At 40.3% G+C, this 288358-nt stretch overlaps 1 protein-coding gene across 1 annotated transcript; it reads right to left on the bottom strand.

Moving 5' to 3' along the window:
* Positions 1-35845: 35845 nt before the first annotated feature.
* Positions 35846-239578, bottom strand: ccdc85a (coiled-coil domain containing 85A). Its single transcript, XM_052011243.1, has 3 exons — positions 238385-239578; positions 55707-55783; positions 35846-35899 (listed from the first exon to the last, which is right to left on the bottom strand). The coding sequence occupies exons 1-3, from the start codon at positions 239403-239405 to the stop codon at positions 35846-35848; spliced, it is 1152 nt and encodes a 383-aa protein (XP_051867203.1). The 5' UTR covers positions 239406-239578.
* Positions 239579-288358: the final 48780 nt, after the last annotated feature.

The following is a 288358-nucleotide window of genomic DNA, read 5'->3' on the forward strand; positions in this document are numbered from 1 at the left end:
AATGATACCACCATTGTAGGCCGTATCTCAAACAACAATGAGTCAGAGTACAGGAAGGAGCTAAGGGGTTAGTGGAATGGTGTGATGACAACAACCTTTCCCTCAATGTCAACAAAACAAAAGAGCTGGTCATTGACTTTAGGAAAGGGGGCGGTGTACATGCACCTGTCTACATCAATGGTTCTAAGGTCAAGAGGGTTGAGAACTTCAAGTTCCTGGGAGTGAATATCACCAATAGCCTGCCCTGGTCAAATCATGTAGATGCCACAGCCAAGAAAACTCACCAGCGCTTCTATTTCCTCAGGAGGCTAAAGAAATTCGCTATGTCCCCTTTGACACTCACCAACTTTTATAGATGCATCATAGAAAGCATCCTATCTGGATGCATCATGGCTTGGTACGGCAACTGCTCTGCCCAGGACTGCAAGAAACTGCAGAGAGTTGTGGACACAGCCCAGCACGTCACGGAAACCAGCCTCCCCTTCTTGGACTCTGTCTTTACCTCTCGCTGCCCTGGTGAAGCAGCCAGCATAATCAAAGACCCCACCCACCTGGGTTATTCTCTGTTCTCTCCTCTTCCATCAGGTAGTAGCCTGAGGGCACATTCCACCAGGCTCAAGGACAGCTTCTATCCCACTGTGATAAGACTATTCAATGGTTCCCTTATACAATGAGATGGACTCTGACCTCACAATCTACCTTGTTGTGACCTTGCACCTTATTGTCTACCTGCACTGCACTTCCTCTGTAGCTGTAACACTTCACTCTGTACTGTTATTGTTTTTACCTGTACTACCTCAATGCACTCTACTAACTCAATGTAATTGCACTGTGTAATGAATTGACCTGTACAGTCGATATGCAAGCCAAGTTTTTCACTGTACCTCGGTACAAGTGACAATAATAAACCAATACCAATATCAGTATGTGGTGAAGGAGCTGGTGCAGGAAGGAGGACTTCAGATTTATGGATCATTGGGTTCTCTTCCAGTGCAGGTGGGACCACAACAGTTGGGCAACAAATGGTAGGGTTGAGGGCAAGAAAGATGGAAAGACAAGTAAGAATGAAAGGAAGGAGAGCAAGGGACAGGCTAATAAACATGGTGGGACTGATGGGCTGAAATGTGTTTATGAGTATTATAGGTAAGGAGGATGAACTTGGAGCCTGGATCAGTACATGGAATTACGATGTTGTTGCCATTACAGAGACCTGGTTGTGTGAGGGACAGGACTGGCAGCTCAATGTTCCTGGGTTTTGTTGTTCTGGATATGATAGAGAAGGGGGTACAAGAGATGGAGGGGTTGCAATACTGATAAGCGAGAATATCACAGCAGTACTCAGAACATACTGGAGGGCTCATCCACAGAAGCAATTTGGGTGGAGCTCAGAAATAGGATAGGTGTAATTATACTGATGTGATTCTACTATAGGCCCTCCAATAGTCACCAAGAGGTGGAGGAAAAGATATGTAGTGAGATTATGGAAAGGTTCAGAAACAACAGGATTGTCATAGTGGGGGACTTCAACTTCCCCAGTATTGACTGGAACTTAGGTGGGGACTTAGGTGGACAAGCAGCTTAGGTGGGGCAGGATTTCTTCAGTGCATCCAAGAGGGGTTCTTGAAAGAGTATGTGGAGAATCCAACTAGAGGAGAGCACATACTGGACCTAGTTTTGGAGAATGAGCCAGGCCAGGTGACAGACCTGATAGTGGGTGAACATTTTGGGAATAGTGACCACAACTCAAATGTTTTAAGATGGTTATGAGCAAGGATAAAATTGGATCTTGTGGGAAGGTACTAAATAGGGGGAGGGCAAATTACGACAGGATAAGACTGGAGTTAAGGGGTGTTAATTGGGAGCAAAGACCAGCTGAGCAGAGCTCAGGATCGGCATGTTCCAGTAAGGAGTAAGGACAAGCAGTAAGGAATCTTGGATGACCCGAGAGGTCCTAAATTTAGTCATGAAGAAAAAGGATGCATCCATTAGGTTTAGGAAGCTAAAACCAGACTGGGCCCTTGTAGAATATAAAGATAGCAGGAGAGTGCTCAAGCAGGCAATTAGGAAGGCCAAAAGGGGCCATGAAATGTCCTTAGCGAGCAGGATCAAGGAGAATCCCAAGGTATTTTGCACTTATATTAAGAAAAAGAGGATAACTAAGGAAGGGTAGGTCCACTCAAGGATAAAGGTGGAAATTTGTGCTTGGAGTCAGAGCAAGTGACTTAGATACTAAATGAGTACTTTGCATTGATATTTACTAAGGAGAAGGAATTGGAGGGTAGTGAAAACAGAGTGGGGCATGCTAATGTGCTGGGACATTTTGAGATTAAGGAGATGGTGGTGCTGGGTCTTCTGAAAAGCATTAAGGTGGATAAGTCCCCAGGGCCTGATGGCATATATACCAGAATATTGAAAGAAACAAGTGAAGAGATTGCTGGGGCTTTGACAAGGATCTTTGTGTCCTCACAAGCAACAGGTGAGGTCCCAGAGGACTGGAGAGTAGCAAATGCTCTGCCTTTGTTCAAGTAGGGAAATAAGGATAATCCAGGTAGTCATAGGCCAGTGAGCCTCACGTCAGTGGTAGGGAAGTTATTGGAGAGGATACTGAGGGATAGGATTTCTGTGTATTTGGAAAGGCATGGCCTGCTTAGTGACAGTCAGCATGGCTTTGTTTGGGGCAGGTCATGACTTACAAAATAGATTGAGCTTTTTTGAGGTGGCAAAGGTGCTTGATGACAGTTAGGCAGTGGACGTTATCTACATGTACATTAGTAAGGTCCCTCATGGTAGGTTGATTCAGGGTGAATTGTAAGTTTGGATTCAGAACTGGCTTGCCCACAGAAGACAGAGTAAGGGTGGAAGCCTGTTATTCTGGCTGGAAGTCTGTGACCAGTGGTGTTCCACAAGGATCGGTGCTGGGACCTCTGTTGTTTGTGATATATATCAATGATTTGGGTGAAAACATAGATTGGTAGTTAGGAAGTTTGCAGGTGACACCAAGATTGGTGGAGTTGTGGACAGTGTAAAGGACTATCAAAGAATACAGCAGGATATAGATCAGTTGCAGATATGGACAAAGAAGTGTCAGATGGAGTTTAATTTGGGCAAGTGTGAGGTGTGGAACTTTGGGAAGTCAAATGAAAGGAAAATGTATACAGTCAATGGTAGGCCCCTTAATAACATTGACATACAGAGGCATCTTGAGGTCCAGGTCCATAGTTCATTGAAAGTGGCTACGCAAGTGGATAGGGTGGTAAAGAAGGAATTTGGTATTCTTGATTTCATTGATAGGGCTGTTGAGTATAAGAGTAAGGAAGTCATGCTGCAGCTATATAAAAGTTTAGTCAGACCGCACTTGGAATATTGTGTGCAGTTCTGGTCGCCCCATTATAGGAAGGATGTGGAGATTATGGAAAAGGTGCAGAAGACGTTTACCAGGATGCTGCCTGGATTAGAAGGTATGAAATACAGTATAAGGAAAGGTTGAACAAACTTGAATTGTTCTCCCTAGAGCGTCAGTGGCTTAGGGAAAACCTGGTAGAGGTTTTTAAAATTATGAGAGACATAGATTGGGGAGACTGTCAGAATCTTTTCCCCAGGGCAGAAATGTCAAACACCAGAGGACATGCATTTAAGGTTAGAGGGGGGAAGTTTAAAGGTGATGTGAGGGGCAAGTTTTTTTTATGCAGAGAGTGGTAGGTGCCTGGAATGGGTTACCGGGGTAGTAGTGGAAGCAGGCAACTTGGTGGAGTTTAAAATGCTTCCAGATAGACACATGAATATGAAGGGAATGAAGGGATGTGGGTGATGCGCAGGAGGAGGGCATTTAGTATAAATTGATATCAAGACCATCATGACATTGTGGGCCAAATGGCCTTCCCAGTGCTGTACTGTTCTATGTTCTAAATCAAGTTCACCAAATTATTTATGTTTCGATATGTACAGAAAGTAAAATACAACTTGCACAATGATTGCTTTGATCACATAGCATTTAGAACATAGAACAGTAAAGCACAATAAGGCACTTCAGCCCACAATGTTGTGCCAACTCTTAAACCTCACCTAGGACTATCTAACCCCTTCCTCCCACATATACCTCTATTTTAAATTCCTCCATATGCTTATCTAGTAATCTCTTGAATTTGAACAATGTACCTGCCTCCACCACCACCCCAGGCAGTGCATTCCATGCCCCAACCACCCTCTGGGTAAAAAACCTTCCTCTGATATCTCCCTTGAACTTCACCCCCATTACTTTAAAGCCATGCCCTCTTGTATTGAGCATTGGTGCCCTGGGAAAGAGGCGCTGGCTGTCCACCCTATCTATTCCTCTTAATATTTTGTATACCTCTATCATGTCTCCTCTCATCCTCCTTCTCTCCAATGAGTAAAGCCCTAGCACCCTTAGTCTCTCCTCAATATGCATACTCTCTAAACCAGGCAGCATCATGGTAAATCTCCTCTGCACCCTTTCCAATGATTTCACATCCTTCCCGTAATGAGGCGACCAGAACTGGATACAGTACTCTAAGTGTAGTCTAACCAGAGTTTTATAGAGCTGCATCATTACCTCAACTTATAGAACATAGAGCAGTACAGCATAGGAACAGGCCCTTTGGCCCACCATATCTGTGCCAAACATGACACCAAATTAAACTAAAACTCTTCCACATGATCCATATCCCTCCATTCTCTGGATAGCACATGGAACTATGATGTTGTGGCCATTACAGAGACTTGGTTGGGAGGGGGACAGGACTGGATGCTTAGTGATCCAGGGCTTCGATGCTTTAGGAGAATAGAGAGGGAGGTAGAAGGTGGATGGGGGGTGGGGGGGGGAGTTGTGTTATTAATCAGGGACAATATCACAGCTGCACTCAGAGGGGACATAATGGAGGGCTCATCCACTGAGTCTATTTGGGTGGAACTCAAAAATAAGAAAAGTGCAATCACTCTGATGGGATCATACTGCAGACCCCCCAAAAGCCACCAGAACATTCAGGATATGCAGGAAGATTAGGGAAAGGTGTAAAAACAGCAGGGTTGTTGTCGTGGGTGACTTCAACTTCCTCAGTATAGACTAAGACCTCCTTAGTGCAAAAGGTTTAGACCGGGCACAATTTGTTAGGTTCATCCAGGAGGGTTTCTTAAAGCAGTACGTAGATAGTCCAATGAGAGGGAGGGGCCGTACTGGACCTGGTGTTGGGTAATGAGTCTGGCCAGTGACTGACCTTTCAGTGGGAGAACAGTTGGGGAACAGTGATCACAACTCCTTAAGTTTTAAGATAGCTATAGATAAGGATAAGTATGGACCTTGCGGGACAGCCTTAAATTGGAGCAGGGCAAATTAAGAGTATGAGGCAGGAACTTGGGAGAGTTAAATGGGAACAGCTGGTTTTGGGCAAATCCACAACTGATACGTGGAGGGAGTTTAAAGACCAACTGCACAGAGTACAGGACAGGTATGTTCCAGTGAGAAGGAAGGACAAGGAGGGCAAGGTAAGGGAACCCTGGATGTCGGGAGAGGTGGTGAATTTAGTCAAGAAGAAAAGGAAGCATATGCCAGGTTTAGGAAGTTAAAATCAAACACAACCCTTAAGGATTATAAAGAAGCCAGAGAAGAACTCAAGGGAGCCAGGAGGGGCCATGAAAAGTCCTTGGTAAGTAGGATGAAAGAGGGGTTCTATCAAGAGCAAGAGGATAACTAGGGAGAGGGAAGGACCACTCAATGATAAAGGAGGGAACACATGCTTGGAGGCGGAGTACATGGGGAAGGCCCCAAATGGGTACTTTTTGTCAGTATTTACCAAGGAGAAGGATGTGGAGGATTGTGGGATCAGTGTAGAGGGTGCTAGTAGACTAAGGTTGTTGAGATAAAGAAAGAGATAGTGTTGGGTCTCTTGAAGAACATTAAGGTGGATCTTACAACTGATCGCAATCCTCCTGTAATTTTTGATAACCTCCTTCATTGTCCACTATACCACCTATTTTATCGTCGTCTGCAAACTTACTAACCATGCCTTGTACATTCTTATCCAAATCGTTGACATAGATGACAAACAATAATGGTCCCAGCACTGACCCCTGAGGCACACCATGAGTCACGGGCCTCCAGTCCGAGAAACAACCTTCCACCAGCCACCCCTCCATACATCAGCACTGTTAAGGATCCTGCCATTAACAGTGTACAGTCACTTTACATTTGATCTCACAAAGTGCAACACCTCACACTTGGCTAGATTAAACTCCATCTGCCATTTCTCTGCCCATATCTGCAACTGATCTATATCCCACTGTATCCTTTGGCAGTCTTATCCATAGCACCACCAATCTTTGTATCATCTGCGAACTTACTAACCCACCCATCCACGTTTTCATCCAAGTCATTTATATATATATCACAAACAGCAGAGGTACCAGTACGAATCCCTGCAGAACACCACTAGTCACAGACCTCCATCTAGAATAAATCCCTTTGACCACCACCCTCTGTCTTCTAAGGGAAGCCAGTTCTGAATCCAAATGGCCAAGTCACCGGGGATCCCATGCATCTTATTCTTCTGGATGAGCCTCCCATGAGGTACCTTGTCAAATGCCTTACAACATCCACGGTTCTACCTCCATCAATCACCTTCATCACCTCCTCGAAAAACTCAATCAAGTTAGTAAGACGTGACTTGCCCCGCACAAAGTCATGCTGACTGTACATAATTAGGCCATGGTTTTCCAAATACTCATAATTCCAATCCCAAAGAATCCTCTCTAGTAACTTCCCTACCACTGACATGAAAGCTAACATCCCATAAGCTTTCTTAACCACCCTATCCACCTGTGAGGCACCTTTCAGGGATCTGTGGATATGGACCCCTAGATCCCTCTGCTCCTCCACACTACCCAGAATTCTGCCATTAACTTTGTACTCTGCCTTGGAGTTTGTCCTTCCAAAGTGTACCACCTCACACTTCTCCAGATTGAACTCCATCTGCCACTTCTCAGCTCAGCTCTGCATCCTATCAATGTCCTTTGCAATCTTCGACAATCCTCTACACTATCCACAACACCACCAACCTTTGTGTCGTCTGCAAACTTGCCAACCCACCCTTCTACCCCCCTCATCCAAGTCATTAATGAAAATCACGAAAAGCAAAGGTCCCAGAACCGATCCTTGTGGGACACCGCTAGTCACAGCCCTCCAATCTGAATGCACTCCCTCCACCACAACCCTCTGCTTTCTATAGGCAAGCCAATTCTGAATCCACATGGCCAAGCTTCCCTGGATCCCATGCCCCCTGACCTTCTGAAGAAGTCTACCATGTGGAATTTACATTCTAGACAGTTAAAACTGTAGCTTCAGGTAATAAATCAGGAATGGTAACCTGTGTCAATATTGTTTGATTGCTTTCACTTTGCCATTTCACACAAAACATATCTCAAATGACAATTCGATCACTAAGCTGCTAATACATATCCATCGGGAGCCTTGTACTTTAGTGTGAGGAAGCAGAGAGGTTCATTTTCTTGAACTTCAATCTTCTGGATGTTATGATATTTTCGATGCCTACATGATCCATTGTGTCTGGGCAGCAGCTCAGGCAAACTTCTTTTGGGGTTAATCTTAGCCAGGAGATATGGAAGGAGTAGGAGCTGAGGATGAAAACTACATTAGCTGGGGTCTTAACTCCCAGATCTCATTAAATGCCATCTACTGCTTCATCTACTTCTAAACCTGCAGATTAAATTCATTGGAACAGAGCAGGTATGAATTAATCCTTTTTTAACTCCTCATCTCCTCCATTTCTGCCCAATTGGACAGTAAAAATTGTCCCATTGTTTTTCCATAGAATAACCCTCCTGTAATTCAATCTCAAAGAAAATAGAGCGTATATACGTCACACTTTTTCCACATCCTTATCAGAACATCCCAAAAAATTTTACACTTCTTAATGTGCAGTTCCTGTTGTAATATAGGAACATGGCAAGCCAATTTGCACACTGCTAGTTCCCACACACAGCATTCTGCTTTTAGACCTGTTAAGTAAAAAGTACATATTGGCCACAAAAATTACTGTTCTTTGGAATGGTGACAAAAGATCTTTGACATCCATCTGAAAGAGCAGACCCTGGTTTAATATCTTATTCATCCCACCTCTGATAGTAGAACGCAAAACAGTCCTGAACTGGAATGCTAGCTTACATTTCAGTGCTCAAACCTCTGAAATAGGACTTGAACCCAGAACAATATTAGAGTGTACAACTATAATAAAAGCAAATACAGTAAAATGCCAATAAAGCTTATGGATGCCCAGGACTTCTGCAGTGCCAGACAAGAAGATTTTCCAGATTACTGCACGTTACACCAGCACATCTTTATTTCAGAGAGACACAAGAGACTGCAGATGCTGGAAACTGGAGCAACAAACAATCTGCTGGAGCAACTCAGCAGATTGAGCAGCATCTGTCGGGGGGGGGGGGGGGGGGGGGGGGGGGGGAGGAATTGTTGATATTTTGGGTTGAAACCCTGCATCAAGACGATGCAACACTTTAATTTCCCTTTTAGTTTACAAATTGCACAGTCAGAATCAGGTTTATTATTACTGACTTATGTTGTGAAATTTGTTGTTTTGTGGCAGCAATACAGTGCAAGGACATAAAAATTACTATAAATTACAAAATAAATAAATAATGCAAAACAAAGGCTCATGGACCATTCAAAAATCTAATGACAGAGGGGAAGAAGCTGTTCCTAAATCGTTAAGTGTGAGTCTTTAGGCTCCAGTAACTACTCCCTGATGGTAGTAACAAGAGGGCATGTCCCAGATGGTGAGGGTCCTTAGTAATGGATGCTGCCTTCTGGAGGCACCGCCTCTTGAAGATATCCTCGATGGTGGAGAGGATTGTGCCCGTGATTGAGCTGGCTGAGCCTACAACTCTCTGCAGCCTCTTGTGATCCTGTGCATTGGAGCCTCCATACCAGGCTGTGATGCAACCAGTCAGAATGCTCTCCACTGTACATCTATAGAAATTTGCAAGAGTCTTTGGTGACATACCAAATCTCCTCAAACTGTTAACAAAGTAGAGCTGCTAGCGTGCCTTCTTCATGATTGCATCAATGTGTTGAGCCCAGTATAGATCCTCCAAGATGTTAATGCCAGGAACTTGAAGCTGCTCAGCCTTTCCATCACTGACCTCTCAATGAGGACTGGTGTGTGTTCTCCCGACTTCCCCTTTCTGAAGTCCACAATCAATTCCTTGCTCTTGCTGATGTTGAGTGCGAGGTTGTCGTTACAACACCACTGAACCAGCCAAACTATCTCACTCCTGTACGCCTCCTCGTCACCATCTGAGATTTTACCAACAACGGTAGTGCAATCTGCGTATATTTGGTGTTTGAGCTGTGCTTAGCCACACAGTCACGAGTGTAGACGGAGTTGAACAGTGGGCTAAGCATGCAGTGCGCCTGTGTTGATTGTCAGTGAGGAGGAGACGTTATTACCGACCCACACTGACTGTGGTCTCCCGATAAGGAAGTTAAGGATCCAGTTGCAGAGAGAGGCCCAGAGGCCCAGGTTTTGAAGCTTGATGACTAACACTGAGGGAACGATGGTGTTGTAATTGATAAACAGCAGCCTGATGTATATTTTACTGTTGTCTAGGTGCTCCAAAGCAGAGTGGAGAGCCAGTGAGATTGCGTCTGCTGTAGACCTGTTGTGGCAGTAGGCAAACTGAAGTGGGCCCAGGTCCTTGGTCAGGCAGGAGTTAATTCTAGCCATAACCAACCTCTCAAAGCACTTCATCACAGTAGATGTGAGTACTACTGGGCAATGTTCTTGTAGATATATTTGTAAATACACATACTTTTCCGATCCTAATGTGGGCTCTGTGGTCATCCAGGCATTTCCCTGAGCATCATGGATAACAGACAAAATGTCTGATACCTTTGAAAGTCCCAGGCTGCTTGTATTTACCAACAATAGCTCATGCCTATCAGAAGCATTGCCACAAACAAGCAGTATGATGCTAACTTGTTTAATTTAAACCCCCAATTTCACTTTTACACATCCACCAGCTAACATGCTGCTTGGTAGACTGTGTCATTATTGCTCTGTCTCATTTCCATTGCAAACTTGGTCAGGCATCAATTCATGCTTCTGAATTAAAGCCTCTACAGCTGTCTGAAACATTGATTTCTGCTCTCTTGAAATAGCCAGCTTACAGATAGCATTATAATTTTGGAAGTTACACAGTCAACCTTCAGAAAATGTGTATTGGTCAATTATCTTCATGATCTGATGAAAATCCTTTGTTTTTTTTAAAATCAGCATGGGCCTGGTTATTGGTTTCCCTTCAGGTCGGTCAGCAAGAAACCACACATACGGAACAGCATCTATTTGAGCTAACTTTGGCTTTTTTAAGGTATGTTGTGCAATAATAACTTTAATAGCATCTGATTCAGCTTGAAATAATTGCTATCTGACCTTCTGTTTAATGATGTTTTACAAATTAGAAGATCTGATGTTGGAAGTGTGGTTCATAAGAAGAAAATTCTGCAGTGCAGGAAAATATGCATGGATTAGTCAGGTCAACATAATGTAGTAATAACTTCAGGAACAATAGCTGGCTGCACCAACGTTAACAAGGCAGGCACTGTGCACTGACCAAATTTTATCCCAAGAAGATTTTGGAAATGCAGACATGTAGGAGATATTTGTTTACATGTAGCATGGTTTTAGCTTGATTCAACAACAGAAACCAGTATTGCAAAGTTTAAAAGCTTTCATTTCCTTCTTTAAAATGGGTTCCCATTATCATTTTTAAGATTGTATTAATTCAGCCGACACAGGTACTAGATAGGAAAAGAGAAGTAAAGGTAAGCCCCTACAGAAAGTTCTAGGTTGTCAGTTACAAAAAAAGTCCCACGTCAGGACTGCTGCACAGCTAGTGGTAATCACATTATATGTTCAATGTAAATGTAAAGTGTGGGAGAGACGCAAGTTCTACGGATTTGAAAAGTCATCCAGGAGCAAGACGGGGTGATAATGATACTCAGGCATGAGATCCCTTTGAACAAGCTGGTTAATACTGTAAGGCATATGGGATATTTCCATTTACTTGTCAGGGCATTGATTCCAAGAGAAGGTAGATAATGCAAGAGATGTATGAATCATCAGCTCGGCCACAGCTAGACACTGTCACCACATGACAAGTAGGATGTGATAGCTCTGGAGAGGATACAGGAGAACTTTATGAGGATGTTGTCAGGGCTGGATAATTATAGTTATGAAGAAGTATCTGCTAAGAATATGAAAGTAATCTTGTGCTTTGGTTAAGTTGAAAGTGTTGTTATTTTCAGTAATGTCTTTTCTCTCTTTATCTGAAATCAGCTCTTCAGAGATTAACGTGTGTGTGAAAATACAGCATCAAAATTGGCCAATTCAACATGACAAGAGAGAAATCTTGAGCAACCAATGTGTCAACAGTAAACTGAAAGAGTACAGAGGGCTTTACTTGTATTTTAGTGGCATGACTTGGTGACTGAGAGAGAAGAGTCCCGAAATGAAAATAACAACACTTTTCAACCTAAAAGAAGAAAAAGATTAGACCATAAAAGGTCATAACTAACATTTTATAAATTACAATTATTCAATTATTTAATGTAGACATAAAATGGACCAGTTGCAATTTCTTTGTAATGAAATGTCTAAATGCGACAATGTAATCAGTCTATTTCAAAAGATGGGAGCTGATCTCGTCAGTCACAAGTTTCACTCAGATCTAACAATTCAAAGGTGTCTCTCAATGGAATGCATTCAAGCAAATGCTATAATCTTGCAGGCAGGTGGTTAATTACTGTAGTTAAGCTTTATATCATGTGATGACATTTCTACTATTTAAAGATGTGCAGAATTTTTTCAGCTCACTGCTTCTAAAATTTAAATCACTGGAAATTAATTAGATTGATTTAATAACTTTTTGTCAAATGCTTAGGTCAAAATCGCTACTGGGACCTAGTTCATTGGATACTTATTCATTAAAAGTAGATATCAAAGGACCACAAGTGCCGTCAGTTGTGTCTTATCATGAAAAGGGAAAAGAAATGAACTTCATCGAAACACATACCTTAGCATTATGGGGCCACTTTATAATGAAAAGGTTTTATAAATCTTTCTAAATTTCTGCAGTTATTTTAATGAAAATAAACATTCTATTTTCAATAGCAGAATCATAAATATGCTCTGGATGTGAACTATTTTAATTAGTCAGGGGTTTATGGGGAGAAGCTGGTGTTTCTGCATGTAACTGCGAGTATTTTCCTGCTTATATGCCACTGCATTCGGGATACATACAGATAAGCAAACAAGCATGGAAGCCATGGCAGTTGTTCACTGCGATTTCCCATCTGTGGCCCGATATTGGACTCCTCCTGGAGTCCAGGGCTACAGTGCGGCCACGGCAAATTCCCAGTATTTACATTAAGTATCAGAGGTCAGAAGGAAGCGTGGCCATTCACTGTTGAACACAAAATCCAGACTATCACTTGCCATCTGCAATACTCTTTGATTGGTAACATGATTTCTTCAAGAAAGTGGCAAAATATATTGTACTAAAAATAGTGTACAGTACAATGGCTACAATCTTTATTTGTACTGTAATCCGATTCTTTTTCTACAAAAGTACAGCAGGGTTTCCCAATCTTTCATCAGTTTTTAATTACCCCAAGGGGAAAAAATAGCTACACAATGCAATTACTGGGGGGCTTTATCTGTGTGTTTTGTATGTTGGTCTTATACAAATGTCATCAGAGATACCAATATTCTAAGAGATCTTGTCATTGCCTCTCACCTTGTTGTCATTCACAGGCTGCATTTTGAGTCACCATTCACATACATGGAGGTCAAAACCCACACGTACACTGACATGTACCCCTCACTTGACTTGTCTGCCTCTAGTGTCCTGTCAAACGTTGGGATGACCAATGCCTGTCTTTGGACTGGACTGCAATTTTTCTACCTTGATCTCACTTCTACCCCCTCCTCATCTATCACCTCAGGTAGTCAGACTGTAGCATCCTTGGTGGGCACACTACAAAGAAAGGCTTTGCAATGGTAAAGGTACAATACACATGAAAAACTGTTTTAGTTTGCTGCTTCAGAGTAAACAATGTAAAATCTCAATCCAATACAGCTTTGGGCTGAAACTATTTTTTTCATTAAATATACATCTCACATTGTGAGAAAATGAAAGGTGCTGCAACTTGCCATTTTGTTGGGATGATCTTAAAATAGTAATTACAATACTGATAACGCTCAAGATTTGCGATGACATTTCTTCCAGCCTGACTGTTAATAAAGTTAGCAGTGAGGCCTGCTACCAACTTACTGAGCATACACAATTGGTCAGATATTAAACAGTAATAGCATTCAACTCAAAAACAGGGGATTATCATTGCATTTGATAACTTTCAATAACTGACTTTTTTTTTTACAGAATTAGAGGGCATCTGTTAATTAAATACTGTCAAGAATATAATACGGGAATTTACCAAATGAGGAGGTGAAAGGTTGTTTCAGAGGAACCAAATTATTAATGACATGAATATAGAAGATAAAACTAATCTCAATGGTGTTAATGCCATTTGATTTAGTCACAAAACAAACAATTACAGAAATTCAAAATGGATATCCAGATCTAGTTTCTCACCCATAAAAAACCCTATTCTCAACCAGATCGATTAATCAATTGTAATGTAATAACAGTACATTAAGAAGTTATGTTAATACAGCCATTAAGAATAAGATCTGTTTTATATTAATCTCATTTATGTACTATTCATTATGTCCAACAGTACATGTGCCTACAATCCCCATGCAATTTTAAATTATGTATAAAATACCTTGGGATGTTTTGCTATATTAAAATTCTTATATAAATTCAAATCATCAACTGTTCGCTTTTATCAGTCTTCTTCTTCTGGAATGAAGACAACGTGCTTTCAGTCCAGTTTTGTGGGTTCTGAGGTGACTAATGAGGACAATGTGGGAAAACTTTTCCAGAGGTGGGCCAGGCAGACACGTAGTTTTTGAGTTGGTAAGCTTCTTCTGCTTGCCTACGTAGGCCTTCTCTGTGTATTATATGTATAGACTTGAGGCTCTCAATGATCATTCTCCATTTTGCGTGTTCATGGACCAGACATCCCCAGGAGTCAATGGGGATGTTACATTTATTCAATGATTCATTTTCAATTTTTTTTTCCTCTCTCCAGCTGGCAATTTCCTCCCAAGACAGAGCTCACAATCTGGTTTCAGACATGCAAATAACATTGGCCTGCCTACTGATTGTAACTTGGACCACAGTATTGGGGATGTTGGCCTGTAAGAGGATATTGTTGTTGGTTTGCTTACCCTTCCATTAAATTTGGAGAATTTTTCAGAGAGGGATTGGTGGTGCCTTGAGGTGCCTACTACAAGTAGTTAGAAGCATAGAGGAGGGCAGCGAACACTGTGGAATATTTACATACAGAGAGGTTCAAGCACCAATAAGTAAAGTACTGATGTGAAACTGCACAATGCAGTTGAATAGTGTTCAAGAAAGTGCTTTGCATGAGACACTGCTGAATTCTGCTGCAGTCATGACAAGCTGCACAACAACCAATTAGCCTGCCTCCTAAGGGGCCACTGAACTTCTGTTGAAAAGCTATTGTTTTTTACATCACACTTTTGTAGTCAGGTATATAATTTATGTTGCAAGATACTAGTTGTTCTCCTCCAAGCCAGCAGGTGCCAACATGATTTTTTTTGGGGGGGGGGGGCACGTTATCTTTTGTCACTGTTTTGAATTTGGCAGATGTCATCTTGTTTGGTCTGTGTAAGGGCTGTGTTTGTGCGCACAGCAGGCTTGAAGAAAATAAATCAACTTCCTAAAGAACAAAACTGAGCGTCCACACTTTGTGTACGTTGAGGTATAACATATTGGTGACAAGGAACCTGTAGTCAGGTAGGATGGAAGAGAAACCCCTTTTCAAAAGAAAAACCAGGATGAGAGACAGAAGGTAATCAATAGCTTTTGCTTTAAAAAAAAGTAAATATTAAGGAGTAGAAAATGGCCACAACAATAAGTTTGATTGTAGCACTTCAATCTCAAACCCAAACAGGGAAGGAGTATTGTGAGATACCATCCCATTTCTTTGCTGCAAACAACATTGGTGATGAAAATAAACAGAGGTCTACCCTAAGTAGTGTGATGGAAGCTCCTACACATAGTTTAATAAGAAACCTACTGAACTCAGAGAAATCCAGTAACAAAAATAAGGTTAACGTTTGATTCACTGTTAAGAAAAACAAATGAAACAATGGCTGAGTTACAGCTGAAATGAGGAATTTATCACAAGCCTGTAATTACGGTAACACACTCCCTCAAGAGCTGAAGGATAAGTTAGTGTGTGCAATCAGTGATGACTGGATTCGGACACCATTATTATCAGAGGTGAATCTGACCTTTAAGAATACATTGAAAATTGCCCAAGTGATGGAATTGTTCAATAAAAACACACAGAGCTTGCAAGTGAGAATGGCTATTCTCGTTAACAAACACCAGTACTAAGGGAAAATATGCCACCTGAATGCAAGCTCAGACAAGAAAAGTATCGCAAATGTGGATTAAAAAGGCTGCATGGCTAGAGCTGCAGCAATAAGCATGAAGTAAATTTGAGAAGACAAAATGAAAGTAAAAATTAAAGCAAGGTGCTCAAAATTTCAAAATTTTCCACCATTTTCACCACATACAAGAAGTGAATACTTGTCATATAGAGGATGTGCTCACAATGTTTGATAAAAAGGGACTGACTAAACAAAAGTTGAGCAATAATTGTTGTCATGAAAGCCAATGAGAAGCTACATTAGAGCTTAACAGTGGGTGCAGTGTTACACTGATAAACCAGACTATGGCCAGGCAGTGAACACCACACATAAACTTAAAAAAAGGCAGAGCTGAATTAGAAAAAAATCATACAAGCAATGAAGTAGTTGGAGTTGCTGATGTGACAGTGACAAAGACAGGTTAAAACATAACCACTAGTGTTTGTGGCAGGCTCTGTACCAAATGTATTGGGAAGAGGCTGATTAACAACAATGCCCCTGGATTGGTGGGGAAATGTTCACTAAGCAGGATATGAGTCACGAACATAACAGATACTGTCAGAGCATCAGTCTAAGAAGTTTTTGACTGTTGACATGCTCAAGAGCTTGTTGACATTTCACCAAGTACCCTTTGGAGTTTCATCTGCACTCCTATCTTTCAGAAGGGTTGCTGTAGTGCATTTCCAGGGTCACTGTATACTTGGATGATATCCTGCAGATTCTGGAAGAAATGTTGAGCAGATTGGACAAGGCAAACTCAAGTTTAAAGAGAAGTTAACTTCCTTGGTGAATGAACAACAGTGCTTTAGATTATGTGGATACTGTAGGATTACACCCAGATCAAGAGAATGTGAAAGCTGTCAGCAATGCTCCTCCTTCAACCAATGTAACTGAGCTGAAGGAAAATCTGGAATTGTTGAAGTAATGTAATAAATTCCTGCCAAATTTAGCAACATTGGAGCTTAGTCCGATTACACAATTGCTGTGAAAAGTTGTGAAATGGAGATGCAACAAGCCTCAAGGAAAGGCTTTCCTGCATTCTAAAAATTGCTGCAGTTATTGAGGTGCTAGTTCCCTACTTAATAGACAGAGAGTAAATCTTATGATGCATCATCATATGGTGTTGGTGCTATGTTCTCCTACCAAATGAAAGATGGCTTTGAAAAACCGATGGTTTATGTCCAGAAGGCTGACAACAGGAAAGGAAAAGAGCTCCCAGCCAAATAAAGATTTACCATCATTTTGGAGCGCAGTATTGCACAACTACATTTATGAATGTCACTTCACCTTTTACACAGGTGACAAACCGTAATTTTCCTGTTCCATGAAATGAAGCCAGTGCTTCAAGTGGTTTTCCCATGAGTTTAAAGATGGACTTTGACTTTAAAGGCATACATGTGCTTTTGTTTTCAAAGATGAGAATTGCCATGGTTACTCTCAATTGCCTTCTGGTGCCAGAGATGACCACTGATAAAAGAATATGGGGCCAAGTGCTGATGATGGATCATCTGGACACTTTGCCTTTGAGTACTGTGCAAATCAGAGAGTGGAAAGCGAAAGATACTGTCTCAAGTGGAGATCATATACTCTTTTAAAAGACAGTTGGACACATACATGGATTGGAAAGGTTTAGAAGGTTATGGGCCAAATGCTGGCAAATGGAACATCTTAGTTGGCATGGACCAGTCGGGCCAAAGGGCCTGTTTCCATGCTGTATAACTCTATGACTCTACCAGTAAGAGATATCCCACATATTTGAAAGATTTTGCTCAATACTGTTGAATAGGCTTGTTGGGTTGGTTGGGAGGAGAATGTGTGTGTATGTAAGTTATGCAGTAATGTATATACTTGAAGGTATGCAGTTGGTAGTTATTCTCTGAGCTAGCAACTGATGCTTTTGGGAACATATCTTGTTTCACTGGCAGACACTTTTTTTTGGTTGATTTCCCTCAGAACTGTGTTTACAGACATGTGCACTCAGAAGACTTGAAGAAAATAAATAAGCCATCATAAAGGACAAACCTTAGTCTCCACCTTTTATGTACATTAAGATATAATACCTTAAAAAAGTAACTTCTAGCAAATTTTCCTGACAGATATTTTAAATTACTGCTAGATTTCTGCCAAGATTGCATGAAATGTATCATGGGCGGCTAGTCTGCCAGAGTGCTTTATCTATCAGTTGAAAAATCTGCCAGATTCTGTCCATTGAGATGAAAATTAGATAGGTCTTAAATGAGTAAGGGAAGGGGACAGGGTGGGGTAGGGGGTGAGGGAGAATCCACTCCACTAGATTACTAGATTGAGGTTTTGGTGCTCTAAAAGGCTTTTGGACCTGGCAGATGTATTTAAATGAATTTGAAGTTGTATCATAACGTTTAGAATGTGAATAATGCCACAGCAATCTGAAAATTTCTAACCTGCAGCACAAATATTTAACTGGGCTCAGTGGTGTTCCTCATTCTCTCAGCTTTTCTCACCTTACTTTAATGAAGTTGACTCATGTTGACCTATATGTCCTTGAATACTATTATAGCCCAGAACGTAATAAAACCATTCCCTTGTTATTTGAACTGGAAACACATCTTTCTCTCCCTCTGACACTGGTCTGAGCTGCCATAAAACAAGACCATGTTTAATACAACACTTCTTTCACTCACAGAAAGATGAATGAACATATAATGAAACAGTTGTGATTGAGCTCGCTTATTTTCAATCAAAACAACTTGCCTTAACAATAATGTGAAAATAATGAAGACACACTTCAGTAGATCATCTTTTTTGGTATAAAGTTAATTTTCCATTTCACCTCTCCTGTATTCCATCTTTCTGACAGTCCTCAGCAGCCTGGCTGTCATCCGATTTTGCTGTTCCCCAGTGTCAGTTTCCAGTTGGTGAGGGAACTACCTGCCTCCAAAAGTCACTGCTGCTGAGCTTTAAGTACTTGCAATAAATCCAAATTCACTGATAAAGGTCTATGGCTCTTTGTAGATTGAATGAATGACACAAATATGCTTTTAATGCTGCCATACTGATAACCTGATAATACAAAATGTATCAATAATTCTCTCTTTGGCAACAAGCCCTTGATTATGTACCTGAAGAAACTAATAAAATAACCACAAAAAGGTCTTTGACCTCACAAAAAGCACCAAGTAGATCGGTATGTATAACCACGACTAAACAAAGCCTGCATAGAAACATAAAACTATAGATCTGAATCAAATTACAGGCAGGTATATTTGTATCAGCAGCAGAATGCAGTCAGCCTGAATTGATCCAGGAACCTTCTACAATTGCAACATAAAGAACAGTATTTAAAGTCATTAGAAACTAGAAGAGCAATTATAACGTATTGCATTTCTTTCTTACTTTTCACATACAGGAAACAATCTCAAAATATATCAATATTAATGAGGACAAAACTGTGGATCCTTGCAAATTAATAACTGAACGTATTTAAAAGCTGCATCATCACCCCTCGTTTGTGATGGTGGTCTAAAAGCTGACACTGGTAGCCACACTCATCAGAATTTGGAATAAAGGATGAAAAAACACCCACTGAAGTTATGTGCATCAACTTCACAATCTTCTGTCACCTCTCTGAAGTTCCATACAAAAAGTACATCTTAGGGAGGTATAAATAAGAGGTGAATGAAATCAGAAACTACTATAATAGAAAAAAAATTGAACACTAGAAATGTGAAATTCATTCTTTTTAGATGAAACAGGAACTTCTTCCAATTTAGTGTATTGTATTCAATGGTCATGATGTTTTGTGCTTTATATGGGGAAAACCAACATTAATTTGGATGACTGCCTTCCAGAACACTTACTTTCAGATTGCCAGGCTGATGCTGAGTTTCTAGTTGACTGTCACATTAATTATCCATCCCACTCCTATTCTGACCTCTGACTTTGACCGCCCAGGTTGTTCTAATGAACCTCAAGGCAAGTTTCAGGAACACCCCCTTATCTTCCAACAAGGCACAACTTTCATGAATCATGTTCAATTATTTCAGATAATTATCCTTTCCACAGTCTTGTATCTCTCATTCCCAACATCCAGTTTTATTCTCCATCTTGTCCTATTTCAACCTCACTCAGACCCTCTTCCAGCCATTCACTACTTGCAAGGGAAGATGGTGTCTGGCTAACTTGATTGAACTCATTAAGGTGGTAACAAGGAGGGTTGAAAAGAGAGGCGCATTTGATGTAGTCACCATGGATTTAAGCAAGGCTTCTGAGAAGGTGATTGGAAAGCTGTTACCGGTGGGGTTGTACTGAGATAAGTAATCAGAACCTTGCTTTTTTTAAAATATAAATATCATTTAGACCTTAACATAGGGGATATGATACATAGGGGTTGTGTAGGTGACTGTGAGGAGGATTGCATTAGACTGCAGGAAGACAAATGGGCAGATAAATGACAAATAGACTTTAATCCAGAGAAAGGTGAGGCCGTGTATTTGGGGAGTTGATTCAAAGCAAGGGAAAGTATATAAATGTAAAGATACGGTGTGACATGGAAACACAGAGGGACATTTGAGTGTACATTCACAGATCCTTAAAGATCACAGGACAGATCAATAAGGTAGTTAAAAAGGCCTACACAAAGCTTTCCTTATTAGCCAAAGCATACAATACAAGAGCAGGAAACTTACGTTAGAATGCTATACAACACCAGGTCACAGCGTAAGTATCAGAAAGCTTGAGAGGACACAGAGGAGATTTATGAAGATCTTCCTGGAGTGGAAAGTTGTAGCTCGGAGAAAAGACTGAATAAACTGGATTGACTAAGGAACAAAGGAAGTTGTGGGAAAATTAAAAGGGGTATATAAAATTACGAGGGACCTAAATAGAAGAGATGGGAAGGACTGGTTTCCCTTAACAGAAGCCAAAAAGCGGTGAGCATAAACTTAAAGTAATTGGTGGAAAGATTGGAGGAGACATGAGGAAAATTGTTTATACTCAGAGGATGGTAGGGGTCTGGAGTTCTCTGATTGAAAAGATGGTTGAATCAGAAACCCTCATCAGATTTACACTGTATTTGGATATAACCTTGACGTGCTATGACCTTCAGGGTACGCTAGGATATAGGGTAAGGCTGAATTGCTGTTCTTCCATTGGCATGGACACTTTGGGACAAATGGCTTCCTCATGTGACATAAATTTTTCCAAGAAATTAAGATTCACACGTGTCACTCAGTCTCTCCTGATTTCCACTCTATTTTTCTGCCCCTCCCCACTTTCTCTTCAACTTTAAGCTTCTTGTTTAATCTCTACTTTTCCCAGTTCTAATGGAAGCTTAGCAACCTAAAATGATAATTCTCTTTCTCCAAATGCTACCTGACTTGTTGATTGTTTCCAGCATTTTCTTTTTATTTCAATATCCAATGCCTGCTGCATTTTACCTTGGTTGACAGAGAAGGAAGGATTGGTCGAGAAGACCATATCCCAACTGAAAATGTAACAAAGCCTCAGGAGTAGACATGGACCTGGTGAAATCCTAAAATTTGGCAGTGAACGGGTTCAGTCAGCAATTCACAGCCTGATTGCCACATCTGGGAACAGGAAGATATAGCGTGCTGCCAGAGATGCAGTAATTATGATCATTTTGAAGAAAGGAGATGAGTACATATATGGCAACTATAGATAGGTTTCTTTACTATCTGACACAGTCATCAGCAGGTCCTTCCTAACTTCGTCCATCCAGTAGCTGAAGAACTGTTCCCTGAATCACAGTGTGGAACTTGTTCATCCAGAGGACAGTGGACCTGGTCTATGTAGTGGGCCAAGTCCAAGAAAAAAAAGCAGGAAGCAGCATTAGCCATTATACATGGCCCCTTTTGACCACACCAAAGCCTCTAAGTCCATCAATCAGGCAAGATTGTGGAAGAGCTTTCTCATGTTCTGCTGTCCACAGAAATTCATCTCCATCTTAGCTTGCTCCACGATGGCATGCAAACCAGAATATTAACCAGTAGACCTGCAACAGAAAAGTTCTCCATGAACACCATGTCACTGGCCCCAACACTTCTCCCAATTTTCAATAAACTACCCACAGGAATGGATCTAATCTTCAGAACCAACAAGAAACTGTTCAGTCTATGCCAAGTATACTAAAGGACCAAGATCACTTGAACCTCAATATTTGAGCTGCTCAGAGGCCAAGCCATTGTCAACAGTTTCACAAATATACGAGAGGCTTGGCCTTGCATTCAGCATATGCACCACACTACCCTCTGACAATAAAGGTTCACAGTGAAACAATGGAAAACATGAACCACTTCCCTTATCTCAGGATCCAGTTCTCAGCGAAGGCAGACATCAAAGATGTACTGTAATTCACCAGCAACAACCTGCGGTCGATTGAGGAAATATTGTATTTGAAAATTAAGACCTCAGATCTGACACAAAAGTCATGATCTACCAGGCAGCAATTTTACCTGTTACCTTATGCTTCTGAGACCTGGACTAGGTAAAGCAGGCATCTCAGACATTGGAAAAATACCACCACACTCCTCCAAATTCACTGCAAAGCCAAATGAACCAATGTCGGTACCAGGTGAACTGAGGAAAATATTAAAAGATGTGCGCCAAACTCCTTTGGAAAAAATGCAACATCCTCACTCTCCTGGGACTCTGGCCAATAATCATTCAAAGTGGAGAAAATGCACTCAGGATGGCAATGAGAACTTGAAGGCCATGCATTGGAGCTCACAGAGGCCTTGTACAAGTGGAGCAGACTACCTCACAAATTACCCACTAACCTATTCCGTCAGCCACTACCTATCCAATCCAAGAAGTCTGCGATTACAATATTGATCTCACTGCCCATCACAGAACCCACAACACCACCATGTCAATTAAAATCCTGAAGGAGTGCTTAAGTAGAAGGAGCATTAGGATCATATCTTATGGCTTGACAAAGGCATGTCATGCAAATCTGGTTGAATTTTTTTTATGGTAGTTGCTAGTTGCTCAGATGACATAACTTTTTTTTAAGTCCAATAAAATATTTGAGTATCACAATTGCTTACCACGTTGGAGGGGGTTTGGAAGGCACTTCAATGGTTGGACAAAGAGTTGATTCCGTTTTTGTAGATCAATTTTGTTTTACTTGGTGGTGGAGACCAGTAACAAGTGGGATTGGTATTATGACCAGAATGAAGGAGATTGCAGCACAATCTCTGAGCTCAAGATGTTGTCATTATTTTTTTACTTTATTTCCTAGGCTATCAGTAATGCTCCACTTCTAGCCATTGGCCTGAATTACTGAACAAGTATTAATTTTCTGCATAGCTTCTGCTACAATTGCAGAATGTGGCAAGGGATTCCATATGTCAGAAGAAAAAGGTTGACATTTTGCTAAAGTTTGTTTTTTTCTGTTTTTGTTGAAATTAGACAGATTGTAGTTGAACATGGGGGGGTGGTGGGGGATTATTCTTTTTTGAATTTTCAACCTCTAATCCTACAAAATATTGCAAATTTCTGAAGTTTTTGCCCACAAATATTTACCACAATACCAAACGGAAACACACGATTCACTCAAACAGGAATCTTGGTCCAAGTACAGATCAAAAACACACATCAAACTAAGAGGATGTGCTTTCAAAGAAGGGAAAGTAGACTGCTGGTTTTTATGGTGTTTTAATTATTTTTATATCGAATATAATTAATGAAGTGTAATTTTCTATATTAAATGTCCCATAAGAAATTAAAATATTTAATTTTACATGAAAACTCTAAAATTTGACAAATTCCCTTACTTTCTTTTTGTTAAAACAAGGTCTCTATGTTTTGAGTCAAACGAAAAACATCCATTATTGCATGATGGATTTGATACTGTTAGATTGCTCGTCTTTATCATTAGCTGTGGGATGGCACATCACGGCTCACTTAAGCCAAATGGTGAATTGCTGCCAAAATACAACACTGATTGCTGCGATATTGATGAGCACATTAATCTTAAGGATTTTACCAAGAATTCCACACTGATGATGATCTTAGAACATAGAATATAGAACGGTACACCACAATACAGGCCTTCGGCCCATGATGTTGTGCCGAACTATATGAACACCTCCTCCATGATCAATCTAACCCTTCCTTTCTACACAATTCATAACCCTCCATTTTCCTTAATTCCATTAAATGTCCCTATTGTATCAGCCTCTACAACCACCCCCAGCAGTGCATGCCAGGCACCCACCACTCTCTTTGTAAAGGACCTACCTCTGACATCTCCTTCAACATTTCTCCTCTGACCTTAAACGGATGTCCTCTGGTATTGGCTATTACCACCCTGTGGAAAAGGTGCTGGCTGTCCACTCTACCTATGCCCCTCATAATCTTATATACCTCCATCAAGTTGCCTCTTATCCTGTGTCACTCCAAAGAGAAAAGCCCTAGCTTGCTCATCCTAGCCTTATTAGACATGTTCTCTAATCCAGGCAGCATCCTGGTAATTCTCCTCTGTACTGTCTCTAAAGCTTCCACATCCTTCCTATAATGAGGTGACCAGAATTGAACACAATACTCTGAGTGTGGTCTAACCATTTTATAGAGCTGCAACATTATCTTGCAGCTCTTGAACTCAGTCCCCTGACAAATGAAGACCAGCACACCATAAGCCTTCTTAACCACCCTATATCAACTTGCATGGCAACTTTGAGGGATCTATGGTCTTGGACCCCAAGGTCCCTCTGTTCCTGCACACTGCTCAGAATCCTGCTGTTAACCTTTAATCTGCTTTCATGTTCGTTCTTCCAAAGTGTATCACTTCACAATTCTCTAGACTGAACTCCATCTGCCACTTCTCCGCCCAACTCTGCATTCTATCAATGTCCTGTGTAACTTATGACAACCTTCTACACAATCCGCAACACCCCCAGCCTTCATGTCATCTGCAAACTTACTAACCCATCCCTCCACTTCCTCATCCAATTCATTTGTAAAAATCACCAAGAGTAGAGGTCCCAGAACAGATCCCTGAGGAACACCACTAGTCATCAACCTCCAGGCAGAATATTCTCCATCTACTACCACCCTCTGCCTTCTGTGGGCAAGCCAATTCCGAATCCACACAGCCAAGTCTTCATGGATCCTACGTCTCATGACTTCCTGGATAAGCCTGCCATGGGGAACCTTGTCAAATGCTTTACTAAAGTCCATATAAACCACATCCACCACTCTACCTTCATCTGTTTCATCACCTCCTCGAAAAACTCAATTAGGCTCTTATAGGCAAATAGGTTCAATCTTCCTTACGTTTTACATGACTTCCTGAGTTGACAGAGCTCATGGATTACAAATAGTAGCACAGTAATTCCAAATGCTGCATATTTTCCTCCAATATGGTTATGTTTAGACTTAAGGCATAAGACATAGGAGCAGAATTAGGCCATTCAGCCCATTGAGTCTGCTCTGCCATTCAGTCATGGCTGATTTATTTTCCCTCTCAACACCATTCTCATGCCTTCTCCCTATAACCTTTGATGCCCTTACTAATCAAGAGCCTATCAATCTCTGCTTTAAATATACCCAATGACTTGGCCTCCACAGCCATCTGTGGCAATGGATTCCACAAATTCACCACCTTCTGACTAAAGAAATTCCTCCACATCTCTGCTCTAAAGGGATGCCCTTCTATTCTGAGGCTGTATCCTCTGGTCCGAGACACTCCCTCTACTGGAAACATCCTCTCCCAAGTCCAATCTATCCAGGCCTCTCAATATTACTTCTTTTAAGGTTAATCAAGAAATAGATTTTTTAATACACCAGTTCAATGAGTGGTTTGTGAATTCCTTAAGTCAACATCTACCTTCAGACCAAATTAATATTCATAAATTGTTCTAAAAATAGGAGCGTTTGCTTACATTTCTTGACCAAAATTTCAACCAAGTTTTTCCAACCCACAAAATACAATATTACCTTTTTTATCTTGCATATTTAATTACTTTTCCTGGATCTCTTACCAACTTTTGGTAGACTTTTATTAAATTCATAATTTCAGCAATTCAAAAAATGATATATTTTAATAATGCACATGTATTTGACTATATTAAAGTCACATAACCTAAATAAGACCTTTATAATACTGTGTAATTAAAAGTCAATATAATTATTTCAGTGAACAGTTAATGTAATCATGTGTAGACAGTGAGTTCCAGAAATGTTCTTACAGCAAGACCAATGAAAAGATGAATCTTCAAGGAACATAACATCTCTGGAGACACAAGAGACTACAGATGCTGGAATCTAGAGCAACAGTCTGCTGCAGGAACTCAGTGGATCGAGCAGCATCTGTGGGAGGAAAGGAATTGTCAGCATTTCAGGTCGAAACTTTGCACCTCCAGTCCTGATGCAGGGTTTTGATCCAAAACGTCAACAATTCCTGTTTCCTTCCCCGCCCCACTCAACAGATGCTGGTTGACCCACTGAGTCCCTCCAGTAGATTGTTTGTTACATTACATCCCTGTGCCTGTTCTGACATCAGTCTCCACAATTGTGCTGTACCTAATACATGCTGCTGGAGTCTTCCAAGCTCATGTGCAGGAGTAGCAGGGAAGCATACATAAATAAAAAGTTTGGCAGGTTCAATGTAATTTAAGGCAGGACCACATCTTAGAACTAAGCTTGCCAGTTGCTGCCTCTTCCTTAATAAAAAAATCACAGAATCCAACTCTGGTGGATGTTAAAGACGGAGAAGATATGCCCTAGAATTTAGGGCATAGGCTTCAAACCCACTGGGTTGTCGTGATCTGATAATTGGCATTAGACTGGCATTATAAGAATCAGTGGTATGGTGGTGGAAGTAAGACATTAACATGTACCAGGTATTGAACCCTTAGCCCCAGAGAACCAGACAAATGGCATGCACTAAATGTCACCAGGCTGCCAAGGCATGCATCTGGTATTGGTATATTATTGTCACTTGTACCGAGGTACAGTGAAAAACTTGTCTTGCATACTGTTTGTACAGATCAATTCATTACACAGTGCATTGAGGTAGTACAGGGTAAAAACAACAACAGAATACAGAGTAAAGTGTCACAGCTACAAGGTGCAAGGTAAAACAAGGTAGATTGTGAGGTCAAGAGTCCATCTCATCATATAAGGAACTGTTCAATAGTCTTATCACTGTGGGATAAGCTGGCAGCAACTCTTTCCCAAAGCAAAATTGCTGGGAAAAGCAGCTTCTTCCACTCATCAGAACTGAAGTGGAAACAAGTCTTTCTCTACCCCAAGTGACTGCTTAAGGCTGAAACTTCGCCCCACAAGCACACAGACAGGTCTTCCTTTATGAGCCCTCAAGGTGCTTCAGTCATAGTCATAGAGTAATGCAGCATGAAGCAGGCCTTTCAGCCCAACTCGTCCAAGCCGATTAAGATGCGCATCTAAGTTGGTCCCATTTGCTTGGTTTTGGCCTATATCCCTCCAACCCTTTCCTATACATGTCCCTGTCCAAATGACTTATAAATGTTGTTATTGTACCTGCCTCAACCATTTTCTCTGGAAGCTCATTCTATATACGCACCATCCTCCACATGAAGAAATTGCCTCACTATCTATGCCCCTCATGATTTTATACACTTCTATAAGGTGCCCCCTCAGTCTCCTATGCTCTAAAGAATAAAGTCCTAGCCCACCCAAATTCTCCCCACAACTCAGTCCCTCGAATCACGGCAACATTCTTATAAATCTTCTTTGCACTCTTTCCAGCTTAATGATGTCTTTTCTATAACAGGATGACCAAACCTGTACACGATACTCCAGCTGCGACCTCACCAACACCTTGTACAACTGCAACACAATGTCCCATCTCCTATATGAGTGCTCTGACTGATGAAGACCAGCATGCTAAATGCCTTCCTCACCACCCTGTCTACTTGGAAAGCCACTTCGAGGGAACTATGTACTTGTACTCCTTGTCGCTCTGTTCAACAACACTCCGCAGGGCCCTACTGTTCACTATGATAGTCCTACCCTGGTTTTACATCCCAAAATGCAACACCTCACACTTATCTGAATTGAATGCTATTTGCCATTCCTTGGCCCACTTATCCAGCTGATCAAGATCCCCTTGTAATTTTTGATAACCTTCTTCACTGTCTATGATACCACCTATTTTAGAAGAAAATCTAGAGGAATGACTGGAGTAGGTTAAAAATAAATAACATTTAAACAGCCAAGAATTCTATGCGACTTGCACTAAAGAAGGATCTACATTTATGGTGTAATCTTTTATTCATGGAGAGTACCATCATACAGGAACGTGTGAAAAGTCTGTTAAGTGTCATCCTTGGCTCCATGATGCCATTTGTGGCTCTGAATCTTAATACGTAGTTTTGGCTCAGAATTTAGGCTGCCTGGAGGTCTGCTGAAGGGTGTAAAGCATTGCTATTGGATGAGATGCAAGTTAACACCTTTGTTTCCCCTCAGGTTTTGTACCACAGTTTGAATATCAGTAGATTTCTTTGGTGGACAGGCCTTTTTTTTATCCCTCGGTCAACAACACCGAAACATTACTTGGCCAGTTACCTTACGATTGTTTGTATGATCTTACTGCATGCAAACTGACTACTGCATTAGCCTAAATTACAACAGTGACTTCACTTCACAATAAATTTCATGGTTGTAAAACCCTTTGAGACAGCAAACATTGTGAAAGTTACTACATAATGAATTTTATGCATTCACAGTGACTCGTTTAATGAGAAGATTAAGATTTATAGGGACATAGAGATAATAAAGAATACAAGAACATAAGAACACAAGAAAATTGGAGCAGAAGTAGGCCATTAGGACCTTCAAGCCTGCCCCACCATTTAATATGATCATGGCTGATTTATGCTGGCCTCAACTCCTCTTCTGCGCTATTTCTCCATACCCCTCCATTCCTTGATCTATCTTTATTCACCTGCACTTTTGAAGAAGGGAGTCACATAGGCTGCTTTCCAATCTTCTGGTACCTCCCTAAGTTTAGTGAGTTATGAACATTTTCAACCAAATGGTCCACTATCTTTGCAGTTGCTTTCTTTAAATCCCTAGCGTGCTGTCCATCAGGTCCTGATGACTTAGAGTCATGGAGTCATACAGCATGGAAACAGGCCCTTTGGCCCAACAGGTCCATGCCGACTGAGATTCCCATCTAATCTAGTCCCATTTGCCTGCATATGGCCCATATCCCTCTAAACTTCCCTTTCAATGTACCTATCCAAGTACCTTTTCAATGCTGTTCAAACCACTTCCTCTGGCAGCTCATTCCATATACTGAACACTCTCTGGGTGAAAAAGTTGTCCCTCAGGCTCCTATTAAATCTCTCCCCTCTCAGCTTCAACCTATCCACTCTAGTTTTTGATTCCCCAACTCTGGGAAAAGGACTGTATGCATTCACCCTATCTATTCCCCTCATAATTTTATGCACCTCAATAAGATCACCTCTACGCTCCAATGATAAAAGTCCCACCCTCTCTCCATAACTCAGTCCCTCAAGTTCCAGCAACATTCCCATAAATCTTCTGTGCACTCTTTCCAGCTTAATGAGATCAGTGACTTGACCACACTTAGCCCCCTGAGTTTCTCCAATACTTTATCCCATGTAATTGGAATGTTTGTAAGTTCTACCATGTTATTTGAAATTAGCCCACCTGATATCTGAGGGATACTTTCCACGGTGTGGACTGATGCAAATAATTTATTCAACATATCTACCAATTCTTTCTTTGCTGTTATAAATTTACCAGCCTCGTTCTCAAGAGGCCCCACATTTATTATAGCCGCTCTCTTCCTATTTATGTATCCATGGAAACTTTTACTGTTTGTTTTTATACTACATGCAGGTTTCCTCTCAAAATTCATTTTCTTTCTTCTTATAAGCTTTCTTGTCTTCTGCTGTTGGGTCGTACAAGCTTCCCAGTCCACTGGTCTACCATGAGCCATTGCCACAGTGTATATCCTAGTTATCAATTTATCATTATTGCTTACCTCCTCTGTTCATCATAGATGGTGTCTTTTTCTCATGGAATCCCACTTTTTGAGTTGGATAAGCTCTTGCTGAGCATTATACTCCAGTTGTTTGAATATCTGCTACTGTTCATCTACCAACCTGTTACTTAGCTTGTTCACCCTGACCTGAGACAGCTCCTCCCTCATACCATTATAATTGTTCTTATTTAAATTGAAGACACTGGTTATGGACCTATGGTATTCACCCTCAAATTGCATTTGGAATTCTGTCATATTTTGGTCATCCATCTGAAGGTGGAAAGAAGCAACTATGGCAGTGGTGCCAAAGATACACTGTGTTATTCAGATGAGAATACTTAGTTGTGAATTTAGATCTGAAGTTCCTTTCAGTTTTCACTAAGGAATTCTTTAAATGATAGCCTTTCTTATGCTCCACTTCGGAACAGTTAGCTCCTGTTAATGATTACTCTGATAGAGCAGTGTACATTTTAATATTGATGCTCAGTTACAATTCTTACAACTCTTCGAGGGGTCATTATCCACTGCAAGAAGAGATGTGTCTTGTCACCTTGAGCCATCTGTTCACTTGGCTAGTTTCCTTGAAGAGCTCTAGGAAGTGATATCTGACATTTCTGTGAAGGATTTTTTTTTGCATCTGAACACATGCAATACGGTCATTCAGTGAGTTTCACTCTTTCTGAAAAGAAAGTTGAAGGCAAACAGTAAGACCGTATGACAGTACAAGCTGGTGCTATGTTTTCTCACCCTTCATGTTGTTGCACCAGAAACAAAATGACCCCACACCTCCTGGATTAATTCCCCATCTCTTCTGAAAGAACCTTTGGTATTCTGGAGAATACATAGCCAGTCAGCTCCTGTAGCTGCTGGAAATGATCCCAATGCATGTTCAGTGCACTCATTTTCAGTCATAAGCAGAGTGGGCCAGGAAGGTAATCATTTCAGAGCCAGCAAAGCTCCTTTGGTGAGTTCTAAAACTCACCATGAACTTCTTCTGTAATCTTATTCTGCTTTGCCTCTTCTTACCTTTGTTACTGTCATCCATTGTGTCTGTGTTTATTGATATCTTTCTATTTTAATTATTAACCCAGCAATCTCTACCATCTGCATCCTCCTTTCTCCATAATTTATAAAGCTCTCTTGAAATGAACAGGAGCTGAAATGAGATCTACTAGAACACTGATGGGAAGAGAGAATAGTCATGACTGGACCCAAAAGATTTTCCCCAGGAAGGAAGGAATAGTCATCCAGAGTTGATAGAAAAACGTGCTAATCAGCATGACTGAGTGAAAGAGCTGTGGCAGCAAAGAGCTTGGCAACTTGCCAGGAGGGAGAAGAAAAGGAGATGGAGAAGGGTGCTCAGAAAGAAGCCATGTCTGCCTAGATGGTCAAGGACCAATTCTCCTATCCAAATCTCACTGAGGAACAATGTGGAGCTGTTGGTGCTTCAGGAAGGATGTCATAACAGAAATTTGCCACCAGTTAGGATTACAATGTATTTTCCCTTTAAGAAGTAATGCAGGCTGGGGTGGTGCTAACCTCATGCATTTTAGGAACCCATGGTAGAGCCATGCAGCCACACAACCTGATCCATATTTATGGTCTTTCTAAGTTATTCCCTGTATTTCCAGACATAACTTACAAGAAAGAAAATAACTTCTACTGATTCCATAAAATGTACAAAAGGCTGCATGCTAACTTATGGTAGTTAAACCAAAAAGGTAGCTAGATATGAATAATGATCTGAAGAGAACTGGAAATTGTCAGAAGATATATGGAGTTATGAAAAGTTATGAATCTTCAATGCTTGAAAAGTTCTTTTTAAGACAAGTTTTGAAGCTGTAGCATTCCTGGAATAGTGGCTGGGGCAGAAACAATATCAGTTTTCAAAGGCAGTTGGATAAATGAAAGTGATATAGAAGTAGCAAGGATGAATGTGATCATGACTATTTGCTCACATGAAGGTAAACAATAGGCTGAATGACTTGTTCATGTGCAAAACATTCTACGTGTCTGTCTAATCCTATCCACTCTAATCCTTAAGCACTCCTCCTGTTCTGACTTTTTGATCATCACTGAATTTAATTGCTCCCCTGTTGGTCACCATGTGTTCACTTGCCACAGCGCTAAGTTCTCAAGTTCCCTACCTGAATCCTTTTTGCCTCTGGACCTCTCTTTCCTCCTTTAAGAGTCTTTTCATTGACCAAACTTCCTGCACTAGTATTTCCTTATGAGATTCAGGACCAAATTTCTTTGTTAATGAGGCCAAATCATGAACTATATTCAAGGAGTTAGATATGCTGAAGAACTCAAAGGATATGGGAAGAAAGTAGGACAGGGTATTGAATTTGGATGATCAGTCATGATCATTTAGAATGGAAGAGCAGGCTCAAAGGGAAGAATGGCCCATCCTGCTCCCATTTTGTATGTTTCTGTTATGTATGTGAAAAAAAAAACAGAGGATGTTTTGGTAAATCGGAGGCAATATGTACATTCAAGTAGTTGTTATTATTTCAATTATGTATTTTTCCCATTTTAAAAGTTGGACAGTACAGCAGAGACAACAATTTTAAAAATGAGATGTCAATTATACAAATGCTCGGAAGAATGATTGTACGTTGTTGATTCAGTCAAGAGATTGACAATGAATCTTCTAATTGCCTGAATGGTCTCTTTGCTTGTCTTGTGATGAAGGCGAAGTAATAATTCATTCATGGTTATTTCTGCTCATATAATGGTTCACAAGGACATGCAGTTAACTATTGAACTGAGGTGAGCTCATTGAAAATACATTCACAACACGTCAATCAATTACCCATTTCAGTGCATCAGCAACAGTGGAGATTTCTGCATGACTGAAACCAGACAGCAATTTTCAAAGTTTCTAAGGAATGGAAAACCCTGGTAATACCTGAAACAGTAGCAGACACTGTAATCAAGGTAACAATAATGGGTTCTGCTGGTTCTCTAACACAAAATCAAGGTCAATCAAAGCACTGAAGCAGCAGATTAACCTGTCCATGCCCAGCTCCACAATTTCCTGTCATTGCTCAAGCTACTTGAAACCTGGTCTAAGGGAGAGGAGGACTTTTTTGTTTGACACGTCTGTATTTTTATCGAGAGAAAAAACACAATCCTGAGTTTGTTTTTGTTCCAAGATGCCTGGTTATTTTGATAATAAAGACACGAGAGAAAACAGTTCCACTTTACTCTGCTCTTCCATGATAAATACCTGGTGTGTGCTGGGCTGAGATTTCAAACCAGCCCGACAGCTGCTCTGGAGCTGCCTATTCCCAAAGACCAAGCAACACACTGGGACTGCAGATTTCAAAACTTCTTGGATAAGTGACTTGGTGGCCCATTGTTGATCACCAGCCTTGACTTGCACTGAAACTTGAATCCAGTCCAGGCGTGCAAACAAATAAATACAGGGAGATCTAAAGTACAGGGATACTTTTAAGCAGTCTAATTGGGCAATCCAGTGTATTTCTTAATTTGATTCAGCTATTGAAAACATCGGTGTGAATCAACAAATCCATTCTATGATTCAACCACCTAAATACACATGAAACACACAGGAATGGTAGAATGATTTATGTGAATTTTGTGCTAGTAAGAATAAAGGATGTCACTGCTGGAGAATTCTCCATTTCAGAAACTGTTTTTCCTTCTTTCCTTCCATTGCATGAAGTGTGATCCAAAGGCCTCTAAATTGTATTGTGCAATGCAATGTTTTAATGAACTACACAACAGAAGTTTACCGAGAACCTGATCATTAATCTCAATCAGGTACTTTATATGAGTGTGGTGTTTTTCTATTAATTGCAGTGCACTCATCCAAGTACATAGTTCCTTGTGCCTGGAGGCAACTGGGCACATGCAGTGACATCAGTCAGCAGATAAGGCACAATGTTTCACCAAACATCTACAATTAACAACAGCACAGGACTTGACTGAAAACCAGAGGGTAGGCCTTGCTCCAGTGTATGTTACAAGGCACTCTCCTATCTGAGCCTTTGCCAGGAGTCCAACTGTGAGGAATATTGCAGGATAGGTTATTCAACCAAGGTGAGTTCTTGTTTTCTCAAGGGTGCTCTTGCTTTTGACTAGACTCTAATCGCTTCCGATATTTTCTGAAAGCCCTCAAATCTCTCTTCAGTGCCAACTCATCTTCAACTTGCCACAATCCCCTCTGTTCATCTCTTTGTTCAATCTCTTAATCTTCTTCCCATTACCCCAATCTTTCACCCACTGAGCTCCTCCCTGAATCTCTCAGTCCCTCTGACCTTGCCCCTAATCCTTGATTATCCCATGGTCCACTCTAACATTCACTCCAATCTAGAGTGATCTTCTTTAATGCCGCGATCTTATCACTATCCTCCATCAATCTCCACCCTCAACTATCTCCCGTGCCTCAATCCTCTCCACATCCCTTACATCTTCCTCACATTCAGAAGCACCTTGTGTTCTCCTCCTAAATCTGCAGATCTTCATCTTTCCCTTTAAATTCCCCTTACCCTACACCATCCAACATACAACTGTCACAGTGGAATAGGGTGGATGAAAGGCCTAGCCTGCAGTTTTTGCATGCAGAACTGTGAATTGCCAGTTCTTTTATGCACAGTGCTTTAGGCATTACATGCAGGTAGTGTGTTGGAGCCTCATATCAAAGCCGTGTGAGATCCATCCACAGCACCTCATCAATATATGAAAGAATGTTGATATATTTCTAGTTCAAAGTCCCCATGGGTAACTACAAAACTATGTTAGATTGATCAGGTCTTGGAGTACCGAAATATTTGTTGATATCTCTGGCAGCAATTTGCAGTGCTCACTCTGTATATTATGTTTAGCATTGGGAATCAAAAAAACTGCAAATGCTAGAAATCAGAAATAACAACAGAAAATGTAGAAACACCCAGCAGGTCAGACATCATCAGTGGAAAGAGAAGCAGTTAATGCTTCAGGTCCAGCATCAGTTTTTCTTTTATTTTGTACGGTCTGGCCTGCTGGGCATGTCCCACAACCTTACCATTAGCAACAGTGCACAGACAAAGAAGCTTAAGCTGATCTTAAACTGCTACGTCAGTTTATCTGGTCTCACTCTATCAAAGATATTCCCTTTGTTCTATACCTCCCTCCCCAATCTTCTCTGCTCCCCAAAACTAACTTGCTTTCTCTCTTTCACAGTTCTGATGAAGGGTCCTGGACCTGAAACATTAACAGTTTCTCTCTGCACCATGCTGTCTGACCTGCTGAGTGTTTATAGCATTTTCTGCTTTTTCTGTGTTAAGCATTGCTCCCCTGGGAATTACAGTAACAGCTTTTACAATTTTTGATCAAAGGGAAAATTTCAGTGGAACAGGTTGGGGAATTGTTGGAGTCTTTGAAGAATGCTCACAACCTCAGACTAGTTACTAGGATCACAGTTCACAATTCTGGGACCTTTTTCTTAAAAAATAGATCAGCTGTCTTAGCTGAATTTGCTCTTGTCACTATGCTCAAGTTAATGTATTCAAGGGTCCCTTTCAACCATACCTGGTTTCTTCACGGAAATCATCATTGCTGTCCTTAATATTCTTATTAATATACACTTCTACTATATTACCAAGAGAAGGCAACTGCTATAACCTTTATATTGTGTCTACTCATTCAATGGATCCCTATTCTCTCTCTTAAATCAATCCAGTTTCCCAATTAATTTCCCGATTTGAATGCAATATCTGTGAATATTCAAACTACATGCTCAGTACTCAATACTCATGGTGCATATTTCTGGTACTTTCTGCAATCCTTATGAGGTGTATTCTCGACAGGTGCAGAGTAGAAGATATTCAGTGTGCATCGAAACAGAAGTAGAAATAAACAGAACTTTGGTGATCTAGACAGAAAAGAGGACAGAGCATATAAAAATTTTCAAGTTTTCCAGATCCACCAATGTATTAATACAGAAAATAAACAATAGTCAAGGAACCAAATTGGGAGCATCAGAGGGTGGGAGGCATGGGGAACAACTTGAGAGACAGAGGCAATACTTGTAATGTAACAAGGCTACTTACAGAGAAGGGGGTGCAAAAATTTTATGTACTAAGTACAAAAGCTAACACATTTGCAAAAGACAAGAACCACCATATTTAACCCTCAAGAAGATGCTATAACAATAGTAATAAATATTGCCTTCCTAGAAGTCCTGTGCAAAAGGCAAGTAACAATATTGTGTCTACTTCACCTTGGGTAATGAGTGCTCTGCTTTCGTTTCTTGTTCACTCTGCACCTAAAGATAGAAAAAGCAGTGATCAGATTGGATTTTTCTGTATGTGATGGAAAATGAATGAAAACAAAATCTAATGTCTGATTGGGTATGGCCAAAGTGAGAAGCACAGACAGAATTAAATTACTGCCTATTCAGAAAGGCAAACTATCACATTATAGAAAGAGTTACTACAAAATCTACTGTACATTCAATGCAGAGTATATTTCCTTGCTTGAATAACCTCTTAAAAAAAATCTAACGGAGATCAATGAAAGTACAGAAACTATAAAATTGCAATCATTCCAGACAGCTGGGCAAAATGCTTGTAGAAATTAGCCTGACAAATGTCAAACTGATATTTCTCCCTACAAGCACATCACAAATACAGCTGATGGATCAAAATATAATTAAAAAGTTGAAAAAAAAGTAGATCAAATTTTGTGTGTGATTTATGATGAAAGTACACAGTTAAAACTAGCCAAACAGTTTATTATGGTTGATACGGTTGACATGCTGATTGCTGCTCCCAGTGCTGTGAAATCAATAACCATCAAACTGGCTCTGGACACGAGAAGAAAGTCAGCAATATAGCTGTGGGAATTGTAGAGCTGAACTCATGAATAACATTGTGAAAACAGTAATTTTGTGGGTGTCCCATGAACCAAATGTAAATTTCTGATAGTTGATTCTTTTGATACTGAACAGAATACATTGTTGCTAAAGACAGTCCAATGAAGACCTGCAAGATGTGGTAATCCTCTAACATTTTTTGCTTTGGGACAGCTGGGTCTGTCCATGATCACTGCAGGTTGGAAGACAGATTAAGATAATTGAATTTAAATTTTTAAATTTTATTTACAGCGTGGTAACAGGACCTTCCGGCCTAACGAGTCCGTGCCGCCCATTTTAAACCCAAATTAACCTACCCACACGTCTTTGCAATGTGGGAGGAAACCAGAGCACCCGGAGGAAACCCACACAGACACAGGCAAACGTACAAACTCCTTACAGACAGTGACGGGAATCAAACCCCGATCGCTGGTGCTGTAATAGCATCGCGCTAACCGCTATGCTACGATAACATTCTTCTTCCTCAGCAGTCCCTTGAGATTAAGGATTAGTTGCTTCCACTCCAATTTTGTGAGTTAGGAGGTGCTTCATGAGGCCATTGTGGGAACCACAGACCCTTCCTCAGATGGGGCAGTTGGTGCCTGACAAGTATGCACTCCTGATGCATCACCTTGAGATCCTCATTAACATCCTATAACTTGTTGATTTTGAGCAGTCATGGCCCTGAGTTTCCCAGGAGTCAATGGGCTTGTAGCAACTCCTTAAGAAGGCCTAAGGATGTCGTTGAATTATTTCCTCTCCATGCTTGGTAATCTCTACACAATAGAGGTTGGAATGGAACGTCTGTTTTGGGAGGCTGGTGCCGGACACACAGTTGATGTGGCCTGCCCAGTGTAGCCTACTGAGTGTAACTTGGCCCCATGGCTGAGGAGTGGCAAGGACGCTGACATGCTTTATTTATCCTTCCAGGGAATTTTTTTTGCAGAAACAGCATTGATGGCATCTCTGTGGTACTTTGAGATGCCTGCTGTAGATCGCCTTACCCTCAGAAGCATAAGGAGAAAATGATCACTACTACACAGCAGACCACAAGTTTTGTTCCACAGTGCAGATCCTATTATTCCTTTTATAGTACAGTAATTGATGGCATTTTTAAAAGACTATTCAGCTATGTGAAGATTATTTCAAAAATCTTTAACCATTTTACAATGTTCAAATCAAATTAAAATTTATTTTTTGGTTGCTAATAAAATAACTTTACCTCTAGTTTTTTTTGAGTTTTTCATCCTTTTCACGGTCCTATTCAGTTTATTTAATTCAGATGCTTCAGTGCCTTCTTCACCCACATCTACAAAGTCATGCCCCACTGAGGTTTTTGTCCCATCCTTTGCCTTGTCTACTTGCTGTTCCTGAAAACATGGGGTAAATTTCCACAAACTAAACCCAACTGTACATTTCAGTCTCCATGCCAGGTAAGATGATAAGGTAAGATTTCTTTATTAGTCACACGTACATTGAAACACACAGCGAAATGCATCTTTTTGCGTAGAGTGATCTGCGGGGCAGCCCACAAGTGTCGCCACGCTTCTGGCGTCAACATAGCATGCCCACAACTTCCTAATCCGTACATCTTTGGAATGTGGGAGGAAACCGGAGCACCTGGAGGAAACCCATGCAGACACAGGGAGAACGTACAAACTCCTTACAGACAGCAGCGGGAATTGAACCGAGGTCGCTGGTGCTGTAATAGCGTTATGCTAACTGCTACACTACCGTGCCATGTACATTGCTGTGCTATCTAATGACTGGACAGAGATTGGGTTTACATTCAACCAAAAGTTTCTATCACTCAACACAGTAAGCCTGAGGCTACCTGCCAGAACCTTAGCGTCATAGCTGTCAACTTTATTACTGTACCAGACTGAGTACATGGGTGTGCAACCAGGTTGCCCTGGCCAATCCATCACAAAATCTCAAAACCCTTCTGAGTCCCAGAGGCATAGACATCAGTTCTATTTCCTAATGTGCTCCACCTTATTGTTACTCAGCCACAATACCTTCAGCTCAAGGCTGTTTTCTGTAAAGCTGTTTGCAATCACTCACCTTCCACACACACTGCAACTCATACAGGACTCTGAATCCCATTTCCTCTCCTACAAACCATCATCTTTGTCCTTGTTGATCAGCAGTGGTTCTCAATGTGTTTACATCTGGCTGCTCATCTTCAGATCATCTTCTTCTCCCTTACCCTGCTATTTAAATCTGAATTTGTGTTGAAAATCAATATGTGACTCTAATTCCTTTACTTAGTGAAAAACATGGAACAATTCACGCTCCGACTTCATGATCATGATTTTAGCATTCAAACACTGCTAACTTCACTCACCGTCACTGGCCTTAGATCACATCACCAAGATCTAATATTGGAGTAGCTAGCATCACCCAAAGCCATCCTTATGGTTAAGAGCAAGCAAGATTCAGCAGCATGCAAACTCTGAAAACCCTGACCAAATTATTGGAAGGTAGGAAGGAGGTTCACTTTCTACACGGTTCCATGCAGCCCTTCAAACAGAGTTGAGCAGCAGGGGGAGCGGGGGAGGATGGTGGGTGAGATTTTTAATGAATTCATCACAAAGAGCAAGCATTCACAAATGAATGGAATGCTGTATTAAATGTAATGACCTTACACACATGATCAAAGTCAGTAAATACATCAACAAATTCTCTCTCAGACCAGTGCAACAATAGACTCATGCACTGTATGATACAATGCATCTGCATCATTTACCTAACAGCAATCTTTAGCTTTCAGGGCCCTTATCATTAATATGCTCATCTGCACCCTTCAACACTTACCTCAAACATTACGTCCACATCTCACAAGTTCCACACAACCTCTGCTGATCAATCATAGTGGGCACAATTCACACACAGACTGTGTGACACTCACAAACACACTTGTAGAAAAAGATGGTGCATAACTGGTGGGTCATGCTGCTTCCTGTGATCCCCAGCCTGGAAAGGAGAGCACTGGCCATGACAGAAGCAGCTGTCATAGTGTCCATGTCTGCTGGTGATGAAGCAACAATTCAGTTTGATGGTTTATTCTTATCCCACTTCCCTCATCATCGACAATCTCTTCTGATTAAACAGCTGCAGTTGTTTTAAGTTTTCTTCCAAACTTCCTGAAATACAAGTTCATACTAAGCCTTCTTTTCCCAGATTGCCAAGAACTTCCCACCTGACCAACCAGTCATTGAACAGCAAGATAGTGAAGATGCTTGCAGAGTTCAGTCAAATCAAGTTTATTGTCATATGCACAAGTACATGTATGCACAGGTGCAATGAAAAACTTACTTGGAGCAGCATCATAGGCACATAGCATCATATAAGCAGCATTCACAAGAAAAACATAAATTAAACATGAATTATACACAATTTTTACAAGAAAAAACACGATTTGAACAAAAATAAAACAAAGTCCATTTTAGTGCAAAGTGGTCATAGTGTTGCTAAACTGTAGTGATTAGGAACACAGAACATAATACATAGAATAGTGCAGCATAGTATGGGCCCTTCAGCCCACAATGTTGTGCTAATCTATGTAAATCTGCTCTATGGTCAATCTAATCCTTCCCTCCTACACAGCGCATAACCCTCCATTTTTCTTACATCCATGTGCCTATCCAAGAGTCTTTTAAATGTCCCTGTTGTATCAGCCTCTACCACCACCCCCGGCAGTGCATTCTAGGTACCTACCATTCTGTGTAAAAAAAACCTACTTCTGACATCTTCCCTAAACTTTCCTCCACTCACCTAAAATGGATGTCCTCCAGTATTAGCCATTGCCACCCTGGGAAAAAGGTGCTGGCTGTCCACTCTACCTATGCCTCTCATAATCTTACACATCTCTATCAAGTCACCTCTCATCCTCTGTCGCTCCAAACAGAAAAGCCCTAGCTCACTCAACCTATCCTCATAAAACATGTTCTCTAATCCAGGTAGCATCCTGGTGAATCTCCTCTGCACCCTCTCTAAATCTTCCACATCTTTCCTGTAATGAGGTGACCAGAACTGAACACCATACTCTAAGTGTGGTCTAACCAGAATTTTATAGAGCTGCAACATTACCTCTGAGCTCTTGAACTCAATCCCCTGATTAATGAAGGCCAGCACACCATACGCCTTCTTAACCACCCTATCAACTTGCGTGGCAACTTTGAGGGATCTATGGATTTGGACCCCAAGATCCCTCTGTTCCTCCACAATGCTAAGAATCCTGCCATTAACCTTGTACTCTGCCTTCAATCTTCCAAAGTGCATCACTTCACACTTCTCCAGACTGAACTCCACCTGCTACTTCTCCGCCCAACTCTGCATCCTGTCTATATCCTGTTGTAACCTACAACAACTTTGTACACTAGCCACAACCCTTTCAACATTTGTGTCATCTGCAAACTTACTAACCCACCTCTCCACTTCCTCATCCAAATCATTTATAAAAAAAATCACAAAGAGCAAGAGTGCCAGAACAGATCCCTGAAGAATACCACTGGTCACCGACCTCCAGGCAGAATATTCTCCATCTACTATCACCCTCTGCCTTCTGTGGGCAAGCCAATTCTGAATCCATGCAGCTAAGTCTCCAATGGATCCCATGCCTCAGGACTTTCTGGATAAGCCTACCATGGGGAACCTCATCAAACGCCTTACTAAAATCCATATAAACCACATCCACTGCTCTACCTTCATCAATTTGTTTTGTCACCTCCTCGAAAAACTCATTTGGGCTTGTGAGACACAACCTGCCCCTCACAGAACCATGCCGACTATCCCTAATAAGATTATGCTTCTCCAAATGCTTGTAAGTCCTGTCACTAAGAATCCTCTCCAATAGTTTGCCCACCACTGATATAATTGTCAGTGGTCTTTAATTCCTAGCGTTATCTCCATTACCTTCCTTGAACAAGGGAACAACATTTGCCATCCTCCAATCCTCTAGTCCCACTCCTGTGGCCAGTGAGGACACCAAGATCATTGTCAATGCCCCAGCAATCTCTTCCCCCACTTCCTGTAGTAACCTGAGGTATATCATATCCGGCCCCGGAGACTTATCTATCCTAATATTTTTTAGAAGCTCCAACACTACCTCTTTCCTAACCTCGACATGCTCCAGCACATTAGTCTGTTCTATGCAGACCTCACATTCTTCAGCTTGTCCCTCTCCCTGATGAACACTGAAGCAAAGTATTCATTAAGAACCTCCCCTACCTCTGCTGCCTCCAGGCACATTTCCCCTTTATCCCTGAGCAGTCCTATTCTCAACTCTAGTCATCCTCCTGTTCTTCACATACATGTAGAATGCCTTGGGGTTTTCCTTAACCTTACTTGCCAAGGCCTTTGCATATCCCCTTCGAGCTCTCCTAAGTCCCTTCTTAAGCTCCTTCCTGGCTACCTTATAATTCTCAAGAACCCTGTCTGATTTTTGTTTCCTAAAACTTAATTTGCTTCCTTCTTCCTCTATTATTTTTGCATCTTTCCATAATCTACTTATCTGCTCCTCAGTGTCCCGGTGGCTACTGAGGGGCCTATAGAATATTCCCAATAGAGTGATTGCTCCCTTCCTGTTTCTGACTTCCACCCGCACTGATTCAGTAGACGATCCCTCCATGATGTCCTCCCTTTCTGCAGCTGTGATACTTTCCCTAATTAGCAATGCCACTCCCCCCCCTTTTATCTTCCTCCCTATCCCTTTTGAAAGATCTAAACCCCAGAACATCAAGCAGCCAATCCTGCCCTTGCGACAGCCAAATCTCTGATTCAAGAACAGCTACTTCCCTTTAACCATTCAGGTGTGCCAGTTGGTTCAAGAACTGAATGGTTGAAGGGAAGTAGCTGTTCTTGAGACCTGGTGGTGTGGGACTTCAGGCTTCTGCACCTCCTGCCCGATGGTAACTCCAAAAAGATGGCATGGCCCGGACAGTGGGAATCTTTGATAATAGATGTTGCCCTCTTGAAGCAGCACCTCCTGTAGATACTACCAATGGTGGGGAGGGATGTGCCTGGGATATATTGGGCAGAGTCCACTATTCTCTGCAGCTTCTCACATTCCTGTGTTGAAATGCTGTATCAGACCATGATGCATCCAATCAGAATACTTTCAACAGTACACCTGTATAAGTTTGTTAGAGTGTTCAGTGACAAGCTGAACCTCCTTAACCTCCTTAGAAAGAAAAAGCGCTGGGTGAACTTTCCTCATGATTGCATCTACGTGCTGGGCCCAGGACGGGTCATCCGATATGTTAATGCCGAGGAATTTAAAGCTGCTGACTCTCCCCCAATGGAGATTGGTGCATATCTGCCCTCCTTCCCCTTCCTCAAGTCAACAATCAGCTCTTTAGTTTTGCTGACGTTGCATTGAGCGAGAGGTTATTGTTGTAGCTCCACGCAACCAGGTGTCCTATCTTGCTCCAGTAAGCTGACTCATCACCACCTGGGATTCAACCAACAATAATAGTGTCATCAGCAAATTTGAAGATGGCATTGGAGCTGTGCTTAGCTACACAGTCATGTGTGTGTAGAGAACAGAGCAGGGGCTAAGCACGCAACCTTGAGGTGTACCTGTGTTGATGATCAGTGAGGAGGAGGTGTTGTTACCAACCCTCATTGATTGAGTTCTGCCGATGAGGAAGTCAAGTACCCAGTTGCAGAGGGAGGAACAGAGGCCCAGGTCTTGGAGCTTGACGATGAGTTTTGATGGGATGATTGTGTTGAACGCCGAGCTGTAGTCGATGAACAGCAGCCTGACGTATGAGTTCCTGTTGTCCAGATGGTCCAGAGCAGAGTGAAGAGCCAGAGTAATTACATCTGCTGTTGACCTATTGTGGCGGTAGACAAATTGGAGCAGATCCAGGTCACCTCTGAAGCAGGAGTAGATTTGCGCCATAACCAACCTCTCGAAGCATGCCTTATGAAAGCAGGTTGAGGGAACTCGGCCTTTTCTCCTTGGAGAGACGGAGGATGGGGGGGGGGGGGCCTGATAGAGCTGTATAAGATGAAGAGAGGTATTGATAGGGTAGGTAGTCAGAGGCTTTTCCCCAGGGCTGAATTGGTGGCCACAAGAGGACATAGGTTTAAGGTGCTGGGGAGTAGATATAGAGGAGATGTCAGGGGTAAGTTTTTTACTCAGAGAGTGGTGAGTGCATGGAATGGGCTGCCGGAAACGGTGGAGGAGGCGGATACAATAGGGTCTTTCAAGAGACTGTTAGATAGGTACACGGAGCTGAGTAAAATAGAGGGCTATGGGTAAGCCTAGTAATTTCTAGGGTAGGGACATGTTCGGCACAGCTTTGTGGGCCAAAGGGCCTGAATTGTGCTATTTTTCTATGTTTCTATTACAGTTGATGTAAGTACTAGCAGATGGCAGTCATCGAGGCAGGTGAACACTCTCTTCTTGGGCACCGGTACAATAGATGCCTTTTTAAAGCAGGTGGGAACCTCAGACCACAGAAGTGAGAGGTTGAAGTACTCAGCCAGTTATGACGTCTGGGCCAGATGCCTTTCATGGATTCGCCCTCTTGAAGAATGCCGGGACGTCAGCCTGAGAAACTGAAATTACAGGGTCATCTGAGATGTGGGGGCTCGTGTGGGTATGTCATAGTTCTCCCCATCAAAGTGTGCATACAAGGCATTGAGCTCATCCACGAATGATGGGTCATTTCCACTTATGCTACCCGATCTCTTATAGGAAGTTATATTGTGCAAGCCCTGCCACAGCTGTCGAGCATCCACTTGTGATTCCAGTTTTGTCCAAAATTGTCTCTTAGCGCTCACAATGGCCTTCCGGAGGTTGTACCTGGACTTCTTATATGACTCTGGGTCACCAGCCCTAAACACCACAGATCTAGCTCTCAGCAGATTATGAATCTCCTGGTTCATCCAGGGCTTCTGGCTGGAGAAGACTCGGAACATTTTTGTGGGTATACACTCGTCCACACATGTCCTTATGAAACCAGTGATGACTGTGGCATATTCATTTAGGTCTGCTGACGAATCCTTGAACATGGTCCAGTCCACCAACTCAAAGCAATCCTGAATTCACTCCTCCACCTCTCCAGTCCTGCTCTTAATAGTCCTCTTCACTGGTGCAGCATTCTTCAGTCTCTATCTGCATGCAGGCAGAAGCAGCACAGCCAGGTAGTCGGATTTACCTCAGTGCAGGCAAGGGATGGAGCAGTAGGCATTCTTGATGGTGGTATACCAGTGGTTGAGTGTGTTGAATCCTCTAGTATTGCAGGTGGTGTGTTGATAATAGCTAGGCAGAGACTTCTTCAAGCTGGCCTGATTAAACTCTCCCATCACAATGTGACAGGTGGAGTACACTGCTTCATTCTTCTTGATTACAGCACTTAGTTCCTCAAGTGCTAGCTTGATGTCTGCCAGAGATGAGATGTAGACTGCAGTCAGGATGACGATGGAGAACTCCCACAGAAGATAGAATGGTCAGTACTTCACTGCCAGATGTTCCAGGTCGGGGTGAGCAGGAATAGGACAAGACCACCACATTCATGTACCATGACAAGTTTGTCATAAAGCAAACACCACTGCCTTTTCCCTTACCCGATATTGCCGTCCGGTCCATGCAGTGGTTCGTAAAACCCTCAGGCTGGAGCACTGTGTCAGGCAAGTTGGTGGTGAGCCATGGCTCTGTGAAACACAGCAGTCCCTCATGTCTTTCTGATAAAGCAATCTTGCTCTGAGGTCTTCACTCTTGCTTTGTAATGACTGCAAGTAGCCTTTGGGAAAGCAGTTCCAGGATTTAGACCCAGTGAGGATGAAAGATCAGCAAGAAATTTCCAAATCAGAATTATGTGCAACTTGGATAGGAACCTGCAGAAGGCAGTCTACTGATGCAACTGTTGCCCTTATCCTTGTCTTTGTTAGAGACTGTAGGTTTGGTAGTTACTGGCAGAGTGGTCTAGGGTACTCTGACAAGAGTTGTCTCCTATTTCCTGTTCCTCCTGCTCTGTAGCTGCTGGCAAGTGCTGAGCCTGCAGGATGCAGCCAGCAACAATGAATCCTTCTCTGCTGACTGCAATAAATAACCAGTGAGTTTCAGACAGCAGAACATCTGTTCAAGCATTATGGTAAGAACATAAATAGAACATCGAACAGAACAGCACCAGAAAGGCCATTCAACCCACGATGTCGTGCCGATCTTGATGCCAATTTATACTAAATGTCCTCCTCCTGTGTATCATCCATATCCCTCCATTCCTTCATCATATGTCTTTCTAAAAGCCTTTTAAATTCCACCAAACTGCCTGTTTCCATTACCAACCCTGGTAACCCATTCCATGGTTATGCAACTCTGCATAAAAAACACTTCTCCCCTCTAACCTTAAAGGCATGTCCTCTCGCACTTGACATTTCTACCCTGGGGAAAAGATTCTGACTGTCTACCCTTATCTATGCCTCTCATAATTTTACAAACCTCTATCAGGTCTCCCTTCAGCCTCCGACCTCTTGGGAGAACAACCAAAGTTTGTCCAACCTTTCCTTATAGCTCATACCCCCTAATCCAGGCAGCATCCTGGTAAACCTTTTCTGCACCCTTTCCACAGTCTCCACATTCTTCCTATAATGGAGCGACCAGAACTGCACACAATACTCCAAGTGCAGTCTGACCAAGTTCTATATAACTGAAGCACAATTCCCTTACTCTTATACTCAACACCCCTACCAACGAAGGCAAGCTTGCCATATGCCTTCTTTTCCACCTTATCCACTTACATAGCCACTTTCAGTGAATTACGGACTTGTCCCCAAGATCCCTCTATACTTCAATTCTATTTATGGGCCTATCATTGATTGTGTACTTTCTCCTTTCATTTGACCTCCCAAGGTGTAACACCTCACATATGTCTGGATTAAACTCCATCTGCCACTTCTCTGCCCATATCTGTAACTGATCTATATCTCGCTGTATTCTTTGATAGTCCTTTACATTGTCCACAACTCCACTAATCTTTGTGTCATCCACAAACTTGCTAATCCACCTCAGAACATTTTTATCCAAATTATTGATATATATCACAAACAACAGAGGTCCCAGCACCAATCCTTGCGGAACACCACTAGTCACGGACCTCCAGCCAGAGTAACAGCCTTCCACCCCTATTCTGTCTTCTATGGGCGAGGAGGTTCCGAATCCAAACTTGCAATTCATCCTGGATCCCATGCATCTTTATCTATCTATCATGAGGGACCATATCAAATGCCTTACTAAAGTCCATGTGAATAATGTCCATTGTCCACATAAAGCACTATTATATTGGCACCATGTTTCATTGTAGGAGTGTTCTGCACTGAAACCTTTAGAGTACTTATCCTCTTCTGACAATTGCAAATAACTTGCCCCCAACTAATTCTCATACTAACTAATAAATCTGTTAGGCATCGAGGATCCAGTCATAGAATCATAGATTCATAGAGTCATACAGTACAGTAGCAGGTCCTTCAGCCCACCACGTCCACACTGACTATTATACTTATTCGTCCCATTTATCTGCATTTGGTCGTACCCTTCTATGGCTTTCCCATTCAAGTGCTTGTCTAGATGCTTCTTAAATGTTGTGAGAACATCTGTCTCCACCACCTCCTCAGGCAGTGTTCCAGATTCCAACTACTCTCTATGAGAAAAAAAAACCCTCAGAGCCTCTCAGATCACGGTTAGCGCGACGCTATTACAGCACCAGTGATCGGGGTTCGATTCCCGTCGCTGTCTGTAAGGAGTTTGTATGTTCTCCCGTGTCTGCGTGGGTTTCCTCCAGGTGCTCTGGTTTCCTCCCACATTCCAAAGACATACGGGTATGTTAATATGGGTTTAAAATGGGCGGCATGGACTCGTTGGGCCGGAAGGGCCTGCTACCATGTTGTAAATTTTAAAAAAATCTTCTACCTCTCACTTTGAACGTTTGTCCTCCTGCCTTAGACATCCTCACCATGGGAAAAAGATTCTATCTATCCCCATCATAATTTTGTACACCTCGGCCTCCTCCACTCCAGTGGAAACAAGCCCAACCCATCCAATTTCTCTTTATGACTGAAATGCCCTAATCTAGGGAACATCCTGGTCAATATCTTCTGCAACCTTTCCAACGCAATCACTTCCTTCCTATAGTGTTGCAACCAGAATTGTACTCAATACTCCAGCTGTGGCCTAATGTTTCATAAATTTGTAACATGATTTCCCTGCAATGATAGTGAATGCCATGGCAGATGAAGCAGTCCATATGCCTTCTTTACCGTACTACCACTTTCAGGGATCTATGGGATTGTATCCCAAGCTCCCTCAGTTCATCAATCATCCCCTGAGGCATGATCATATACTGTGTTTGTCCTAGGTAGGTAGGTTTCTTTAAGTAGCTATCCCTCTTTAAATAGCTGGGCTCCCACTGTGTATTTAAAATGTAGCAGTAGCTGGATCATTGCAGCTGAATTTAACACACACACTCACGTTAACATTGCATGAGGATTGACATCATGATCTGCCAGCTCTGCATCCTTGCAGCTTGCATGGCCATTGCACGTTTGAGCACCACAATCAAATTCCTGGAAAGGCATGAGTCATATTGGACAAGTGCAAACACAAACATTTCAGTGCCCATAAGTCTGAAAGAATTGATTCTACATAGACTGATTCCATGGTGCCTGGGCTTTTATCCTATTCTTAATATATGAAACAATATCATCTGGGGACAAAGACAGAGAATGTTTGAATTGCTCAGCAGCTCAGGCTACTCAAAACAGAGTTAACATTTCTCAATCCACGCATGCTACCTGACCTTCTGAGTGTTTCTGGCATTTTTTGGTTTTGACCTAGATTTCCAGCATTTGCAATTTTTTTTGCTTCAATATTTTGGGGGTAGTTGTGTGCACTTTCAGAGTGATGGCAAAATTTGAGACTTAGAATTTGTTTAATATTCATTTTAAGTTTCAATGCCAGCATTTACTGACCATCCTTAATTGCCATCAAGAAGGCTGCAGCATTGCCCTAACACACAGTGACTGCAGGAAGCACCATCTACAAAATGCACAAAGTTATGTGCCTGGGCTACTCTGATAGCACCTCCCTAACCACACCACGATCACAAAAAAGGACAGTACGTGCATGGAAACACTTACAGGTTCCCCTCCAAGTCGCACACTGTCTTGACTTGAAAATATGTTACTGGTCCTTCACTGTTACTGGTCTTAATCCTAGAATTACCAACCTATCAACTCAACAGCACTGTAGGGATACCCTCACCAGAAAGACTGCAACACTTCAAGAGGGCGGCTCACCAACACCTTCTCAACGGCAATAAATGCTGGCCTTACCAGCAACATGCAGATCCCAAAAAAAAACTCTGCTTTCAACTAATAACTTTGCAAGTCACTGAGGATCCCATTTAATAGCAGTTTTTTTTTTCAGGTTGTGCAGGGCGGGTGTTAGAGTTTATGACAATTCATTTTTCATTCTATTTGCAAAAGATAGTATTAATTGACTACTAGATGAATTGGGAAAAGTATTTTCAAATATTGCTCCAAATAGACAAAGCTAGAAGTTGCTAACAACAGAAAAGTAACTGCATGTATTTTTTTATTGCTAAATTGTTGTTTATAGAAATATTACAAGCTACCATGTGTCTGTGATATTGGTGAAACATGCTGCCCTCTGGCTTTTAAATTATTTAAATTTCTATTTCATGTCCATCAGCCACACTCTATAAGTGGATTTATCAATATGTATTTGAGTGATAGATATGCAATGCGGAAAAGCCTGTAATATTTTGAATCCAAGACAAAGTTGTTCTAAGAATATGCAAGGTAGCTGTGACAGTATTTAAAAAAGTGGGTACAATTTCACCTTTTCAATGGCATTAGCCTTTATATGGGCCTGCAGGAACTGTGCCTTGCACAAAATATATTTTATGTAGAATTTATAGCCATTTATGTAACATTCAGCGTTAACACAAAATTTCTGCTGTGCCAACAGCTTCAGTTCAAACTCATCAGGCTGGAAAATTGGTTTCAGAGCAAGATGCACCATGAAGCAGCTAAAAGGTCACTCATCAGTATGGTAAGTGTCTATTTTTGTTTGGTTTTGCAGTTGAGGAGAGAACAGACATCAGGACTTGTTAGGCTATGAAGCATCTGTGTCTTTCAAAGGAGTGTGATAGGTGGACAATCACTAGCTGTCACAGATATTATAAATGGTACTTAGCTAAGCAAGCTAGCTGGAGTCAGAAGTTGTTCAATGACTGTGACTTCCTTCAAAATGTGGCAACCTTTGTTTCAATTTCAGACCTGGAAACAAGTACACTATTCCTTCCTGCTTTTGGGGAAAAAATACACAAGCTGGGATAGGATTTTTTAAAAGTTTTTTAATTGTTCAGACATTACTTCAACAAAGAAAAGAGACAAAACATTCTTTACACTGTGGCAAGTAAATCCCCCTGATGCTGAGGTAAAACATCATGCACACCAAAAAAATCCCAGATTCGGGCTTGGTGATCTCAGCCCTGCCCCAGAGTGATAAAATTCCTTCCAGTTCTGTATGTTATTGAGTGACCTGCTTGCTGGGAAATGAAAAAATATGGACTGGATATTTTAACATAGCTAGCATATACAGTCAAACAGCATGTTGACACACAGTAACTCCAGTCACATAGAAAGGCTGATCTCACGAGTTGGTGGTGGGTGGGGAGGAACTGAATGGCTACTGACATCCTTGGAGTTAGATCCAAGGACATGTATTCAAAAGAGGAGAAGGGATCAAAGTAAGCAAGTTCCTGAGGATCAGAGGCATTAATCCTGGTCACAAGGTGAGACGAAGGATGAGATTTATGAGTCATATAGTTAAGCAGCATGGAAGCAGGCCCTTCGGCCCAAGTCGTCCATGCCGACCAAGAGGTCTGTCTGAGCTTGTCCCACTTGCTTGCATTTAGCCAATGTCCCTCTACACCTTTTCTATCCATGTACTTGTCTAAATGTCTTTTAAACATTGTGATTATATGCACCTCTGCCACTTACTGTAGCAGTTCGTTCCCTCTACCCACCACCCTGTGTGTGAAAAAGTTTCCCCTTAGGTCCCCTTTAAATCTTTCCCCTCTCACCTTAAATCTATGCCCTCTAGTTTCAGACTGCCCTACCCTGAGAAAAAGACTCTGACCATTCACCTTATCTACAACCCTCATGATTTTATAAACCTCTATAAGGTCACTCGTCAGCCTCCTACACTCCCAGCTTATCTAGTTTCTCCCCGTAACTCAACCTATCAGTCCCAGTAACAACCTCATGAATCTTTTCTGCACCTTTTCCAGCTTATAACCATGCAACGACTGGATTGTTTGTGAAAACTCATTCAATTCACTAATGCCCTTTAGGATAAGGAATGGATGTTTTAACATAGCTCATATACACAATCAATAATGCCCTAATCGTGTCTGACCTTTATGTGATTCCAGACCCAGCAAAGTTGTTGACACTTAACTGTCTGCTCGGTTCAGGAGCGATTGGGGATAGATAATAAATGCCGGCGTCGCGAGTGATGTCCACATCCTAAGAACAAATAAATAAAAAAAATCTGCCAAATGCCTGAAAGCAGGCTGATCGATTATGAGCAATGGGCCTTGTTAACATGATGCCAGCAAGCTGCTTGGTGCAGATGGACACACTGCTTCAGCCAATTAGATTCTCATCCAAATCATTAATATAGATGATAAACAAAACACAGTGGAAAGTCCTGTATCCCATTCCTGACTTATACCTTGCAGGTGGCAGAAAGACTTTGGGGTGTCAGGAGGTTGTTACCCAGCCTCTGACCCATTCTTGTCACCACATCATTTCTGGTCAAAGGTGACCCTTAGGTTGTTAATGGTGGAAACTTGGTTCTGGTAGTGCCATTGACTGTCAAAAGTAGATGGATAGCTAGTCGTTGCCTTGCACTTTTGTGGTGTTAATGTTACTTGCCATTTATCAGTCCATGTTTGATTGTTATCCAGGTCCTGATGTGTGCAGACATGGACTGCTTTACTTGCTGAGGAGTTATAACTGGATTGAACATTGTGCATTCATCAGCAACCATCCCACTTCTGACCATACTTTGGAAGAAAGGTCATTGGTAAAGCAGCTGATGATTTTCTATTTGATGGCCTTTGACTTCAGTTTTACCAGGGCTCCTTGATGCTACAATTGGTCAAGTGCTGCCTTGTAATCAAGGGCAGGTACTTTTACCTGGAATTCAGTCCATTTTTAGACCAAAGCTATGATGAAGTCTGGAGTGAAGCAGTACTATAAAAACCCAAACCAGGCATCTGTAAGTAGGTTAAAGTAGAGCATTGTTGTTTGAAAGCACTGTTGCAACACCTTCCATCACCTTGATGATTGTGAGTTAACTGTTTAGGTGGTATAAAGCTGGATTCTGAACAGGACATACCGGGACAATTACCCACATTGTTGGGTAGATACCAGTGTTGTAACTGTACTGGAACACTTTGGTTCTTCCACAGATCTTCAGTTCTGTAGCTGGCTGGCCACATCATTTTTGCTATATCCAGTGCTTTTCATAGATAGAACATTACAGCACAGTACAGGCCCTTCGGCCCACAATGTTGTGCCGACCTTTTAACGTCCTCTAAGATCAATCTAACCAATCCCTCCCACATACCCCTCCATTTTTCTATCATCTATGTGTCTATCTAAGTCTCTTAAATGTGCCTAATGTATCTACCTCTACCGGCACTCCTGGCAGAGTGTTCCACGCACCCACCAGTCTGTGTAAAAAAAAACTTACCCTTGACATCCCCCCTTTACCTTCCTCCAATCACCTTAAAATTATGTCCCCTCGTGTTAGTCATTTCCACCCTGGGAAAAAGTCTCTGGCTCTTATCATCTTGTACACCCCTATCAAGTCACCTCTCATCCTCCTTCACTCCAAGAGAAAAGCCCTAGCTCACTCAACCTATCCTCATAAGACATGCTCTCCAATCCAGGTAGAATCCTGGTAAATCACCTCTGCACCCTTTCTAAAGTTTCCTACAGTGAGGCGACCAGAACTGAACACGATATTCTAAGTGTGGTCTAACCAGGGTTTTATAGAGCTGCGACATTACCTCGCGGCTCTTGAACCTATGTGGCAACTTAAGCAATTTTTTGATATCACATCAGTCCTGTCTTTCAGCCAGGTTGGCACCTCATTTTCAGTCATGCCTGCTGAGGAGTTCAGTCTTCATTGAACCAGGCTTGATCCCTGTTTGATCATAATAGGGGAGCACGGCGACAGATTTTGATAGTGTACCTCGCTGTAGCCGCTTTTAATCCACAGACCACACTTGTGGATCTAGAATCACATATCGGCTAAACAGGACAAGAATGGTACATTTCCTCCCTTGAAGGATATGTGTTAGTAGATAGGACTACAACAAAATCATAGCTCCTTAGTCATGATGACCAAAGTCAAATTATTAAACAAATTTTCCACAGTTGCTGTGGTAGGATTTGAACTCTAGCCTCTGGATTGTTACTGCAGACCTCTGGATTACTTGTTGCTGCCCCACCATTACCATCCTGTACCATACAGGGCAAATCAAATAGGACAAGTCAACATGAATTGTATAGTGCCAGTTTAGCACAAGCCTCATTATTCATCAATATATAATTCTTCCTACTGTGCAAGGCAGCTTTTACAGACTTCAAGCAGTATCATTCTAAAGCAATCCATATTTTTGAGTTATTCCATTGCATTATTTTACATTTCAGAAGCTTAAGCGTGTTATTTGCATTCAGTAGCACCAGATATCTAATGGCATACTGATGAAAGAAGTGAAGCAGTAATGTGAGCTGAATGCACTGAATTTATTGGCCGTTGCACGACATTAACATTTGAAATGCGCTCTTCTGTCATAACCCCTCAATTCACAACTCTAACAACATGCTGACCTTGGGCAGGAATTATATATATATCATTCAAAATCTGGCAGCAAACATAGAACAGAATACAAAATTATTCACTTTACTGGAAGAAACCATGGATAGCAATCATTTAGCAATGTTAAGGTTAAGGGTTACTCGGTGGAAAATGTTCAAAACTTCCCTTTCAAGGTTAAAGTTTTTGTAGAAAGTATTCTCAAGAGATTTAATGCTTTAGATTTGGTGGTATGTCAGGAAGCTTGGAAGAATTAATTTACATTTATATAGCACTGTATTACATTCTCAAGAAATCCTTGCATGCAAAATATCACATTTGTTATTTTGGACTTACAGTCAGTCATTACATGGGAAATAAGCCTCTAGTTCATTAACTAACCATTCCAATTAAACTGAACTTGAATTTTATTTTATTTCTTTTAAACATGGCTTGAACTTACTCCCAGTACAATGCTGTGCATTAAAACAGCTTCTTGTATTCATTTCAGACCTCCAACTAGGTCACTGAAACCACATTACTGTCTTTCCTCTTGATCACAGACCAAAACCAGCTCATCCCTTCAGACTTCAAAGGCCAACGGATACTGTCTGAAAATACAAGATGCTGTAGGGACAAGCTAAAATATGAAAGCCCCTGACCTGTTGCCATAGTTTCTAGCTGTACTGATGAAGCATTGCAAAAGATGGAAATACAACAGGTACATTCATTCCACCAGATTAATGGCAATGTGGTGAAGATGGAAATTTGCCTAGTAGCTTTAATTCTGCTGATCTTTCATCAGTCTCTAAATAATTATGAATTTATTCTGAGTTACAGGTTCTCTCTCACTGGAAATATTGTTTCAATAAACTTACCTTCCTTTCACCCAACACTAAACTCCCCTCTGATATACATAAAAATTACAATTGAAATATAATTCTGGTGTTCACTAATAAACCTGGAGGAGCTCAATTTTGAACGATTCAGGTTTTAAATTTGACATTGCCAGTGTTGCTGCAGTGTAAAAGCTAATAAGAATTGAGAAGAGATTGTTTTGGTTAGATCTCTACCAACTGATCATTAGGGTAGTTTTTTCATGGCCTAAGTGACTCTTATACAAAACATGTTTGATGATCAATGCTGATGAACTGAAAATCTGCACGTCCATGATCTGGAATCACAACAAGTTAATGTTTACAGCAAAGACAGATTGTTGGAAGTGGAAATGAATGTGAGCTTTAAATATGAGGTTTTGAATGCTTCACTGCTTGCTATTAACTGGAAGCCAGTTTAATTTTGATTTTTTTGTTTCAGATATTTTTGCAGCAGGTTTCATCATTGTTGCAATTAAAATTTTGTATTTGAACATTCCAATAGATTCAGGGGTGTTACCTACCTGGCAAAATAGAATTCTGGGATAATTGTGCCACAAGGTTAACTTGTGAATTCCTTTGTTAAAAGTTGTAATGAAACAATTTCAGTTTGGCAGTAACAAAGCAGTCAATACTTCTGTATGGGCATATGTGGAGCTCAGAGAGTGTTAAATAATCTAGCTAAAATCATGACAGAGTGAGACCAATCCTTTTGTGACAAGCAGAATTGCTCTCTCGATGTAATATAGTGATGATAACAGCTGGTCTGATCTTGGCAGATTTTCTGAGGCATATTAATCCTTTTGCTTACTGTCCTTATATCTTCTGATAATTTGATTTGCATTTCCAGTATTCATTAACAATTACAAAGCAAAGTAACCTGAACATTTTTCTCTCCACCATTATCATCAAAACATATTATGTGGTGTTACCTTAATGCCGTGTGAAAATTGCTCAATTTCCTACATCACAACAGTAAATTTCAATTGTACTTTGATGGCTGCAGAATGCTACAAACTGTGGAAACATATTTCCTTTAATTGCTCTGGTTCTACAGTGGCATTACGCATCACTGGCGGAGCACAGATAACCTCAGAGTGATATCTTGCACACTCCCTGCTCAGCCTGAGGGTTTCAGCAACCTGCACAAATAGATTTCTGGAATTCATTATGGCTGATTATCTAAAGTAGTTAATGAAATGATCATGAAGCAGTTTCCTCTAGATGTTTGAACAATATGGTTAAACCAAAAACCTTTTCCAAGCTGGTATTAAGCATTAAGTTTATTCTGAACCACTGAATTTTGAGTTTTGATGAATGTTCCTAAATTAAGCAGCAGTTAAAAATACTACCATTTTCACATACTATCTCCAGTTGCTAAGAAGTGCTAAAATCATGTCACTTTTCAGCTGGAATGAACAACGAAATGACTCACCTGGGGTAACATTCGGTTTTCTTCCTCAAGCTGCTTCACTCTAGTCTCCAGCTGTTTGACATAGGTAAGCGCTGGCTCTGAAACAAAGTAAACAGTCACATTTCATTAATCTAGAGCAACACTCAGTACACAACCATTTCTTTTCAGCATCTTCCAAAAAATCTAAATTCCAAGACCATACAGCATTAATAAGCATCTGATCATGGCCAAGACATCTGGCATTGCTGGAGTTCTCATCAGTCTTGAAATACATTAAAATCAATGGAAATAATGCCTGCACTAAATATCACAGTCATTGCAAAGTTCAGGACCATTGTAGGTTTTTAAACTTTTATTGCAGCTCTAAAGGCATGTTTTGTAGCCGCATCTTCATTAAATGTGGCAATCTGTACCAGCATTTTATGGGCCCAGGTGGGTGTACAGCGAAGGCAGCTCATGGCACGTATATCCAGAGATTGACCAAAATTTCATTTTCTCATATGCTCATATTTTCTCATATTCTCAATTGCTCTTTAAACATGCAAGCCATGAGAAAAGGGGGGGGGAGAGGGGGAGAGAGAGAGAGAGGGGGAGAGAGAGAGAGAGGGGGAGAGAGAGAGAGAGAGGGGGAGAGAGAGCGAGAGAGAGAGAGAGAGAGAGCGAGAGAGAGAGAGAGAGAGAGAGAGAGAGAGAGAGAGAGAGAGAGAGAGAGAGAGAGAGGTGTGCACTTTGATTATTCACAAGACTGTAAAATTCAAAAGATAGTAAAAACTAAAGCACCAAAGGATCTTGTTTTGTGCCCAGAGACTCTGGAATGTTCAGAAGTTGTTGAATTAAAAACCATCAAAAGAGTACTTCAATTGTTCAAACAAAAAAGTGCAACAACAATCAAAATCACACTGAATCTAATGATTAGTTTGTTTGCATATGACATTTCATGTTAAAAATGCAGTTAGCCCATTATAACTAAATTAACACAGATGTGGGGAGTTTTGTAATTTATACTTCCCCGCCTAAAATATAACCCTGTTATAAACATGTAATTCCACTTTAAGTGCTATACAACTTGAAATGAAGCTCCATTCTAAATGTAATCCCATTGTAAAGATCAAAAACGTGTTTTACCACCTGGAGTACATTGGTTAATTCCAGTGCATGAGCAGCGCTGCATTGATTCCACAAATTGTTTGTCTTCGTGGGATAGGTAGGTGGGAAGAGATGTGAAACATTGTGAAAGGTCAAAGGGGAAGCTGAAATTTTAATTAATAATGGCTAGCAGTGTCTTACTTTAAAATTAAGAGCCCTCAGCCACCAGGTCACTGCTGTGAATGAAGAGTGGACTGGTCAGTCACCAGATGACGTTGGCAAATGGAGCACTGATTCAGAGGTTGCAGTTGGGGCAGGGTAACCTGGTCAGCTACCAGAAATTATATCTTACTGGATTGCAGACAAGTTGACGCTGAAATGGTCATGAACATGGAGGGTTCAACTTGTAGCATTAAGAAAAAAGGAAGGTTTGTAGTGTCAACTGTCATTTTAAGGGTATCATAATATCTCAACCTCAAGTAAAGGTACATCACCATAGGATGAAGAATTCCAGACTGTTGCCTTTAAATCTCTGCATCAGACTTTCAGAACTTACAGTAATTCAATCATGGTCCATCATAATTGCAGGAAGGGGAGGGGCAACACCAGCCCCATCATGTTGAAGGAGAGTAAGCAGCAACTTCAAATTAAAAACACATACATGCAAATTATAACAGGATTTTCAAACCCCTCCTTGGCTTTGTTCCTACCTATTTCTGCAATCACTTCCTCCTTTAAAACCCCTCCCTTTGTTCATCCCTGTTCCATTCAAGGCTATGCCTTCAGCCATCATGCCTAAACTCTGGAATTCTTCCCTTAATCTTTCTACCTTTCCTTCCTTTTTCAAGATACTCCTTAAAACAACACTCTGGCTGAATGTGTCATCTGGGATTCTATCAATTTCATTGATAATGCTCATGTAAAACACCCCAGAAAGTTATAGGTGTCACAAATTCTTTGCTGGTGCCTGAGCAGAATTGTATTCATTCCATAAATCTCTGACCTTCACAGTAAGAGCACAATTTTTTTTTCTTATTCTATTAACTGTATCACTGTGCTTAAATGAAAAATATATTTTCTTCCACTGAATTTTGGACAAGTTATTTTTCAGCACTGTATACATTTTAACTAGTTACAATGCAGTAGGACAGAGTAATATAGGTCAAGTTGAATATTAGTAGTGACAGATCAAGTAGAATATTAGCTATTCATATCACTATTAGTATTCATTAGCTATTAGTAGTTATTGACCTGAAATGTCAACCATCCCTTTGCTGGCACAGATGCTGCTTGACCTGCAGAGTTGTTCCAGCTGTTTTATTTTGCTCCAGATTCCAGCATCTGCAGTCATTTGTGTCTCCCATCAGCTATTTATGTTTATAAAGTTACATTAAAACACATCAAGAATAAATTGCTGGAATACATCAGTTAATTTGGAATTGGAAAGTAAGCTGGTAAAATGGAACCATGGCCTGTACAACAGAGCAACCATCAGTTGCAAACCAATTGCAACAGTTCAGGCAAGGTTAAAACTGCCCTGCAAAAGTTTAGGGGCTGAATCATGCTTCTGCCAGCTGATAGTTCCAAAGGGAACCATCAGCTATCAGCTGCTCATGTCCCACCACTGAGCCCAGACACAGCAGCACTTTACATCCAGCCCTTCAGCTTTACGCCCGAGTCGGCTGACATATGAACAGGAACTCCATTCACTGACTCTGTGGAATGAACTGCAGATAATTACTTAGCATTTTTTTCTTTAGCACATTAAAAACAATTACTAACTTTTAAAAAATTATTTACATCAACTTGCTTAGTATTTAAATGTATCTGACTATCAGATGAATGCCAGAAATCTGCAAGACCTGTGAATGAAAACATTCCATGGAGCTGCAGATTCAGAGACATATGTGAGTAACAAGTTTGCTGAGTAAACCTCTCAGAATTCAACTCAATGCCCATCCAACCTCGCCGGACATGCATTAGTGTGTGTGGTCTCCATCCAGAAAAAGATAATGCGAGCAACAGGTCCTGGCAGCCTAAGTACAGAACACTCCAGCTCTACATATATATTCTTTATACACTCACATCCATTGCCTCTCACTGACTTGAGTACAAATGTTCCAACTTCCAGCTGGTAGATGGATGAACAGTAAATAGAATACAACCTTACTTCATCTGATGTTCAAACACTGCTTCAAAACCAAATAATATCTGTATCCTCTGGCACCATCCTCCCACTTCTCCTCTGGACTTCAAATATTCTAGTGCTTTCTTTCTGAAGTGACATTTACAGAGAATATCCTGATCAGTGAAAACTGGTCAGATGCTTTAAATTTAAACATAATGAGCATTTAATTTGTTAGAGCTAAGGTAAAAGATGAAGTCATGTATAATCATTACAAAAGTGAATCCAGGCAACAACAACAGAAGATTGCAATTGTGAGCTCCAACATTCTTCATTTGGGCTTCCCAATGGAAATCTCAGAATGACATAGAAAGAGAACATTCAGCCATGCCAGCTCTCAGAGTAATCCCGTCAATCCCATTCCCTCAATTATTCCCTCATAGCCTATACTCTCACACACACGTCCATCAATTCCTCCTCACTCCAGGTTCTCCTGCCATCTACCTACATTAAGGGCAATTTATAAAGGATAACTAGCCTACCAACAAGTCTTTGCAGTGTGGAGGAACCAGACCACCAGGAGAAAACCCATGTGATCATAGGGAGAACGTGCAAACTTCACACAGATAGCTGCCAAGGTGAGGATGGAACCCAGGTCACTGGAGCTGTGAAGTAGCAGCACTAACTGCTGCATCACCGTGCCACAAGTCTAATTGAACGATATACAAATAGTGGGAACCAAAAATACCTGATAAATACCTAGCACATTCATATATCAATCTTGTTGTAACATTTATAAATTCAAATAGGTATAAGAAATATGATATACAAGCTAGTTTCCTTTGGCTGCAGCTAAAAAGCTATCCCTTTGTTTTGTGGCAGCATGCCTATGAAGAATAACTGCAGAAAGTTACACTTTTTAATTTGAAAATTAGCTCGGAGAGGGATTGACCTGTATGTATCGAATCTTATTTCTTCAAGCATTCTAAGATGCTTAAAGCTTGGATGGGATCTAATCATTTGCTGATCATGTGAGTGCCAAAACTGGATGTTCCACAGTATCTTTGAATATGTTTGACTGACAGCTCTTTATTCAGAAGAGTGTAACATGGGATAAATATTGCAGACTTTTCTCAATATTTTTAGCCCAGATTGTTTGTGAAATTGAATTTTGTGAGGTTCACTCAGCAAGCTCATCATGCACATATGTCATTGTGTGAAACCTGCAAAATTTTTTCATCTGCAAGTCTTGCAGATTTCTTGACAATGTAACAATTAGATTTTAGAAAGAAGATTTTTGTTGCATTGTGGGATGCGTGAATCTGCCTGTCTGTAACATTTGCTAGAATAATCTCAGTTGCTGTCAGCCTTTTATGAGTCTGTATGACTGATATCCAATTTATTTCCTCCATCAGCCCTCTGTTACTTAAAAGAGTACAACATAGTCAAACATAATCTGCTTTTAACAAATCCTTGATTTATTAGCCTAAGAGTGTCCAAGCTGCAATTAATTTTGACCTGGATTATTGTCTTTGAAGCTTTTCTAATATTGGTCAGAATGTCTTCCCTATAGTTTATCCAACTCCCCAGTCTAGCACCACTCCCACATCTAAAGACAAGGTGGAAGATTGTGGTCAGAGCCACGATAATTTTCACCTTTCAGCAACCTAGGAAGAACCGACTTGAATCAAAGGGGCTTTCTAATTCAGCACTGCTGAGCTCTTAAGCAACCTTTATCTGTTTTAAGCAATACAATTTTGCTTCTACCTACTTCTTTACGACAGTTGCTTTATTGAAAATAAAATGGACCAGTAGAACTCTTCAAGCAGGAAATTTGTCAAGCCTTAAATAAATATAATGATTTAAGAAATAATTTAATTTGTAATACCCTAAAATCTCAAGATTAATTAAGGCAAAGGGATCAGGATTGGTGCAGGCTCTCGACCCAAATCGAGAATGTTCCCTCTGCCACCACAAATGCTGCTTGACCAGCTGAGTTCTTCCAGCAGTTTAGTTTTTCCTTCCAGGTTCCAACATCTGCAATCTCATGTCTCCATTGTGCTCACAAGTTATTAAATTTGACACGTGACAAAGTGAATTAGAAACAGCACTTGTTCACTAGCAATTATTAATTGAAGGGTTAAAACAAGAAGCACAACTATTTATGATTATTGCACGAGCCATTGATTGTAGCATCCTCCCTTTTACTGGAGTGATAGTGGTGAGTGTGAGAAGGAGGTCATAATTGGGGCTATTATGGGTAAGACTTTCTTGTCTCTAAGACTATATGAACAGAAGCATGCAAGAAGACCATCAAACCCATTCATGTCAGAGCAATGAATTTAAAATATAGGAGGTGATTAAAAATTGATCAATTTCATAATAACCTCTGGGATCCACCTCAGTAACATAATCTTTCTAGAAACATTGATTTTAGTTTATGAATAAATAAAATGTATTAATAAATAAGGTGTATTTTTAGGGCAGAGACTGATAGGTTCTTGATTAGTAAGGGGGTTAAAGGTTAAAGGGAGAAGGCGGGAGAATGGGGTTGAAAAAAAAATCAGCCTTGATTGAATGGTGGAGCAGACTCACTGGGCTGAATGGCCTAATTCTGCTCCTATATCTTATTGTCTTAAGAACAATAAAAAATAGATGGTGGATTCAGGTTTTTTTGCATCTCCTCTAAGACCTTGTAGACCAACGCACAAACTGGACACAATGATAAAGTCTACAGAGATGGAAGGTAATACAAATCAAGGAAGAGAGCAAGCTACTTAGCCCTCTGTAACCCAGCTCCCCCATAACTGCATACAGCTGCACAAAGATACCTCACAGTTATAGTGACCCAGGTTTAATCCTGACCTCCGATGCTGTTGATGTGGAGTTTGAATATTCTCCCTGTGACCATGTGGATTTTCTCTGGGTGCTCTGGTTTCCTCTCACATCCCAAAGACATGTTGGGTAAATTGCCTGTATGTGCAGGTGAGTGTTAATATCTGGAGGGAGTTAATGGGTATGTGGGGAGAATTAAATGGGATTAGTTTGGAATTAGTGCAATTGGGTGTCTAATGACTGACACGGGCTCACTGGGCCAAAGGGCCTGGTTTTGTGTGTGTGACTTTGACTCGATAAGAAAGCATTTTCAAATGATTATATATATTTCTCACTCTAGGTAAAAAGTAATGGGTAGAAATTGGTATGAGTTATACACCAATTACTTTCCATTTTTAGAAAAAAATTACCATGTTGTAAACACTTTTAACCAGAGACTTCAGCAATAAAAATAACTTTTGGCCTAATGTTTCACATCTGAAACAGGAGCTAGAGATCTGAACACTGACCTTGATACCTTTAGGCAATGCAATCCTAATTACTGAGGATATACTCAAGCGTTTGGTTTATAGTAGCAAGTGTTAGTGTTAGCTTTCCTGGAAAACCTCAGCTTCAGCAGATGAAGTTTCTCCCAAGGTTTTAATTAGACAATCTTGTTTTGTGCTTTTCCTTCTCCTGGAAGTCCTTGTTATTCACCCAACAGAATGTTGGCAGCAATAGTGGGAGACTTGGTTCACCAGATTGTGTAGGATTGAGAAAATTCACCAACCAATGAACAAAGAAATCTACAGACTGAATACACTGTTGCTGAAATCCCCCAGTGTTGGTAAATATTAACAGGCATTTGAAATAGGGCAGTGAAAGGAAAGATGTGCAAGGATTACTTTGATCGAATCCAGGCATCAATTAATAACCTTAATTAGAGTTTGGATAACTGTTTCAGAAAATAAAACTAGGAACAACCATAACCCGAAGACAGGTCATTTCAGCTCCATCCACAAAAAGTCTCTGCTTCTTCGTACTCCTCTGTAATTTCATGATGCAAGGCTGCTGGAAGGATTCCTAACAATTTTAAGATTCAGAAATATTTATATCATTACCTATGGAATCATAGAATTGTACATGTCGAACGAGATGTCCATCTATGCTCATACCATTTGCCTGTATTCAATCCATTTCTTCCTACTCCATTCCTATCAAATTCCAGGAACATGACAAGCTTTTTTGTTTATTTAATCATTTACAGGCTATGGATGTCACTGGCGACCAACATTTATTGTCTGTCGCCATTTGTGTCTAAATGGAAATGACAATTAGGTGGGTGTGGAATCACAATAAAGCCACATAGAGTAAAGATGGCAGTTTTACTTCCCTGATGGATACCAGTCAACCAGATGGGTTACCATGATTGATAGGTCAATAAAATATGACATATTCATTGAATTATATTAATTTAAATTCCTTAGTTCCTATGATGGGATTCAACCTCCTGTCTCTTGGATTACTATCACCTTTAAATGCCCTTTCAAGAAAAGAGGCAATTGTAAAGTTATCAGAATCTCAGATAGCGATGAGGAAGTGTATGGGAGTGAGATAGATCGGCTGGTTGAGTGCTGTCGCAACAACAACCTCGCACTCAACGTCAGCAAGACCAAGGAATTGATTGTGGACTTCAGGAAGTGGAAGTCGGGAGAACACTCACGAGTCCTCATTGAGGGGTTGGTGTTGGAAAGAGTGAGCAGCTTCAAGTTCTTGGGCGTCAACATCTCAGAGGACCTATCCTGGGCTCAACACATTGATGCAATCACGAAGAAGGCACGCCAGCAGCTCTACTTCATTAGGAGTTTGAGGAGATTTGGTATGTCACCAAAGACACTTACAAATTTCTATATATGTATGATGGAGAGCATTCTGACTGGTTGCATCACATTGGTATGGAGGATCCAATGCACAAGATCGCAAGAGGCTGCAGAGGGTCATAGATTCAGCCAGCTCCATCATAGGCACAACCCTCCCCACCATTGATAACATCTTCAAGAGGCGGTGCCTCAAGAAGGCAGCATCCATAACTAAGGGCCATCACCATCCGGGACATGACCTCTTCTTGTTACTACCATCACAGGGGTGGTACAGGAGCCTGAAGACTCACATTCAACAGTTCGGAAACAGTTTCATCACCTCTACCAGCAGATTTCAGAATGGTCCATCAACACTACCTTGTCATTCATTCATTCATTCATTCATTTATTTATTTTCTAGATTATGGTAATTTCATGCCTTTGCACCATACTTGCTGCAACAGAACAAATTTCACGTCATTTATGTCAGTGATAATAAGTCTGATTCTGATATAGGAGACATCAGATGATATAGAAAATTACATTCAGTACTAAAAGTAGAATAAAATCCTTGTTTGGAAATTCAAGTGTACAATTAAAACCCAATTTATTCCAGAGTAAAATATCTCTGTAAATAAAATAACTGGGGTAAAATAATCCAGATAAAAAACTTTGGGTTATTTTGCATCACTCCAGAAATCTGGCTAACCACTTCCAGTTGTGAGTCACCCTCATTCAAAGGTGATTTCTGTTCTCTGCTTACCAAAACTCTTCCTGAGGAACTAAGTGGAAATATACATGGAAATTGACAGAAGTGTTATCAGAGTCCTTAAATCCCATCAAAGCCAATGCAGTGTCTGTGCCTGACTGGACAATAAAAAGCTCATGTATCATTAAAATTAAAGACTGTCCCTTTTTGCAGATAATGTCCTGGAAGTTAAAATATTATAAATCTAAGTCAACACATTTTATTATATTCTGGTATTATGGAGCAGTGTTTTAAGCCATCAGCAGAAGAGTGAGGCCATTTGCTTAGCGTACCTGATATATGAAATGTAACTGATGTATCCAATGTCATCTGGAAGCATTTACTAAAACTCTGCAGGAGACTAAGAATTTCAGAATGTTTCTAAAATTTGAAATAATGAAGATGCAGGATCACCTCCTTTTCCCCTGCACCACCCCTGTTGCTCAGACAAATTCAGATTTTGATTCACTTAAACATGGCTGATTCTAATTTCAGTACAAAGATGGTTGAGTTCATTAAACCACCATGATAATGGCAAAGTGGGAAAGAAGGGACTGAAATAATTGCTTTAACTTCTGTTCTGGGTAACAATTCTCTCTGGAATTGTTGTATTACTATGAATCTGACACACAATCTACAGGGCAAATTATATATCACAACACTAGAGTCTGACAATTTCAGATGCAGATACCCGCTATATGGAGTACACATGCTTAGTTGACTCAAGGTTCAACATTATGCATGTACAAAGTACCAACCATTAAATAAACCTAACTTTACACACATTAAAATTGCTCCCATTATGGGGGATGGTCCAGCTGCAATGATAGTTAACTTGCATTTCTGTGCTTTTGATCAATGTAATTGTCGACAGAGCTAGAGCTGAAAATGGAATTGAATAACAGCCAGGTTCTAATCCAGAATAGGAAGGACATACAAATTTAAATTAACCATCTTCCACATTCTACTACACACTCACCAGAAAAAGTTACATATTTCCTGAAGCTTAAAATAGAAACTCAAAAAATATTATGAATGACATTACTGGACAAATACTAAATTCATTTAAAAGATGTTCATTTATGCTGCACTAGTAGATGTACTGACCTATTTGTAATAATTCAGTCAACATCTACATTAAAAAATAAGGACAATTATATAAATATATTAAGCATTCATCCACCAACATCACCAATATCAACTGAAAGATCAGAAACACAAAGCTAATTTCCCCAAATTTCTTGGAATTTGCCTCGGTCTATCAAACCAATTAACAACGAAGACCAAGGAAAACAGTAACAATCCAGTTGTGCCTGGTCAGTACAGCACCAGTGGTGCTTATACTAGTGCCTTTAGATGCTGGCTGTAAGTAGTCCAGGTCTCAGAAACACATCGGAGGGCAGGAATTAGTGCTGCCCAGTAGACTTTGAATTTTGTGCTATATCTTAGGTCATGATCTTCAAATATCCCCACAGCATCTGGTGACCCTGTGATCTCTGTCTCGGAGGCTGACGTCAGAACATCCTTCAAGAGGGTGAACCCTGGCAAGACATCGGGCTCCAATAGTGTACCTGGCCGGGTACTTAAAACCTGTACCAACCAACTGTCTGGAATGTTCAAGGACATCTTCAACCTCTCACTGCTGCAGTCAGAAGCTCCCATCTGCTTCAAAAGGGCATCAATCATATCGGTGCCCAAGAAGAGCAGGGTGCGCTGCCTCAATGACTATCGCCCGTTAGCATTCACATCTACCGTGATGAAGTGCTTTGAGAGGTTGGTCATGGCTAGAACTAACTCTTGCCTGAGCAAGAACCTGGACACACTGCAATTTGTCTCCTGCCACAACAGGTCTACAGCAGACGCAATCTCACTGGCTCTCCACTTGGCTTTGGAGCACCGAAACAGCAAAACATACATCAGGCTGCTGTTTATCGATTACAGCTCAGCGTTCAATACCATCATCCCCTCAGTGCCAATCAACAAGCTTCAAAACCTGGGCCCCTCTACCTGCCTCTGCAACTGGATCCTCAACATCCTTATTGGGAGACCGCAGTCAGTGCGGATTGGTAGTAACGTTTCCTCCTCGCTGACAATTAACGTAGGCACACCTCAAGGATGGTCTACTCTCTCTACACTCATGACTGTGTGAAAGGGTGAGCAGCTTCAAGTTCCTGGGTGTCAGCATCTCAGAGGATCTATCTTGGGCCCAACACATTGATGCAATCACAAAGAAGGCATGCCAGCAGCTCTACTTCATTAGGAGTTTGAGGAGATTTGGTATGTCACTAAAGCCTCTTGCAAATTTCCACAGATGTACTGTGGAGAGCATTCTGACTGGTTGCCTTACCGCTTGATATGGAGGCTCCAATGCGCAGGATCGAAAGAGGCTGCAGAGTGTCATAGACTTAGCCAGCTCTATCACGGACACAACCCTCCCTGCCATTGAGGATATCTTCAAGAGGTGATGCCTCAAGAAGGCAGCATCCATCATTAAGGACCCTTACCACCTGGGACATGCCCTCTTCATTCTACTATTGGGGAGGAGGTACAGGAGCCTGAAGACCCACACTCAGTGTTTTAGGAACAACTTCTTCCTCTCCGCCATCAGATTTCTGAATGGTCCATGAACACTACCTTGCTATTCCTCTTTTGCACTATTTATTTTTGTAACTTAGAGTAACCTTTATGTCTTTATCTTGCACTGTACTGCTTCCACAAAACAACAAATTTCATGACATATGTCAGTGATGACAAACCTGATTCTATCAGAAGACTATTAAACGGTCCCCTAGTATGATAAAATGGACTCTTGACCTCACAATCTACCTTATGATGACCTTGCACCTTATTGTCTCCCTGCACTGCACTTTCTCTATAGCTATAACACTTTATTCTTCATTCTGTTAATGTTTTTACCTTGAACTACCTTAATGCACTACTGTAATGAAATGATCTGTCTGGCCAGTATACAAGACAATATGACAACCACAAACCAATTTACCAATTAATTTACCAATTTACCTGCAGTCTTCCTAAAATAGCTAATAAATTTCTCAACATGCTCTTGCTAAGAAGTCAACTTTGCCAAGTGCAATCCTGTAACAAACACTTGGATTGTGACTCAAGCAACACCAGGGCCATTACATTTATTTAGATGTGTTGCTTAGAAACTACCCAGTTTTAAGACTGCAGAAATAACAAGAATATGTATCTCCTGCAGCCTCTCAACCCTATTGTAGTAATGAATGCAGAAGCAAAATCTAATAAGCAGTTAAGCAGGAAGTGACTTTACTGAAGTGACAAATAGGAAGAGAGATCCACTTAGGTCTCCAGTCAGCCATTATTACCAATGGTCTTATTAAAATATATCCATCAACTCAAAAAGTTAGTGTCAGAACGTAATCCCCAAAAACAACTACAGCAATATTTTATAATTAAATGCTGTCATAATAAACTTCTTACCCAAAAACGTAATTATTCAGGCAAATAATCAAGTTTTGTAATTGCCTTGAGGACTAGATGTGGAAAAGTGATTTATTGCTATCATGGCAACACAAAGTGTAATCTCCCACATTCATTGTCTGTCAATTATTTTACTATGTTCTCAGTACAGCTTAATGATTGTGTTTCCTGCTTAAATTGGTAGTGGCATTGCATGCTACCTATGAGCAATAAAACAAAATACAAATCAAAGCTCAACTTCATGTCATTTTCAATTCATGGCTACATCCATTCAATTAATCATTCAATTCATCCTGTGTGGGATAATATTACAATATTTTGGCTGCAAATTGCACTGGGCTACGTGGCAGTAATTACTATTTTGGTGCAGCTCCTAATAAAAACAGCAAATAATGAATACCACATGTTGGAGAAAGCATTAATTAAAAGTGACCATGAAGGCAGATAATAGTTGAATAAGCAAGAAAGGTATCCTACTGCATTTTCCCAGATAATACAAAACCAAGTTAGATATCTAGTGCACGTCCATTGCATTATTTCTAGATTTTTTTTGCTCAAGAATAAATAAATATAAGCCACAATTTCAGGTTCCCTAATTAATATGCAATATCTGATACATTTACCAATTTACATAAATTCAAATATTTAACTTACCCTTGCAAAATTTAAAATTCATTCACAATTAATTTTAGTTTGAAAAATTAAGATGAATTTTGAAGTAATTTTCTATTTTCAACTAGGAATCATTTTTAATAAACAGGCTGCTTTCGATATTAGAACACAACTGGCCCAGATGGTGTCCCTGGCCATGTGCTCAGATCTTGTGCTGATCAGCTGGCAGAAGTACTTGTGGACATATTCAACCTCTACCTGCTTCAATCTCAAATTCCCACCTGTTTTAAGAAGACCACTATCATCCCAGTACCGAAGAAAAGCAAGGTAACATGCTTCAATGACAACCGACCAGTGGCTCTGACATCCACCATCATGAAGTGCTTTGAGAGGTTGGTCATGGCACGCATCAACTCCAGCCTCCCAGACAACCTCGACCCACTGCAATTCGCCTATCGCCAGAACAGGTCTACAGCGGATGCCATCTCCCTGGCCCTACACTCAGCTCTGGAGCATCTGGACAGTAAAGGCACCCACGTTAGACTTTTATTTATTGACTACAGCTCTGCCTCCAATACAATAATCCCAAGCAAGCTTGTCACCAAACTCCGAGACCTAGGACTTAACAGCTCCCTCTGTAACTGGATCCTTGATTTTCTAACCAACAGAACGCAAACAGTGAGGATAGGCAGCAATACCTCCGACACGATTATTCTCAACACTGGTGCCCCACAAGGCTGCGTCCTCAGCCCTCTACTCTACTCCCTTTTCACTCATGACTGTGTGGCCAGATTCTGCTCTAACTCCATCTACAAGTTTTCAGGTGATACCACCGTTGTAGGCCGTATCTCAAACAGCAATGAGGCAGAGTACAAGAAGGAGATAGAGAGCTTAGTGGAATGGTGTCATGACAACAACCTTTCCCTCAATGTCAACAAAACAAAAGAGCTGGTCATTGACTTTAGGAAAGGGGGCGGTGTATATGCACCTATCTACATCAATGGTGCTAAGGTCAAGAGGGTTGAGAGCTTCAAGTTCCTGGGAGCAAACATCACCAACAGCCTGTCCTGGTCAAATCACGTAGATGCCACGGCCAAGAAAGTTCACCAGTGCCTCTACTTCCTCAGGAGGCTAAAGAAATTTGGTTTGTCCCCTTTGACTCTCACCAACTTTTACCGATGCACCATAGAAAGCATCCTATCAGGATGTATCATGGCTTGGTATGGCAACTGCTCTGCCCAGGACCGCAAGAAACTGCAGAGAGTTATGGACACAGCCCGGCGCATCATGGACACCAGCCTCCCCTCCTTGGACTCTATCTTTACCTCTCATTGTCTTGGTGAAGCAGCCAGCATAATCAAAGATCCCACCCACCCGGGACATTCTCTCTTCTCTCCTCTTCCACCGGATAGAAGATACAGGAGCCTGAGGGTATATACCACCAGACTTAAGGACAGCTTCTACCCCACTGTGATAAGACTATTGAACGGTTCCCTTATACAATGAGATGGACTATGACTTTACGATCTACCTTGTAGTGACCTTGCACCTTATTGCACTGCACTTTCTCTGTAGCTGTGACACTTTACTCTGTACTGTTATTGTTTTTAACTGTACTACATCAATGCACTCTGTACTGACTCAATGTAACTGCACTGTGTAATGAATTGACCTGTACAATCAGTATGCAAGACAAGTTTTTCACTGTACCTTGGTACAAGTGACAATAATAAACAAATACCAATACTAATATTATGGCCAAGAAAGCACATCAGCACCACTACTTCCTCAGAAGGCTAAGGAAACTTAGCATGTCCCCATTTACCCTCACAAATTTTTATAGATGCACCATAGAAAGCATCCTATCCAGATGCATCACAAATTGGTATGGCAACGGCTCTGCCCAAGACCACAAGAAACTGCAGAGAGTTGTGGACACAGCTCAGCGCATCACAAAAACCAGCTTCCCCTCCATTCGCTCTGTCTACACTTCTTACTGCCTTGGAAAAGCAGCCAACACAATCAAAGCCCTTCCCACCCTGGACATTCACTCTTCCCACCCCTCCCATCGGGCAGAAGGTACAAAAGCCTGAAAGCACGTACCACCAGGCTCAAGGACAGCTTCTATCCTGATGTTATAAGATTATTGAATGGACCTCTTTTATGATAAGATGGACTCTTGACTCACAATCTACCTCGTCAATGCTTTGCACCTTATTGTCTACCTGCACTGCACTTTCTCTATAACTGTAACAGCATATTCTGCATTCTGTTATTGCTTTTTCCTTGTACTACCTAGATGTACTGATGTGATAAAATGATCTGTATGGATAGCATGCAAAACAGTTTTTCACTGTACCTCAGTACATGTGACAATAATAAACCAATTACCAGTTTTTATTACCAATTACATTTTAAATCAAAGTACAGGACATTTGTCAAGGATAAGACAAGTTGTATATTTTTATCAACTATGATGAATGGTCTTCTCTCTTGATAGATGAAATGCAAAAACAAAATAACATTTTATTTATCTGCATTAATTCTTTGGGAAATACATTAGCTTTACAGAAGAAAAATAATTCCAATATTTTAAGTGACAATTAAATTGCACATAAAAGTAAGAAGTCCAAGATAGTTTAGTGAATTGAATCCGAGTACTCATTATCTTTCCATATGACCAACTGAGGCAAACCTATGGCTTAGTGGTCCCAGCATGGAGCTCGCTGCAGCTGGTTCATGTCTTGGAATTCAAGCACCAACCAAAAATCTGCAGCTACTAAAAATTTGAAGCAAAAACAAAACAAAAGAGTGGAAAAAGAAACAGGACTAATATCAAAGGCTTTTCTTCAGAACAAGAAGAAAATTAAACACGTTTGAAATTAGACGGGGGGAGGGATGGGGTGGAGGGAGTGGGGGGTAGAGGGTGGAGGAAGGGAGGGGGAGTGGGGGTGAAGGGAGGGAATGGGGAGGAGTGGGGAGGGAGGAAGTGGGGGTGGAGGGAGGGAGGGAGGGCATGGGCATGGAGGGAGGGAGGGAGTGGGGGAGGGACGAAGGGAGTGGGGAGAGAGGGAGTAGGGGTGGGTGGAGGGAGTGGGGGTGGAGGGAGGGAGGGGAGGGGATGGGGTGGAGGGAGGGAGGGGAGGGGATGGAGGGAGGGGGCTGGGGGAGGAGGAAAGGAGGGAAGCGGGTGAGGGGAGGGGAAATGAGTATGGACAGGAGGAGAAAGAAATGAAAAGATGGCTGGAACTCTGAGATACCAAACATAACAGTTGCTGGAAATCTGAATTACTTCATATTTATTTCAGATTTCTAGTAACTGTAGTGTTTTGCATCTCACAGTTCCAGCATTGTTTTAATTCAAATACTGGATGATGGGTAAGTCAAAGACTTTCTTTTGTCCCTTCAATTTTATATCACTTTAAAGCATTTCAGAAGGAACTTAAATTCAGTTTATGTTTTAATTGTTTCTAGGCTGCAAACACAATGGAGACATAAACTTGAATATGTTGCATAAATTGTTATTGATGTCCAGGTTCAAGCAGGTCACCACTGCACACAATTGTTATTGAGATTGAATAGAAGGATAAGAAACAATCAATGGACTGCAGGCCCATTAATTAAGCTACATGCATTCTGTATTGTTTTACCTTGTGCTACCTCAATGCACTGTGTAATGAATTGATCTGTATGAAAGGTATGCAAGACAAGTTTTTCACTGTCCCTCACTACAAGTGACAATAATAAACCAATTCCAATATTGCACCGGTACCCTTCAACATGGCCCCCAACCAGAGGATGAGGATTCATGTGCCAGCAAGAACCAACACTGCGGTTTGGGGGCATTTCTACCACAAATAGGTTTTCCAGCATTCTGCTGCCCTGCTAAAACTTAACCGAGCCCTCTTAACAAGGCAGGCATTGCAGAATTCAGGATATGAGCTTTTTTCCCCGAAATCACCCAACACACCAACTCACAAAATATATCTATACCAAATCAAATTTGTAAGAGAGAATGTCACAAAGGAGTCAAGTAAACAATATGCAAAACAGGAATGGTACAAGAGTATATATTAAGTATTAATTAGATCCTTTCAAAACAATTAAGTCAGTTGACTGTACATAGGTCTATTAAATGTTTAAAAATGGCAACATGTTCACCACTTTTCCAGTAGAGATGGAAACATTACTGGATAGAACGTCTTCCATATATCCCATGAATTCAGAATACTGTTAGACAGGTTCCCACTTACTGTAACCAGAGATGTAAATAGTGGAGTGCCCCAAGGATTAATTCTGGATCCTTGGTTATCTACTATTATATTAATAGTATGGAGGAAACAAACTATATGTTATCCAAATTTGTCAATGACACTAACATAGGTAGGAGGCATGCTGCCATGAGGCATTTGGACTCCACAACAGGATAGACATAGTTTGAATGTATGGACAGAAACTTGAGCTTTGCAATTCCCTTCCTAAACATCTCTTAATTCTTCATTTAAAGCACTTCTTAAATACTTCCTCTCATCTGTTCTAATGTCTTTTTTTTACTGTATTCATTTGTTGGACCCTGCACATTGCTTTCAAGGCCAGCATTTATTGTCCTCACATAATTGCTCTTGAGAAATGGTGGTGAGCTGCATCCTTGAATTGTTACAGCCTTTCTAACAAAGGTACTCCCATTGTATTTGAGTACGAAGTTCTCTGATTCAAGTGTAGTATTGATGAAGGACCATTTAGCTCAGTGTCAGTTATTGGGGATAATCTCACTGGCTGCAATTAATCAGAATTACACAATTCTGGCTTTTAACCTTCAACAAATCTGAGACTTCTGTGAATGCACTACAAGCTCACAAGGTTTATTGTGTGACAGATTGTGCCACATCTGTCATTGGGTTCCACTACTGGATTTCATATGGAATCCAGTGCAGGAGCCAAGTCTTGCTGGGAATTCCCATGAGTTAAACTGGGGAATACCACTCAGATATATGCCAGATCAAACCTACAATAGCATATAAAGCACCATTGAACTGAATGGAGATTCCAGATCTCTAAATGAAGAGTCAAAGGGAAAGCATACTATATATTGAGTATTATGACTTTAAGAACTACTTATACTGTGTGGTACAATCTTTGAAACATTGATTTATCATCTACAGCTGTTGATTAAATGTTGTTTGCCATCAATAAAGGGTGCTTGATTAGAAACTACAATATAAAATAGAACCTGTGTACGTTATGGTGCATTATTCTTTGAAGGTATTTTAGTTGAACAATGAATTATTTCCAGGGCCATTATGTATCTCACGTAGTGGCCCAGACCTGCAAGACTCGAACCGCCATCGGCGGCCGCGGGCGCATGCGTGGGAGCACAAAGTGGACTAACTGCGGGGCGGGGACCGCACATCACGTCACGTCCGCTGGAGAGGCTCTTGGTTACTTTAGCGAGCACGCGCGCTTTGTTTGAGTCAGTAAAGCGTGCTCCAGTCCAGCCTCCATGTTTCTGCATTTTCTTTCCTGCCACGTGCTGCGTTCGGCTACATTTGGGAACCCACGACATGAATCCCAACGACTCGCACAACGCAGTCTCACTCAAGGTCCTGACTTCCTGGGCTGCTCAGACCCATGTTTGGTTTGAGCAGGCTGAGGCCCAGTTCAGCATCAGAGGCATTACAGCCAACGCCACACGGTACTACTACGTGGTCAGCGCACTCGACCAGGATATGGCAGCGCGGATCATCGACTTCCTGCACCATCCACCTACGGAGGACAGGTACATTAAAATCAAGGCACTCTTCCTCCACTCTTTCGGACTCTCCCGCCGCGAATGAGCCGCGCGGCTCCTGCACATGGACAGCCTGGGCGACCGCAAGCCATCCGAGCTGATGGACGACATGCTGGCGCTCATGGATGGCCATAAACCCTGCCTCCTTTTCAAGCAGCTGTTCCTCGAGCAACTGCCAGAGGACATTCGCCTCCTCCTCGCGGGTGAAGATTTCAGCAACCCGCGCAGCCTTGCGGCTAGGGCGGACATTTTGTGGCAGAGTAAGCAGCGGGGAGCAGCTTCCATCTGCCTAACCACGACCGCGCAGCCTAAAGGCCAAGACCCACGGAGGACAAAGACGAGGGTTCAGACCAATGGTGTTTTTACCATCAGAGGTGGGGGTCAAACACGTGCCGCTGCCGTCCACCGTGTGCTCTCCCGGGAAACGCCGGGGCCGGCCATCGCTAGTGGCTTCGACGGCTGGCCATCACGACAGCCTCCTGTTCCCCTAGGACCGACACTCTGGGCGACGTTTCCTGGTGGACACCGGGGCTGAGATCAGCGTCCTTCCCCCCCAGACATGGACACCCGTACCGTGGCCCCAGGCCCCAAGCTCACCGCCGCAAACGGCACCACCATCCAGACGCATGGCTCGCGTACCATCCCACTGCGTTTCAGCCCCAGTTGTTTTACCTGGACCTTCACGGTAGCAGTGGTGTCGCGGCCATTAGTAGGGGCAGATTCCCTACGGGCCAACTGCCTTCTGGCCGACCTGAAAGGCCGGCATTTGGTCTATGCCGAGACTTTTCAAACCTTCCAGCTTAAGGAAGCCCAGTTCCCGGCCCTTCACCTGGATTCCGTCATGCTCTCGGGTGACGAGTTCGCCAGGGTACTGGCGGAGTTCCCCTCCATCGTCACCCCACAGTTCTCCACTACTGGCCCTAAGCATGGCATACAGCACCACATTCCCACACAAGGACCACCGCTGCACGCCCAGGCCTGTAGGCTGCCACCCAACAAGCATCACCTCGCCAAGGAGGAGTTCCGGAAAATGGAGGAGATGGGGATCATCCGCCGCTCGTACAGTCCTTGGGCATCGCCACTGCACATAGTGCCCAAGTCCGCAGGAAGTTGGAGGCCCTGCGGGGACTACAGGAGACTTAACGACGCCACAACCGCCGACAGATATCCAGTGCCCCACATCCAGGACTTCACGGCCAACCTCCATGGGGCGACCATCTTTTCAAAAATAGACCTGGTCCGAGGTTATCATCAGATCCCCGTGCACCCCGACAATGTGCCCAAGACAGCCCTCATCACCCCTTTTGGGCTGTTTGAATTCCTAAGGATGCCCTTCGGCCTCAAGAATGCCGCTTAGACTTTCCAGAGGCTAATGGACTCAGTTGGGCGAGGCCTGTATTTCGTTTTCATCTACCTAGATAACATCCTGGTGGCCAGCAAGTCACGCAAGGAGCACATGGCACATTTGTGCCAGCTCTGCCAGCACCTGAGCAACCACGGATTGGCAATCAACCTGGCGAAGTGCCAGTTCGGGCTGACGGAAATCGACTTCTTGGGCCACCGGGTCAACCAGCACAGAGCCGCCCCTCTGCCAGACAAAGTTCAGGCCATCCGCCAGCTTCCCAAACCCAGCATGGTCAAGGGCCTGCAAGAGTTCGTGGGGATGGTGAATTTCTACCACCGGTTTGTGCCGGCGGCGGCACGCATCATGAAACCCCTGTTCGGTCTGATGGCTGGCAAGGCCAAGGAGGTGGAATGGGATGCAGAGTCCACGGAAGCCTTCGAACAGACCAAAGAGGCGTTGGCGAAGGCAGCCCTCCTAGTACACCCGAGAGTCGATGTACACACAGCGCTCACAGTCGACGCTTCCGACATGGCGGTCGGCGGAGACCTGGAGCAGGTCGTCGAGGGCCAGTGGCGACCGCTTGCCTTTTTCAGCCGACACCTGCGACCGCCGGAGGTGAAGCACAGCGCTTTCGACAGGGAGTTGCTAGCACTCTACCTAGCCATCCGACACTTCCGGTATTACCTCGAAGGATGGGATATACGGACCACAACCCCCTCACCTTTGCCCTCGCAAAGGTATCAGACCCATGGTTGGCTTGGCAGCAGAGGCACCTCTTGTTTATCTCAGAGTTTACCACCGACATCTGCCACATCGCGGGGAAGAACAATGGGGTCGCCGACACGCTGTCTCGTCCCCACACCCACTCAGTGACCACCTCGGCCCTAGGGGTCGACTACATGGCGCTGGCGCAGGCACAACAAGCGGACACTGAGATCCCAGCCTATCGCACCGCTGTTTCGGGACTCAGCTGGAGGACGTCCCCGTCGGCCCTACAGCGGTTCGGTTCCTGTGTGACACGTCGACTGGCAGACCTCAGCCCGTGGTACCAACAGCATGGAGGCGGTGGGTATTCGACATGCTACACGGCCTGGCCCACCCGTCCATCCGGGCATCCATCAAATTGGTCTCAGACAAATTCGTCTGGCATGGTCTGCGCAAGCAGGTCGGACACTGGGCCAGGACCTGTGTACACTGCCAGACCGCCAAAGTCCAGCGGCACGTGAAGGCCCCCCCCAACAGTTCCAACCGACGCTCAGCAGGTTTCAGCACATCCACATGGACATTTGTCGGCCCCCGGCCCGTCTCCCAGAGTGCCAGGTATATCTTCACCATGGTCAACAGGTTCACCAGATGGCCGGAGGCTGTGCCGCTAGCAGACACATCCACGGAGTCCTGCGCCAGGATGCTCATCGCGAACTGGATCGCCAGGTTCAGACTTCCAGCAGACATCACCTCCGACAGAGGGGCACAGTTCACGTCAGGGTTGTGGACAGCACTGGCACAGCTCCTGGGCACCTGGTTACACCATACCGCAGCGTACCACCCACAGGCCAACGGTTTGGTCGAGCGTTTCCACAGGCACCTCAAGTCAGCCCTGATGGCGCGCCTCAGAGGGCCCAACTGGACAGATGAACTTCCCTGGGTTCTACTGGGCATCCGCACGGCCCCCAAGGAGTACCTGGGTACCTCCTCTGCGGAGCTAGTTTACGGCACTCCCCTGACGGTCCCGGGCGTGTTCGTGCCGGAGGCCCAAGGTCCAGCAGGGACACCGGAGGAAGTGCTGACGAAGCTGCGGGACAAGGTGGGGAGTCTGGCACCGGTTCTGACCACCAGACATGGCACTACACCAACTTTTGTTCCTAGGGATCTCAGGGACTGAGAGTACCTTTTCATTCGCAGGGGCATGCACAAGTCCCCTCTGCAGAGGCCGTATGAAGGACCCTTCAAGGTGATCCGGCACAATGGATCTTCGTGTGTTGTGGAGGTGGGGGGCTGCCAAGAGACCTTCACAGTGGACCGCCTCAAACCGGTGCATTTGGACATCGGACAGCCCGTGAAGGTGCCCTCACCGCGCTGGTGGGGCAGGCCACCCAAGGCGGACACACAGACTGGGGATCCCATGCCCCCGATGGGCGATTCTGTGGGGGGGGGGGGGGGGGGGGGGGGGTGTAGTGGCCCGGACCCGTAAGACTCGAACCACCATTGGCGGCCGCAGGTGCATGCGCAGGAGCATGACTAACCACAGGGCGGGCCTTCCAGTGGGAACCACACGTCACATCCGCCGGAGAGGCTCTCAGTTACTTTAGCGAGCATGCGCACTTTGTTTGAGTCAGTAAAGTGTGCTCCAGTCCAGCTTCCGTGTTTCTGCGTTTTCTTTCCTGCCACGCGCTGCGTTCTGCTACACTCAGTTAATTTTTTTTTATAATTTAGTAAATAATTTTTACTTTTGAATCCACTTCATTTTTAGTTATTTTAATGTCTCTGAATTCCCTAAAGAGTTTTGAAATGGAGCCTCCAGTATTGCTTTCTGCCAAAGTCCATCAGGGGCAGGGGATTTTGCATTATGCTGCCTGAAGTCTGATTTAGCACCGGGACCTTGTAATCTTATAAGAGTGCAAAAGGCCAATAAGATCAGACCTTAATATCCACACCAGATGAATGCAGGAATGCAAGAACCATGGTTGGCAACTCTGGATATGGACGAGGTCCCGCACAATATAACCCAGTCTTTGAAAATGTCCTTGTGAAATGCTTTAGATGCATTACAGCATTTTATTGTCTTAAAGATATTACATAATGCAGGGGTTGTTGTTGTCAATCCTTGAGTTATATATATTTCTTCCTGCATCTGAACACTTTGGAAAATAGATCCTTTTGGTCAAGCTTTTGGCTACCAATCATAACTTTTTCCATCAATGATCATCTTTTATTTACCTTCTCGAATTTCTTTGCCCCTGTAAAGCAGGTAAGAATGTTCATCATCAGTTATGTAAATATAGGCCAGTATGATCATATTTTTGGAGATGAATCAAGTATGTGAAAGCTTGCCTTTTAATGTACATTGTCACTTGTTGAACACATGTTCTTGGTGAATTCAGCTGTCAATTGAATTATTTAATTGACACATATCATGAACCAAGCATTATGAATAACAGATGGCATGCAATAGCTGCACAGCACGTCAGACAACACTCTCTGCTTGTTGCTAGCTGGGGAATCCGAAGCTGCTTCTGTGTAAGAACTAGTACACCTGTGTTCAAACAGCCTGAAGCTAAATCTCTTTTGTTCTGTGCAGTAAGAATGATTTTTCTTTCACGTGTACATATTAATAGCCTACACTCCAACTCAAGTGCTATTCTGAAAGTTCTTCACTAACCAAAACTGTCTGCAGTGTTATGAAATTAAATCATTATCTTCCCCAAATTACAAGGTAACACACACAAGATTTTGATTTTTCTATGTCTATAATTTATAATACAGAAAGAGTTCCACAAATATCAAGAAACCACTTAACAAATTCATATAGTTCTCCAAATAAGAAACATGCTCAGATTGGATTTCACCTATTTTTGGTGTGCTGAAACATTACTGCACTAAGAATTAGTGTAAAATTGAGCCCCCTCGAAAAAGAACATGAAGCTGTTTTTTTTTAAAAAGAGTTTGATAAATTATTAGGGTAATTTACATCCAGAAAAAAGCATTAAAATGAGGCTCCAAATGGGTTTGGGCTCAATTGAACATAGCTGTCAACTTTTTGCAGTGTGTCTATCAGAGAAGAGCATCAAGAATTAAAGACACCACCTTCCCTTCCCCCACAACAACCGCTTTCTCCCCTCCCCCCCAAGAAGCTGGACTCAAGCTAAGCATACTGCTCCCTTTGCTCCCTCACGTATTTATCCAGATACACACGATTCTCATACATTTTTAATCACCCAAATTACTATTCCACTCATTCCTCCACCAACTCCACCCCCAAACACACAGAAGGTCAAACTTCCAAAGACAGGATATTGAAAACGTTGCTCAACATCTTCCTTCTCTGACATCTTGAGAAAGACAGCAGAGATTAGAAGAGAGGCCACTTGCACAGGAGAAGAGACCTTAGTTCAGTGTTTCACCAGGCTGAAAATGGCATAATGACACCAGACACTCAAACCATTTTAAAGGCAGAGGCTATATATCTCCTACCAGGTAAGTTCACCTGGTAGATGATGATTTCTATATCTGCTTTGATTTGATCCATCATATTCACCCTCATTTACATCTGTGGTACTGTACCATCATAAGATGTTTTGGTTGCAGCAATTACCTTCTCTTCTAATTTGGCAGCATATCAGTAAATCCCTCCCAGTTACTCCCTCCCTAAAACACAAGGAAATCATGCAGGAACAGCAGATGGGGACACTGGAAAGAGGATAATGTTTGAAGAACAGCACAGTGCGTCATTGTGTCTGACTTCCCACAGCAGCACTTCAGAGATGAACGTTGAGGGATAAGCAGATTATTTCAGAGGATCATGAGTCACAGTGAGATACAGTGGGCATGACAGGCTGCAATCTGGCACCCATCATGCAAAATTTGGTTCACCAAAGGAGAAGGTCCATGCATCCATAGTGCTGAGTAGGCAAAGGCAAGAAATGCATTTGAGATGCATTCAGAACAAGAATGATGCAGATGTATAAAAGAGATACTCAGTGTATTATCAGACATGCCTAGCCAAGTGCAAGAGATGCATGAAACCAGCCATTCCCATACTCTTGCAAGATACTGTATTGGCCAATAAGCCACCATCTCCACTTTAGTGGTAATTTGCACCCCTTTTAAGGGCTTGCAACATTTCTGCAACACAACACCTACAGATTCAAGAGACAGCCACAGTGGAAGCCCATCAAGCCATCTTGCTTCAATGTAGTTTCAACCTGATCCAGCTAGGGATCTGATCTCTGCCACACAGAAACTGCTTGAAGCAGCAAATGAAGATTAACATACTATCTGGGAGCAGCTTTATGTCCTCACTGAGTTGCCAGACGCCACACGAGTAGATCAGGTGTTCTTATCGACAGATGCCATTTGCAAGCAGATGGCTGCCCATGAGCAGCTCACTGCTCTCCATGAACGGAGAGATGGTGCACATCAGCAGATTGCTCTCGTGTATGAGCAAGTGCTAGGTGTGTGCAGATTGTTCTCTAAACAGGAGCCGCTACATGGCTCCCTCAACTCACATAGTATATGATTGGGATGCTGTTTTCTACTAACATGTGGCAGAGACTAGAGCTTTAGCTGGATCAGAATAAAACTCCATGAAACTCTGGAGAGACAGCAAGAGACCACACAAGTAAAAACACTTTTTGCAGCTTCTTTCTGTCATTTTCAGCTATGCCGGGTTAGGACAAGATGCATTGTTGCACTCCAAAGTGGAAGCACTGGCTTCAAATCAGTGTTACATACTTACTAGCAGCATGATGGGCGGCACAGTAGCGTAGAGATTAGCGCGACGCTATTACAGCGTCAGCGATCGGAGTTCGATTCCCATCGCTGTCTGTAAGGAGTTTGTATGTTCTCCCGTGTCTGCGTGGGTTTCCTCCGGGTGCTCCAGTTTCCTCCCACATTCCAAAGACGTACGGGTAGGTTAATTTGGGTTTAAAATGGGCGGCGCGGACTCATTGGGCCGGAAGGGCCTGTTTAAAAATTTAAATATATGATCTATGCACTACTTACATGCAATGGCTGTTCAGGTGCACAAATGCCAGTACCACATCGGTATCCAAAGAGCTCTTGCAGAAACGTAACTAAATGGAGAAATGTAACTAAAACTCTCTTTGCTCACATCTGCATTAATTAATGGAGCGAGACTGAAAATAATCATTTTACATTAAAGTGGACTATCACAACACATAGACAGAGTGGACAGCCAGCATCTTTTCCCCAGGGCTGTAATGGCCAATACTAGAGGTCACCCGTTTAAGGTGTGTCGAGGAAAGTTCAGGGGATATCAGAGGTAGGTATTTTTTTTTTTTACACAGAGTGGTGGGTGCCTGGAATGCACTGCTGGGGGGGGGGGGGGTGGTATGGGCCAAAACGATAGGGTGATTTAAGAGACTATTAGACAGGTTTCCTGGATGAAAGAAAAATAGAGGGTTATGGGAGGTGAATTAGAGAGTGGGATAGATTGAATATGGATAAGATTTATATAGGTCTGCACAACATCGTGGGCCGAAGGGCCCGTGCTGTGCTGTACTGTACTGTTCTGTTCTATGAACACATAGCAAATCTTTTGGCAAAACAGTGGTACATTATCTGTAATGTCAACAAACATAGACTGCAAATTTCTCATGTGAAATATTACAATAATGGAAGTAATTAGAATATTGATTAATAGAACATCAATATGATTACTGGCACTAATTCTGATTTGAAAATACATCCAAAATGTGAGCTGCATTAAAGTGGTGTAAGGCTTGTCCAAGAGAGCTGGAAAGATAGAACAGCAGTTGGGTGCTGAGAAAACAAACCTGAAGAGAATTAGGGAGGTGCAGTGTATACAGTGTAAGGGTACCTTTAAGAACTGAGTATACCATGTGGTATGACCTTGAAACATTGGTATACCAGTGCCAAATTTAAACAATTCAAAGTTTACTACCTTCAATAAAAGCTGCTTCTGTTGATGGCTGTCATGGTACTATTTACTTTTGCAGGCAATAATATGAAAAGGCTAATATGAAAAAAGTGGGGACAGAAAACAGAAAAAAAACTTCGGTGGCTTCGTGGGCTTTGCTTCGGAGCAGATAAGTTTTTCTTTTTTATCTTTTTTATTAGAGTTTTAAGTATAAGGCTTAGTTTTTAATAGGGTTGTAATTTATTAGGGTTAGTGTTTTTATAAGGTACTTTTATAAGGGTTGTAAAAGTTTTAAGTGGCAGAGTGGGGGCTGGACTGCGCAGGCGCGGTGTGGACAGTTTGAAAAGCCAACCTCCCTATCCAGCGGGTAGAGTCGGAGAGGGCAGTGAGTGAGAGGGAGCAGAGTGTTCTGGGCTTTGGCTCAAGGGGCGAGGAAAGGTAGGTGACTTGAGTTAAGGAAGGGGTATGAGTGCAGTTTCCTGTACTCGGTGTCAGATGTGGGAGTTCCTGGAGTCTCCCTGCCTCTGGGAGGGCTCCATCTGCACCCGATGTGTCGAGCTACAGCTCCTGAGGGACCGTGTTAGGGAACTGGAGATGCAGCTCGATGACCTTCATCTGATCAGAGAGAATGAGGAGGTGATAGAGAGGAGTTATAGGCAGGTGGTCACGCCGGAACCATCGGAATCAGACAATTGGGTCACAGTCAGGAGGGGCAAGGGGAAGGAGAAAGAGTCAAGTACTAGAGAGTACCCCTGGACAATAAGTACTCCTGCATGAGTACTGTTGGGGGAGACAGCCTACCTGGGGGAAGCAACAGTGGCAATGTCTCTGGCACAGAGTCCAGCCCTGTGGCTCAGATGGGTAGGGAACGAGTGAGGAGGGCACTAGTAATAGGGGACTCTATAGTTAGGTGGGCAGACAAGCGATTCTGTGGACGCAGGAAAGAAACTCAGAAGGTAGTTTGCCTCCCAGGTGCCAGGGTCCTGGATGTTTCAGATCGCGTCCAAGGTATCCTGAAGGGGGAGGGGGAGGGAGAACAGCCAGAGGTCGTGGTACATATTGGTACCAATGACATAGGTAGGGAAAGGAATGAGGTCCTGATAAGAGACTAAAGAGAATTAGGAAGGAAGTTGAGAAGCAGGACCTCAAAGGTAGTGATTTCTGGATTACTGCCTGTGCTAAGCGACAGTGGGTATAGGAACAGAATGACGAAGAAGTTAAATGCGTGGTTGAGGGATTGGAGTAAGGAGCAGGGATTCAGTTTTCTGGATCATTGGGGCCTCTTTTGGGGCAGGTATGACCTGTTCAAAGAGGACGGGTTGTACTTGAATCTCAGGAGGACCAACATACTGGCGGGGAGGTTTGCTAAGGCTACTGGGGAGAGTTTAAACTAGAATTGTTGCGGGGTGGGATCTGTACTGGAGAGACTGGGGAAAAGGTGTTTGGCTCTCAAATAGAGGAGGCTAGGAGTAAGTACCATAGGCAGGTGATAGAGAAGGGACGTGCTCAGACAGGCTTGAGATGTGTCTATTTTAATGCAATGAGTGTTGTGAACAAGGCAGATGAGCTTAGAGCTTGGATCGATACTTGGAGCTATGAAGTGGTGGCCATTACGGAGACTTGGATGGCTCCGGGGCTGGAAAGGTTGATTCAAGTACCAGGTTTTAGATGTTTCAGGAAGGACAGGGAGGGAGGCAAGAGAGGTGGGGGAGTGGCACTGTTGATCAGAGATAGTGTCACGGCTGCGGAAAAGGTGGACGTTGTGGAGGGATTGTCTACAGAGTCTCTGTGGGTGGCGGTTAGGAACAGGAAGGGGTCGAAAACTTTGCCGGGTGTTTTTTTTTATAGGCCGCCCAATAGTGAAAGGGTTATTGAGGAGCAGATAGGGAAGCAGATCCTAGAAAGGTGTGAGAATAACACAGTTGTTGTGATGGGGGGATTTTAATTTCCCAATCATCGATTGGCATCTCCAGAGACTGAGGGGTTTAGATGGGGTGGAGTTTGTTAGGTGTGTTCAGGAAGGGTTCTTGACACAGTATGAAGATAGACCTACAAGAGGAGAAGCTGTGCTTGATTTGATATTGGGTAATGAACCTGGTCAGGTGTCAGATCTCTCAGTGGGTGAACATTTTGGTGATAGTGATCATAATTCTATCTCCTTTACGTTAGCACTGGAGAGGGATAGGAACAGACAGACTAGAAAGGTGTTTACTTGGAGTAAAGGGAATTATGAGGCTCTCAGGCAGGAAATTGGAAGATTAAATTGGGAACAGATGTTCTCTGGGAAAAGTACAGAAGATATGTGGTAAATATTCAGGGGGTATTTGTGTGGAGCTCTGCATAGACATGTTCCGATGAGACAGGGGAGTCATGACAGGATACAGGAACCGTAGTGTACAAAGGCTATAATAAATCTAGTCAAAAGGAAAAGAAAAGCATACAAAAGGTACAGAGAGCTAGGTAATGTTAGAGATCTGGAGGAACCACAAGGCTAAAAGGAAGGAATTTAAGAGATTAGGAGAGCCAGAAGGGGACATGAGAAGGCCCTGGCGGGCAGGATTAAGGAAAACCCCAAGGCGTTCTACAAGTATGTGAAGAGTAAGAAGATAAGATGCGAAAGGATAGGGCCTATCAAGTGCAGCAGTGGGAAAGTGTGTATGGATCCGGAAGAAATAGTGGAGGTACTTAATGAATACTTTACGTCAGTATTCACCACGGAAAAGATCTGGGGGATTGTAGTAGGGACTTGCAGCGGCCTGAAAAGCTTGAGCATGTAGATATTAGAAAAGAGGTGGTGCTGAAACTTTTGGAAAGCATCAAGTTAGGTAAGTCGCCAGGACCAGATGAGATGTACCCCAGGTTGCTGTGGGAGGCGAGGGAGGAGATTGTGGAGCCTCTGACGATGATCTTTGTGTCGTCGATGGAGATGGGAAAGGTTCCGGAAGACTGGAGGGTTGTGGATGTTGTTCCCTTATTCAAGAAGGGGAGTAGAGATAGCCCAGGGAATTATAGACCGGTGAGTCTTACCTCAGTGCTGATGGAGAAGATCCTGAGAGGCAGGATTTATGAACATTTGGAGAGGTATAACATGATTAGAAGTAGTCAGCATGGCTTTGTCAAGGGCAGGTCCTGTCTTACGAGCCTGATTGAATTTTTTGAGGATGTGACTAAGCACATCGATGAAGGGAGAGCAACAGATGTAGTGTATATGGATTTCAGCAAGGCATTTGATAAGGTACCCCATGCGAGGCTTATGGAGAAGGTGAGGAGACATGGGATCCAAGGGGACATTGCAGTGTGGATCCAGAACTGGCTGGCCCACAGAAGCCAAAGAGTGGTTGTTGAAGGGTCGTATTCTGAGTGGAGGTCGGTGACCAGTGGTGTACCTCAGGGATCTGTACTGGGACCCTTACTCTTTGTGATTTTTATAAACGACCTGGATGAGGAAGTGGAAGGGTGGGTTAGTAAGTTTGCGGATGACACGAAGGTTGGGGGTGTTGTGGATAGTTTGGAGGGCTGTCAGAGGTTACAGAGGGACATAGATAGGATGCAGAGTTGGGCTGAGAAGTGGTAGATGCAGTTCAACCCAGATAAGTGTGAAGTGGTTCATTTTGGTAGGTCAAATATGTTGGCGGAATATAGTATTAATGGTAGGACTCTTGGCAGTGTGGAGGATCAGAGGAATCTTGGGGTCCGAGTCCATAGGACACTCAAAGCGGCTGCGCAGGTTGACTCTGTGGTTAAGAAGGCATATGGTTTATTGTCCTTCATCAATCGGGGAATTGAATTTAGGAGCCGAGAGGTATTGTTGCAGCTATATAGGTCCCTGGTCAGACCCCACTTGGAGTATTGTGCTCAGTTCTGGTCGCCTCAATACAGGAAAGATGTGGAAGCCATAGAGAGGGTACAGAGGAGATTTACAAGGATGCTGCCTGGAATGTGGAGCATGCCTTATGAAAGCAGGTTGAGGGAACTCGGCCTTTTCTCCTTGGAGAGACGGAGGATGAGGGGGGGCCTGATAGAGGTGTATAAGATGATAAGAGGTATTGATAGGGTAGATAGTCAGAGGCTTTTCCCCAGGGCTGAATTAGTGGCCACAAGATGACATAGCTTAAAGGTGCTGGGGCGTAGATATAGAGGAGATGTCAGGGGTAAGTTTTTTTACTCAGAGAGTGGTGAGTGCATGGAATGGGCTGCCAGAAATGGTGGTGGAGGCGGATACGATAGGGTCTTTCAAGAGACTGTTAGATAGGTACACGGAGCTGAGTAAAATAGAGGGCTATGGGTAAACCTAGTAATTTCTAGGGTAGGGACATGTTCAGCACAGCTTTGTGGGCCGAAGGGCCTGAATTGTGCTGTAGTTTTTCTGTTCTACGTTTCTATGAACCAGCAACATCCCAAAAAATCAATGAGCAATGGAATTTGAGTTTGGGATATTGCTGATTGAGGGAGTTGCAGTATGGTAATCCAGTGCAAAAGAAGTCGAGGACAAGGTTTTCTAAAAGAAGCAGTAATAATACAGACTGCTGATGTGGCAGATATGTTGGTGAGCTTGAAAGATATAAGCAGTCTCAGCCATTTACTTCGTATCTGGAGCAAGTAGAGATGTTCTTAAGAGACATTGTCATCAAGGTTTGGGGAGGCAATACAATAGAGAAACAAGGATAAATCGAAGAATAGTAAGACAAATTATTGCTGGAGATAGGGCAGAAAAAATGAGACCTTGATGAGTCTACCTTCCATGAACTACTGAAGAGATTTTACTCATAAGAACATGAGAATATAAAAAGTAGAAGGAGGAGTATATCACTTAGCCCCTCACACCTACTCTGCCATTCTATAAGGTCACGGCAGATATTTCACTTCAGCAGCATTTCCCTGCACTAATCCTATATCCTTTGATTGGCTTAACATCCAAAAATCAATCAACACTTGAACAAAGTGAAGAGCTTGAAAGGACATTTTAATCCGGTGCTGTCAGAGATTTGAAGGCCCCAGACTTGGCAAGTGCAACCAGTGACCAGAGGAAAGGGTTGCCAAACACATGGTCACGCTGAAGACACCAGCAGAGAAGACGAATTTGCAAAAGATCATATACCAGGTGTTACAAGATCACTTCGTGTCAAGCCAGGCTGGTGGGAGAATTCAGATGAGATGACGAAATGTTGAGGTCTTGACATTGGAAGAAGCAAATAGAGTGGACACCGTTGTGGGAAGGAATGTGAGATCATTCGGCTTGGACTGCAAATCTGTGGTGCAAGTGCTAGTAAACAAAGAGGACAGAATCTTCTTTTTTGATCACTGTATCGCGTCAAGTGACTACCGGCAGCGACTGCAGCAGGAAATCTTTGGCTCAAAAGGGCTCAGAAGAGGGGAAGACAAGTCCTGTGGTGTAAAGCAGCCACAGAGAAGCACTCCTGCAGACTGGGGTGCCGCAAGCTCATGGGACAGTCCCAAGAATCAAAGAGATATCCACAGCCTTTGACAGGATTCCTGCAGCACCTTTGATTATGTACTGAAGATTATCATAAATGGTCATCCATCGAAGAGAGTGATTGGCACGAGTGAAAAATCACTCGTTGAGACACATTTGTGCATTTCCATCAAAAGGCTGCAGTGCCATTCTGCAAGTATACTCTGTGGAGTCCTTGCAGATGCTTGGGGAAATGCCAGACACTGCCCAGTAATACCAGTACTTGGAGTGGAGCCATGAATGGTTGTAGTCAATTGTATGAGATGGCCAGGACTGACAGAGAAGGAGAGGTCATGGGCACTGCTTTTTGAACAGATGGTGATCCAATAATAATTGGGTATGCTATCTGTGGGCCTGCGGAAGCCTGTGGTGCACTCAGAGCTTCATTAACCGATTTGCCCAGTAACATTGTTGGATTCGAGGCTGTTTGGCCAGAAGAAAGAGCCATTTATTTTGGCTGAAAACATTCTCCCAAGCAGCAGGTGAAGAAAAAGCTGCAAAAGTTACAACAGAGGAAAAAGTTGGTGAAGATCCAACACAGTAATTGGGTCACCCTTTTCATAGAACCGTAGAATCATAGAATTGTACAGTATGGAAACAGACCATTCGGCTCAACTCGTCCATGCTGACCCATAGACACCCACCTGTATTAACCCCATTGCCCAGCACTTGGTCCATAGCCCTCTATGCCTAAGCGATTCAAATGTCATTCTGGACACTTAAACGTTGTCAGTGACCCAGCTTCAACTACTTTCATTTTGAATGTGGTCCACATGGCAACAACAGTTTGCAGTTATGTGGGGATTACAATATCACCCTTAAAAATACTGATAGTGACTGATATCTAAAGTCCACCTCACAAGTTATTCAGTTCTCAACACTTCAACAAGCCGGACCTGTTCCATATCTATGTGCAATTGAATGTGGACTCAGTGAGTCAGAGTTAACTGAATATTAATATATTCAAGGGGTTATATGCCAAATTACAGGTTACCATGTGGGTTCCCAATGCAGGGTCTAGAGCTGAAATGTCGACTATGCCTCCACAGATGTTGCTTCACCCTCTGAGTTCCTCCAGCAGTTTGTTTTCTGCTCCAGCTTCCAGCATCCAGAGTCTCTTGTGTCTATCATGTGGGATTATGTTATCTCAGAAGACTCTTCTGTTTAAAATGGATAAAATGCTGCAAAGGATCTCGAGATGACTGTCATTTACACAGAAATGAACAGGAACGCTTCAGGAGGCATCAGCAGTTTATGGAAGCACAATACATGGCTGAAGTGGGACAGGTGTGCATTTATGCAGCCTTATGTTATCCATTTGGCATTCAGAATTAACAAAAATGGGCAGAGACCCATCTTACAAAAAAAAAATTGGCAGTCGTTTTGGATGTGAAGGAGCTGACTAATGTCACCAAGTTTTGCTTTTCCCTTGGGATGCTTCAGTATTATTCCATGTTTCTACTTCTGCCACCACATTCAATCTTTTTCACAAGTTATTACACAGAGGAGCCTTGACTCTAGGATGAGGAGCAACAGGGGATACACAAACTGTGTAGAATGAAACTTAGTAGTGAAACCTTCCTGGTCCAGTACCATGTGTGGAAGCTATTGTGATTGCCTCATAATGCCTTCAGCGATGCAGTGGGTACAGTAATGGACTCATGTAATGTGATCATTGGTTGCACACACATCCCACACTCTCACCTCCAGTGAGACAAAGTACACACAAATTTGAAGAAATGGCATTGGCCATCATTTTAGGTTCACGCACTTTCAGATGTTTCTGGTTGGCAAACATCTCGCTCTGACCAAAGACTATAAACTGCTAGTAGCAATTTTTATACCACAAATGGTAATCCAGGCAACATGGCTGTGCAACTGCAATGACATACCATCCTGTTGTCACATCTGTACTACACCATTGAGTACTGCTACATTGGGTACTTTGTCACAGCTGCCTTAGGAGATAGTAATTAATCTGAAACAAAGTGCACAAATGGCAAGCTGTTGGTGATGAGTTTCTAGTCACAGTCAGAGAGATTGTTGCAGCTAGCCAGAAAGATGTTCCTCTGAGGCAGATGTATGAATATACAGTGGCATGTAAAAGTTTGGGCATGCAAAAGTTTGTGATGGCTAAGCGAGTAAAAGATGACCTGATTTCCAAAAGGCATAAAGTTAAAGATGACACATTTCTTTAATATTTTAAGCAAGATTACTTTTTTATTTCCATCTTTTGCAGTTTCAAAATAACAAAAAAGGAAAAGGGCCCGAAGCAAAAGTTTGGGCACCCTGCATGGTCAGTACTTAGTAACAGTACTTAAGACAGAACGTGGTGATGGAAGCAATGAAGCAACTGTTGCTGAACAATCTAAGCAGTCCATAACCCAATGGCAGTGTTTCTGCTTATGTACAGGATCGCCCACCAGCTCACTGTGTACTCCAGCTGAGATACTGATAAGTTGTCATTTGTGGACATGTCTAATCTTAGTGCAGCTTTATTTGGAAGAGCATGTGGAGGAAAAAAAGCCAAAAGGGGTGGCACAAATCATAAGGACGATAGAAATGGTCTCAAAAAGGAGACATTGTGTGTGTTACAGCTACCCTTCCGTGAAGGATTATCAAGGTCCTTGTAAAATACCATATGGAGATTGAGCATGACCTGAGAATCAGGAAAAGCATGCTGAAAATGTGCAACAGAAGTCAAATGGTTATGTGGATCAATTTTAATTGGTCTATGACACAATCATCATTGGGCACACATGGTTCAGGAATCACAAAATGGAGTAGATGACAAACAGCCAACAAAAGGAGATTCACAAGAATTGACAGCACCTGAAGCAAACACTTCAGGGATAACAAAGGCATCTTTGCAGCTGAGGATTTAAGACCAATAGATTTGACTGCAGAATTTTGATAACTGTGTCTCCATAAGTATTCAAACAATTGTGTAAAGTTATATGTGTAAATAGTTGGTAACTTATATGAGTTTAATTCTTTTGTCATGGGGCAGCTATGCAATGCACATAAGGTGAGGTATTTCTCAGTATTGAGTATACCACAATGTGTGACTGACACATTATTGCACCACTGCTGGTTGGTTAAGAATTTATTGCCTTCAGTAAAGGATGTTCTGTTAACAGCTCTGCCTCTGTCATTTGCCTTTGCAAACAACACTTAAGAGCCCACCACATGACAGGGTGGAGTTTATGAAATGGTGTAGGACTTTTGTTGTTAATTGTGAAGCAGGGGTACTGTGATGTAAAAAAAAGTTCAAAGACAGAGTGTAGGAGGACAATGTAAAGGACACAATACTGGAAAGATCATAGTGAGATGAACAAAAGCTGAGGTAGGACTTGCGGGTCAGGACATGGGTTTTACTTTTTGTATTCCCCTGCAGGGCACCCAGATGGTGTCGCCTGTCTACTGGAAAACACATCTACCTAAAATAAGTGTGTGCTAGTTCATGAACCAGTGTGCTAACAGCACTTATTGCTCAGTAGATACAATTCACTCCTCCAGAGGAAACAAATTGGACATAGATACAATTTGGGAAACATGAAAAATTGTGCAAAGCAAGCAAATACAAGGCACATTTGAAATAAATCTTCCAAGATGCCTGCTGAATAATGAGTCATTCCAGTAAATGAGCAGAGAATGGAGCTACAAGACACAAGGATTTTGGATATAGTACAAATCAGTATTTCAGTGTAAGGGGAAATACTAATATACCAATAATCACTACAATGACTTAAACCTGTAAACATGCAACAAAAATAAAAGGGAAATCTGCAGTGAAGCAATGATTAAAGTTCTCCACAATAAAGCAGTTGCTTTAAAGAGCAACCAACCATGAAAAGGCTACCAATAAAGAACAATTAAAAAAGTCAATAATTAAATCATAAACAAGCAGATTAACCATCAAACAAAAAGCTAGTTTGCATCTTTTTGATGCAACTAAACAACAATGTAAACGTGGACAGCAATTCACAACCCATTATTATCGTGGTGTGGCGACTCACTGTCCGAGCAGGTGAACCAGCTCAATGGTCGGGGCGCGCGTCGTCGGAGCGGCGAGGCCCAAGATGGTGCTGGGCCTTCATCTTCCCCGAGTGACGGGGAGGACCTGCGCGCGCGAAAAGACTCTAATGATGTAATGCGTATGTCATTCCCCCTCTCGGAAAGTGGGAAGCGTTTCACTTAAAAGGCCCGCGCATGGCGGGAAATAAATCAGTCTTGTTCTTCAACTCACAGACTCGTGTCTTTATTTTCGCATCGCGGTAGCAGCCGCTACAGTGGAACTAAAATAGCCTAAAGACAACTGGAAAATTCTGTTCAAACAAGGAATCCTAGTAGAAAGGGACATATGGGTGTTTCACTGTTTCAAGTATTTTTTACTCTGAATGTGGTTTGCTAGACAATTAAAAGTACTAGCCCATCAACAAAAGTTTCTGACTCATCACATCTTTCAGCTGTAAATCTCCAAAAAATTCAACACATGAATTAATAGTGTTCGACTTAAACATTTTCAGACTGGACTTTTGTGGCAGATAAATATGGTAGGTCCCTCACATGTGGAAAAGACAAACTGACTCTTTAGCAAAGCTGATAAGAATAAGCTATTCAAGTCTTTTGCACATGCATTTAAAAAAGCATATAAATATCGGTAGCTCACATAAATGTAATTTACCAATGGATAATTAAAGGGTTCATTTTAAATTTCAGTGTCAATTGTAATAATGATTATTACAAGCATGTTTGTTTTCCTCCATGACAGAAAAAATATATTTAAATTTTGCACCTTAACACTAATTATGATGACAGCAAAGAATAATCCTCTGATTAACAAATAGATTGCCAGAATGTTGTACATGTCCATTACCAATAACTATCCATGAAAAGATAAATTGGAAAGTACACTGTTTTATAAAAGTAAAAACAAATAGAACATAAAGCACCAATTGGATCACATGGGATCCAGAGTGAGGGGGCAAATAGGATACAAAATTGGTTGGTGCAGGGAGTCAGAGGGTAGTAGTGGAGGATTGTTTTTCAGATTGGAGGCCTGTGAACAGCAATGTGCCACAGGGACCTGTGCTGGGTCACTGTTGTTCATTATCTATATTAATGATATGGATGAAAACGTAGCTGGCTTGGTAAGTAAGCCTGTGTATGACACCAAAATTGGTGGTGAAGAAAGGTATCTAAGATTACAACCGGATCCAGATCAACTGGGAAAATTGAGCCAAGGGATAGCAGATGGAACTTCACCCAGACAAGTGCAAAGTGATGCATTTTGGCGAGTTTGGCATGCTTACCTTCATTGGTCAGGGCACTGAGTACAAGAGTTGGGACATTATGTTACAACTGTACAAGACATTGGTGAGATACTTGTGTGCAGTTCTGGTCGCCATACTGTAGGAAGGATGTGATTAAGCTACTGAGGGTGCAGAAAAGATTCACAAGGATGTTGCCAGGACTAGAGGGCTTGAATTATGAGGAGAGACTGGGATTGTTTTCCCTGAAGAGTTGGAGCTTGAGGGAAGACATCATAGAGGGCAACATTATAAAGGGATATAAAATCATGAGGGCCAGAGAGAGGGTGAATAGTCACAGACTTTTTCCAAGGATAGGGGAGTCTAAAACTAGATGGCAGAAATTTAAGGTGAGAGGGGAAAGATTTAAAGAGGATCTGAGAAACAACTTTTCCACACAGAAGGTGGTGGCTATGAAGATCAAGCTGCCAGAGGAAGTGGTAGAGGCAGGTACAATTTCTACGTTTAAAAAATGGTTGGATAGGTACATGGATAAGAAAGGTTTAGACGCATGTGCGCCAAATGCAGGCAAATGGGACTAACTCAGGTGGGCAACTTGGTCGGCAATGACAAGTTGGGCCATAAAGCCTGTTTCCATGCTGTATAACTCTGTAACTCTAAGACTCTAATTCAGTATTCTGTTGTCATTTTGATCTACCAAGTCTAAGAATGATGCAGGATAAAATTTCATAGAAGTTAATGGCAGTGTCCTTGCATTCTCAATAAACTAGTAATAATTCTGAGGATGTATAATTCTGGCTTGTTGGTGTGGTATCAAGTGTGACGTGGATGTGATGGATTCATATTAAAATCATAACATTATTATATTGAAATGGCAGTAAATCATTTAGAATTTTTCAGAGATGGCCAATCCCACTGAGTTGAATTGTGATCTAGTCATGTTTATATGCGTGCTACAAGGAAAAGAAACATGGAGAATAAAAGAAGATTGAAATATGCCCACTGTTTAATAGCAGAATGTGCATTAATTACACTTAATCTAGTTTTAAGCAAAAATCAAATATTTGGCAATCACAAATTTTGAGTTGATCAATGAATTAACCTCATGTTATGGAGCATTTTACAATCTGATCTAAAATAAGATTTTTATGTCTCTTTTACAGTAAATATTGCAAAACAGAATTTGACTCATCTTCTTAAATGTTTTCCATTTTTCCACATAATTAAGCAAAAGGCTGAGTCTGATTTGTAAAGTACTGAACAGAAATAATAGTTGAATCTATGATCCCAATGTAAGAACTCTGTATCAAATAAATACAACCCAGACAGTTCAATGTTGAAAAACACAAAAATATGTTCTCCATTCAGTGTTTCTGCTGCCAAATACTAGTTGTGATAATATGAGGAGGTATTAGGTTGCCAATAAAAAGTAATATGCTTTGTGTTCACTGACATCAAGGATAACTCTCATCTTATGTTAAAACCGTTTATTGAAATTTTCATCCTTCCTCTTTATAGAGTGGCTCTACTTCGTCAGGAGCTCAAGGAGATTTGTTATGTCACCAAAAACTCTTGCGAATTACCACTGATGTCCAGTGCAGAGCATTCTCACTGGTTGCATCACAGCCTGGTATAGAGGCTCCAATGCACGGGATCGTAAGAGGCTGCACAGGGTTGTAGACTCACCCAGCTCCATCACAGGCATAACCCTCCCCACCATTGAGGACATCTTCAAGAGATGCCTCAAGAAGGCAGCATCCATTACTAAGGACTCTCACCATCTGGTCATGCCCTCTTCTCATTACTATCATCAGGGAGGAGGTACAGGAGCCTGAAGACCCACACTTAACAATTTAGGAACAGTTTCTTCCCCTCTGCCATCAGATTTCTGAACGGTCCAAGAACCCATGAATACTACCTCATTATTTCTTTTTTATGCACTATTTATTTTGTAATTTACAGTAAGTTTATGTCTTTGCACTGTACTGCTGCCACAAAACAACACATTTCACGTCATACAAGTCAGTGATAATAAACCTGATCCTGATGTAGTTACAAATATCTGACATTTTCTACAGAAGAATTTATCTTTAAGAGGACACATGTGCTTAAATCTTCAGTATACTCTGCAATACGCTTAGAGTACTATGCCCAGTTCTGGTCAACTCATTATAGGAAGGATGTGGAAGCATTGGAAAGGGTGCAGAGATTTACCAGGATGCTGCCTGGTTTAGAGAGTATGCACTATGAGGAGAGACTAAGGGAGCTAGGGCTTTAACCTTTGGAGAGAAGGAGGATGAGAGGAGACATGATAGAGGTGTACAAAATATTAAGAGGAATAGATAGAGTGGACAGCCAGCGCCTTTTTTCCAGGGCACCAATGCTTAATACAAGAGGGCATGGCTTTAAAGTAATGGGTGGGAAGTTCAAGGGAGATATCAGAGGAAGGTTTTTTACCCACAGAGTGGTTGGGGCATGGAATGCGCTGCCTGGGGCAGTGGTGGAGGCAGGTACATTGGTCAAATTCAAGAGCTTACTAGATAGGCATATGGAGGAATTTAAAATAGAGGGATATGTGGGAGGAAGGGATTAGATAGTCTTAGGTGAGGTTTAAAGCTCAGCACAACATTGTGGGCCAAAGGGCCTTTATTGTGCTGTACTGTTCTATGTTCTAATATCTGTTGAAGTATACCATCACACAAAGGTATTCAATTTTCTTCAATCGCTCATTCCAGGAATTCTAAACCATTGACAAATAACTATGAAAATAACTTTCAAAAAATTGCATCTGAAGCAAATGGAAAATTTAGAATGTATTACCTTGGGTTTAGTTATAAAGCCCACAGTTTTAGCCTCGTTTGACTTTGGTTTCACCTCTGTTACAGATTAGCCGAGAATGTATTGCAAATGCACTAGAAAGTCTAGTGCATTGATTCCAACACATTGGTATTATTCAGTGGAATATATTATTTTTATTCAAATATTTAATATTTGGGGCTCAGATACATCTTGTCAGCAAGGAAGACATCTGCCTTACTTATGTGCAACAATAGTCAACATCTTTGCCCTTCTTTAGACAAGTGCAATCAGATTCTGAGAAATCAGATTTCACAATAACCTTGCCTTATGAATTCTAAAAAGAAACTGCAATCCAGATCAAGTTAATTGAATAATCACTTTGCAGAATCATTCTCTTCAATTCTTCTTGATCACTTTATACTTACTTTAAATATTTACATTCCTTCTTTCTATCAATAGATTTCAGAAATGTTCCCACTTAAGTGAAACCCACTAGAGTAAGTGTTTGAACTTGGTTGCCAAACCACAATATAACAGTAGTGCATGTGAGTTGCTCTGAATTTCCAGTCCTTTAGAGTGTATGCATTTAGCACAGGAGGCCATTCAACCCATTGTTTCTATGCCAGCTCTTGAACAGAGCAACTCAGTACTTCCATCTCCCCTTTCCCCTTCCCACCAGTTCCTTCTCTTTTCCGAAAAATATATTTATTCAATTCCATCTTAAAAGCCATAGTGGAATCTACTTCCACCACATCTGCCTGCTGTGCTTTCCAGTTTCCTACCAATCCTACATAAATAGCTTTTTCCTCAAGACATTATTAATTCTCTTCCCCTTTGTTTCATAGCTGTGGTCCCTTGTCCTTGACCCCTCCACCAACAAGAATAGGCTCCTCTGTCCAGACCCCTCATCATTTTATATGCTTCTATCAGATCTCTTTTCAGTCTTCTCTTTTATAAAGAGAATAGTCCAAGCTCCATTAGTCTATCCTAATAACAGTGGTAACACAAACTGAGGAACAATTCCCATAAATTTCCTCTGGATTCTTTCCAGCCATGGAAAAATTACTAACTTACTGCACTTCCTATTCATTATTACTTTGTTAATTCTTTTGACAACAGAGGATGAAGAATGATCTATGGATCCCATTTGTATGAATTAAAATAAAGACTTTGATACATGAGTGGAAAAATTGGCATCCAGTTTGAACTAGGCATGAGTTTTTGCTGCTTCTTAGTTGCAGGGTTCTGAACCTGATCTGCACCAATAGCAAAGTCACCATCATAATGGACCTCTCAGCTTTTTAGATGCCCAGCTTAAGTACATAAAACAGGCTCCCACAATTGTTTTTTTGATAGAGTTTTACCTATCCATAGGTCCCTTAGGAACCACTGTTATTTTGGGATTTCAGTGTTTACAGACCTCAATTTGTGAGCAAAAGAAATACCAGTTCAATACTGCTCACACTTACTTTTCTGGTCAGAGTATTTATATAGCTTCTGATCAATGGTGACCCTCAGAAAGAGTCATGGCATTTAATGTCAAAGGTCGTTGTTAAATTCTCTCTTATTGAACATGGCCATTGCCTAGCACTTTTGTAGTGCAAAGGCTACTTGCTACTTATCAGCCTGTGTCCAAAAGTTGTCTAGGATTTATTGCATGCTTGTATAGACTGTTTCATTTTCTGATGAGTCACTAACGGAATTAAATATTTTGTAATTGTCAATGAAAATCTCTAGTTCTGGCTTTATGAGGGAGGGAGGGAGGGATAAAGCAGCTGAAGATGGTTGGACCAGGATACAACCCTCAGGAAGAGATATCCAGGATACGAAATGATTGGCCTCAGACTTCCTTTAAGCTAGGTATAACTTGAGTCAATGTTAAGTTTTCCCCCCAGTTCCCAATTTATTGTTTTATCAGGGCTTCTTGATTTGGTCAAGAGCTGCTTTGACATCAAGGGCGGTGACTCACTTCATTCAGACTTTTGCCCATATTTGAAAAAAATGTTATCATGAGGTCTGCAGTCAAGTAGGTCAGGTGAAAGAAAAAACTGGACATTAATCACCAGTTTATTTGTGAGCAGAATCTGCTTGATGTTACTCAATGGCTATAATTAGCCAGATTGGACTTTTGTGCATGACACAGAGGTGGGCATTTTCCACACTGTCAATCGGTGCCATTGTTCTGGTACTGGAAGAGCTTGTCTAGATTTGTGGCTAGTTCTGGATCACCACTCTTCAGCCATTCAACTATTCTCAACTGCTGCAGAACTGCAAAGCTCCAATATGATCTGTTGGTTGTAGGATCCTTTAGCTGCTTTTGTCATCTAGGATGTAGTCAGGATGTTTTCTGGTCCCATGTCCTCTCCTTTACTTGCCTCAACTGCTTCTTAATATCACATGGGGTAAATCAAATTGCCAGAAGACTGGCTTCTGTGCTGATGAGGGCTTCAGGAGGAGGCCAAGATGGATCATCTACTCTGCAATTCTGGATTAAGATGGTTGAAAATGCTTCTTTGGAGCTCATGTTGGGTTCCACTATCATTTAATTTGTGAATATTCTCTGAGCCACCACGTTTTGTTAGAATTTTAATTGTCCAACATTCACAACTGAAGGACCTTGACCTGATCCACAGCTTGTGGCATCAACATTGCTCTTGTTCTGTGCTTGCAGACTGCTTTTGCTATTTTGGATGCATGTCATCTTGTCTTGCAGATGCATCAAATAAGTACTGTATTTTTAGGAAAATACTGTGCTGCATGCAGTCTGCTCTCTACATTTCTCACTGAACCAGAGTTCATCTCTAGACTTGATAGCAACAGTGGAATGAAGGATATGCCATGCCATGAGGTTACAGATTGTGGAGTACCAAATCTGACAGCTAGGTCATTCAGGACTCAATCAACGCTCAGGCCACTGAGCCACCCTTGGTTACAGATACTGAAGGCCCATGCCCAGTGTGTCTTTTATACTCTTACTAATCTCAGTGCTTCTTCCAAGTGCTGTTACTTGACTACTCTTGAAACTATTCCATAGTCATGATGAGCTAGAACACTGCAGCATCCCATTGACATTTACTGTTCTTAAGATAATAAACGTATTGAGATCCATTCTGAAGATCCAATTGCTTCAGTGATCTAACAGGATGGTTTATCCCCCTCTGCCAGACACTGGGAATGGAGCAGGAAGAAAATCAAGATGTCTGGAGGATTTGCACTGGGTTCCCAATGCTTTTCCACCAACCACCATCTTTACTTGCTTAAGCTCAGGCAAAAAAAGGCCACCACCAAAGAGGTGCAGAGACCTAATTGAAATATCAATATTCATCCTGTTGGTGTTACTAAGACTTTGATTTCTACCCTGGAGGTGCCTAAATGCCAGAAATCTTCCCCAAAACTTTCCTGCAATTGACCTTATGGAATTATATACTTTTGGACCTCACAACTTGGGGAACTGGTGGGGATAGCAGTGACAGATAGCTCACCACTTGCTTCACACATTCCTCCATCTCCTATCTTCAATTACTACTCATTAAAATCATCTCACTAATATCTTGCAAACACAATATTGAGCTGCAGTGCTACAAATTAAACACTATCAAAATGTATGGAATGTTTAAGTTTGGACAAGCATTTATTGTGAAGCCACCGAAACTAAGAACTTCACATTTTTATTCTTTAGAAAACACGACAGACGCATCACTTAAAATTTCAAAGCAACCATATCTCCTTGAATGCCCAAGAGCATCCAATTAGGAAAGATTTTAACTATGAATTGTGCCTGGATTTATAGTTCTCAGACTGGGTTCCATTTGGCAGACAGAAGCACAACTATGTCAACATTAACAGCTCCAGTTTCTTGGCCATGAACAATGATCAGCAGAAGTGCTGTATACCTCCAGATAAATAGATCTCTCCAGAGATTTTGACTTTCAGGCTGTAAGCCTCAGAGATTTTTAGCACTGGAAGTGGCTGATGTTGTCATAGCAACATGTAAAACAGCATCCCAGCTAAGCTTGAGTAAATTGAATGAAATCTGAGTCACAAAGTACTACATTAGAATAGCCTTAGTTAGTTTGAAAATAGATATCAAATGGAAAGAAGCAGCTAAAGGATAAGGTAGATTAAGGTAGAGTTATACATAACAAATAATAATTGACCAATGCAAGATATTGGCAATCAATTGTAGGATTGCTTAGAGTACGGCTGTTTGTAGACATATTTCGTTGAAATAGGCAACACACACACTGCATTGCAGCAGGATTGTCAATGATATTTCTGCATTAATGTGCAACTCAGAAAGAACAAACCTTTTGTCTTGATTCTCTTGTACATGCTGAGATAATTTGTAACGGCTTGTATAGTACTCCTCAATCAGGTAGAGGATTGGCGTGATGACACTATAGTCCCTGTACTCTTGGATCACACAGGTTGCCTGGAGTGGAGTACTCCAAGAAGTGAAACCATACTCTTAACAGTCCTGGACAGAGCAGAATGTTCAGAGTGCTATAAATTCTCCTGGACCATTAGTATTCAGCCTCATCTCCCCATGATTTGATCTGATCTTTGACTCTTTCCCTCATGCAAACTGAGTCATCCACAACTTTTGGGTATTTCCTCCAAAGCCAAATTCAATATAGATCATGAAAAGCAGTACAAATAGTGAACGGCACCCAGCATTCCTGTGAACAGTTACAATCTCTGTTCAAATAAATCAAGTGAAATGTACATATTCGTTTCTGCTTCACTATTCATTATTAAAAGTTATATCAAAAAAGGATAGTAATATGGAATGAACACCAGCAGCAAAAACTTAAATGCTGCTTGGAAGTCTACAAGCAGGCACAAATGTCATGAAGATGCAGGCACATCCATAGTATAAAGTATGGATTTTTAAGCAGGCTACATAATACAGAACTCCAGTTCTGTTTTGTGTAACCTGATTAAAATTCCATACTTTATTTCTGCAGGTGGCCATTTTGGGTGAATTGCACCATAAAACGATGACAGGCCTGTGCAGAATATCCTTTCCAGGACTTTGTGTCTGATGCTGCTACACCAATAGATGCCACATTTATAACATTCTCATTTGGAGAAGATGATACAAATGTTCCTGGTTGCAAACATCAACCCCTCCAAGAATAACAATCAAAACTATACATTTTTGTCCAGATTTGATTTAATTATTTAAACAAATCCTTTGATGCTTCCCAAATTGCAATAACCTGACAATCATCATTGTTACTGCTCCTCCAGACCTAAACGACCCCAAGTGTTACTTCAGTCTCACAGAAGACATTCTCATGCTGCACGAGGCATCAATAATGATCTGCACTGTTGAGCTACATTTACTAATATATTAGACACTCATTTGATGACATCATTTGCTGACAGCATCCTGAGGTAACAGGCAAAGATGCAGGTCTCACTGTGTGACTGGCCTTCCCCCAACACCTTGCACATAATCCTGACCTCAACCTATCACAACCATGTCCCAGAGTGATATTTGGGTAGCAGGCAACAGCCTCCTGGCATCCCAAATCCCACAATAATAAAAATACAAAATGCTGGAAGCACTCAGTTTGTCAGGCAGTATCTGTGGAAAGAAAAATAGTCTTAATGTCCTAGGTCAACCGCGCTTCGGTTTCCTTTTCCACAAATGCTGCCTAACCTACTGAGTGCTTTCAGCATTTTCTGTTTTTATTTCACATTTCCAGTATCTGTGGTATTTTGATTTCCAAAATCACAATTTTATCCATAAGCCAATCAGTAACAGGCTGTGTTTGGTGGGAATGGATCAAACTTAGGGAATTCAACCAAAATCCAGGAGTTTAAAAACCCCTAATTCCACACCAATAATTTTCCAGTCAGCATAAAGAGTGACAAAGGCCAGGATTTTTAGGCTGGGGGTATATTTCATCAAGAATTCATGAAACCCAGAAATGGAAGATTGTAAATGTTAGAGCAGTTTCCCACCCATGGTCAGACTGATTGACAGGTGGGAGGCCCACTGAACAAGAGCCCCTTCAGCACGTGCAGAGCCAAGTTAGCCCAAGAGTAAATAGGCTTGATGGGGAGCAGCTGGTTAACAACCGGAGCTTTCCGATGTCAAGGTGAGATAGCACATGAAGAGGGTCATGAGCGTCCAATTATCCAATCGTGGACACAATTTAAGGATGGGGGCAGATGGTGATCAGAAGTTAATCTGATGGTGGGAAGGGCAGATTTTTGTTGAAGTTCTGATGCTACGTGAAAAAAGTGTGGACATCAGGGGTTAAATGATGGGAGAATTCCAGTGATGTGGGTGGGAGGGGGAGGGAACAATCAGATCTCAGAAGGATAGAGGCGAAGGGGTCAGAGATTAGATAATTGTTGAACCTAGAAGCAGCACTGCTGCAGAGAAGTGGTGCTGAAGGAAACTTCTTGCCTACCCACACCTAATGGGCCTGGGAAACCCAGCCAGGAATGGTTAAAAATGTAATAATTATGGAAGTGCTTGAGAGCTACCAAATGAACAGTTTGTACTTTAAAACCACAAGTTATCAGGTTTGCTGATATCAGATTTTCCGATCTTTAACTTCTGGTGTGACTCCCAAACTAAGTTTTGGGAGTAAAGATTCAACCCACAAAAAATACTTCCTGGTCATCAAACTACTCTTGATGAATCCTCCACATCCCATTTTTTGCCCACAAATACCTGAGAAGGACAAAGACTCCAGCAATGTAAACAAACAGATTTAAGATCAAAATAGATGCTGAGGTGTTAATGACTGTTTTGATGGTTCTTTTTTTCAGATCTGCTGTTCAAAGAAAATGGAAAATCAGAAGCAGATGATAATGCTGCTGTCTTGCGTCAGTTACAGAATTATGGTCACACCAACTGTTGTTTTTGAATGATTATGATGTATGTTTTTAGCTTTATACAGTGAATGTTGAAGTATAAAGACAACACTTGTGTTTGCATATGGCCAGAAAGTGAGCTCCAACCCGCTGTTAACACATTCACTGAAGAATGCAAGTGGTCGTGGTTGGGCCTCATGCTTAACATCCACAAGGTACAGGCCACTCACCAACCATTCCCATTGACATCCCCCACCCCCCTGCTGCAGTGCACTGCCCTCCCACAATAAAAGTTCATGTTAAGATGTTAAGAAACTGGAAAAGGTGGATCACTTCCCATACCTCAGGAGTAACTTCTCAGTGAAAGTAGACAACAATGATGAAATTCACTACCACCTTCAATTCACCAGCAATTGATTGACAGAGGAAAAAGGGTATTTGAAGATCAAGACCTCAGACCTAACACAAAGCTCATGGTCCGCTGAGCAATAGTGATACCTGTCCTCCTATGTGATTCTGAAATTGTCACCTATCTCAAATTACCATCATCAATGTATCTGCAAAATTCCCAAATTTACCAGAAGGACAAGCAAACCAACATCAGCAGCCTCCCATAGACCAATTTCCCCAGTACTGAAACCCTAGTTACACTCAATTAACTGTGTTGGGCAGGTCACATAATTCACATGCTGACACCAGACTCCTGAAATGGACTCTTTATTCTGAGCTATGCCTTGGGAAGAGATTACCAGGCTGATAGAGGTAAAAATTCAACAATGTGCTCAAAGCTTCCTTGATATAGAACTTGTATAATAACCAAGTATTCCAAACAATATACACATATGAAGATGTTATAAAATATGTTGAACATTTCCCTTTCATTTACACATGATCTATCTTTATGTATAGCTGGGAAACTAACATTTGAATCCAACACAGACTAACAAATACCTCATGTCTATAATGATTTTATGGATATCATATTTGGCCATGACTTTTCTGTAAAGTGAAACAACTTGGGAGAGAATCCCTACCAACTCCTGGGAATCCCTGTTCCATGACTGCTCAAAGTGGAAAAGGAGCACTTAGGATGGTATTCAGAACCTCAAGGCCAAGCACTGGGAACACATAGGCCCTGCATAAGTGGTAGAGGGACCAAGACCATTGCAACAACTGTTCACTCACCCAGTTGCTCCTTCGGCCACCTCTTGCATCATGTGTGGAAGGGTGCAGTTCCCATATTGGCCTCATTAGCCACCTTTAAACCTACAAAACCAGAGTGGAAGCAAGTTATCCTCAATCCCAAGGAGCTGCCTAAAACCAGGAGGAGGATTGTGGTGATGACATGCAAGGTGCTGCAAATACATCAGAAAATACAACAGTAGCACAACTAAAGTTGGACCTTTGCACTTCTGCTCTCCATGCTCCACTTAACTCAACTTGTATCTTCTGAAAATGTTTCTTCCAAAGTGTAATTATGATTATCCATTCAAATATGTAGCTGATATAACTCTGTTTATTGACACAAATCACAACTTGACATATAACAGCATGGTACACACAAAGGCTCTGTCACAGTGCACATCCATTTGAGATTTTTCAAGTAAGATTTACTGCCAATTGGTAAAACCAATCACCATTCTCTCCTGAGCTGTTGCATCTAACAGAAAAATCATGGCCAAAAATGATATCCATATAATTATAGACATGAGGTATTTGTTAGTCTGTGTTGGATTCAACATCAGTGTTTTCTCAGCTGCACATATAAATGAATTATGTGTAAATGAAAGGGAATTGTTCAGCATATTTTTCTAACATCTTCACGAGTAAATAGTTTGGAGTACTTTGTTTTAAGTTTGTATAATAACAGCAATCAAAAAGCTGCATTATACACACAGCTATAGTGTAGAGAACAGTCCTGCATGGAACTACCAGCATTGCCCTGCAGAAGTGTGATTAAATTTGTGATTCCTGTTTATGTGCCTGCAAACACAGAATCGTGATCTTGTTGACAGCTCATTGTCAACAATCCCCTGATGCACTCTGACACTGGACTTCTCATGGAATGCAGTGATAAAGCACAATCCTGTGGCAACTTCCCACATTGGGGTTACAGCCAGCTCAGGAACAGTGGCTCCATTGATTTGAATGGAGAAGAATGCCTGTGAAGATCCAAGGTACGTTTTTTTATTGATTTTAACTTATTTATATGTATTTAATTGCATTAACTACATTTTTGTTTTTACTTTTATTAAAATTTTAATAATGATCAATTTTAAATATTTTGAATATTTGTCCTGGAATGTTTTTCGATGTTTCTGCAAGGCTTGGCTGGCCATCAATGTATTTTTCACCACTTTCATGTGCAGGATTTATTCTGGCCCCCAAATGAAAGGACTTATATTTGGAGGACCTGCTACTGAATAAGACCTCACAATTGAGGATAGAGCCTGTTACATGCAGCAAATTGGCTTTGAGAGATCAGCTCTATAGAATATGGCCATTTCTTATTGGTCTATGGTGTACACTGACTACAAAATTCAGGCCAATGTGGTCATCTATATAACAATATAAACCACAGTGAGAAAATAAGAAATAGAAGTGAGGGAAAGCCATTCAACCACCCACACCTGCTCCACCATTCAGTAAAATCATGTCCAATCTTTCACTAACACCACTTTCCTAAATTAATCCTATATTCTTTTATTTCTTTAATATTCAAAACTTTTTGTTTCTGAGCTTTACTGCTCATTCAGTATATTTTCAAACTCAGAATTCCCTCCCCGCCCCCCAATATTCAAATTACTCACTAGCTTTTAAATAGTGAACATCAGAAAGTGGCACTAAGGTAAAAGATCTTATTGAGTGGCAGAGCAGGGAGGAGGAGCCAAGCGGTCTGCTCTTACTTCCATGGCCTTCAGCTTGTAGTTGGAAAAACAGCCCAAAAACTACTCTCTCTGTTTATGTACTCAAAACTGTGGTAAAGTATGCAACTTCAATAAAATTCACTCAAACAGCATCTCGTTCTCTTTATGAAAACATTGCGATAATCTTCCACCAAACAAACCTGGCAGTTTGCCAATTAAATTATGGCAAAGGATTACAACAGTATGATAGCTTCCTTTATGGGCCATTCATTGAAACATAATGGTTACCTCAAGAAAATAGCTGGATTAGTCCAACATAAATGAACAAATTATTAGTGCAATCGTGAAAGTAGCAAATACATTTAAACAACATTATAAATTATTAAACCTACAGAAAAGACCTCAGGCAAGCATTGTGGAAGCCACGAGACACAAATCTTGTACCTACATGAGGATGTACGATAATTTTTTTTTAAACAGGGATCAAAATTCAAAAATTGAAAATGATTTACTGTAATAACAGAAATAATATTCACAATATGGACACGGGAGATAATATTCACAATATGGACACATCACATATGTAGTCTAGGTTAGGAATGATAATATTCATTCATCACCATTTGAGGCTGAGGAAACAAGAGCATTTTGCCATTTAAGGTGATTCTGTGCCACTCACTTTTGGGATATGAATGTTGCCAGCAGAACTGGGAAAATTTGTTGTCCATCCCTGGTTACTTCAGAAGGTGGTAGACAGCCTGCTTGAATTACTATAGTTTGAGACAACTAAGTGAGTGACCAGACCCCTCAGAATGCAATTCAGAGTCAATCCTATTAGTCTGGCACTGGGTGTGGACAGCGATTTTCTTTCTCCTGAACACTGAAAAGAATCAATTAAGTTTTGACAGAAATCCTACACCTGCATGATCACTTATTTATTCAAGATTTTACCTCATTTTTAAATAGAATTAAAGTCTTCAAAATAGCAACTAATGTTCACTTGAATATTTGATCAAATGCATAGTCATTGGACTTCCTTCTCTCAAAAGTAATTGTAGGATGTTGTTTTGGTTATCACGTATAGAAAGGATGAATGACTAATATCAGGGTGAGGAATGATGGTCAGCAGCAGGAGAGGAGTCCCAGTATCTATGAAAGCTTTGGTTGCAACAGTGAGGACTGGAGGGGAAAGACAGCTGGATTCTAAAATTAGGGATCTCAGGAGCTAGGAAGATTCAAGACAGTAAGGAGTGAGATTACTGAAATAGTCAGTGCAACCTCCACCTCCCTCTGCTCTACTCAGAAAGTGCTTGGACAGGTTCAGTGACTTTACATGGTGAGTCAAACTAAATCAAGGCACATTTCTCAGAAGACCTCTTATATAAATCAGGAGGTTTCACTTACTCCTTTAGCCCCATTATCTAAGTTTATCAGCTGGGTTTCAGGGAAACTATCATACAAGAAATATCTGGAAACAATAAAGTGCTATATAGCTCGCACTCATTCTCTGTGCTTCCACACAGGGTTTTAATAGTCTAGAAAGGTACTAAAAGAAATAATGAATCCATTGTTCAGATCATTATGAAAAGTATGCTGCCTTAGGGGAAAGAAATAACAATTCATATGTATTTAATATTATGCTCTTTCCCAAATGTGCATGGCAAGTTTTAACTAAAGATGTAGGACAGTCAAATTTTGAAATATCCAATTTGGAGGTGATGAGAAAAGATTGTTAAAGGTTGGACATTAGAAATAGTGCCAAACAGGTATGCTTTAGTGTGGTGCTCTGACAAACAGTCATATTTCTTTAAGGATTAATGCTACTGTGGTCATAGATAAATAAGATTGCTTTTTAAATTATGGTAGTGTCATGGAGAAAGCAGCCTGCTCCTCCAATAACAACACTAACATTTTCAACCCTACAACTTCTACCAGATCAACCACATCACAACATACTGTCACTAGACTAGCTGAGGTACACCCACCAGAAAAATGCATCAACAATGCAAAAAGGTTTCCACCGAGTAAGCATGAAGCCTCAGTGAAGCTTTGGGAACAGAACAGTAAAATGCACCTCACCGCTGATTGAGAGATAAATGCTAGAAACCCAAATTTGCAAGACTGGAACAAAACAATGATCTGAGAGCATGGATTCTTATATCAAGGTGCTGGAGATGCTTTCAAAACATTGGCAGAAGAGGGACTTCACAACATGTATATTCACATCACATCTCAATACATTTCCCAAAGCACGAGGATTGACAATCCAGTGATTACTCTTGTAGCAATGATTTGAACCAGCTTTTAAGAATGTTAAGCTTCCAGGAACAGTGGGATAATTGCCTCTGCTGCAGGTCAAACCACCATCCTACTCCAGAGGGTTCTGGTGCAATGGGAAAACAGGAACAACAAAGAACTTGGGGAGATTTACCCCACATAAATCACTTTTCTTAATTCAAGAAGTTCGCTGGCTCCTACATTCCTGTACTCAGTTACCTGCAGGAGGACAGTGAGAAAGCATTCTTGTGGGGTGAATTGGGAATTAAAGCGATCCTGGTGGGAATTTATTAGATTTTTGTCACTCATTAACATTTCAGCTGCAGGGGGAAGTGCTTCACTGCAAGCTTCAGAACTAACCGTCCTCAATTGATCCATAAAAGTGCAACAACCCACAAAGGTATATGTAATTCCCAACTTTACATGAAAACTAATTTACAATACAAGACAAATGCAATTTATAAATGTAATGTGGTAGATTTGCACAATACATAGTAAGACCTTTGAGTTGCTTTGTTCAATGCTATTGTTATTTGACAATGGCCTTTAATCTTATAACATCTGTCAGAAATATTGTCTGCTGTAAAATGCCTGCTTGTTTTTCACTAATAGACACCTGAAGTCCTCAGAGTTAGATTTGGCCTAATACATCTGTTCCAAGCAAAAGCACTCATCCACACTAATTCTTTTGCATGTCCATAAACTCTTCACTGTACTCCACCCTCCCAACATCTGCCCTGAAGATTCTACTCGTACCCACCTACACCAGAATTTACAGTAGCCAATTAACCTTTCAAATGTCACATCTTTGGGATGTGGAAGAAAACCCAGGTGACCATAGAAAGAATGTGCAAACTGACAGCACCTGAGGTCAGTTTCGAACCTGACTCTCTGGAACTATGTGGCAGCAGTACTAAACGCAGCTCCCTGTGCTGCCCACTTCTTTGATCATATCTTTAGATGTGTAAAGTCTGCATTGCATGGCTAATTTAAAATTATTAGTTTATTTAAGACAATACATGTCAAAGGTTTTTACTACTGGGACCTCAGTCATGGGAAATGCAGTCCTTCACAGCTTAATCAAGTAATCAAATATAAAAGACAATTAAAGTATTAAGAAATATGAAGCTTGATTCTTGTGCGTGGGAGAAAGCAAAAACACCTCAAAAACTGCTGCAATCAGACAATTAATAATTTTTGACAAACTTTCAACAAAATAGCACAATTGCAACAACATGCAACATCAATCATAGTTAAGTGTCTGCAAATATATTGTTGTATGCCTTTTCTTCATGCTTTCCACCTTGACCTTTATGGGTCGGGAGTGTGGAGGGGAGCCCAATGGTATTTTGATAGTTTATTGAATTAGCATTGTTCTTTCATCTCTGGGATATGAAATTGGATCTAACCCAGTCTTCCTTCTGATAGATTTAAATTGCCAAAACTAAGACTATTTCCTGGTGAGGATGAGTCCACAGAACAAAACCATGTGCAATTCATCACAGCACTGACACCCCTGTGCTCTACTGGTATGATTCACTTTGAGGAGTATAAATTCTCACTTCATATTTCCTTCACCTTACTCCCTGAAGGAAGAGTTGCCAACGTTTGGAAATTCCCAAGGAATGAAAGTGTTCGTCATAGAACAATGATACCACTACTCTTCTTATTCTTGAGTAAAAATTGTATTTTCATTTTGATTTAAGTTCATTCTGCCTTTGTGCAATACCCAAGAGCCACAGATGGGTTCAGTGGAAGCATCTTCTCCTCCAAAAGAGATTGTTATGAGTACAAGTCCAACATCTTCAGTAGTCTTGAGGTCAACTCAATAATGCCATGCATATTCAACTGAAAAGTTAAACCTGCCAACTCAGGTGTATGTAAAAGGAACCTACAAGACTATCTGAAAAGAATAGGAACTCTTCCCATATTCTGGTCAACACTTATTCTTCAACCAGTAGCACTAAATCAGATTTTTGTGTCACTTAGCTGTTGTATTTGCTATATAAACAAGGGAGACTTTTTGATTAATAAAAACACTTCAGTGGCTGTAAAGCAATTTAAGATGACCTACATGAATGTTGCAAGTTGTTTTCATTGCTCTTTCACTGAGAGCAGAAAACTTATTCCCTGACTAGTTCAATTTTCAGTTGTTTCACAATACAAAATACATGGCAGATGCAGTATAATGTGCATAAATAAGAAATTATCCACACAAAATGCTGGAGGAACTCAGCAGGTCAGACAGCCTGACCTGCTGAGTTCTTCCAGCATTTTGTGTGTGTTGCTCCAGATTTCAGCATCTGAAGAATCTCTTGTGTGAGAAATTATCCATTTTGCTGGCAATAAGAGAAAGCAGAAGATTATCAGAATGGTGGTAGATTGAGAAAGGGGGAAGTCTGGGTGTCCTTGCACACCAGTCGCTGAAGGTAAGCATACTGGTACAGCAGGTGATCAAGGCAGCAAATTGTATTCTGGCCTTCATAGCAAGATGATTCAGTATAGGAGCAAGGATGTCTTGCTTCAGTTGTATAGGACCTTCATGAGATCGTACCTTGAAATATTGTGTGCTGTTTTGGTCTCTTTATCTGAAGAAGGATGTTCTTGTGAAGGGAGTTCAGCAAAGTTTCACCAGACTGATTCCTGGGACGGCAGAACTGATGTATCAAGAAAGATTGGGTCAATCAGGCTTATATTCTCTAGAGTTTAGAAGAATGAGAGGAGAACTCATAGAAAGCTTATAAAATTCGAACAGGAGTGAACAGATTAGATGCAGTAAGCCCAGTATGAGGGGTTACAGTCTAAGGCTGTGGTAAGTCATTTAAGATTGAGATGAGGAGACATTTCTTCTCCCCCAAAGTGGAACCACAGAAAACATTATCAGTAAATGTATTCAAGAAGGAGCTAAATGTTGTTCTTAGGGCTAGAGGGATTAAAGGACTTGGTGAGGAAGCTGGAAAAGGGTACTGAATTTGGATTAACAGCCATGATCATACTGAGTGGTGGAGCAGGCTTGTACAGTCATCTGGCCAACTCCGCTATTTTCTACACTATATTAAAACTACACACAATTCTTTCTGATACTGGCAGCAATGTGCTTTTTTGGCATGATTCAAGCTGATGAGCATAAAATCTCACTTCAACTACATGAGAGGCAGTTCAATTAAACTCCCTGGGAAGAAACAATTGACTTGTGAGAAAAAGTTGAGTAGGTTGAGCCTAAGCCATTGGAGTTTCAAAGAATGAGAGGTGATTTGACTAAAACATTTATGGTTCCAAGAGAACTTGAAAATCACAGAAGCTTAATTTAGGCTCCACAGTAAGGGCATAGAGTTATAAACCATTGGAGGTGTGTGTCTAAAGGACTTGTTTGCCTACACATGGCATTTCATGTCAATACAAGGTTAGCTGCTTTCAACAACAGAGAAGATTGAGCAGTCTTTAAGTTTGTAATTTCTCATCCAAGATGTAATCCCATTGTGAATATTTAATTTCATTGAAACTGGTTTCTCAGCTCAAACACCATTAAAGTGAAACCGACTCTAAATGTAACTGCATTACAATTATTGTAATTGTGTTTGACCACCAGAAAATGCAATTCAAAAGTGTGGTTTTGTAGCATATTAAAATTGTATCAAACAGCTGGTACAGATATCAGAAAGGAGAGGAGAACAGAGCTTAAGCTCAGTTTGCACAGGCCAGGAGGAGAATTGTGAAAACAATGGGGTAAAACTTACTGTTAAATCGAAGGAGAAGCTGCAACTTCAAGCTTTTAATGACTAGTTGGGTTTTATCTGAAAAGGGTGTACTCTCTAACAGAAGGCTACTGCAGCTGACCTGGTCAGTCACCAGAAGTCATGCCCAATTGGATCATCAGCAGATGGATCCCAAGAAGGCCATGAATATATTCAAGGTGCAGCTTGTCACATTGAAAGATAGGGAGAAAGTGAAATGTATCATATCGTCAGTTTTTTTATTAAGGTATTGATAGTCTCTCAATTTTACCACAGAATAAAAACTCTAGTTTTTTGTTATTTACCAAAATCTCTCCATAGGATTTCTGCACAGCCATTAATAATTCAATTATTTGCCTATCGTAAATGTAGGTAGGCAGGCAGGGGAGGACACCAGTTCGATAAAAGAATGTTTCCATTAACTGAATTACTAGCTTTAGCAGCTGTCAAGTCACTTAAGTCACCACACCACCCTCACCTTTCTACTAATAACCTCCATAAGGAACCCAGTTAACGTAACCATGAAGTAACAACATAGATTTATTTTACTTTAGTTTTGCTACACATTCACAGCATCTCAGCTGTTCTGGTGTTTCTTCTGAATTAGGGTTTTATGCTGTATGATGCCTCCAGTGGCAATATTACACAGCTGGTATTCAACAGAGCAGACAGGTGTTATTGAAAAGTAGCCTCGATCATCTTGGCATCTTGGATTAAACAAATTAATCCACTTAAATAAGGCCCAATGAAGTCTACTGACACCTGCCATACAACTATCCCAGTGTCCATCAATGCACTCAGGAAGAAATATAAAACAAAACTGATGAGCTTCCCTCAAAGCCAGATAGCTATATACCGTATTGGATTGGACTACTCATTGACACATTTCATTTCCAATCACTTTTAAACCTCCCCCAGGACCTGGGAAATGGTATAGAACAGAGACACCTAGGGGTACAAGGACTTATTTCTTTGGAAATCATGACACAGGTAGACGTAATGGTGAAGAAGGCATATGCATACTTGCCTTCATTGGAAGGGGCACTGGGTACGAGAGTTGGGGTGTCATGTTACAGCTGTACAAGATGTTGGTGAGACAACACCCGGAATATTCTGGTTGTCATATTTTAGGAAGGATGTGATTAAGCGAGAGAGGGTGCAGAAAAGATTCACAAGGATCTTGCAGGGACTGGAGGGCCTGGGTTATAAGAAGAGACTGGATAGGCTGGGGCTGTTTTCGCTAGAGCATAGGAGATTAATGGGTGGCCTTATAGAGGTATGTAAAATCATGAGGGGCATAGATGAGGTGAATGGTCCCCAGGGTAGGGGAATCTAAACCTGGAGGACAGAGGTTGAAGATGAGAGGGGAAAGATTTAAGGGGGAGCCAAGGCAGCAACTTTTTCCACACAGAGGGCGGTGGGTATGTGAAACAATCTACCAGAGGAAGCTGAAGACATTTGAACAGATTCATGAATGGGAAAGGTACAGAGGGTTATCAGTCAAATGCAGGCAAATGGCACTAGCTCAGGAAGGCACCTTGGTTAGCATGGACATTGGGCTGAAGAGCCTGTTTCTGTGCTATAATGACTCTCACAACATTAATTTTAATGCTTCCTCTACACTGATAATATTAATTTGAAGTATTCTTCTAATGTCTCCACATGCAGACAATACTAAAAATTCAAATGCTTCTCACAAGTCTTGCCTAAAATTATTCATGAATCAATGTATTAAAATTTCCTTTAAAATATCTCAGCTATTTTCAGACCAAGCAGATGCAGGGGATGTAAATTATTACAAATTGTACTTGAAACAATGAAAACTAATCTTTGTCATTTATATCTGAAGCAGAGATAGATCTATACATTTTCTTTACTGGCTGCAAGATTTTGATTTAGTAATGTGCAATTTCATACATCAGCTCACCCAACACAGTGCTGTATGTCTTTGAGCTGAAATTCAAGCCTTAGCTGCTAGATTTGCTCGTCCTAACCCTGGCAGAGAAAATGGTTGAACTGAATTGATTTCTTCTGTTTTTTTTTAAAGAGAGGCAAGCAGAACAAAAAAAATAAATAAATGATATTAGTAAAGTATTCAACTAATTTCAGCACAGCACTTGAAATGATATGAAGCCTATTTAAACTGGCCTGGTACCAACTCTAGGCTGATTTTAACATTGGCATATTGCTCGTGTAAGCCACATCTGAAGCTTTTTGTTATATGTTGGTCAATATGTCCAGTACCAAATCTCCAAATCTCAGTGGATTTTTTTTCCTTATTGCACCTTGTGGCGCGACAGAAAATTGACGTCAGCTGAAGCCAAGGTACTGATTTCACAGCAAGGATCTTCATCCCCCATGGCAATGTTATGGAAAGCACAAACTACAACATGAGTCATGGTGGTTACTTCAAGCAGTACAAAATTAGCAACCAAAGGTACAGGTTCCTCGGGTATTAAACAAACTCAGGGTCCTTAAAGATATGAGTGTTAAAGGATAGATGGGAGAACAAGTTTGAAACAACCCATGAATAACGTGTTTTATATTTGTACATTTTAAAATAATTTCTTGTATTCTTTATTTCATACTATAAATTTTCCTTATTTACTGACAAAATTGGCAACCTTATTATTAAAAACATGGAGTGTGTCTATAAGAATTATTTTGCAAGTTGGGAATAATTCATTCATATTTTAAACAAACTGCTTGTAAATATCAGCACTATAATTCATATAATGCAAATATTTAATTTCTGCTTATCTGACTTTTTGGCAATAGAGTGAAAGTACAAGGTTACACATTTGGCAATAGAGTGAAAGTACAAGGTTACACAAACCTACAGATAACAAACTTGACCTTGTAACATTTATTTGCAAGCTACAACTCCCATGCAGAATGTTTAACAATAGGTTAAACCAGTGCATGCTGAGTAAACCAGAAAACAAGAGAGCTGTTGAAAGAACCAATGTATGATGAAGACAAAGGCTTTTTCAAGAGAGTCTATGAAAGCTAGGAGGAAAAGCAGGGAGTTCCCAATTGCACCATTTTCCCCCACATACCCTGAGTTTAGTTAAGTGACACATTAATGGAGATGAGGCAAGGAGCACCAAAAAGCCCAGTGAGGCATTTTTGTCTTTGTTAAATTTTAAGATACAAGAATTGTCAGCTCTTTCTCATGTTCTTCAGACAAATGAAGAGCATTAGTTCAGATTTTGGATCAAAGATGGAAACAGAGAAGAACATATTAGTACCAGCAACTTGCATGGGGAAACTGATACTATGCTCTAGAATATCACCACTGATTAACATGTGGGTAATAAAGGCAAGAAATCAACGGTGGACCTTGGAAATGTATTCATTCAGTAAAAACTTCAACAAGTCTATTTTTTTGGGTATTTTGGAAAGAATCTAAAGAATACACTGATCACCAGTGCAATTTATACATCAGTGTAAATCAGTGTAACTTGGTAGAGCTTGCCGTTTTTCAACACTACTTGTTGAAATCTGTAATTTCATGTTCATTCATAATTTATTAAGTATTATTTGAAGCACTGAAATTGTAAAACAGCAGTTTCAAAACCCTCCATTTTGGCCAAAAAAGTATTTTCCTGTCCAACTAGAAAACTTATAAACCAGTTTTTAAAAGGTCAGGTCTTCTTTTGATTCAAAGATTGCTTTCACAAGATCACAAGACAAGGGAGCAGAAGTAGGCCATTCGGCCCATCGAGTCTGCTCCAAAGAAAAGGGGGAAAAAAGAAAAAGAAATGAGAAATGGGGGGGGGCAATGAGAGAAAAAAAACTATTCCAACCCCAATTTCTGGCTTTATCCCCATATCCCTTGATACCTTGACTAAATAGATATCTATCTATTGCCTCCTTAAACGCCTCCAATGATCTGGCCTCCACTGCTGTACGTGGCAAGGAATTCCATAAATTCACTACCCCTTGGCTAACGAAATTTCTCCTCATCTGTTTTAAACCTGTACCCTCTAATTCTAAGATTGTGCCCTCTGGTCCTAGACTCACCCACCAAGGGAAACAGCTTGGCCACATCTACTCTGTCCAGTCCTTTCAACATTTTAAATGTTTCTATGAGGTCCCCTCTCATTCTTCTGTACTCCAGTGAGTACAGTCCAAGAACCGACAAATGCTCATCATATGCAAGCCCTTTCATTCCGGGAATCATCCTCGTAAATCTCCTTTGAACCCTCTCCAACATCAGCACATCCTTCCTAAGATATGAGGCCCAAAACTGTACACAGTATTCCAAATGAGGCCTCACTAGTGCCCCGTAGAGCCTCATCAACACTTCCTTACTTTTATACACTATACCTCTCGAAATGAATGCCAACATAGCATTCGCTTTCTTTACCACCGATCCAACCTGGTGGTTAACCTTTAGGGTATCCTGCACGAGTACCCCCAAGTCCCTTTGTACTTCTGTCCTTTGAATTTTCTCCCCTTCTAGATAATAATCTGCCCATTTATTTGTGTTTCCAAAGTGTACAACTGCACATTTCTCAACATTGAATCTCATCTGCTATTTCCTTGCCCATTCTCCTAAACTATCTAGGTCTCTCTGCAACCTTCCTGTCTCTTCAATACCCTCTACTCCTCCACCTATCTTGGTGTCATCCGCAAACTAAGCCACAAAACCATTTATTTCATCATCCAAATCGTTAATGTACAGGGTAAAAAGAAGCGGCCCCAACACCGACCCCTGCGGAACACCACTAGTAACCAGTAGCCAACCAGAACAGGATCCTTTTATTCCCACCCATTGTTTTCTGCCAACCAGCCAATGCTCCACTCATTCTGTTATCCTACCTGTAATTCCATGACCTCTCATCTTATTAATCAGCCTCTTGTGCGGCACCTTGTCGAAGGCCTTTTGAAAGTCTAAATACACAACATCTACCGCCTCTCCCTTATCCACCCTACCTGAGATTTCCTCAAAAAACTCCAATAGGTTGGTCAGGCAGGATCTTCCCTTCACGAAACCTTGTTGGCTTGGACCTATCTTGCCTTGCACCTCTAGGTATTCCATAACTTCATCCTTGAGGATCGATTCTAATAACTTTCCCACCACCGACGTCAGACTAATAGGTCTGTAATTTCCTTTATGCTGCCTCCCACTTTTCTTATCTTTCCATTTGCCCTTGGACCTTGCTGATCCTTCCAGTGTAATCTTGGGCATAGTATTCTGCTGGAAGGGCAGCTTCCAGCTCACAGATCTGGCCCTGCACAGTATTGTGCTACACAGGCATTCTCAGCACTACTGGATGGATGCGTTCACAGAACAGATTTGATCAAATAGATACTCTGCACATAATGTCATGCAGATATTGAATGTCCGACAGATGCAAACATTCAAAATAAAAACGATGTTTAAAGTTACTTCAAAACTACCAAAAATATATTTAAGCTAACTGAATTAAAATTAATTTTAAAAAATGATGTTTTTTTCTTCTAACAGCTATTCTTTTCAGTGACTTCAAAGGGACTGCTGTAATTGCACCAGATTTAATTTGCCTCAAGCTGAGGCTGAGAATGGGAACACCTGCCAAAGTTCACACTGCCACATTGCACTCCATGAGTGCTCCACCAGTGGAAATAGTGGCGGCCAACAGCCTAGGCAGCATCATGGAAGCTACTGCTGCAGGTATAATCTCACACAGTACTGGACTTGGGGAGCTTCAGCAAAAATTGCACATTAGTCCAACAAAAGCACTTGAACCTGTGCAGAAGATCCCATTATTTTTAGTTATTCCATTCACGTTACAAAAACTCTTATACTTGCTCACTTTTATTATCAAGGAATCAATCACAAAAAGATGGTGGGTACAAATCTGTCTGATAACTGCACTCTCAAAACAGTGCAGCTGAGCACTTGCATTGGTCTATTAATGATTAGACAAGCATAAAACACGCAGGCATTTCATTTACACATACAGTGGCATGCAAAAGTTTGGGCACCCCTGGTCAAAATTTCTGTTACTGTGAATAGCTAAGCGAGTAAAAGATGACCTGATTTCCAAAAGGCATAAAGTTAAAGATGACACATTTCTTTAATATTTTAAGCAAGATTACTTTTTTTATTTCCATCTTTTACAGTTTCAAAATAACAAAAAAGGAAAAGGGCCCGAAGCAAAAGTTTGGGCACCCTGCATGGTCAGTACTTAGTAACACCCCCTTTGGCAAGTATCACAGCTTGTAAATGCTTTCTGTAGCCAGCTAAGAGTCTTTCAATTCTTGTTTGGGGGATTTTCGCCCATTCTTCCTTGCAAAAGGCTTCTAGTTCTGTGAGATTCTTGGGCCGTCTTGCATGCACTGCTCTTTTGAGGTCTATCCACAGATTTTTGATGATGTTTGGGTTAGAGGACTGTGAGGGCCATGGCAAAACCTTCAGCTTGCGCCTCTTGAAGTAGTCCATTGTGGATTTTGAGGTGTGTTTAGAATAGTTATCCTGTTGTAGAAGCCATCCTCTTTTCATCTTCAGCTTTTTTTTTGGACGGTGTGACGTTTGCTTCCAGAATTTGCTGGTATTTAATTGAATTCATTCTTCCCTCTACCAGTGAAATGTTCCCCGTGCCACTGACTTCAACACAAGCCTAAAGCATGATCGATCCAAACCCATGCTTAACAGTTGGAGAGGTGTTCTTTTCATGAAATTCTGCACCCTTTTTTCTCCAAACTTTCCTGCTTCCTCACCACAAAATTCAGTGTCAGAAGTTTGCAAAGGAACATCTAAACAAGCCTGATGCATTTTGGAAACAAGTCCTGTGGACTGATGAAGTTAAAATGGAACTTTTTGGCCACAATGAGCAAAGGTATGTTTGGAGAAAAAAGGGTGCAGAATTTTATGAAAAGAACACCTCTCCAACTGTTAAGCACGGGGGCGGAACGATCATGCTTTGGGTTTGTGTTGCAGCCAGTGGTACAGGGAAGATTTCACTGGTAGAGGGAAGAATGAATTAGAAACATAGAACTATAGAAAACCACAGCACAGAAAACAGGCCATTCGGCCCTTCTAGTCTGTGCCAAAACATTATTCCGCTAGTCCCATTTACCTGCCCCCAGCCCATACCCCTCCAGACCTCTCTCGTCCATGTATCTATCCAATTTACTCTTAAAAGTTAAGAGCGAGCCTGCATTTACCACATCAGATGGCAGCCCATTCCACACTCCCACCACTCTTTGAGTGAAGAAGTTCCCTCTAATGTTCCCCCTAAACCTTTCCCCCTTCACCCTAAAGCCATGTCCTCTCGTACTTAAATTCAATTAAATACCAGCAAATTCTGGAAGCAAACATCACACCGTCTGTAAAAAAAAAGCTGAAGATGAAAAGAGGATGGCTTCTACAACAGGATAACTATTCTAAACACACCTCAAAATCCACAATGGACTACTTCAAGAGGCACAAGCTGAAGGTTTTGCCATGGCCCTCACAGTCCCGCGACCTAAACATCATCGAAAATCTGTGGATAGACCTCAAAAGAGCAGTGCATGCAAGACGGCCCAAGAATCTCACAGAACTAGAAGCCTTTTGCAAGGAAGAATGGGTGAAAATCCCCCAAACAAGAATTGAAAGGTTCTTAGCCGGCTACAGAAGCATTTACAAGCTGTGATACTTGCCAAAGGGGGTGTTACTAAGTACTGACCGTGCAGGGTGCCCAAACTTTTGCTTCAGGCCCTTTTCCTTTTTTGTTATTTTGAAACTGTAAAAGATGGAAATAAAAAAGTAATCTTGCTTAAAATATTAAAGAAATGTGTCATCTTTAACTTTATGCTTTTTGGAAATCAGGTCATCTTTTACTCGCTTAGCTATTCACAGTAACAGAAATTTTGACCGGGGTGCCCAAGCTTTTGCATGCCACTGTATAAATACAAATTCTGAATAATGAAAGATCACAAACATTTTTCTGTATCTAGACCAAAGCAAAATAGATGAATTTCCTCGAGCTATTACTTATATTTTTTTAAGGTGGCTTCCACTTATTTTCCATCAGTTCTCCTCAATAATTCTGTTCAATAATGTTTTATTACATTGATTCTCATTGAAATCAACATGTACAACCTCCAGTTAAATCTATTCTTGTCATCAAAATGTTTATTGTGGCAAGACAAGTAACAAAAGCCCCAAAAGTAAGGAAATGGAGATTGTGCATTTCTAAAGAATCATTACAGCACAATACCATGAACCCATTGCAGAAAACTCTGCAAGTGTGATCCATCACCATCTGAAAGAAAAAAGAATAGATTAACATTCCTCCAAAATATTAATGGATCTTTTTGTTGCTTTCCAGAACTTTGTTTTGTTTCTTATTTCCAGCAATTATAAGCATTTTTTTGTTTTAAATCACAAAATGTTGTGCAACCTAAGTATAAATTAAAAAATAAAATCTTTTGAATTTTTGAATTCAAGACAAATCTCAATTAGTCACCACTGTTAGTGTGGCATCAGCAAATTTAGCAACAAACCTTTGGTACCTTCAAGTCATTTATGCAAGTCGGTAAAGTTGATTCCCCAGGACCAATCCCTGTGGCACAATGCTTATTACATCCTGCTAACCAGAAAAAGACCAACTAATCCTTCTCCGTTTCCTGTTGGCCAGCCAATTACACATTAGTAGTCTGAGCACTCTGCCTCTCCATATCTATCTCTGCAGGAACCACACTGTTTGTACACACTGCAAGGAAGAAAGAGGCAAATTAAAGATTTGCTTACTTATGGCCATGTTACCCAATTTTAGATTGGTTAACCTCAGATACCATTTCTCCCACATTTCCCGCTATAGCCTATGGTGGCCTTTTGACATGATGAATAGGAAACCATGATTTGACACGATGGTTCAATTGAAAGGTTTAAAAAAGACCACATACACTTATCATTGCTGTTCTATGTATGTATTGATTTGGATTTCTAGTGTTTGTCCTCTAGCGATTCTGCATTGTGCCTCTTGTTGGATGGAAGGAGTTCTTCAGCTACTGGGAAAAGGAAGTTGACGAGAGTTTTTGTAATGACTTTCTCTGCTGCACACTGCAAGGATATTCCTCAGAAACTGTAATCAGACTTGTCTTTTTTCTTTAAAATGGTCACCATTTGAAGTGCCTGAGATCCCAGGCACACAGTCCTCTTCCTAGATGACAGCAATAAGGTCATGCACTTGTGCCAGAGCTACTTCTCTGCCAGGTTTTCAAATCAACGTGGATTTAATTTGTTTCAGAGTCCATTTGCAGCATAACTGACACTTGTGTTGGTTTGACTGATATTAGTTCCAAATTCAAGACCTGAACACAAGCCTCCAAAGTCAAAACTAATCTCATAGCACAAGCACTGTGATCAAAGCATTTCACAAACAAGAAAACAACTGAATTGTCAGTACATTGACGTTGTCCCTTGGCAAGACTTCAGCCTCCTCCGTTACCATTGTATTCTCACCTACAAATCATTGTCTTGTAACAAAAGGCCTGAAATGACAACCCACTTCTCCTGATAAATTGCTTATGAAGAAGGTGCTAACACATATTGGTTCCATGTTCTTGGCTGTTACACCTCCAACAACTGACCTAATCTGGACTCTCAGAAGTCAGTTGCGATAAAGGCACTGGAATCCCAAGGTTTATCACAGCCCCAGCAGCTTGATTAATGTTCCATCTTTCATGGAAGGAGGTGATACAGTTGCCAACGTCTTGGTCAAGACTTTTTTTTGCTATTCTGAAGCAATTATTTATTTGCAACAACCTTCATTTCTTACACAATAATTAATATCATGTGATAATTTATTGAGGTTTAGAGTATACTAGATGCCCTAGATTAATAAAATTGACACATTGTAAATTATGTAAATTATAGAAAAATCAAAATAGGTCCAAGTGTATTTGCATTTGAATTTAATTAATTGCAAAAGTCATTGGCTGATGTAAATTTTCATTTCATCCTTTTTCTCCCTCTGCTGGCAAACAATATTCGAGAGAAAGCATTTTAAATAGTAAATTGGCATTAATATGTGAGCAAATACTTCACTTAATTTGGAAATAAAGTGCATTTGATTGTTGCTTATGGTTCCTGAAAGAGGCATAAGCTATTATATGAATTGGGTCACAATTTGTTTTGGTCATGAAGATGAAGGAGGTGGTTGTGTATTAAGGACAGGGGCGTGACATCAGCAGTTAGCAGCAGTTAGTCTGAGCAAAAGGTGTGTTCTGAATATTGAAGCTCATCTGTCACCATAAATACTCCTCCTCATCTGATATATTTTTATGTTAAAAGCCAGAGATAAATAAAAAAGACACAAACAAGTTCATTCCTGCGTATGGAAATAATGGCAATTAAATTCATTGAGCTATCTTATTATGGGAAAAGTAGTCAAAATAATCACATAAAAGTTCATCTAGATTTGATGCTCTGTAAAAGGCATTAATCTTAAATGGAAGCTTATGCTGGAATCAAAACTAAGCTACACATGATAACTATACACCCAGGGTGTGCTCTACTCTTAAGTTGACAATGAAATGGATATTTAATAATATGGAACACACGACATGTTTTATTTCTGTCATCAACTAATTTTTTTTAAATCATGAAGTGTGCGCTGGATTCACTGGAATTAACAGAAGACCTCATCTCAGGGCAGGAACCTGTCAATGTCAACTCCACAACAACACAGACTACTGCTTTGATGGCAGATCATTGAAATTCCAATTGACAGTGTAACAGAAGTCAGCCATCTAGATACTAAAACCGTGATGAGCTTGAACCTTGGTGCACCACAACAGTAGAACAAAAAGTCCAACACCAGGGTGCCAGAAGCAGTTCCATTCTAGGGGCCATGAGAAGATCCTCCATATTTCCGGTGTTCTTTTAAAGAATCCAAGCAGCCAATCACCCCTACTGTTGCACCAGTGAAACACTAAATTAGGAGAAAAAGGCATGTTCAGTCACTAGGAGAGTACAGTGGTAGGAAAAGGAGGTGGCATGTTCACTTTGAATTTTATTAATATGCTTTTATACTATGCTTTAATGTTCTCGTAAGTTAGTTATACAAAAGAAGTGTAAATTTAATCAGATTATTTTTGACATTGCTACAGAAAAAAGGGCTGAAGTGTGGTCAGTCTCAATGGGTACAATACTAAAAGACAATTCATTTATTGGCAGGAGGTAACGTTTTGTTTGAAAGGTAACGTTACATAAAGCATGAAGTTTCAGAAATCAGTTGTGCTCTGTTGGCCCTTTAAAGCAGTCACAAAGACTTAATGATGGTTCGTTTGGCATGCCAGTCATGCACTTCTGTGCTAAAATTAGTTCTGGCCAGCTCTGCAGGAATGCTCAAGTCAATAGAGACACAAAAGAATATAGATGCTGGAAGATGGAGCATCTTTTCTTGCTCAAGTCAATGCCTTTTTAAAATTTTGCAGTACAGGGTAAAGCAGATTTTGCTGATGTATATCATACAACCTAAAGCATATTGTAAAGCCTATTCCAATCTGTTAAGATAACAAAAGTTCCCGTTAAAACCCTGTCTTCTCAATGAGCACTTTAGTTGAGGCAAATGTCTTGATGTGGTGCTGGTCTGTTACTGCTTGAATCAGGAGTGCATTTGGAAAATGCAAGTTTTATGATATATTCTGAGGGTATGGGGAGAAATAACTATGGTATGTTTAAAACAACGTGGGGAGAAAAGGCCAACAATATGTTACAACTGCATGCTTAAGGCCATCAACCGAAGAATGTTGTCAGGGAGGAACAAAATAAAAACAAGAGTTTTTGTGAAATGTATGTCATACAGTTTCATTGTACAAAGGGAAGAGTGGTTGCAAACTTCTGAACTACAATAGACAATAGGAGCAGAAGTAGACCATTCGGCCCTTCGAGTCTGCACCGCCATTTTGAGATCATGGCTGATCCTCAACAATCAATATCCTGTTCCTGCCTTGTCCCCATATCCCTTGATTCCCCTATCTATAAGAAACCTATCTAGCTCCTTCTTGAAAGTGCCCAGAGAATTGGCCTCCGCTGCCCTCTGAGGCAGTGCATTCCACAAATTCACAACCCTCTGGGAAAAGAAGTTTTTCCTCCCCTCTGTCCTAAATGGCCTAGCCCTTATTCTTAAATCATGCCCCCTGGTCCTGGACTTCCCCAACATCTGGAACATATTTCCTGTCTCTATCTTGTCCAATCCCTTAATAATCCTGTATGTTTCAATCAGATCCCCTCTCAATCTTCTCAATTCCAGCGTGTACAATCCCAGTCTCTCCAACCTCTCAGCATAAGACAGTCCCGACATCCCCGGAATTAACCTCGTAAACCTACGCTGCACGCCCTCTATAGCCAGGATATCCTTCCTTAACCCTGGAGACCAAAACTGTACACAATACTCCAGGAGTGTTCTCACCAGGGCCCTGTACAAATGCAAAAGAATCTCTTTGCTTTTGTACTCAATTCCCCTTGTAATACAGGCCAACATTCCATTAGCCTTCATCACTGCCTGCTGCACTTGCTCATTCACTTTCAGTGACTGATGAACAAGGACTCCTAGATCCCTTTGTATTTCCCCCTTACCTAACTCCACACCATTCAGATAATAATCCGCCTTCCTGTTCCCGCTCCCAAAGTGGATAACCTCACACTTATCCACATTAAACTTCATCTGCCAAGTATCTGCCCACTTACCCAACCTATCCAAATCACCTTGAATTCTCCTAACTTCCTCTTCACATGTCGCACTGCCACCCAACTTTGTATCATCAGCAAACTTGCTAATGTTATTCACAATGCCTTCATCTAAATCATCAACATAGATCGTAAACAGCTGCGGTCCCAGCACCGAGCCCTGTGGCACCCAACTTGCCATGGCCTGCCATTCTGAGAAACATCCATTCACCCCTACCCTTTGTTTCCTATCCACCAACCAGTTTTCTATCCATGTTAATACCCGCCCCCCAATTCCATGAGCCCTAATTTTACCCACCAATCTCCTGTGCGGCACTTTATCAAATGCCTTCTGAAAGTCAAGGTATACAACATCCACTGAATCTCCCTCATCTATTTTCCTGGTTACACCCTCAAAAAACTCCAGTAGATTAGTCAAGCATGATTTGCCCTTAGTAAATCCATGTTGACTCGACCCAATCCTATCATTGCTATCCAAATATGCCGTTATTTCATCCTTAATAATGGACTCTAGCATCTTCCCCACCACAGATGTTAGGCTAACTGGACGATAGTTCCCCGTTTTCTCCCTCCCTCCTTTCTCAAAAAGTGGGATAACATTAGCCATTCTCCAATCCTCAGGAACTGACCCCGAATCTAAGGAACATCGGAAAATGATCACCAATGCATCCACAATTTCTAGAGCCACCTCCTTTAGTACCCTGGGATGCAGACCATCTGGACCTGGGGATTTGTCAGTCTTCAGCCCCATTAGTCTACCCATCACCATTTCTTTCCTAATGTCAATCCACTTCAGTTCCTCTGTCACCCTCTGCCTTTTGTCCATCCTTACTTCTGGGAGATTTCTTACGTCTTCCCCCGTGAAGACAGATCCAAAGTACTTATTAAATTTGACTGCCATCTCCCTGTTTCCTGTAATAATTTCACCCGATTCGGTCTTCAAGGACCCAACATTGTTCCTAACTAACTTCTTTCCCTTCACATACCTAAAAAAGCTTTTGCTATCCTCCTTAATATTCCTGGCTAGCTTGCCTTCGTACCTCATTTTTTCTTCCCGAATTACCTTTTTAGTTAAATTCTACTGCACCTTAAAAATTTCCCAATCTTCTATCTTCCCACTCAGCTTGGCTCTGCCATACTTCTTCCTTTTTAACACAATGCTATCTCTGACTTCCTTTGTCAGCCACGGTGGCCCCTTTCCCCTCTTTGAGTCTTTCCTTCTCTGGGGAATAAACTGATCCTGCACCTTGTGCATTATTCCCAAGAATACCTGCCATTGCTGTTCCACTGACAATTCTGCTAGGATGCCCGCCCAGTCAACTTTAGCCAGCTCCTCCCTCATGGCTCCATAGTCTCCTTTGTTCAACTGCAAAATTGACCCTTCTGATTTGCCCTTTTCCCTCTCCAATTGCAGATAAAAACTTATCATGTTCTGGTCACTACCTCCCAATGGCTCCTTTACTTCAAGTTCTCAAGACAAAAGCATTGTGGAATTTCAGAGAGAACAAACAACAATATGATCAGTAGTATTTGGTGAAGGAAAAAATCTTTCCTTAAATAAATAATGGTTTTAAAATACAGAATGTAATGACATCAATAAAGATACAAGTCCATAATGTAAAGTAGTAATGCAATATAAATATGCATATAACATGCCTCTAAATGTTTAGGCAAACACCTTTAAAATACTTGTACTTATTCCTTAAAGCTTTTGTCTTGATATTATTGAAATGGAATTTAATATCTCCAATATATTATTGGTAATGCACAAAGCATCAGCCACCAGAAATACTTGCAGGCAACCTCTAGCAAATGCACATTTAGTTCATGGAAAAACAACATCGTCTAAAAATAGACCAAATTTGTACCGGGGATGGTTGCATTAATCAAATAGTCACAGGTGTGATTTTTGTTTTATAAAATAAGGTGGGTTCAAGGCAAGCTTTAGTAATTTGAAAGGAACTGTGGACAAGGTTGATCCCCTGTACTCATGGGAACAGAATCCTCCAAGAGATCACCAGGATGAGTTATGTTCAAGGTCATCCTGAATTAAAGAGAGTAATGTTAAAGTTCAAGGGCAACTTGCGAGGAGACTGCTGTGAGAGTGACCATTTGTACAGATGGGGACAGGGTCCTTCAAGTGATCACTGAAGTGTGTTGCATTCAGAGATTGAGTTGAAGTTACAGTTAAGGTGAATGTTCTGTGAGGTAAAGTGATCATATTAATGTATGATATATTGTAGTGTATTATAACATATAACCTTCAGTAGCTTTGGGTAATAGAGCCGAAGGAGGGGTTGTTCAACATCAGCAAGAATGCAGCCAGATGAAGGAGATTCAAGTCAAGTCACGTTTATTGTCATGTGTACAAGTACAGCAAGGTACAGGTGCAATGAAAAACTTGCTTGCAGCAGTATCACAGGCACATAGGTACAGACAACAAGAGTGATGGTGGATGAGGATTGGTTGGACCATTGTTCAAGAAAAAATGATGTGGTACGGATGTCCATGGTGAAGGTGAGTCAGTTAGACTCGTATGTTAGAGTCACACAACATGGAGACAGGTCCTTCAGCCCACCACATCCATGAAAACAATCAAGCACTCATCTAGACTGTCCCATTTTGCCTCTCAGACCCCCATCAACTCTGCCCCCATCTCTTAATTCTCCTGTCATCTACCTACATTAGGGCTACTTAGAGTATCCAATTTACCAAAAAGACAGTATGTCTTTGGCTTTTGGGAGGAAACCATGGAGTCACAGAAAGAATGTGCAAAGTTTACACAGAACACCCATGGACAAGATCACACCCAGGGCTCTGGAGCTGTGTAGCAACAGTGCTCACCACTGTGCCATTGTGTCGCTCCAAGTTATGCAATGTTATGCCAGCCAAACCGGCCCTTTGATCAAAATCCCATTCATTTGAATGGATTTTCCCAAACTGGAGATGAGGGGAAAAAAGGTAATTAAGGAACTTATGGCTTTCCCTGTTTTTATTCCCAAGTCTTTTTTGACTCTCTTGACTCAATTATCTCTTCTTACATATGGGAAAATAAACATCCTAGATTAAATAAAGTTCATTTTCAGAAAGCTAAAAATAATGGAGGCTTTGCTTTACCCAACTTTAGGTTTTATTACTGGGCAGTCAATATACAAAATCTTACTTTTTGGTTACATTATATTAATCACGAGGCCTGTCCAGTATGGGTTTCTTTGGAAGTTAATTCTGTTAAAAAATTTTCTATTATTTCTTTGCTTGGCTCTTCACTTCCTTTATCAATAAATAAACTAACCGAAAATTTGGTAGTTAAACATACTTTGAGGATTTGGTTACAATTTAGAAAATACTATGGTTTATTGAGATTTTCTTTGCCTAGTCCCATTTTTGCTAATTTTTTCTTTAAACCTTCTATGACTGATATAGTTTTTAAAGAATGGGATAGATTGGGTATTACTCGTTTTCAGGATCTGTTTGTTGGAGGAAATTTCTTAACGTTTGAACAATTGTCAACTAAATATAATTCGCCAAAAACTCACTTTTTTTCGATATTTGCAAATTAGAGATTTTCTCCGATCTCAAGTACATACATTCCCTATAAGTCCTGATAAGAACTTATTCATTTTTAATTTGAAGCCTTTTTGATGGTTCAATATCTAAGATTTATGGTAGATTATCAGGAACGAATAAGGTCCCTTTAGACAAAATTAAAAACGCTTGGGAACGTGATCTGCAGATTTCAATTTCTGAGGAAACTTGGAATCAAATTTTTTAAACTGGTTAATACTTCATCATTATGTGCATGTCATTCTCTCCTTCAATTTAAAGTGGTCCATAGAGTTCATTTGTCCAAAGACAAGTTATCGCGTTTCTATTCGGATATATCTCCTTATTGTGACAAATGCAATAATGGAGAGGCTTCTTTAATTCATATGTTTTGGTGATGTATGAGTTTGAAAAAATTCAGGATAGGGGTATTTCAAACATTTTCCGTACTTTTTGAAATAAATTTTAAGCCAAATCCTTTAACTGCATTATTCGGGATTGTTGGAGAAAAAGATATAATTCTGGAGACTTCTGACTTACAGATATTGGCCTTCATTTCTCTTATAGCCAGGAGGGCTGTATTGCTTAAATGTAAGGAAACTACTCCCCTCACTTGTGCTCAATGGTTACGGGATGTTATGTCATATCCAAATTTAGAGAAGATCCGTTGCTCTATTTCTGGATCTATTCTGCACTTTCAAATATTATGGGGACCGTTTTTGAACTACTTTCAAAACCACTGATTTGGTGCTTAATGTACAGATATTGGCCAATACTACTATGTCTTTCGGATGTTACTAAACAGCTTTGGTTTTGGTAGTGGGGTTAGATATTTTTTATAATAAAATTATTCCAATTTATCAATATCAATTGATTTTTTTTGTTTATTAATATGAAGCATTGTGATTTCTAATGTGATTCAATACAATCTATTTTGTAACATTTTCTTTTTTTCCCTTTGTTTCATGCATTTTGTACTTATTTGAAATTAATAAAAATATTGAAGAAAGAAAGAAAGAAAGGAACTTATTTGTCACGTCCTTGATTTTAATGTTTTAACTATTCATGTTTTAATGTCTTTTAATCAGTTTATATTTAAATAATAATAAAATTATCTGCAACAAGCTTAATAGTATTTAAATAACAGAGACATTTATCGAAGGCAGAGCCCCACCCCAGATTTGCCTCTGTCAAAGCTGTCAGTGAGTTCTTAGGGTGGGACTTCAGGACGATACACCTATAGCACAGTTCCTGTTGAGGCCTCCACACCCTGCCTTCTCACTCCCCACCCCTGAAGACAGATAGTCAATCCATTCAACTTTGAATGTCAGACACACATGCACTGTGGAGAAGGTCTTACAGCATTAAAAACTTGTATACACATGGATATGCTCATATGTATATGCACAATTACTTTAATATAATTAGACTTACAAGTTCATGACAGATGTATCAATTTGCGAGTTTGCAAGTTCTTAATATTAATATGCTTACATATTTGTACAATATTGTTAATTTCTTTTCTTTTAAAAGCAGAGACTAATTTCTTGCCCCATACCTTCACAAATAATCACATTCTTTAGAAAATTAACATAACACGGAACATGGCATGATGCCCTGTCAGACAAGACCATGTTGATTTCCACCTTAAGCACCATTTAAATTTCAATTTTGTGTCATCATAAATTCCATTTCAATAAATGTTGCCAGCACAAGATTAAGCAGAGGGCTGATTGCATGCAATCTCTGCATACATCAAACTTGGTTCAAAACCAACTTATCAATTTGCTAGATGTAGGGTCTCAACCCAAAATGTCAACTGTCCATTTCCCTGCATGGATGCTGCCTGACTCACTGAGTTCCTCCAGCATTTTGTACATTATTTGCCACCTAATCTTAAATCATGCATTGCAAAAACATAGATGTATTAACTATTCTGCAGTTCTTCTACATTTGTACAAATTTACTCATCACACAATGATTATTTCAGACTTAAGTTATTCACATATAATCCCCTATCTCCAAATGAGGCACTGCTAATTGTCAAATAGTACATATTGTCATTTATTAGTAGTCCTCTTATTGGTGCAATATTCTGCATGTCTCTCTGAATTTCCAATGATTTCTTACCATAACAGTAACTTGGGGTGCAAAATATTTTGGATGTTGGTACTTTTGGCCTTTCCCAAAAGTCCTATTCCACATGCATTATAAACTAATCTTATATCCTCTCTCTCCAATTAATGTCACTATCACTGCCATTTGATGCAACAAATCAGACTAAATTTATCTCTTCGTTCATCAGCATAGTTCACAACAAACTTCAACACATTGAAGTGTAAAGCTTAGAACTGCAACCAAGCTGTAGCAGTGAAAAAACTGATAGAAATACTCAAACACCATTGGGTGATAAATAAAAGATGCTAATAATTAGTTGAGGCTGGTTGTGAAATGACATGAACTGAGGTATTTCCAGCGCTGATTTCAAAGGATCCTCCTGGAACTTCCTTCAAGATTAACATCTTGACTATTTTAGTCCTTCAATCAACGTATGTGTCAACGTTCATATGTATTACCGGGAGTCATTCCTTGCAGGTGGCATTGAATGAACAACATTCTGGCCTAGCGGTGTGACTGCTGTCAGCTGAGACAAAGCTGAACCAAATATTACTACAATAGAGTTGCATTTGAATATGTTGAAGCAGATCAATAAGCAGTCTCAAAAAAGTCTTGGATTTACATAGCATATTTCATGAACTCGGGATGTCACAAGATGCTTGGTAACCAATTAAGTACCCATTAGGTGTAGTCATTACTCTCATCTTTCCTCCATACAGTATGAGATAACAACTTACAAATCTCAGAGCCATTGTCTCGTGTTATCACTCAGCATGTGGACCATGGATGGCACCAGGTTCCTTCATGATCAGCATGGTGCAGTGTATTACTAACTACAACAGATCAGGATGGGTCACCTTTAATCTTATACTAAAGGAGCTGATCCCACATGGGTACATAGGAGAATACAATCAGCATTATCAGCACAATTGATTTACAGATGAACCTGGGATTAGAGCTGTTTCAAATTTACTGAGTTAGAAATAACAAATACATCAAGTATAAAAGTCAGAATTATTTAGAATAATCTTCCAAAATAAATCTCCAAATCCCATTTAGCTAATCCATGATTTATGAACTACTGCTTAAGATATTCTACAAGAGACCTAAAATTCAAAACTCACATGCCAAAGAACTTAAAAAGTGATGACAAAACAAGAAGAATTAAGAAACAAACGTCACTTTATCACTAATCTGCATTAGTCAACTGCCAGATTTCTGGTACACAAGAACCAACAGCTGTTGATGAAAAACAGAGCAGTTCCATTCTCACCAGTCGAAAGTTCAATTGTAAATTGACTAAATACTAAAGACTGTGATATTTTTTTCCATACATTCATTAGTTGCTAATATTTCAAAGTTGCAGATTGCTGTTAATACCGTCATGGTTTTCTATAAAACAACCTGGAATGAGGCACTTCCAGCAGGGATTCAAAAGGCATTCGGAGCACGTCTTGCAGGATTATCTCGTTTCCTGTGAGTTTCTCATTCATTCAGTCAGTACACTCCTAGCTGTCACAGGATCAGTTACTGTCATTTTCACCTGCTGTGTAACATCTTCAGAGATTTCATTCATCTCAGAGTTCCCTTTCATGACCCTTATACATCATCAGAGTGCCATTCTGCTGTTATATAAAGCAAGTCTCCAACTTGTCTGGGCAAAACAGTGTTCTTTTTTGAGTAAATCAGTCCACTGAGAATATAACATGTAGATGTATTTTTACTCTTAAGCTAACCAACTCCGATTTGTCTCTTGCTAAAGATCAGAGTATTTATGATAAGTTTAAAAAGCAATGTTTTCATGTGATTTGGCAATAGGGATCCAAGCCTCCCAATTTTTATTTAAATCAATTCTGCATTTTTCATATTTAGTCAATTTAACTGTGTCCAATCTTGCACTTGATAATTAAATTATAATATTTTAATACTTCTCCATGTCATTTTCAAATATGATTAATAGATTTATTAAGGTATGAAATTGCAAGGGGTTTTCCCCAAGTCGATCCCTGTAACTTCTGGGGGAAGAGCTCCAGAAACCCTGGAGAAACTGCACAAGTACATTGACATGGACCTTCCACTGAAATGAATGAGCTTGAGACACCACACGGAAATTCAGTCCACAACTGATTAAAAGACAAACAAAATGGTGGATAGCAAATGAACATTGGTAAAATAGTCAGAAAAGGACTTGTTCCATGCAGTAGAAAGTACATCACAATACATACACTCCCTATCCATTCTTACTGTAACTGCTACTTTGACCAAATTCAACCCCTTGTATTGAATAGCTATGCTAAGTAAAATACTAAATTCTAAATTCCTTCAGCTTGCCTGATTATATCAAAATGGAAAACAAGAAACAATGTTGGATCTGGCATTTAGCTGCGAAATGTACAGGTTCAAATTAGTTATTTACAAACTGATCGAGGCCACAGTTCAGAAAAGCAACCTGAACAAAGCTTGCAAAGCAAGTTGTCTAGAGGATGGTATATATTTTCTCCAAACAAAGTTTAAGAAATGGTTTCCCAGGACTAGTGCCCTAGGTTAAGAAGATTTCAGAAGAAGTAGCTTGTCATATGCACCTCCTCTATGTCATTGGACAGGTAAGTGAGAATGTATAATTAAGTTAATGACTGATGTTAGGGTCTGGCATAGCATTTAGAAAACAGGGATTCAGAGAGTGGTGAGAGCAGACAATCTGAAAGAGAGCGAGTTAAGGTGTGAGCAAACTTTGGCTTAGCCCAGTGTTCAGCTGCTGAAGGCAATTGAACAGAATAAATTGCTGACTGAATTGCTCAAACAAAAACTACTGTTCAGAACAGTGTTTCTGCCCTGTCAGCTATCTGCAAACTTCATTTTATGATTTGTAATTGTGACTTCTCAAGAAACCAGTAGTAAATTTAGCCAATCTGGCCTTCAAAAGTTTTACACTAAAGTAAGATATTTCTGGTTCGTTCTCAATTGGAAAATAAATGCAGTTACTTTTTTTTTAATCATAATAGGTACAAGAACCACTGTGGGCTCCTAGTCAGATACAACAGCACTGGGAGAGGCAGACCTGACAAATCACTGGCCTGCAGTGATTTACCAGGGAATGGTGGAGACTTGCAACTGACTTCTTTCCTTTGGCTTCTTGAAAACCTTTTTAAACTGGAAATTTCAAACAATTGTGAAAAGGTGTATGCATCAGCTACTTATTGTACTTGCTTCTTTCAATGTGTTTTTAAGACTTAAATTTCTTTCCGCTCTGAAGGTTGTGGTCTGGCGGTAACCTTCAGGTGAGTGAGCATTCTACTTAAGGAAGTGTTACCAGCTCGTCCCTTTTAATCCAAGATTTCTCCAAAGCAAAGAGGAAATACCAACACTATAATTGATCATGTTTCCTCTAGCTGGAGGAGGAAATAATTAGCTATGATTTTCAATCCTGATTACCAAGTAAACCTGTGCCAATAACCAGGCAAGAATATAATCTCCCCTGCTTTGTGATAATTCTCAAATGCTGGATAACCCGCTGGCATTCATTGCCTTAACTCAAATGTAACAAATCAGGGATTAATGATCCACTGATTTCAATGGAATACTGATTGCCAAAACATGTAGTTAGAAATATGAGTATCAAGTGGCATAAAAACAATCTGCCTTGCAATGTTTTAAAAGCTACCTTTTCTAGTAATTCTCTTATCTTTGTTAATGTCCAATATCATTTACACTATGCTTTATCCTTCTATTTGACCTTCTCTTGTTTTGATCTTTATGGGTATCAAACATGTTATCACGATACTTATATATTTAATTTGGTTTCCAACTCAGTATCCTTATTCATCTATCAATCTTTGAGAATTTTTCTCCTTTTCTATTTCCATCCATCTCTGCTGATATCTCTGTTTATGTACAACTTAAAAGCTAAATGGATAACCAACATCAGTGGATCGGAACTACTGAACAATGCTTTTTATCAGTTGATTCGGAGGGGAGTGGGGCTGGGCAGGGGGATATGGATGTCAAGAGAATTCAAGTTATAACATCATAGATAAATCTCTATGGAGTTACTTTTCATTCATCCCATGCAACCTATAGAAACCTATAAAAACCCTTAGAAAACAGTACCAACAGACATTAGTAAGATAATTTTTTCAAATATCTGTTGGGTTGAATCTGCCAAGAAACATTGTAGAGACAAAACCATAATGGGGTAGAAATTCATCTGTACATGAAAATAAGTGCTAAAGTGGCCCTGGGTCAGAAACTGGTGCCAGTTTTCACAGATGCCATTGGAGAAATCTTTTCAATGGCAAATTTTGTGCAAAATTAATTGCATGTAAGCACCACAATTAGCAGACATTTCCATAGACCACACATTAACCTTAAGTAAATTCAAAACTCACGTCGGAAGTGGAAAATATCGTGGACTTTCCTTGAGCAGGCATCCTCAACTGCAACAGCTGCTATCAGCCACTGAACTGCTTGGTGTGAATGCTTTAGAAGACAAAGGACCAAATCACATTGCAGTGGTTGCCCCACTTCTAAAATGGGTTTCAGATCATGGTGGTGGAAGTGGACCCACAAATAGAGCATTAACTAGGGCAGCCCCAAAAATGGAAAGGTTTCGCATATATAGTTAACAAGTATATTTTGCATCATTGCAGCAGTTAACCTCTGTCTTTAAAATGAAGCTGCTTGCTTTATTTAAGACTGATTTCTTTCCATGGCCTGCCTTGTTTCTTTCTTATATGTGCTGGGACAAATATGACAGCAGCGATATCAACAATACATTGCACAGGACTGATTTTTACTACCTGTGGCCTCTAGGCACATGCACATTATATGCACAATCATAAGATTCATTGTGAGCTGCACACTGTAAATTGTACCAATCATGTTCAGCAAAATAAAATCTGCCATTTTAGCCATCATTATGTTGTCAGCCTCCAGAAAAATTAGTCTGTGGTTTTCCCACCAATGAAGGTCATCAGATTCTGATCAGCACATTAGGATTAGGATCCATTGGTTTTACCTGCAGCTCATGTACCACCTCAAGCTTCAAGAGGCCAACAATACCAACAGATCATAGAATGCTGGAATCATAAATGCACAGGAGGCTATTCAGCCCTTCTCAGATGTGTTGGCTCTCAGAAAAAGCAATTTTCAATCATATCCCCATTCTTTCTACATGAATCTTGCAATTTTCTTGTTTCACATACTGATTCAAATCCACTTTAATTTGAATCATCCTCAACTATCCAATCAGACTATCCAATCAGTCTATTCCTATGTTAACCAGTTACCATGTAAAAAGACAACTTTTCTTCAAATCACATTTACTTTCTTTGCTAATCACCATAAAGCTGTGTCCTTGTGTTCTCTACACTTCCACCAATGGGATCATCTTCTCTCAGTTTCCTTTGCAAAAACTCATTATTTGTTTTTATTTAGAAAGAAAACTGCTCATCAACCTGCTATGCCATATTCAAAGACATATGATCTAAAACTCGTGTTAGAACTGAACCCTTCAATTGTACTTATTTCCTTATTCTTCCTCCCAATACTTGTCACTTTGCACTTTGTACGTGTTAAATTTCATTTACTAAGTACTCATCAATTTGACTAACTTGTATAAATCCCTTTGAAATCCATCATCATTCTTCCTGTTGTTCTCTGTACTTCCAATATTTGCATCATTTGCAGATTTTGAAACAGTCCCATACAGACACAAACAATTCTATGACTAAATGGTAAAGTAGATGCATATTTTGATTGTGCTCTGCCAAATAAAGAACTGCAACTGCAGAATAAGACGCATGTTTCACAATAGAATTGATTTATCTCATTTGGACATAAGAGACCAAACTCAATAGTTTGACTTACCTTTCTCACTCATTAAAGTTAGCACTAGCTGGGGCACCAGGTTTTTCTAGTCTGAGCATTTAGTGTTGGCTTTGAATGTGCTTTGGTCTTATCCCACTATTCAGCTCAAATAACCCCAAGCTCCCAAGAACACATTCCACTTAAACACTTGCCATTCCACATCCGTCAAATGGCTTCAATTAATTTCACGTAAATCCTTTAGATTCAGCAAGAGGAGGAGAATATTTTCTACAAATTCTGACCAGAATCAAAGATAAACTCCAGGGGAGTATACTGCATCAAAACATTGCATTGAAAAAAATGCATTTAAATCATTATCCTACGACAGCAGGGTTGCCAAAGACCTGCCACCCTTTGAGTTGAAAATTGAGTTGGGATGAAGTCTACATTAGACAACAAATGACACATCCTGATCACAGAAGGTTATGACAGAGAATAACTGAATAAACACATCTCAGAAAAGCCACCAAGGAGTTTGTTTGACTGAAGCAGGGATGAAGATACCAAAGGATGCACCACTAATTTTGCAGAACAAGAAAACTGTAGATCAACAAAAGGTTCCAGAAGAACCAAAACCAATTTGGACCAGATTGGCTGAATGACCTGTCTCAAGGTCTTTACGTCTAAGTAAAGCATACAGAGACTGGACAATTATTAGGATTATTTTTCTTTCGCCTTTCATTATAAAAGGAAGGATGTCACATATACATCTCAGGAAATATCAATCTACAGACAAGAATTGTTGTTTCAATTGTATTACCCCTTTAAGAATTGCTTCATGTGACTAACTGCTGGTTGGTGTTGTGAAAGGCTTTGGTGAAGAAAGCTGAAGGGGGGCTATTTGAAAGAAAGCAAAGTTAATGATGATTGTTGACTTTGTAAGCCATTTCATGAATAATGTACCATTGTACTTAGTTTAGATTACTGACGACTTCCAGTACTCAAAACGCAAAAATAAGAAGGGTGCAATCACTCTGATGGGATACTACAGATTCCCCACCCCACAGCAGCCACCAGCACATTGAGAAACAAAGGAACAGATATGCAGGCAGAGTAGGGAAAGGTGTAAAACTAATAGGGTTGTTGCCATGGGGGACTTCAACTTCCCTAATATAAACTGGGGCTTCCTTAGTGTAAGAGGTTTAGATGGGGCAGAATTTGTTAGTTGCATCCAGGAGGATTTCTTAAATCAATGTGCTGATAGTCCAATGCGAGGAGGGGCCATACTGGACCTGGTGTTGGGTAACGAGCCTGGCCAGGTGACCGACCTTTCAGTGGGAAAACAGTTAGGGAACAGTGACCACAGCTCCTTAAGTTTTAAGTTAGCTATAGAGAAGGATAAGTGTGGACCTTGCGGGAGAGTATTAAATTGGAGCAGGGCAAATTACGAGAGCATTAGGTAGGAACTAGGGGGGAGTTAATTGGGAACAGCTGTTTTTGGGCAAGTCCACATCTGACATGTGGAGAGTGCTTAAAGGCCAACTGTACAGAGTACAGGACAAGTATGTTCCACTAAGAAGGAAGGACGGTAAGGGAAGAGAACCTCGGATGTCGCGAGAGGTGGTGAATTTAGTCAAGAAGAAGGAATAGTACGTAAAGCCAAAAAGGAACTCAAGAAGGGAAGTAGGAAAGCCAAGAGGTGCCATGAAAAGTCCTTGGCAAGTAGGATTAAAGAGAATCCCAAGGCATTCTATACATATATCAAGAGCAAGAGGATAACTAGGGAGAGGGTAGGACCACTCAAGGATAAAGGGGGGAACTTGTGCTTGGAAGCAGATGTGGGCGAGGTCCTCAATGAGTACCTTGCATCAGTATTTACCAAGCAGAAGGATGTGGAGGATAGGGGGATCAGTGTGGAGTGTGTTAATATGCTAGGGCATTTTGAGATAGAGGAGGTGGTAGTGTTGGGTATCTTAAAGAGCAGTAAGGCCGATAAATCCCCAGGGCCTGATGGGATATACCCCAGGTTATTGAAACAGGCAAGAGATGAATTGCTGGGCCTTGACCGATATATTTGTGTCCTCTCTCGCCACAGGCGAGGTCCCAGAGGACTAGCGAGTAGCTAATGTTGTTCCATTATGCAAGGAGGGAAACAGGGATAATCCTGGTAACTATAGACTGGTGAGTCTCACGTCAATGGTAGGGAAGTTACTGGAGAGGATTCTTAGGGATAGGATTTATGAGCATTTGGAAAACCATGGCCTAATTAGGGACAGTCAGCATGGCTTTGTGCAGGGTACGTCGTGCCTTACTAACCTGATTGAGTTTTTTTTGATGAAGTGACTAGGGTGATTGATGACTGTAGAGCTGTGGATGTTGTTTACATGGATTTTAGTAAGGCATTTGACAAGATCCCTAATGGGATGGTCACCCAGAAGATAAAGATGCATGGGGTCCCAGGTGAATTGGCTGTTTGGATTCAGAACTGGGTTGCCTGTAGAAGACAGAGGGTAGTGGTCGATGGGACTCATTCTAGCTGGAGGTCTGTGCCGTACTAGGGCCTCTGCTGTTCGTGATGTATACATAAATGACCTGGATGAAAATGTACATGGGTGGGTTAGTAAGTTTGCAGATGATAACAGATTGGTGGTGTTGTGGATGGCATAGAAGACTGGCAAAGGACACAGCGGGATTTAGATCAGTTGCAGATATGGGCGGAGAAATGGCAGATGGAGTTGAAACCGGCCAAATGTGAAATGTTGTACCTTGGGAGATCAAATGTAAAGAGACAGTACACTGTTAATGGCAAGACCCTTAACAGAGTTGATGAGCAGACGGATCTTGGGGCCCAAGTTCATAGTTCTCTGAAAGAGGCTACACAGGTGATTGGATGGTAAAGAAGGCATATACCTTCACAAACTTAGTGGACTATATCTCACATTGTAAAGTAACTCCAAAGAATAACAGCAGCAATTTTCCAGTGTGTTTTAAAGCAATATCATACCAAAGAAGTGAGTCTTAATATGAGAAGAGAACAAGGTGAGCCAGAAGGACTATATCCCAGGCATCTGAAAGAGGTAACTGAAGAGATTGGAACCATTCCTGAATCTAGTGATTCTTGAAAGATCACACAGAGGACTGGAGAATTGCAAATGTCACTCCACTCTTTAAGAAGGGAGGGAGACAAAAGACAGGAAGTTATAGGCCAGTTAGCCTAACTTCAGTGGTTGGTAAGATAAAGGATGAAGTTTCGAGGTACATGGAAGTTCATTAAAAAATAGGCCGAAGTCAGCATGGCTTCCTTAAGGGGAGATCTTGCCTGACAAATCTGTTGGAATTCTTTGAAGAAGTAACAGGCAAGATAGACAGAGGAGAGTCAGTGGATGCTGTTTAGCACATGAGCCTCATATTATGTTCTTTTTATGAGCCTCATAAAAAGTCAAGTTTTTTTTTAAAACTTGCTTTGTTTTAATGTTTTCAATTATTTGTACTTTAATGTGTTTTTAACATTGTATTTAAAAATATGGGTTTCACTTATTTAAAGTTATTGTAAGTTTTTAAAATGTCTTTATGCACTAGAAACTTTTTTAAAACCTCAGACTTTGACAAGAGGAGGGGCTCTGCCTGCTGTCAAAGATTAGGAGGACATTCTGGGGCAGGGCCTCAGGAGTACAGCATCTGAAGCATAGGTGCCACTGGAGTCTCAGAGTTGGAAGGCCCAAGACGATTAAATGCAAGCACCTGTATACAGTGTATATTGGGATGGAGAGAACACATGGCAGGTGAGTCCAACTGGCAGGCTAAATTAAGCAAAACTCAGATTATTATCGACATTGAATAAGAGCAAAAGCAAAGAAAAAATGTTTTTGTACATTTAATCTGAATTTCTTCAGTTCTGTATTAGTACATTGATTGAAAAAGGAAATGTAGTTCTTGATATTTAAATACTTGCAAGCTCTGCAACATCAACAATAATTATTTGCTCAACTATCTTACTGAACAGTGCAATTTTAATTAAGTTCTTTAGAAATGAGTATCAATTTGTCAGTGTAGTTTCTACAATTTCTGGCTGTTCCAAGGAATGCTACGAAAAGGTTGTGTAGACAGCAATATTGCATTGGAAGTTTGAAGCTGTTGGGGATAGCTGACAAAGATGATAGACCTTGCATACAAACTTGGGGCTCATAGACTTTTCAAAAAAAGTGAAGACATAAGTTATACATCCTCATAGTCTCGTCTTCATTGACAGTCACTCAGATTTCAGGATGACATACTTCCATTCCATTTCTGAGAAGTGGAAGATGTGTACTAATGTCTTATTTTATCATAGCTAGTAGCGTGTATGCAACAGCCATCACATAGACTTGACAGAGCAAGAGCTTGATCCAGAGAGGAAGTAGGCCAAGATAATTAGAGGCCAGGCTCTATTGCAGAGACACAGAAAATACAAATGCACACTGGGCATGCACGTGTACACACACACACACACACACACACACACACAATCTTGCCCTTATTCTTTTCCTCAGAGATCCCTCTCTTGCATCCCTTTGCCCTGATCCCACCTTCCTTCAGTCTTGCATTCCTCCTTAAACCAGAAGTGGAAAAAGGGATAGACTGTTCAGCCCGAGCCTAGTCATGGTTTAGGTTCACTTTCCTGCCCCTTTCCCCATAAGCCTCGAACCCCACCCCCACATACCCTTATTATTGATTATACATTTAGCTATCTCAGAACTATCTCAGCCACAAGTATACACAACTCTGCTTCTGCTACCCTTCCCCCTACCACTCCCCAACTCTGTGTTCCAAAGATTTTCAATCTTCATAAGAAATTCTTCCCCACTTCTGTCTTAAATGAGCATCCCCATATCCTGAGACCTAGAATCTCCCATGAGACAAAACAATCTCCTAGCATTTATCCTATGTCACCCCCCTGAATCTTGTATGTTTCAATAAGTTCACCTCTCATTCTAAATTCCAATGGTTACAGCCCAACCTGTAGGACAATCACTTCATACCGCAGATCATCTCAATGAACTTTCTCTGAACCACCTCCAATGAAATAATATTTTATCTTAAAGGGGAACCAAAATTGGTTTTATGAGTGCCTTATACAGTTGCAATAATACTTCAACTCCTTTCAATTAAGGGACAACATTCTATTAGCCTTCCCTTTAACCTGCTGCACTTCTGTAATAGGTTTCTGTGTTTTATGCCCAAGGACGTTCAAATCCCTTTCCCCCAATGCATCTTTCTGCTGTTTTTCTCCATTTAAATAATACTATGTTCTTCTTTCCAAAGTGAACAACTTCACATTTTCCCACTTTATACTCAATTTGCAAACTTTATACCCACTTGCTTAACCATCAATATCTCTCTGTAAGCTGTGTGTATCCTTCCCATAACTTGTCCTTGGCAGTAATAATGGTGGGACTACCACTATGCCACGTCTATTCCATTGAACTAGCAACATCAAGATTTTCACATGCATAATTTAAGGCAATAAATCCTGAGGTTGCCATACACATGCTCCACTGCTGGCAGAGTCTTCTGCAAAATCAAACTAAAATCAAGCTAACTATTGTGAACATAGGCTGATTTTAATGTTCCCACCGTAAAATATATTGAAATTCTTACACTTAGATAGATGAGGTCTAAGTGAGTTTCTATTGGAATGAAGAATCATAACTACTGCTTAGCAAACTATATGGCTCTAAAAGTCAATTTCATGTCCATTGTAATTTCCTGTCATTAATATTTCAAAATAGGAATAAATTTAATTGTTAAAAATTTATGTATTTCAGGAACTTGTGCATGTTCCAATCTTTATTTAGAACTGTTATATTTAAAGTTAATTAAAAATGCTTACTAGTTTCTTGACTATGTGTGATTAGCTTCTCAGCCAACCTGATGACCTCTCAGCTCCTGAATTGTAGCTATCCTGAACAACAGCTCCCCAACAGCATCAGGCATCTGTAAAGCTGAAGCTCTCACAACTGAGACCACAACTTCCCATCAGCAGAAGATAATGGATGTCCTCATTGACTGCAAATTCGGGGTCATATTTGTTATTCTAATGCAGTAAACAATCTGCTGGAGGAACTTAGCAGATTCAGCAGCAATGGTGGGGGGGGGGGGAGGGGGAAGGGATTGTCATTTCGGATTGAAACCCTTCAACATGAAATCTCAATAATTCCTCCCCCACAGATGTTGCTCAACCCACCAAGTTCCTCCAGCAGATTGTTTCTTGCTCCAGTCTCTTGTGTCTCAATTTTGTGATTCTAATATTTTACTGAACAGAGTAGATTGCTTGTTGAAACTGCAAAAAGTAACCAATGAGTATGACAGAATCACTGCCAATAAATAGCTTACAAACCTCGCAATATGAGAAATTTATCAACTTGTACTTAATGAAACACAGCACGATAAAAGCCTGTAAAACGTTTGGTCAAGTTGGCATAGAAAGGAACTTAATGCTACAATAATTTCTAGTTCACATTGTTGTGGAATGATAGAATCATATGGCACAGAAATAGGCCCTTTGGCCTGACTTGTCCATACTTACTGAGATGCCCATCTACTATTTTCCTGCATTTAGCTCGCATCCCTCAATTCCTTTCCTATACATGTGCCTGTCCAAATGGCTTTACAAATATAATCGTACTTGCCTCTACCACCACCTCGAGCAGCTTGTTGTAGATAACCACCATCCCACGTGAAAAAATTGCCCCTTGTAACACATGCCAAAATGGTCAACATATTCTGTTTTGTTGCAGGTTGAGTTCAAATAAAAACAATGTTTATGCTATGTTTCCATTGCTGTACAAGCTTTTTTAGCCCTTCAGTGATACTTTAAAGAAACAATGCATATATCCTCCCAGATCTCGATTCCTCTAAAACAGTTATGAGAGATCAAGGGCAACGTAGCTAGAATTGCTTCCCCAGTGACTTGGGTTCAATCCTGACCTCGGGTGCTGTGTGCGTGGAATCTTGATATTCTCCCCGTGACCACATGGGTTTCCTCTGGGTGCTCTGATCTCCTCCCACATGCCAAAGACGTGCAGGTTGGTAGGTTAATTGGCCACTGTAAATTGCCTTGTATAATTGAATGGTAGGACTTATGGGGAGCTGATGGGAATGTGGAGAGGATAAAACGAGATAAGTGTAGGATTGGTCTAAGTAGGTGCCTGATGGTCAGCATGATTGGCTGATTTCCATGCTTTACAACTTTGACTCTATTAAAGAGACCTGGAGGTGTCCATGTACATACTTCCTAGAAAAGTACAGACCAGGATGACAAAATGATTGAAATGTTTATGAAATTCTGGGCTCTAGAAATAAAGCCATTGAGCCCAAGAGCAAGAAAGTTATGATGAAACTGCCTAAAATATCAGTTTGGCCACAATTGGAGCATTGTCTGGGCATCACACTCTAAGAAAGATAAAATTCTAGAGAGGTTTCCTAAAAACAGAGGTGGCTTGTGAGGGACATGTCAGTTTTATTTACATGATTATGAAGAAATTGACAGAATGGGTAGAGAGAAACTATCATCTGCAGAAATGTAAAAAAAAGCCAGGTCAAACAGAATAAAGGCTTTTTTTTTAACTCTATTTTTTGGGGATATGGGTTTCACTAGTATTTACTGCTCATCCCTAATTACTCTTTAAGTGGTGTATTTACTGAACCACTACAGCCCTTTTGGTCAAAATAATCCCATCATGCCATTGGCAAGTTCCAGGATTTGAACCCAGTGATAAAGAAGGAACTGTGCTATAGTTCCAAGCCAGGGCTATATGCAACTTGGAGGAGGACCTACATGTAATGGCGTAGCCATGAACCTAAAGCTTTTGACTGTCTTGATGGTAAGGGTTGCAAATTTGAGAAGTGCTGTCAAAGTAACTTTGACAAGTAACTGCAGTTTACTTTGTAGGTGGGACACACTGCAGGCACTGCATCAGTGGGGAAGAGAATGAGTATTTCAGATGGTATCAAGCAAGGATGGGGAGGTCTGCTTTGTGCTTGATAGTGTCAAACCTCTAGAGCAATGTTTTTAGATGGAGAGTATTGTCACTTTTGTCATCTAGATGGTGGAAAGATTTGGGGTGCCAGATGGTTAGTCACATACCATAAGATTCCACATATCTGACTTGCTCTTATAACCCCTGTACGCGTATGGCTGGTGCTGCTGAGGTTCTGCTCAATAATAATCCCCAGGATGGAAGATTCAGCAATGGTAATACCACTGGAACATAATTGTTGTTCTCTTTTTTTTATGTTCAATGCAGCAAATGTTACTTGCTACATGCCTAAATGTTGTCTAGGTTTTGCTGCATGCAGATACAGTCTGCTTCATTTGCTGAGGAGTTGCAAATAGAACTGAACATTGTGGTGATTAGCAAACAAACTAGAATTAACATGAGGAAAAATGTTTAACACAGCAAGTGATTGTGATTGGGATGACAGCAGTTGTAGTGGCAGTCGACTCAATTATTCAATTCAAAAGGGAACAAGGTAAGTACTTCCAAGTAAAAGATTTGTTAGGCTCTGTGGAAATATGGACTCTGGGCTAAAGTGCCTCTTTGTGAAGAAGCAATTCTGTGACTTTTGTAGAGACGGTAGGTTCTTTTGTGTTGTTGCTTGCATAAGCAAACAACTGACATGGGATCTGTCAATAGAATATTTTTGAAGGAAGGCAGTAACTATACTACAACAATGTTATAAAATTCATACCACGTGGTACACTCCGTTCTCATAGGTACACTTGCCCTTGTATACATCATAATTTTAGAATGTGCAATTCCTGGCAGTTTCAGGAGTGCAGGAAATAATTCAAGCATTTACAGATCATGCTTAAAATCGGAGTACAAATTAAATTCATTCTTCTCCTATAGGACATAATGAAAAATTATATCTAGTGTAATAAAGGTATGATACAGACTACTTAACTGAGGTCTTAAGTGGGATCTTTATCATTAAAGATACAACAGATATAAAATTCATTAATGTCATTTTTTTGTTCCAATTTTACATGTCTCACTTTAAAACCCAATAGTGAGTGTGATTCGAGATCACTATCTTTAAAGTTTACTGTTTCTATGGTTGCATTCTGAACTTCTAACTACAAATTGCCTTTCATTAATATTAGTTGTGAATTAGTTAAACAAGTCAAAATAAGCAAATCCAAAGACAGCATTTCAGTTTGAGTACGAATCAGGATTGGCACATGCAAATGTAAACTCCTCATGCTGATTAAAATCTAACACCTCTCACAAATGAGCACTGCATTTCTCTTCAGTCACACTGGAATGGAATTTGCCTACATAATTGAAAGTCAATGTATCACAGATATATTTTGTTATGAAGTATCAGCAGATAATCTCATTGGAAATTAAAAGTTTTGCAATAAATGTGGATTATGTATTACAAGAGCAAAATACATTTATGCCTCTGAGCTGGCATCATGATCCAAAGGAATTCAAGGAGACAAAATGAACCAGAAACCTCTCTAATTCTTGTCCTTGTTTAGTCAAAATCTCAGTGTACAAAATTTATCAAAGGAAAGTTGGGGGTGGGGGGTGGTAAGAGGGTTAGAGGAAGAAAACTTACCAGAAAGATATAGTTATCAGTAAAGCATCACAAATTTGAATCAGGTCCAATGATGGAACACTGGATTAGAAAATCATTTCATTGCTTTCAAAGTGTAACTCAGCATTGATCATGATATAAAATCCACAAACTATCTTTGAACTGACATTCAAAACTATTACAATTCTGCTCCAATGTGCCTGACTGTGTAAAATAAGGTGATTTTACTGTGAAGATATTACATGAGGGAATTTATTTAGTCCTATTCTTGAGCCCGGAATTAGTGATGCACAGCCTACATAGACCTTCGTCAAGGGTTCCCGTCTCATGGAATAAATGGGTTGTCAGTACTAGTCGTACTGTGCATTGACGGATTTGCTAATTAGGAATATGAATATTGGATATTTTGGGCACAATTTAAAGGCAATCCTTGCCCACAGGCAAGTAGAAAGAAATTTCTCAGAAGTCCAGAGCAAGGACACCCCAAAAAGCCATAAAAGGTCTTGGTTGGTATTGGTATTGGTTTACTATTGTCACTTGTACCAAGGTACAGTGAAAAACTTGTCCTACAAACCGATCTAACAGGTCAATTCATTACACAGTGCAGTTAAGTCAAGTTAGTACAGAGTGCATTGATGTAGTACACATAAAAAAACAGAGTAAAGTGTCACAGCTACAGAGAAAGTGCAGTGCAATAAGGTGCAAGGTCACAACAAGGTAGATCGTGAGGTCGTGAGGTCATAGGTCATAGTCCATCTCAGTATTGATAGTGGAAATCAATAAGGGAAAGGATGTTCTTATCCCACCATGGAAAACTAATTTAGCCCAAAGTTTTAGTCCAGTAACAGTAGGCACAAGTGACAGAGCGCATCAGTGCATTAGCATTGCCCCACACAGCTGGATGCATTGTTTGACAGGGCCAAGTAAGGCAAGAGACACAAATCAACTCTCGATTCTCACTGCATAATCTGAAAGGGTGTGAAGCTTCAGTACTCCCACTGTGCTTTTCACATACTTTAAGAGACTTTACCTTTCCTTCATTTTTAGGTACATTAAAATAGTGCCTGAACCAACCTGCAGAAGGTGCATTTCTTTCATATTCTCACGGTGGTACATGATGTGGGGTACAGCAAATTAGTGATCAAAAACAATTAAACTTCTACTCCAATGATTTATTTATTTTAAAAAGTAGAAATACTAAAACATAGGTGGTGATGTTATCCTGTGTGAGCCTCACTTTAGAATTCTGCTGCAACAAGTTCCAATTAGCTCTGTGTTTATCCATTTACAAGATGCGGACATCACGGGAAAGCTAGCTATTACACATTCCCAAGTGTTAATTTCAATGCAGTGATGTTGATTGTGGTATCAAAGGGCAATTAAGAATCAAGCACATTACTTTGGGTCTGGAGACACATACGGGCCAGAGAGGGTAAAGAACAATTTGTTCCCTAAAGACATGAAAACCGATGGATCTTTTAAAAATCCAGTTGTTTCATGGTACCATTACAGAGACATTTTAAATTCCAGATTAATTTCATTATCTAAATTTAAATTCTATAACTGGCATGATAGCTTTTATCTCCAGATTGTTAGTCTAGGTTTTGGGATTAACAGTCTCATAATTTTACCACTAAAACCATTCCCATTATTTCCTGAAGCATAACGTAATTTTTCAATCAATTAGTTGTCTTCCTATTCTTTGAACTTTTCAGTATTGTCCATAACTTTCAGGAGCAGCCATAGCTGACTACAGAGCAATGTACCCTTATTGGTTTGGAGAGCCTGAGTTACAAGGTGCGATTGGATTTGGATTACTGGAGTGAAGGAGGCCAAGGGGTGACTTTATGAAGGTTTATACAATTACGAGTGACAAAGAAGAAGTAGTCACACTCGTTTTCCCAGGTTGAAAATGTCAAATCCTAAAGGGCTTAGATTTAAGGGGAGATGAAAAGTTTAAAGAAGGTTTGCAATGCAAGTTGTTTTCTTTTAAAACAGAGTGCTACATGTTTGGAACGTGCTGTCCAAGGATGTGGCAGAAGCAAATACAATAGCAACATTTAAGAGGCATTTAGACAGGAACATGAACAGGCAGGGGATGGAGGGATCAGACCATGTGCAGGCAGATGGAATTCGTTTAAACTGGCATCATGGTTGGCACAGGCATCATGGTTCCTGTGCTTTACTGTTTTATGTCATTTGTAAATTTTTATATCCTAAGGCATTCAACAGAGTAATAATCAGACAAAGATTATCACAGAATCAAAGGAGAAGATATTAGGAAAGTAACTGCAAGTTAGTCAAGTAGGTAGGCTTTATGGAGTATCTTTAAAAGAAGAGTTTCATAAAGCTTTAAAAGGATATTCCAAAGCTTGGAACACAGAAGGCTGAAAGCATGGTTGTCAATGGTGGAGCAGAGCGAGGTGGAGCTTTCAGGTAGATGTGGTCCTGAAGAAGGACAGCAAGTGAGGAAGGTACAGGACAATGGAGGGACTTGAATATGAGAATAGAAACTTTCACTGTCAGTGCTCCTGGACTAAGACCCAATTATATCAACAAGAACAAAGATGATGAACAAGTAGGATTTGCTGCTGATAGAGATCTGGGTAACAAAAAGTTGAAGGAACTTAAATTTAGAGAAAGGTAAATCGAAAAGTCTAAAGCTAATAGAAGCAGAGACAACAGTTTTAAGACTAAATAAAGAGGCAAAAATGCGTACATGTAAAGTTACAAACGGAGGGGATGTACAGTTGAAAGTTTTTCTCATATTCCAATGAGTATAAAGCTTGTAAATCATCTGAATCAGGCTGAAATGTGCCCAGCATGGAGAATAGAATCAATGGATAGGAAAGGAAGATTCTTCTGAGGGCCAAAGATAAAGCCATTAGTTTCCTTAGGTTTCATTAGCCAATTCTATAGTTAATCCAAGAATGAATGTTGAACAAGCAGCTTGACTTCACAGAGACAGTAGAAAAGTCAAGAGATGTAGTGACTGTAAAATTGGAATAGATCAACTCATGTGAAATCCAACATTTCATCCGAGGTTTCACAATAGGTTAAGGCACATGGGATCCAAGGCAAGCTAACTGATTGGTTCCCAAATTAGCTTAGTGTTTTTCTGATTGGAAGTCTGTGACCATAGGAAGTTGTGTACCATAGAATCGTTGTTTGTGATGTTTATCAATGACTTGGATGTAAATGTAGGAGGAATGATTAGTAAGCTTGTGGATGACAGGAAAATTGGTGGTGATGTGGGTAGAGACAAAAGTTGTCCAAGTGTAGAGTGGGAAAAAGATCAGGTGGAAAGTTGGGCGGAGCATTGGTAAATGGAATTTAATCCCAACAAGTTCAAGGTGATGAAGTTTGGGAAGTCAAACAGGGGCAAGGTTTAAATAGTAGGTTGTTCAGGAATGTTGTTGAACAGAGGGACCTTGGGGTTCAAGTCCATAGTTCGCTGAAAGTTGCAATACAAGTAGATGGGGTAGTGACGAGACATATGGCATGCTTGGCTTCATAGTTTATAGCACAGAATAGAAAAGTGGGACATTGGTTTGACTGCACTTGGAGTAGAGTGTGCGATTATGGTTGCCACATTATAAGAAGGATGTTGTTCCACTTGAGAGGCGATTAACCAGGATGTTGCCTGCATTAGAGGACTTCAGTTATGGGGAGAGATTGGATAGGCGGGGCCTGCTTTCTCTGGAGCAAAGGAGGATGAGAGGTGACCTGATAGACGTATATAAAATTACAAGAGGCAGGATAGATAATCCTACTGTGGGGGAAAAAGACTATCAAAAACAAGAGGGTACAGGTTTAAAATGAAAAGAAAGAGTTTTAAGGGGGATGTGATAGATGTTTTTTTTGGAAGAGTGTGGTTGATATCTGGAATTCGCTGCCAGAGGTGGTAGAATCAGATACAACCATTATGCTTAGGAGACATTTAAACAGGTACTTGAATAGGCAAGACATAGAACGATACAGACTGAATGCAGACAACTGGAATAGGTGTGGATGGGTATAAGGGTTAATATATACATGGTGGGCCAAAGCACCCATTTCTGTGCTATACAACTTTGACTCCATGTCTTCAGATGTTATCAAATGAGATGATGTATAAATGATAAGTATGTAGCAGTCATTGATAATATGAGGGGCTGAAGTCACATTTTAACAAAGCTAAAATATGTACCTTGACAACATTATTAAACATATCTGGTGAGAATTACTGTTCTACATGGACATTCCTGGAAATTAATTTTCACCAGATATGCTTCACCATAGCCTGAGGAAATAATAAAACAATGCAATTTTCTTCATAATATACTATTCTTACTTAGAACATAGAAAACCTACAGCACAATTCAGGCCCTTCAGCCCACAAAGCCGTGCCGAACCTTAGAAATTACTAGGCTTACCTACAACCCTCTATTTTTCTCAGCTCCAAGTACCTATCCAAAAGTCTCTTAAGAGACCCTATCGTATCCGCTGCCACCACTGTTGCTAGCAGCCCATCCCACGCACTCAGCACTCTGAGTAAAACACTTACCTGACATCTCCTCTATACCTACTCCCCAGCACCTTAAACCTATGTCCTCTTGTGGCAACCATTTCAGCCCCAGGAAAAAGCCTCTGACTATCCACATGATCAATGCCTCTCACCTTTAACACCTCTATCAGGTCCCCCCTCATCCTCTTCCACTCCAAGGAGAAAAGGCCGAGTTCCCTCAACCTGTTTTCATACAGCATACTCCCCAATCCAGGCAGCATCCTTGTAAATCCCTTCTGCACCCTTTCTATGGCTTCCACATCCTTCCTGTAGTGAGGCGACCAGAAATGAGCACAGTACTCCAAGTGGGGTCTGACCAGGTAACTATATAGCTGCAACAATACCTCTCGGCTCCTAAATTCAATTCCCCAATTGAAGGAGGACAATACACCGTATGCCTTCTTAACCACAGAGTCAACCTGCGCAGCCGCTTTGAGCGTCCTATGGACTCGGACCCCAAGATCCCTCTGATCCTCCACACTGCCAAGAGTCCCACCATTAATACTATACTCTGCCATCATATTTGACCTACCAAAATGAACCACTTCACACTTATCTGGGTTGAACTGCATCTGCCACTTCTCAGCCCAATTTTGCATCCTACTTATGTCCCACTGTAACCTCTGACAGACCTCCATACTATCCACAACACATCCAACCTTTGTGTCATCCGCAAACTTATTAACCCATCCCTCCACTTCCTCATCCAGGTCGTTTATAAAAATCACAAAGAGTAAGGGTCCCAGAACAGATCCCTGAGGTACACCGCTGGTCACTGACCTCCATGCAGAATATGACCCGTCAACAACCACTCTTTGCCTTCTGCGGGCCAGCCAGTTCTGGATCCACACTGCAATGTCCCCTTGGATCCCATGCCTCCTTACTTTCTCAATAAGCCTCACACGGGGTATCTTATCAAATGCCTTTCTGAAATCCATATACACTACATCTACTGCTCTCTCTTCATCGATGTGTTTAGTCACATCCTCAAAAAATTCAATCGGGCTCGTAAGGCAGGACCTGCCCTTGACAAAGCCATGCTGACTATTCCTAATCACATTATACCTCTCCAAATGCTCATAAATTCTGCCTCTCAGGATCTTCTCCATCAACTTACCAACCACTGAAGTAAGACTGACTGGTCTATAATTACCTGGGCTATCTCTACTCCCTTTCTTGAATAAGGGGACAACATCCGCAACCCGCCAATCCTCCGGAACCTCTCCCGTCTCCATTGATGATGCAAAGATCATCATCAGAAGCTCTGCAATCTCCTCCCTCGCCTCCCACAGCAGCCTGGGGTACATCTCATCCGGTCCTAGCGACTTATCCAACTTGATGCTTTCCAAACGTTCTCAAGCTTTTCATCCTGCTGCAAGTCCTCACTACAATCACCAAGATCTTTTTCTGCCGTGAATACTGATGTAAAGTATTCATCAAGTACCTCTGCTATTTCTTCTGGATCCATACACACTTTCCCACTGTTGCACTTGATAGGTCCTATTCTTTCGCATCTTATCCTCTTGCTCTTCACATACTTGTAGAATGCTTTGGGATTTTCCTTAATCCTGTCTGTCAAGGCCTTCTCATGTCCCATTCTGGCTCTCCTAATTTCCTTCTTAAGCTCCTTCCTGTTAGCCTTATACTCTTCCAGATCTCTAACACTACCTAGCTTTCTGAACCTTTTGTAAGCTTTTCTTTTCCTTTTGACTAGATTCATTACAGCCTTTGTACACAATGGTTCCTGGATCCTATCGTAACTTCCCTGTCTCATTGGAACATGCCTATGCAGAACTCCACACAAATATCCCCTGAATATTTGCCACATTTCTTCTGTACTTTTCCCGGAGAACATCTGTTCCCAATTTAAGCTTCCAATTTTCTGCCTGAGAGCCTCATAATTCCCTTTATTCCAACTAAACACCTTTCTAGTCTGTTCCCATCTCTCTCCAATGCTATTGTAAAGGAGATAGAATTATGATCACTATCTCCAAAATGCTCTCCCACTGAGAGATCTGACACCTGACCAGGATCATTTCTTTTTTAAATTTTATTTACAGCGTGGTAACAGGCCCTTCCGGCCCAACAAGTCCACGCCGCCCATCCTAAACCCAAATTAACCTACCCATACATCTTTGGAATGTGGGAGGAAACCGGAGCACCCGGAGGAAACCCACGCAGACACGGGGAGAACATACAAACTCCTTACAGACAGCGACGGGAATCGAACCCCGATCACTGACACTGTAATAGCGTCATGCTAACCGCTACGCTCAAGCACAGTCTCTCCTCTTGTAGGCTTATCTACATATTGTGTCAAGAATCCTTCCTGAACACACTTAAACTCCACCCCATCTAAACCCCTTCCTGTATGGAGGTGCCAATCTATATCTGGGAAATTAAAATCTCCCATCACAACAACTGTTATTATCACACCTTTCTAGGATCTGTTTCCCTATCTGCTCCTCGATGTCCCTATTACTATTGGGGGGCCTAAAAAAAACACCTAGTAAAGTTATTGACCCCTTCCTGTTCCTAACCTCCACCCACAGAGACTCCGTAGACAATCCCTCCATGACGTCCACCTTTTCTGCAACCGTGATACTATCTCTGATCAACAGCGCCACTCCCACCTCTTTTGCCTCCCTCCCTGATCTTTCTGAAAAATTTAAAACCTGACACTTGAAGTAACCATTACTGTCCCTGAGCCATCCAAGTCTCTGTAATGGCCACCACATCGTAGCTCCACGTATTTATCCAAGCTCTAAGCTCATCCGCCTTGTTCACAATACTCCTTGTGTTAAAATAGACACATCAAACTGTCAGTCTGAGCAAGTCCCTTCTCTATCACCTGCCTATCCTCCCTCTCATACTGTCTATAAGCTTTCTCTATTTGAGAGCCAAACATCTCTTCCCCAGTCTCTCCAGTTCGGATCCCACCCCCTAACAATTCTAGTTTAAACTCTCCCCAGTTACCTTAGCAAACCTCCCCGCCAGGATATTGGTCCCCCTGGGATTCAAGTGCAACCAGTCTTTTTTGTACAGGTCATACCTGCTCAAGAGAGGCCCCAATGATCCAGAAATCTGGATCCCTGTTCCTTATTCCAATCCTTCAGCCACACATTCAACCTCCACCTCATTTCTATTCCTATACTCACTGTCACGTGGTACAGGCAGTAATCCTGAAATTACTACCTTTGTGGTCCTGCTCCTCAACTTCCTTCCTAACTCCCTATAGTCTTTTTTCAGGACCTCATCCCTTTTCCTACCTATGTCATTGGTACCAATATGTACCACAACCTTTGGCTGTTCTCCCTCCCTCTGCAGGCATCGTGGACGCAATCTCTATCAAAAATAAATTTGTATACCTTGAGAATAAACCAATTATAGTGTTCTTGCACTGGTATTCTTTGGAGTAGTTAATATATAAATTTCCAATGAAACCAGGAAGGAAAAGAAGAAATTTTAATTAATTTGTTAAACATTTTACAGGTATCTAAATAAAGATAGGAACATGCACATGAATAATATAGCAGCCAAAACCTATTAAATTTGTAAAAGATAATAAGCCTAGAAAGGCTTGTATGTTCTACACAGTAGAATTTTACCTGAAAACTACAGCTGAATGTGATTGTCAACACAGTATATGCATTTGTGGTCCACCATTTTTTGTTGCACTTATCCACTTATGTTACTGGATATATTGCACTGACATTAGTTAGCATGCAACGTACTACCAATGTCCCCAAACTTATAGCATAAATAGTGCTTCATTAAAAATAGACCCAGGATAGGAACATCACTGTTAAAGATCTCATCCTAAATTGGGTCAAAGAAGCAACTTGATAGATGGCCCAAAGCTATTACCCAGGGACTGTGACAACAAGAATTCCTGAACAGGTGGCTATTTCTAACTGTAATCTCCCATCCACCATCGGAAATGCATTGTGCCTATTCCCAGTACCTACTCACCATCTGAGGGTGAATCAACCTCAAAAGTGCCCTATTAATTGAGATGGCAACTCCCATTGTAAGAGCTATGGTCATGATTATGGACATGGGGAAAAATAAAAAGTGAAGAAAAACTGTTCTTCTGCAATGCCCTCATAGGCATTAAAAAGTGCGATTACATGCAGAAGACAAGGATTTTCAATTCCATTATGGAGATTTTCTCCCCCACAACTTCGACAAAAGAGGTTGTGTACAGTAGAACTTCTTCCCTGCGTTACACTTTAAAAGTCATTATATTTTTAAATATTTGTGAAAGAATTATAACCTACATGCATAAATTTCGTTTTGAACCAGTTTGCCAAGATACAATTAAGATTTACTACAATATCAAAAACAGCCTTAGAACTTGTGCCACAAAGTTAAGTACTATAAAGTGAAATTTGCTTATTAATACCTTAAATCCACATCGATCTCTGGCTGGGTGCTGAGCACATGGGGTCACAAGTCTTGGGTTACAGAGCAAGAGAAGAGAAATTTCTTCACTCAGGAGGGTAGTGATTCAGTAGAATTTGCTATGGAGATTATTCAATGTTTTTGAGGAGACACAAATTTTTAAACATACAAAATCCTTATACGATGAGATGGACTATGACCTCACGATCTATCTTGTTGTGACCTTGCACCTTATTGCACTGCACTTTCTCTGTAGCTGTAACACTTTACTCTGTACTGTTATTGTTTTTACCTGTATTACATCAATGCACTCTGTACTAACCCAATGTAACTGCACTGTGTAATGAATTGACCTGTACGATCAGTATGCAAGACAAGTTTTTCACTGTACCTCGGTACAAGTGACAATAATAAACCAATACCAAAATTCTGTAGAGAATGAGAATGAATACAGTATTGGGACAGATGATCAGCCATGATCATACTGAATTGCACAGCAGGCTTGAAGAACCAAATGGCCCACTCTTGCCCCTCTTTTTCATGATTGCTCCATTGCAAAAATTACAACTTATGAAGGAGAGCTAAATCACTGACAGGAATTTTGGAATTTCTTCAGTGTCTGTGGAAGTCCCAAAACTGCTGCCAAGTTCCTGGTGTAAGGATAGTGAACGATAATGTTTCCAAAATCATCACTATCACAAAATCCAGATCTATATTTTCACTTCATTCTGGATCATGGTTCAGCATTTCACTCTGGGACATTTTTATCTGTTTAAAAATTGCTATCTATGCAAGTTGTTATAGAATGGTTCTAGACCTGATCATAATAAAGCCTCACAACTATTGATTTACCCAATTAAGATTCTTGGTGGTTCCTTTAAGGATATGGACTTGCACTGACCTTACTTTCATGTTTAAATTCTAAGCACTGAAGCAGCATGCAAAATATCAAAATATTCTAAATGTTTCAGATAAAATTACAACTCCAGTGCTGCAGCTATTTCCCATTCTCTGGATTACAGTGGGTAAAGAATATGATCCAGGCCAAACCAGTCTTGGAGTTTCTATCAATTGTATCTTTTGGGATTATGGGGTAGGGTTTTGACATGTTCAGGTAAGACTATATTCATAATATACTGAAGCAGTACATTTTCCATTGAGCAATTGACAAAATAAGGCAATAGTACCTGGCTTACCAAGTCAAAGACAAAATACAAATTTAACCTCCATTGAATTCAGAGGTAGAATATATATCAGTCAAATTACATTAATTAATCATGTCAATCTTGTTTGATTAATAAAAGACTCTTGCTGTCTTCACTAAGATTAGAAATTCTTGATAGAAATGTTGAGCTTATAAAATGTGCCCTTTAAACTGGAGAAGCGTACGATGCATATTTCCAGCAGAGTCCCTTCCTTATGATGCATTTTGTGCTTCAATTTACTTGCCAATAGAGAGGTTCAGAATGAAAATATTCCTTACTCTTCACTCCAGTGACATCACCAAGAGGAAAAATAGTGTGCCCTTGAAGGTCTCGCAGAAAACTTTTAGGACATAAACTCAAACCAGCATGAAAACTCTGTTTAGGACACTGGTAAACAAATGTTTTATGGATAATACTGATATGCCAGTAGACAACATAATTTTCTAAGTCTGAGGTCTGGAGGGACTTTCAGACCAATGTAAAATTAGAGACATTCATTTAAGAGAGTGGATGAAATTTGGACCCCTTGAAATTCTTGGAAATGATAAAAACAAAAGGGTTTTCACTTGGTCCAGGTAAATTTTCTTGGATGTGATCTTTTGGTCACAATGATAAGAGGATTTTCCAGAGGGAAAAAAAGAAATCAACATTGAACACCTGTGCCATTTTCTTCAAATTCAAGCTGAAATTTTAATATCCCTTATAATAAGATTAACATGAAAATAATAGCTTTTACCCACAAGACCAGTATTGATCATCTGATTTTGAGAACAATTTAATGGCTCTATAAAATCTGTGTGAAATCAATACAAAAGACAAGTGATTCAGGAAGTTTACAGGACAAAGAATAGTCTCAAGCTATTCTTAATACCACTGTGCAGAATTGTCACATTTCTCATTTACAGGTCTGGTTCAGTGGCTCAGAACTCCACACAGCTACACTGCCAAAGTACAGCTCACTCTAAATAATTTTGAAGCACATTGTTAAACCTAACAACTTAGAAAAATTAAAGCAAACATTGTTTCCATTTACTTATAACCACCATTCTGCCAATCTGAAAGAATAAAATTCATTAATTTGTTTACTTGGAGCTTCAATCAAAAGAAATGGATCACTTTTCCACTTGAAGCACATGTACTAAGCAATAAACATTCACATAATAGCGAAAGAATTATTTTTGTTAAATTATTTACATTCTAATGTTACAAAAAGCAAAACAAGATTAGAAATTATATTAATACACACTAGAGTTAGGGTTTTCAGGTCATCATGCAATGTGTACTGTTGGCCTTTGAAAGGTTTATGATGCTTGAATAAATAAAGATTGACTTTAATTGCAAGGATGATTCCTAATTAGTTAAATTTCAAATCAAATAAGTGAAATATTTTGCTTTAGAGGAATTAATGCATGATTTACTTGAATTCACAATAGATTTTACACTGAAGTATATCTCCATAGCAGCTGAAAAATACAACTTAATCTAGGTGTAGGTTTTGGAAATTGTGAGCAATTCATCCTTTCCAGCCCAAATGCAACACCCATTTTTATTACCAAGTCTGCACAAAGCTGATTATTATACCATAATAAAATCCATGAAGCACCTTTCTTGTATTTCAATGTTTTGATCATTCACTCTCCAAGCTGAGATCAGCATATATTAAATCAGTGTTTCTAAACATCACCTGTTACTGTTTTAGTTTTAGCATCAGCATATAAAGGACATTATTTTGTATTTCACTGAATAACTGTCAAAATAAAATGGTTCACTTGCATACATTGTTAAATTGGTTAGCAGTTTAGGGAGATTCAGAATGCACAATGTATTGAACACTTGACTGGTCTGAATATTGCTGACTGCAATAGTACATTACCCTTAAACAAGAAACTATTAGCCCAGTTTAGCTTCTAGAAATTGATAGTATGTAACCCAAGAACCTGTGGTAACTTAATATCCCAAATATTATGTTTTTACATACAATATATTGTTAAGGTTGAACCTGTAGCTAACTTGTTATTCATATATACAGAAAATGCACTGCATTAGCACTAGCATCAAAATACTAAACTCATTTTTTTGAAATTTCTTCATTTATTCTTTTTCTAGTTTGTGAAGTTATACAAAAGCCAGCCACGCAAAAGAAATCTCATGATCAATTGATCCTGCTTCATTTGGCAGACTGTCAGCTACAAGCTCACTGGGATAAATGCCAAAATGTCCTTGCTTTGAATTGAGTTCCTCTTCAGTCTGGTAAGGAGAGTGTTTGAATCCTTTTGTTCTACAGTACCTGCAGGAACAAGATGAACGTCAAGAGAAAGAGTGTAACAAAATAGGAAATGGGATCTTCAGTCATGGAGCCAGAAGATTTCTATCTTCTTGCCAATGAGGATGTTCATTTTGAGGATTTATCTTCTATCAAATGTCATATTGGACTGTCTACTGATAAACCCTAACTGTAAAAATATGCTATTACACTCTCTGTGTTGTCAGAATGATCTCGTATTGTGATCAAGTTCTGAAGCACCCAGCCAAAATTTTCTGAATTGAGGATATGTTAAAGTGTTGCTCTGCAGAAGCCTGTTAAACAAAGTACATCTTAGTAATTGAAAATGTGGGAACATCAACTACTGCGCTTGAAGTTTCAACTTCTTCATTTGCCACATCACTTGTGGTAGTGTCAACTTGATTCATCCCACAACGTTCTGAATCAGAAGGATTTAGATTCAAGTTGCAGCAGTTAAAAACAAATCTATCCTAACATGTAGGTGCACCACTAAAGAAAAATAATGTTACTGCTCCATGGATTTCAACTGCGATGTGGTAGAGAGGCTCCATTTTATCAATGAACCAGAGTGTAATGTTACCAGGAGGTCAGCTTTTCCGATAGAGTCACCCATGGTGAAAGGGTCAAAAGGGGAGATACCAGACAGATAGTGATCCAGCTCTGATCTCGATGACGAGACAGGCAGATGAAGAGGGTTCATTTCTCAATGGACTATGATAGTCAAAGAAAACTGCAACAGAGGATGAACTGTATCCTTGCTATTGGATTATGGATTGGTCTTCCACCAAGACCACACGGCTACTTGTGTGCAACCACTTCACCATGCTAAAAGAACGCATGTGCAAGGCTTCTTCCATGCTACAGATGGCCACGTCTTCCCTTGACCAACATATACAATATCTATCCGTGGATATATGCTTCAAAGATTGGGCTCACAAGTCACCATGGGGACAAGAATTCTGGATAAGGACAAAATGCAATGGAACATCTTCATTTAAGGACTTTTCTAAGATCAAAATGTCAAACCAACGGCTTAAATATCCCCTGGCATTATTGAAGAAGCCAGGGGTACTTTGGTTAGTTCAGCTGCCTCTCCGACCAACATCATTAAAATAAATCTAATGTGCCTTCATCTGAGCTGTGCAATTTTCTCTGTCCAGGAAATGGTCCTGAGGATCAGAGCAGAACAATGGTTTACAGTATTGAAATCATTTTGCTTTTTTCTGGGGTTTTAGTTATTACATCTTGGGATTTTTATGAATTCTAGCCACTTATTGTTAAAGGCATTGGTTTACACGTGTCCAAGTATATTCATTTCTGTTTTGATGTTAAGGGAACTTTAACCAATGTTCGTTGTTGCTTGTTTTGAGGAGGATGTTTTGTCAGTATCCTTTTCCCCATGTTCATGGTTTTATGCAATGCCTCATATACAATGCTTTCTTTTGTTATAAATGTGACTCATTTTTGAAAAATTGAGGAGACTTAAACTACTTCAAGGCAATGCTCCATTTTCCAATGTTAATCACGGAGTGTATTGAATAGCCATAATATCACCTGTCTCAAAACAATCATTTAGAATGCCTTACTGAGAACAGGTTACACAAGGCTCACAGATGTCTTTAAATACTCCCCTTTCCTTAAATGCGAAGAAAGTTTGGTATGTACAAGAAATTATCAACTTAAGATTCATAATCAGTGTGATGTAATACTCCACAGTACAGTACAAGAATCACATACACTACACTGACCATGATAATGGCTACCTGCTGTGAGAACCTGTATTGCGTGAATGAGACCAGCGAGTCTGTGACAGCAAAACAGAAAGGTAAATCGCTCATTGAAGTAAAAATGAATGTGATGTGGTATAAATGGGGTACATCAGAAAATTTATCAAATATGACAGATTGCAAGAGGATTTCAGCATTTAGCTATAATGATTGAATAGGTTTTTTTCCAAAGCAAGTAACCTTATAGAAGTTGCAGGCGAAAATACCAATGAACAAAGTGCAGTAATCTGTGAGTAATGGGAAGCCATACTGTTCATGGGTTGCCTAGGATACACAACCAATAGTAGGTAACTTGTTGGCACCAAATGGTGCAGTTAATGTAACAGCAAAAACATGCAGGTGCTGGAAATCTTAAATCTGACCTTTCCTTGGTTCTGATGGAAGATGACCAACCTGAACTGTCAGCTCTGTTTTATTCTCTCTCTACAGATGCTGCCTGACCTGCTGAGTACTTCCTGTTTTCAGCACAGTAAGGAAGAGCGAAATATAGGAACAAGTGGAATTAATGTTAAGAGTACAAATGAGAGCACAGGGGTGAATCCAGAAAGGGGCAATGGAAGAATAGTGTGCAAGTTTCTCCAATAAGGTTCAAAAGAATAAGTGTGTCTGTCACAATGTCAATGAGTATGAAAGTGATGATCAGAATGAATCAAAATGAAGTTACAGAATGATCCTGAGGGAGTGGTTCTTGTGGAACAGGAGGCATGCCAGGATGAAACACAAGATCAAAAAGGTGCCAGGAGAGATACTTTAAATAGATGTAGATGAGTGGGAGGTACCAGAGACTCTTGCACAGTTGAGAAGGTCTCAGAGGATGAAGAGCCTGTGTTACATTTAGATTTTACTATATGTATACACAAGTCCTTGATGTAAATATGTTCAGTATTTTCCTTTAAAAGAAGTATGTGCTATATGTAAATTGGTTTATGCCCTGTGTTTATTGCTTGTTATGTGCAGCAATTACTTTAAGTTTGCTGGGCTCACTGACGACTTAAAAACCTGCAACAGTACATGTACCATGCTTCATATTTAGTTGAGTAACAACTGTTGCAATGAACAGACATACTTCCCTAGTTACTTGCAGCTGAAATTAGTTAGGAAAAACTGAATACACTACATTGTCAATTAGGTTCATGGACTGTCTCGTTTCCTTCAAATGAAGAGCAATTACAAATGGACAGGAAGGATATTATATACCTACTCAACTTTAAGTACAAAGGAACAAAGGTATATAGCAGCACATACTGAAGCAATTAAACCATATTTATGTAAAAAAGAAAATACAGTGTGTCAAATAACATAAATGATAGAAAATTTGTGACACAGGACATGACTATTCAGTCCAGTTTCTGCGCTGGTCAAAGAGTCACACAAGCTATACCCATTTTTTTTTTTAATTTTTAAAAAAATTTTATTTACTGTGTGGTAACAGGACCTTCCGGCCCAACGAGTCCGCGCTGCCCATTTTAAACCCAAATTAACCTACCCATACGTTTTTGCAATGTGGGAGGAAACCAAATCACCCGGAGGAAACCCATGCAAACACGGGAGAACGTACAAACTCCTTACAGACAGCGACAGGAATCGAACCCCAATTGCTGGTGCTGTAATAGCGTCGCGCTAACCGCTACGCTACCATGCCGCCCAGCGATAGATCCACAGCCCTGCAAAGGACAGCTATTCAAGCACACGTCTAAGCATGTTTTAAAATGTGGTGAGGGTTTCTACCTCCATCACCCTTTAGGAAGCGAGTTCCAGACCTATACCCCCAATCTGTGAGATATTTACAACTAATCAGCAACTTGTGAAGGCCCAGTTTTATATAAGCATTCAGCTTAGTCTTCATCAGACATTCATGGGAGCCATAATGAACAAGATTTGGGTATTAGTTTTGAAGGTTCATTAAAATGCAGAAACTAGAATGTGACCTGCATTAGTTAGTTCAAGTCCATCTAACAGGCTTCATTTAGCAGGCCTCATCAATTCTCAGCTATTGTAGGACATGCATCCCCAAACTGACAACCTTCTATTTTACTAATGGAAGAAATACTGCACAATTTAAAATTTGTTAAATTTATAGTTGGTCAGTAAACATGAAATTAATTTTACTCATCATCACTGAACTGGTAGTTTTGCACAATCCTAGCTGAAGAACCATCTATCTTGTACTAAGTAAATATATAGAGACATTTAGATTCAATGGAAGTCCATATGGCTCCATTGATTTCATTTAAAATAAAATGATTTTGTTGCAGTAATTAGAGTTACTCCAACAATAGGTTGTAGAGCACAGAAGACAGCCTGGTCATGTGTTGATAACAATCTTCCAGACAAGCCCAAAATGCATTTTGTGGTTCACTTAACACATCTGCTTTATATTAGTGGGGCCACAACCCGTTTCCTTAACTGTGAAGAATGTAGAGAGATTAAGTGTCACATACTAAACCCACCGATATTGAACTTAATATTTTAATAAATATGCTACCCTGGCCTCTGCCCTATGCACCATAAACAGAAACGTCAGACATTACCTTCACGTTACGGCTTACTTATAGCAGTAAAAGAAAACAGATTGACTTTATTGCCTGCCTCCCACCACTAATCATACTGACTGTCTCTTTTCTACAATGACTGGGCATTTGAAATGTCACTGATAGCCATTAATTAAAAAAGTCATACAAATTCCACACAACATTCCAAATCTCCTAACTACCCTGTTTTAAATCAAGACTTCCCAAGTTTCAGGGTGAATTTCAAACCTGACCCAACTTTAGAAAGAAACTCCAGATTTCAAACTGCTTAATAAAATTAAAACTCTTAGGTCTCGTAAGTTTCACTTTGGAGTTATAGAAATTGAAGGACAAAGAAATACTAATACTGCAAACCAGTGGATTTCTGGAATCCAGGAGAGCCCACAATTTTCCAAGTTGGGTGACAAAGTGCAATAATTGATCCACAAAGTGGTTCAAGATGTAGGGGTAAAAAAATACCTGGAATATTGCTTTAACTTGAATTGTGGTATTAAAGTACACAGGTTCAAATTAATTGGGTTTTAAGAACAGGACTGGGCTATTTAGCATCTTGACCCTGTTCTGCAACAAGCTTTCACATAGTGATCAATGCATGGTATAAATTTCCAGATTGTGTTGTGAAGGCATAAACTTTGGAATTACATGAAATAAAACAATCCAGTCTTTGGATACTGAGAAAATAGACATTTTGGTTTTAGCAGAAGTAAAAATCATGATTGAGCTGTGCTGCAGAGTTTATTAATTGTAAAAGAGTGATTTCTTACAGTAAGAAGTTTAAACAGCAGTCTTGAATGGTTTCCATTTGTTTAAACTGATATGAAGACACATTGCTTTTGAAGTATCAGAAGAAAATTGTCAGTTATCTCTGCTATGCTGTGTCCAAAACTTCAGTTGTTGGATGCATTTGTCTAGTTTTAGCACAATGTTGTTCATTGGCAAAAGCAAAATGTAATTTTGTATAGCAGCTTTCACAATCTCAGGATGTGTCAGTGTTTGATCTCAACATACTGTAATGTTTTGAAAAGCAACTGCCAATTTGTCCAACATCTCAAGTACAATGTGATAAACCACAATTGTTTTAGTGTTAGTTAAGAAAAAGTAATGGGTAGGAAACCAGAACTCTACACAAATTTTTAATTTTATAGTCTTAAGTTTTGGATATGCTCAACTAAGTGGCTAGTGGAATATTGGAGTTGATCTTTCACCTGAAAAACGGCACTTCCAATAATGTTGAAATCAGCCTAGATTTCATCCTCGCCTCTCTGGAATCCACAAACTTCTGTACCGAGTCAGAATTTTTCTTGATATTTTAGATGTTCTTATCCTCATCCAGCTGTAAATCAACATTGTAATAATTTGTTTTTTGGGGAATATGTAGGAATGTATTCTGTGTGAGGTACTCAAATGTTACAGATTCTAATGAATAAAAATGGATTCAATGACACAGAGGTAGTCAAAAGAAAAAGTCTGTACAAATTAGCCACTGTTGGTCTATACAAGGCTTATCTTTTGGGGAGAAGTGGCTTCTTAGTCTAATACTGTACCACATGCAGCCAACAGGATGTTTTGCTCCTGCCTATTTCTGAAGTGGGAACTCCCATTTTTCCTACTCCCATACCTGCACTTTCCTGGAGCTGTTCCCAAAGTCAGATCCTGATCTGCAATGTCCTGAGCAGTAGGGAACCTTTCTGTTGATAAAATAGCAAGCACTGAATGGTAGAATCTGAGGGGATTTGAAAAGAATATGGGGAGAGTTTAAAAAAAAGGGGTTAATGTAGGATAAAATAGGTGGTTGATGGTTGGCACTGACTCCATGGGCTAAAGGGCCTGTTTCCACACTGTATCCCTCAGTGACCCAAGAAATATTGGTCTTGAAATTCAACGTAGCACAGATTTTTATATATGTTGTATGATATATTTTAAGAAAGTAAAATAATCGAATTGTAATTTCCTATTGCAGAACTTTATGCACCTGACATGTTTACTGACAGAGGCCGCTGGGTGCACAGCTGTGACATCAATCAATTGGCAGCACTTTTGACACTGAGGCACTCATGCATGCTTCAGAAACTATATGGCTTTTGACTGGAGAACAAAGGCTTGATAGCAGGGAGAGGGCCTAACAGATTCCAAGTTGAAGTGGCTGCTCTTGCCCGAGCTGCTGTCAGGGAGACAGCCATTGACAACAAACATGGAATCCCCTCCAACAGCTACACAAATGTTGAGTTATAGAGTCATACAGCATGGAAACAGGCCCTTTGGCTTAACTTGTCCATGCCAACTGTGTTGCCCAGCGAGCTAGTCCCATCAGCCCGCACTTGGCTCATAGCCCTCTAAACCTCTCTTATCCACGTACTTATCTAGATGGCTTTTAAATGTTGCTAATGTGCCCGCCTCAACCACTATTTCTGACAGCTCATTCCAAATACGCACCACCTTTTGCGTGAAGAAGCTGCCCCTGATGTCCCTTTTAAATCTCTCCCTTCTGATCATAAACCTATGCCCTCTTGTTTTTAGCACCCCCCTCAGTGGGAAAAAGACTATGTGCTTTCACCTTGTCTATGCCCCTCATGATCTTGTATACCTCTATCAGGTCACCCCCCAATCTCCTACATTCCAGGGAATAAAGTCCTAGTCTACATAATCTCTCCTTGTAACTCAGCCCCCAAGTCCAGGCAACATTCTGGTAAATCTTTTCTGCATTCTTTCTAGTTTAATAACGTATTTCCTATAATAGGGTGACCAAAACTGTATACAATACTCCAAGTGCAGATTCACCAACATCTTATATAACTGCAACTTCCCAACACCTATACTCAGTGCTCTGGGTGATGAAGGCCAATGTGCCAAACACCTTCTTCGCCACCCTATCTACCCATGATGCTGCTTTCAGTGAACTATGCACTTGCACTCCAAGATCCCTCTGTTCCATAACACTCCCCAGGACCCTACCATTCACTGTATGTCCTACCCTGCTTTGATCTCCAAAATGCAATACCTCATTTATCTGGATTGAAAACCATTTACTAATCCTCAGCCCACATACCTAGCTGATCAAGATCCCCCTGTAAATTTTCATAACCTTCTACACTACCTACAACACCACCTAATGGTAGGCCATAATGGTATAGCCTTCTGCTTTTGGCAGGGTGGTGGTGGTGAAAAAAGATGACACCCAACCTTTCCAATGTTTCTTTTTGATATCTAGCTCCACTTTCACATTCAGAGAAGCAGGGCTCCCACTCTCATATCTGCCATACCCAGACAGCAAAATAATGACTCCTACCAGTAACCAAAACTTTAAGAGTTCTTGCCATAGTGGAGATCATGCAGCCAAGAGTGTAGTCCTTGTAGTCATTTAAAATAATGAGCTTTAATTGTGTGTAATTCTGCTGAAAACCCAGAATTCACAATGCTGGGATCCACAACTGTAAATAAAAAATACCATTCCTCACAGCCCTACATGAAAATGGGCTGAGTTCCCAGCACAACAACATTTTAGTATATTTTTATGTGCTTCAAACTTCTCTGGCCACTCAGTTTATATTTTCAATTTATTCAGAGGAGTTTTTAAATTGTTGCTGGATGGGAAAGTTTTGAACTTCTGGCAGTCTACAAATGGACAGCAGGGAAAAGCTGGCCCAAAGCCATGCATAGCAGGAGCCATACATCACTTTAAGGGCAGAATCTCTCTGCATTAATCTTTAATAACTGCTAATCTTACTTTAGTACAGCATCAATAAGATGCTGAAAGTTAAGCAGGTTATGTAAGCTAGGAGAAGTAAAGTTAGAAGGATAAATACATTACCTCCATAATCAAATAGTAGTGATCAAGATATTGAAGGCAAGGAATAAAAAAAATCATAAAGGAAGATAAGGAAGAGTAGATGGATGCTAAGACAGCATTCTTTAACCTGAAGACCAAAAAAAAATCTTTTTAGCAGTATTCTTCCTGCAATGGTAAGGAAAAGGGAAACCGCGATGTTAATACTGTTGTACAGTACGTTGAGCCAGTTCAGTCAATTAGATTTCACCATGTTAGGATGCTTAGCCGATGGAATCGTCTGTACAAGATGACTTGGGTAAAGTTAGGAGTAAGGGCCGCAACTATGTTGCTTAATTAGAGAGGGGTCATTTAAGCACCTGTCTATTCCCGATTGGTTCATTCATGGAGTGAGGTAATCAAGATAGTGATGGAGAATATTTAAAGACCCTATGTTGGAGAGGTTGGTAAACTCTGGAAGAAGGACGAAAGCTACTCAGGTGCAGCCTTGGTGAATAACATCCTGCTCATCAACATTTAAACAACTAGTTCAAGGTGAGGGAATCGTCACATCTATTATGGCCGTATGATTGTTTTGAATGATTATTTCAAAGTAATTGCTTACCCTTAAACTAGCAACAGATACAGTGATATACAAGAAACTGAGTCTGTGGAGTTGCCACTGTGATGAGTGGCACTGGGATGAGAGAGCATGATTTTAGCACTGCAACTGTCATGAATGGGTCTCCTTAAATTTGAATTAAATAATACCAACAGAAATGAAATAGTGCAATTCTTCCTTGAGAAAGTACAGCTGTTAGAAAGTATTTTCAGAGCACAGTACCAGAGAAAGGATTTTTTAAAAAAATCCCACCCTATCACCACGTTATGAGTTTCTACAACTAAGTTAAAAATAAATTGCATTTCCAACTAATTTATTGTATGTGAACCACTTCAGGCAACTATGAGGCAGGATGAGATAGCATAAAAATGCAAAATTGTTCTCTCTCTCAAGTGACCACTTCCCCCTTGAATAGATTGTGGCTTTGGTTTAAGTCTTATGGTCTCATCAGTGTGCCTGTGAACCTTACCCTTTGAACATCACTGTCTAGGAGTCGTATTGGACATTGCCTCCTACTCTATGCAGAGTCGTGGGTCTAAATTCAACACAATGTGAGTAAAAAACAGTCTCTGTCTACATACTTTGAGGAACCTGAGGTTTGGGCAGTTTCAATCTCATTCCACAAGGGGGATAATACAGCAATGTAAAACCAATCCTTAATCAATTTTACACAGAAATCTTATTTAAAGAAGCAAGATATGTTCACGCACAGAAGTTCTGGGGTGTGACTGTGAACTTGGATGCCAGGGAACATTGTAGGAAAAAAGAGGGAGGTCAATTTTGCACCTTGGACTTCAAACTTGATCCAAATTCAATATGCAATCTCTCCAAGAAAACAAGTACACCAGGCAGCATCTCAGGAGTGTTATATTCTGGGTACTCCTTAAATCTGATGACTCTAGGACATATTACATTTCAATCAACTTCTCACTTCCTCCCAATGGAATTTTAATAAGCATCAGGAATCAAAATAGTCTAATTTTTTTTTCTGGAATATCCAGGCGGTTTCCAATTTGCCTTATCATCCATCAGTCCAAAATTCACCTGGTCCTAGAGATAAAAATCAGTGCCCCTGAGCCATTATATCCAGATGAGTGCTCGACTGGTAGTTCAAATATTACTCTTATTTATTACTGAATGTTGCATTCACGTCCACATTTAATGACCAGTACATCAACAATTTCTGAAAAAATATTGATCATAAGTTTATCACAAAAGCAAAGCGATACACAATTAAAAAGATGGCAGAGACTTAAACAGACAGCCAACACAAGCTGGCATGGGATCACTATGCATGGTTCAACCAGATACCGGCAGAACACAAAATTCATGCTGTCCATTTATTTACATGATAGCTTTGTGCAACCAAAACTAAGTGAACTGTTCAGCCTATTGCCTCTGGAAGGAAGCCAGTTTCAAGAATGATAAGGACCAGTTAAAGCTGGCCTGCATGTCCTTGGAGATGGAGCTTTTGCCTAAAGATCTGAGCCTGCATGCAGGAATGAAGCTTCAATAATAAATTAAGGTAGCTGAATCCACAATTTTCTGATACCGAACTGGAGGACTGAGAGGATGAGGGATGTCCTGCTTTCACATGGGATCAAAATGAATCATAGACAGACATTCATTGGGGTGAGGGAGATAGCTGGGCCAGCCAATGCAGAAGTCAACTTCTGAAGACCTGGATGTAGCGTTGCAAAAAGATCAGTCTTGTTCATTGAATAAAGCCACTGTATGCAATTTCTAATCCCTTATCCCACCAAAGGTACCATTAGCCTCAGGCACCACACTATTAACCGACCAATAAATCATTAATCATGAACCCTTATCTGATCATGAATCATATCTAACATTTATATACTCCACCTCACCCTCATATACTCAGTTTTTTTGCAAGACACAAGGCTTGCAGCAACTCTTAAAGATTGCAGACAATGCCAACTATTCAACCACAATGCCACTTCAACTGTGCCCACTGCACGGCACTCACATTATACATTTACTCCTCAGCCTTAGGTCAAAGTTGGAAAAAAATCAAAAGAAGCAGTTTCAGCTAATTTGCATCCATGGTGAAGATTGTGTATGCCACTACTGAAGCAGCTGTTACACAGCTCTGCGGCCAGCAGTCTGTTGAAAACTGCAGGAGTTGATAGTGTGTTCATAGCTGATCCTCTTTTCCATATGCTTATCATCCCACAAATCGAACTAATCTTGTTTGCATCTTTTGCCTTCTCCTCCTCCTTTTCACCACAACCTCACTGTAATGGCTTTCTCCTCTCAGGTAACCAAAAACTGAGACTTGACCAGGTGACAGAAGAAGAGACTGAAATCATTCAGGTGAAGACATACACAGGACAAACTGACACACCAGCCTCTAGTTTACAGCTTAAAATTCAGGATGTGCTGCACTTCCAAGCAGGAGTGGTCTGCAGCAAGGACAAAGGAAAAAGACAGTTCACCACAGCTCACCAAGAGGACCAAGTCACACAAAACTTCTGTTGCAGAGGACTGAAGACTTTGAACAGGCAGCCAACAGAAGAACATAACTGAACATTTACAAGAAAATGTTTAGTGTATTGGCAGGCCTACCAGGCAAGCCTGGGTCTGTGTCAAGGAGCACTGTAACATGAAATGTCACCAGGACCTGATGCAAATGAAGATATGGCAGCAAATGCATCCAAGCCTGAAGGAAGTACATTACCAATCCTAGAATGAAATGAAATGAAAACAAAATGAGGACTGGCCAGTTCTTTGGAATGAAAAGTTCCATTCAAATAGATTAAAACAAGGCAAGGAACTTAAAAAAAAGACCTCAATCAGATATTCAACCATTTCTATTAACTATAATCACCTGTATAAGCCATAGAAATGTCTTCTTTTTCTGAGGTTAAGACTGCTACAATAGGAAAATTGTGAAATCGATGAAGAGAATCCAAAACTACTGGAAACAAGCGAAAGCTTTCAATTTTTCTCTATCTTTTTATCTTTTAAATTTGATCATTTGATTGTGACATCTTGTTTAGGAGTCCCAACAGGATGTGACATTACATGTTCAAGCTCTAAGCACTGACAGACATATTGGTTGTTAAATCAGTGACATATTTTATATTCTACAACTTTCATATTAAAGAGCTTAAAATTATTGTTGGAAAATTATACCATTAGAGATATTTGAATGCCTTCCAGCCAATGGATACAAACCTCATTAAGGTTTATAAAAGCTCCTTCAGCACTGGAAAAGGTACAGATGAAATGCTAGTTCAATAAAACATCAGTCTCACTACACACTATGTGCCTTTGTACATAATGCATTTAAAATTTCCATAATTTGATGGAATGGGAGGAGAACATTATTGAATAACATTTACTAAAATGTGATGTTAGATGTTTGATAGCAATAATAAGTTAGCACTATTATGATGTACCTGAAAACTTATCTAATAAATGAATTGCCAGTTAACATGGGAATTTGAATGGTAGTCTGCTGAAAATTGCATTATACTGTATATGTCACCTGCACAAGCAAATAAATTTCACAACTACGTGCGTAAACATTACTGGACAGTCAAGAGTGTAGAATACATAGTTGATGGTACTAAGTCTCTGCATTACATGGGATTACCTCTGTACAAACAATTGTATTCTTGCTAAAGCCAATGTTACTAGCATTGAGGCAATGCTCAGGCACTAACTACACTGAACTCTGCAGATGTCCAACTCTCAAATCCCCTAAGATATTTTAATATGCTCAGCTCAGATCAGCCAGATTGTTCGTTTAGGTTTACAACTTGCACTGAAACTTGCTGGTCCTGTTTCAGATATCTTGATGGTAAATAAAGAAAACGCTTGTGGGGGGTGGGGAGAGGAGAAGGGGCGGAAGAGAGTTCTGTATCTTGGATTTTTGGGTAGGATTTCAGAATCCCATAAGGACAAATTTCTGTAATCCACATAGCCACAACATGTGGGTTGACTGTATTAGGAAAGTTAAAACCTTAAACTGAGATTTTCCAGTATTTCAGCTGTATTCATTGCTCGTCTCTCCTGCACGTAAGACCAAATACAGATTCAGTGACCACTGAATGTTTCTATTCATTCTGCAAGTGCAATCCCAAGCTCCTCATCACCTGTCACTTTAATTCTGCATCTCACTTCAGCTCTGACCTTAGCCTCCCACACTGTTCCAATAAAGCCCAATGCAAGTTCAAGGAACAGCATCTCATCTTCTGACTGGCACAGTACATGTTACAGAGTCCAAGGAGGGGAGAACTGGTGTCCGTGATGCGCTGGGCTGTGTCCACAACTCTCTGCAGTTTCTTGCGGTCTTGGGCAGAGCAGTTGCCGTACCAAGCCATGATACATCCTGATAGGATACTTTCTATGGTGCATCGGTAAAAGTTGGTGAGAGTCAAAGGGGACAAACCAAATTTCTTTAGCCTCCTGAGGAAGTAGAGGCACTGGTGAGATTTCTTGGCCATGGCATCCACGTAGTTTGTCCAGGACAGGTTGTTGGTGATGTTCACTCCCAGGAACTTGAAGCTGTCAACCCTCTCGACCTCGGCACCATTGATGTAGGCAGGTGTATGTACACCGCCTCCTTTCCTGAAGTCAATGACCAGCTCTTTAGTTTTGTTGACATTGAGGGAAAGGTTGTTGTCATGACACCATTCCAATAAGCTCCCTATCCCCTTCCTGTACTCCAATTCATCACTGTTTGAGACACGGCCTACAACAGTAGCATCATCTGCAAACTTGTAGATGGAGTTAGAGCAGAATCTGGCCACACAGTCATGAGTGTGACAATATAAAGAAATGCAAGTTGTGAGCTGCAGAGATACATATAGGTTAAGCAAGTGGGTAGAAGGCTGGTGGATAGGAGTACAATATGTGGAAATTTTAGGTCATCTTGTTTGATATGAACAACAGAAAAAGTAGAGAGAAATTTAACTGTACTTTATTTTCCTCTGGATTCCTTTCCCAATCTCCTGATATCTTTACAATGCTGCAAGAAGATTCTGCTAAGATCTGTGCCTCTTCTGCTCAAAAACTGACCTCCTAATGAGTGTGCAAATATGAGAATAATAAAAATAATAATCTTATTCTGAAACAAGAGGGTCAAATGATAAGGTTAAAAGAAATGTGGGTTCAGATTCACGTGACTTTAAGAACAGCACCTTTAGTGTCTTTGGCCTTAAAGAAAACAAATGAAAACCTGTTTTTTCCCCCACAATAAGTATATAAACAAAAGGTGCAAAGACAAATCCATATAAATCCCCCAACACCATAACTGGATTACAGTGAACTCCTTTGGACTCTACGCTCTGAGGTTATGCAAAAAAGATTATATCTTCACTAAAATGTTGCCTTGTATGAGGGCACAAACACAAAAATACTGAAAGCTCTACATTCCAGCAACAGATAAGATTTGATGATTGGCTTGAAAGTGATGAAGGGAAGGGACAATCAATTTGTCAGGTTTAAAAATAGCACAGAGGCATTGAGTAAGCACAGTCATAATAAGAAACAATTATTGTAGAAACAAATTCATGCAGCAAAACTATTTTTTATTAAGTCTGGTGTTCTAAGTCTATTCTTAGTCTTCTGTTGCAAATTAGCATCAAATCAACTACATCAAAAATCAAAATCTACTATCATTGTCTTCTTGAGGTTAACTCTTCTGAAATATCAAAGGAATCTGAAGGTCTACAAACTGTTCTAAAAGAATAGCTTCTCTTTTAATTAAGACAAATCCTAGGAACCTCTTTTTTCTTCTTCCCTCATCTTTTTTACTTACATTGTAAATGACCAATGGAAGGCTGCACAGTGAACCCTACAGGTAAGATTCAGTGTCAGATTTGTGAAAAATACAATATGTTCCAATCTGAAACAATAGAAAGAAATGTTAGAGAATATTTTCTTGCTTTCACGTCAGAATTTTTTTTACCTTCAATCAAAATCAGTATTTCTAACAATGTTTATGATTATTACGAGGCTGTCAACTCAACCATGTTCTGGCTTGACAGGTAACATATTCGCCTTTTCTGAAATTAAATGCTGATGTAATGGGATGCTTCTCAGAAAGCAGCTATCACTCATTATCCAGTCAATCCAATCTTCCACTTCTGAGACCCTACCTATTCTTTTAGAGACTGCTTGACACTGCCTTTTTGACCAAGATTTGGGTCAATCAATCTCATGTATCCTTGGCTTGGTGTTCATTAAAGATTGTAACTGCATTTGTTGAACGTACTTTTGGAATATTTTTCACAGTAATAACCACATAAATTAAAATTCCTACCATATTGGAACACACATCACTTTGAAGGAGAATCAAACATGCCCAAAATCTATAGGTTATATTTAACTTCTATTTGAAATTGTGTCTTTTTGTTTAGTTAAAACTTCACCAACTGCACAAGAAAATTGGGACACTTTTTTTTAAATCTAGGAATACTCCCAAAATTGAGAAAGTGGAGGAAGCCTTCCCATTAGCTGCATGGTACACGTCTGGATTGGCTTCAATATTCCCCACCTGCTTGAATCTGTGTAGCCACAACTGTACATACAAGACTCAGCACCATCCAGAACAAAGTAGTTCACTTCACTGGCTCTCTCCACCACCAGCACAACGTGACTACAGAGTACTGGTGTTCCATCCAAAACAGAGGCTTGTTTTATTCTCATTTCTATTGATGGTCATACACATTTGGCAACATCTATTTATAACAGTACAAATAATATCACAAAATGTCAACAGGTGCTTCACAGGACAGATTAGCAAAATGGCTAAAACAAAACTAAAGCACGCCAGGGGCACTCAGCAGGCCAGGCAGCATCCATAGAGAGAGAAAAGGAGCAAGTGTCTCAGATCATTCATCCCATCAGAACTCAGCAACTTATATACATTAGGGAGATGGCCAAAAGCTTGGTCAAGGAGGTAAATTTTAAGCAGTGAATTAGAAGAAGAAAGAAGCAAAAGGGAATTCAAGAACTTAGATTGTTATTATATAGAAGCCCAGCTCTCAAATGGTAGAGTGATTAAAATTGAAATATGCACACACCCAAAATTGGACACAAGGCTGATGGAGAGGGTAAGGCCAAGGAGGAATTTGAAAATATGGATAAGAATTTTAAACTTGACTTCCTGTTGCCAGGTCAGTGAACATAAGAATCATTGGGCTGATTGCAAATTAATAACAAGCAGTGTTTTAAATCACCTCAAATTTGCAGAGAGTGGTAGAGGGGAAAGCAATAAGGACCACATTGGAGTAGTCCAGTCTAGAAATAACAAAGGCTTCAAGCAAAATGATGAAGATAAAAAAAATGTAGCTGCTGGAAATCTAAAATAAAAAACAGAAAACACTGGAAATACTCAACAGATCAGGCCACATCTGTGGGAAGAGAAACAGAGTTAAAGTTTCAGGTCAAAGACCCTTTGCCAAAACTGCAAAGGAGATAAAAGAAGTTTATTAAGCTGCAGTGATTGTGGGGGATAAGTTTATCCCTACGGTCACCCCAGCTTCATCCTATCAGAGACATCCCCATGCCCCACTCTCCCTACAGCTTAACAAGCTTTTCTCTCCTTCCTAGATCTGAAGCGTTAGCTCTGTTTCTCTTCCCACAGATGCAGCCTGACCCACAGAGCACTTCCAACATGTTTTTATTCAAGCAAGGTGAACCAGACAGAGGGACTTTTGCATATGGCATAATTAACTTAACGGTTGTGGATGTGCAATTGCAGTTTCAATCAGAAACATATTCACTAAATTATATTGTAATTAAATCATTGTGTCTTGAATCCTTAATGTCAGTGAAAACTCATTAAAGCATGAAACAACAATTCAGAAACACTGCAACCATTTCTCCATGAAGATGAAGTCGGTCCATGAATTTTTCAAAAAAAAAATTCTCCATTTCTTTTGATAAAATATCTTCTTGACATTTCCAGAAAGGCAAATTACCCTACAAAAATGACAGACTTAAGGGAACAAATTTCTGAGGGCCCGTACTTCAGTCATTCATGGCCCACTCTTTTTTGGCAATTAATCACCTCAAAATAATGAGTTAATATCAGGGTTTCCTTCCACAAATAAACAATTACATAACAAGGCAGGTCTCAAATTGTAGCAACCTGCATTGGAATAGTCAATAAAGGGACTTCTAATTCCTCTACAATGGTCCTCTGCCCTGAAATTACTGATGCCCATTATTTTGATTTTTTTTAATTTGCATAGTATATGATAGATGCAAGATGGGTATAATTTATTAACATTAGCAATGTGGTTGCAAGACAAGTTTTCAGATTATCCACTTGCACCAAAAATTTGGTTATTTGTGTTCTTGTGTTCAAGTTGAATGAACAATCAATTGAGGTGTTCCAGTGTGGACTTGGGTTTTGCAAGAGCAGCAGCAGCAGCAGCAAAAATGACAGTTCCTTGAAAGTCAAAGACATGCTTCAGATTTATGCTAGTTTACAGCATTTCTGAACGCAAGCCAAATGGAGCCTGCCTAAAACCACCAAGAGTTATTTTCAATGACAAAATACTGGGCTCTACGCCAAGTCTTCATTAAACTATCAAGCTGGAAGAGAACATCGGATTTTGCAATGGTTCGGATTTCATCAACATTCCACGGGTGCCTATTTTCTTATCACTATTCAAAAGCTAATGATCCATTCGTCAGCCGTAACTCAATGGGTAGTTTTCTTGTTTCCAAATCAAGAGGTTGTGGCGTTAAACAGAGATTTGAGCAAGAGAATCTAAGTGCAGCAAGATCAAAGATATTGTCTTTCTGATAAGACCTTTTTAATCTCATTTCTATTGATGGTCATAAGTCTGATAAGGTACAATTTGTCCTGTCCGATAGATGCAAAAAGATCCCATGGCATTTTTTGAAAATGAACTCGGTAGATGTCCCAGAGTCCTGGCTAATAATTTATTCTCCAATAAAGAAAAGTCATTAAAAACAGATAGCTAGGCATTAACATAATGCTGTTTGAGAAGAGTTTGCTCTCCAGAAACATTAATTTTGCTTTGAAAACTACTTCATTAGTTTTGTGATGTTCCGATGCCATACAAGATACAAAATAAATATGCATCTTAGTTGGTGGAAGAACACTTGTGATAGGATTGCTGTAAGCATTCCCAAAAAAACCCCACCTGCTGGCATAAGGAATTGATGGCTGTGCAGCAGGGCTTCGACCTGAAACATCGATAATTCCTCCCACCCCAAAGATGCTGCTCAACTCACGGAGTTCCTCCAGCAGATTGTTTGTTGCTAATAGCTGTGGATTTTGGTTCGATGGCACCCCTGCTTGGGCATTCTGGATACAGATTTGTTTTCAATTTTCTCTGTGATACGTATATGAACATTTGCAATGCAACCAGCATCATCTGTGACATTGTGAAGGGTGGTGGACATGCAATGCTCACATGGTTCAGATGCAAAGGATGACTTAATTCCAGCAAAATGAATAAAAATTAAGATCTAATTTCAGCTGTTAAATCCATGTGGCAAAGCAAGCTTTTAAAGTAGGCACACAACCACAATCCCAACCCCTCTGGCTTCATATCCATGCTATTTCAAGGGATCTTCAAATCCCTATTGGCGAGTGATTGACTGAAAGGAATGTCGGTTATCAAGTAGTATCACTCTATAATTGGAGATCTGATAGAGGTATTTAAGATCATGAAGGGTACAGACAGAGTAAGTTGAAAAGAGACGGTTCCCATTGGCAGAGGGGTCAAAAACAAGGGGACATAACAGTAATTGGTAAAAAAAAAAAGAAAATAGATGAAGGTAGCATGGTAGACATAATTTACATGGACTTTAACAAGGCATTCGACAATGTCCTGTACAGTAAGCTGGTCCAGAAAGTTAGGGCACATGGGCTCCAGGGTGTGTTGGCAAAATGGATCCAAAATTAGCTTGGTGTCAGAAGACAGGGAAGTGATTGAGAGGGTTTTTTCTGACTGGAAATTTGTAACTAGCAGTGTACTGCAGGAATCGGTGCTGGCACAATTGTCGTTTGCCACATACAAAGGACTTGGATTAGAATTTAGGTGGACTGATCAGCAGGTTTGCTGATGACACAAAAATTGGTGGAGTAGGAGATAACAAAGAAAGTTGTGAAAGGATACGGAGTGACATAGATCAGTTGGAAAATTGTGCAGGGCAGTGGCAGATGAAAATTAATTCAGACAAATGTAAGGTACTGCATTCAGGGACACCAAATACTAACAGTACATATACAGTAAATGTCAGGGACCTCAGGGCTGTTAATGTACAGAGAGAATTTGGTGTGTAACTTCATAGCTCCCTGAAAAATGGCAACACATATGGATAGGGTAGTGAAGTTTGTGAATAACCCAAAGATGGGTGGGAGAATGATCTGTGGGAGAATGCAGAAAGGCTGCAGAGTGGTTTTGACAAGTTGGCAGAGTAGGCAAATGCCTGTCTACTCCCATGTCATTCACCAAGACCCCTTGTACTCATGCAAAAACCTCTGTACCTGCTCTCATTGATGCTTGGCCATGGATTCAAGACAGCTGCAAAATACCTTCTACCACCACTTCCAGGTACATTCTACCACCACTTCCAGGTACAAAGTACCTCTCCTAAATTACTTTCAATTAATGAAGCATATATGAACTTTCACTCATGGCCCATGAAATTGGGTCAAGTGCATCAAGTGTTGGTTTAGCATTCATTGGTTGCTTAAATCACAGTAATGAGATTGCAGTGTGAACCTTGCACATGCCTTGCCTGTTTTCTCATGTTATCTAACTTGGCTCCAAACACTTCTTAAAATACTTGTGTCAAATATCTCTTTATTACTCAAAGCTTTCCTCGTGCACTATTTCCCAACAAATTGAGCACGTGAACAATTATTAAAATCATAAGCATTAAATATACACAGATGATTAAAACCAAAAAAGGATGCAAAATATTTGGGCAAATTTTTCCATAACTTCTATGGAAAATCACATTGGAATTTGCTGGATTTAAATTTCCAGCAAAGAGTGAAATGGGAATTGAAGGAAGCAAGCTTGTCATTTTTCAAAAATGTCCATCTCTTATATCCTATTATAATCCTACCAATATTATTCTTTCATAAAACAGCCAAATACTGTACATCCACAGATGTAAAATACAAACAAAAGAAAGAAATTAAATGTTTCAGGTGAATGACCTTACTTCAAAAGGAATTATGTTGAAAGGTCATTTACATGGAACACAACTGTTTTCTCCCCCAAAACATGCTGCATGAACAGCATTTCTGTTTTTGTCATTTTATGATATGATTATGCTATCTGTGGCATAGAAATATGCCTAAACCACATTGATTGTATGACAGTCTCAAATAACAAAAAGGCATCCTACAGCATGAATCATTAGACAATATCATTTCCACTTTTCTAAATATTCATAGTTGTATTGTCTCATGTTTACTCAGAAATTCTAATTCTCAGAAATTTTCAGTGTTGCTGGATCACTGCAACAGTGGGGAGCCAACTGCCAACGAAATCAGAAGGGTGGTGCCCAACAGAGAAAGAAAATTGGGACCAGAAAAATTAAAGCACGGAGAAACTGGGACTGGCAGAATCAATGTTCAGGCTTGGCTGGAGTTGTTAGGAGTGAGATTGAGTGGTGTGAGTGGTGAATTACAATGCTGGTGGACACAGGGTGAAAGCAAGTAATATGCTAACTTTACAAGTGACTTGGTCTGTATTCTCGCTGGGGAGACCCAATGACAGGCATTTCCAAGAACAACATGTTCCAAGTTCCTCCATAATGTCCCAACAAATTCTTACACAAACAGTGATACCATTCCATGTAGTGGAAATCATATTAGTGGTGCAAGGGTAGCTCAGAATTGCAAGTGCCCATGTTGCACAACCTTGAAAAAAAATGTATGCAATTCAATGTTTGTACAACTAAGCACAATATGAAACTAATGTTCTGAGATTGCCATTAAATACAATCTCACGGAAGAGTTGGGCCTCATTTAAATCAACACGTTTTCAGGGAATATGATCACCTTGTTGAGAAGCTTGCCCAATGCATTGTATTTTTACTTGCTAACTCTCAAGCATTAGTCTGTACTGAATATTTCTAAATTTTCTTGGAAGGAAATGACAGTTAATGAAAAATAGGATTATGCTGTCTTTTCTCTCCATAATTCAAGATTCAAATGGAATCCCATTATTAGAAATAACATGATTCAAAGGCTTACATTTCTCTAATTTTGTTTCATTAATCCTTAATTACTGAAGTCTGTCACGTTTTATTAAACAAGAATGTAACTCTCCTTCTTAGTTCTAATAGCTTGACATTTCTGTAGTCTCATCACCTTACTGTTATGTTTCATACAGCTTTACATAAATTTTGTTTTAATACTACTTTGGAGAAAAGTAATTTCACCAAAAGGCCTCAATAAACAGACATTTTAGGAGTCCATACAACTGTTCGCACCAAAGGAAGTTTTTATTTATATTTTGGAGCCATAAGGGCAAATGGTCTGGCCCACTATCCTCTCCTGCCAGTAAATGATACCTTACAGAAATTAGTACTGCACATTGGATTTAGACTTGCTCAAATGATCAGTGGAAATCAGCAATATCATTAATCTGCCTTGAGGCACTGCACTCTAAATACTGGAGCTGGAGTGAGAGTTAACAACACTCTTGGCATACAGGGAACTGGATGTAGTATTGGAGGAAATGTAGTGTGCCTGTTTATTAGCAAGGCAGTGAATACAGAAGGAAGATAGAAGAGGTACAAAGACTTTACTACTTGACGACAAGAATAACTTGATGCTAGTTGCATCGAGTTGTATATTGCACAGTGATGTGCTTCTCCATCATTAGATATGCCCAGTGGCTTCTATGGCTTTGCACATTATTCACAGAGAATACCCAGAGAAAAAAAATTCAGATGTTTGCTATGTGAACACACAGGACTTAATTGTGCTTTGCAATACTTCACATAGTATATCAAAATGTTGTACTATGAAGAAGTTCTAGTCTACAGATTATTAGCACATATAATTTATCTGTAAACATGTGCATTTTAAAAATCTTTCAAAGAATCATTTAAAAAGTACACCTAGAAGACCTAATCATTAGATTGTATTAAAGTAGCTTTGTAATTTTCAGAAAAAATAAGAACATATATCAATATCTAAGTAGCAACATGAATTTCTTGCTTACACACAAAATTAGCTTTACACAATGCAAATGATGGAACACAGCAAATTAAACACTAAAAAAGTTAACTATCCATGCATATAACATAATTCAAAATTAAGAAAAATACTACACAAAACAGATCTCACGTAATAAAAAGTTGAGAGTCACAGCGAACTAGCCTGAAATGTTCAGTAGAAAATTTTAAAAAGATGAAAGAAATCAAGTCAAAATTTGCTGCATTTCAGAGCTTACTCCACACTTCAAACTACCTTTTGAAGCACAAGATAAAAAAAGATATGTGGATATTAACCTCTATCCTTTAATCTAAGGACGCAAAAGAGAAAAATAGAAAGCAGCATTTTGGCAAATTGATAGAGGAAAACAGCTCTAGGAATGCAAATTCTTCTAACTTACCTCAATGCACAATGCAATTTGATAAAATAAAACTGCCAACCTTTGTCATAAAAACAGAAATAAAATCCAAACTACATTTTTACATAATGTCAATGATTACAAATCTAAAAAAGGAAATCTACTTCAATTTTAGCAATTTAACTATTCATGAACCTACCCCTCTCAATGAATGTGTACCTAATAATTTATCAAACTAAATACAATCATTTTCATCTTCATTACATATCATGGAAACTTAAATCATTACTGTTACTGAAACAAGTTCTGTTCATATTCCCTTCAAAATCTGGTAAGTAATCTCAAATTTAAAAGAAGCCTAATGACTCCTCAGGGTATCCAAAACTCTTCCTTATATCACTTTAAAAACCCATGAGAGTTAATAAATAGTTGAGCCATCAATTAGACAAAATGCAAATCTCAGTCAATGCACAGCCTTTAAATATATTGTTATATCCATGGTTTTAATTCTACAACTATTTTTGTTCCTAAGAAAATAGTTGATTTGCAGAAATTCCACTTGTTTATTGGAAAAGATCAAGTGTGACCCCATTAACTGCAAGCACAAACGTGTCACTTGATTGGAAGCTCTAAGAGAAAAGAAACAACTCTACAGGCACCTGAACACCAAAGTCCAGCATAAAACGTGTGATTTAAAAAAAAAACAGGGTGGCACAGTGGCCATTATCAAACAGTTCCATCGCCCCAGTTCAGTCCTGACCCAGGGAGCTGACTGTGTGGAGTTTGCATGTTCTCCCTGAGAAAGCATGGCTTTCCTCCAGTTGCTCCACCTTATTCTCACATCCCAAAGATATGCTGCTCAGTTAATTGGTTGCTGTAAATTGGCCCACAGCGCTGGTGGTAAGCAGGATTAACAGGGGGGTGTTGATGGGCATGCAAGAGAGAAATGGTTCCATGGAAATAAGTGGGCAAAATGGACTGATGGGCATGCTCTGAGAGTAAGCATAGGCTCATTGGGCTGAATGGATTTCCTTCTATGTCATAAAAAATTAAGAAAGCAAATGGTAGGCAGAAATTCAGCAACTCATGGGCACTGGCATCAGCATTGACGAAACAGAGCTGTTCCGACACCTGGATCATGCTGGGACTAGGGTTCTGGTGAATCAAGTAACTAGCGAAGCAAACAGGGCTTAAAACTAAATAAAGCGGGTACAGAATGGGTGGGGGAGGGGGCAGTGGTGGGATTGTAGGATCCTGGTGAAGACAATTCCTTGAATGCTTAAGAGGAAAAAGCAAAGTAGTAATGCAGGCAAGTGACTGGGTTAAGGATGACGAAATTCTTTTGGGAAGGGACAGAACATAAAAGCAAGGGTGCCCTAACAAATAAAGTCTGGGTAAAAGAAAAATAGTGATAAAAGAATTAAGACTATTGTACATAAGGACATCAAGAAGTTTAAAAACGTTAAGAAGACACAACTAAAAATGCCGTATCTCAACATGTGAAGCATTTGTAATGAGGTAAACCAATTAACACAAATATCTGTGAACTGATGCAAATTGCCATAAAGGAGTTATGATAGGTTTGGATATTTGGATAGTTTGGATATTCGTCTTCTACCAAGGCGGGAGATGAATATCCAAAGATAATCAATATCTAGGAAAGACAGGTGAAAAGGAAAAGGAGGTAGGATGGCATTGTTAGTAAAGAATGAAGACAGAGCAACCATGAAAAGGGTACTGGCTCAGAAAATTATGTAGAATCAGTCTGGCAGAAAATATTGGTAGAGTTGTCTAAAGGGCCTCTAAACAGTGGTATATAGAACATAGAACACTACAGCACAGTACAGGCCCTTCGGCCCACAATGTTGTGCCGACATTTTATCCTGCTCTAAGATCTAGCTAACCCTTCCCTCCCACATAGCCCCCTATTTTTCTATCATTCATGTGTCTATCTAAGAGTCTCTAAATGTCCCTAATGCATCTGCCCCCATAACCTCTGCGGGCAATGCGTTCCATGCACCCACCGGTCTGTATAAAAAAAAACTTACCCCTGACATCCCCTATATACCTTCCTCCAATCACCTTAAAATTATGTCCCCTCGTGTTAGCCATTGTCACACTGGGAAAAAGTCTCTGACTGTCCACTCGATCTATGCTTCTTATCATCTTGTACACCTCTATCAAGTCACCTCTCATCATCCTCCTCTGCAAAGAGAAAAGCCCTAGCTCGCTCAACCTATCCTCATAAGACATGCTCTCCAATCCAGACAACATCCTGATAAATCTCCTCTGCACCCCCTCTAAAGCTTCCACATCCTTTCTATATTGAGATGACCAGAACTGAACACAATACGCCAAGTGTGCTCTGACCAGAGTTCTATAGAGCTGCAACATCATGTCGCGGCTCTTGAACTCAATACCCTGACTAATGAAGGCCAACATTCCATACGCTTTCTTAACAACCCTATCAACCTGCGTGGCAACCTTGAGGGATCTATGGATGTGGACCCCAAGATCCGTCTGTTGCTCCACACTGCTAAGAGTCCTGCCATTAACCTTGTATTTTGCCTTTGAATTCGATCTCCCGAAGTGTATCACTGCCACTTCTCAGCCCAAATCTGCATTCTATCAATATCCTGTTGTAATCTACAGCATTCTTCTACACTATTCACAACACCACCAACCTTTGTATCATCAGCAAACTTACTAACCAACCCTTCTACATCCTCAAAGTCATTTATAAAAATCACAAAGAGCAGGGGTTCCAGAACAGATCCCCGTGGAACACCACTTGTCACCGACCTCCAGGCAGAACATGCTCCCTCTACCACCACCCTGTCTTCTACAGGCGAGCCAATTCTGAATCCACACAGCCAAGTTTCCCTGGATCCCATGCCTCCTGACTTTCTGAATAAGCCTTCCATGAGGAACTTTATCAAACGCCTTACTAATTAAGACTTTTTTTTGAACAAAGGAGCCAGCGAGGGAAGAAAATGTCCTGTAATGGGTATTGTGCAATGCACGGTGTTATTATCAGTTATTAATCTTGTTTTGCGGGGTCCTTTATAGACAGGTGACGATAACATGATACATGGAAACCAGGGTTCTAACTTCAAGGAAACTATGAAAGCATGAGCAGTTGGTTACAGCAGATTGTGGAGCCTCATTGCGAGGTGTATTGGCTATGGTTAACATTTAAGGAACCAGTGCAGGAACTGAAACAGTTATACATGTGTTTTTGGAACAACAACACAAAAGGAAGAATGACTCAACTATGGCTAACATAAAAAGTTTAGGGGAACCATATAAAGTTGCCAGAAAAGTAGCAAGCCTCAGAGAAAAAATGACCAATAGTTTGATTAATAAGGGAAAAATAGAACAGGAGAGTAAAGATAAAGGTGGACAGTAAGTGCTTCTATATGTATGCAAGAAGAAAAAAGATTAATGAAAATAAATCGTTCAGTGACAGAATGATGTTGATGCCATCATGGCCCTTGCACCCCTACTGTGGACATTTCTGGCCACTAAACTGTAGGAAGGATGATTACACTGGAAAGGGTGCACAGAAGATTCACCAAGATTCCGAAAATAAAAACGAAACTGGAGATGCTGGAAATCAGGAGAAGCCAAATGCAGATTGGGATCCACTTTGCAGAGGAGTTGCGTTTCACCAAGTACGTGATCCTGAGCTTCCTATTGCCTGCCACTTTAATTTTCCATCTGATTCTCACTCGGTCCTCTCTGTAGGATGAGATCCAATGCAAGCTTGAGTAACGACACCTCATCTTCCGTCTGGGCATATTGTAACCTTAATGAATGATATAACTTCCAATAACTCACTTTCTCTGTCAATATCAAAACAGGTCATTTTTGCTCTAAGTCATCCATCTGTGATTTTTTCCCCCTCCATCAACACACACTGACCTGCTATTTACAACACACTTCTTTGTCATCCTTTAGCTCCTCTCATTAACAGCACATCCTCTCCACAACACTGGCCCCAACCTATCATTGATATTCCCATTGTCCTACCTATAACTCCCTTCACCTTCACTGCTTCTAAAATCTTTCCTCTTTCTTTCCCAGTTCTTACAAAGGATCTTCAAGCCGTGAGAGTAACTCAGTTTCTCCATCCACAGATGATTCGTGACTGCTGAGTGTTTTGCGTTTTACCTGGATATTGCATTTCAGAGGAGACACCAGATAGCTTGAGTTTGTCTTCCTTGGAGGGGAGAAGACAGAACAAAACTTAACCGAGGTATATAAAATCAGGAGGGGCAGAGATAGGTTGATATTGAGAAACTTTTCCCCTGAGCAAAAGAGTCTATAACAAGAGAGCAGAAGTTTAAATTAAGCTCAAGGATAGGAGATTTTATGGGGATTTGAGGGAGAGTTTATTTATCCAGGTGTTAGTTGAAATTTGCAACATACTGCTTTCAGAAGTAATGGAGGCAGGTACAATATTCAAGTAATATTTAATTGAACACATAAAACACTTTGACATGCATGAGTACAGACTAAGTCCTGGAAAATGGGATGAGCATGGATAGATACTCAATGACCAGCATGCACACAGTTGGCCAAAGTGCCTGTTCTGTGCTGTACGACTAATTACATATATAGGTCCCTTACAGTCAGAAATAGAAGAATATATAAAGGGAAAGAAAGGAATGGCAGAGCAATTAAATAAAAACTCTGAAGCGACAAACAACTCAGCAGGTCAAGCAACATCTGTGGGAGGAAAGGAATTGTTGAGGTTTCGGGTCAAAACCTTGCATCAGGACAGAGTGGTGAGCTGGCCAGTATAAAGAGAAGAAGGTGATTAGTGGACTGAGAGGTGTAAAATAACAGGCAGGTTGCGCCAAGTAGGACAGGGGAGCAGGGTTGGAGTTGGGAGGTGGTGGCAGGTGGACGATAGCTGGAGACAGATAGAGAGCTCCTCTCCCCTACCTGGCACAACCTGCCGCCTCTCCTCAGTCCACCAATCACTTTGGATTCCTGTCTCACCACTCCCCTTTTGACCAGAAACATCAAGAATTCCCTTCCTCCTTCAGATGCTGCTCGACCTGCTGGGTTCCTCCAGCAGTCTGTTTATTGCTCCATATTCCAGCATCTGCAGTCTCTTATGTCTCCTTGTTAATCTACATTCCAGCATACTGGAAGTAGCCATGGAAATAATGATTACTTTGATTGTCACCTAACAAAATGCAATAGATTATGGAACATTTCCTGCAGATTGGAGGAAGTGGAATGTCACCCAACGATTTTAAAAAAGGAGGGAGTAAAACAGGGAACTGCAGTCTGGTCAATTAACATTGATTGTAGGGAAAATGCCAAAGCCCACTATGAAGGATGTGATAACAGGACACTTTAAAACAAAAATCAAACATTCTAGACACAGTCACCATTGATTTATGCAAGGGAAATGTTTGGTTGTTTAATAAACCTACAGGAGTTCTTTGAGGACATAACTGATCAAATAGGCAATGGAGAAACAATGGATGCTGTCTACTGATATTATCAGAAGCTTTCGATAAAGCTTTTGATACATAAGAGAGTGCAGGAAATTAAAGTGTGGGGGATTGGGGGTAATATACTGGCATGGATTATAAATTGGTTGACATACAATAAACTGAGTAGAATAAATGGGACTTCCTTGCGGTCACAGACAAAGGGAAGTACCACAAGGATCAGTATTTGGGTCCCAGCTACAAGTTGCATCAATTATTTGTAATATTTACATTTACTGATGACACAAAATTGAATGGGATTGAGAGTTATGACAAGGCTAGAAAGAGACCTCAAGATGATTTAGACAGTTAAAATGAGTATAGTATTTGCAATACAATGGGGATAAATGTTAAATTATCCACTTTACTATGCAAAACAAAAGGCAGAGTATTATTTAAATGGTGATAGATTGGGAAATGTTGATTTCCATTATGTACAAATGGGACATGGATGTTCTTATACGCAATCATTGAAAGTAAACTAGCAGGTGCAGCAAGCGGTATATTAACCTTCACTACAAGAGTTTGAGGATAGGGGCAAGAATATCTTGTTACATTTATACAGGGCTTTCAGGAGAGCACATATGACAAAAGGTCTTTGACATGAAATATTAACTCTGTTTCTTCTTTACACAGATGCTGTCTGAACTGCTGAGTGTATTCAGCATTTTCTGTTTTATTTCAAATTTCTACCATCTCAATTTTGTTTTTCCCCATTTTCACCTGGAGTACTGTATCGAGTTTTGGCCTCCTTAGCCAAGGATATACTTGCCATAGATGGAATGCTGTGAAAATTGACCAAACTGATTGCTGGGATGGGAAGGCCATCATACGAGGAGAGTACATATTTGAGTTTAAAAGTATGACAGGGGACTGCTTTGAAACATACAGGGCTGGACAGTCTAAATGCAGGGAGATCATTTCCCCCAGCTCCCAGGGTGGGCGGGGGGGGGGGGGGGGGGGTAGTTGTGGAAGCTATCGTCAGAACTGGGACAGTGGTAAAAAGTTGGAAGGGTTTCTGACCTGAAACATCATCTCTTTCTCTTTGCACAGTTGCTCCTGGCCTGGTGAGTGTTTCCAGCATTTTCTGTTTTTACCTCTACTGATTTCCCAGGAATCGCACAGTGAGGAGGAGGAGGAGGAGTTCCAGTGCAATAGAGGACCCAAAAGACAAAATTGGTATCAGCCAGTCTGCAAATATTATCAAAGTTCAGTTTCAGGTAAAAGAGAACAAGAATAATTGTTAGATAACACCACAGGCATAGAATCTTGGTGACTCAGATGTCAAGCTCAGAGTCATGTGGGCTGATGTTAGAAGATATAAATATTGGGAACAGTGCCATGGCATTTCAAGCAGTAATAATCCTGCCCAATTCTAACCTAGACTCATGGTCATCAATATACCAAACCCAAAGGAAAAACATGTAATCTCAGTTTGAGAGGCCCAAATGAACTGCAATACACTACACACTGACCATTTTATCCAACAGCCAGCAAACTGGGGATGAAGACCTGCTGGTTATCAAGGAAATTTAGAGACTGGGCAAGCAATGTGCACGGCCTTAGCAAACCATTGAGCTTCTCCCAGTGATGTCCTAGTCAGTCACTAGAAGATCTGCCCCATCAATGATTGATTTAACACTCCAAATTCCTCAAAAAGTAAACTTTATTGAACAGAGTGTTTACCATTAAGAACACAAGCCAAAATATGTCTTTAAACCTGATTATTATATGTAAGGAACAACCCATTCAAGATGCTGTAGAAAATAGCTGGGTTTTAAAACTAAAATATAATAAAAATACATACTGATTTCATTTATCTTTAGAACTTCTTTGAAAAATCATCTTTTTCCTTATTCATGTTTTTCAGTCCAGAACTAGCATGTTTTGTACTGCCACCACTTTCAGTCAAAGTTGATGAAAACTGAAAGACATGTTTATTCTAACTCTCTTATTAGTACTGAACAGAGACTTGCGTTTGATTACTCCTAATGCAACATTTACAACCAGGTTCAATCTTATGAAATTTTGCTGAACAAATCATATAAAAAAGGCATCTTTTTAGATGATTTGTAGAAATATAGCCATAAAAATATGTAGAAATATTGCCCAAGAAATATAGGGCAAGGATGATCATGCACTTCAAATGGATTCTCTCAATCAGTGAAATTATGGTTGATTGCTATTTGATTATTGGGCTCAGTCACAATTTGCAGAGGGTTAAAACACTAGCAAAGTTATGGAATGCACTGAAAAAGTGTAGCCAAATTCCAGACAGGACAAACAAAAGTGCAAAAGAGTAATACGCATTTTTATTTATTGAGGTAATTTGAAAATAGTCAGTAGGGATATTCAATGCTTTTTTGAGGTGTGGAGAAACAGTTAAAACTACAAAAGCGTATTTTATTCTCTCTTCACTTTTTGTTGTAACTGTTTCTTTCCACAAAGACTGCCTGACCTGCTAAGAATTTCCAATATTTTCTGATTTTGTTGCATTTTTCCAGCATCTACCAGTTTAATTTAATTTTCAAAAGGTGATAATATGTATGATATATGCAAGATCTTCTTTACCCAACATGGGTTATATATAATCTGCAACTACTATCCAACTTTAACACCACCAAATTGAGCAAGCGCTTAATTTTTTTGGCTTGACATTTCAGAGCTTTGTGAAAGATGGTTTAACAAAGTTTAAAAAAGGTACATCTATTCATCATGTTCATAATGTCCTTTTCAGAGAGAAAAAAAATCAGCACAAAACAGTTGCCTTTACTTTTGTGAAAGCTACATATTCTTCTTGTGCTTTATAGTTTGCCAAATAAATACTACATAGGTAACATAAAAGAGACAGGCCTGTCCTGTACATCCCAATGGGTTAATTTAAGGAAGAGATGAACATGAAACTCAGCAGGCTGTTATTTCATTTCCAGTTTCAAATAATTCCCTCAAATACTGCATTGATTGTGACTGTTATCTAATTACTGTTCTTGCTTTCAAATTGCAACATGATGGAATTGATGAGAAATGATGAGAAATGACAGTAGAATTGTAGACCAAGTCCAGCAATGAGTAATAAGCAGAGATAAATGTTGTACTACTTAATATCCCAGGAACATACATTATAATTGCTAGCATTTTTCCACTGACCGTCTACATTTTTATACTAGAGTTCATTCTAAATGAAAATGGTGTAGCGACTCACCATCCGAGCAAGCGAACCGGCTCGGCAGTTGGGTCGCGTGTCATTGGAGCGGTGAGGCCCAAGATGGCGGTGGGCCTTTGACTTCCCCGAGCGACAGGGAGAACCCACGCGCGGGAAAGATTTGATGACGTAGCATATACGTCATTGCCTTTTGGAGTGGGCGGGAACAGGCTCTCTTAAAACGCCCACGCAAGGTGGGAAAATAAACCAGTTCTTGTTCTGAAACCGTTCGACTAGTGTCTTGTTTTTTCACATCGCGGTAGCAGCCGCTACATTGGCGACCCCGACGGTCCAAACGGATCTTGGACCCGCACAATGGACGACAACGCAGCAGCCAACGCAGTGGCACTCAAGCTACCCACCTTTTGGACACTTCGTCCCAGCGTCTGGTTCGACCAGGCCGAAGCGCAATTCCACCTTCGCCAGATCACCTCCGACTCCACGAAGTACTACCATGTGGTCAGCTCTTTGGACCAGGAGACAGCCGCCCAGGTCGGAGACTTCATCCAGTCTCCTCCGGAGGAGGCTTTCAAAGACCTTCTGATTCGGACCTTCGGCCTCTCCCGTCGTGAGCGCGCCGCCCGCCTGCTTCATCTCGACGGCCTGGGGGGCGGATCCCCATCCGCCCTAATGAATGAGATGCTGGCATTGGCCGAGGGACACAAGCCCTACCTGATGTTCGAACAGGCCTTCCTCGAACAACTACCCGATGACATTCACCTGCTGTTAGCCGACATCGACTTCAGCAACCCATGTGAGGTAGTTGCCTGGGCAGATGTCCCGTGGAAGGCCAAATGCGAGAGCGGTTCATCCGTCAGCCAAATCGCCAGGCCGCGAGCCCAAAGCCCACCTCAACCAGTCTCAGCAACTGAGCGACCACACCCCAGAAACACAGACAACGACACTGGCGACCAGCTGTGTTTCTACCATCAGAGGTGGGGCGCGGAGCCCAGTCGATGCCGCCCACCCTGCAAGTTTCAGGGAAACGCTAGGGCCAGCCGCCGCTGACGGCTACGGCGGCTGGCCGCTGACAAAGCCTCCTATTCGTTCAGGACAAGCAGTCTGGGCGGCGTTTCCTCGTTGATACTGGAGCAGAGGTCAGTATTTTGCCCCCGACCGGCCGCGACACTCGTAACAGGCAACAGGGTCCTGTACTAAATGCCGCAAACGGCACAACGATACGGACTTTCGGTACCCGCACACTTCAATTACAATTCGGCAGCAACCGTTTTACCTGGACCTTTACCATTGCCACCGTCGCCCAACCACTCCTAGGAGCAGATTTCCTTCGGGCCCACAACCTGTTAGTCGACCTGCGAGGGAAGCGGTTAAGTCCGCTCCAGAACTTTCCAGACCTACCCCCTAGGAGAAACCAGCCTACCAGCCTTGCGCCTGGACTCCATTTCACTGTCTGACAACAAGTTCACCAAGCTCCTAGCCGAATTCCCATCAGTTTTGGCACCTCAGTTTACAAATTCTAGGCCCAAATACGGGGTGCGACAACACATCATTACCACAGGGCCACCCCTTCATGCCCGAGCACGACGACTACCTGCAGACAAGCTCCGCCTGGCAAAGGAAGAGTTCCGTCGCATGGAGGAGCTGGGGATTGTTCTCAGGTCAGACAGCCCCTGGGCCTCCCCCCTGCACATGGTCCCCAAAGCCACCGGTGGGTGGAGGCCCTGCGGCGACTACTGCAGGCTGAATGACGCCACCACCCCGGACCGCTACCCCATCCCTCACATCCAGGACTTCGCAGCGAACCTAGATGGGGCCCGCATCTTCTCCAAAGTGGACCTCGTTCGGGGATACCACCAAATCCCGGTCCATCCGGATGACATCCCCAAAACTGCGATTATCACCCCATTCGTGCTTTTCGAATTCCTTCGAATGCCGTTTGGCCTTAAGAATGCCGCGCAGACCCTCCAGCGGCTGATGGACGCGATAGGCCGAGACCTGGACTTCGTGTTCATTTACTTAGATGACATACTAATCACCAGCCGTGACCGCCAAGAACACCTTTCCCACCTCCGCCAGCTGTATTCCCATCTCCGTGATTTCGGCCTCACGATCAACCCGGCCAAGTGCCAATTCGGACTTGACTCTATCGATTTCCTCGGCCACAAAATCACCAGCAACAGGGCAACACCCCTACCCGCCAAGGCAGACGCTATCCACCATTTTGCCCGCCCCAACACGGTCAAAGGCCTACAGGAATTCCTTGGGATGGTCAACTTTTACCATCGGTTCATCCCCGCAGCAGCCCAGATCATGCGCGCTTTGTTCTCGCCGATGGCTGGTAAGGGCAAGGACATCGCCTGGAACGACGAGGCTGCAGCTGCCTTCGTTAAGGCCAAGGACGCCCTGGCAGATGCCACGAAGCTTGTACACCCTAGGACAGACGTCCCAACCGCCCTCACGGTGGACGCATCCAACACCGTGGTTGGTGGGGTACTGGAACAACTAATCAAAGGTCGTTGGCAACCCTTGGCATTTTTCAGCAAGCACCTTAGACCACCCAAACTGAAATACAGCGCTTTTGATCGGGAACTTCTAGCGCTGTACCTGGCGGTCTGGCATTTCCTGTACTTTCCAGAAGGCAGGCCTTTCACCGCTTTCACTGACCATAATCCTTTGTCCTTCGCCTTCTCCAAAGTCTCCGATCCCTGGTCAGCTCGTCAAGAGACATTTGTCCTACATTTCCGAATTCACAACGGATATCCAACATGTCTCCGGGAAGGACAATGTCATTGCTGATGCACTTTCCAGACCGACCATCCACAACCTGTCCTTGGGTGTCGACTACACGGCCCTGGCTGACGCACAGCAAGTCGACGACGAGCTGCCCAGCTACAGAACCGCAGTCTCGGGCCTGCAGCTCCAAGATTTCTTGGTTGGTCCAGGTCAGCAGACCCTCTTTTGCGACATCGCAACAGGTCAACCCCGCCCTATAGTTCCTTGGAGCCTGGCGGAGACGCGTTTTTGACTCGATACATGGGTTGGGGCACCTGTCCATCGGGTCAACTGTCCGACTGGTCGCCAGCAAATTTGTCTGGCATGGCCTGCGCAAACAGGTCAGTGAGTGGGCCAGGACTTGTCTGCACTGCCAGACATCGAAAATCCAACGACACACCAAAGTCCCACCACAGCAGTTCGAGCCTACCCGTAGAAGGTTCGACCACATCCACGTCGACCTCGTGGGCCCTCTGCCGGTTTCAAGAGGAGCCCGGTACCTCCTTACCATCGTGGACCGGTTCACGAAGTGGCCAGAGGCAACCCCTCTATCTGACATCACGACTGATTCCTGCGCCCGGGCGCTGCTCACAACTTGGATCTCATGTTTTGGTGTTCCAGCCCACATCACTTCAGACAGAGGCACCCAATTCACCTCCAGCCTCTGGTCTGCATTAGTGAACATGCTGGGAACGCAGCTGCACGCCACCACGGCCTACCACCCTCAATCAAACGGGTTAGTGGAACGTTTCCACCGCCATCTGAAATCAACCTTAATGGCCCGCCTGAAGGGTCCTAACTGGGTCAACGAACTGCCGTGGGTCCTGCTTGGCATACGCTCTGCCCTCAAGGAAGACCTCCACGCTTCGTCAGCTGAACTGGTGTACGGGGCGCCCCTGGTCGTCCCAGGGGATTTCGTACCCGCCCTTCGGGACCAAGGGGAACAACCCACGGCAGTCCTGAAAAGACTGCGCGAGAGGCTCGGCAACTTGGCCCCGATTCCCACCTCACAGCACGGTCAAGCCCCATCTTGTAAGCCCAAAGAACTACGAGACTGTAAGTTTGTTTTCGTTCGCAGGGGCACACCTCGGGCACCGTTGCAACAACCATATGAGGGGCTGTTCCGGGTCATCAGGAATAATGGATCCACCTTTATTTTGGACATTGGGGGCAAGGAACAGGTCTTCACGATGGACCACCTCAAACTGGCCCACTTAGATCTGCAACAACCGGTCGAGGTTCCAGCACCGTGACACAGGGGCCAACCTCCTAAGCGACGGCTAACACAGCCCGCGGACCTTGGGGACCCTATCGCCGGTTCGGGGGGGGTTTGTGCAGCGACTCACCATCCGAGCAAGCAAACCGGCTCAGCAGTCTGGTCGCACGTCGTCGGAGCGGCAAGGCCCAAGATGGCGGTGGGCCTTCGTCTTCCCCGAGTGACAGGGAGAACCCGCGCACAGGAAAGATTTGATGACGTAGCATATACGTCATTGCCGTTTGGAGTGGGCGGGAACAGGCTCTCTTAAAAGGCCCGCGCAAGGCGGGAAAATAAACCAGTTCTTGTTCTGAAACCCTTCGACTAGCGTCGTTTATTCACATTGCGGTAGCAGCCGCTACAATGGGATATAAAATTTACTTCCTGCCCCTGTGAAAGTGTTCATTTTTATACTACTTTTAACAAAAGTAAAACATTGTTATCGTTGTTACCCCGGAGTGGGGCACTTAAGCAAATAGTTCTGCTCTACACTGATCTCTTACTGAAGCACGAGGCCAGCAGATGGCTGGAACTTATAAGCAGACAATTAACCTTTTGCAACCATAATATTTTCTCTGTAATAGTTACAGTTTATTGCTGTCTGTAATGGTATCTCAAATTATTGTGTGGAGTATTTTCTATACATGGTAGAATGTAGAACAGTAAGTTTGTTCATCATCATACAAATAACAATTTAAACAAAAAAAGGATATATATGGACTGGAAAATAATGTATCTGGATTAATGCCAAGTCAGTTGGGTCTCCTCAAGTGATGCACAAGGTGTGATTGGTACTAGCTGATGGTGGTGGAGGACAGGGGACTGTCAGGCATTGGCAGTGGCAAGAATACAAACAACAGTAGAACCCCCACCCTCCTCTGAGTGGCACTGAAGTGAGGAAGCCTGTTCACCACAGTAATAACATAAGCACTAAAGTGAGGAATGAGAGCTGCATACATATTGGGGTTATCTTGAATTGAAAGAGATAGAGAAAAGAGGAAAAAATGGATTCATAGAGAGTAAAAGATAAAATCTGGCAGTGTTCACTGGGGATGAGGTAAGGACTGCGCCAACCTTAAGGATCAACTTGAATTTCAAGCCTTCAGATAGTACTAGCTCCTCAAGTGAAAAAGGTACAGAGGCTTCAGTTACTATGTGCCACGCGATAGTGAAGGTAGGAATAGGAGGAGATGGCAAATGAATGTGTGGCTGAGAAGTTGGTGCAGGAGGGAAGGTTTTAGATTTTTGGATCATTGGGATCTCTTCTGGGGAAGGTGGGACCTGTACAGAGAGGACGGGTTACACTTGAACCTGAGGGGGGCCAATATCCTTGCAGCCAGGTTTGCTAGGGTGGTTTGGGAGGGTTTAAACTAGTTTGCAAGGGGGATGGGAACCGGAGGAGTAGGTCAGAGGAAGAAGGGGATGGGGAAAAATCAGATCTAACAGGTAGAGAGGCTTTGAGGAAGAAGAAGCAGAGTACAAGCTATAAAAGTAGTAAGGCGGATGGGCTAAAGTGCATTTACTTAAATGCAAGAAGCATCAGGAATAAGGGAGATGAACTGAGCGCTTGGATAAGTACACGGGACTACGATATTGTGGCTAGTACAGAGACATGGCTGACATCAGGGCAGGAATGGATACTGAATATTCCTGGTTTTCAGTGTTTTAAAAAGGGATAGGGAGGAGGGAGAAGAGGAGGAGGGGTGGCGATACTGGTCAGGGACACTATTACAGCTGCAGAAAGGGTGGATAACATAGAAGGATCCTCTCTAGAGTCAATATAGGCGGAAGTTAGGAACAAGAAAGGAGCAGTTACTCTACTGGGAGTATTCTATAGGCCCCCCGGTAGCAGTAAGGATACTGAGGAGCAGGTTGGGAGGCAGATTTTGGAAAGATGCGAAAATAACATGGTTATTATAGTGGGAGACTTCAACTTTCCAAATATTGATTGGCAACTGCTTAGTGCCAAAGGGTTAGATGGGATGGAGTTTGTTAAGTGTGTCCAGGACGGATTCCTGTCACGATATGTTGACAGGCCAACTAGAGGGAATGCCATATTAGATCTAGTTTTAGGTAATGAACCGGGTCAGGTGACAGATCAATCGGTGGGTGAGCATTTGGGGGACAGCGACCACTGCTCCATAACCTTTAGCATTGTCATGGACAGGGATAGGAACAAAGAGGACAGGAAGATATTTAATTGGGGAAAGGTGAATTATGAGACTATAAAGGCGAGAACTAGGGAGTGTAAATTGGGATGACATTTTTGAAGGGAAAGGTACTATGGAGATGTGGTCAATGTTCAGGGATCTCTTGCAGGACATTAGGGATAAATTTGTCCCGATGAGGCAGAGAAGGAATGGCAGGGTGAAGGAACCGTGGGTGACAAGAGAGGTGGAAAAACTAGTTAGGAAGAAGGCAGCATACATCAGGTGTAAGCAGCAAGGATCAGACAGGGCTCGTGAGGAATATAGAGTAGCAAGGAAGGAACTTAAGAAGGTGCTGAGGAGAGCAAGAAGGGGACATGAAAAGGCTTTGGCGAGTAGGGTTAAGGAGAATCCCAAGGCTTTTTTCTCGTACGTGAAGAGCAGAAGGATGGCTAGAGTAAAGGTAGGTCCGATTAAAGACAAAGGTGGGAAGCTGTGCCTGGAAGCGGTGGAAGTGGGTGAGGTTCTCAATGACTACTTCTCTTTAGTATTCATCAAGGAGAGGGGTGTTGATGACGCTGAAAGTGTTGGTAAGGGTAATGTTCTAGAGTATGTAGATATCAAGAGAGAGGCTGTGTTGGAGCTGTTAGAAAATATTAGGACAGATAAGTCCCCGGGGCCTGACGGAATACTCCCCAAGCTGCTTCGGGAAGCAAGGGAGGAGACTGCTGAACCATTGGCTAGAATCTTTGAGTCCTTGTTTTCCACAGGGATGGTACCGGAGGATTAGAGGGTGGCGAATGTTCTCCCCTTATTCAAAAAAGGTAGTAGGGATAGTCCAGGGAATTACAGACCAGCGAGCCTTACGTCTGTGGTGGGTAAGCTGTTAGAAAGGATTCTAAGAGACAGGATCTATGAGCATTTAGAGAATCATGGACTGATTAGGGACAGCCAGCATGGCTTTGTGAAGGGAAGATCTTGCCTCACAAGCTTGATAGGGTTCTTTGAGGAGGTGACCAGGAAGATTGAGGGCGTTAAGGGTGCAGAGGAGATTTACCAGGATGCTGCCTGGATTAGAGTATTGAATATGAGGAGAGGCTTAAGGTGCTAGGGCTTTATTCAATAGAAAGGAGGAGGATGAGAGGAGACATGATAGAGGTATATAAAATACTGAGAGGAATAGACAGACAGCCAGCGCCTCCTTCCCAGGGCACCAATGCTCAAGACGAGAGGGCATGGCTTTAAGGTTATGGGTGGGAGGTTCAGGGGAGATGTCAGGGGGAGGTTTTTCACCCAGAGAGTGGTTGGTGCATGGAATGCACTGCCTGGGGTGGTGGTGGAGGCAGATACATTGAACAGGTTCAAGAGCTTGTTGGATAGGCATATGGAGGAGTGTGGGATGGGGGGATATGCGGGAGGAAGGGGTTAGGTAGTGTGAGGGTGGTTTGATGGACGGCACAACATGGTGGGCCGAAAGGCCTGTTTTGTGCTGTATGGTTCTATGGTTCTATGTTAGCTTTCATAAATCGTGGGATTGAGTTTAAGAGCCGCGAAGTAATGATGCAGCTTTACAAAACTCTGGTTAGACCACACTTAGACTACTGTGTCCAGTTCTGGGCGCCTCATTACAGGAATGATGTGGAAGTGTTGGAAAGGGTGCAGAGGAGATTTACCAGGATGCTGCCTGGATTAGAGAGTATGGATTATGAGGAGAGACTAAAGGAGCTAGGGCTTTACTCATTGGAGAGAAGGAGGATGAGGGGAGACATGATAGAGGTATACAAAATATTAAGAGGAATAGATAGAGTGGACAGCCAGCACCTCTTTCCCAGGGCACCAATGCTCAATACAAGAGGGCATGGCTTTAAGGTAATGGGTGGGAAGTTCAAGGGAGATGTCAGAGGGAGGTTTTTCACCCAGAGAGTGGTTGGTGCATGGAATGTGCTGCCTGGGGTGGTGGTGGAGGCTGATACGATGGTCAAGTTCAAGAGGTTGTTAGATAAGCATAAGGAGGAATTTAAGATAGAGAGATATGTGGGAAGAAGGGGTTAGATAGTCTCAGGTGTGGTTCGAAGGTCAGCACAACATGGTGGGCCGAAGGGCCTGTATTGCGCTGTACTGTTCTATGGTTCTACTCAGTGAAGTAGTTTTGAGTTTAGCATGACTGATTCAGGTACACTTTGCTTCTTTGCCTGCAAACACTCAAGTTTATGCAACATATCATTGAGAAACAGTGTCCATGTCTGTCAATTCAAGAAAATAATCAATGTCAATATAAATACCCCCACAAACTTGATGTTGCCCCACATTCCAACGTGCCCAGTTTTTCTGCCTTACTAGATGCTGTTGCTCAGTGCTTGGTAAGAAGTTTTGTCAGGGAAAGGAATTTAAAATTGACTATTTGTCTCAATCACAGGTAAAGCACTTAATCTGTCAAAAAATGGAAAATGAATAAAAGTACTACTGATAATACTTGTTTTTTTTCCTCCCAGTTTGTTCCCAGGGTCAATCAGTGAAACTGTGTCCAAATTCAGTTCTCCTTTGCTGTGGATCACTCCACGAAACCTATGGCCTTAGCTGATGCTCAGAGACCGAGTATTGACCTTTAGTCTAAAACTAAATCAATACCAAATGTCAATCTCATCTTGAATCTTTAGTCAGATCCTAAGGATGAAACATGAGGATCCAGCAGCCAAAGCCCCTTCCTATCACTCCCTTATAATTACACAAATAATTGGCTTGTTATTAAAACAACTGCATTAAGAAATAATATTGCATAATCTGCAGTGGAAAATGTACTCAACTGTGGTTATTGAGAAGTTATTTAGATCATAGAATCAGACAGCACAGAAACAGCCCCTTCGTCCTACCACGTTCATACTCATCAATGCTAATCCTATTTACCAGCACTTGGTCCATAGCCTTCTACATGCTGGCAATTAAAGTGCTCATCTAGACACTTCTTTAACGTTGTGAGCTTACCTGGCTCCTCCTCCACGTAGTCAGTCTTCCAGATCCCAACCACCCCTGGGTGAGGCACTTCTTCCTCAGATCCCCTCTAAAACTCTTACCCCTTACGCTAAACCCATGCTCTCTGGTTTTAGATGCCATTGCTAAAGGGAAAAGTTCCTTATTATCTACCCTATATATGCCTTTCATAATTTTGTATACCTGTCAGGTGCCCCCTCAGTCTCCTCTGCTCCAAGGAAAATTAGCCCAGCCAATGCAGTCTCTCCTCATAAATGAAACATTCCATCCCAGATAACATTCTGGTGAATCTCCTCTGCACCCTCTGGTGCAATCACACCCCTCCTATGATGTGTCCACCAGAAGTGCACACAATTTTCCAGCTGTGGCCTAACTAATGTTTTATAAAGTTGTACCAAGACCTCCCTGTACACATTTTCTATGTCCTGGCTTATGAAGGCCTTCTTCACTACCCTTCTTAGTTCTCCCAAAGTACAGTACATCATACTTATCAGGACGTCCAAATGGCCAATATCATCATGCAGCCTCTGACTATCCTCCTCACATTAACAACATGAATGACATTATGCCATCTGTAAATAAAACTGTCACTAGAATGCAATGATAAAGTAATTCAGATGAACTTTAGTCCAATGAAAACTACTGATGGAATCAAATCATGTTAAGCTGACAACCTGAAATTCTAATGGCTACATAAAACCTGGATAGTTGCCATGTCTGGGTTAAATGCACAGATGGAAGGAACAGAGTGCATTGTACAGAAGTCCATGTATTTCTTCCTTGCAAGATTTAGGTTATGCACAACCACAAGAATTTACATTTGAAATATCTGTAATGCAGAATACATAATTTTGGTCTTAAGGTGAGGATCACAGTAAACCCCAAGATAGTAAAAAAAAAATTTGCTGTCTTCACATATATGCCCAGAAGGGTGAATGTGAAGCATACCTACTTGCCTTTTAATAAACCAAGCTTATTGCCAGCTTCCAGCAGGAACTGCACTTTCACCTCACTCCTCATCAACAGACCCAAGCAGTCCTGCCAGCTGAAGCAGCAATTCACCTGCACTTCTTCCAAAAATGTTTATGCATTCATGTGGTCAGTTCTACTTTGGAGAAATCCAACACAAACTAAATGATTGCTTTGCCAAATACCTCCATTCAGTCTGCAAGGATGACTCTGATGTTCCAGTCACCCTTCACTTTGATTCTCCATCTCACTCCCATTCTAACATTTACACCTTTGACTTGCTACACGATTTCAATGATATTCCATGAGCAGCACCTTATCTTCCATCTGGGCACTGTGCAGCCCTCTCAACTCAACATTGAATTCAATAATTTCAGGTAAACAGCTTGTCCTCTTAGTTTCAGAACCATTCATGTCTAATGCAGAATTATGCAGCCATGGATTTGACTCAGTTTTGCTGTCTCTCTGGATGCTGCTTATTTCCAGCATTTTGTTTTATTTTATATTTCTAGCAGTATCTGCATTTCCATCAAGTTCTTTTCTCCCTCTGACTGCTTTCATTCATCTATTGACGGTATGGCACAAAAGCAACTATATTACTCAGACAACCTTGGTCTCCAACATTTCACAAGCATTCCCCGATTTTTCTTCACCTCTCCCATTGTCTGCAATTTAAACACACTTGTGTTCTCACGCTTCCAGTTCTGATGAAGGGTCATTGACATAAACCATTAAATCCATCTCTCCTTCGCTCTCTACAAATGCCATCTTACCTGCTGAGCGTCTCTGGCATCAGCAGGATTTTTTTTTGCTCTAATTGCGTTATGCTACATACAGGGATAAATAGGCAATAAAGGATGGCCCAGGTACAGCTGCTGAGTGTCAGGATGATAACCTTAGTGTTTCCATCATTCCTTCATCCTCCTCTCCAAGTCCATTGTTTCACAAAGATGGCGAGTGTTGAAAGTGTGCAAGTATCATAAAGGCAGTAAAAGAATTAGTGGGTGCTATTTTTTGGTGTGAAGGAATATTGAAGAAGTTACTCAAATTAAAGGAATTCAAATCACAGGACTCTTGTGATTTATATTCAAGAGATTCCAGAGAGAAGACAAGTAGCAGCAGAGGACTGAATGATACAAACTTCCTAAAACTACATAGAGAAAACAATTGCGCCAAGGATTGGAGATTGGTAAAAATGGTCCATTTTCTCAACAAAAATGGGAAAGATAAACAAAGCAATTTTTGCTATTCATCTCACTGTAGTTTATAGTAGAACCTAAAAGACAGATTTTCCCATTTCTAGACTTCAGGCTATTGAACAACCAGGATACACAAAATATGGTGGGGGGGGGGGGGGGGAAGAGCGTGGAGAAATACATGGCCACTTTTGCCAATCACTTCTCATCACATTTGCTTCTCTATAACACGGGCAATTTCTAATAAGTTTCTCAGAAATGGAAAATGTTAATCAAGGCCAGATGGAATAAATTTCAAATTGGTAAGTCATGTTTAATCAACCTTACAGAATTCAAGAAACAACAGAATGGGAAAACAAATTAGTTAGTATCATGTAAGATACTCCTGGAGACTGATAACACTTGGTATTGAGGTGGATATAATTATATGGATACAGAATTAGAATAAATGGTTCAAGTAAAAGGAGGTTTGTTGCAAAAGAAAGGTTTGTTGCAGTGAATAATGGTCTACAGTGTGTTGTAATCTCTTATTTAATAAATCAACAAGTAAGGCAAATTGTACTTAAGAACTCGGGGAACAAATTACATCTTGAACAATGAAAAATTGCTGAATGTATTTAGGCTAATGGAGAGCAGCTTAAATGGCAGAATGTTAACTTAAATGCAAAATAAGCAAAGGGCACGGTGGGGAGATAACTTGACCACTCAAGCTGACAATAAAGACAAATAAGATCCTTAAATTTTGCATTTCTAATCTTGTATGATACCTGAAACCCCAGTTGTAGTGTTGTGCATGACTTTAGATACATTTTCATAAAAGGAGGATACAAAAAAAAACGGATGGCAGCTTAATTTGTTCATAACATGAAGGATTCACAGTTATGAAATAAAGGACTTCAGAAACTGAAATTTAATTTTACCGAAGCAGAGAAGTCAAACCTGCAGTAAGAACAGTTAACTGAAAATAAACTGACATTAAAAGGATCAGGCAGCTGCACTGTCAAGGCAGTTGTGTGGCCTTAACAGATAGAATTGATCAATCTTCCTTTCCCAGCATGCCACAAGAAACTAAAAGGTTTTTAAATTAACTTTTAAAACAGGCTGCTAGCTGAAAAAGATGACCTGTTTCCTTTTCTTAATCCTTGCAGTCTGGTTGTTCACAATACAAAAAAAATCCACAGCGAAGTAGCAACCATGGCTCCAATAAGTCTGGATTCATCCCAGAAGTCTTTTTACATGATAGTGCTCAAATCATTGATGGATTAAACTTCATTATTCATCAACTTTTCAAAATGATAGTAAACCCAGAACTTTTCCCATTAGAACACCTTTGCATGATGAAAGTCAAAATTCAAACAGGATGTCCTTCTCTTCAGCTGTCCAATTTAATGAGGATGCAAAGGTGTTAAAAGAAGATGCAGAATAAAATATTTAGTAGAATTACCCCAGGGATAATGGATTTCCATTGTGTGAACAGCCCAGAAAGTCTGGGAACTTTTTCTGTTCAAAAAAGACGAGTGAGATTTGACAAAATAATTCAAAAATCTTGAGAGGTATCTAATAGAACTGAATTAAAATCTCTCCATTGGTAGAAGGGGCAAGAACCACAAGACAAAATTTAAGGTGAAATACCAAAGGTAATATGGAGGAAAAGTGTTTACATGATAGAAGTTATGGTTTGTAATTCATTGCTTGAAAGGATCATAGAAGCAAACTCAAGGGCTTTGGTGGATTTGGAGATATCATGTAATTTCATTTATTGTGATATAATTAATTTTTCCTGAAGGTCAACATAAGAAATGTGTGATGCAGCAGACATTACATAGGAGCATTTTTCATACTTCATTTAAATTTAGATATTTTTCCACAATGTTCAGCAAGGATGTGACAGCTTTGCTGCTTTATGGAATGACCAGCCACAATATCCTTGAAATACCATAACTGTGTAGCACAAACACATGCCACAATTAGAATGATCATTTATTTCACGTGAAGAGAGCTTTCACAATACGAAGCTAATGAAATATAGAGTGGAGGAGGCAGGTTCAACACACCCCTAGCCCAAGCAAAGTTCTTTGGTGTGCTGCAGCTTTATGTTTGCAAGGTGTACCTCATCCAAATCAATCAGCTACCATATATTATTGTACTGGAAATAAGCTACTTGTTTCAAACAGAAGTAAAATGAACTATGTACTTCTGGGATGATATCATAGTTTCATCCCAGAAACAAAATTGTAACATTGGTCATAATGTACTTGGGTTGATAAAAATGCATTTTCAACCAGTCTTTCAGATGCAAGGGAACAATGCTCCAATCATTACACAATCTAAAAGAAAGGGCTGTAACCACCCTTTGGTGGATTTTTTTTCCCCTCTCATCACCTCTAACCCCTCACCTTAAACCCATGCCTTTTTGTTTTAAACGTCATCATGTGGAAAAGTTTCTCACTATCCACCCAATCTATGCCCCTCATAATTTTGTATACCTCTACCAGGTGCCCCCTCAGCCTCCTCTGCTCCAAGGAAAACCCAGACTATCCAGTCACTCCTCATAACTGAAACATTCATCCCTCCTCTGCAACCACTCCAGTGCATTCACATCCTTCCTTTAGTTATAGCACTGGTTAAATAGGATGTGTTTTTTTGAACACACCATCTAAGAATGTGGTAGAGACAGATTCTCACACAACATTTACAAAGAATCTGGATAAGCACTTGAATTGCCAAACATAGAAGGTAATGGACCAAGTGCTGGAAATGAGATTAGTAAAGATGGGTACTTGATCGTTATCATGGATATGAGGGGCTGAGGGACCTGTTTGGGTGCTGTATGACTATGACTAAGACACTGAAATTGGAAAGCTCATCTAGCCACTGCAAGGTTTGTATCAGAAAGGCAAATCAGGTATAGATTGCATTGTAATGTATTTTTAATACATTTCAGATTATTAAGAGGTTATATTTGAAATACATGACACTAATTTAGATCTTCCTTTTCAAAACATTGGCTGGAACATGCTGGATAGATAATATACTAGTGGCTTAACTACTGTCAATATCTACAACATCTACCAAATGAGAGAATGCAAACAATCATCCTACATATATCTCAAGGAAAGTTTATCCCCCACACAGTATAACATACAAATTGTAATCGTCGTCAAAATAGGATTAAGTACTTGGTACAGAATTACTTCCTGGGTATTGGGTCCTCTCTTGAATCTTCCATTTCTATTGTTCTGATCACTATTGTTCATCGTGCCAGTAGCTTAATGACCCCCTGATCCAGTTCTGTATAATTCCTGCACATCGTTATGAGTTACCTCATGCTTGGTCTCCCTTTCCTAGTTTTGCATTTTTATTAAAAGATGCATCTCAATGTTTGCCCCAATCCTCATTCCCCGTAGAACCTCTGCAATTAGTCTACCTAAGGGCTATTTACAGCTATTCTCAATCTGGCACCAGTTATGCACAAACTTAATAGTAAATCAAATACTTCATATAAAAATTTTGTAATTCCATCTGCAAGTGTATTATCAGGTCAAAAACATCATTAACTACTTCACATTAAAAAATGCTTTGGAAAAGCATGTGCTAATCTGATTCATGTGCAGACTTTTAAGGCAATTCATGCTTGCAAAAACATACAGAATTTAAAACTACAGAAAACAAGATAAAGAAATGTAATGGCAGGGGTTTAAGTAGAATATCAAAAGCACTGGGTAAGGTACCACACAGACTTGTGCAAAGTTAATTATAAAATTAAAAAGAGTATGATCACGTGGATAGAAAAAATGCAAGAATATTAAAAATTCTCATATCGGAAAGGAAGTTGTGGTGAACAAATACCATTCACAGCCCAAGAACCAGAATGAGGAAGTATAATTGGCCCAAGTATCTTCAGCGACTTTCTCTTCAACAGAAGGTCAGAAGTAGTAAAATTCTGAGTAAACTTTTCAATTCACAGATCATTTGAGAATGAAGCAACCCACGCGGACCCTTAGTAGAATGATGATCTTCAAAAGGCTTTCTAACACTTACAAAATTATGGTGATGAATGAAATGAAGAATTCATTATTCAGCCAAATGCCTGCTGTCATTCAGGAGAGTAGTGTGCTCACTTTCTTGAATAACTACCCCTCTAACCATGGTTGTTGTAAAATAATTTACAGAATTAACTGCATCAAACCAACAAGGCCAATCCCCTAATGTTTCTACCACTTTGATAATGTGTTGCAAAGACATTTTAAAACCAACATGGGGGAATCTTGCATTGGTTGAGTGGTGCCGCAACAACAACCTCTCACTTAATGTCAGTAAAACCAAAGAACTGATTGTTGACCAGGAAGGGGAACGAGAGTGAACATGTGCAAGTCTACATTGGTGGATCAACAGTGGGGAGGGTCAGCAACTTTAAATTCCTGGGCATTAATATATCGAATGACCGGTCCTGGGCCCAGCACATAGATGCAATCACAAGGAAGATATGCCAGCATCTTTACTTTCTTAGAAAGCTAAGGAAGTTCAGCATGTCACTGAACAAACCTCTACAGATGTTCTGTTGAAAGTATCCCAACTGGTTGCATCATGGTCTGGTACGGCGATTCAAATGCACAGGAACACAAGCAGCTGCAAAGAATGGTGGACTTAGCCCAGTACATCACTGGCACATCCCCACCCCAGCATTGGTAGTATCTACAAGGCACTGCCTCAATAAGGCAACATCTATCAAAGATCCCCACCATCTAGGCCAGGCCATCTTCTTGCATCTACCATCAGGCAGGAAATACAGGAGCCTGAAGTCCCACACCATCAAGTTCAAGAACAGCTACTTCCCTTCAACCACTCAGTTCTTGAACCAACTTGTACAACCCTAATCACCATCTCAGAATAGCAACACTATGACCACTCTGCACTACATTGAACTCTGAATTTTTGGTTCTAATTGGGTTCTTTCTTGCATAATTTTTGTATATGTTAAATTATGTTTTCCTTGTGAATCTTGTATAGCTGATGCTATGTGCCTGTGATGCAGCTGCAAGTTTTTCTTTGCACCTGTGCATACATGTACTTGCACATATGATAACAAATTCAACTATCAACTGTTAGAATGTCCTCTAGTGGATGAGTGACAAATAAATTTAAAAGTAATTTATACACAGCAATTGTTTTAAACCACAGAATCACATGTTGCTTTTTCTCCACATTAAGATAGTGTTTTACTTGATTGGCCAGTGCTGTTAAGATAAAATGGTGACAAGGGTGAATGAAAACTAATCTGGATGTGTACAAGTGCTGCTTTCCTTTCCTGAGATTTCCATGTTCTTTCTCTGGAATTGTGGAGTAGAATGGTTGATTGAGACAGTTGAATTTCATCGAGTTAATCTTTTGCAGTCGAGATGAGCACAAATAGTACTTCACTTTCTTTCAGCAGCTCAATTGAATCAGGGAAATGAATAAGTAAAAAGGATGGACAGTTTCTCACTGCAAATGACATTGCATTAGGGAGGACGTAATCCATTTTGATCTCAGCCAAGGGTGCCAAGTCAGGTGCTTTATCAAGAATAAATTCTTAATTTAAGATCAAGAAAGAAGATGCCTTTAAACTTTGTGAGAGTGGGTGTAAACAGAAAACATATCCTTAATCCTTATTAACAAATTGCCTTTATTAAAATGAGGACTTTTCCTAATTTAACTGAGAAATAGCATACATGTTTTTAAAAAGTCAGTCATTTAAAATTGGTTTCATGAATTAATGGGTTTTCACAGTTTTAAAGTGTTTAATTTTAGCATAACCCCATTCTCAGTTATATTAAACCATCAAAATGGATCTCTTAAAAATAAAGAGTTTTTTTTGAAAAAGTTAAAATACAATTTTAAAATGCTGCCCAATTACACTAGTTTATTCCAGATTTTTCATTCAATGGTGTGCAAATTAAATTATTCAGAAAGTCTGGCTGGGCTGCGTGTTTTGGGGGGGGGGGGGGTGGGGGGTGGGGGGGGGGGGGAGGAATACAATAACTTCGTAAAACATTATAACACAAAAAGTAATTACACCAAAGTAGATATTTCACTAGATTTCCAGGGTCTTAAAGCTTCCAAGAGTTATTTTCCAAAGATTATTGAGATTTGAAATTGACTGAGCTGGTTAGGGTATTTATATCAATTACGTCCTTTAAATTATTGCAGTAGCTTGTAGGAGAAAATGTTTTAAAACTATCATGCGGTCTTTTGTCATCACTTGTGTTGTAACTATTCATAATTTAACATGCCCAAGTATGTTTTATGTCAGGAAACCCATCAATGTTTGAGTCCATACATGTGACATTTTCAGTAAAAAAAGATCTATTGTCAATCACAATCTTCGGCCAGGCCAATCTCATTAGCTCAGAATAAGATAAAAATAGGTTTTTAATTTTTGAATAAACACAAGTTTCATCACAGAAGGAAAGCAATATCCAACAATTTTACACATTTTTAATAGAAGAAATATAGTATGGACCTTAGATCCACTATGTAAGAATATTTAATTACTTCACTATTATACCAATCATAGCTAAACAAATCTTTGGAAATCAACTCATGATCATAAATAATAAAAACTGGAAAAATATATACATCTTAAATAATACATAATATGACCTGGAACAAAACTAATGCCCAAAGCCCAAATTACTACTGCCTCAGAATAATAACATAGTGTAGCATTTAAGTCAAAGTTTAGTGTAGCAGAGGCCTGGACTACTGAACCAGAAATACGTTTAAAGTTCACTACAGCTGCTAGGGAATTTAAGTTTAAGTAAAAAATAAATCTGGAATAAAAAGCTGGTATCAGTAGTGACAACCATAATACTACTGGTTTGTTGTGAAAGTCCATCTGGTTCACTCATGTCCTTTTCCTAAGGAGATGGCATCTATGTAATGCTGGAGCTATTAACATGGTAGACTCTGAACCAAAGTTGTCCAACTAGGCGTTCAATTTCGTGGACAATTAGGAATGGATAACAAATGCTTGCTTTGCCAGTAATGTCCACATCCCAAAGATTAATAAAAGAGAATTATGTATTCCACACTTCTGACTAAACACAACTACTACACAATCTCCAACAACCAAGATACTAATTACACAGCATTCAATAATCTTTAGTTAAAGTCCTTGATAAAAAATAGTGTGGCAATAACATCACAATTTTTGCTTAGCTTGTTATTCCTCATTTTCTGTCTCTGCACTCATTCAAAGTTTGCTTTCTGTGCATTCTTGTCTTTAGTCACTCAACTACTGGTAACCCTTCTCCAAGGTACCCAAGCCCTAAATTCTGGAATTTCCTCCACAAATCCCACTGTTGCACTTCCTCTAACCCTCTTGATTTTTTAAATATTTTTTTAAAAATGTTTCACCTTAATTAAACCTTTTTGTCATCTGTTTTATAACTTATGCGATTCTATCAAATTAAACACAGCACTTTGGACATTTACTTCGGTAGAGTAACAATATAAAATGAGGGTTTTTTTTTCATCTTCAACCTGAATAACTGCACCAACACATTTGTATTTATGAATTAAGTCAATTAGAGAATTTTCATGCTATTCAAATATAGGAGAACAGCACCACTGAACACAATCCTGCTCTAATCCAGAGCCCACACTTATAACATGGATTATCAATCACAATTGGAAGCGAAAATCCTGCCCAGTCTCAGGTCTCTTAATTCAGTAGCAGTACCCTCTATTCCCATGTACCATTGACAAGGTCAGTATTCAAAGGAAACAGATCAAACTGAATTCATGGTTCACAAGCTCAAGAATGTGAACATATTGATCAAAACATTCAGAAAGTTTTAAGACAGTTTATACTGTTTTAAGTTTTCAGAACATTTTTTGTAATATAGTTCATTTCCATTATTCCTCATGTTTATCTAAAAGAGAGAAATGCCCTTTCTGCTGAATTTTTTGATCACACTAATAGAAACCAAAACTGCAAGAATAATTGTTTTTGCCAAATCTAGATTGCATTCAATAACTTATCCTATCCAGAACATTTAGGATTACATTGCAAAAATCAGCTTCAATTTACATGCAAGACTACCCTTTATCTTTAATTAGTACAGCACGAGTTATATGTAGCAGTGTTGTAATACTTAAGTGTACACAAGGTTCATAATTCCTGCAAGTTGCTAATTGTATTAATTGTTTCTTATCCCAATGATGAATGTAATTTTTCCAAACACATGCAATTCTTTAAGTCTGGTAAAAAACATGGGAACCATCATTACTGTCATCTTTCTACTTTCAAGGGATTGCATTCAATGCTCTCAAACTGCAGTTAGCCAGTAGTAGCATTTAAATTAGTTCCTGCATTAAGCAATGAATTTCCTTACCTCTTACTGAATGTTGCAGTATAAATGCTGGATCATCAATAATATGGGACTATTCAAACCATCCTCTTCCAAGGATGGTTTAACATCGAAAATAATTTTAAATATTCCCAAATCTTAAGTTCAAATGTGGAAAAGGGAAGAAGTCTTAAGTTTGGAAATTAAACAGTGCGGTATAATAATTTAAACACTCTGCACATTCAGATCAAATTCATTTCTCTATGACTCCATTGCCCTGTTATCTGACAATATCACAGTGCAAGTTCCATGTTATAAAAATCTTACTGAAATATTACATATTTAAGTCAGTAAAATTTGTACTGTAACCCGAGCCAATTATGGCTCACCTGCTCTGCAGATTCCCAATACATGTGCTGTTTTGTATCTTTGGGCCACATTATCAATGTATGTTTCAAAAATCAAGGGCAATGATATATGTATTCAAGAGACAGTGACAGTTTATCCACTGATGCAAATTAAGTGATTAACTGAATTTTTAACTGCAGCTTATAACACCTGGAAGTTGGGTACTTGTAAACTGGTAAAAATGAATGGATGTCCTTGTTTTGAGGAAGCTACCACATGCTACCTTTGACCATAACAAGCACAAGCAGCATAAAGGCCATTTAATCTCCCATTCAGTGAGACATATGAATATCCAAAAAAAACTTGCAAAGTGTCTTCTGCTTCTAAAAATAGTAATCAAACTGTCACAAACCAGCAACAAAAGAAACACACTGAGCATGATTCAGTGTTAAAAACTATTTTATTAATCACTACTTATGATAATACATAAAATAAAAGTTAAAAAAAATGTTAGTATGTTAGAATTCAAAAATGTTAAACCTCAAACGTTAACCCCAAAACTAAACTCTTCGTGTGTGTGTGTGACAAAGTCCAAAACTCCCAGTTCCGGAATGGTTCTTAAAGTTCAGTTCCGCAAGCCATAAGGTGAAACATGAGCAAGGGCTTCTTCAACAACCACCGTTGTCTGAAGATAAGATGTAGATGTAGAAAAACATAGAGAGAGTACATACGAAATCCAAATGTTCCACGATGGAACCCAAACGACACTTCAGTGTTTACTAGGTAGTGACTTCCTCACCCCGAAAAGCATCCGAACCGTGGTCGTCCACACACAAATACCTGTTTCCTTCTACAGGTCAGCAACAAAGTGAACTCCACCGGATTACTTCCAACTTCCATACATGGATTTCAGTGGCAAACACAGTTATTGTTTCTCATCCATCGATAGAGAAAACAAGCAGGCTGGTGTCTCTCTCCCTTCTCTCTCTCTCTCCTTCTTCTTCTGCCTTCTTCAACAACGTCATTACGTCCTTTATCTTCTATTGACGTAAGCACGCCCCACACACACATACACACACACACTCTCTATCTTAAAGGGACTTTCACTGAGTCCGTAACAAAACAAACACTTATTTTTCCTCAGCTATACAAAAACCTTGCACTAACCTGCTATTAAAATGGTTAAAATGTGATTTTGAAGTTTATTTAGAAAACATTTCTTCTTTACCCCAAGCAGTATTCAGGAATTTTCTGTACTGCATCACTAAATTGCATAAGTTAATATTGTTTGCATTCAAGGTGTTCACCTAAGACCTGGATTAGTTTTAATCACTGAATACAGAGTTAAATATTTACCATTTCTTTAATGTGTGATAAATATTTTTAAGCTGTTAGAAACCCGAACTTCAGAAATAAAACTCCCATACAAAATTTAAATAAAATGAAAGCTATGCAGCACTTGCCAAGCTCTGTAATAGTGCAGACTTATGCTGTGTATGTGAAAAACCCTTCATTAAATGCATTATTAACATTAAGAATTAACTTGTATGACCCAGAGGTCAAAAACTTGCAAAAATGCAACCAGATACAAATGTTTAAAATTGTTAGGCAATCTTATTTAATATGTGTTAGTGCACAATGACAGATATATCAATTTCCACAGAATTTGAGGTCCACGTTAGGGACTTACTTCAACCTCACGAATATCAATAATTGACGGGTATCAAGTATTTTTTTAAAATCACCTTAACAAGGATGAAAACCGTTTTGATTGTCCAGTTCCATCAACTATGATATTGTGATTGCCGAATTAAAACTTGCATCAATATACCGCATTACTTCAGGTTGATTCGAATTGCTTTACAACCAATGAAGAAATTTTGGAGTTTAGTCACTGTTGTAATACAGAAAACACAGCAATCAGTTTGCACACAATAAGCATCCATAAAAACATTGTTTTATTTGCCAAATAATGTTCTGACATGCTATTGGAAGAGTAAATCTTTACGCCAGGACACCGATGATAGCTCTCCTGTTCTTCAAAATAGTGCCAAGCAATCTTTTACTGCTTACGACAGAAAACTGGGCCTCAATTTAAGTTTCCATCCAAAATGCAGTCCTGCCTCTGTAGTGGACTGCAGTTTCAGTTAGAATTTTGTGTTCAAATCTTTGCACTGGAACTTGAATCCACAAATTTCTGCCTTTGAGGTAAGGGTGCTTCCCATTAAGCAAAAGCTGGATGGAGATGCAATGTGCAAGGCTATGGATACTTGATAATAGAATGAAAACACCATACTTGACAACTAATTGGTCATAATGGTTGTCTTGACAGATTGTGTCTTGTAATGAAATCAGGGGCAGATATAAGGGGATCATTCAGAACCCCTCTTCAGTTTTCTTTTAACAAGCAATGGCATCAAAAGATCACATTCAAAATGGCAGTAATCCAAAAGAAAATACTGTAGATATTGCAAAATCTGAAGTAAAGCTGTAAATACTCAGCAGTGAGTGCATCAGTTGGGGCAGAAACAGAATCCACATTTTCAGGTTGATGACACTTCACCTTCCATTAGAATTTCCAGAATTTTCTACTGCATTTCACAGTGACAGTAACTGATTCAAATTGACCTGAAAACAGCAAAGGAGACTACTGGGAGCCCTACATTGCAAACAGGGACTCAGTATAAGGTCAAAGTTTAATAATGAATGCTTTGCTGCATGATCAAAGCTCAAAGTTGCTACAAACCAATCAAATGAGATCAACTGTACCCTTGATAACATGAAGTAATTTTTTAACCAAAGATCTTTTTGAATATCCAAAGGAGTGCACCTACAACAGTATAGTATGGAATGGAAGTTAACACAAACCTCAGGTTCCAGAGTGGCAGCAGAAAAACTGAATCAAGACAGGTTACCATAGAACATCTGGAAGAATGATAATTTTCTAAAGCCCATGAGAGAGCGAGGCAGCATTACTACAAAAAGCAATTAGTTTGACATTTGCTAACATAACCTATTATATCTTATTTACTGCATGCAGTCATTATTCTTTCTGCTCTCTTACTTTCCTTTTTCTGTGTTCCCTATGTACAGTACATTAAGAAATTGCAAAATAATTCAAATTTGAACAAAAATGCAGCACAAAAGATGATCTATCCCAGGCATTGTTGACTAAGAAAATTATAGTTTTTATGGACATGCAAGGATTTTTTTTTTTTCTTTATTGTTTTGGTCAGTTTCTGCTCTTTTCCATTGCCTCATTACAATATCAGATAATGTTTGCAAAAGTTAGATTTGCTATTGTTGGAAATGTTAAACCAATAGTTACAATTTCCTAAATGGAAATGGTAGTCTTATCCCATGGGTATCTTTTCAACTTTTGTGTCCCCCACCCCCCTCCCCCCACCCCATTGAGGAATAAAATAAAGAAAGAGTGTACTACTTAAGCACTTTTATAGAATTCATAACAAAAGTTGAATTTAAATGTTAAGATCATTGGTCATAGATTTTAATGAAGGACATTCAGTACCTCTAAGGATATGTCTTTTTCAGAAATACTTCTTCATTTATGTTGTTTTCTCATGGGGAATAACAAGAATTAAACATCTGCAATTTAAACCCACGTCATCCCTAACATGACAAGGAGAAAAAGAATATGGAAGAATAGAAACATCGTTGACGAGGGGTGATGGAGAGGAGAAGAACAGCAAAACGAGCAGCTGAACAGAGGACACACTAGGATAACACTTAGATTTTCTCTCCATGCTACATGACAGTTGAATTGCAGCATTTATCTAGATTTATGTTAACGTCTCAGTTAAGGTGTCAGCTATGCTTTGCTGGTAGTGCCTTTTGTCCCTATATTAGCAGTTTATTGGGGTCAAACCTACTGCACATTAATGTAAGATGACATTCATTGAAATCCTGAGGAAATACTGCTTTCTTTTGCATGAAACTTTAAATCAAGCCCCACTTTTCTTCAACGCTTCTTGAAATATTCTAAGATACTGTACAAGGAAAGGCAACATATTTATCTCCAACATTTTTTTGCAACCGACATCACAAAACAGGTGATTTTATTTGAAAATCTTATTACTATTTATGAGATCTCAATGTGCAAAAATTTGCTGCTGCACTTCCTACATCAGAACATGGACTACATTTCCAACTGGCTGTAAAAAGCTGTGGGAAGTTATCACTTTATGAAAAGCATCATATCAATGATAACTCAAATGACTCAGTTGTTTTATAACTTCTCAAACCCTGTTTTATTCAAGTTTGCAGGAAGAAATTATTTTGTGACTCAATTCTTTAAACTTTAAGGAATAATTTTATTCAAACTATACAAAGAAAATCCCACCCATGGACTTTTTCTATATTTGTCTTGTACACATTTTAATATATATGACATTCCTTCAATAGTGGAAGCAAGCACTATACAACTAGTTATTTGTACTGAATCAGTTTTATCATTTGCAAGTACAATGAAAAAAATTAAAAACAAAACTGTGTCTGGCAAAGAGACCTTACACCTCAAAAAAGTAAGATTAAAATCAATATCATCTGTTCCTGCCTTTACAAGGCCACAGTATTTATGTTCTCTAGTATAACCATCAGTATAACATCAACACAACCACAGTTGATAGTACTCTCCAATGCTACACAAAATATTTTCAACTGAACTACTAGTACATTTTCAGAATCACTCTTAATTTGTTGAATAAAGGAGAATCAAAAATAACAGATATGATTTGTAGAAGCACACAAACAAGGTTTTATATTTTATTGTGCTTTATTTACTTTTCTTATTTCCGATTTCCAGAAACTGCAGCATTTCTTTCTTTAGCAAATTAAGCCATTCAGATCCACAATTAAATTAGATCATAGCTGTTCTGACTCTTAACTCTATATATCTGCCTATGTTGCACATTCCTCAATGATCCTAACAAAATTCTTTGTTTTAAAATGCACGACATTGTGTCAATAGCCTCAACATATCAAGATAGTGTGTTCCAGATGTCCATTATCCTGTGTCAAGAGGTGCTTTATGACAATTGTACCACTAAATGAACCAACTCTAGTTGTAATATTCTGTCACCTTGTTCTGGACTGCCCCACCAAAACAAGTTATTTTTGTAGGATTACAATTAGGTCCATGACATTTTGGTCCTTGTTTAGCATTTGCTTTCCTGCAAGCATACCCCTGCAAGGCCAACATAAGCTGCCTGAGCTTTATTGCCTAAAATTGAATACAGTACATTTGAAAACTAATTTTTCTTCAATTATCACATTTTCCATGGTCACTGCAGAAATTCAACAGTGCACTTCATCTTTGCGTGCACAACATGATTTTCCCATCACTCATTCATGGAATGACATTGTCCAGATGAATCTCTTCTTGGAGTTGTGTAGGAAAGTTAGAGCAAGTTGCCCAGGAGTAACAAATTCCAGGACAATTTGGTCTTCACAGCATGGCACTGGATTGGGGCCACGCTGAGGCAAGACCCACACTTATCACTTATCTTTCATCCCACATCTTTCCCCACAAGACACTGAATCTCTTCTTCATCCCCAAATCTCACTTCTGACCCAACAATCTCACCCAGACCCTTCCTAGATTCCAACTTTGCTTGTAGACAGCACGTCTCCTTTACTTGCAAATGTCACCAACACATGTGACATCATTCTTAGCATTTTAACTAAAAACTCAATAATATTCTCTGATAATGAATACTTTCAAAAATCTGAAACTGCCTGCAAAATACATCATTTCCTGCTTTAATGCTGAGGACAGAAAGCTGTAGTCTTGATCTTAAATTGCAGAATCCTTGAAGACCTATATCCTCTTTGTCATGGTTATGCAAATCAACCACAAAGCAAATTGACTCTGCTTAGAAAAGATTAGGTGAAAGTTGAGAATGAATTATAAGAAGTATTCAGTACAAATTCAACAGACTATACTTAAGAAAGCTTCTGTAACAATCAGGAGAGATGTTCATGAGATTCACAGAGGCATCAAGGGGCACGCACCTCATAAATATTACTTCACTAAAAACATTAAATGCCAAGCCAATCTATCAGAAACCCAGACCAGTTCAGTAAGTTCTGAAGAATAAGGCAGGAGAACTAAATAAACTTGAGCACATTGAGTTTTTGTGAAAATGGCATTGAGTGATTAATCAACACTCAAATGGATAGAGTTTGTTAGAAGTTAAGAACATGCTGAACAGATGTATCCCTCAACTTAAGGGTCCCCTTGCATTTTAATACAAGAGATATTGGGCATGTTTGATTACTTTCCCAGTGTTCTATTTACCTGTCATCTGCTTCACAGCTAAAATAAAAACAAACTGTTGGAAATATTCATTTTAGGTTTTCATTTGCTTCTCAGTTACTTTCAAGCTCAAAAGACATCCAGTCTGGAAAACCTACAGAGATGATTTAAAACAAGACCTGTTGATAAACTGAGCAGGACCCAAGGTATGGGCAAGCCTCTCGTCCAAAGCCAAAAATGTCAGCATGTATGTGGTGGGCCAAGGGGCTAGTTTCCCACATGACTCTTTCCCTACGGTATTATTTGGTCCTGTGTATTTTCTTGGACAATTGATCCCCACGTTTGACCTTGACAGAAGTTAATCCTTCAAAAATCGGCCATCAAAAGCAGTAGACTGCTAACTGAGGCTTGTTCTGGATGTCAAATAAATCACTTCCTGAAAGCCATAGAAAAAAGTATGCCTTTGAATCCAACTATGATACATCACCACCACTTAGGCCCAGAATCCAATATTTATTTGTAATTTACTTCAATATTTGCTTGTTACTTCACTGACGCCGTATGTATGACAACTTCAGAACATGTTTCAAAAGCTGTAAATATAGTGGCACTGAAAGTTGTAATTGAAGAAAACAGTTATTGCTCTAATATTGGAGATAAAATTACAATATTCACCATCAATAAAGTACTAAAAGCTGGGTGGGAAAAAAAAGAGACAAATCATCTACAAAACAATTGAGGCATGATTCATGAGTGACAAGATTAACAGGTGAAGAATTTTGGGTATTAATTGACTCAAGAGATATGAACATTTGACAGGAACAAGGATGAGTAAATGATCAATTATATTACTAAAACACTGCAGACCTTTTGGCTAACGTTGCTTTAACTTCTTACTTACAAGAACGGAGTGCTGCCATTAGAAATAACTGGAGTAAAACTTGACCATTCAATGGACTAGTATTCTGAAATTCCTCAAGATCACTGAATAGCATTCACCTCCCAAGTAATATGCTTTCACGCAATATAGATGATTTAAGTGAACTACAGAGGGATCTTGGGGTGCAAGTCCATAGCTCCCTGAAAGTGGCAACACAAGTAGATAGGGTGGTAAATGCGGCAAAAGCATGCTTGCCTTCATTGGTCAAGATGTTGAGTTTATCAGTTGAGAAGTCACGTTGCAGCTGTGTACGACTTTGGTTAGGCCAGTTTGGAGTACTGTGTGTAGTTTTGGTTGCTGCATTACAGGAACGATGCCGAGGCTTTGGAGAGGGTGCAGAAGTTCCGCAAGTATTCTAGTCTAGCAAGTATTATATGTGACTAACTGCTCCCTTAGCCATAATAGCATTTATAAAAAGTTCCAAAGGGGTAATCCGTGAGGAACCCTTGAATAAAAAGGACACACGTTGCTTTGAGTTCCTAGTGTCTTCTATGTATTCATCTGCATAGCCTACAAATAAACTTTGTTGTTAGAAATCCATAGAAAAGATGTATACAATAGCTACAATTAGTTCATAAACAATTAAAATGCATCTGCAATACTAATGATACCTTTTAAGATAATCATTTAGAACAAATCAAGATGCTTGTCAAATTGACTGATGATTTGGATTGATGTTATTCAAAATGTACAATATTATGGCTTTATGTACTACAAAGCTGTATCTGGCATCAGTGGTCATTTCTATGCTCACAAGCATTGCACACAAACAAATCTTCATAAAGCACTTAATTTTCTGGATGAAATCATGACAAATGCAGGGCTTTAGTTATTATTTCATACGCTTTTAGATCATTAGGCTTCAGGCAGTTATCTTTGGAAGATCTGTGTGAGGCTATATTTCTCTATCACAAGTAAACTGGTCAATACATAGGGTTGATTGCATTACAATTATGAACATCAATTTAATCAATGACCACCACTCCCCCAGTGGCTCTTATTCACTGATTGAATCCATATCCAGCTATGTTAAGTACAGCTTCTTGTTTACATCTATGGATTTTGAAGTTTCACCACCTGTTTCGAGCTGCCTGCCCATTTATGGGCTTACATTTAATAACTCTTGGGTTTTAATGAGACAGATGAAATGGTAACCAGCATTTTTCAGGCAGGAAACAGGTATCTGAGAGCTGTAAATCAACCCTAGATCACAATTTATTTCACAGGAAATTGGATATAGAGTATATGACCTTAATTTATATTGTATGCAAATAGAGCCTTCTCTGATCATCTTCTTCCTCAACAAGAAAGGTAATATGGAAGAATTACCGGAAACGTGCTTCAGCTGACAGTTTAAAATGGCTTTACCTTTCAAAGGCAGTGGGCCCTCATCTGTGGTATGAACAGAGTTTAGAATAGTCTTCATTTTAAAATGTTACATTCTTCATTGAGTTAGACCAAGCACAACTGCTCATGATTATGCAGCAATGTAACTCAATCTCTTATTGTGCATGTCCATCATCTGTTTTATGCTAACTGTTATCAATTAGGATTAAAGTTTAATTTGCAGCAGAAGTTAGCTTTTGGGGCATGAAACTGAATTCTAACAACACCCATGGAACATGAGCCATGGAAATTTTGCCATCTTTACATATTTAAATGCACCGGAAAGGGTGCAGAGGAGATTCACCAGCATGTTGCCTGGATTGAAGGGCTTTTGTTACAAGGAGATATTGGATAGGCTGGGTTTCTTTTCACTGGAGCAAAAGAGGCTGATGAATGACCTGGCAGAGGTATATAAAATTATTTAAGGCAATAGATAGGGTAGATAGCAAGAATCTTTTCCCCATGGTGGAGTTAGTAAAACAAGAAAGTATAGGTTTAAGGCAAGAGGAAGGAGGTTCAGAGAGCATCACGGGAAAGTTTTTCCACACAGAGGTTGAAACCTTCTTAATCACCTGCCACCTTCATCTTCATATGTCCAGTATGTACAATTTCATGGATTTCTTTATTGCGAAAACAATCAGCTATCTGTACATTTTCCCTTCTACTGACCTTATCCAGGCTGCCACCTTAACCAGAACTCTGGAAAAAATTGCTTAGTGTACCTACATTAACAGCAACAGGTAAAGCCAGTTGGTGGCAAGTTCAACATCCCTGCATGCCACAAAAGCATTGATGAGGGATGAAGGAGGACATGTTGAGAACAGCATTAGATATTGCTAAAAATGGCGAGGTGCCAGCCTACCAAAGTTACAATACAGGACTACTTGAGTGCTAAACAACCACCAACAGGATGCAGTAAACAGAACTAAGTGATTCCACAACCAACATATCAGATCGTTGTTAATGTGGTGAACAATTTAACAGCTAACAGGAGGAGGCAGTTCCAAATACATCCCCATCCTCAGATGCAGGGCACAGTATATAATTGCAAATGCTTCAGCCTTTTCTATAGCATTTATGTTCTGCCAAAAGTGCTGAACAGATGATCAATCTTAGATCACAGAAGCCAGTCTCCAGCCAATTCACATCACTCCAAGTGACATCAAGAAATAATTGAAGGCATTCAATACAGCAAATACTACAGGACCAGACAATCACCAAGCTCTTGTGCTGGATATCTGTGCTGTAGAACTAGCTACACTCCAAACCAAACTGCTCCGTTTACAAGGCTGGAAAATTACCAGTTATCTTCTGTTCACAAAGGAAAACAGAAGAAGTCCAATCTGCCTAATTACCACTCAACCACTCTATTCCCATTCAACGTAATGGAACCCAACATCAACAGCATTTACTCAGCAATAACCAGCACTGTAATGCCCAGGCCCAGTTGGGTTTCAACTGGACCACTCAGCTCCAGACCTCATCACAGACTGGTCCATTCACGAACGTAATAGATGCGTTACAGGAGTGAAGTGCAAGTGACTGCCCTTGACAACAAAGCAGCATTTGTCTGAGTATGGCATTCAAGTGTTTTGGTAAAACAAACAGAAAACCTCCATTGGTTAAAATAATACTTCAAACAAAAAAAATGTCTGGTTGTCAGAGGTTAATTAGGATAACACTGCACGAGTTCCTCAGGGTAGTGTCATCATCCTAACCATCATTAGATGCTTCATCGATGATCTTCCTTCAGTCATAAACTCAGAAGTACAAGTGTTCACTGACGAGCGTAATATTCAATTCTACTTGCAACTCCTCAGCAAATGAAGCTAACCATGCCTGCATGCATAGAATTTGGACAAAGGTAGATAAGTGGCAAGCAACATTCACGCTATGAAAATCGTCATCTTGAGCAAATAAAAAGAGTATAACCACCTACTTTCGACTTTACCATTAGACTTCCCCATTGTCAATATCCTGATTGTCAATGACTGAAATTAGCCATATAAATACTGTGGCTACAAGAACAGGTCAGAGACCAAGTATTCTGAGGCAAATGACTCTTCATTGACATCCCAAGGTCTTTTCACCATCTGCAAGGCACAAGCCAGGCCTGTGATGGAATACTTTCCACTTGCCTGAATGGGTGCAATACCAACAGCTGTTAAGAAGCTTGACACAGTTCAGGACAAAGCAGTCTGCTTGACTGGCACCCCATCAACCACCTAAAACCTCCACCATCATTGTGCAGTGGCTGCAGTGCACACCACTTACAAAATGTACAGCATTTACTCACCCAGGCTATTCTGACTGTATGTCACCACTTGCAGGTTCCCCTCTGAATTGCACAGTATCCTGACTTGGAAGTAAATTGCTGGCTCTTCATCATCACTGGGTCTGAATCATGGAACTCTCTCTTCAATAGCACTTTTGGAGTACTTAGACCAGAAGGACTGCAGCTGTAAGACCTCTCACAGTAACCTTCTCATAGACAGAGAAGGATGAGCAATAAATGCTGGTCTTACTAGTGATGCTCAGATCCCAAACATGGATTTTTTAAAAAATCCAATGTTCCATGTCTCTCAAAAGTTTGAAGTTATCATCTTGCAAATATATACTTGTTTTCCTGGAACCAATACATGAATTTCTGCAAACACCTTTCTTGTTTAGAATTAGGTACAAGAGAAGAACTTGGAGATAATTGGTAGTGGAAATAACCCTAAACAAAATCATATAGGCTATGGCCCTTAATTCTCAGCATGGTTTATTATTCTTCCTTTATGTCTCTGTGATCAAGCACAATTCTCCTCCAGTCCCTCTTTTCCATTGTAAAGTATATACTACAAAAGTAATTGGTTGGCTACAATACAATGCGTGATATCATGAAAGTCCTGAAAGGCTCTACAAATAAAAGCCACCATCTTTTTTTGAAATCAACCATCTAAACAATAGTTTTATATGCAAATCAGGATAGGTCTTTCCAGTGCATTTTCCTCTAAACAAAGCAGAACCCATGTGCGAGCTAGGTCACCACTCCTTCATTGGGTCAAGATCTTTGAACTCTTTGCTTAGCAGCATTATCAAGTTACCTTTACCATGTGGTCTCATGGTTTGAAACACCGGCTCAATATTATCTTCTCAGGCAATTAGGAATGGACACTGAATATTCACCTTGCCAGCCACGTAAATCCTATGAGGGAAAAAGGAATAACTAAACAAATTCTAGCAACTCAGCTAAAAAATGCAAAGCAACAAACAATAAAAAAGAATTGTATATTGATGAGGCAAGAGCAGAGGTATGGAAGTTACCGCAGAGCCTTTCAAACTACTGGGACAAATATAACAGGCTGAGTGGCAGCCTCCTGTGCTGTACAATTCTACAAAATTAACTTTGTTTCTAAATGTGCTTATTTTTTATCTAACCCTCTCACCTGTTTTCAGATTTTGGAAGGTATTTTCTTCAGTAGCACATAAATTCAACATGGGACCTGTTAGAATTAGCTGCATGGCAAATGCAACTTCATGATGTTCTAAGCTTAAATGTCAAATGTTGCCTTCTGTGTTTTTGTTAAGCATTAAGAACACAGATTTTGGGTACTCCTTGGGTATGTGTACACATTTCACCCAGAGAAATAGTTAAGGATCGGCTCCCTAAATCCATCCATCATTATTTCATCAGGATATGCCATTTTTTGATAAATTGCTCTTTCTATTTTTCCAAAAAATTCAAATAATCTAACTTTAGCGTCATTTATTTCCCTAAAATTTAAACAAAGGCCTATCAGACAGTTTCCAATTAAATCTTTACTGAAAAAAAATCTGACAAAGAACTGGTGAAAAGAGAAATGGGAGTTCTGATTTTACATTTTAATAAGCACACATTTCTGAACCTTTTAAATTAAGCTCCAAAGAAGAATACACATCAACAATGGCAAGTGGAAGCATGCACAACGTATCTCAGGTGAAATCACTGTTCTAAGTTATTCCCAATGGATGCATGCTAATATAAGAAATATTTTTTAAGACCGTCAAGACCATTTTGTGAACTACATTCACAATAAGGGAAATTCCACACTTAGAATTGGGAAGATATTCATCATTTGCAGGCATAATGAACGCACTGTCAACTTCACTATAAATATTTAAACAGAAGAAATATTTCCTAATGTTCTTTAAAGTTCCAAATTCATTCCCAAATATTTATGTTGCAATTTAATCTTGGCTGGAGTTGGTTTGACACACTTTCTGTTCACCTTGGAACTCTATTTGCATTGCTAGGCTTGAGGAAATTAATAACAAGGATTCAGCTGCTGTTTGTTGTTCATGAAACACGTTAATAGACAGCAACCTTGCATAAGATCTGGTTTAGCTCTAATTGCCATGAACACTTCACTGAATGTCTGGAAATTCACTGATGTAGTACTGTTGTTGAAAAAGAATAACTACTGGCCAGTCACCCTAAATCAGTGGTAGGCAAATTAATGAAAACATTTTGGGTGACAGCAATCAATGTTTAGAGAAGCACAGCAAATCAAGGACAGTTCGCATTGATTTATTGAGGTCAAGTCTGTAATGAGGAGGGTCACTGACAGCGGCACATTTGAAGCAGTCTATTTCAAATTTGGTAAGGCTTTAGAAAAAAAATCCCAGGAAAATAAAATTCCAGGGATTCCTAGGGAAAAAGCCATATTGAATTAAAAACTGGTTGAGTGGAGGACAACAGGAGTTTGAAAGACTGGAGGAATAGTTGTAGTGGGATTTTACAAGGCATGCTTCAAAGAGCTAAAAATTCTAGTGAACTCTAAATGTGTGCTAGAATGGTGTAGGTGCAGTGGCCAATGATCATTTCAGTCTGTGCCCATCTGCAACAAAATTCAAAAGCAAAAATGCTGATAACACACAACAGATTTGCAGCATTGCCATAGAGAAATAGAGTGACTGGCTCAGGCCAATGATCATTAGATAATGTACGGTCTTTGACTTGAAATATTAATTCTGGGCCAGATTGTGTCCAATTGAGTCAGTTTTTCACTGTGCCAACCATCCCATGAGGCAGAGCAATTCATGAGCCCCAACCAGACCGCAGGCAACAGATACAATAGGAATATGAAATAAAATGGAAAATGTTGGAAATCCTCAGTAAGTCGGACAACATCTATGGAGAAACAGTGTGCTGAAACATTTCTTTGTATGCAAGAGATCAACTGGCTATTTCCTCTTTACAGGTGAGTGCATTCCTGATTTCCACACCATTGCTCAGAAAATAGGAATGCACTGGGAGTCAGATGACAGCACATCCCAGCTCACACTTCGTGCTTGGCCTCAGCTATGCACCAGTCATGGCATGGCCAGGGAATCTAGGGCGACCCTCGTCATTTGAATGCTGTTACTGACCAAGATAGAGAAAAGTGAAGGTAAATGGTTTGTTTTTTCATAAATTAATTTTAATGAGTTTCAGTTAAATGTGTTAAATGAGTTTCAGTTAAATGTGTTAAATGAGTTTCAGTTAAATGTGTTAAATAAGTGTATTACATATTTTTTCAGATTTAAATAATTAAAACATATCTCAAATGTTTTTAAATATCTCTAATAATCAAAGATATCTGTTAATTGTTCAATATGTCTGTTGACATCTTGTAGTCTGGGGACTGGGCCTTGGGATATGCAAACTCAGGTCTGGTCAGAGCTCACAAACTAATATGCTCACAACATAGCCAGCAGAGTGAGGCCTCTAACTCAATTGGATACAATCCAACCCATAAGTAAGGTTTCAGATCAATGAACTTTCATTATCTAATGATCTTCAACCTGAAACACTAACTATTTCTCTCTCCTGTGATGCTGCATGCCCTGTTTAGCATTTGCTGTTTTATTTCACATCAAATTTCCATTGCATCCTGGGCCTGGTGGCAGTAGGAGGCGGCTGCACAGTAAGGAAGGCCCATCAGCACTGTGCTTATCCACCTGCCTGTTGTTCATATTGGGGACTTCTCTTGCTCTGCTATGGAATTTAGAGGGGAGTGATCAGAGGCCAGGAAATTAGCTGTGGGGATCAAGGGGTTGGGGAGGTCACCGCAGCTGCACCATTCTAGCATACCTTTAGGGGCCATATCAGACATATCTGGGTCAAGAAGAAGTTGGTGGAGGCAAGTTTAAGAGGGTGGGACAGGATTTAAATATTTTACTTACCTGTAGACAATCTAGGCAATGACCATCTCCATTAAGAGAGAGTTTAACCACCCAATGTTCAATAGCATTACCATCACAAGTCCAACACTATCAACATCCTGTGGGTCAGAGGCTGGGGATCCTGCAGTGAGTGACTCATTTCCTGATACCCCAAGCAGTTCACCATCTGCAGTCTCAAGTCAGGAGAATGATGAAATATTCTCCACCTTCCAGGATGAGTGCAGCTCCAACAAACTCGAAACACTTGATACCATCTAGGAAAAGCCACCCACTTGACTGGCAACCTATCCACCACCCTAAACATTTATCCTTTCTATCACCAGTACATAGTGAATGCAGTGTACACTGTCAACAAAATGCACTGCAGTTATTTGGCCTCTACCATTGAGGAGGACAAGGGCATCAGACACAAGGGAACAGCATCATCAGCATGTTTTCATCCAAGATGCACACGTCCTGACTTGGAAATGCATTGGCCACTCTTTCATCACTGGATCTAAATCATGAAATTTCCTTTCCAACAGCACCAGGAAGATTGCAGTGGTTCAAAGCAGTTCAATACCACCCTCTCAAGGGCCATTAGAAATGAGCAATAAATGCCTGCCATGCCGGCAATGCCCAAATACCAAAAAGTGAATAAGTATAAATTAAATCACAAGAAGTCATGGTTATCCTCCAGCAACCGATCACAAGCAGAATTTAAACCACCCACCAGAAAGAACTCAAGAAGAATGTGTGGAATTATTAAAATAAATATTAGTCTAAAATAATGGAAACAGATCTCTGCAAAAAAATTCTAATATTAAAAATAATCTTCATTGATTTCCTTGAAACCTGAAATTGAAGGATGTGGCTGCTCTTGTTCTTGCCTGTTCACAACTGAACCTGGAACCCTTTGGGTCTATGTGACTGGCTCCCAGGGCATATTTTACCATCAGGGTCTATACGCCACACAAGGCTCTTATCTGTGGCATTCAAGGACTATTTTTGTCTTTGCATCTGCAGTAAGGTAAAAAAAATTGTTCCATGTTACCACTAGGTAAAGAGCAGGGTGTTGAAAACATCATTAAATTTGTTGGTATATTAACAACTATTTTCATCCTAAACATGTTCAATGCACTTTCCAAATACTGCTTTGGAAAAGTCCTGTTCCATCACAAATATGGCCCATAAATTCAATTAAAAATCATCATCATTATTATTGGAGTATCCATAGTGACATAGCAGAAAAAATACACTAAAGGGATAGAGACCAGGATTAACTGTGCAAATGAACAGCATTCTAAATGGGATTACTCCTCCAAATCCTCTCAAATTCAGTTCTTATTAGGCTCAGAATGACAGCTCACAGATTACATTTCAGAAAACCTGTTTTGGAAACTAACACTGTTTACAGAAAAAGTGTTTCTGCCTGTGGATGTGGATTCATCTCTGGGGTTTATTCATCCATATTGTAGCCACTAAGCACCTTGTCTAGAATTTTTACAAAGTCTTTGGAGAAGATAGTATAACCAAATAATCCTTCATAAAGAATGCAAATTCACAATAACTGAAATACCAGGATGGGAACAGAAGTTATCAGAATTTATTTTTAAGCATGGCTTGAAACAAATATTGTTAATGTTATATTATTAAATAAAACTTAATATAAGCAGGAGTTCCAACAAGAGATGAATGCTAGTTATCCTTAGTAATTTACTGTAAGCTATATGATTAATGTTTTCAAGCATTTAGTATAGAAACATTTTAATGAATAGTTTGTATCACAGCTTTTCTAAGATTTCCAATCACATTTCATTTCCTGTGCACACTACCAGTATCTGAGCAAAAAAAAATTGATACTGTGCCAATTAAACTTAAGGAAAATAGGCTTTCCAAATGAATTAGTTTAGCTCAGACTTTAAATATATAATTAGAACAGTAAACAATTTGATTACATAAGATATATGAAGATACAACAGAACATGAAATATCAGTTATGCCTTTAAGGTATTCAGCAGCACTTTTACATCATGTCCCAAAAAGGCTCACAAAATAATGGACTCTTAATTAGCTGTTGTTACAAGGCATATGATTTTATGATACTTGCTGGAAGCAAATTAATGTTTTTTTTAAAACAGCACCTCAAAATATCATGAGATCTATTAACTTGGAAAGGAATGCAAGCCAGATGAAATCGAATTGGCCACCAATTCCACACCTCATCTGATTTTCATTATCATTGACTGATGGAAAGAAAAGTCAGGTGATGCATGCAGCAGAGGCTCATCTGCTACTGTCCAACTTATTGGACAAAAGTCCTTTCACCAATTCATTCAAGACAAATTCACCTGGTAAGCTTAACGACCACAAAAAAGTATCTGAAAAGAGAACAAACTAATGCTTTCTTAAAATTAAAAGCCCATTCCATATCAACATGATTAAACTGACTGCTCTGTGGTTGTTGTGCAAGACTTTTATGTTCCTTTCGGAACAAGGCCATTATATATTTGCCTTTCCTCTGGCACCTCTCCCTGTATTAAAGGAGAATTTTAAGATTATGGCAAACTCTTCTGTAATCTCCATCCCCCCCTATGTACAGTAATCCAGGATGCATCCATTTGGCTCAGGTGACTTGTTTCTTTAGGAATAGCCTAGTAATTCTACTTATTGATTTTTGTCCTATATATTATCTCTACTACCTCCCGTTCTATTGAAATTGTGGCAACATTCTCTTCTTTGGTTAAAAGGAGATAAAAAAAACCTCATTCTTCCAGCTCTGCCCTCTGCATGTACCTGTTAATCACCTTGGGGCCCTAAATGACCCAATCTGTCCTCTTATCACCCGCTTAACATGCCTGCAGAAGATATTTGGGTTCCTTTTTACATTACCTTTTATTTTCTTATTCTCTCTTAGCAGTCTTACTTTCAGTTTACTAAACCACTCAGTCCAACTCATTCTTCAGAACCAGCAAGGAGTTCTTCCTCAAAGGGCTCAAAATCAGACTGATCAAAGAATACACATCAGAAATTCATCTTCTTTGTCCTAACATTTTTCCTATCAATGCTCAGGTAATGGAAGTTCCCTATTCTTTTTACACGACAGTAATTTCCATCCAGATTGATTTCTCAATCTCCCCTCCACTATTTGTTGGCTTACAGAATAGTGCCAGTAGCATGACATCCCCTTTCTCGCTGCTTAACCATAATTTAATGGATTCTATCCCTGGCCCCTCAAGAACATTTTCCCTTCAACTCCCATAATATCTTGCTTAACCAGAAAAGCAACCCCACCTTCTTTCTTTCCTGTCTATTTTCTGAACACCATGCATTCAGGAATATCCTGTCCTCTTTCAATCTACTTTTCAGTCATAGTCATGTAGTAAAATGATAATAGTGACAATTTGTCCCTGCTGTTCAACAACCTAATTCAGCAGGCTTAGTACATCATTGTATTTGATTTATAAATCTTATAAAATTCCCTTTCTTTTCTGTCTCTGCCTGCCCATGTGCAGCACTATTCCAAAGGTAAGCAGATGCTTCCAAGAACTAACTCCTAATGCAGTGACAGCCATATGCATACACACACAAAATTCAGCAGAAATTACCAGACAAGTATCAGGAATGGGAATCATAGCTAAATTTCTGATTTTTCATTTCTTGCCTTAAACAACCAGACTAATTATTAGTTCTTCTACTGTCATAGCACAATCATGTTCAAATTTTCAAACCTCGATAAATAATGAAATATGTTCTATTAAAATAAACATGTCTTGGTAAATTGCACAAATGTCCAATAGTACAAAAGACATGCAGCATGTTATTCTTAACAAAACAAATTCATACAACTTATAAAAGGATGAAAAGGAATCATATCAGAAACAAATCAACTGTGCAAATTCCTTACAATGCATTTAATGTTATCTTTCAATACTGACAATTGAAAAGCTTTAAATTCTTTTCTACATGATAACAATAGCCACATCTCATATTTTATGGGCCATTAAGTGCTTTGGAACATCCAGAGGTGCTACCATCTTAGCTATGATGTAATTTCTTGTTCATTGGCTACAGAAATTACCTTTGGGCATAAAATATAACCATTAATTTCACACCTTATAACTTTCCTGACAAAAAAAATCTGTGGAAATCTGGTCAACAGTTTACAATTACCACTTTCAATCATCATTTGAGAATTATTTTACATGAACTAATGTGTACATGTAAAATACTAAGCTATTTATAGACTTATTTTTTTTTCCTCTCCAAATGTTTACGGAATTATTAAATAAGTTTGGAACCTACAAACTCCTCATTCACATAAATTCTTGCAACTCAAATTACAGAGTATTACTATGCACAGGTGCAAAGGGCTTTGCAACTGCCTGACAGACTAACAAGAAAATTTCAAGCATGAATTGTAAATTAACATGTTTCAAATACATTTCAACACAAGTTTCTAGGTGTTGAGACATCCGGATTTAGAACAGGGGTTCAGTACAACTGAACAGTAGAGGTTTAAGCTGAAACTGCAGAGATTGTTCAGCCACGATCATCAGGTGTTGTGAAAATATCAGAACAGTTAATGAAATGTTCCAATTTGGTCAAGCTCCCTGATAAATCATTGATCAGTAGCAACCTTTACACCGACAAGAACTATTTTCTGTAGACGACCCACACAACTCTTTGTAAACCCTCATCTTCTAATTGTAACAAAATATTCAAATAAGAACTGTTATACCATGTTAACTCCCTCACAAGGTGTGACTGTTCAGTTGTTTTGAGCTCAAATTGTACAAGCTCAAAGCTCACTCTCAGAAACTTTCCAGGCTGTCTTTGCTGATATATGCCACCTAACACTTCATTGCTCATTGTTGCATTACACAAGTCAAAAAACTTCAACTTGTATATAGACCTTGAAGGGGCACTTGGCTGCACAGCAAGGCTTCCAAATGTTCTAGCCCCACTCCCACCTCAGCAAGTCCCAGTTGCTCCCTCCCATCATTGTGGCATTGTCCATGAGTGTTAGAAAGGAAGGAGTTCATACTATAATGATGCACCCTTTCCTTGCCAACACTCCCCGGCAGTTGACAGAGAGCTGGCTGTATTCTGGAATGACCATTTTAAGTGCTACTTTCCGAGGTTAGAGCTCCTGAGGAAAAATGCAACAAATGCAGAATTTCAACCTGTAATGCTCACTGCTCCTGATGTAGGGTCCCAATTCCTGTTTCATTAAGGGAAAAATAAGATGTTTTAAAATGCATAAATACCAAAAGCATGCGAACAATGTTAAAAAATCATTTTCTTTCAATTATCCCTGTCAAAAAACAATTGCTTGTATACTCAGGACAATTAATTTGACTCTTACTAATTTTTACAGAAGCACCATAGAAAGCACCATATCCAGATGTATCACAGCTTGGTATGGCAACTACTCTGTCCAAGACTGGAAGAAATTACAGAGTTGTGAATGCAGTCCAGTACATCATGCAAACCAGCCTCCCTTCCATTGACTCCATCTACACTTCCAGCTGCCTCAGGAAAGCAGCCAACATAATCAAGGACCCCTCCTACCCCAGTCAATCTCTCTCCTCTCCCCTCAGGAAGAAGATACAAAAGCTTGAATGCATGCACCACCAGGCTCAAGCACAGCTTCTATCCCGCTGTTATCAGACTCTTGAATGGACCTCTCATACACTAAAGATGAACTCCTGACCTCCCAATCTACCTCATCATGGACCTTGCACCTTATTGTCTACCTGCACTGCACTTTCTCTGTAACTGCAACACTATATTCTGCATTCTGTTTTCCTTCATACTACCTCGATGTATTTATGCATGGATGGTATGCAAACAAAAGCTTTTCACTGTATCTCGGTACATGTGACAATAATAAACCAATTCAATTCAATTGAAAGTTGTGACCAATAGTGGGGTCAATTCATCCATTTCTTCATTTGTTCTGCTGGCATCCTTAAGATTCTGTGACCTTTTTTTGGAGCTGTTACCCATGATTCAGAGCTATGTGTATTCTGTGCATCTTTTTAATCTTTAAACCCCCAATTACTCAGTATGTCATTCAGTTCCCTACACAAAGATTGTTTGGATCCTAATGTCATTCTTGCAATAAGGGATCTTCAACTTCAGGTTTTAACCCAAAATGGATCCAAATTCTGTTTTAAAAAAAACCTTTTCACCTAACTGCTTTCCAAATTGGGCTTCTCTGGCTATTGATTTGTGACCTGAGTCAGAGTTACACATCATGGAATCAGACCCTTTGTCCCAGCAAGTCCACACCAACCATCATCTTACAATAACCCCATTTCATTCTCGCCAAATTCCCATCAACTGCCTCCAGATTCTACCATTAACCTACATATTAGGGACAATTGAAGTTGGCCAATTAAATGACCAACCTGCACATCCCCAGAACCTAGCTTTACATAATGCAGCAAATACTGACAAGAAATACAAATTATATTCCTCTTTCCATAATGTATTCACATCACACCTTTTCAAAAACTATTTGATTATAAATTTTACATTAATTTTGCTATTTTTTTTTAAGAACTCTAAAATGATAATCTTCTTGAGACTGGGGTCCATGCATGGTTGTTTCTGGTAAGCTAAACTTGGTTTAAGTTGCACTTCAGAAAGAAAATATTATGGGAAAAGTTCCAACAACAGAGGAGGGAGCAACCTTTTAAACAAGGAAACAATCAAGCATTGGCCAGCAAAGAAAATAAATGAAAGACAACAACTGAATACTTTATGATTACTGACACTGCATCCAATTGGAGCCAAAATGTTGCAAACTTTGCTGAACAGTGATATTGATCATTAAATTAGAGACATCTACAAGTTAACATGCAGATGGTAGTCAAAACAAAATCCTCACTGGTCATCTTTGCAACATTTGGTGAAGAATTATATACAAGAATTACAACCTCAAATACTGTCTCGTCAACAGTACAATTACCACACAGTAGTGGTATCAATTTTATTCAATACAGCATGGTTCTACTTCAGCATGGTTCAACATTCATATTACAAATAGGCATGAAATTTAGACTTACTCCCCCACATTAGTTCATCAGTTCAGAGATGCATGTTAATTGATAAACACAGATTCTGTCAAGTGCTCCAGTGGAATGTTGAATCCAGCATTATTAGCAGGGAAGTCTTCTTTTCAATGTTGAGTCCAGCCAATAGAAGAAAATTAGGTTAGTTCCTTTGACTCCTTCTATCCCAGTTTTCCCATTTATGTCAAAACAACCAGATATAAGAAAATAAAAATATGCCCCCTTATTCCATCCAATTTTGGTATCTTTCAAGATGATTATTCAGAGCTTGCACTGCTATTTCCACCCCACTTTGCATTAGATCATATTTGTGGCATCAAGCCCACATAGTATCTATGAAGTTTGCAATAAAGTCTATGCAATAAAAACTTCCTCTGCAAGAAAATTGGCTTCATGAACAGAGACTCAATACTTACTAAATGCATTCATCAAAATTCAGAAATTGGAAAATTTACAGTGTTTCTTTGGTCTAACCTGTGGAATTTAAAGGATTGCCACAATTATAACACTGCTAGAACTCTACCTTGGTATGGCTTTTATTTCTAAACTTTTTTTTAAAAAACTCCTTTTTTAATTTAAAAGTGGTTCATCCTGATAAATTTGAGTTAAATGTGTACTTAGTAGGATTAGTTAGTATTTTATATGCTGAAAGATGTACTGCATCTTATACAATTTGATGTGTTACCAGACATGATATTTAAAATTAGGGTACCAACATTTTAAACAACATGATTACATCATAGCAACACCTTCATCTACTTTATGAAGCAGCAAAAGCTTTCTTCCTTGAGGTTCATAAGAGGCATTGCATTTTTCTCCCCTTCAAATCTACAAGTTAGCATCTCAGTCATTTGTGACTCCTGGTCCTTATTCATCTTTTAACATTTTTGACCTTTCTCGGAGTTCCAATAGAACAGATCTCCTGTTAAAGTTTATAGAAACACTCATTTTCATGCAACTCATCAACAAATTCATTCAGGCTTTTAATGCATCATTGTAAAACCTGCAAAGATTTCCCCAAAACATTCCTCACATTGGTAGACAGGAAGTAATAACCCTATAACATGATCAATGATTCATCCTTCATTTCTAACCTATTATTCTTCATTGTAACCTTTATGACCTTCCATTTATCAGGACTACTAAAGTAAAAGTTACTCTGAACCAACTTATTTTTAAGAGTCATAGACTAATACAGCATGGAAACAGGCCCTTCAGTCCAACTCATCCATGTCAACCAGGATGCCCATCTCAGCTAGTTCCATTTGCTTGAATTTGGCCCATATCCCTCTAACCCTTTCCTATCAACGTACCTGTCAAAATGTATTTTAAATGTTATTATTTAAAAGACCACTTCTTCTGGTAGCTCATTCCATATACGCACCACCCTCTGCGTGAAGAAATTGCCCCTCAAGACCTTTTTAAAATCTTTCTCATCTCATGTTAAACCTATGCCCTCTAGTTTTTTTGATACCCTTTCCCTGAGAAAAAAGACTGTGTACATTCACTCCATCTACGCTCCTCATATTATACACCTCTAGAAGGTCACCCCATAGTCTCCTGCGCTCCAATGAATAAAGTCCTAGCCTGCCCAACCTTTCCCTACAGCTCAGGCTCTTGAGCCCTTGCAACATTCTTGTAAATCTTTTTTGCACTCTTTCTAGTTTATTTCCTATAAAAGGGTAACCAAAACTGTACACAATATTTCAGGTGTTGCCTCACCAATGTCTTGTATAACTGCAACATATAGTTCCAACTCCTATACTCAGTGCCCTGACCAATGAAGGCCAGCATGTCAAATGCCTTCTTCGCCACCCTGCCTACCCGTGACACCACTTTAAGGCAACTATGTATTTGTACTCCTAGGTCCCTCTGCTCTACAACACTCCCCAAGGCCCAAGCATTCACTGTGAAATTTCTACCCTGGTTTGTCTTCCCAAAATGCAACACCCCTCACTTCTCTGGATTGAATGCCATCGCCACTCCTTAGCCACTTACCCAGCTGATCAAGATCCCCATGTAATTCTTGATAACCTTCTTCACTGTCCACCATACCACTTGAGGTATAATAAGCACTCTCCATGCACATATTATGCAAATCAAGACCATTTCAGTATCCAGTTTCCCCCACCCCACATTCTTTTAGAACTACTATAGAGTCACAGAGCACAGAAACAGGTCCTTCTGCCCAACTGGTCCATGCCAACCAAGATGCCCCATCCAAGCTCGTCCCATTTGCCAGCGTTTGGCCCACAGCCTTCTAAACCTTTCCAATCCATGTACCTGCCCAACTGTCTTTTAACAGTTGTTGATCTGAGTGGGAGGTGAGGGGGCAAGAGCAGAAAATTGCAGAGATTTAGTTGAGATGCCTATTCATTATGGTGCAAAAGAAACCATAGATGAGAGATTTCCTCTCCAACAGAGTTCAGAGCAAAATTTTGCAATAAATTATGAACTTTAATTTAGAAAGTAACAGATTACTCAGGGAGTGTCAGCATGAATTTGTTCAGGGAGAGTCAAGCCTGACTGTAGATCCATCAAACAACAACATATCGACAACCTGTAGTACCGCAGGATGGACAAGCCGTGGTCAGACGGCTTGGGCAATGTTCCCTCTGCTCAACCTCCGGGAACCTTCTCTATCTTCAGGCTTTCCTTCCTTTTCAAAACCCATGCCTCATCTTTTTTTTTAAAAATGTAAAATTCAAAGGTAAACTTTCACGAGGATCAGCACATATTTTGATACAGCAGATGTTTCTTTTGACGGAGACCACAACTTCTGTCAGGAATTTACATCATTGTACTAAAACAAACAATAAACAGCTCCTCCAATCATCTGTTAAACTAGTGAAAGCCTAAACGATACAAGTGATTTTAATCTGAGCATCCAAACAGTGCTAGAAAAAGTCAGAGGATCTACGACCACAAGCACAATCCAGCAGCAGCTGCTTTAAGTATAACCGTGTGGATGTCAGATGAGATCAGGATCTACCTCAATAGTGATGTCCTCTATTGATTGACACAGTATGGGCTCAGACATGATGAATAGCTAACTTGGTCAAAGTAATGATAGCAAACTACTGCCTGCAAAGTCATTGCCATAGTCAGAAGGTAACTCTTCCAAAGAGAATGTGGCAAGAAGAGGAAGGTGCAGAGAATACTTCACTGGGAAATCCAGTTCAGAGATACTCAAAAATAGGGTAACCGCCAAAGTAAAACATCTAATGAAACTCACCTCTGAAGTTTTGGAATGGAAATAATAACCACTTATAAAAGTGCAATTTTAAAAGGAGAGGGTAAGACATCTTCTGACACAACACACTTGAATGTTTAATTCACTGCAAAGTAAGCCATAAAGACCAAGATATAAGGTGCAATCCACACTATTTGTTGAACGATGTTACTTCCACCAGGCAAAAGTAGCACCACTACAATTGGATTCAGTGCTCTTCACTAAGGGAAAGCAATAAAAGTAACCCAACGTTCAAACTTCCAATCACAATATAGTGATCCTTTCTGTAAGGTGCATTTGCATGGCCTTCCAGTTAAATCATATGCAGACTTATTGAAGATGCCATTTAGAATAGTTTGTCAATGGTCATTGCCAGGCTCACACATACAAAATGTTCTTGTCACTAACAAAAATATCCCAACAATCAATGTCTTTTTTTTTGAGGACAGAAAACTGGGGTAAAAGAAAATATTCGTTAAAGATTTTTACTCATTTAAAAGCACTGATATGACCAGTATGCCAAACAGTATAATGAAGGCTTGAAAGACAAAAGTATTGAAAAAGCAAAGAACACAAAAATACTAAAGTTCAAGAGAAGGCAGAGAATTAGACTTAAACAGAATAACTGCAGTCAACACACCACCAAGCTGATTATCAGATAAGGACGTTTACTTACATTTCACACTGGACAGATATTTTTGGAGATTCTGTTGTAACGAACAATGAGATACAGTATTTAGACAACCATTGACCATTAATACAGACAGAACTCATCAATACAAACTCAAATATTTCTGAAATGGAACACATCAATAATGTGCCAGAATGTCTATCAGCAGCTCCTCTTATATTTAAGATTTACTCTACCTGTACTTCTGCCTAGCTCTCATAATTGTCTTGTATTTATTACTCTTGCAAAACTTGTAAAAAGTGTTAATTCCTCAAATATTACCATCCTCCATTAAATTAAAGTGAACTGAAAATGGTCACTTAAATGATTTACCCCAGGTTGCACTTCATACACCTGGGGATTAAGGGCTACTACAAAGATTACACAAGTTCCTCAAAATGAAAATAAAACAATTTTACAGCAAAAAAAAGTTTGTCTGTGGTCTGAGAAAAACTCTGAAGATCACAATAATCTAAGCAATGAAGCAAGTAGAATAAGCAGCTTGTATGCACAACTTTTGCCCTGTACTGCTTTAGAGAATAAGTTAAAAAAAAGTTAAGATCTATCAGCTAGAGAATTAATTACATCTACACGTCTAACACATTTGGTACTTGTATGTTCACAAGTTTATTGGCTAATAATTTCCAAAAATAAACAAATGGTAAACTCAGTTTTAATCCTGATGTGGGAATTACTTCTGAATGTTTGCAATATTTCTGCTGCGCTTCTTTTTATAAAAAGCAATACTTGTGATTTCCATACCAGAAGAAGTTTAAGTTTAGACACAAAACACTACTAGAATTTGAAACTACTTTAATACCACATCATAAATCCCTGTTTGTAATTCTTTGTTGAACAAAGATGATATTTTCCCCAATAGGATTACAAACTTTATTCCCACAATGAGTTTCAGGACCATGTAGCAGACAGATAAGCAGGTGTATTGGAACTATCACCTTAGTAACACTTATGGACTCAGGTGATTTAAAACAAAATTTTGAGCCCTCATCTAATTATAAATACAAATCTTTCATTTTTAAAAAAAAACACAAACTGCTCCCCTTTCTGAAGTGCTATCCTTCAAATGAAAGGTTTGCTCTCTCAGGTGGATGATAAAGATTTCTGATAAGGAAGAGGCAAGTGCCCCTGATCTCCTGGCCAATATTTATTCCTCATCCAACATCACAAAAACATACCATTTGATTATTATTCTTGCTCCCCATGGGAGATTGCCATACCCAAATTCGCCTTCATGTTTCCAATATTACAAAGAGAGTAAACTTCACAAAATTGACTTCATTGACTGGAAAGCACTTCAGAATGTCCCAAAAAACATGAAAGGCATTAAATAAACGCAACTTTTTTTTACAGAAACAAAGGCAAGCTAAAGTTTTCTACAGTGCCTTGATATGATTTGGAACATACTACCAGAAGATTCTGGGGCTAACTACAATATTAGTTATCCAAAGAGAAGTGAAAAAAATACATAACATGGAAAACAATGTGTGGGCCAATAGAGAAAAGCAAGGGAGTGGATCTAGAAAACAAACAGATCAGGTGATTGGCCACCTCTGGCATTGAATATTTTGTTCTGAACTCTTCAAACGTGAAGTCTATCATGGTGAAAGCTATTGCACATGGCTTTTGATCTGCTTGACTGTGGGTATCCAAATCTCAGTCTCTTTCACTTACAGTATGTCTTGGCATTAAAAAGTACTGTAGTTCATACCAGTCATCCCATGGCATTTACAACAATGGTCAATTAACCCCCTAAATTCCCATCCCAATCAGCTTTGAATGACTCTCCAGTTACTCACCCATGTGTTGGGAATAAAGGATTTAACTAGAGCCAAACAGGATTGCACATATTATGCTACAGTCATCATTTAGTTCCAATTTGATTTATTCTAGACATTCCACTTCCATAACTTAAGAAGGAACTTTAATGGTTCTGTGCTAAATAATGCTACATAGAAATTGATAAGGTTTTTGCTATGTCACACCAAGTTAGCATCAAAATAGGTCACTAACAGTTAGGATTACAGAGAAGAGATTCAACAATAATGCTCACAACAATATGCCTTAATTCTGACATCATGCAATCATCTCTTTTCCAGCTTTGCTTAATTTTGAACTGGATATTTTTATGCTGTGGATTGACATCTATCTGGAATCAACCAAAATATGCATTTTCCTTTGACAGTTTTATAACTGTCAGGGTTTGGGTTGGCATTAAATTAGGATCCATTAAAAGAAAGGGAAATATTCAAACCCAATTGAATACCAATCAAACATTAAGCAATATTTATTTAATTTATGCAATGTTGGCATGTTATTTCAGCCATCTGAAGATGTCATCATCACCAGTGTAAAGGACTTGTTGGCTACTAATAAACTGTAATTGGACATGAGTCAACAATGTAGAGCATGGTTTGAACTTATCCTTAAAGACATTTGTTGTCATTGTGAAGGCCCCAATAGCTATGAGCTAATCAGTCATCTCTAACTCCGCAGTCAATCAAACCAGAATTTAACTGGCCACACAGTTACAAGATACATCTCAACTGTTTTAGAACTGCACAAGATCACCGTGCCTCAAAGCTATACCAAAAGCAATCAAGGTCCTGCTTCGGGCATCAAATTTTAAAGTTTTGGAATTAAATTAATAATCAATGGCTTGACTTCTGCAAGCAACCTGAATTTCAATTGAAACCAAGATTGGATCAATACTTACAGTAAGCCCACCAGTAAATAGCCACAACACACTTAATCCCAAATTTCTCTGACTGCTTTATAATCACGATCTTTTAGCTACACGTTGGTATTAAACGTTGCAGTTCCTTTCATGCCTTCCCTCAAATCACACAAGTAACTGTAACAAAATTAATCTTCTGGAAAATACAGTTTATAAGAATTATGTTCCATTAATTAACAAACTGAAAGACATATCAATAAAGTCTGGTATTACTTTTTCAAAGAAACAGTACAACATTGAACCTGAAATAGAGTTTGTTTTGGAGCCTTGCTATCTAACAAGTACATTCATAAAATTTCATATACCTGACGCAAGTTAGATGCCTCTAGAATTTTCAGGAGATTCCCCCTTTAATTCCAGTTAACTACAAAATCCAGTTTGAGTGAAAGTCTATAAAATATGTTTACAACTAAAAAGGATTTATATTACAATTTGTACATTTGAACAAGGTTGTGATATGAAACAGATATTTATGGCAATAATGATGATGGTTTGTTTTGTATATTTTTATGCAGGAAGGCACAAACCAGTTCAAGAAATAAAATCCATTTATCCTAAATGATCTGCAGTTCAGCTAATTGCAAGTAATCTAATAACCAGCTTTTATTATTGGAAAAGCAATTTTTTTTAAAATCCTAATGGACTTTAATTATGCACTGTACACAGCACCAAAGATCCAAGCACCCACAATTAGGATCACATTTGGATATTTCTACTGAAGATAGACTGTTTGTTATTTAATGTTGATAGGGAAAAGATTTAAATGCATTTTATCAGTAAAACTGGTACATTAATAGATTTACACAATGTATATGCACTGTGGCACATGAGGGGCATCAATTTGCCATGCAATGGAAATTATTTATTTAGGTGAAAATATAAGTGGTTGTCACTTATTAATTGTGCATGAAAAAAACCCGTGCAGCTGAAATTTAAATAGAAATCTCACGACTTATCACAAACAAAAAAACACTACTCTTTTATATATTTAAGTTACTGCCTGAAAACAATGTATTTTTGGTCTTAATATGAATTAGAATTTTTAATATGTCATAATGCGAATGCATTGATTTCATGCATTAATTGTGGTGCTACAATAAAACCTGCAGATAGGTCTACCCGCTCATTTTTAAATTAACGATTTGTGGTATTACACTATAAAATATATGATGCTCAAGCAAATGAACATGCATCAGTAAGCTTCGTGCCGTTATTAAACACATGCGTTATCGGCGCATGTGGCCAAACAACGCATTCTATTAATGCACTGAAATCAATGCACTAAACCCCAAGAAAATCAGATATTGTGGCTATGTGCTTGTAGTCTCTGTAAAAACACCTGTGGTTTCAGTAGGTCTACCAACCCACCATTCATCCCATTGTATACACTTCTGTGATGAGGCGAAAGCTCGTCTGCTGCTGCTGCTGCTGCCGATGGTCTCCGCAGAGTTCCTTCCCTGCTGCTGCTGCCCAGGTGTTTAAAGTGCTCAGAATTGCCTCCGTAGTGCTGTTTGAGGCGCTCAGGGCTACCACCCCGGTGCTGCTGCAGATGCTCCGGAGTCGAGGTGCCAATCATCATGTGCTTTGGGTGCTCGGGGCTCGGGCTGATCATGTGCTTGGGGAGGTGCTCGGCGCTGCCGCTCATGTGCTTGGGCAGGAGCTCGGGGCTGCCGGTGCTCAGGCTGTGCTTCTGGTGCTCGGGGCTGCCGCCTCCTCGGTGCTTTTGCAGGTGCTCGGGGCTGCCCCCGCCGGGCGCCCGGTGTTTCTGGAGATGCTCGGGGCTGCCTCCTGCCAGCTGGCCGTGGTGCTCGGGGCTGTCGGTACTGCCCGTGCTGGAGGTGCTGCTCCCGTCGCCCACGTCCCTTGAACCACTTGTGGCGCTCAGGTGCAACAGACTGGACTGACTGTCTATGGAGCAGCGGCTGCCCACACCCCTCTCCTCGTCCAGCAGCAGGCACATCTCCTTCAGCTCCAGGTTCTCCCTCACCACCTCATCCTGCTTGGCCTCCAGCTCCTTCATTTTCTGCAAGTACAAGGCAACTTCTTTGCGCATCACTCCCGCAGTGTACCTGCCCAGCCGCTGCCACTCCCGCGACACCTTCTTGCCTTTCTGCCGGTCGTCGTCCAGGAAGCAGCAGAGGTCCCTGAGCTCCTGGTTGTCCTCCTGCAGCTTCTGGTTGATGTCTTTCAGCCCCCGGATCTCGGTCAGGTGCACCTGCAACCGCCGGTTCACTTCTTTGATCAGGTTGCTGTGATCGATCATGACCGTCATCTTCTCGGCATCAGATCTCCGAAGTCTCCTCACCAGCTCCTCCTTACTCCACTTCATCAGCTCTTCGTCCGCGATCTTAGACAGGTCCTCCCGCGAGCCTTCCGCGTTCTTGGTCATTTTGTTTTATTTTATTTTGGATGAACAGTACAAATAGAAATAGTTTTTGTTGGTTGATTTTTGTTTTGTTCCGCCCCACCAGTTTATCCCTTCTGCCGGCGAGCGCGGGGCACGGCGGTGCTGCGCGCTCCGCAGCCGCGCCACCGCTAACTGACTGGTCGCGAGACGCAGCAGCTGCGGCGCGAGCCCAGCGCCCGGGCTGTCGACGGAGGCAGCCCGGCGAGCATCAGTGCGCATGCCCCGCGCAACGCGACCTGGTACTTGTAGGCTCGACGTTGCATAATGTTGCAGCTGGAAATTTAGAGAAAGGGAGGGAGGGAGGGAGGGAGGGGGGGGGAAAGAGAACAAAAAATTCTGCGGATACTGGAAGTCTTGGCATTAAAATGGGGAATGCTGTTCTGTGAAGACTCGGGGAGGAGAGGGAATGCCCAAGAACTAGCGAACCGGCACTTTCCGTTGGAAAGATGACTAGATCAGCCGCCTTTTTCTTCTCACTGCAAAAGCAGGCTATGTATCCTGCAGTGAGTGAATCACCCCCTGACTCCACAAAGCCAAGGCTTGAAGTGCTCCCCTGCTCTCTTTTACACATTTCATCATCAATGCAGGGGATTCTATTTATTTAACGTTTTTCGATGTCTCAGAAAGCGTCGCAGCCAATGAAATACTCGTGAGTTAGAATCACACTTGTAATGAAGGAAACATAGTAGTCGGATTGCACCTAGTCTTAGAAATAACCATGCGATAAATGGATAGATCTCAGAAAAAAGACTTTCCAAAACCTTTTTGCCGTCTACAAGGCAAAATACAAGAGTGTGCAAAAGACAGGTGTGTGATAGAATATTCCTGCTGCAAAAATACTCAGCACTATCCAGGATTGCAGGTACTCGTTCAGATGACTCCTAACCATTGTGAGAGCACCTGCCTCCACCACATCCTCAGGCAGTGTGTTCCAAATTGCACTCTGGGTGGGAAAAAAACATCAGATCCCTTCTAAACCTCATACTCCTCATCTTAAACCTACATCCTCTGATCTTAGACACCTCAGTCATGGGGAAATGTTTCTTACTACCAACCCAATCTAAGTCATGAATCTGTACACCTCGATCAAAGATTTTATTTCAGATTTCCAGAATCTGCAATTTTTTGAATTTTAGTTTACAGTAGGAAATATTGTCTATATTTCCTACTGATGTTATTTGATGTTAAAAATACCATCATTCATCATGTGGAATTTCTTTGTCAGCTAATCTTGCTAAGCAGCATGCAGCATCAAAGTTTCACACTTTAGAAGTAGTGGGATTAGCACAACAACATATACATTCAGGTTTTAGAAGGATAGGTACATCCTTGGTACATCTATGGTACATCCTAGGTACATCTATGTAGAAGGATAGATACATAGGTTTAAGGTAAGAGGGTAGAAGTTTAAAGAATATCTGAGGGGCAAGTTTTTCAGAGAGTGGTGGTTATATGCAATGAACTGTCAGAGGAAGTGGTAAAAACACACAATTACAAGGTTTATAAGGCATTTATCAGGGGACTTGGATAGGAAAGGAGTAGAGGGAGACAGACCTATTGCAGGCAAATGGTTTTAGTCCAGATAGGCACCCTGGTCAGCATGGATGAGTTTGGGCTGAAGGGCCCATTTCTGTGCTGTACAACTCTCCGTGACTCCACTGATACTGTCAAAAAGCTGTTGACTGATGGTAATGATAGCTAACAGTGTCATCAGTCCTCTTCCTAGGTGGTCTCTCATGATCAAGGGTGACTTGCTTCTGATCTGGTTCTTTGGGTTCTGAGGTGACCAATGAGAGCAATGTGGCATTGGCAGACTCCTCCACAGATGACAAAAGGGACAGATCAGTAGTTTGTCAGGTGGTATGCTCTTTACACTATTTGGCTTCCGAATGGTCCTGATGATAGACTCAAGGTTCTTAGTGCCATTCTGAATGCTCCTTCTTCATTTTGAGTATGCATGTGCCAGGGATTCGCACGAGTCAGTGGGAATGTTGCATTTGTTTTAAGGAGGCTTTGAGAGCATCCTCATATCTTTTTCTCTGTACCCTTGGATCTGGTGTTGGGCACATGAATGACATAGCCTGTCCCTGGAGCTGACTGAGTGTAATTACAAACTCAGTGCTAGGGATCTTGACCTGAGAGATGTCACAGACATTCATTCACTTATTTTTACAGCGGATTTGGAGGATTGTGCAGAAACAGCTTTAGTAGTATCTTCCCGTGCCTTAAGGTGCCTGTTGTAGGCAGTTGAAGTCTCAAGTAGCATAAATAGGACAGGGATCATTGCTGCCTGGTAGACCATGAGGTATGTGCTAAATCTGAGGTCTTGATCAATCCCTTTCCTTTGTCAAAGGCTGTAGTGGCACATCGTAGGCAGTAGTGAATTTCATCATGAATGTTATTGTAACAGAATTAAAGTGCCAGTGAAGGTTATTGAGTTCATTGATATGTTTGTGTGTGAGTGAATAAGCAGATGGATATATATTTGTAATTGTAGATGATCTAGTCTTATGAATTATGTGACAGAAAATAATATTCATTTATCAAACTGCAAAATGTAATAAATACACAAAGAAATTTAATCAATATGCTCCTGACATTAAGGAAGTAATAATCAACTTTGGCACTGGCACAATACATGCAATAGTGAATGGTCCAGCCATTTTATATATAACACACCCAAAGTTAATGGAAAGGAAGTGAACAGTTTATTTAGTGGGCAGCCAGTCTACTTTGCACCCTTGCCAACTGTATTTCCTGCTTAAGTTTTCCTGCAGAATTATAAGGATTAACATCAGGAGCAGCACAAGTAATGTATGTAATTCAAAGCAGTAAAGGCTAGTGCATCATTACATTATCTTATTTCATTCATATTATCCTTGTTCCCAATTTCTAAGTAGTTTTTCAGCTGGAGTGATGCATGGGCTCTAACTCCTGGTGCGTACAGACATACGTGGTACTGGAGTGAACGTGTTGAGGCTGGATGCTGGGAAGGTTGTTTTTTATGAGGTCATCCAAGTGAGAGGCCTTGGCATGTCTGATGAATTTGCTTTCGGATTTGTCATTGGCTGCCAAGGACCCATGCCTTGAAGTGAACACCAGTGATGTCCCACTTTTCCTACACATCTTATCACCATGATTATGCTATCACTGTATTCTTTTGTTATTTCAGTGGCTTTCATGTCATCCTGTAGAGACTGTATGAAGACATCATTTACTAGTTTATGAAGCTCAAGGTTTTTAAATAAATGTTTGCTAGCTTTTAACTTCTCTCTGTTGCAAGAATCAGAATATATGGTTCATGACATCTCTTTGTTCTTCCCTTCTCTGTATTTTGATCAGTTCTATATAGGGGCATGCTTATTTACCACTATTACAAAATTACTGACACATCAAATGTGTGGCATCGGTCTTTTTAGTTAATGGTTGCTGTTTGATCTTCAATGTTTTTCCAGCATTTTATACTTCTGATGTAATGTCATTTGTTTTCCTTGCCATTTCCCATTTTCCACTAGTTTTGTGAAACAAGAATAAAAAAATCTCCAGAACATAAAAATATTGCCTGAGACTTAAGCAATAAATATTTACTTTCTGCAGTATTCAAGAAAAAATAAAGGGTATCCAATATTAAAGAGATTGTGTTATCTAAGATAATCCATTTTCAGGATTAAAAACGCTTCAAACTTTTTGCAGTGAGCTGGATTGTGCTTGATCAGGACTGTCACTTGCACTCACTGCCTGTGCTATTCCCGCAATTGCAGTTATTTTTCTGTTTGCCCCCAGATCCAATCAAACTCAAGGCCTCTCTGCTGTGGTTGCCTGTGAAGCAGAGTGGTCAAAGGTCTCTAACCTATTTTTGAATGTTTCCAATGATCAGAGAAGAGCAAAAACAGTTGAAAAAAAATTAGTTTTGTTTCAAATTGAACAATGTTACGAACCAGCAACAAAAGAAACACTCTGAGTCATGTATAAGTGTTTAAAACTACTTTATTAATAACTACTTATGATAATAAAAAATAAAAATGTTAGATTGTTAGAAGTAAAAAAAAATGTTAAATCTTAAACATTCACCCCAAAAACTAAACTCGTAGTGTGTGGGTGGCAAATTCCCAAACTCCAAGTCCAGGAATGGTTCTTAAAGTTCCGTTCAGCAAGCCGTAAGGTGGAACGTGATCAAAGGCTTCTTCAACAACCACCGTTGACTGAAGACAAAACGTAGATGCAGAGAGAAAATAGAGAGTAATTACGAAATCCAAATGTTCCACTTTGGAACCCAAACGACACCTCAGTGTTTACTCAGCAGTGACCACTCCACTGCTTCTTCCTCACCCCGAAAGGCTCTCGAATCGTGGCCGTCCACACAAATACCTGTTTCCTTCTACAGGTCAACAACAAAGTGAACTCCACTACTTTGTTCCGAAGTATCTGCCACCCCGAAAAGCATCCGAGACGTGGCCGTCCACACAGATACCTGTTTCCCTCTACAGGTTAATGACAAAGTGGACTCCACCGGATTACTCCAAAAATCCATACGTGGATTGTAGTGACAGGTACAGTTACTTTTTCATCCATCAATAGAGAAACTAGCAGGCTGGTGTCTCTCTCTCTCTCTCCTCCTCTGACTGACACCGACTGACTGCTTCAAAAACGTCATTATGTCCTTTATCTTCTGTTGTCGTAACCACGCCAACACACACACACGCCACTATGCTCTATCTTAAAGGGACATTCACCAATAGTAACCCAGTTCGTAACACAAACAATAAATTTATTTAAAAACCCAATTAAGTGGTATGAATTAATTAAAAATATTGAGCCAAGTCATACTGAGAACCACCAACTAGCTACAGTGCATGCATCAGTATGTTCTAGACTCCTACATGCAGCAGTCAGGAAGGAGCCAAGTCAGATCAGACCTCTTGCTCTGATCCAGACTCATCATTAAATATATGGTGTTATATAATGTCTGAGGTTGGACAGAAGAATACACTTGGTATCTGGTGCCTCAACTTTATGCCAGCCATAGTCAATGCAACAATATCCCTGAAGCCTATGACAGCTTAGGCTACCAAATGTCTGCTTCACTGTTTTTAACTGTCTATGATAGAAGTGCTTCAAATGGATTGAAATTAACAAAGTAATTTTTTAAAATTAAAACTCAAATTTGTTTAAGAACACAAACTACTGTTAATTCATAACATACAATAAAATAAAGAAAAATGAATAAAAATGAATTTGGTTGGCACAATGGTGCATCTAGTAGAGCAGCTGCCTCATAGCTCCAGCGATCTAGATTCAATCCTAACATTCAGCGGTGTCTGTGTGAACTTTGCAAGTTCTCCATCTGACTGCGTGGGTTTCCTCAGAGTGCTGTGGTTCCCTCCCCCATCCCAAAGACGTGCAAGATAGTAGGTTGATTGGCTACTGTCATTTGCCCTCTGTGTAGGCAAGTGGATTTGAATGGGGTTGGAGTCACCGACCTTCATTCTAACAGTATGTTCATCTAAGTTATTTCATTACAAACTCATACAACACAGGGAGGCCCTGCAGCCCACTGGGTCTCAACCGACCATCAAGCACCTATTTACACTAATCTTATTTTTGTTCTTCCCTCATTCCCATTCACTCTACTACACACGGGAGACGAGTTACAGTGGCAAATTAACCCACGTACTTTGGGATGTGGGGGAAAACTGGAGCACCCAGAGGAAACCCAGGCAGTCACAGGAGAATGTGCAAACCATACAGACAGTACCCAAGGCCAGGATTGAACCCAGGTCACTGGAGCTGTGAGGCAGCAGCGCAGTTGTGCTGCCCATATTCATTTTTGTTCATTTTTATTTCATTTGATGTTATAACTTAATTAACAGTAATTTATTGCATTCCCAAATAGATTTATTAGATTTTGATTTTTAAAAATAAATCTATTTCAAGTCAATTTCAACTCTTTGGAAGTATCTCTGATGATCAAAGATATTTAGAAGCAGTGAAACAGACATTTGGTAGTACAAGCTGACATTGTCAGGGCTCAGCTGAAAGCAGGGTCTTAGGACATGGCACCATGTTGACCTCGTCACCATGTTTAACCCCATAAGACAAATAACTGAAAACTTACCTGCACTTACCTTTTCAATTAAGGTTGGTGATCACATTCAAATAGATGGGTTTGTGCTACATATGGCAGCTAATGAGCAGGATGAAACGCAGGACATTTGTGCTTTGCCCTGGGCCAAGGTGGAACAGGCAGTCAACTGTGTCGGCATCTGATCTCCAGCTTCTCCCTGACTTCCATGTTGCCATACACAGACTCACATGTCAGGAACAAGCTGACCCAAGCACTGCAGCTAACCGTCAATTCTCTGCAGAAGCACTGACTGGTGGGCAGCACAATCCTGCCTGTTGCTACGTGAGGATCTTAATTAGATTACTGTCTCATCAATCATTTGGAAATAAACCTACAACCTGAGACAAATATCATAAAATGCAGGAAAGGACAAAGAGTGAGATTAAGCCAATGTCCTACACTGTAATTTCATTGATTTGATAATTGTCCGTTATTTTCCAAACATTAGCACTTGTCATTCAATACTTGAATCAAGTTGGATTTTGTTTAACTATATTTCCATTTATATTATATTTCATTATTATCCAGATAGGAAATTTTGAACTGTTTTGGTCTGTTCATCTCCATAATTTGACAGGGTTAGGTCATACAGTGGATATCAAGTTCAGTTATGCTGTTTAGAATACAGTGTCAGTTTGTAACAGAAGCATGAATGCACAGCGATAGTGTCCTCAGGTGGCCCAATTGAAAATGGCGATCTTTACAAAGTTTCAAAAGGACTTTTCAGTTTTTCACTACTATTTTACAAAGTTAAAAAATTGATTATTTCAAAAAATTACCTTGCAAATTGGTAATGATAAAATCACAGTTTCATGTTAAGAAGACATTTTGCACCTTCATCATCCTCTCAATATCTTCAGAAAATGAAACAGAAGTAGGTGCTGGGGGAAAGAAAAACTGGAGCAAGTTTGAAGAGAAAAGTCTGTTCAGTTTTTGAAACATCAAGGATGAAGAAATAGAACGTGGGTTGTTATTTGGAGTTCCAAGGGTTGCGGTTATGGAGTTTGAAAGAACAACTGCTAATGGTAGAGTAAAAAAGATAGAAAATAAGGAATAAAATATACCATTGTCAGAAGAGCAATGGATGGGGCTTTGAGATGATGAATGTCACTGAATTAATGCTAAGATAATTGAGGACCAGGGTAAGGATCTCAAAACTCTCAGTCAAATGGGGAGCCAAAGGACTGGAAGTCGGACAATGAAACATCAGGTCCTCAATGGATAAGGGCGTGTCATGTCCATGGAGTTGCAGTTTGTAGAATTAAATAGATGGTGGTAGTTAGGGAGAGGGGTCAATTACCAAAGCCTTAGAAAAATTAAGCCCAGAGATAATAAGGACTTGATGTAGAATATTAGTAGCAGAAAGAGATTAGCTGGAGTTGGGAACTGTTAGGAAGCTGGAAAAGTAGAGCAATAGGAAAGAAACCCAAACTGCTCCTCCTTTAAACTGAAGCTATGTTCTGAATTAAATCAAGCAAAATAAAAGAGATAGAACATGGAAATGATGAGAACAATATATGATTGTTCTTTGAATAAAACAATGAATAACATTAATTATAGCATGTGCTCAGATTTTTGCCTGGTTTGTACTAATAAACATCAGTGTGACTGATATACACAGCTGTGCAAGGTTTTGTTATAATGGTTATCAACCAATGAGAATTGGTACATAGGGTAGAATAAATATAGTTCTTCACTGAAGCAGTGTGTGGGGGATAATTGGATTATGCACTCATATATAATTCAATTCCCATTTTAATGTCATTTTTTAAAGTGTGATTTCCCATGGTGCTCACTGGGAGTTAAGACTAAATGCAAACTTGAGGTGTAGCAGAATTAAGGGTCAAGGATAATGTATCAGGCATGAAGAAAAAAATCACAAACTAAACTGCAATATTCTGACTATATTTTTTGTCTTGCCTTTATAAACAACATTAATATTTATAATAGAAATTGTCACCCAATTTCTAATTACACCTCTTTCCCAGTAATCACATTGCAGAGTCCACAAGAGAAAGGGTACACTGCAACATGACAAGTTCATATGAAATGCAGACATTGGAATTTAAATCTCAAATTAAGTTGTCAGAAGTTTGCTCAAATACAAAGGGTAGAACTTCTACCTTTGGTGCAATTAACAACTTGGGAGCCATTTGTCCCAAAATAGAGGTAGTTTTGAATGTCTTTTTTGTCCAGTTTGTTGTTCAAACTTACTTTCATATCACTGAACATAAAATCATGGACTAGCACAACAGCCACCATTTAAAACATATTCCTCAATTTATAACTTAATTTAGTTTGAGTAACATAGCTAAAGTGAATTTATCACAAGAAATAAGAATATTAATATGGTGTCGATCCACTACCTATGATTTTTTAAGAATCTTTAAATAATTATAAATGACTTTAATACAATATTCAATATCATAATGTATCAGTGTGCTGTGGTCACTTTCTTAATAAATGTAAATAAATGATATTCAAAAGCTTTTTAGAATGTCCTGTTAGCATCCTAGCACCTGAAAGAGGCAATGAAATTTTAGGAGTCTCTTCAAAGATCCACAAATGGCCACATGCAGTGAAACCTCACCATTATGAATAATGCTTTCTGGGGCTTGGTCATTTTTGTTGGTGGACATCAAAGATGAAAATATACTGAGAAACAGATACAGGAGTAGGCTATTTGCACCCTCAGTCCTGCTCCACTAGGCAATACTATTGTGGCTGACCTTCTTTCTCAATATTGTACCATATTCCCACACTCTCCCCATAAACCTTGACGTATTCTGCATCTAAAAATGTATCCATCGTTCTTAAAAATATTCAGTGACTTGGCCTCTACAGTGCTCTGTGGTAGGTTCACCATCCTTTGAGTGAATAAAGGTCTCCTTGTCTCATTCCAAAATCCCTTATCCTGTAACCTGAAACTATGACCCCTTTCTCTAGCGACCCCAACCAAGGGACACATCCTCTGTCAGAATTTAATGTTCCCTCTCATTCGTGTAAACTCTAGTGTATACAAACATAGTTGACTTAGTCATTCTTTATATAACAGTCCTGCCATCCCAGGAATCAGGCTGGCGAACCTTCACTGCACTGCCTCGATAGCAAGTATATACTTTCATAGGTAACAAGACCAAAGCTGCACACAATACTCTAAGTATGGTCTCTCAAGGCCCTATATAATTTTAGCAAGACTTGCTCCAGTATTCAGATCCTCTAGCAAGCATACTATTTGCCTTCTTAACTGCTTGCTGAAGAGCATGTTTGCTTTCAGTGACAGGTGAACGGAGAGACCCTAGTCTCTATACCTGAATACTTATAATCCAACACTATTTAAATAATGCACCACCTTTCTGAATTTCCTTCGGAGTTGTCCCATTCTCAGGGAATTCCTCTCATTGAATGTCAGCTGTGACTTGGTCAGTAGCACTCTCATCTCTGTCTTCAAGTCACACTGCAAAGACTAAACACAAAATCTAGACTGTGAAGTACTGAGCGTGTACTCTACTGTCAGACCACGATGGATGTAAATAAATCTGCAGATCTATTCCAAAGGAAAGCAAAAGAGATATGCCCAAGTTTCAAGGCAACATTCATCCCCCAACCAGAATCACCAATTAAAATAGAACTGAAGTATTACACATCATGAAAATATAATATGGTATTTATCTGAGAGCTTATCCCAGCTGTCATAGCCAATATTAATCCCTTGATCAACATTACTAAGGATGGATTATCTAGTCTTTATCACATTACTCTTTATGGGACGTTGCTCTGTACAAATTCCCTGCTATGTTCCCTGCATTAAGGTGACTACATTTCTCTGACTGTAAATCTCTCTGGGATGATGTGAAAGTTACTATTCAAGGTTTCATAATTTATCACAACACAGGAGGCAGCCATTTGGCCTGTTAGAACCATAGAAAACTAAAGCACAGAAAACAGGCCATTTGGCCCTCCTAGTCTGTGCCGAAACATTATTCTGCTAGTCCCATTTACCTGCCCCCAGCCCATACCCCTCCAGCCTCTCTCGTCCATGTATCTATCCAATTTACTCTTAAAAGTTAAGAGCGAGCCCGCATTTACCACATCAGATGGCAGCCCATTCCACACTCCCACCACTCTTTGAGTGAAGAAGTTCCCTCTAATGTTCCCCCTAAACCTTTCCCCTTTCACCCTAAAGCCGTGTCCTCTCGTACTTATCTCTCCTAATCTAGGTGGAAAGAGCCTACTTGCATTAACTCTGTCTATGCCCCTCATCATTTTGTAAACCTCTATCATATCTCCCCTCACTCTTCTCCGCTCCAAGGAATAAAGTCCTAACATGCTCAATCTTTCCCTGTAACTCAACTCCTGAAGACCCAGCAACATTCTTGTAAATCTCCTCTGCACTCTTTTGATCTTATTGACATCCTTCCTGTAGTTCGGCAACCAGAACTGCACACAATATTCTAAATTTGGTCTCACCAATGACTTATACAACCTCACCAAAACATTCCAACTCCTATACTCAATACTTTGATTTATGAATGCCAGGATGCCAAAAGCCTTTTTTACAACCCTGTCTACCTGTGACTCTACTTTAAGGGAATTATGTATCTGAACTCCCAGATCCCTTTGTTCCTCCGCACTCCTCAGTGCCCTACCATTTACTGTGTATGTCCTCCCTTGATTTGTCCTTCCAAAATGCAACATCTCACACTTGTCTGCATTAAATTCCATCTGCCGTTTTCTGGACCATTTTTCCATTTGGTCCAGATCCCTCTGCAAGCTTTGAAAGCCTTCCTCGCTGTCCACTACATCTCCAATCTTAGTGTCATCCACAAACTTACTAATCCAATTTACCTCATTATCTTCTAGATCATTGATATATACAACAAACAACAATGGCCCCAACACAGATCCCTGAGGCACACCACTAGTCACAGGCCTCCAATCTGAGAAACAACCATCCACAACCACTCTGTCTTCTCCCACTCAGCCAAGTTCGAATCCAGTTTACAACCTTACCATGGATACCCATTGACTGAACCTTCTGAACTAATCTCCCATGTGGGACCTTGTCAAAGGCCTTACTAAAGTCCATGTAGACAACATCCACAGCCTTACCTTCATCTACTTTCTTAGTGACCTCCTCAAAAAACTCCACAAGATTCGTTAAACACGACCTACCACGCACAAAGCCATGCTGACTATCCTTAATTAACCCTTGGCTGTCCAAATAACTATATGTCCTATCTCTCAGAACACCTTCCAATAATTTACCCACTACTGATGTCAGGTTCACTAGCCTGTAGTTACCCGGTTTACTTTTCGAGCCTTTCTTAAACAATGGAACAACATGAGCTATCCTCCAGTCCTCTGGCACTGCACCCGTGGCTAAGGACATTTTAAATATATCTGCCAGGGCCCCTGCAATTTCTACACTAGTCTCTCTCAAGGTCCGAGGAAATATCTTGTCAGGCCCTGGGGATTTATCTACCTTTATTCGCTGTAAAGCATCAAGTACCTCCTCCTTTTTAATCTCTATATGTTCCATGACACTAGTGCTTGTTTCCCTTCCTTCCACGATGCCAGTTTCCTGAGTAGATACTGATGCAAAAAAACTGTTTATGACCTCCCCCATCTCCTGAGGCTCCACACATATACGACCACTCTGATCTTCTTGGGGACCAATTCTGTCTCTTACTATCCTTTTGCTCTTAATATACCTGTAGAAACCCTTTGGGTTGACCTTCACATTATCTGCCAAAGCAGCCTTATGTCTTCTTTTTGCCTTCCTGATTTCCTTTTTTAGTATTTTCTTACATTTCCTATACTCTTCAAGTACCTCATCCGTTCCTAGTTGCCTACACCTGCTATACACCTCTCTCTTTTTCTTAACCAGCTCACCAATATCCCTTGAACACCAAGGTTCTCTATGCTTGTTACCTTTGCCTTTAATCCTGACAGGAACATACAAACTCTGCACTCTCAAAACTTCGTCTTTGAAGGCTTTCCATTTACTGAGCACACCCTTGCCAGAAAATAACTTATCCCAATCCACCCCACCTAGATCCTTTCTCATTTCCACAAAATTGGCCTTTCTCCAATTTAGAACCTGTTAAGTCTACTCCCACTCTCAGAGTAATCACATCAACCTTTTTCTCTCAGTTATTTCACTCCAGCCCATTTTCTCTCATATGGCCATCAGCTCCACCCTGATTCTCCTGCCTTCCACCTGCACTAGGTGTAATTTACCAGTTAACCCACTAATCAACATATCTTTGGGATGTGGGAGGAAACTGGAGCACCCAGAAGAAACCTGCAGTCACTGGACGAACATGCAAACTTGACACAAACAGCAACAAAGACTAGGATTGAACCTGTGTCATTGAAGCTAAGAGGCACCTGCACTACTTCCTGTGCCATCATGCCATACCTGATGTGTAAGCCTTTATTATCTATGAGTAAAAAATGCTACTCTTTTGATGTATAGCTTACACCTTTAACATGGTTAGGAATGCTAGTCAGTGGAGAGTCAGCAAGAATCATCGTATATTGGGGATTATCATGCATTATTACATAGAACAGTCCGGCACAGAACAGGCCTTTCGGCCCACAATGTTGTACCAACGTAGCTAATCCCTTCTACCTGCAGAAATCTCATATCCCTCCATTATCCTCTCATTCATGTGCCCATCCAAGCCCCTCTTAAAAGCCCCCAATGAATTTGCCTCCACCAGCCTATCAGGCAACACATTCCAGGCATCCACCACTCTGAGTAAAAAAAAATGTGCTCCTGATGTCTGTTCTGATACTCCCTCTCACCTTAAATGCATGCCCTCTGGTATTGGATTGCTCAATAATGGGAAAAAGATACTGCTCGTTCACGCTATCTATACCTCTCATTATTTTATACACTTCCAACAGATCACTCCTCAGCCTCCGTCGCTCCAGAGAAAAGAGAACAAGTTTGTCTAGCCTCTCCTGATATCACATGCCCTCTGATCCGGGCAGCATCCTAGTAAACCTCCTCTGCACCCTCTCTAAAGCCTCAACATCCTTTCTGTAGTGAGGTGAACAGAATTGCATGCAGTACACTAAATATGGCCTAATCAGAGTTCTATAGAGATGCATCATACCTTCTTGACTCCTGTACTCAATACCTCGATTACTTGATCTATGGCAGACACCATTTTATTTCTTCATTAGGATTGCAGTTGGAAGACATCTGCTGGCTCAGCAAGCTCTCATCCAGTAACGAAAACTACCAAAAGAGATAAACTCATCCTCTTGTTCAAGATATAACAAAAATTAGCATCACCAGTTCTCCCCAATAGAGTATCTGATACTGAACTTATAGATAATAAATTCCCCTTCCCAACTTTTCCTTAGCAGCAAAACAAATACTTTTAAGTTGAATGGAGATCTGTGCCGAGGCCAGATGAAGGTTCCCTGCCGCCTTTCATAAAGCAGGAAATTCTCTTTGAAACAGCTTGATCATAAAGCAGATTAACCAACAGTTGATTTTAGTTATGTTTTTAAAATAACACAAAAAAGAACATAGAAGTTTCATTTGTACCGGGCATAATTTGCGTATAAAATTCTATGATCCTCTGTTTCAGCTGATTTCATGCAAATTACTGAAAGAGAATAGTGCAATGAAGCAGAAACTCCAGATCAAAGTTTTTAATATATTACTAACAGATCTCCTATGGCATTACAAACAAAGCATCAAATAACTACATATTTTATGGCAATGGGTATGTTTATGATAAATTGAGGATAATATCACAGCCACTAATTTACAATGACTGAATAATCAAATCACATTTTTATTAAAATGTACTTTGTGACTAAGTTATTGAATATAAAAAAACAAAATTCTGAGAAAACGTAACAACATGGAATGCAAGATGCAGCAACTGACATGAGATAATAGTAATATGGGTGAAGAGAAATGGGATTGTGTTGCACCTGGGGTGGGGCTCCACTTTGGTAGCACTAAATCATGGCTATGGTTTTATAAAATAAGTTAACACTACTGAATGTATTGGCCAGGAATGTATAAGTTTTGCACCGTTTTCTTCTTTTGTATATATTTTTTGTTATGAATAGAGTTTATTTTTGACATATAAAAAAGTTATTCTGTTTTGACAACACTGGAAAATGGCTTGGGTTTTGGAGGAGCTGGAGAGACATCCTATTTGAGTGGGGCTGACACCTTGGCAGATGTGTAGAAATGGATTTGAGGTTTCCCACATTGGGGGTCAAGTATGAAGTTCAGCTCTAGAAGGACACGGGCAACAAGGGGATGGAAATGCAGCAACTGCAAGTTCCCCTCCAGATCTCATATTATCTTGACTTATCTTGACTTGACTTATCTTATCCTTCATCATTGCTGGGACTAAGTTTTGGAATACCCTTCCAAAGAGCAATATGAGAATATGTTCACCACAATGAGCAGTTTAAGGCAGCAGCTCTGTACCTCATTCTCAAAGCATTTGGAGATGAGCCACCACTGCTGACCTTGCCAAAGATCGCCATGCCCCATTTGTGAATTATAAAAACTAAAACAGATACCTCACCTTACACTAATCACATTGTCATGATCAAATATGACAATAAGGGTGAGTTAGCTTCAAAGTTAGATTATTTTTGAAAAATTAACACATATTGCTAATAATTTTTTCTCTCAACTACCTTTTTCTGCTTATGAAACAATAAAAAGCTACAAAAATTGTATAATCTGATGTGTCTTATTCTCCAATTCATATGTATACACAAATATTTATATAGAAAACATATATACAACTGCTAACAAATAAAGAATTTGAAATGTTTCATTCATCTTTTCTTCCTCAAATTAAAGAACATGAGCAAACTGGACTCGATACTGAAGAAAAGGTATCCTCACAATACCTGAATCTTTCAGATAAATTCTGGGAAATGAGGTAGACAACATGGAGAAGCAGAGATTTAAGGGCCCGTCTAAAGAAATCACAAAATCATTATGAGCAGTACAAAACATTAATTGAAAATACTCATTGAAATGTTGGCCTTTAATCCAAGAGACATAGAACACTAACAAACAAGTTATATTTACACTAAATTCTGATAGGACTACATGTGGAATACTGCATTCAGTCTGGTCACTGCAGTTCACGCAGCATATATCGGACTTGGGTGAGAGTCAGCACAGTATCATCAATACAGTACCAGTACCAAAAGGATTAAATCCTGACATCAGGTGGCAATGTCTTTTCCTTTGAAAAGAGACAATTTTGGGTGAAGTAATTGAGATGTTTAAAATAATATAAAGATTGGGTGGAGTGGATAGAAATTATTCCCTCTGGTTAGAATGTTTGGAAGAGGGGGACACAACCATTAAAATTAGAACTGGGATTTCAAGGGTGTTGTCAGGAAACAAGCTTTCCAATCAAAGACAGTGGAAATCATAAAAGACTTTTAGAATCAGAATCAGGTTTATTATCACTAACATATGTTGTGAAATTTGTTGTTTTGTGACAGCAGTACAGTGGAAGACATAAAAATTACTATAAGTAACAAAAATAAATAGTGCAGAAGAGGAAATAAACGAGGTAGTGTTCATGGGTTCATGGACCATTCAGAAATCTGTTGTAGCTGTTCCTGAAAAGTTGAGTGAGGGTCTTCAGGCTCCTGTACCTCCTCCCTGATGAAAGTAATGAGAAGAGGGCATGTCCTAGATGGTGAGGGTCCTTAATGGTGGATGCCACCTTCTTAAGGCACCACCTCTTGAAGATGTCCTCAATTGCATGGAGGGTCGCGCCTGTGGTGGAGCTGGCTGAGTCTACAACCATCTGCAGCCTCTGTCGATCTTGTGCGTTGGAGCCTCCATACCAGGCAGTGATGCAACCAATCAGAATGCTCTCCACTGTACATCTGTAGAAATTTTCAAGTCTTTGGTGACATACCGAATCCCCTCAAACTCCTAATGAAGTAGAGCCGCAGGCGTACCTTCTTTGTGATTGCATCAATGTGTTGGGCCCAAGATAGATCCTCTGAGATGTTGACTCCCAGGAACTTGAAGGTTAGATCAGCTGAAATTTTCATCCAGAAATGAATACATCTTTATTAGGTAAGGGCATTAAATGATGCAGAACAAAGTTAGGTGGATGAAGTTGGGAAAAATATCAGTCATGATCAAATTAAATATTGGACTGATTTGAGGGACTGCTTTGTCCATTCCTTGGGCTGAATCCGGCCTTGCTACCTGTAACCACTGCACCCCTCCAGATTTACCTGGTCCTCATGTAATCCAAAGGAGCTTAAATGGTACTTAGAATACGAGGCACATCTGATGTTAGTGCATGAGACACACCATTCTTAATAAATTTTAAATGTCTCCAATGTTCAGAAACATATAAAATTACATATTACAGTAAATAACTAAAACTTTATTTATTAAAATAGTTTTAAGTATAAAAACAGATTAAAACACCAAGAAATGATTAAAAATATTAATTGGTATTGGTTTATTATTGTCACTTGTACCGAGGTACAGTGAAAAGCTTGTCTTACAAACCAATCGTACAGGTCAATTCATTACACAGTGCAGTTACATTGAGTTAGTACAGAGTGCATTGAAACAAAATAAAACAAATCAAATAAAATAAAATGAAACAATGAAACAAAACAAAATAAGTAAAAAAAAGCAACTTATTTCTTTCTCCAAATCACCTGGTCAGGAATCTCCATTAAAAACGAAGGGGGATTCTGATTTCTCCTGTTCTGTATTGATGAAGGGTTCCAGACCCAAAACGTTAACTGTTTCTCTTTCTGAAGATGCTGCCTAACCTGGTGAGTTTTTCCAGCAGTTACTGTTTTATTACATCAGGTAATCTTGGTGTAAGAAAATGTGGATTTCCTGGAATCATGCTTGGGAATCCCAGAATGTCTGGGCTCTGCTGCTGGATTCCATGCAGAATTCAGTGATAAAGCAGAGTCATAAAACTCTTGACCAATACATTCACCCTTACAGACACATACAAGGTAAGTGTGGAATCACTGTGTGTCACAGCAGTATGGAGCCATAGCCTGTAAAATCTAGGGCAAAGGTGCAGCATTCATTGCTTTGCATTTTAATTTTTTTCCAAACTGAAATAAAAATGAAAACAATTACAGCACCAAATAAATTTATCATATAATCAACTGTGGTTTTGCATGATTATCTGTCAGTTGCAAAACTTAATTTTCTTTCAAGAAACAACATTTTATTCACTGGTAGTCTTTGCCTTTGATACAAGGCATTTGCAGGATATTGCATTAATTATAGTTAAATTATTCACCTCTGAAGGTGAGATTTAGATATATACCAGCATTTCATTGGTGCAATGTTCTGCTTACCCCAGGGGCAATTCTGACATTTTTACAAACATTTTAGTAAATGATTTGTTGTGTGACACCTGAATGGTAATTCCATTGCAGTTATCTTTAATTTTACTTCAGTGACTTGTCACATTACTGGACAACTAAGTTACCCATGCAACTGCAGAGTAATTCAAAAATGTTAAAAAAGATCAACTAAAAGAACAAAAATCAAGTTACATTTCAGAAGGCTGCTGTATATTTTATTAGCTTTAAATCTTCAAGCCCTTACCAATCCATTGGGAAGTTGATTGAATTGGTTTGCATTAAAGGTGATTCACAAACAGCAATGTGAAAAGTTTCCAGTTAAGCTATTTTGTTGATGTTTATTGCAATAACTGATGGTCAGGACACTGAAATAACTGTATTGCTCTTTCCTGAATAGTGCCATGGCACCTTTTACATTCTCCTGGGAGGGCAGATGGTACCTAATTTAACATATCATTGAAAAGATAATGTCTCTGATGGAGCAGTAGACCTTGACACTGCGCTGGACTGTGAACCAAGATTATGTAATCAGTTCCTGGAGCTTAAACACTTTACCCTTTTGCTTCAGTTGAGAATGCTACCACTGATCTAAGGCTAGCATCCAATGTTACAAAAGGTGACTTTGAGTGTCAAATGCATTTTTAAGCATATTTGTAACTATGCTTCAATTCATGTTTATAGAATTCCTCTTTCCTCACAATTATTTTTGCAAACTATGTCTGAATGTGTCAGATTTCAAAACATAGAAGCTGCAAAAACCAGAAGAGTTGCTGAGATTGTGATATGGTCAAGAATTGCAGAAGTTCAGGCAGTCAACCTGATGAAACAAATAGGACTGTGTAAGGAGGAAAGGTCATTGAAAGTACTAATATGATAATGCAGTAAACTGCTATCATAGAATAATATTTAGGATTGTGAAATAAGTAAGTCCCGTACTCAACTAACTGCAAATTATCAGTTCTCTTTCATCATGTTGATTACAAAATTGAGAAGGAGTGGCACAGAGTATATACTGTAAGACAAGGTGGTATTTTGTTTGGAGGGGTTGCAGGTAGGTTGGATGTAAGTTAGCTCACAAATATCATGAGATCTTTTAAATGTTGACCACTAAAGAGTATTAGCAGGTGGACAAGAAGAAAAGTATATCAAACAATCCGTTGCAAGAAAACTGCTGACTAAACAACTCATGTCTTTCTGTAGAAGGGAACAATAAACTGTGCAGTATAAATATTTAATATAATGTTAATATTGACTTTTCACTAAAATTGATGGCAGTTACCAATGAAACAATGAACACATCTCAATTATACTCTGACTATATACTTTATCAGATATTTGAACTATAAGAAAACTGTCATCTCAGGAATAAAATTTAACATTCATTGTTCATTTCAGAATTCAGTGAAAAGAGTGTTGACATCAAGCAATGTTTCAGTTTCCCCTTTAGATCAGCATTGTTAATTTATCAAGTAATTGTTCTGATATCTGAATAAACATCATACACTAATAAAATAATTGGTAACATTTATGTTTAGTTAATTCATTCATGAAGTTATCCATTTCATTACTTTCCTCTGCTTTTAAATAAGGTGTAATCTTACAAGAAGTTGTATTTACAGTGAGTCACTAATGAAGTAAAACACTTCAAGATGAAATCCACCAGAGCATTGTTGAACAAAATTTGACATCAAATCACATTTTGAGATACTAATGAAAATTTTGATCCAGGAGATAGGTTTTAAGTTGTGTCAGAGAGAGATGAGGTGTGGAAAGGTTTATAGGAGAAATTCTAAAATTTTGCATCTTGGCTACTTAAGGCACAGACATCAATGGTGGAACAATTAGAATTGTGAGGCTAGAATTGTCTCCTTTATCCTGTATTTGCATGATGATGGGCCAATGAAACCTAGCTTTCTTCTCCCTTTGTCTATCCCTCTCATCCAGTTCCATCTGTCCAGCATCCCCTTCCCACCTGGCTCCACCTACCACCCTCTGTCCCACACATCCTCTCCTCCACCTGGTTCAATCTGCCCATCATCTCCTCCCCATCTTGTTCCACCTACAGCCTCATTCCCACCTCACCCTCCTTACATTCTGCTTCATACAGGCAATCTTTCCTGTTGCCTCTCAGTTCTGATGCAGCATCTCAACCCATGATGTCAACTTCCACCTTTTGCCTTCAGAGGTGCAGTTTGGCCTGCTAAGTTCTTCCAGTGTTCTGTTTTTGATCATTCTATAATACAACTTATGATAAATACATAATTAAGAGTCTTCATTTTGTAATTCTTTTTGTAATTAGCGTATTTAGTTGGTATTACCATTTGTCATTTGTAGTTCCGTCTTTCTTGTTCTGTTAAACTTTTCTACTAATTCTAAGTAGATGGTTTTACTAAGCTGTTTAAATTTGGGCCCGCAAATTGAATCATGCAGTGTCTATTTGTCAGGGATAAAGAATCAGCTTTTGGAAGATGAGGTAGCAGAGCAAGGAAAGCAGAGCAGGTTGCAGCAGAGAACAATAGACCAAAAAAAATTGCATAAAGCTCACTGAGGTGCAATATATGAGGTGCCCTTTGTTCTCCAAGGAGAATGTTACCAAAGCTACATCACTTGCTGCTGTCTCAGATCAAATCTCAAACCAGGACATGGGCAGTACTCTCTGTGGTGGTCAAAATTATTACACCCTTAACCTGATGCCACAGGCTGCAGCAGGTGATATTAGTAATATCCTAAGCCACGTGTCAGGGAGGACAACTGTTATTATCGAGACCACAATGTATGCCTACAACTCAGTCCCCATGGAGATAACGAAGTAGGGTGAGAGTGCAATAGGCTTCCCTTGCATGGGAGATTTCACAAAGTTGCACGCTGCCAAAGATGATTCCATCATTAGCATACTTCCTATCCTTTGCCTGGCATTCTTACCAATTGAAAATTACAGTTTTTCAACATACAGCAATCATAGGTATAGCTCTGTAACTGCTATCCAGGCAAAAGTCATGATAAATTTATTCTACCCTAATCCTTTATGATACTTCTATTCAGTCAAATGATGAAATAACTGGAAGGTTACACAGTAACTAATATTGCACTATCTAGACTTGGGTCATGACTTCTATTCAAAACTTGGGCATTGATGCAGAGCCTGTCTAGAATATGTGTCATGCCAGCAACAGTGGTTGATGACATATTGTTGACGGCATGGCACTTATTCCAGGTGCAACTTGAGGAAACCTCCCATGCCAGGGAAGTTTATTGTTTGTTCTGGAAGAGATTCATAGTACATTCCTGTGCAGGTATCAAGTTTTGTGATTTCATTGTTGCATGCTTCACAAATTTGTCAAGTCTTTGAGTATTGCCAGCTGTAATGACCATATTTCTGCCCTTGCACGTGATGGTCACCATCCGTTTTTCCAAAGGCAGCAAGTATGCTCAACCTTCTCTGTTTGTAACCTATCATTTGTGGGCACCTATTCCTGCAAGGTACTGGAATATTAGTAACAGTTTGAAGGTATTTACAGGATGTCTCTGTTGCGGTGGAATAGCTGGAATATCAGAGAATGTGAATGTGCCAAGGAGGAGGAAGAATTAAGTGAGGAGCAATGCTTGTAGGAGAGTGAAGGAATGGAAAAGGCAGGGAGTTCTGTGAGCATTGAGATTAGAGGTGTTGGCAGAGATGAGAAATGTAACCTTGATATCTCAGGTAAAAATATTAAATACCTTCCTGTTTTTCACGGAAATCCTGGAGCCCTAGCTCATGACATTCATGGTATTCTATGATACCTCCTCAAGGGCGATATTACCTGGAGGACCTTCTCTTTCCTCAGAGAAATGAGAACTCCCTTTCTTCTGATCGCCACCTGCGGCAGAATCTCCAAGGCAGATCTGGAGAATCTACACCAGCTGCAACCATTTCTCTGTTCAGTGATGTTCTCTTCTTGACCTCAGCCAAGTTGCAGTTGCAGAAAATGCTGGCTGTCTTCAAGTAAACCCAGCATCTAGTTCCTCAAGCAGACACACAGTATTTTAATGGAGTAGGTAAATTCACAATAATGGGCAAGACAAAGATCATATGCCACCACATGTAATACCTGCCATTTTTGGGTGTGATCATACTTCATCATACATATTGGCTAATCTATAACATTCTCACTTAACTGGTCTAGGTTATGGAAAACTTGATTTTTTTTTAGGTGCTACGATGAAATTATGTTTTATCTAACCTTCTCCTTCAAGGTCAATGTTCAAGTGCACTCTATTTGAAGATGTTCCAGAAAGGGAAATAACAAAAATTAATTAGAGGTTAATTGTTGAAGGTATTCTCTTTAGATTACTTTAGGTTAGTTTTCTTTAGAAAACTATTAGGTTAAAACTGCAAGAAATGGCAGAATTTTTACTCAATATATATTATAATATTGGCACTTTAAACTTTCTTACTAGATGTGTAATGGAGCAATCAATGGAAGATTTTAACATATGTCAGTGCACAAATTATCTGCAAAATGTTCTAGGATTTGTACTTTTGTGGTAGACCCTAACAAGCTATTTAAAAAAATCTCTTCCATCCATTCTGCTCTTCCCAAAACTGAAGCAGTGATTCCATCATTTATAGGTCTTAATGGTAATTACCAGAAGGTTACGGACCATTTCAAAAAAAGTCAATTTGCCCTTTTCTGATATCGTTATATGTATGCTTCCAGTTAGATTGCAGTGTAGACATATAATATCATTGACTGCTTTTTTCCTCCCCAACCCAAGGGCACAAAGCACATTTATAGCATTTAACTGACCCTCTGACTGAAATCAGGCAGACTCAGCATACACCAGGAATTGAATCTGTGACCTCCCTGGAGTGTATTATCCAGCTATTTACTGGATAAGCTTTCAGAGACATTGAGGGAATCTAAAAAAAAACAGTTAAAATTCCACAGTTAGCTAGATCCTTCATTCAGATGAATACTCTCCCTTATATTAGTTGAAGTCATTAATAAATCATTTTCTTTGAAAATGAGAATGTTAAATAATTATTTTCACACATCTGATTTTGAAAAGCTTTGTAAAGCTGCCAAGTTTAAGAAGATATTTTACACCACAGCTGTGATCTTGGGTTCCAGGCTTGTTGTTGGGAATTGTTGGACTAATTCCAATTTGTATAATTTAATTGGGCAAGAGCCAGAGCAGGAACAGAAAAATAGACTCCTCTTTGAAAAGATTTTGGAATAAGCTGGAAACCCAATATCCTCAAAGGCTTGCATCTTAGTTGGCTTTTGTTTTGTCAGTGCCTTATTATCTAAAAACATTTCATTGGGTGCATACTCAGTATCTTTTCTGTATGAACAGCAATAAAGGTAGGACAACTGTTCCATCATTTGCAATATAATCTGATGTAATGGTGAAGAATAAAACTCATAAAAGGAGAGAACTCAATATCGTCATCTGTGCATTTTGCCTCTTCAACACCTTTCACCAAAACCATAGGAGGATACAAAGTGCAGTTTTGAAAGGACAACTCCGCATTGATACTTTGGAAATATTCTTTCTGAACAAGTGAAAGGAATTTATTCTTGAGTGTTCTATATATTGAGGTAATTTTAAAGCAAAAGTGTCAATAATTAAGAAACAAGATACATTCATACATTGTGTTTAAGGTACTAGTGAATAATATTCAACTACTAGATTCTCAAAATCTTATATTGAAATAATTAATTTTATATCTTATGTCATTTAAAGAATAGCTTATCTACAAAAGTGATGCACTTTAATTTTTCAATTTATGTCTTCGAGTGTCTCCGACAGACTTTTGTTAACTCAGCTATGATATAAGCAGTTAGGAGACCCATATAAAATAAAAATCAGCCTCAAAAGCTACATTCCACTGAAAGGAACACTTTCTGGACACATTCTACTCTTTGAAATTTCAGATAAACTTTCACATTTCACAGAGTCGGGAGTTGGAGCCAGATTTGGAGCAGGAGCTTTGAAAAGAGATGAGTCTCTGGAATGTGCTTGTGAGTTTCACTTTGTAGAGTCGGAAGTTGGAGCCAGATTTGGAGCAGGAGCTTTGGAAAGAGGTGAGTCTTTGTTTGTGTTCTTGTGAGTTTCACCTTGCAGAGTCAGGATTGGAGCGAGATTTGGAGCAGGATTTTTGAAAGGTGAGTCTCTGTGCGTGTGCTTGAGAGTTTCACCTTGCAAGAGTCTAAAAGAGGCACATTTGCAAATTATTAATAGTTGATTGGCTAATTAACAGCAGCAAATAAAAGGAAGGTTGGTATAAGCAGAGCAACTATTGTGGGAGTGGACCAGGGTTAGAATGGAGCACATGAGGCTTTGGTAAGTTTCTTTCTTTGATTCTTCCTGTAGTGCCAGGCTAGAGTAGTTAGAATGGCTCCAGGGTCAATGGTGTGCTCATCTTGTGAGGTGTGGGAGTTCCGGGAGACCTACAGTCTCACTGATAGCTACATCTGCATGAGGTGCATTTGGCTGCAGCTCCTTACAGACAGTGTTAGAGAGCTGGAGCTGCAGCTGGATGATCTTTGGCTCCAATGGGAGAATGAGAAGTTCATAGATAAGAGCTACAAGGAGACAGTCAGTCCTGAGCTGCAGGAGGTGGGTAGCTGGGTGACTGTCAGGAAGACAGAGAATAGGTAGGTGGTGCAGAGTACCCCTGTGGCCATTCCCCTCAATAACAGGTAGACCGCTTTGGATACTGTTGGGGGTGAAGACCTACCGGGGAAAGCCGCAGTGACCAGGCCTCTGGCACTGAGCCTGGTCATGTGGTGCAGAAGGGAAGGGGGTAGAAGAGGAGGGCGGTAGTGATAGGGGATTCAATAGTAAGGGAGGCAGACAGGAGATTCTGTGGATGTGAGAGACTCCTGGCTGGTACATTGCCTTCCAGGTGCCAGGCTCAGTGATGTCTCAGATCAGGCCCACAGCATTCTGAAGGGGGAGGGTGAACAGCCATAAGTTGTAGTACATATTGGTACCAATGATGCAAGTAGGAAAAGAGATGAAGTCCTGAAGAGGGAAATATAGGGAACTAGGTAGGAAGCTGAAAAGCAGGACCAAGGGTAGTAATCTCTCGATTGCTGCCTGTGCCATGTGCCAGCGGGGGTAAGAATAGGTTGATTTGGCAGATGAATGCGTGGCTGAGGAATTGAGGCAGGGGCAGCAATTCAGATCTGTGGATCATCAGGCTCCCTTCTGGGGAAGGTACGACCTGTACAAAAGGGACTGGTTGTACCCGAACTGGAGGGAGATTGATATTCTTGTGGGCACCTTTGCTAGAGTTGTTGGGCAGGGTTTAAACTAGTTTGGCAGGGGGATGGGAACACCAGTGATAGGTCAGAGATTGGTGCATTTAGTGAACAAGTAGGTGCAGCGTATAGAAAGACTGAGGAAGGATAGGCAGTTGAAAGGGCAAAATTGTAGTCAGTTAGATGGGCTGAAGTGTGTCTACTTTAAAATGAGAAGTATCAGGAAAAAGGGTAATGAACTTAAAGCATAGGTAAGTACATGGAACTACGACATGGTGGCCACTACAGAGACATGGCTGTCAGAAGGGCAGGAATGGCTGCTGGACATTCTGGGGTTTAGCTGTTTCAAAAGGAACAGGGATGGATGAAAAAGAGTTGGGGGGAGGGGGGAGTGGCTTTGCTGATCAGGAACAGTGTCACAGCTGTAGAAAGGGAGGATGTCCTGAAGGGATCGTCCACTGAGTCAGTGTGGTTGGAAATCAGAAACAGGAAGGGAGTGATCACTCTATTGGGAGAATTCTACAACCCACTGCCCCCCCCCCCCCCCCACTGCCCAATAGCAGTAGAGACTGAGGAACAGATCAGGAGGTAGATTTTGGAAAGGTGCAGAAATAACAGGATTGTTGTTATGGGTGATTTCAACTTCCTTTGTATTGATTGGCACCTCCTTACTGTAAAGGGGATAAATGGGGCAGAGTTTCCTATTTGTGTATAGGAAGGATTCTTGACACTGTATGTGGACAGGCTGACTAGAGGAGGGGCCATACTGGACCTGGTACTACACAATGAGCCTGATCAGGTTTCAGACCTCTTGGTGGGAGAGCATTTTGGAGAGACTGAGCATAACTCCTTGACCTTTACCATAGCCTTGGAGAGGGATAGGAATAGAAATATAGGAAAGTATTTAATTGGGGGAGGGGGAATTATGATGCTATTAGACAAAAACTTGCAAGTGTAACTTGGGAACAGATGTGCTTGGGGAAGGGCACAACTGAACTGTGGAGGTTGTTTAGGGAGTACTTGCAAGGACTTCTGGATAGGTGTATCCCATTAGGGCAGGATAAGGATGGTAGAGTGAAGGAACCATGGTTGACAGGAGACATAGAATATCTTGTCAAGAGGAAGAAAGAAGCTTACCTAAGATTTGGAAGGCAAGGATTGGAAGGGGCTCTAGAGACTTACAAGGTAACCAGGAGGGAGCTTAAGAATGGATTTAGGAGAGCTAGAAGGGGGCATGAAAAGGCCTTGGTGAATAGGATTAAGGAAATCCCCAAAGCATTCTACCCATATGTGAAGAATAGGAGGATGACTAGAGAGGGTAGGACTGATCAGGGATAAGAGAAAACATGCCTGGAGTCAGAAGAGGTAGGGGAGGTCCTTAATGAATACTTTGCTTCAGTATTCACCAGAGAGACCATGACACTTGTGAGGATGGTGTATGATGGGCTGATATGATAGGGCATGTCAATGTGAGGAAAGAGGATGTGCTGCAACTTTTGAAAAACATTAGGATAGATAAGTCACTGGGGCTAGATGGGATATATCCAAGATTATTACGGGAAGTGAGGGAAGAGATTGCTGCATTTCTGGTGATGATCTTTGTGTCCTCGCTGGCCACAGGAGTAGTGCCCGGTGATTGCAGGGTGGCAAATGTTGTTTCTTTGTTCAAGAAAGGGAATAGGGATAGCCCTGGGAATTACAGGCCAATGAGTCTTACTTCAGTAGTGGGCAAATTACTGGAGAAGATTCTTAGAGACAGGATTTATGGGCATTTGTAGAAGCATAGACTGATTAGGGACACTCAGCATAGCTTTGAGGGGCAAGTGATGCCTCACAAGCCTGATTGAATTCTTTGAGGATGTGACAAAGCACATTGATGGTAGAGCAGTGGATATGGTGTACATGGATTTTAGTAAGGCGTTTGATAAGGTTCCTCATGGAAGGCTCATTCAGAAAGTCAGGAAGCAAGGGATCCAGGGATACTTGGCTGTATGGATTCAGAATTGGCTCACCCATAGAAGACACGGTGGTTGTAGATGAAGCATTCTGCCTGGAGGTTGGTGACCAGTGGTGTTCTGCAGGGATCTAGTTCTGGGACCCTGCTCTTTGTGACTTTAGTAAATGACTTGGATGAAGATGTGGAAGGGTGAGTTGGTAAGTTTGCAGATGACACAAAGGTTGGTGGTGTTGTGGATAGAGTAGAAGGTTGCTGCAAGTTACAACAGGACATTGATGGGAAGCAGAGCTAGGCTGAGAAGTGGCAGTGGAGTTCAACCCAGAAAAGTGTGAAGTGATAGACTTTGGAAGATTGAATTTGAAGGCAGAATACAAGGTTAATGACAAGACTCTTAGCAGTGTGGAGAAACTGAGGAATCTTGGGGTCCATGTCCACAAATCCCTCAAGATTGCCATGTGGGTCAATAGGGTTGTTAATAAGGCATATGGTGTGTTGGCCTTCATTAGTCAGGGTATTGAGTTCAAGAGCTGTGAGGTGATGTTTCAGCTCTATAGAACTCTGGTCAGACCACACTTGGAGTATTGTTCATTTCTGGTCACCTCATTATAGGGAGAATGTGGAAGCTTTAGAGAGGATGCAGAGGAGATTTACCAGGATGTTGCCCGGATTGGAGAGCATGTCTTATGACAATAGGTTGAATGAGCTCAGGCTTTCTTTTGCAGCAAAGGAGGATGGGATGTGACTTGATGGAGGTGTACAAGATAAGAGACATGGATCGAGTGGACGGTCAGACTTTCTCCCAGGGTGACGATGGCTAATGTGAGGGGGCATAATTTTAAGGTGATTGGAGGAAGGTATAAGGGGGATGTCAGGGGTAAGTTTTTCCAGAGTGGTGGGTATGTGTGGTATGCACTGCTAGCAGCTGTGGAGGAGGCAGATATATTGGGGATATTTAAGAGACTTAGCTAGGCATTTGAATGACAGAAAAATAGGGGGCTATGTTGAAGGAAGGATTAGATAGATCTTAGAGCAGGATAAGGTGTCGGCACAACATCGTAGGCTGCAGGGCCTGTACTGTGCTGTAATGTTCTATGTTCTAACTTTAATGCATTTGTCCAGGGCATGAAACAAACCAAATCTTATTAAATATTGAAATTCAAAAAATGCAGATCCTGGAAATCTGAAAAAGAGAAACAGTTAACATCACAGGTCAGAGACCTTGTCCTGATGCAGGTCTCTAACCTGAAGTATTAACTCTGTTAGGCTGTCCACACATGTTACCTGACCTGCTGAGTGTTCCAGCATTTTCCACTGCTAAATGTTAAAACACTCTCTCAGATCTTTTAACATATTAACTCATAATGGTTATTTGAACTAATAAGTTTGCATCGATGAAGTGAATTTCCATTGGACTCAAAACCAAGTCTTTAAATCTATCCAGAGAATTACTTTCTATACTCAAACACTGACCAAGTCTACTAGTTCAAGATAGAGGCTTGTGTGGAAATGACACTAAAATCGACAGCTAATTTCTTTGAGGTGAAGAAGCACAAATTGTGAAGTATATTAACTGTAACCATATCCTTTAAAAGGAAGAACTTTGTTATTTGATTCCAATAGGGAAAAAAAATTATTGATTATCTGCATTGTCTTCCCTTCAAGGATCAAAATAGTAACACAACATCTTAACAGAGAAAGAACAATGGCCCAGAATCTGCAGTGGTGAAAATGGCAGAACTATTAGTTCTTTTCATCATCAATGTGTAAAACTGACAACTTTTAATGCCCGAACAAGTGTAGCTAAATGAAGAAACTTTAAGTTGATGTAAGCGATACCCTGCTGTGCCAGACCACTGTTGTGGTCTTCAATCCAGAATCAGCAAATTTTTTTTGAATTTTATTTACAGTGTGGTAACAGGACCTTCTGGCCCAACTAGTCTGTGCCACCCATTTTAAACCCAAATTAACCTACCTGTACATCTTTGGAATGTGGGAGGAAACCGGAGCACCCGGAGGAAACCCACGCAGACATGGGAGAATGTACAAACTCCTTACAGACAGTGACTGGAATTGAACCCTGACCACTGGTGCTGTAATAGCGTCACACTAACCACTATGCTACCGTGCTGCCCATGTTAACTTTTTTAATTGAGCAATGAATGAAAGATGATAGTGGAGGATTCTAAGGGTATGTGAGATGAAGGTAGTAGATAGGCCATGTCAAGAAAGTGCAAATGATTTGATTATCTGGGTAGACATTGGAACAGAAATTAACAGATATTCAGAGATGAGTGAGGGAATGAGAAGGTTGGATGCAGTGAACAGTGCTCTTGGAGGGAGAACACAAGTTTTTCTTTCAACCTCAATTGACTATAGTCAAGAAATTCTCCAGGAATCTTTTTAAGTACTTCATCAGACTTGAATCCAGTGGCACTCTTACTGCACTAGCTAATTCCTCTGAAATTCCTCCATGTGCTTTAATGGTTTTGCAGCTTTCAAAACAAAAATTGTTGATTTTCACTTCTAATGAATAAATTTTAATGTCCAGTGGATTTTTAGCTCTTTGGTATAACTTGTTAATTTTTCTATTTTAATGGTGTTTGCATCTTTCTACCTGTTCCACTGAATCACCATGTCAAACATTCACTTCTTCATGGGTTTTCATAGCTTTTCAGCCCAGGAATGGGGCAAAATGAAAATTGAAATTATTGTTCAAATCTGAATAAAATATAATGAATTATTATTGGGATATTATTAGAAATGAATACATGCTACAGAATCTGATTTATTATCACCATCTTATGATGTGAAATTTGTTTTGTAGCAGCAGTACAGTGCAAAGACAATTATTATAAGTTACAAAATAAGTATATAGTGCAAAATAAAATTGATGTAGCATTATGGGTTCATAGACCATTCAGAGATCTGATGGCAGAAGAGAAGCTGTTTCTGGAACTTTGAGTGTGGGTCTTCAGGCTGCTGCATCTCCTCCCTGATGGTAGTAACGAGAAGAGACCATGTCCCCGATGGTGAGGGGCCTTAATGACGGATGCTGTCTTCTTGAGGCACTGCCTCTTGAAGATATCCTCAATGTTGAGGATGCCCTTGATGGAGCTGGCTGAGTCTACAACTCTCTGCAGTCTCCTCCAATCTGGTGCATTGGAGCCTCCATACCAGGCTGTGATGCAACCAGTCAGAATGCTCTCCACTGTACATCTGTAGAAACTTGCAAGAGCTTTTGACATACCAAATCTCCTGTGTCTCTGTGTCTCTGTGTCTCTGTGTCTCTGTGTCTCTGTGTCTCTGTGTCTCTGTGTCTCTGTGTCTCTGTGTCTCTGTGTCTCTGTGTCTCTGTGTCTCTGTGTCTCTGTGTCTCTGTGTCTCTGTGTCTCTGTGTCTCTGTGTCTCTGTGGTCATCTGCAAATTTATAGATGGGGTTTGAGCTGTGCTTAGCCACACAGTCACGAATGTAGAGAGAGAGTAGAGCAGTGGGCTAAGCATGTATCCTTGAGGTGTGCCTGTGTTAATGAGGAGGAGATATAGTTATAGGATTATCATGTTTTTGAAAGCAAAAGTAGCTCACCAATAAACAGAAGTAATTTGAATTCATGTTACTGGTGACTAAATAGAAAGATGAAATCTATCAACAATGGTAGAGTTATTTAAGCACAGATGTAACTGCTGCAATGAAAAATACATCCAACCAATTAAAATATAATATACCAAGAACTACAGCTCTTTTCACCCTCAATGCATAATGGTTAAAGATTGTTACCCTTAGACAAATTCACAAAGTTGTAATTTGTTACAGATGAATAATTGTCTGTGCACATCTTTATAGTTTTACTGTCTCCAGTATGTGAGATGGGGTGAAATCTCACTATATATTTACATGTAATTATGTATTTCAGTGAAATCACTTGAGGTGTTAAACAATTTTAAAAAATGCAAGTAAATGAAGCATCTTGTATTTTTCATTTCTGCAAAAGGGGCCTTGAAAATTGAACTAAGTGGTTATCTGCATGAGCTATGGAAGAGTTCTTCCAGCAGCTTGTTTTGCTCCAGATTCCAGCATCTGCAGTCCCCTGTGGCTCTATTTTTCAACTGCAGCTCCTAAACAATAGCAGTTAACACCAAAGAAAAAATAATTAAGCTCATTTGCAATTAAGGGGTCCAGCTATTGGTCTTCACTGTGCAACAGTCTCTCTGTTAAACATCTCCATGAGCTTAGCCAGTGGGAACTGATCACAAAAAAAAACACTTCTTAAAGAGTGACTGCCAACAAAAACATTGTAGATGTTCTAAATCTTGAAACTATCTCACAAATCTAACATCCCCTCTTCACCTCCCTGGCCAATCGCCTCACTATGATTGATCCACATTTGAGAGAATCATTGCTTAAGGTCAAAAGTTATCAGCCAATAGCCCATAATCAGTGAATGGTGCCCCAAGCACCTGACTACACGGTAACTGTCTATTGTAGGAAACCTACCTTTTCCTGTTTTCATTTCCACTTGCCTCTGTTTGCTTCCTCATGCATATAATCGTAGAGGAACAAAGGACTGCAGATGCTGGAATCTAGATGAAAAACACAATGATGCTGGAGGAAGTCAGCAGGCCAGGTGGCATCTGTGGAGAAAAACAGTCAACATTTTGGGTCAGGACCCTTCAGGACTGAAGATAGGAAAAGGGGAAGCTCAATATATTTTTTATATATGGGGGGGGGGGAACAGAGCAGTGATAGAACTAAAGAGGGGAGGGGAGGTGGGGTGGGCACAAGGTGGTGATAGGCAGGAGGAGGGGAGAGCAGATCCGCCAGGGGATGTGTCATAGGTATGGAGGCAGACAGCGTGGGGGGGGGGGGGGGGGGGGGAGGAGGAAAGGAGAGGGAAAGAAAAAAATTGGAGAGGAAAAAGAGACTACAAAAGGGATGAAAAGAAAAGAGACATGGGGGTGGGTGGGGGTGTTGGCTTACTTGAAGTGGGAGAATTTTATGTTCCTATTGTTAGGTCCTAAGACGGAAAATGAGGTGTTGTTCCTCCAGTTTGCATTTGGATTTCTCCCAGCTGTGGAGGAGGCCAAGGACTGACATCTGTGATGGAGTAGGAGGGGGAGTTGAAATGACTGGCAATGGGGAGATGCAGATCGTGGTTATGGACAGAGTGTAGGTGTGCTACGAAATAGTCACCTAGTCTGCATTTGGTCTTGCCAACGTAGAGGAGGCCACACTTGGAGCACTGAATGCAGTAGATGATATTAGAGAAGGTGCAGGTAAATCTGCCTCACCCAAAAGGACTGTTTGGGTCCCAGGATGGAGGTGGTGTAGGGGCAGGTGTTACACCTATGGTGGGGACAATGGAAAGTCCCTGGGGTGGGAGTGGGATAGGTAGGGAGGGAGGAATAAACTAGGGAGTCATGGAGAGAGGAGTCACTGCAAAATGCTGAAAGGGGTGGGGAGGGGAAGATATGCTTGGTGGTGGGGTCCCGTTGAAGGTGGAAGTAGTGGAGAATGATGTGTTGGATACGTAGGCCGGTAGGATGAAATATGAGGACAAGGGGGATGCTATCCCTGTTCGGTCTGGGAGGGGTGGGGGTGAGAGCAGAGGAGTGTGAAATGGCAGAGATGCAGGTGCAAGCTCTCCTGATCACTGTAGAGGAGAAGCTATGGTTAGTAAAGAAGTTGCACATTTCAGATGTCCTGGAGTGGAAAGCCTCATCATGGGAGCAGATGTGGCAGAGGTGGAGAAGTTGACAAAGGGATAGCATCCTTGCTCTCCTGACCCAAAACATTGACAGTCTGTTTTTGTCCATGGATGCTGCCTGGCCTGCTGAGTTCCTCCAGCATCTTGTTGTTTTTGCATATAATCATATTTTATTATCCCTTATGCATGTTATGTTTACTGATTATATACTGGCCTGCCTGCAAATTGGCTAATCTAATGCCCATAAACACCAGCTTCTGGTTGGAAGAAGTCTTCCATTACTGAGAGGAAAATTGGGTCCTGAAAAATAGCCTTGCATCAGATAAAAATGCTATGGTTAAAATGGCAATGGCTTTTGGCATCTTTCAATAGATACTTTCAAAAATGTATCAACAGTCAAGTTGACTTGTCATCTTAACCACCAACATTAGACTATTTCAGCTTTCAGAAACAGAGCTGGCATGTTTGTCTTTACTGCACCACATAACTGTTATCAGCTGACTGCAGTGTCAGCAGATGAAGAAAATTGTGGTTCAAATTATTCCATTTTCTCAGCTTCATAAGGTTGTCTGCTGGTTAAAGAGGTATATACAAGATTAATTAAACACCCCTGCATTTTTGTGCCATTCATGAATTGTGATCCATTATTTTCAAAGATATATTTTGTGTTGCTACATCAAGGTTACATGTGTTACAAGTGCTCTATCTGTACAGAAATAGTATGAAGTCAATGTAAGGTGATGAAAGTTGTGACATTTTATCAGCTGTACACCTCAGCCAACTGAACAAAGCCAGTGAGATTCCATTGGTCTCAGATCTTTGGCAAGATATTTCTGGATGGAGCATACTTACTAATCTCCCATCATCCCTCAACTGCTTATATTCTTCAATTGGCTGATTAAAACAGCAGTACTGCATACCTTCCCTGGCCGCCCGCCTAACACAGGGAAGATAATTTGGTGTTGAGACTAAGTGGCAATATGAGCAAAATAAAATAATAAAATGATATTCTCACTACTCTGATGGTTTGTATTAATCAGAAGAAAACTGATTGATTTTGATTTTTTCCCCCCTAAGGTTCCGAAGTATTATGCAATTTTATATTGTTATTGATTCAAATTTAGCAGTTGAAGAATAGATTCCAAATGGGCTTCACATTTTGCTTTCAAACACCTCAACCTTATCTCTATTATCTTCTTTAGCCCGACAATATTCTGAGATCTTTTCAATTCTGGCCTCTTGCATATCTTCGGTTTAACCCCTCCATCATCAGCTATCAAATCTGTAGCTTCATCTGCCCAGAGCTCTGGAATGCCCTCTCTTAACTCCTCTGCCTCACTGAATTTTTCTTCTCTTTGGAGAGGTGCATGTGTTTTTGGCCAAGCTTTTGAGCACCCGTCACTTGTAAGCTCGGTGTCAAATTTAATTTCCTTTGCTCTGTTGAAGTGACTTGGGACTTTAAAGGAATACCACTAATGCAAGAAATAATTTCTGCTGGTTACCTCATAGGCAAGTCCAAGATTTTGTGCCAAGAATCAATTACATCTAATGCAAATTTCCTGGTGAAATCAGCTGATTTTGGAAATAAGAGATGGCAAAGAATTGGATGTCTACCTAGCAGTCCCACATGGAATCAGTCTGTGGAAGATGAACACATCTCACTTTAAAATATGGTCTTTGAAGTTAAATGCCTTTTCCCAAGGAAAGTGGGACATTAGGTCTTAGAGCAAATGTGGCTTTCTGATTGCATCCATTTTAACAGAACGTCATGCACTTTGTGGCACTGGATCAAGGAAGCATGTTGCATCGAGTCATACAGCACAAAAACAGGCCCCTTTGTCTAGCAGGCCCATGCTGACCATCAAGTACATGTCTATAGTAATCCCATTTACCAGCCTTCTATTCATTAGCAATTCAAATGTTCATCCAGATACTTCTTAAATGTTGTGACAGTACCTACTTCCACCATTGTTAGGCAGTGTGTTTCAGATTCCAACCACTCTCTGGATGAAAAAGTTCTTCCTCAGATCCCCTTATTAGAATGTCCTTTGCTAGCAACCATGATATTTGCAGGGATTGTTGCCTGACAGCCACAGCAACAGGGAATTGCCTTTAGAGATTAGGTGTTGGCTAACAATCAAGTATTGCAGGGATTTTACTCTTAAAATTCTTTTTTTATTATATATCTCCCATTTCAAGGTAGAATGGAGAATTCTCTGCTTGCTCTGTATTTTCTTTCCTATATCTAGTTCATCACCTCAATCTTCAGCATTTCCCCACCCTGTTTCCCTTTAGATCCCCCGGCTCCAAATCCAATTCCCATCAACCACCCTATCCCCCCTGAACACCACCCTGTTCTCTGGTCCTCTCACTGCTCAAGGTAGCAAGATTGTTCCTGTTGGAGATTACAGTGTTGCAATGGTGTGACCCAGTTTTTAAATCAATTGTTAGCAGTATGGGATTCTGCCTCAGCAAGCGAGAATTCCAGCTGATCTGTGACTGGGCAAATGCACTTACCTGCTGGCCAAGTCCAATGGAAAGGAAATGAGGTTGTCAATAGTCAGAGGCTTTTCCCCAGGGCTGAATTGGTGGCCACAAGAGGACATAGGTTTAAGGTGCTGGGGAATAGATACAGAGGAGATATCAGGGGTAAGTTTTTTTTACTCAGAGTGGTGAGTGCGTGGAATGGGCTGCTGGAAACAGTGGTGGAGGCTGATATGATAGGGTCTTTCAGGAGACTGTTAGATAGGTATATGGAGCTGAGTAAAATAGAGGGCTATGGGTAAGCCTAGTAGTTTCTAGGGTAGGGACATATCCGACACAGCTTTGTGGGCAGAAGGGCCTGAATTGTGCTGTAATTGTTCTATAATAAGAACATGTCATGACACAATAATGACAGACATGAACCTATTTTTCTTTTCTCCATCAATATTACAAACAACATTGAAGTAAAAACCTAAAGACTCATTTTCTGACCTACTTTTGACTGCCCAGACTGGCTGCTTCCTGCTCAGACATGCACTTCTGTAATGTTTATAGTACATGCACAAACCTCAGCATCCACATTCCATGTCTTTGAAAGTTTGCATGTGACCAACTTTCCATGTGTATGAGGTGTAGACAGCCGAGTGAATTGCACCTATTTTTGGTTGGTCAGGAGCATGTTTTTGGCATTAGGTCACTTGAATATGTTAGTAGCAAGCACAATGCCCATTGAAGGATTCCTCGGTGGAGTGGCACAGCTCGCAGAGCTGCTGCCTCACCGCTCCAGTGACCCAGGTTCAATCCTGATCTCCGGTGCCGCCTGCACAGAGTTTGTAGGTTCTCCCTGTGACCAAATGAGTTTCTTCCAGGTGCTCCAGTTTCCTCCCACATCCCAAATTGCCCCAATATGTAGGTGAGTGAGAGAACTTGGGAGGAATTAATAGGAATGTGGGAAAATAAAAAAAAAATGACTAGTGTAGTATTAGTGTAACCAGGTATTTAATGTGCAGCATAGAGTCTGTGGGCTAAAGGGCTTGTGTTCCACACTGCACATTTCCATGACTCTGCAGGATCTGCTACTGATGAATGTGGCAGGATTTTTTTAAAGGGAGTGTTCCCCTGAACCTGCAATCCCAGCAAATGTCACTAACACCTCCTTCCCATTCTTTCACAGCCCTCCATACAGCAAACACCAGCATGGCAAGATTTATTTCTTATGTAAGAAAGGCCACCCACTGGATTCCTCCATTCCGAATCCATTTCTCACCACTCAGCCCCTCCGTCTTTGCCCCCTTAATCAATGTGGAGGGGGTTAAGGTAGCAGTTTCACGAAAGTTGCTTGTCACAATTAGCAGTTACTTTCCCTCAAATGAAAGAATAGGAATTGACAAGGCATCATTCAGTGTGTGTAACGTGTATGGATTAGAAAGCAGCTGTTCTTCATTCATATAGGAGACTGGATTATCAAAACACTTCCAACTTCAAGCACCAATGCTTTTCCATATGCTGCAAATATTTGGGATCAGTAATTAATTTCTACATCTCTGCTTATGGCAATGCCAGATATTGCTGTTGGCAGGTAAGAAAGAACAATTCCCTAGTTGACCTTGCATTTTGGGTTTTATACTTCATCAGCATCACACATTTTTTAAAAAAGTTATTCTTTCATCATATGAGAATCACTGGCAAGGCCTGCATTGATTGTCCATCCCATATGGCCCTTGGGAAGACAAGCCTTAGAGATTAGCTGCCTTCTTCATCTGCAGCAGTCCTTCTGGTGAAAGCACTCTCACAATGTTGATGGGTGGGGAGTTACAGGATTTAAAGATCCAGTGGGGATGAAGGAATGGTAATAAATTTCCAAGTTAGGAAGGAAAGCAACTTGCATACCAGTGTTCCCATGTACCTGCTGCCCTTATCTTTATTTATTTTGGAATACAATTACTGTCAAACTGAAACAAAGCTGTTATAATCCTAATCTGTTGTTTTACATTCCTTGCGGAAATCTGGTGAAGCAAGTCACGTGTCTGAAGAATCCACTACGTTTTCCATAGACTTTAGTCCATTTTCTTGTCTTTAATAGGCAGAACTCGCAAATGCCCTTTGGTTCCAGAATAGGTACAGTCAAAAATGATGCAAATAAAATGTTGATGATTGTAGCTATATCAGATGTAAAGAGGGAGGATGTAACAGTATACCATTTCATCAATTTAACTGTCAAATAACTAGTTTACTACACTCTTAAGTGTATAGTTTAGTCAGTCTGCAACATACAGGTACAGGAATTGATGCTGTCAGATAAATGTTAGCTAGCACTAAACAGAAATGAACTATCAGCCTTTCATCTGTGTGTAAATTTCCAGAGTTAAAAGCTTTTTGCAGAAACACTAGGTGGTGCACATGAACAATTTATCATCATTGAATCTCTACAAGATATTTTGCAAGAGTATTTCCAAATTGTGCTCAAGGATGAAACATGTTGCCGGTTCAGATAAAGGTGAAACTACAGTTATGAAACCTGTTATCTCCATCCAGGTGTTCTTGTTGGATGATATTCTAATTCTAATAAAGCAGAGTCTTTCCAAATTGTGCTCAAGGATGAAACATGTTGCCGGTTCAGATAAAGGTGAAACTACAGTTAAGAAACCTGTTATCTCCATCCAGGTGTTCTTGTTGAATGATATTCTAATAAAGCAGTGTCTTTCCAAATTGTGCTCAAGGATGAAACATGTTGCCGGTTCAGATAAAGGTGAAACTACAGTTATGAAACCTGTTATCTCCATCCAAGTGTTCTTGTTGAATGATATTCTAATAAAGCTGCAAATGCAGGTGAACTCCCAAAGCCTCAACTTCGAATGTGTCATGTACAGACATCTGGCTTGTATCAATGCTATGACTGATAATATATTGTTGTACCCACACACTGCAGTTTTAACTGAAGTGAACTGTTAAGTCTCTGGTAGAGGCAGATGAATCCAGTTGCCTATCATAGTTACTGGCAACATACACGCATGACAATCATAAGAGCAGACTGGATCAAGTCACTGGGATTGAAGGATTGTGTATTTGGAAAGGCAGTGAGGGGATTTATTCACACTTTGGGATTCAGTGGCCACACCCAAGCAGATGACAATACAGGTGGAGCTGGGAGGTACCAAGGAGCAACAGCTAACAGATACTGGCAGATTAAAAAAACTACAGACCACAGATCAAATGAAATAGCCTTAGAAATAGTGGTTCGATGGCTAATCTTCAATGACTTAGGACAAGGGGAGAAACTACATAGAATGAGTGTGCAACAAATAGTCCTATCCTTGAGGGTGGGTATGGTGGTCATGATGCACATGGTGAAGCACTAACACCAACGTTGATATAACTTATCGACTTTAATTGATCTTATAGGTTAATTTCTCTTTTGTTAAAGGGAAAGTAGTGCATTGTACCAACCTTGTATATGTACAGTGTAACTTTAAGAACTGTTTGTAACACCTGGTATGACTCCTTGATACATAGTTGAGTTACTGCCTTCAATAAAGGATAATTTGTGTATAGGTCAGTCCTTTCCTATGTGTTTATGCCTGCAGCAACACAAAAGAAACCCGCAGGTATTACAAAAATCAAGCCCTCAGTTGCCAATAACTTGCAACCAATAACAAAGTTTACCTTCAATGGCAGCCAGAAAGTGCTTTAAAATCTCCTGGCACAAGAAACCTCACTCTCAGAATCTTTGCAATTTCCCAGTATTTCACTCCATAAGTGTGAAATCAGCTGTGTTGGATATTGCCTGCAAAATAACAATCCTAATAGTGTCTTGCCCCTGCTGCCTAATCGCAGCAATTTTAACTCTACTTGTATTACTTTGCCATTTCGGAGAATTTTACCATTGGCTTTTGAAAAGCAAGTCCTTGATTTCATTTATGCAAATATATTAACTATTAAAGCTTTAATTTAACATACAGTTGCCTCTCATGAAGTTGTTCATACAGTTTTATAGAAATGCTGATGTTCATTCAATTTATAAGGTTGCCAACCGCTCAGAACAGAGTGAGCTCCATCAGCCAGTGATTCAGAGATCAAAGCTTTCACTTGGCACCCATTCAGATATTCCAAAAATTTATTGTGATCTATTTAAACAAGTAATCTTGCCAAAATAACTAAATTTCCAAAACATGATGCATTGGAGTCTTGTTTTCAACATGTGGATATTTTGATGAAAGCCAAAGTAATGAAGCATTTTATTACAGGGAATAAAATAACTTATAGGTCTTTTTGAGACCCTTATATTGAGAATAGTTTGTTACCTGTGAGACTGATACAAGGATTTTTGCAAATGAGAAAATGCTTGGACATGTGTGCCATTGCAGTATGCCATTGCATGATAGTGTGTTGGAAGAAGGTGCTCAAGTGTTTAAAAAGTTTGTAACATCAAAGGTGATATAGGTTCAAACATGCAGGGCACTGTACAGGGCACTGTGTGAGAAGAGCTAAGGGCCACACTCATGTTGTTGGCCTTCACTGTTGCTGCTTGATGTATCAGTTCATAAATGTTCAGGGTGAAAATAAATAGAATTTATATGCTCACAAAAGGGGTATACTGCTTTCCCTTTTACAAAAGAGCAATGTTTGTGAATTTTACCTTTTTGTTTGGATATCAGTCCTTTTTCTCATCACAAACTATATTAGCCAGAAGGTATAATTCAGTTCATAATATTCCATTTTGGTTTTGATGAATTGTGATACGCTTCCTATTCCTTTTAAGTCTTGATGCTAAAGCATTGTGAATACGCTTTAAAACATGAATGGTGTTTCATCTCTTTTCAGTATACCATATTCAGTATACCATCCTAAAATTGCATTAATAGAAGATACAGATTCAAATTAATGGGCTTAGCTCAAATCACTTGAAACAAAGTTTCAGAAATAAGTTATGAAATTGGCAGATCATTTCCTCACAGATCTAAAGCAAAATGGTACAGTTCGTAAAGTCAAAGAGATACAGCATGGAAACAGGCCCTTTGGCCCATCAAGTCCATGCTGACCATCAACCACCCATTTACACTAATCCTACATTAATCCCATTTTCAGTCTCCCCACATTCTCATCGACCCCCTGATTTTACTACTCACCTACACACTAGGGGCAATTTACAGTGGCCAATTAACGTACCAACTTGCACTTCTTTGTCATGAGGGAGGAAACCGGAGCATCCAGAGGAAACAAACGCAGTCACAAGGGAGAACGTGCAAACTCCACAGACGGTACCCAGGTCAGGGTTGAACCCGGGTCTCTCGCATTGTGAGGAAGTGGTTCGACCAGCTGCATCACCGTGCCACACATGATGGATAGGGTCATTATAAGACACGAAAAATATAAAGAATTCACTGATCATCTTCTTGCGCCTGGTTTTGAGTAGGATCCTTGATAAAGAAATACCCCTTCCTAAAATATATACTCAGACTAAAAATTGCTATTTTGTTAGCATATTAATATACCAGAGACTTTTCCTTTGAACACATCTGAGAATATTGCTTTGAATATCTGCAGCTGCACAAGGAGAGAGGTGAATACCAAACATGTATAAACTTTTTGGATCTACAGGGTTTCAGTAACATTATCAATAGTAGCCAGTCTTGAATATTAGCGTCTTCCTTTCCCCTTCCTTCCTACAGACAATAGATAGTCCATTAGTAGTGACATTCATTTGGTTACCTGGCTATTAATCCTTGTGAGGGAGAAGCATTCATCTTAACCATTGAACATTCTGGGGATTGCCTTTTCCTTGTGTTCCTCATCTGATATTTATAAATATGCTTTTCCAAGCACTAAAAGGTAATTAGGGATGGGAAACTTGACATTTTATTGCTATGCAGGCCTATGAGTACCAACCCCAATTGATAAAAACCTACACTGCCTGGTACGTAGAATAGTACAGCACAAAACAGGCCCTTCGGCCCACAATGTTGTGCCGACCTTTAAACCTCGCCTAAGACTATCTAACCCCTTCCTCCCACATATCCCTCTATTTTAAATTCCTCCATATGCTTATCTAGTAATCTCTTGAAATTGACCAATGTACCTGCCTCCACCACCACCCCAGGCAGCACATTCCATGCCCCAACCACTCTCTGGGTAAAGAACCAGTAGTAAAGAACTCTGATATCTCCCTTGAACTTCCCACCCATTACTTTAAATCAATGCCCTCTTGTATTGAGCATTGGTGCCCTCGGAAAGAGGCATTGGCTGTCCACCCTATCTATTCCTCTTAATATTTTGTATACCTCTATCATGTCTCCTCCTATCCTCCTCCTCTCCAAAGAGTAAAGCCCTAGCTCCCTTAGTCTCTCCTCATAATGCATACTCTCTAATCCAGGCAGCATCCTGGTAAGTCTCCTCTGCACCCTTTCCAATGCTTCCACATCCTTCCTATAATGAGGCGACCAGAACTGGATACAGTACTCTAAGTGTGGTCTAACCAGAGTTTTATAGAGTTTTACTGCCTCACAGCTCTTAAACTCGATTCCTCGACTTATGAAAGCGAACATCCCATAAGCTTTCTTAACTACCCTATCCACCTGTGAGGCAACTTTCAGGGAATCTGTGGATGTGGACCCCCCCAGGTCCCTCTTTTCCTCCACACCACCCAGAATCCTGCCATTGACTTTGTACTCTTCCTTGGAGTTTGTCCTTCCAAAGTGTACCACCTGACACTTCTCGAGATTGAACTCCATCTGCCACTTCTCAGCCCAACTCTGCATCCTATCAATGTCCCTCTGCAATCTTCGACAATCCTCTACACTATCCACGACACCACCAACCTTTGAGTCATCCACAAATTTGCCAACCCACCCTTCTACCCCCTCATCCAAGTCATTAATAAAAATCATGAAAAGCAGCGGTCCTAGAACTGATCCTTGTGGGACACCGCTGGTCATAGCTCTCCAATCTGAATACACTCTCTCCACCACAACCCTCTGCTTTCTACAAGCAAGCCAATTCTGAATCCACATGGGCAAGCTTCCCTGGATCCCATGCCCTCTGACCTTCTGAAGAAGCCTACCATGTGGAACCTTGTCAAATGTCTTACTAAAATCCATGTAGACCACATCCACTGCACTACCCTCATCAATCTTCCTGGTCACCTCCTCAAAGAACCCTATCAGGCTTATGAGACATATCTGCCCTTCACAAGGCCATGCTGGCTGTCCCTGATCAGACCATGATTCTCTAAATGCCCATAGATCCTATCTCTAAGAATCCTTTCCAACAGCTTGCTGAACACAGACGTAAGGCTCACTGGTCTATAATTCCCTGTATGATCCCTACTTTTTTTGAATAAGGGGACAACATTTGCCACCCTCCATTCCTCCGGTACCATTCCCGTGGACAATGAGGACGCAAAGATCCGAGTCAACGGTTCAGTAATCTCCTCCCTTGCCTCGTGGAGCAGCCTGGGGAATATTCCGTCAGGGGCCAGGGACTTATCTGTCCTAATATTTTCTAACAGCTCCAACACATCCTCTCTCTTGATATCAACATGCTCTAGAACATTAACTTTATCAACACTGTCCTCAGTGTCATCAAGGCCCCCTCTCCTTGGTGCATACTGAAGAGAAGTATTCATTGAGGACCTCACCCACTTCCACAGCTTCCAAGCACATCTTCCGACCTTTATCCCTAATCAATCCTACATTTACTCCCACCATCCTTCTGCTCTTTACATAAGTGAAAAAATGCCTTGGGGTTTTCCTTAACCCTACTCACCAAGGCCTTTTCATGTCCCCTTCTTGCTCTCCTCAGCCCCTTCTTAAGTTCCTTCCTTGCTACCCCATATTCCTCAAGAGACCTATCTGATCCTTGCTACCTAAACTTTATGTATGCTGCCTTCTTCCTCCTAACTAGATGTTCCACCTCTCTTGTCATCCATGGTTCCTTCACCCTGCCATTCTTTCTCTGCCTCACCGGGACAAATTTATCCCTAACATCCTGCAAGAGATCCCTGAACAACGACCACATCTCTATAGTACATTTCCGTTCAAAAATGTCATCCCAATTCACACTCGCAAGTTCTAGCCTTATAGCCTCATAATTTGCCCTTCTCCAATTAAATACTTTCCTGTCCTCTTTGCTCCTACCCTGTCCATGACAATGCTAAAGGTTATGGAGCAGTGGTCGCTGTCCCCCAGGTGCTCACCCACTGAGAGATCTGTCACCTGACCTGGGTCATTACCGAATACTAGATCTAATATGGCATTCCCTCTAGTCAGCCTGTCCACATACTGTGACAGGAATCCATCCTGGACACACTTTACAAACTCTGCCCCATCTAAACCTTTGGTACTAAGCAGGTGCAAATCAATATTTGGGAATTTGAAGTCTCCCATGATAACAACCCTGTTATTTTTGCACCTTTCCAAAATCTGCCTCCTGATCTGCTCCTCAGTATCCTTGCTGCTACCAGGGGGCCTATAGAATACTCCCAATAGAGTAACTGCTCCTTTCTTGTTCCTAACTTCCACCCATACTGACTCTAGAGAGGATCCTGTTACATCATCCACCCTTTCTGCAGCTGTAATAGTATCCTTGACAAGTAATGCCACCCTGCCTCCTCTCCCCCCCGCCCCATCCCTTTAAAAACACTGAAATCCTGGAATATTCAGTATCCATTCCTGCCCTGGTGACAGCCAAGTCTCTGCAAGAGCCACAATATCATAGTTCCATGTATTTATCCAAGATCTCAGTTCATCACCCTTATTCCTGATGCTTCTTGCATTTAAGTAAATGCACTTTAGCCCATCCACTCTACTACTTTTATAGCCTGTACTCTGCTTCTCCTTCCTCAAAGCCTCTCTATATGTTAGATCTGGCTTTACTCCATGCACTTCTTCCACTGACCTGTCCTTCCGGTTCCCATGCCCCTTGCAAACTAGTTTAAACCCTCCCGAACCATATTAGCAAACCTAGGGTAGCTGTTATTGTCAAGATAACTAAAACGGGCACTAGAGGTTGAAGTTCTCTTCTTTTCCAACTCAAAGATCTCCATCCAAAATGATTTTTTTTTGTTGTCTTGATCTGATTCTGGGTGGACATGAGATGACAGTCTAGAATTTATCAAAAGATAAAATTTGGAAAGTAGAACTTGTAAGACTATCACATGGCTAGCAGCTAAACCTACAAAGCACGATAAGAAAAGAAGCCAACTTCACATGACAAGTAGGTGATTATGAGAAGAGAATTAGAACAGTACAACAATGACTTGCAAAGGGTTAAAATCAACTATCACAACACTTAAGAATAGACAAAGTTTTCAGTTTGAATCAACATTTGAAGGTTGTCCCATACACAGATGATTCATGGTCCAGGAAATTCTCTGAGACTGCTAAGAACATAACAGCAATGAGACTTGTAATGATTTCATTGATGGTATGAATCTCTAGCATTGATTAATCACGAGATTAATTTGTCTGGCATGACATAAAAAGCAATAAATGCACTGGCTCTGTGGTTTTAGTGAGATAAGGAAAACGGGTCTAGTCTCAGACATCACTGATGGTATCCAAAGCTTCAACAGCAGGCAGAAGAGCTAGTTGTTATCATGGTAATAAGAGATAACTAGAATCCTGGGGTAACACAGCGAAATATCTATGTGGGAAAATTTGGTCATGAGCTCTGCATGAGGAAACTGTCAAGAACAATCACTTCCATGTGTCTGATTGGCCCACTTGGGGTTTAAAGAGATTGAAAAGATTGTTTCTCCTGATGTGCTTTTTCAACATCAAGTACCTTGAGAACATCATCTCTGGAAATCAGCAGTTGACAAAGAAAGAACAAAACTGAATCTAGGACACAAGCAACAGTCAGAATCCCTGCAGTACCAAGCCTGGCCAGATCAGAAACAAGCTGTAATAGTTCACACCCGTGAAAGACGAGATTAGTGATTTGTTTAAAGAGAACAAATAAACAGGGTTTAGAGTGGACCAAGTGTATGAAGTGTTTTATTCTCTCCAGCTGACCAAAAGATTGGTCAACAATATCCTAATAACAAACAAAATTGAGGCCAAACCTAAAATATTGGGATTGGCCAAGTGGATTACAGAACTGTTTTGGTTGAATAAAATGGTCAAATGATTGATGCTAATGGATACTTGGGCTCTGTGTTGACAACTTCTATTATCATAATGTAGCACACATTTTCATTAGTCTCACTAATTTCTGTTGTCAGAATTGAAAAGAACTGTTTGGTGCAGTTGGAAAAGCACTTCATTTTGAGGATGGAGTTGTTTGATCACAATTTGGGCACAGAAGGTGGAAATATTTTCTATTCTTCTGTGCTACTATATTGTATCATACTGAATTTCATTATCATCTTCCAGTACAGGTAAGCGATATAATTTTACCATCTAATGAAATAGGTCAAACTTTTGCATAGGTATGAAAGTTGAAATATGTACAGTAGGCTTTTTTATATCACAAAAAGAAATCAAAATGATTTAATGAATATTATATTTTACTTTTTTGCCATGTTAACAGGTAATTCCTATTGGTTCCAGATGGTGGAGGTATAGAATCAGTTCAGCACATTGCCAATATTAGCAGTGGTACCCACAAAAGATCAACAACATTATACTTCTGATTCAAAATCTATCCATTCCCATAGTTCATCTGCAGACTTTTTAATTTTATGTACCTAACCATAAAGTAATTCTCCAAACTCAATAAATGCTTAATCAGCCAAATATTAGATATTAATTAGGAACAGGAATAGACCATTCATTTCCTTGAATTGTTGGAGCTATTGGCTGATTAACTTCATCCTATCATCTTAAAAGAAGTGGCTACTGAAATAATTGATGCAATGGTTTTAACTTTCCAAGATTTTCTAGTTCCGGGGAAGGATCCAATAGATTGGAAAATAGCAAACATAACCCCTTTATTCAAGAGAGGGAAACAGAAAGCAGGAACCCACAGTCTAGTAAGCTTAACATGTGTCAGAGAGAAAATGTTAGAAGATATTATTAAAGATATTATAGCAGGGCCTTGAAAGAAATCAAAATAATATGGCTCTCCTACTTCAAAAATCATAAAGAAATACTTTTCAAATACCTTCTGAAACCTAAAGTTCTGCGTCAAAGATTATTATGGAAAATGGTGTAGGAGGTAATATATTGGGTGGATAGAGAATGGACTGGCTAGTGGGAAATAGACAAAAGGCAATCTCTCTAAATTGGTAAGATGTAACAAGTGGTGTGGCTCAGGGACTGTTGCTGGGATCTCAACATTTTGCAAGTGAATTAGATGAAGCCACCAAATGTATGATTGCTAAATCTATTGATGGCACAAAGATAGATAAGAAAATAAGTTGTGATAAAGGGACATGAATTTAATGAGTGGGCAAAGACCTGGCAAGTGGAAAATAATGTGGGGAAAATATGAAGTTGTACATCGTGGCAGGAAAAATAAAAATGTAGAATAATTACATTATCTAACTGGTGAGAGATTGCAAGGCTTTGAGAAATGGAAGGATCTGGGTAGCCCAGTGTATGATTACGCAAGGATAATATGCAGGTCCAGCAAGTAATTAGGAGAATTAACAGAATGTTATCATTTATTGCAAGAAAATTGAATACAAATTAGGGAGGATATCCTTCAGCAATATTATAATATTAGTGAGACCATATGTGGAACACAGACTCCTCATTTAAGGATGTGAATGTGTTGGAAGTACTTCATAGAAGTTTGATACCTAGAATGCATGGGTTTCCAGTAGCCTTCTCTGCCTTGGCAATTCAAATGCTCTTCAAAATAAGTGTTGTGTATGTTCCTGCCTACACTGTCCTCTTAGACAGTGCTTTCCAGGTGCCAAATATCCTCTTGGTGTACAAATTCTCTCAAATCCCTTGAAACCTCCTGTCCCTTTCCTTAATCCATTACCTTATGGTTTTAGGCCTGTGCTATGGAAAAAAGTTTTGTACTATTTGCACCATTACTATCTACCTTATCAATGCCACTCATAATTTTTTATACCACTATCAGGTCCCCACTCAGCCTCCCCTCCTCCAAGCAAAACAAACCTAGCCTATCCAGTCTCCAATGGCAGGGGTCAGATTCTTTCTTATTTAAAGTTATGCCTCCTCATCTGGACTCCCTGCTGGAAAACATAAATTTTCTTAGTCTACTCCAACAATTCCTTTAATTACCTTAGAGGTGTCAGTTAGATCACAATCTTCTGTACAAGTCTCTTCAACCTCTTCTCATCACTTAAATCATTTAACCTTTGGTTCCAACCATTGAGGTTACTTCCAACATCTCAGGTGGCAAAAGCTGCCAGGATAATGACCTTTTATAACTTTCAGGCACATGACTGACATAGTCCAATGAGCTTCTTGTTCTCCAATTTGGGTGGCTGCTTCCTTGCAATAGGTGGATCCTGGTGATGAGGAACTACCTTAGGGAAAGAGGCAAGCTTGAGTTAAGTGGAGCTATTTCCACATCAGGATACCTATTAAATAAAACATACATTTCTGGTGAAGGCCTGTTGCTTTTCCTTTAAGGACCTCTGGTTAAGACAGATAATTCTGATTTGAGCAGGCCCAGGCTAGGGAAGGGGGTGGAGTCCTAACATCAGATGCTTCAAATGTATATACAAATAAAGTACAATTCCTCTTTCAGGACACCTGGATCGGGCATTGACCAATATTCACCTGTTCACATTGTACCCATAAACTGATTGGTTTTGTCTCCATTTTCTGCCATTAAAACAATCTCATGGACCAACATTCTTCCCCCTCCCCCCAATGGATACTATACTTTTTGTTCCCTTGTCATGTTCGAGCTAATTGTCAAGGATATGAAATAGTGAAATATCCTGGAAGGTGTCAGCATTTGGAAGTTTTGAAAGTGCATTCAGCAAGTACAAAATTGTCCAATACCTCATGATGAACCTTGAGACATTTACCTTTACAAAAGGCTTATGTTGTTGGGAGAGTCAACAATAACTTGAGTTAGCAAATAAAGATACCCTTGGAAATCAACAAATATAGAGCTTTCACATGATGAACCATGGTCCATTTGCAGAATTATTTCACTCTTCTAAAAGAGAAATCAATTAAAGATGAAAATAAAAGAAAGACTTGCATGTATATAAAGCTTTTCACCATCCCAAGATGTCCAGACACACTTCAGAGCCAATGAAATATTTCTGAAGTATAGTCACTAATGCTGGAAATGCGGCAGTCAATTTAACATGCAGCACACTCTCACGAACAACAATGTGATAGTGTTTTATTGTTGAAGGATTAACATTGGTTAGATTATCAGAAATAGTTTCCATGCTCTGCTTCAGAAAAGTGCCATGGGATCTTTTATATCCATTTGAGTCAATGGATTAGGTCTTGGTTTAACATCAGAAAACAAGCATCACCATTAGTGCAGAACTCTCAGTCTTGAACTGGAGCATTAGCCTAAATTATATGTTCAAGTCTCTAGGAAGGGACTCAGAAGATAAACACGCAGCTAGCAGAGACATAGCTGACAATTAAAGAGTTAAGAAAACAAACCACATGTTCAACTTGATGGAAATGTAGAATAATCAATTATGAAATAGGTTTCTAGAAATAGGATTCCACACATTTTTGGTGTGTTAAATGTATGTTTAAATTAGCATTAGTTCCAAAATATTGGCATGATTTGCACACTTTAAGAAATATTAAAACCTGGCCTTTGGATTTTACAGACACTGCTGGGCAGGCGGATGGGGGAGGTTGGAAAATGGAGCAGGATGGTGGGAAATTGAGGTGAGTATGGATGAAATCAAAAGGGAGGGAAGTTTTCAATGGTGTATCCCCTGAACTATGGAGCAGCTGTTGTCAGGCAAAGAGGGCTGAGAGGCAAACTTGAGTAGGGGCGGGGGTCCTTAAACTGCAAATGAGGGGTGGGGGGGGGTGCTGGCTGAATTCTACAATCGAAAGGATAGGTCTTAGTGCCATGGAAAAGGGAGTCAAGTGCTGCAATTACAAAGAGAAGGCCAAATGCCATGATGA

Source organism: Pristis pectinata, chromosome 3 (assembly GCF_009764475.1).
Source record: "Pristis pectinata isolate sPriPec2 chromosome 3, sPriPec2.1.pri, whole genome shotgun sequence".
In the NCBI taxonomy this organism is placed as follows: Eukaryota; Metazoa; Chordata; class Chondrichthyes; order Rhinopristiformes; family Pristidae; genus Pristis; species Pristis pectinata.

Coding starts and splice junctions, on each gene's coding strand:
- ccdc85a (XM_052011243.1), bottom strand. CDS start 239,405: ATGACCAAGAACGCGGAAGGCTCGCGGGAGGACCTGTCTAAGATCGCG. Junction 55,784..238,384: donor TGTATACAATGGGATGAATG/GTGGGTTGGTAG, acceptor ACTTTGTTTCAG/AGCCAGCGCTTACCTATGTC. Junction 35,900..55,706: donor AAAACCGAATGTTACCCCAG/GTGAGTCATTTC, acceptor TTCTATCTTTAG/GTGCAGAGTGAACAAGAAAC.